General features: G+C 37.6%; 1 protein-coding gene across 1 annotated transcript; it reads right to left on the bottom strand.

Moving 5' to 3' along the window:
* Window positions 1–41,961: 41,961 nt before the first annotated feature.
* Window positions 41,962–60,766, bottom strand: MCHR2 (melanin concentrating hormone receptor 2). Its single transcript, XM_074333332.2, has 5 exons — window positions 60,562–60,766; window positions 55,203–55,412; window positions 50,306–50,500; window positions 47,461–47,580; window positions 41,962–44,905 (listed from the first exon to the last, which is right to left on the bottom strand). Exons 1-5 carry the CDS (start codon window positions 60,741–60,743, stop codon window positions 44,590–44,592), a joined length of 1,023 nt encoding a protein of 340 aa, XP_074189433.1. The 5' UTR covers window positions 60,744–60,766; the 3' UTR covers window positions 41,962–44,589.
* Window positions 60,767–288,358: the final 227,592 nt, after the last annotated feature.

Here is a 288,358-nt window from a genome sequence, read left to right as displayed (position 1 = left end):
CATGTAGCAACTAGAAGGGAATATGAGGGATTGTGCAAAATGGAAGGTTTTTTAATAGAAAGGACGGCGGCGGGCGGGGGGGGGGGGCAAGAGAGCTATTAACAAAAGAAGGGATTATTTTTTAGGCCAGGATGTCTTCTTTTTTTGGGGGGAAGGGAGCAACGGGATTTATGCAGATTGCCTCTTCTTTCTACGTGTGTGTGTGTGTGTGGGGGGGGGGGAATGGGGAGGGCCCAGGTAACAGATGACGTCATTGGTATTGACCAGAAAATTCCAGATTGGTTGATTAAGATTACATTTCTGGGAAAGGTGAAACTGCAATTAGGTCATGGGCTTTATAGCACAAGTGATGCCATTTTGAGCCTGTGGTTTTGTCTTTAACACATCAACGAGTAAATGTTCAGAGATGGTCTGTGACCTGGGATTAACCAACCCAGAGTCTTGATGTGAAAGGTGGGGGTGAGTGGGCGGTAGATGGGGACACAGATGAAAATAAGAGCAGCCATGTGTGAATAATAGTTGAAGTTGGATGATGGGTACATGGGGATCATTATACTGGTCTCTCTGTTTTTGGATATCTTTTAAAATGTCCATTATAAAAATTTAGCCAAATAGAGGACTAAAGATGAAAACATATAATTAGGTTTCTGAGGGAGTGGGAGGTGGGGAAAGATACAGTGAGAATCTGGGGCAAAGTTTTTCTTCCTACCTTGGGAACTTACGTTTTATGTTCTTTATGCATTTCTTCCTTTGGGGTGTTGAAGCAGCTGCTGGAGTGAGAGGGGATGAAACACTCTCCGGTGCAGGCCTCACACTGGTTTGGGGTAACTTTGAGGTTCAAGTGCATGCTAAGGTGCAGTAAGGTAGGGTGATTGAATTGTGGGCACTGATGTTAGGAAAGGCCACAGAGGAGAGGACAAAAGCTGGTATTGTGATAAAGCTGCCAACAGCCATGGTTCATTCCCCTTATCCATGCCCTCCACCGTTGGACGTCCAGATCTAGAACATTTATAGGGTGAACACACAGGTAGCAGCAAAGTGGAAGAGAATAAAGAAGAATTATCTACACTAAATCTAAGCTGCTTTTCCCATTCGAAAGCAAGGTGATAAAGTATGCATTTACTGCAACAATGTGCCCACCCCAGCCCTGCCAAGTAAGAAGGAAATATGAAATTCAAAACACAGATGAAAAATTATCCAGAAGAAGTGCAAACATAAGAAGAAACGTTTGTAAGGATGTTTCACTCTATGGAAGAACTTACTGAATACAAACATGTAATGAAACAAGAGTTCAAAAATGAGATAACACAACAGTTGTGATAAAAAGGAATTGCTGAGCTAAGGAAATGGATTAAGTACTAAAAATTAAATAACATTGCAGAATTAATATGCAAAAGGAAATAGAACAAGGAATAAAACAAACATACCTAAGAACTGAATGAGTGACCGGAGGAAAGATTTGAGGACATTACAATGAATGCAGAGAAAAAAAGACAAAGAGATTAAGACATTGATTGAGAAAATAATGATGACAATGATAATAGCCCAGCCAATGGTATATTTAAAAACACCAACAAATCCAACAGGCAGTGTTTTCAAAGATAACACAAAGGATGATTTTCCTGAACAAAGGAAGAATTGAATTTGGAAAATGTAAACCTATTCTGGAAAATATATGCTGAGAAGAATCAATAAGGAGACATATCCTTATTATGGTATTGAAATTCAAGGATAAAGAAAGCATTATTCAGGCATCCAGAACAGATAAAGCAATTAAAGTGAAAATCAGTCGACCTGAGTTGGCCATAGAAATGTTAAATGTCAATCAAAAAAGGAACTAAGTCTACAAAGTTCTGAGGGAAAGAAGGTATGACCAAGAATATCATACCCAACAAATTTCCCCAAAATTGTACAAGCATAGATATAAACAGATAGAAATTCTCAAATATGAAAAAATTCAGGGTTTATAGAATTTATGAGCTCAAGGAAAAAACCCAAAATTCAGCAACAGAATCCTATCAACCAAGGTATTAAGGAAGATATTGTGTTAAAAGGATTGTTCATGTGTTGAAATCATTTAAATTTAGAAAGAACTAAACAACTGTGAGAGATACGGTTAGAAAAATAATGGTTTATAAATGTTATAAACATTAGCAAAATAAAACAACAAAAAAGGACAACATACACCCATTGGGAGGAAGATGGGGGAAGTGTAAGTAAGCTCATTTCCTGGTCCTCCCTGAATTCGGTTGATAAGCCTACAGAAAAATATTTAGCATTTTACTTAAAGTTATCAAGATATTCATTATAAGAAAGAAAATGACAATCAAATCAGGACATAGAAACGGGAAGAGAAGGTAGGAAGGGAAATAATTTATAATGAGCAGTTGATAAATACTGTATAACGTTACAAAATAAGAAATAGAGATCTAAGTATAAAACTGAAAAATAAACAACCCTGAAAATGCTAAAAACAGACAATAAACTTAAGAAGGAAACCAGACAGACAAAACTTTAGTGATGTTAATTTTGCTTATTGGGAGTAGGGGTTGACAGCAGATCCCTCAAGTTCCCATCATCTTTTACCTAATGGTTCTATCGCCATCATCACCACTGTCAGTTCAGCAGAAGTTGTGATAGAGATTTTCTAACAGCATCATTCCTTGTACTTTTATTAGCTGGAATTCTTCTGTAAAGAAGAATGTCCATCAAATGGAGCTATTTTCACACTGAAGTACAGTTTATTCATGAAAGGCAGGATATATAATTGATTCTTTCCTTTAGTTGCCAATTTTCAGAGTAAGGTGATTGTGGCCTAGTTACTTTAATGTCTGATGAAAAATGGTTGTTTCCTTCACTCCATCCCTTCCTCCCTCCCTTTCTTCCTTCTTTTTGGTGGCCAACTTTCTCTTTTTTAAAAATGCATATGAACTCAAGGATTTTAAATATATTTTATTGGATTAAATCCTTGCTGTGATTCTGATTTGAACAAACCAATGGTAAAATTTTTTCAGACCATCAGGGACATCAGATTATGGACTGGGCATTAGATAATAACAAAAAATTATTAATAATTTTTTTAGCTGTGATAATAATATTGTGTTCATGAAAAACTGTCTAATTTTTAAAAGATTCATACTGAAGTTTGAAGGAATATGTGATACTTGGGATTTGCCTTAATTACTTCAGCAAAGGAAAAAGGGGCAACGTTTTGACAATTGTTAAATATGGGGGTAAGGAATATGGAGATCTATTTTACCATTCTCTTTTATGTGTGTGTGTGTATAATTGGAAATTTTCATAATATAATTTTTTAGAAGCTTAGATTAAAAAAGAAACGAGCTCAGTCCATGTTATTAATAAGGAAAGATCATGATATATGGAGGAAAAAGAAAGTGGTGTAAATTTTAAGAGAAGGAATAAACGTGGAAGTAGGTGTGTGTGTGCGTGTGTATGTGCGTGTGTGTGTGTGTGTGTGTGTGTATGTTTGGGGGGTGGCCAACAAGAAATAGGCTGTTTAAAGTATATCGGTCTTTCTGAATTGTGCAGGTGGCTTGAAGTCCAGGCACCCAGCAGATGGCGCTCTGCGCCCATTTTATGTGGTGAAAGAATGTGCCTGAGGTGTTCTGTTTCCCAAGTGTTGATGGGTATCCTGAGCGTTCTGCAGTGTTAAAATGAACACTTCACGTTTTCATAATTAGCATCTGCCTTTAGAAATGACCCATCTGTCCTAGACTTTATCTTTAATTGTGGCTCAGGTTTGGGTCCAATTCTGTAACAGGCTTCACATGAAATAGGGCATGAGTGCAACCACAGGGGAGAGAACTCGGCTGAGAGTTCACCTGTGGCAAGTTTCACTTCTTAGGGTCTCAGGTTCCTTGACTGTAGACTAAGATGTTGGATCAGATGATCATCAAGATTCATTCCCTTGCTCACATTCTGTGATTCTAATTTTAGCCTTCCCTTGGGGTGGTGACATAAAAGACCCCACAGAAGTGTCTTTAACAAAACCATGTTAGAGAGAGTGTGGGGACAGAGCCCCAGAAAGCAGTTTCCAGGCTCTCGGTCTCACATAGAAAGGTGCTGGCTCAGGTAGTAAGTGGCCATCAAGTGTGATTGGATGGCCATCAGCTGTAACCAGTGAGCCATTGGCCACTAATATAACTGCTGTGGCTACGCCAGCAGAAAATGGGGGCTAGCAAGAAGGTGGTGGCTGAGACTGCAAGCAGTGCAGTGAGAGCTGCGAATTGTGTGGCTCCTGTTTCCTGTTTCTCCAACCCAGCCGCCAGCGAGAATATAGTGGTATGACTCCCCTACTTATGGCTCCGTGGGTGTTCCTTTTTGGCCTCACCATATCCTGCGTTCTTATGTGGGGAGCGGGAGCTGACACCCCGCAGGCCGCCCTGCACAACAGAGAGGATAGTGAATCAGATGACTTGATAACAGAGAGAGGGAACAACTGAGAGAGAGGAAGGGAAGCAGCAATGAAAGGGAGAAGGTAGTGCAAGCCCCAGAGATTAGTCTTGAACTTGAAGCAAATGCAGAGCTGGCTATGGCCTCTTTTAGTGAGTGGCAGAGGAGAGATTCAAGACCACTTCTGTCTCTAAGGCCCATGGACTTGCCCTACAGCACAAAGCCCCCTACCTCCAGGTCATGCAGGTTTTATGAGGTGAACTAAAGCAGTAGGAATAGTGGGACAACACAGCTATTGCTTCTAGCTGCCAACAGCTCTACTGTTATCTGTGGCCCCAGCAGTCCAGTTTTAACTGTCTCCTCTGGTTCTGGCTTCTACTACCAACCCCTCATCCTACATCTATGCCCTTCTCATTCATAGAGTAGCTCAGGTTTAATTCTCAACTCCTTCTGTTGAATTTTGCTCCACCCTTTGACTCACTCTTTCTTCTCTCATTTGTACCATTGTTGACATGGATTGCCCTAAGAGATAAAACTGCTGTGTACAGGTTAAGGGATGGGAGGTTTAGAACAAAGTGGGGGATTTTTGTGGGATGTCAGTAGAGTGTCGTGATGATCACATGCCAATACATAATGGTAGCTGGGGTCTAGGAGCAAGCTAGGTGTCATCCCCCCAAATTTGAAAACTTGTCTACACATTTCACTGATCAGATCAGATTCCACTTTCTCAATTTCTGTAATTTTTATTATCCAAAAAAATTCTTGGTAATTATTTAAAAATATTGTTTATTATTTTTTTCATGTTTATGTCTCAGGTCATCAGCTCCTCTGTGTGCTCCGTAGGGATGGGAACTGTCCTGTTTATATCTACTGTCTCATTTAACACAGTCTTTGCACACTGCAATGCATTTCACTCCTAGCTTGTTTAAAAAAACAAGCATACTCACCCCTAAATTTATTTTAGTGTGTTTTTCCAACCACGAGAGTCACTTTAAATTCCTGATTACTCTAGGCCTGATCACAGTTTGACTATTCAAGCCCTTGACTTTTTTTCTCCCTAATTTTCACTATTTGCCTTTTAACCATTTAGTAGCTTTCCCTAGTTTTCTTCACATGATGAAATTGGAAATTAAAGGAGATAAAACCAATTCATTTCTATTTTGCTGCGTGTAACTGATAGAGCTTATAGGATCGAAGTAAAGGGGCAGGCTGGAGAAAGAGGTGGCAGCTGGTGAAAACAAAGCATCTGAGTGATTTGGGTTTGTTATTCATGTTCTTTTAAGGGCTGGATGAATAAGTTAGGGTTTTAAAAAAATGGAGCTAATGTTTTATGGTTTTATTATTTCCCATTATACATCAGGGCATATCTACACGTAAATGCAAAAGGTGTCACACTTTCATTGCCATTTTTCATTGAAAGGAGAGGCCAACCTCTGGGCCATATCTCAGAATGAGGACTTGCCTCATGGAGAACCTGCCTCTTTGTCATTGTGCAGGGTGATCTGCATTGTTCAGAATGGGTCAGAAGCCGGCGAAAAAGGAGCCAGTTGGTTAGAAGTAGTCTGTATGGTATTAGATTATGGTTTCTGTGTTTTGAATCTGTGCAGCGAGTTATCTTGTAAAGGTTCTCTCTAAGTAGCAGTCAGAAGCTTGGAAAGGCACCTCATGGTTTTTTACCACTGGCAGAGTTGTGGAATTGGCTATTCCAGCTGAGGTGCCAGAACACAGGCTGTTAGGGCAATGACTCTGCGTCCCGTTTTCCCTTCCACTTAACAAATATTTGCATAATTATGAAATTGAAGAATTGGCTTCTTCTAGAAAGGAATTTCTGAAAATAATGTTTTAGAAATGCATATTTTGCTAGTATAACATGGCATAACGTTTGGAAAGTAGAGGCAACAGAAAAACAATCTATAACTAACTACCATCATGTACTTCATTAGCATTTTGAGGTACTTCACTGCAGAGCTCCTTGCTATGTATTTCAAAACTAACTTCTTATTGTGGGCCTTTTTAAAGAAAAACTGGAAAACCTGTTATTTTTCTTCACATCTCAACCAAGAATAAGAACCCATACATAGTGACTCCCCTGTATGCAGAGGGCTCATTTGCACGTGCACACAAACTTTCTCTATTTCTGTCTTTCTCTCTCCCTTCCTCTCTCTCTCTCTCTCTCTCTCTCTCTCTCTCTCTCTCTCTCTCTCCTTGTTCTTCTCTCCTCCTTCCTCTCTCTCTCTCACACACACAGAATGGAGGATAAAAAATTTCACTGCTTGACTTTAGTATTAAATCTCACTTTTCTCACATTTCTTATGTTTTCACACCTACAGTCTGGCTAATCTATTTTCTAGGCAATTCTCAGTAGAAAAAATGTAAAAGTGATAGCTGGATTATAATGTGTGAAAAAGCTCTCAGCACAGATTTGAATATATTTGGGAGGGGTAAGAGTATCCTAGACTACCAGAAAATTAAGAGATGTATTTTAAATAATAAATGCTACATACCAGCCTTTGAGAGTATCTTTCATAACTATTGTAATGGCTCAACTGTAAAATGAAAGAAAATATTAATGTTATTTCTGAGGATAGCTTAAATCAGAATTAGGTGAGATTTCTAGACTCTATCTAAAAATGGAGACCTGAGTTGGAGTTGCTCTAAGATTATATAATGTTACAGTCATGCGTCTAGCATTTCTTTGTTTAATGAGTAGAACCATTTACTAATGACCCACACTTCTGTTTTATACACTATTTTTCATTTTCATTTAGTCCATACATATGTTCTTTGTAGTGTGATTGATCTTTTATACTAGATGTGGGAGAGGGGTTTTATTTCTTGGGAGTGGTGCTCACTGCTTGGAACTCTTCAGGGAAAAAAAATCAAAGGGGATACTGATTTTAAGATACATACCTATGAGTGAAGATTGAAGAGTGTAGTCACAAACTGATATGAAAGGGATAATAATTTTGCAAGAGTAAAATTATTAATTAAAAAATTTCACTTAAGTTACCTTCTTCTTTCTCCCTTCCATTTTTGGTCTAAACTGTGAAGGTTACCTTTCTGTGGCAGGAGAGGATGGTATAATACACAAGAAAGCTAGATCCAGCTTGTTTGAGAGAGAGAGAGAGAGAGAGAGAGAGAGAGAGAGAGAGAGAGAGAGAGACAGAGAGACAGAGAGACAGAGAGACAGAGGAGAAAGAAGATATATTTAATCTTTTTTATTTTGATCTCTCTCTTTAACATATCAAGAGCCAGGCTTGGTGAACTTGAACATAGAGTTTTAGAAGAGTGGTGTAAGAGTAAACAGGAAGAGATAGTGGGGAAGGCTGCCCCTCTTGGACCCACGGGGTGGTGAGAAAGAAGATAATAGAAGGAAACAAGACAAGAGAAGGAAGACAGCTCTTTGCTCCAGGCTTTCAGTCAGAGCACAGATGATGTTTTTAAGAATTTGAAAGAATACCAAAGTTAGAGGTGATATGCTCACCTTCTTATTTGGGACCCCGTGAAGGGTCCCCACTACCTATTTGTGGCAGCCCAATAGAACTGTATGGCCAGATAGCAAGTCTAGTTTGGCTCTCAAGTCTCCCTCAATTCCCATGTGGCATAGACGTTGAGTTGAGAGTCAGAAAGCCTGCCTGGGCAACCCCACACCCTTTCAGGGTCAAGATGACCTTACAGTTGAAGCCGAGGGTGGAACACCCAGCCTGGGTGACCGCATGGAGGATGCACTAGAGACTTGGAATGAACTATAGACATTGAAAGCGAAGAGGGAAAAAACTGAGCATTTTAAAATATAGCATATTAATAGAACATTTGAGATATAGTGAGATCAATTGATCAGGAGAGAATAGCCATTGAAAAGATAGTTCGTTACTCCCAGTTCCCATGAGGGGGCTGCTTGCCATGCCATTGGGGGCCATACAAAAAGCAACAAGGGTGGTTAGCAAGAAGAGGGGGAGAGGATTATGGACAAGAACCTTTGTTGTGGTTTCTGTGGGAAGGAATAGGATTTGCTAGTTTGAATAATTTCAGCAAGCTCTGGGGACATAGGGACTGTCCCTAGTTGTTTGGGACCTGGCCTTGGGGTGAACAAGGCAGGTGAATAGTGGCCCAGAGTGTGAGAACCTAGTAAAGGAAATAGTTGGGGGGTATGGACTCTGGGTTGGCTTGTCTGTAATAACTTCTTTGAAAAATTATTATAAAGATTGAGATAACTATGTGGGTGTCACGCATATTTCCCTTCTTTCTTTACTTTAAATGGTTGATAGAGTTCCTCAGCTTTTATGATATGTTAGTAGGTTTTATCTCATTTTTTTAAGCTTATAGCAAATAAGATTTTGTTGTTGTTGTTTGCTTCTCTTATGAATGCCAAAGTAAACTGCTAGAGTAGGGATCACCAAAGGAATGATAAACTTTTTTAACAAGTGATTCTTAACAGCTAAGAATGTGTTACTTTTGAGAGTTAAGTCATCAAAGGACACAAGAGCTACTCCAGAAAAAGGCCAGAAGTGAAATAATGGGCAATACTCATATTTGGCACATTCTTGCATTTTGTGACCTAGGTAGACAGTGACAATTATTAAGCACTCTCCCTTGAAGCAGAGATGAGGCTTAAGGGTCCTTCACAACAATGTGTTCTCCAGGGAGAAACTAAAGAAGGAAAGACTTCTTTGGGGAAAGAAAGAGAGTTCCTTTTCTAGCCACAGGTGTCCTCTTCAGATTGGAGTGAATTCCATGCAGGGGCTTTCTTCTGGGTTGGGTTACTGTGTTTCAGCCTTGATCAGATCAATATTTGGAGCAGTTTAAGAAGAGCTTATAGTATGTCATGGGAATTTTTTTGCTGTAGTTTTTAAATTTTATTCTGAAGCCTAATTTTTCTTCTGCCTACTAAATTAAAACCTGTTTTGCAAATGAAACCTCAAACATATGTAAGGAAATTATGAAAAGGTACAATGTTGGTATCACATTTCAAATCATGTTTTTTGTTAGAAGAAAATTTCATAAAACAAGATTCCATTTTTCTTTCCTATTGAACTATTCATTAAGGTAACAATCTTATAATTGCATTTTTTATTCTCCAATGAATGATTAGAACAGATGGCAAAGTCTTCACAGCCTGACACAGATTTATAACCTGTAGTTTCAAATGGATGTGGGTCAAAATATTTCAATGATTATTCTACTATTTTTCACCAGGCAGTTACCAGGAAATTCTATAGTACCAGAAAGTGACAGAAACTCTTGCTAATTGTTTAGAGTCTTCATTTTTAAGTCTTTCAGGTCACCTAAAAATGTTTGTAGTTATTATTTCCAAGTTTATACATTGGGAAACGTTCACACGAACAAATCAAGAAGTGGGCCGTTCAAAGGAAGTGCTGATAATTTTTCTATTCTTGGTGGAATTTATAATAATTTAATATTTTTATGTATTGGGAACGAGAGTAACACTCCCTAATATTATAATATTATAATGATATGCACTGTGCATCACCATGTTCCCACAAGTCAGTCAGGATTTGCCTGATCCCCAGTTTGCTGGGTCTGGGATATGGCAGGATGCTTTATAACAGGTTGACCAGGAAAGCACACATGCTCCAAACAGATCTTATTCTGTTCAGTGTTATGGTCAACTAGGCAACTTGCTGCAGGAAAGATAGCTTCTAGCTTAAACTCCATATTAAATAAAATATGTAACTTACCTGGCAAAGCTGCAAATGGGAAAGGTAAGATTTTTTTTTTTTTTTTGAGAACTGTTGGAACATTTGCAAAATCAACCTGATTATTACATTTTGCACACTGCCTAGTTACAAAGATGTTGATGTACAATGAAGGAATATCTCTGTGTACATGTAGTGAGTACTCATACCTCCTATTGTACATTAATTATATCTTAGGTTTACAACTGTGGTTCAGGATAGAAGTATTGACATTATTTGGCATTTGCTGATTTTTTCCCCCTGAAAATTACCCTCCCTATTGTTATACTACCTTTTTTTTCTTGTTTTCCTATAATTGTGGGAATGTTTGCATATTTTGCATTCCCTCTCTCCTTCTTTCTCTTTCTTTTCTCTCTTTCTTTCTACCAAAGAGATTTATCTAGTTAAGTGCTTCTAGGTGGGGTTGCAAAGATGAGTACATTGACATGGATGCAGATGGCTGGAACGTAAGCTATGAAGTGACGACTGCTTTGAAAGCATTAACCGAATATGCATTTGGGATTCTCAGTGTGGCAGGATTGCTTTAAAATAAGATCCAAACCAACGTGACTTAGATTATTGTCCTGGTGCCAGATTTCTTGCCCTGAGATTTAGATAACTCTCCCTCCAAGTTAATTGTGCTTTAGAAGTCAGGCAGATAAACTAGCTGGTTGGTCCCAGTGTGTGCTGTGACTGGCTGGGTGTCCTCCCACAGAAGGGACAGCAGGCTGCTGCTGGTGAGCAAGGGGCAGCTTGGGAAAGCCCAGCTACAACCACAAAATGAACCGGATTGTGCACTAAAGAAGGCAGGATGCCAGAGCATTGCTTAATTTTCTTCAATTTCGGGCCTTTATTTTCTTCATCTCTCAGCAAGATATGCTTTTCCTTCCTATAGCTTAGCTATACATTTAATTGTGTGATATTTAATCGCACTTTTGGTTACTTTCACTAAGCCATAGATCCACATGTGTAGGGATTGTTTACGTGTGTTTCCACCTTGCGTAGCCCTGTTCCTAGCACAGAGCCTTACATAGAAGAGGTGGTCAATAAATAGTTACTGAGAGTACAAATGAGCAATGAAAGTTAATAACCTGTTTTTATGAGGATTAAGATAACTCTATTTTTAAATAAATTGCATGAATATAAAATGCCCAGATGCTTCCTGGCTCAGAGTGAGTATTTAATAAGTGGTCATGAGTTTCAGGTTAAATCACGTATGAATTATATAAGTATAAATATATAAATTAAAGACTTTTAAAACTTCAGATTCCTTTTTGATTAATATCATACAGTGACATGTAAATGTCACAGAAGCCAAAATTTTACTTGTGTTATCATTAAGACAGTGCTTAAGAAAAATTAGGGAGAGTTTTTAGGGATATTTGGTCTTTGGTAGGTGCAGAAATTATCTGGATTAGAAATAGAAATGTTTCTTTTATAGATTAATGTCAAATATTCCATAAATGAATCATTTTATATTTCTAGTTAATCAACTTATAGCAATGAAAGCCCAGATTTCTGTTGTATGGCTTAGCAAGCAACTGGAAAATCTGTATGCTAATGCAACTTGGGGGGGTCAACTTCTATTCACCTAATCCCATGAATTTAGCCTGAAAAATCAATTCATAGACAAAACCATCACATTGAAACATTCTCTAACTAGGCTAGCAATCTTTCAGTAATGATGATTGTGCATAGAAAATTCCACAGAAGGCTGTCTGCTGAGGACGGCCATCTGTCAGGACTCTCAGCAGCTGAGGAATATGCCTTTCAATCAAACAGCGAAGTCTGGGTCACTATAGCAGGGCAGGATGGAAGATGGAGGGTGGTTGACTGGTGGGTGGGTGGGTGGTGACTGGCAGTGGCTAGTGGCTGTTGATGGGAAGGGCACACTCAGTCACTAAGTCTCTGCTCAGTGCTTTCTTAAGATAAATTAGAGTAGGTGTGATTTGGAAAGATACCGACCCATGTATCAAGCCTCAAAATAGCCATCTTCATCTTCACTCACCTTCTTATGACTGTTACCATCACATCTTTTTCAATGACTGGGCCAGGATGGGGTCTGGCCTAAGTCTACACACAACTTGACCCATCCTTTACTCTCTAGGTTTCTCTCAAAGTTGGCTTCCTTTCTTGGGGTTTCTTTTTCTTCTTGAGTATAAAGGATCCCCAAGTGTTCTCGTCTTTGGTGATTTCCCCTCTTTCTGCATCCCCCACTTCTGGGGGAAAGATTTTTTATTCAGGGATTCCTGATTCTGTCAGAGTCCCTAGAGAAAACCAACGGCATACTCAAATTAGGGTAATTCTAGCAGAGTTTACTTATATAGGTATGAATGGAGTCTAGGGGAATCTCAAGGGAAACAGGACTATTATAAGTGTAGCTGTAACCCCTTAAGCCTGAAGGGATAGGAATGGGAGAGGTTACTAGAATCGAGAAAGAGAGGGGAGTAGATGGAGGAGTGGTGACCTTCTGTGAGGGGAATGGCCAGCCTAAGTCAACATCATAGGGAGGAAACCTGGAGAATAAACAACCTGACCTAACTCTCCTCCCTCCCTCCAATTTCCTGCTTACAGAACCCAAGGGGAAGCCAAAGGTACCGTGATCCACGTTTATCTGCACAAGTCAGTTTCTTGGAGCAGATACCATGTTTCCTTGAAAAGAAGACTGGGTCTTATATTAATTTTTGCTCCAAAAGATGCATTAAGGCTTATGTTCAGGGGATGTCATCCTGAAAAATCATGCTAGGGCTTATTTTCTGCTTAGATCTTATTTTCAGGGAAACATGGTAGCAGGGTGGAGAGGATGGAGTGTGGATTTGGAGGGGCAAACAAGGTAACTGGCAAAACTCCCATAGCTGTAGTTCTTGCCCCAACCTTTTCCTGAGCTTGAAATCTGGAATACCCAAAATATCTTCCTCCCCAAACTAATCCTATTTACAGTCTTCTTGGTTCTGTTAATAGAGCCTTAATTTCCACAGTTTCTTAGGTTCATAACACCAAAGTCTTCTTTGAGGTCAACTCATCTCTTTTACTACATGGTGAACTTGAGGGCACAAGCCATACTTTCCCTGCCTTTTATCTTCCACAGTATCGAACAATGTTTGCAAATAGTGTCTAAGATATATTTGTTGAATTTTCCTGACTTAATTGGCTCAGAGCTTATTGCTAAGCAGAATAACTATAACCTTGAACGTTTTTATTTTTCATTTGATTGTTGCAAGGATGCAAAACTGGCAGTTGCAACAAAAGGTGGCAGTCTGGTAACAGTATCAGGGATAGCACAGAGAACCCCTGTTCAGTCAGGATGGAGAGCGGAGAGGGGTGGACAGGCCTGAGGGATCAGTAAAGGCTGAGTGAAGCTATCCTTTGTCCAGTTAAACAGGGTGGAGTCTATTTGCTCTTTTAAAATGGTTATTTGTGTGTTTACCATAGCTTTTATTAATTCTTTTAAGTATCTTTAAAACCAGAAAAATCTCATGTTGGTTGCCCTGGGACAGTTTTGAGATGCTTAGCTGTCTACTTTTCTTGTGTTTCCTCTTTCTTTCCCAGGTCCACATTCCCTCAGAACTTTCACCTCACCTAGCTCCCAGCCAAACCCTCCCTTGGGTCAACATCTTGTGCCATAAATCACGTTCTCCACTCATAGAGAGATCTAGATTCAGTGACCAACTCTGATAGTGTTGCTCCAGCAGGTGGCATACTGATGGGAAAGTAATTTTCCCTAGCCCTAACCCTAACCCTGACCCTGACCCTAATCCTAACCCTGCCCTGACGGAAGACATTGATGCCTTAGTTATAGCAATGACCTTTCCTAATCATCTGTTGCTGGTTTTCCTGCAGCATGTTGCCTCGTGCTGCCCCTGCTTCTTCTATAAACTTTCTCTGCCTCCACATCACTGCTTGAGTCTGTTTTGCCTCCTATGGCTTTAGTGAATCTTACACTGTCTTCTTTGTTGGCTTTTCTCCCTCATACCACCCATACTTAACCATATGATAGAATCAGAAAAGAGATCATTACCAAAATGGGGTTATTACCACAGTCTGACCGGGAGATGATGACACCTGAAATAAGGCACAAGCAGAAGATGAAGGGGAGTGGATCTGAGTGGCAGACTCAGGAAACTCAACCCTGAATGACGTGAGGAACCAAGTGTTAGGAACCCTTGGTTTCCAGACTCGATGAAGAGAGACCTGTGTCTGTCATGTTTGCTGATGTCTACTTGTGTCTAGCATCTGTCTGGATAAACGATTTCTCAGTTTCTATTTATGAAGGGGAAGAAAAGTAGAATAAGGGTCAAACCATTTTGTGCTACAATAATGAAACAACCATCCCAAGACCTGGCAACAAGAATGCTTTAATTTTTAGTAGTACTAAGCTTTTGCAGCATTTTTAAGTATTACTAAGCCTTTTATTTTATTTTTAATTTTTAGTATGTATGTTACAATTAAAATTAAAAACTTTTTAGTATTACTAAGCTTTGTCTGCCTAAGCAAGATAAGACTATTGAGACCGTAGACTGGTTTCTAACAAGCGGATATTAGGAATAAATTACACAATGAAAAAATAATCACTCTTTTTGACATAACAATCTGGAAGAGGTAGACCAATGGGGAGAGACCAGGCTTCTGACAAATACCAGTGGGGGTAGTCACCCCATAAGGATAGAGCCTCAGGTCATGAGGCAGTACTGCCTTGTTTGGTGTACCCTTTCTGCTTGAGTGATGTTGAAAGATCCAAATAGGTCTTCCATTCCTTTGATGCTCCCTGGTTAAAGCTTGGATGGGATGGGGGACCAAGGAGCAAGGTCCTAGAGGACTGGCTATTACCACATCCTTGGGCAGCTATATGTTTCCTGAAGAGGATCTTTGAACTTGGAGCATGGGTGGGGAGAAAAAAATGGAGAAACATGTTAGTGTTATCTCTTTCTTTGTTCACTGCACCAAATATGAAGGTCTCCTTCCTACCCTGACTTTTATAAAATCAGTGATGAGTGTTTAGCTTAATCAACCCATGTGGATAAACGGGAGAGCAGGGATTAGCTATTTTTCTCATCTCTCCATTTCTTTAGCTAGCTCATAGGCATCTAAAACACTGGCACATTGCTGGTGCTTTTTATTTGTTGAGTGAGTGAATGCATAAAAGATAAGGAATAAAGGATAAAGCAAGACGAAGAGTCTAGTTCTGGGACAATGACAGAGTCACATTGGGCACAAGTCTCATACATTATTTCATTTTTTTTAATTGGAAAATGATTGAAAAATACCATGTGGTTCAATATCAACTTATCATTTGTGATCTTAGCACTGAGTTATGCACAGCAGTAGGTAGGAGGAATGAAATGAAAATGGTATGGGGGTTGGTTAAGATTTCATTCCAGGGAAGTGCCATTTAGAGTGAAAAGTTCTATTAAGACAAACTACATTATATATGAAATGTAATGTAAAAAGTCTAGATACTTTCCCATTGATATTGTTCCATGAACATTACATTCACTAGAAATATATTACATGAGTAATAATGCCACAAAATATTTGTGTCATAGTTCTTAATTTTAAAAATGTTGACACTGGACTTTATGAATTTGAAAAATATATTAGGTTATTGATTTAAAGGCAAAATCAAAACAACCTATTGCTGAATTAGAGTGGGTGGGGTAGTGACACCATCACTGTCACTGCTTCTTAACCTTGGATGCACATTCTAATCACATGGGAAGTTTTGAAAAATAGTGATGCTTGGGCCCACTCCTAGAGATCTTTACTTAGTTGGTCCTGGGATGGTCCCTAGCATCCATATCTACATCCATCGCCATCAACTCCCCATCTACACCCAGGAGGCTAGCTGCTGAAGGAAGGACAGAGCTGCTCTTTATGGAACAGGTAAAGGTTTTCCCACCTCTCTGTTCTGTCTTGGGACAGTAAAAAAATAATAAAGTGTCTCTTTCCCTTCAAACAATTACACAAAAATCACACAGTAATATGTTGAAGTTGGAACCAAGGTGGCTGTTTGGTTATCATTGACCTGGTTGTGAATATGATGGCTCATAACTAAACGTGTCATGAAAGCAAGTAACATCAATGGAAAATGATGCAGGAAGCACTGACTTGTAACACCAATGGCCTGCACAAGGTATCATCACTGGCTTCCACTGTTTACCATCAGGCTGGAGAGTTGGAAACCTAAGACCCACAAATGGAACAGATAGTGTGAGATAGTGTATAAATCAATATAAAGATGAATGATAAAGCCAACACCCTTAACTATGAAATTTACTCATAATCACTATGGATACAGAGTCAATCCTTATTCTAGATAAATTTTTATTTAAACAAAGGTTTAATTCCTCAAAATGCCACACAAGTCTCAGAAGGAAAAGCCACACTTGGCTATGGACACAGTTGAGACTCAGAGTCCCTAAGATGCCAGAACTATGCTGTCACACCCATATACAATTCAAAATAATTCTTTTTTCACCATGTTGCAAAATTTATATACATGCTGGAATTAAAAAGAACTTTCTAGATTTTTTGAGAGCAAAACTCTAGATAAAATTTATGAAAGACGATGATTTAAAAATTCATTTTATTGGTGACCATTTTTAGTCACTGTCCACAGAATGGGCCTAATCTGTGTACAGGGCAGCCCAGCACTAGGCCTACTTCAATGGCCTCTTTGTATCATTTAACTACTGTACTTGAGTTCTGGAGGACTGGTACTGTGTCTTGTTCATTTTTTGAATGTCCCATAATGCCAATTAACTATACTTATTGACTGAATGCATATACACAGCGCCATTGATTCTGAATAATTTGCTTCTGAGTTTGAAGTAAAATTCTCCGTCTTTCAACACCAAAAGGGTCTTTCAGTAATTTTTTTGAACCATTACTGTCCTATTGTTTTACAGTGCTTATATTCTAGAGATCAAGTCATAGTCTTAATGAAACAAATGTAATTCATCCTTCACTACAGATTAATTTCTTTCAGGAGATGAAGGATGGGTGTTTTTTGCTGGGGAGAGGGGAGAACGTGGAGGATGGTGGGTCAGAGGAGAATATATTCATCAAGATAAATAAACATCAAATTGTAAGACTCTCAAAAGATGCTTTCTGAAATGGGCTTTTCTGGCATTCTTCCTGTCTATTTGTTTTCAGCTTCTGTATTTTCATTTCTTGAAAATTTTGCCAGCCAAAATCTGCTTCCAGCCACTGGAAAAATATTGCCTTTAGAATGAAGAAAATTTATTGCCAACTGTGCCCTTCGAATTTTATGCATGTTGTTCATTTTGATGCTCAGTATTAAAATTGACTTTTAGCTTTCATTTGAATCTGTACTGTTGTACATATGTGTTTTTTTTTAAATTTTGTTTTCTGAGAAAGTCACTAGTGGGAGAGATGCTGCTTTGTAAGTATTCTGCTATCAACTTAGATTTTGTAAATAACTTGCCTAGATTAAAAATGTATATTATTAGCACTGCTTCCTCCTATATTTAAATAATCATTTGTATCTTTGTATCCTGTATTATTTGTGTACCTGTAACGTAATGTTAAAAGCAGTGGTTCACAAAAACCAGACTGTCACAGTTTTCATTGGCACTCAGTAAAATTTAGCAAATATAAATGATACTGATTTTTTCCCCATAAGGCTAAATATATTCAGTTTAAAGGAACATCCTTCATTCTGTGCTTTTGGATAAATATCCTTTTCTTCAAAAAATAGTAGTGATAATAAAATGGCAGCTATTTTAAGAAATGTTCTTATTTAACAAAATAAAAAGTTGGAAACCCTATGGATGATGCCTTTTTGTTTCTGCTTTAGGCCATTAGAACACATGGAAACTGCTATAATAAGAGTGACAAAGACTATTTCTGATTCTCAAATTAGCAGTTATAAAATAAAAACTGATTATTCTCTAATAGAAATGTTTTGACCAATCATATTAGCCTTGGAAAAGCTGAAATAGCTGGTGGCAACTCAGTTCTTCCTATAGGCTGGAAATCTTCCCCCAAAGATAGAGAATTAGACCCTCGAGGACATAAACCCTAATGAGAAGTCCAGATCCAGCTGGGAGCACGTTCAGGATTAACTGTTGCTGGGGAAGCAGAAAAATGGGCTCATATGTGCAAAGCAGGATCCCTTTTTGGGGAAAAGATGGAAACTTTCTTGAGGGGAAAAGCAAGTATTGGTGGTTGAGTGATATTGGAGAAGACGAACAAGAACTTTGTGAGCTGGGTCTCATTTCACATGGGTCCAGGACCTGGGCTAGATGAATTCCTGCCATATGATACTTCTATGGGTGGTCCACTGCCCTCAAGAATAAACAGAGCAGTGGCAGTCCCTGACTGGCATTATGTATGGGGGACAATTTCTTACATCCAATTCATATTTCACCACAATTTAATTCCCCCTGGGCGTTGATAGGTGAGTGTGGGTGAATAGGAAAAGTGTAGTACCATTTCATCAATAAGAAATTGTTGAAGCTTTTAACATTTGCTTTCTGATAAGGACTTTGTTAGCATTGTTAACCTATTAATTTTCTTACTTTGTCTAGATTTGTGGCTAACTCTTAGCATAAAACCTCCTCCCACAGAGAGGACAGGCATCTTTCTAAGTACACACCAAGGCTATCATCCTCCTGAGGCACTCACACAACTCCACTGTCCTGTGATGACATGTAGTGAGGACATGTAGTGACGACATGTAGCGCCTGCTTGGTGCTGAGCAGGGGTGGGGATAACAGCGGACATGGAGGATGTTGGTGCTTCTGTGGTTCCTCTATTCTCTTCTCAAATGTTCTCCCTGTGGACCTACTGATGAAATATTAGCTGTTTCAGTGGGCGGTGGTTGTCTAGGAGGCCCTGTGTATCATAAATACCACTTTTTCTTTGGCTCCTGCTCTGGTGTTCTCTAAGCCAGTCACCCACTTCTGATACTGAAGAATGCATTGATACAACCATAGGTTGCTCCCTGTCTTAAGAAGCTTTTTCAGTTGGACAATGATTTTCTTGTGCTAATTCTTGGTAAAATGAAATTCAGCTAACTATGTTGAGAGAACGAAATCCCGGTGATAAAGGTACTATCCCCGTGAGAGGATCTGACTTTGAACTTTTCCATGTGGTAGGGACAATTCCCTCCCCTTCTCCCCCACCCACGTCCATCCACAACATTTCCAATTTGGATGCTTTTTGTTTTTTTTCTTGCCTAATTGCTCTGGTTAGGACTACAGTGTTGAATAGAAGTGGTGAGAGTGGGCATATTTGCCTTGTTCCAGGTCTTAGAGGAAAGAAAAGTTTTCAGTTTTTCACTGTTGAGTATGATGTTAGTGGTGGGCTTATTATTATTACCTTTATTATGTTGAGATAATTTTCCTCTATTTCTAGTGTGTTGAGAGGTTTTTGTTTTTTGTTTTTTAAATCATGAAAGGGTGTTAAATTTATCAAATCTTTTTCTGAATCTATTGAGATGATCATGTGATTTTACCTGTTAATGTGGTGTATTGTATTAATTAATTTTCATATGTTAAACAACCCTTGCATCCCAGGGATAAATTCCACTTGGTTACGGCATATTATCCTTTTAATACACTGTTGATTTCAGTTTGCTAGTAATTTGTTGAAGACTTTTGCATCTATATTCATTAGGGTTATTGGCCTGTATTTTTCTTATTGTGTCTTTATCTGTTTTTGGTATCAAGTTAGTGTTAGTTTCATTAAATAAGTTCGGACATATTCCTTCCTCTTCAAGTTTTTGGAAGAGTTTGAGAGGGATTAGTGTTAATTCTTCTTTAAATGTTTGGCAGAAATTACCAGTAAAGGCCTGGGATTTTCTTTGTTGGGAGATATATATATATATTTTTTTATTTTTATTTTTTTTTTTTTTATTATTATTATTTTTATTTTTATTTTTTCTTATTCAGTCTCCCTACTAATAATTGGTCTGTTGAGATTTTCTGTTTCTTCATGATTCAATTTGGGTAGGTTGTAAGTTTCTAGGAATTTATGCATTTCTTCTAGTTTATCCAGTTAGTGTGTAACTGTTCATAGAAGTCTCTTATTCTTCTCCCCCATGGAATCAGTTGTAATATCGCCTCTCTCATTTCCAAATTTATTTATTTGAATCTCTTTTTTTCTTGATTAGTCTAGTTAGAGCTTGTCAATTTTGTTGATGTTTTCAAGAAACCAACTCCTAAGTTTGTTGATCTTTTTCTATTGTTTTTCTATTCTCTATTTGTTTCTTTCTGCTGTAGTTTTATTATTTTCTTTCTTCTATGTTTGCAATTTGTTTGCCCTTTTTCTAGTTTCTTGAGGTATAAAGTTAGATTGTTTGAGATCTTTTTTTCAGGGTAGACATTTATTGCTACAAATTTCCCTCATAGCACTGCTTTTGCTGCATCCCAAAAGTTTTGGTATGTTTTGTTTTTATTTTCATTTGTCTCAAGGTATTTTCTATTTTCACTTTTGAGTTCTTCTCTACTCATTGGTTCTTCAAAAGTGTGTTGCTTAATTTCTACATATTTCTGAAATTTTTAGTTTAACATACCTCTTTGCTGAATATCAGGTCACCTTTGACGTACTCTCCTTGGGAAGTTATGCACTGATGCCAGCATCTGGTCGACCATTCAAAGCAATTTTGGAAGTTTTTTTCTGGAGTGGCCATCAGAGCTGTCATTGTATTACCCTTGATGTGCTGAATATCATCAAAATGTCTTCCCTTCAATTTTTCCTTTATCTTCAGGTAAAGAAAGAAGTCACTGGGGGCCAGATCAGGTGAGTAGGGACAGTGTTCCACTATAGTTTTTTGTTTACTAGCTAAAAACCCCTTCCCAGACAGTGCTGTGTGAGCTGGTGCATTGTCATGATGTAAGAGCCATGAATTGTTGGTGAAAAGTTCAGGTCGTCTAACTTTTTCATGCAGCCTTTTCAGCACTTCCAAATAGTAAACTTGGTTGACTGTTCAGTTGGTACAAAATTATAATGAATAATCCCTCTAATATCAAAAAAGTTTAGCAACATCATTGGAACATGTTTGCAAACTTAATTGTCAGACCTTGTACGGTATAATGTCCTTCTTAGTCTTTTGTCACAGTTTTTGACTTAAAGTCTGTTTTTTCTGATATATGTATCAGACCTACTTTCTGATACATATCAGACCTACTTTCTTTTGGTTGCCATTTTGTCATCCCTTCACTTTTAGCCTGTGTGTCTCCTTAAATCTAAAGTCAATCTCTTGCAGACAGCATATAGTTTTATATATACATATACATATATATATACACACACACATACACACACACACACATATATATGTATATATATATGTATATATGTGTGTGTGTATATATATATATATATATATATATATATATCCATTCTATGTCTTTTGATTATGGAGTTTAATTCATTTACATTTAAAATAATTGTTGATATAGAATGATTTACTATTGCCAATTTGTTGTTTTCTGTTTGTCTTTTATTTCTTTCTTCCCTTTTTTCCTTTCTTACTCTCTTTCTTTGTGTTTCATTGATTTTTGGTATTGATATACTTTGATTCCTTTCTCTTTTTTTGTGTGTAACTTTTACAGATATTTTCTCTCTGGTTATGATGGGGCTTCCATAAAATATTTTATAGTTAGAACAGTCATGTAATCATGATTTTGTTTTTATTCAGGTATGGTGAGTTCTAACAGATCAAGCGGTGATGACCATTGAAAAATTAGTTTGTTACAGTTTCCAAGAGGAGGAGGAATGCCATGGCACAGAGAGAGGGTCACATGAGGAAACACCAGGGTGAGTCAGGAAGCAGAAGGAGTGAGGGAAAAGAGTGGGCAAAAGCATTTACCATGGTTTTCATGGGAAGGAATGGGCAAGGCAGGGTAAGCAGCTGAACAAGCTTAGGATTAGACAGTTTGAATAATTTCAACAGGCTCTGGGCTATAGTTGTGTGGTACCAGACCCTGGGTGATTTAGGACAGGGCGATAGGAGCCTGATAGCAAACTGAAGGAGCCTGAAAAAAGTAGGCGGGTGGGGATAGGGACTTATGATTGGTTGGCTGTGCTCTCAGGCAAGTGGTTTTTTATTTTTTTATTAAAGTATAGTTGACATACAATACTATATTAGTTTCAGATGTATGGCATAATAAGTCAGACAGTGAAAGACAAATACCATATCATTTCATATCATAAAAAACAAAACAAATGAACAGGTAAAACAAAACAGAAACAGACTCATAGATACAGAGAACAAACTGATGGTTGCCAGAGGTGAGGGGTTGGGAGAATGGGTGAAAAAGGTAGACGGGCAAGTTTTTTTTTTATCTCTTGGAATTAGTTAACCCTAGGGTCCCTCCCTGGATCCAGAAGGACTCAAGATGCCAAAGCATCATGAAATATATAACATAAAAAACATGATTAATTTAGACATCTCGTACTCTTTGGCATTAAACAGCTAAATTGAATCTCTGTGTGCATGGAATGGATTTATTAAGTGAGGTTCATTCAAAGAATGATTATGGGGAGATTGTCTTTTCTCCTGGTTGTGTGGCAAGGATGGGAAATGTCCATCCAATAACCAGGAATTCACTTACATTGTCCATCTCCCTTTTAGTTAGGTTGACTTGATTCTGAACAATGGGGTGTGGGCTAATTTGTACATACCTCACATGATCCCTGAGCTCTCTTCCTTCTGCGGTGTTCTTAGATGCCACATGTTCCAGGTGTTTAGACACAATATAGAGAAAGACAAACTGACCTTCTTCAGACTGTGATGAGAGGAAGAAACGCACTTTTAAAAGGATTCATTAGTTATTGCAGCAAGGCCTAGCATTTCCTGATTAATATAGACCCAGTGTTTCCAGAAAATAATCATCTAGTTCAATCCTCCGAGCTTTATGTATGGTAAGGGGGTTACCCAGTCTCTCCAGGAGAGTAGAGGATAGTGGATGACATGGCACTTTTTTCCAGAGTAAATACTCCAATTAAGTACATGTGGGATGTTGTCTTAGCAGGATGCTAATGGGCGTTAGCATACATACTATGTGATCTTTGCTTTCAGAGAACAGTGCCTGCAAGTTCCAGCCAGGGGAATTTAATATCGTAGAGCTAAAACTCAGTTTGCTCTAGCCGAGTCATGGTGAAATCAGAGTCCTGTGCCTTTCAGCCTGTCTTCTTTGTTCTACAAAGGCTCATGCAGTCTGTCAGAGAATACGTCAGAGAGAAACACTCTTTAAAAACAAACAAACAATTAACCAAAATAAAACAAAACAAAGCAAAAAAAAACAACAAAAAAAAACAACAACAACACCTCCTTGAATGCTGAGTGTATTGTAAGAAGAGAAGACTATTTTATCTATTCTACTTCTTCTTAAGGAATTAAAATTTTATGCAAAAGAGGAAACGTGAACATAGAGAGTAACTGAAGCAGTAGTCATAAACTCAGACGCCTTCGGATGACAGATGTATGACTTAAATGGCTAAGGTCCCAAGGAATAATACTAGCAAAAGGTGTGCTCTGATGGAACTGGTAAGTGTATGATTTATCTAAAAAGTGCAAATTCAAACTGTTGAAAAACATCATGTAGTCTATAACCCATAGTCTGGGGGTTTGGTATTTCTGAACTGAGATGATGCTATCAAATCAGGCATATGATCACAAGTATTAGCTGAGGTCTGATTAAAAGCAAGAATATCAGGACTATCTCCAGAGCTTTTAAGCCAGAATCTTCAGGAAAATTTCTGCAGAATTTGTCTATCTATCTGTCTGTCTGTCTGTCTGTCTGTCTGTCTATCTATCTATCTATCATCTATCTATCATCTATCTAACTAGCTATCATCATAATACTTATGATTGGGAAAACTTGGGACACTCTGAAATACAATGTATAGCCTAGGGTTCTATAACCAAATGCAGGTCTACCAGATTGGGCAAGAGTGGAGGATGAATGATGGGTCCACTTGGGATGAGTGTGAAGAGATGGGAGCGATGTTAGGAAGGACATCTTGAGTAGAGAGATGTGGATGTTTTGAATGGGTTGAAAAGCAGCCAGGGAGCGTGATTAGGGCAACAGTTAGATACTGCATGTGAGCCAGTGGGTTTACTAACATTTCCATAGTCACAGGGACAGATCTCAGGTTTTGGAACCTGATAGATGGAACTGCCTTTAAAATGCATTTTGTCCCAGTAGGAAAGTTATGCTTGGGGTAGGGAAATAGCGGTGTCTGCTGGTAGACAAACTGCTTTTTGAATGCCTCAGTTGCAAATAAGGTCTATTTGCCATTTTTCTGGATCCAAAGATCCCAGAAGTTGTGTAATTTTCATTTTGCATTTATAAAGGTCATTGGTAATAGATCACTTGTTATGCCAACTTTTGAAGGCAAAATAAAATTACAACATGAAAAATTGATGCTTTTCTCTGTTCCTTACTAAAATGTCATGTAGGTGCCAAGACCGAGATTAAAAATGTTCCCACTAAACTTGGCATAGCAAAGGTAGAACAATTGTCAGTTATAGTCACATGTTACTTGCTGCAGAAAAATAAAGGAAGCTCATGAAAAATGGAAGGAATAATGAAACAAATGTAGTATGGTAAATGAAGAATTTGCAAAATATCCTCTCTTTGTAGATTTCATAGATATGGCAAATACAGATATTTGGCTGATCAAGCTTGAAAATTTGAATATTTTGTGTTGAAAACAATATAAATATTGGATACAGGAAATAAAGAGAATTAAAGTGATTCATGGTTTGGCTTATTAATGACTAATCAGTAATGTTATTCATAACAATATTACTTATGTTTTTGTTAATTATAAGAGCTATTGCCAGTGAGCATTAAGTATATGTCAGCAATTATCGTAGTCACTTTGGTACTTCTCTTGTTTTTCACAGCCACCTTCATGGTAGGTATTATTACTTCCATTTTATAGAGAAGAGCTGAGACTCAGAAAGGTAGCATAGGGTTTGTAACAGCCTGATCCCAAAGCTCCTATTTTTCACCGACTGCCAAGATCAGCAAACAATTTATTAATCACGTACTATGACCAAGGCACTATGCCAAATGTCAAAATATAAAATAAGATCCTGGGAATATGAGAATGAATAGTGCAAATAACAACCCAAAGTGGCATACAAAAACCAACCAAGCAGTAAAGACAATAAATGACAGGAAAAGTCAGTGGAGGGAGTTATCACTGAGGAGTAAGGACGGGCTTCATTGACTCAGCATAGTGGGAAAGGCAGGATTCGAACAAATGAGAAGACAAGAGGTGTAAGTGGGGCTGTCACATAGTTTTTGAGAATCAACCTGACTTTAGTGAGAGAGTAGATTTTTCCTTTTGGAGCACGTGGGTGGGGAGATGCCTCTGGACATTTATTCCTATAGCCTCCTTCCTACGTCCATGTCATGGGGTTATAGTCATCTGGAACACTGAAAATAGAAAAAGAGAGGTTGTGGAAACATAAAATTATAAGCTTTGTATACTTTATGTCAGCCTGTCTAGGAAATACATGTTAGAACAGAAACTGTTCTCCTTAGTAGCTATAAGTGGAGAACCTTGGAACAATGGAGACTGTGGACACAGGTGCTTTGGGAAGACAAGTTTGCTGTTAGCCATTACTTATTGTTAGATAAGAATAATATTAGTGAGTATTTGCACACCTGTCACTAAGAAGTTTAATCAATATTTATTTATATCTCATCACTCTGAAGTTATATTTATAAGACTTTTTGCTAATCAGAGGAAAGAGCTTTCCTGTAACAAAAAAATATTTTTAAACTGTTGATATGTAAACTTTAGATTAGAATGTTATAAGCAACCACATTTACTAGAATAATATTATATAAAATTGTGTTCACCTAAGGTTGTAAGCTGTATTTGTTTTACCCATCAGCTTTATTAATTTACTATGGCATTATTAGCTTTGATAAACCCTTGGATAAAAGTGCTGTAAAATTTTTCTTAAAAATAGGCAGGTGGCTGAAAGCATATTTCCTCCTTGAAAATGAATTCAGAAGTAAAATACAGCGTCTTATAGACTGACTTTTAGCCACAACTCAGAATTTGTTGTCAGGGTGGAATGGATTCCAAAGACCTAGGAAGGATGAAGGAATGAATAGGTTGTGTGATTGACTGAGCAGGACATGCTCTGAGAGTTTCCTGAATGTGGTGACATATTTCCAAGATCTCCATCCACATGACCAAGGCAGAAAAAACTGAGTCATAACTTTTGTGTTCTTGTCCTGACTGTCCAACTACCTGATGTGGATAAATATTTGGATAAGTTGAATAAAATTTTGGATAAATTTTTTAATATCTTGTAAAAATTTCTAAGACCTGATGAAGTTAAAAAATCACACAATTCTTTGATTCTTTCATTTTCTTGGGATTGGTATTAATAGATTATATTTTAAGGGTGGTTATTTGGAGTTTGAAAGCAGCCCACTCCCATGAAAGAGTGGAACTAACTGGTGCTTAGAGAGACCATGATTCTGTCACCATGCTCTAACCGATTGCTTTCAAATACATCTAACAGTTGAAAGGAAGGCAATAATTGGTTCTTACGACTCTTAGCATAATCTTTGACTCCTCAAGCAGCAATACTGTTAGTTGCTAGTTATTTTAAATCAAGGTGGGCCAAAAGATGCCTTTGGAAAACATAGTATTGTCATTTTATCAAACTTAAAGCACTTTTTTGGTATTATATTTACTGAATTTCATGTTTGACTCCAAACACATTTGGACTTGGTTTCAGTAGTTTCAGGGCCCACATGTGTCTCAAAGATAATTTAATACCATATTTCATTTAATGTTCTCTTACACAGTCTGCTTTTGCCACACTTCCAAGTTAGAGTTCTAAATTGATTCAGAAGAATTAATCTTCACTCTTGCCTCCTTCTGCCAGATGGTCCCTTTGTAGGTTCTTTTTTAAATTTTATTAAGGAATACTGGGAAACAGTGTGTTTCTCCAGGGCCCATCAGCTCCAAGTCATTGTCCTTCAATCTAGCTGTGGAGGGCGCAGCTCAGCTCCAAGTCCAGTCACTGTTTTCAGTCTTCAGTTGCAGGGGGCACAGCCCACCATCCCATGCGGGAATTGGACTGGCAACCTTGTTGTTGAGAGTCTGTGCTCTAACCAACTGAGCCATCCAGCCACTCCTGTGGGTTCTTTAGAAGATATTGGACTGTTAAAAATAAAGGTCTTACTTTGATAAGTGGTTATCCTATCATCAGAAGATCAAAACAGACGCTAGTCAATTTTCAGACCAATCAAGTGACTCTCGTTGGGTATAAATGGGCAGTATGATAGATATTTGAGAGTTATAAAGTTCAGAAATAATTTATTTGGTTAAAATTTCTTTACTTGTAAAGATGATTGTTTCTTATTGTGGTCTTTAAGGTTAATATATATTCAGGATGATATTTTCAGATGTGTTGGTAAAGATGAAATTTTCCAGTCCTAGAAAAGGCATACTTCCAAATCATCATGAATAGAATGCTTCGTTTTAAGCCTTCAGCACAGGCATTCTTTTCCTCTCTTTTCTTTTGGTCACAACTACCGTACTAGTCATATTGAAAAGATGTTCAAGATCTTAATGTGTTCTAACTGGCCCCTTTGAAGTGAGTCAGGCTATCTTTCTTCCAATGGGAAAAAAGTCATCATCAAGAGGGAATTATGCTAAGAGAAATAAGTCAGATAGAGAAAGACAAATGCCATATGATTTTGCTTATATGTGGAATCTTAAAAAAGTAAACAAAACAGAAACAAACTCAGATACAGGGAACAAACTGATGGTTGCCAGATAGGAGGGGGATTGGGGAATGGGTGAGAAAGGTGAAGGAATTAAGATATACAAATTGCCAGTTAAAAATGTGTCACAAGGATGTAAAGTACAATTTAGGGAATATAGTCAATAATATTGTAATAACTATGTAGGGTGTCAGATGGGTACTAGATTTATTGGGGTGATCACTGTGTAAGTTATATAAATGTCTAATCACTATGTTGTACAACTGAAACTCATATAATATGGGTGTCATCTGTAATTGCAAAATTTTAAAAACCTAAAAAAAGAATAACTCATTAACTTGTCTCCAACAAGTTCTTCTAGTCATACTATTACATATATAATGGGGAATAGGAACACTTTTTCTGCTCAGATGCCAAATCTTCCTTGGCGAAAAGATTAGGAAATGATATAATGAAGGCAGGGTAAAGGGAATGTGCCTATTTCTGATTCTATAAATTTCACAGGAGTCCTATAAATTTAGCTAAACATTTAATTTGCAAATTAATAAAATGTAGGAAATAAATGAAGGAAGCTGAGCAGTGAGGGTAAATACTGTCTGTGTTAGTCAGGGTTTGATCAGGATAATAGAAACCAGTTTCAAGCAGAGAGAAATTAATGCAGGGAATTGGTGAATAACTTGTTGGAAGGATGGAGGAGCACATCAGAAAAGGGCACATTACCCAGCGATCATCTGCCACCCCCGTTACTGCCACTGCAGCTGCTCCTGTTGGAACCCAGCTGCTGAACTGCTGTTGCTGCTTCCAGAGGTACTTACTACCAGGAGGTAGGAAGAGGTGAGATGTTTTAGTTGGGCAGCCAAAGATCCTTAGGTGAGACGTGTGTGCAGAGAGGCTTGGAAGAGTACTCTGATGATGAACTGGGCAATGATAGTCTGTATTTCTTGTAAATGAGAAGTATTGAAGGAGGTAGACTCAATGATGACTGAGATAATAAACATTTTTGGAAAATTGTTGAATCGAGGATGTTGTAGATCACCTTAAGAATTTGGGAAACTGATTGATTTTGATACTATAATCAGGATGTTTTCATTTGCCATCACGGGGAAGTTATACTTTCTTTAGTTACAAAACACAAGCCCTTTCACACATCCAACATCAATCTTTCCTTGGAGTTTCTCTCTTTATATAATTCAAAGGGTAACTTACGGGTTTATGAATTACTCCTTCGTATTCATCTGTTGCAGCTGTTTAGGAGAGAAGGAACTTCAACCCATCTTAGGAGATCTTGAAGCCCAGATAACTGATGGGGAAGTCTTATCTTCTGGCCCCTCCTGTGTCCAGTCACCTATAGTTCTATAGAAATCTATACTTCCTGGATTTTTTCTTTCTTCTGTTGTATATATTGGTCCTGAAAAACTAGGGTAAACACCACACACCCCTGAGTACACTATGATAAAACTGGACCTAATTATTGGCATCAGAAACAAATGTCATGACATTGAATTCTTGCTTTCTTATTTTTTGGAGGTGGCTCTATGAAGAAAGAAGGAATCAACCATTTAAACTGGCTTGACTAGTTAAGCCAAATAACTACTTGTCTGTTTTCCCATTCACTAAATTGACCAGATATTTGACAGAACTGAGTGATTAATTAAATAAAATGGCCACTTCAGCACATAACTTCATTCTATCCCCATTTGTTACTTGAAAAGTATTTTTATTGTAACCAGTAAAGTTACTGAAAACTGGTTTGGAAACAACTTGCTTTGTATGAGGTCATGACAATTAAGTTTACAAACTGGTTGCAATGATGTTGCTAACCTGTTTTGATATCAGAGGGATTATTCATTATGAATTTGTACCAACTGGACAAACATTTAACCAAGTTTACTATTTGGAGGTGCTGAAAAGGCTGCATGAAAAAGTTAGACGAAAACAACCTGAACTTTCAGCCAATAATTCATGACTCTTACATGACAACAATGCACCAGCTCACACGGCACTGTCTGGGAAGGAGTTTTTAGCCAGTAAAGAAATAACTGCATTGGAACACCCTCCCTACTCACCTGATCTGGCCCCCAATGACTTCTTTCTTTACCCAAAGATAAAGGAAATACTGAAAACAAGACATTTTGATGACATTCAGGACATCAAGGGTAATATGATGACAGCTCTGATGGCCATGCCAGAAAAAGTGTTCCAAAATTGCTTTGAAGAGTGACTAGGCACTGGCATCAGTACATAGCTTCCCAAGGGGAGTACTTCGAAGGTGATTATAGTGATGTTTAGCAATGAGGTATGTGGCACTTTTTCTAGGATGAGTTCGTGAACTTAATTGGCAGACAATTAAGTTCTATGGCAAGACAACACTAGAACTTAATAGTTTTCCAAAGATTGATCTAAGATATAGGGACTGGCTTGAAATGCAGGTCATTGGCACCTATATTTTCTTTATACTCTTCACTTATCTATCACTTATCAACACTTCTAAGTCCAATTGTTTCCCAGTATCTGTCTCCCATAATTTCTATCTACCCCCTACTTTTGCCTGTCTCTCAGTTCTATTGGGTGACTACAGTGCCTGTCTATGACCACCCAGAACTGTTCTGCGTCACTTTGGTGGTGGGAGAACTGCACTGTGGGTCTACAATTATAGGAAGTAGGAGCTATCACATTCTCGTGACTCCCAGGAAAGAGGCTCTTTCTTTTGTGCAGTTAGTGGGGTTGGTTGTAGCCTTGAAGGTCCATTGCAATTGAGGGAATAATAGAAAAATTCTGGGTGTGTTTCATTCTGTTTCCTCGCGTACCACCATGTCGTCAAATGATCATAACACGTTTTTCCCTCCACTAAGTCTTTTAGAAACTGTTAGAGTACTTACATGATCTGAGGGAAAATTCCAACTGCATTTAGACCAGTACACAAGATGGAGTTTATTGTACTTGATGAGTCTCACGTTCTTCCATGAAGTTTGTAACTTGCCATGAGACTCCACAATCAAATGCATGGCAGTGATGCATTGAGACACAGTGTGATAGAAAAAAGATGATAGGAGGTACAGGTTTTGACAGAAATCTATTTCTAGGGATGGACAGGCACGGTGCAGGGTAGGAAGTAGGGTTGGCTAATATCAGAGACTCGATAGGCAAGTCCAGGATGGTGATCTAGGAGCTTGGATTCCAGCTATAGTTTTGGTACTTTATGTCCAAGACAAAGAGGCAAGAGAAGCCTGGAGACTGCATGTGCATTCCCTGGTTTCATCTGTGAGTTTTACATGAATAATTCACACTGCAGGTAGTCCATTTCTAGATAACAGAGACGTGGCTGTTGAGAGAAGAAAGTTAAAAAGACATGCTACCTAGATGGTATTTTATGCTTTCTGAGTCAGTGCTTCGACCTGATCTAAATTGCTACAGAAATAAATTACCACTGACATTTCATTCTTAGTCACAACTCTGAAATATTATTCTATGTTCTTGGAAAAACTTTGGTTTGGCAAATAAAAATTGGCAGCTACTATCTGTATAAATCCACTTCCTTGAGGTGAAGTTGACAGCGCCATTTAATATAAGTCCAATTCTTCCACATAGGAGAGTTGTGAAGATTAATGAAGTCATTTAAAATTTTTCTTTGATAGAATATGGTAGAAAAGACTTTCAAGAAAAATATTATCATATCTGGATTTTGGTAGTAGGAACATAATCTTTTCTTAAATAAATGAGAATCCATCATTATCTACTAGTCTATCTCTTCTCTATTTAATCTACTCTGTAAAAGAATGTCTTTCAAATATATTTGGTTTTGACCTAGAATGAGAAATACAGTTTATATCACACACTAGTACATGCATGTGCATACACCACACATGTACATATATATACAACTCTACTATGTTCTATTAAGGAAAAAAAAAACCATAGGGGTGCATAAATTTTTTTGAATTAGTGTTTTGGATTTCTCTGGATAGATACCTAAGAGTGGAATTGCTGGGTCCTAAGGTAGTTTCCATTTTCAGTTGTTTGGTATACCTCTATACTGATTTCCATAGTGTCTGCACCAATCTTCTAATCCCACCAATAGCTCCCTTTTCTCTACATCCTCGCCAGCACTTGTTGTTTGTTGATTTATTGGTGATAGCTATTCTGACAGGAGTGAGGTGGTATCTTATTGTGGTTTTTATTATTTTCATTTCTCTAATGATTTGTGAGGTTGAATATATTTTCATATGTCTGTTTGCCATCTGTATGTCATCTTTAGAAAAATGTCTCTTCATGTCCTCTGCCCATTTTTTAATTGGGTTGTTTGTTTTTTTGGTGTTGAGTTGAATGATTTATTTATTTTTTTAAAATAAATTTTGGATACTATTAACCCCTTATCGGATCATTGACAAATATCTTCTCCCATTCAATAGGATGCCTTTTTGTTTTATTGATGGTTTCCATTGCTGTGTAAAAACATTTTAGTTTGATATAATCCCGTGTGTTTATTTTTTCTCTTACTTCCCTTGCCCAAGGAGAAATATTAGTTTATTGCAGCATTATTCACAATAGCCAGGACATGGAAACAACCAAATGCCCATCGGTAGATGACTGGATTAAGAAACTGTGGTACATTTATACAATGGAGTATTACTTGGCCATAAAAAAGAATGAAATCTTACCATTTGCAACCATATGGATAGACCTAGAGAACATTATACTAAGTGAAATAAGTCAGACAGAGAAAGACAAATATCATATGATGTCACTTATATGTGGAATCTAAAGAATAGAATAAATGAGCAAACTAATCAGAAACAGTCTCAGAGATATAGAGGAAAACCTGAGGGTTGCTAGATGGGAGGGAGGTGGGGATGAGGGAGAAGGTGAGGGGATTAGAAAGCACAATAGGTAACCACAAGATTGCCATGGGGATACGAAAGACAGTTTGGGAAATATAATCAATAATATTGTAAAGATTTTGTAATTTATCCAATGGACACTTGTCTTATTAGGGAGACCGCTTCATGGATAGTGGAGGTACTTGACCACTGCAGTGTACACCTGAAGCTGTATAATAATGAATGTCAACTATAATTTTATATATATATATATATATATATATATATATATATATATATATATATATATATATTCACAGGATGTGGAATACAGCATAAGGAATAGAGTCAGTGGAATCTGTAACAGCTATATATGATGTCAGAAAGGTAATAGATTGAGGGAGGGGGTTATCACTTTGTGAAGGGTATAAATGCCTATTACATTGTTTTGTACACCTGAAACTAATAAAAAAAAGGAGGAAAAACAGCCTTTTGGGAACCATTAATCTGTTTTCATGGCTTTCTTGTTGTGATCTGTATCTTGAAAAACGAATCAGTACATATCCTAAATAGACAGATGAGCATTAAAAAATCTATATGCCAAAACGCTTTGTAAAAATAATTTAAAGCAGAGCACAAGACTCAGGAAAGCGCTTAACTAGAGTAGAGTTCTTTTCTTTAGGGGCCTAAAGGCTGTAGTGAGAGTCTATAACAGGTTACCTATGAGTTCACCCTAATTGAGCACTGACACCCCCATGGGGTTTCTGATTGAACTTTCCTCTTTTTATTGCTATGAGTGATGGAGAAAATAACATTTTAACTATGTTGATTCTTTCTATCCTGACCATGGTATATGCTTCTATTTATTTGTATCTTCTTCAATTTATTTCTTCAGTATCTTCTAATTTTCCAATTACAGATCTTTTACCTTCTTGGTTAAATTTATTCCTAGGTATTTTTTTTGTTGATGCAATTGTAAATGGCATTATTTTCTTAATTTCTCTTTCTGGTAGTTCGTTATTTGTGTATAAAAATGCAACCAATTTCTGAATGCTAATTTTGTATCCTGCCACTTTACTGAATTCATTTTTTTCAGTTCTAGTAGCTTTTTGGTGGAATCTTTGAGGTTCTCTATATATAGTATCCTGTCATTTACAACTAATGACAGTTTTACTTCTTCTTTTCCAATTTGGATGCCTTTCATTTATTTTTATGGTCTCATTACTATGGCTAGGACTTTCAATTCTATGTTGAATAAAAGTGGTAAAAATGGACATCCTTGTCTTCTTCCTGATCCTAAGGAGAATACTTTTAACTTTTCCCCATTTAGTATGATGTTAGTTGTGGGTTTGTCATTATGGCCTTTATTATGTTGAGATATGTTTTCTCTATTCCCGCTTTGCTGATAGTTTTTATCATATGTGGATGCTGGATTTTGTTAAATGCTTTTTCTGCATATACTGATATGATCATATGATTCTTATCTTTTGTTTTGTTTATGTGGTGTATCACGTTAATGATTTGTGGATGTTTAACCGATCTTGTGCCCTAGAAATAAATCCCACTTAATCATGGTGTATGATCTTTTTAATATATTGTTGAATTTGGTTTGCTAATATTTTGAGGATTTTTGCATCTATGTTCATCAGGGATATCAGCCTATAGTTTTTTTGTTTTTGTAATGTCTTTGGTTTTCAAATCAGGGTAATGGTGGCCTCATGGATGAGCTTAGAAGGCTCCCCTCCTCTTGAATTTTTTTGGAATAGTTTGAGAAGAATAAGTGTTCATTCTTCTTTGAATGTTTTGTAAAATTCACCTATGAAATCATCCGGGTTAGGACTTTTGTTTTTTGGGAATTTTTTGATTACTGATTTCATTTCTCTAGTAGTAATTAGACAGCAGTCTTTTTTCTCAGTTACAATCAGCAACCCCAGAGAGCATTCAGACATTTATCTGTGTAGGCATTTGGGCAGTTTCCCATGACAGACTAGAGAATATCCCTGCTCATTTGCTTTAGCTTTGTCATAATGACTGGCCAGTGTTGTGGAAATAGCCTAACATTATACTTTAATGATCTCTTACACAGAAATTAACTGCTATCCCTGTTTCCCCAAGTTAGGAGGTCTAAACTCCAGTATAGCTCATACTTCCCTACATGCTTTGTATAACTTAAATTCTACCTTTATTTCTAAGGAGCACTCTGTATTCAACATCTCACACTGTTTCATAAACCTTTCAGCAAGAATCAGTACAGAGCAGTGACATACTATTTTGATTATGTCTGAGCTCATCCATTTAAGAAAGCAGAAAAGTTGTTTCAGCAGATTTCGTACAGGTGTGTCTGATTACCTGCGCGCCATTGTTTCAGTAAATAAATGGAAAACTTAGGTCTTCATGCACTAAGGGCTGGAGGGAGAAATTTTGCAATGAATTGTCTTACGAAGCAAAGAGTTCCCCATCCTTAGTAATGTTTAATCATAGACTTGGTGATTGCTGCTGGAGATATTTTGGAGAGGATGGTGATGCAGTATTTTGAGGCTTACAGGCTTGTAAGGTCTTATCCAATTGGGAGAGCCTATGAGTCTAAGTTATGTGAAAAGACTGACATATTAGGCCTTAGGATCTATTAAATTTTCAATGACATACACATGGGCTGGCACCCATGGAAGACTGGCATCCAGTGTTCTACATTATCACTGGTATAGTTTGGATTAGGCATGACAGCAACTTTAGAAAAGCTTGTGCTAAATTTATTCTTCAGCTTAGAAACTTGAGTCACTATTCTTCAGCCTATTCTTCCTGTTCATGGTATGTCAAATACTGGATTTGAAATTTGTTTGTTAAAATTTAAATTTGTTAAACTTTAAATATTAGAGAACCCAAATAGTGTCAGAAATGAAAATTCTTCAAATAACTTTTAATGATTCTTTGTTTTTCTTTTCTTTCTTTTTTATTAGTTTCAGGTGTACAAAGCAATGTAACAGACATTTACACCTTACAAAGTTAGACATTACACTTACAAAGTGATAACCCCCACCCCCCCAATGATTCTTAATCATTTTGAAATCACAGAGCCTTTCAGACTCTACCCAGAAAAGTGCACATCGAATTTTATAGGCTCAGAGGATTCACCGTGAATTAAGAATCCTTGTAAGGACAAACGTGTCCTCACCAAAGTCTCACATTCTCACTTGTGAGGGACTGTCAGGATACGTCAATTAGTCCTCAAGTTATTCTTTTGAGGCACTGAATCTCTTTGTGCCAATCAATTGCTTTTACAGAAGTAATAAATACTCTCCCCACCCAACAATAACTGTGAATTATGTTTCAACTGAAAATCACCTCAGAATTGAAAAGTTCATTAAAGCATAAAAACAACAGAAGAAATCACAAAGTAAAAAGGCCAGTGGACCACTATGTAAAAATGAAAGATTGTTCATCAAAAATAGCATAAAAAAGATGATGGAAAATGAGAAGTGGAGGGAAAATAAGTGCAACAAGCATTTAGTATATAAATGGCTTTTAGAAATCAGCAAGAAAAACATTAAAAACCAATATAATAAATGGCCAAAGTATATGAAAATACCATTGTTCCTACAGCAGTTATGGATTGTAGCAGACATGGAGGGTCTTGGAAGAGACAAACACCCCTGTCTTCAAGGAGCTTAATTCACAGTAAATGAAATACAAATGGCCAGTTAACATGTAAAAAATGCCTAACTTCACTTCATAATCAAAGAAATGCACACAATCATTGAGAAACAACATTGGCCTGTCATACTAGAAGAAATGGAAATAATAATACTAAGTGTTATTGAGGAGATGGAAACAGATGCCCTTATCTATTGGAGGTACGAGGTTCCATGGTGGCAACTTTTTGGCAAGTATCTTTGCAACACACATTAAGAGTTTTAAAAAGTGGGTACTCTTTGCTCTATTTGTTTCTCTTCTGGGAATCTGTTCCAAAAAAGTAGTTAAAAACTCAGACAAACACTTACATACAAAGTCCATTGCAGTATTAATTATAACCTCAAAAAACTGGGAGTAACCTAAATTCTATTTAAAAATACATACAATGGTCCAAATTGTGTTAAAATATCATATATACTTAGAAAAACTAATATAGAAAACATTGTGATTTTCATTTTATTTTTTGCTTTTTATTTCTAAATATTCTATTTATGTTATTTTTCTAATGAAATGTTATAACAGTATGTTAGCAGTAATTATCTCAGGCTGCTGAATTTGAGATGATCTTTATTTTCTTTGAAAGGAAATTACTTATTTGTTTTCCAAGTTCTCTATAGTGAGCATTTTTATATCTTTTAAACAAAGAAAAAAAATCCCATTGTTTAAAAACATATGTTGACTGAAAAAATGTATTTAAATTATTTTTCAAATGCCCATCAAATTATAATAATTGTATGGAAGCAAGAAAAAACTTATTCATATAGAGAAGATGCCCAGTACAACCAGCTGTCTTTATACTCTGTAGTTAATTCTTGATAACATTTATGGGATTTTGATTCATTGAAAAAGAAGACAGAACTGAGCATTTTCCACTCAATATTTGATGTAATTATGTAATTTTGAAAAGGTTATTCTTTGAATTTTTAAATGTTCTTAAAAATTTACTAGGCATTTTTGAAATTTAGAAATTGGTTTACAGAGGCGCAAGCTTTAAGTTAAGTACTTCCATCATTTATTAAATACTATTCTCATAGATTCACAATAAGGCATTTGAAGCCATGTTAAACTTATCTCATTTATTTATATTTTTTCGTGTTAAATTTTAAGGAAATCAGTTGTTTTTTAGAAAACACTAGCTAAACTTAACTCGGGGCAAAATATCTGAAAGTATTTTAATACACAAGTGCCAGTGCTATATTACTACATTCAGAATAAAGAAATGAAGAGGTTTAAAGAGATTTGTAAGGCATCTCAATCACAGAAGTCTTTTTGTAGCTCATATGAGAAATATTCCTATCTATTATTACCTAGATGCATATCTTTCCACACCCATATATAACTATGGCTATGGATATAAATATGAATATATATATATATATATATATATATATATATATATATATATATATATATATAACACATGAGCACACAAACACACTGCAACATCCCTTCAAATATTCTTTGTCTACTTTTCTTTCTCATTAATTATTCATTCCATCCATTGAATATTTTCTAAATACCTATAGTATGATAGACACTTAAGCACCATCAATACCAAGATGAGTCAGATATATTCTGGGTTTGAGGAGCTTACAATGTAGTGGGTAAGACAAGTACACAAATGCTATTACTGCTATGCTATAATAGAGGGATCCAGAAAGTAATATGTAAGTACCAACAAGGGGATGACTAATTTGGTTTGTTTTGGGGGTGAGAGTGTAAAGAAATAAAATTTAAGTTGGGTTTAAAGAATAAGAGTTTGTTAGATGAAAGGGAAAAGGGTATTCTAGGTAGCATGAAAGACACATCAAAAAAGCATGGATTTGTGTATGTATATCCCACATGTAGGACTGACCAAATTGTAGAGTAAGTAGAGGGGAACGGCCACTGGGGTTCAATTGTGAAGAGCTTTGTATAGGCTAAATTTTGGTATCAATCACAGTAGCCTGAGACATGACCATTCTCAACATTTTCAAGGACAAGGGTCCTTTGGTTTGTCAGACTGAATTATTCCAGAGCTTTCCATTTGGATATGCAAAACAGGCCAGCTCTCTGAAGAAGGCAACACTCCATTCCTGCTGAAGAGGTGCTTTGCCTAAGCCCATTTGTCTCTTTAGGTGTTTGATTTTTGAATCAAACAGTAAACAACACTCAAAGTACTTGCACAAGACCTTCTCATTTGCAATGACCCGGGAAACCCAAGCTCAGTTAATAAGCAGTGAACACCTACTCAAGGCTGGCAAATGGGCCAGAATGTTAATTACTCTCCAGTAGCTACATTTTTTTCCCCTCTCTCTTCACTTGCTCTTTCACCTCTTCAGAGACTTTAATCAAGTTTGAATGTTCCTTACTGCTGAGACTCCTGTGGGGTTAAAACTAAGTTAGCCCTTTGCCTGTCTCCTGGGCACCTAGGATCTCAGACATCACTGGTTTCTCTCCCTTTCCAAGTTAATTGTATTCAGTGTGAGCTTGAATTTTCAAATCCATCTGTTTTATGCATATCTGTAGTTTATTTATACCTACTCTTTGAAATAGAAAAGAGAACGACTGTTTCCTCATACTTTAAACAGTTTGAGTTCCATGCAATTGCCATTTCTTTTAGAATAAAATCAAAGGGTGAGAATTTATTTCATAGCTGTTCTGTATCTAAGCACTGACTAAAACTGTCCAATATAGGTAAGGTGTGTCTCTGTTATTCTCTCCACTAGGTACCTATGTGTTAGCATTTTCAATACTAACTGGACTATAAACTCTGTAAAGGCTGAAAATGTTTTGTTCATCAATCTATATCTGAAAGATAGTATATTACCGGGACTAAGCTAGGTTCTCAATAAATATTTATAGACTGAAGGAAGAAAGAAAGGAATCAAGGTTCATAATAACTGTAATACTTCAGAGGCTCCTAACTTTTTTGGTCACTAAGGATCATTATATTAATTTGTACTTTCATGGATACTATTTCACTTACCTATTGAGAAACAAACCACCTCAAAGCTTATGGCTTAAAACAGCGATTTATTATTTGTCAGAATTCTGTGGATCAGTTGGATGGTTCCTCTGTTGCTTTCACCTGGGTCACTCACACAATGACGGTCAGTCAGCTGGGATGTAAGGTCCAAGATGGTCTCACTCACATGTCTCGCAGTTGGTGTTGGCTACCAGCTGGGGTGCCTCAGTTCCTCTCCGTGTGGCCTCTCAGCCTTCAGTAGGCCAGATTGGCTTTCTTACATGGTGTCTCAGTGCAGGTTTCCAAGAGAACAAAGGTGGAAGCTGCACGTCTCTAGAGGCCTAGATTTTGGAATTTACCCAGTGTCACTTCTGCCTCAATGTATTGGTTAAAGGAAGTCATAGGTCAGCCTAGATTCAAGGGATGGGGAGATAGACTCTAATTCTCAGTAGGAGGGATTGCAAAATATATATTTTTAATCTGTAATTTTTTCAATCTGTATTTTTTTAAGTGATGGAGATGAAGAAGAAGATGATGATATTATTACCATAGGCAGAAAGAGTAAGGCCTTGGGGAGAAAAGGGGGAGGAAAGGAAGGAGAAAGTGAGGGGAGACAGAAGAAGGAGGAGATGAGGTCATTCTTAAGAAAAGGTGCAGCAATCAGACTGGCTGGAACTAGATTTCAGTGGATGAGAGAAGACCCGGGACACCATCTTGTCACTCAAGATGAACTTTAGCTCATTGGAATGGATTATAATATTATCAACATTACGGGCATGGAAAATCTCCACCCTCTGTGCTGCCATGACAGTTCCAACAAGGGCCAAATAAGGACAAAAATCCCTCTTGCCATTGGGAAGGAGTGGTCAGCGAGGACACGCCCGGGAGCACCTATAACACTACCCCTAAATCTTGAACATTTTGTGCCCTCATTCTAATAAACTCCTAAGCCTCTTTTTTTTTTCAGAGCAGTTGCTCTTCTCTTGGCCTGCCTACTCCCACCATCTTGGAAGTGTACCATCCTATTTCTTTTAATAAATCCACGGATTGCTTGGCTTATTCAGTGAGTCCTTGAATTCTTTCCTATGGTTAAACCAAGAACCTGTTTATTTCAAAATTATTCACATTTTTTCTCAATCCTGTGCCTGAAAATAAGTAAAGCATTTTTGCGAGATGTTTAATTAAGTTTGATCCTTTTATATAGTTCATTTATGTGTTTGGATTCAGGTATTTATTACTAGTGAGGAAATCACTTGGTAGAGAATTCTTTCACTGAGTGATAGAGATAAGTATATTTAATATTAGAATAAAATGCATCAATGAGTTGTCAGTATTGTTTTTTCACCCTTGACTCTGCAATATGCATTTTCCCACATCTTGTGTTTCTGAAATTAGGGTACATCTTACTATTAATGTGAATGTTTAATGTATTTTTGCTTCCCAAAGGAAGTTATCAATGGTGCATTTTATAATCAGTTGTATTTTACAATTGAGAAATCACTGTAGATTGTTCTCTGATTCACCGATGTAGGTAGAGTTGATCTGCGGGAAGCACAGGAGACATTGGATTTCTAGTTCTTGAGAATGAGTAATGTTTAAGGGATTAATTTTTTTTTCCAGTGGAACCCAGTGTCTTGGAGTTTCTGAGAAGTAAATTGTTCTGTAAATATGCATTAAATGATGAATTTACACACTATAGCCATCAAGATACCAATTTACCATAGTATTTTGAATGGACTATAGCTGTAGTTGAGCTAGCTGCTAAAAGGGCAAGTGAAACAATTTGAGGTTATTTCTGTTGGGGTGAAATAGTAAAGGAATCGTAGCTGTAGGGCTGTACCTAACCTTAGGTGAGGGAGGAGACTATCCGTAGAATGAACTAACTTCTTGGTATTGAGAGATATCAACCGAAAACTGGGGAGAGTATAAGAATATATTGTTTATATCTGTATTTTGTTTTATGTTCAGTCCATAGAACTCTGTGAAGTGAATGGGAAATTAATCTTTGCCATTCTGAGCATAAGTCCAAGCAAATTATGAAGAATCAGTTATTTTTAAAATAATTCTATAACTTTTAAAACATAATTAGATGATCTTGATTTACTCAATAAATTCTCAGGAATTTTGTCAATTGTCAAGTTTAATTTTCTTCCTAATTATTTTACACTGTCCCACAAGGAGGAAAACTCAGTGGAAAGAACTCAGGACTGGTTTCTAGCTGCCCATAAGGTGTGGGTCTCGGGATACACAATGGTCTGTGTTAAAAATTATTTGATCTATCTGGGGTTCATTTTTATCATTTGTAACACTTGATAATCTCTAAAGTGTATTTCATGTCCAATATTCCATTACCCCTGTGACATCATAATCCATGAAAAACGAATTTCTGCTACTCCAGGAATAATATGTGCAAGTGCCTAAATTTCTCAGAATTTGGTATGATGAGTGCCTTCAGATTATTAGCCATATTTGGGGCACCTTTTACTAATTCTGAAATCTTTACTCTTTGTTCAGGAGAAATTATGCTAATGAAATTTGAAATTCTTTATATAATAAAACCTTAAGAATAGAAGCCGCAAGCCCGAAGTAAATTAATATACAAGCAATTTTTATTCATTGATTGATATTAATTGATCAAAATTAAAATGAGGCACCTAAAATTGAATAAGGATAGAGGAGGGACACAGTTATGATTATTTTTGGAAGAAATACCCAAGTATTAATTAGATGTGTGAAACTGATCATTAAATTTTCTTGAAAGTCAACATGTATATATATCATGGGCAAAAATACAAAACACGTAGAGAAGCTCTGTCAAACTACCTCTGCAAATCCATATATATATATGATGATATATATATGTAATGTACATATATATATATCATATAATATATACTCTTATGTATAGAAAAGCTATTAAAGGCACAAAAATGAATTTAATAGTCACCTTTTTTATTTCGCACTTTGATTAAAATTTTTTACAACTTTTAATAAATATAAATTAAAATAATTCACTGATCAATTTATATATTGGAATTATTTGAGGCCTATTGGAAGTGCTATTAGAAAAATGTCAGTTGGCTTAAAACATTTAAATCTTTAAAATCATAATATTTTCTGTATTAAAAAAGACAATGGAGGTAAACTCATCAATTGCTCTTCAATTATCAGATAGTAACATCTGTTTATGACCCATTGTGCTGGGTCTCCGGATATCAAGGTTATTCACTGAACTGACTGTTGCACCTTAGAGAATTGAGAATGAAGGCCTCTGGAATTGTAGCCATGACGTAGCTTTTTTTTTTTTTTTACTTCAAGAAATATTTATTAAGCACTGATTGTGTCAGGTTCTGTTCTAGGAAGTGGAGATGTGTCATGAATAAACAGGCCAGATCACTATTCTCATAGTTTACATTCCAGTAGTAGCATCTTGGAAGAAAGACAATAAACAAATCAATCTTTAAAAAGAATGTCAAATCAAACAAGTGTTAGGCAGACAACAGAGTAATGTAATGTAATAAGGGACGGTGGGAGGGGACCACTTTAGAAAAGTGGACAGAGGAAACCTCTCTGAGATTACCTTTTTTAAGTCTGAATATTTAATCAGAGTATAACATGTATATGAAAATGTGCATATATCTGACTTCCCAGATTGATAAATCTCACAAATCAATAAATATTTCAGAAGACTTCTGGTTGAAATAGGGATGATGAGAGAGCACACTGATGAGATAATTATGAAGCTGCTATGGAAACTCACGCTGTGACTTTCATTTTGCAGGAGAGCACAATTTGCCTCAAAAGTTGAGTTGGCATCCAACCATGACGTAGCTTTTGATCGAAATTATAAAGGAGAGTCCGCCCAGTCTCTGTGTGTAGCTCACCAAATCTCAGTTACAGAATTAAAATATCAGATGTGACCTGTCTCAGTTTGTAGTTCTCACATCGTGTACATAACCTTTCATTCGGATATGCATTTGGATATTACTTTTCCCAAAAAAAGTATCTTAAAGGTCTAGAACCAAATACACTCAGTTAAAAGTCATGTTTCTTGACCGTTGGAGATTAATTAGGTTATTAGAAAAGCTTGTCTCTGTGACTCTTTTATATAAAGGGCTGAGTAAAATTCGGTTTCAGATGTCCATGGAGCAAGGGGTTTTATGTATTTGGAGGAAGGAGGTTGGTTTACAGATTTAATTCACAAACAAAATAATGATATTTACCTTTCTTGAGAATACGGGCTTTGAAAGCATTTTTTTCTTTTCTTACTATACCACAGTGCATGTTTTATAGAAGCCAAAAGAGGAAAAGATAGATACGCATAATGAACATCCAGAAATTTAAGGACTAACTACTTTTTGTACCATTGAACATTTACTGCAACCTAAAGAGAATGTATCTAAGTGTATGTTTAACATCCTGAAGAATACTCTTATTAAAATGCAGATATTGGTTTTTATAATTCGTATGCATGAGAACAAAGCTAAATGCAAAAGAATATGCTTAAAATTACCTCATTTCTTTCAGACTAGTTCTTTCCTTGTGGGGCTGCAGAAGAAAGCACTCCCCCCTGCCCCCCACCAAATAACTGATTCCCCCCAGTATGATGGATACAGGTTGCCAAGGTGGTGCAGTAAAAAGACAAAAACAGGCAGACCTGGATTTCAGCTCAGCTCTTATGTAACTGTGCCACTTTAGGATTATCACTTAACCTTTCTGAGTTTAGTAATCTGAAGTAATACTTACCTCACAGGTTTGTTACATGTAATCTTACATGTTGCATGGGTTCAAAACATGATAACTGTTATGCTAACAGGTAAAGCTGATTTTTGAAAGCATTAGATTGGACCATAGGAAATTGACATTTTTGTCGATACAAAAATGGCCAAATTTAAGTCATTGTAAAGTGGTCCCCTCCTAGGAACCTCAAGGGTACTGGCTGGCTTAGTCAGATTCCTTGGTGAGTTTTCTGGTGATGGTCATGGAGTTTTCTGGTGATGGCCATTTTTATCAGTGAGTAGTTTATAACACGCTGAAGTAACATTTGGAGCTTGAGTATCTTAGACCATACCCAATTCCTTACTGCAATGCAGATAAATATTTTATGTCTTACTAAAGTTAGCATATTACATTCATTGCATTTGAATGGTTACACTTCTGTTCCGTGCTACTAAGAGTTGTAAGTACACAAGAAGAATAGACACAAGCCCATTGTTTTGCCTGCCCTTTCTAATAATACCAATAACATAAATATGCCTGTCAAGATGGCTGGTCATTCATCTACTCTCCTAAAATCTCGATTTCAATGTATTTTCCATATTGTGGATTTCCCTTTCAGTCACTCCCCTTTGCACTTGAGGCAGTCGTTTCCGGAAATTTCCACTTAGCAGGATGTAGAGAAAAGGGTTAACGCTGCTGCTGGCATAGCTGAGACAGACAGAGAGGTAATAGCTCACGTAGAAAGCTAGTGTGGGCTGCTCCATCTGTAAGTTCACCAGCTGTATCACATGATAGGGAGCAGCACTTAGGAGAAAGACTGCCACCAGCACCAGCACCATCTTTGTCAGCTTCATCACTCTCTGCCTGGGAACACTGGGATTGTAACTAGAAAGGAAACATTAGGATAGAACATAATCAACCTTAGAAAGGGTAGGGCAATGAATTCCTAGAGCGTTTTGGACATTTATAATAGCTATGTGGGTAATATGAAGCTCATTTTTATTCCTACTTATACAGAGCATCGTGAAAATATTTTTTTTTCATTCCTGTTAAAAAATTTTCCAAAGCTGCAACATTTTGAGAAACAAAATTAATGACACAGTATTAAACCTCCAAATCTCAAATATATATGCAAGTCCATACTGATGTAAATAAATGATTGAATAAAATGGGAGAGAAGAGACAAATCTTTACAGAAGAATTCCAAGTAATCTATCATCTATCTATATCTATCTATCTATATCCACATAGCTATATCTATCTATATCTATTTGTATCTGTATCCTCCCCTTTCTAGGAGCTGGAACTTAATTCCCACTCTCCACCCTTCCCTTCCCCCTTGAGGGTGGACTATATACTTAGTATCTTGCTTCCAAAGAATAGAGACAGGAATAAACAGTAACTTTATAGTGGAGAAACCTGGCAAACACTGCCTTATCAAGTGATCATGGTTCATATCAACAGAGATGTCATGTAGTTATCATGTGCCCCCTGATAAGTTATGATGAGAAGAGCTGATTTTTCCCCAAAACACCTAACTATGGTTTAATCATGACACAGTATCAGATAAGCCCAGATTGGGGGGCATTCTATAGGATACCTCCTTTACTGCTTTAGACTATCAAGGTCTGCAAAACAGTAAGGGGTGAGAAACTGTCACAGACCAGAGGAGACTGGGGAGACATAACGACTAAATGCAATGTGATACTCTGGATTGAATCTTGTAACAGGGAGAGGACATTAAAAACTAGTGAAATATTGGAGGAGAGGAAGATGGACCATGAGTTTTGATATTAGTTGGAACTGGGTGATGGGTTCTTGGGGTTCACTATATCACTCTTTCTACTTGTGTATACGTTTGAAATTTTCTATAATAAAAGCATTTTAAATGCAAAAAAAAAAACCAAAAAAAAACACCTGGTGAAATCCAATACAAGGTACAGATTAGTTAATAGTAATACATCAATACCATTTTCTTTGTCTTGACAAACGCTTGATAGTAAGGTAAGATGCTAATGGGAAAACTAGGTGAGGAATAAATGGGGACTCTCTGTACTACCTGTACAACTTTTCTGTAAATTTAAAATTATTCCAAAATAAAAAATACTTTAAAATTCCCAAATTTTATCACGTTATGTCATAGTTAGATACTTAGAAATTTTCCTGCAACATGGCTGAAGCAGATGAATAAGCCTGAGGAATAGTATAAAAAAAATGCATGGCAGCTGAAAATCATTCTAATATGATGCCTCTGCAGTTTATCAAAGTAGGCACCATTATTCCTCTAATTTCTTGCATTTTAAGGCATAACTGGACAGTCTGAGCTTTGTTTCATAAGATGCTTTTAGCATTCCTGAGGAAAGTGTTGGGAGCAAAATGATCTGATTTGGAGAACTGTTTTAAAAGAGCTCAAGCATCCTTTCCAGCTGCCAGTGTCTTAATATTACATGTGATTTCATTTCAACCTTCTCACCAACTCAGCTTTCTGTTATACACTTAGAAGCTATTCTTTACCCCCGTAACTGTGGCTGCTTACCTTTCCCATTCTAAATAGACCACCCTTTAAGAATGTAATATTTCCAAAGAATTTCAAGAAATTCTAAGTGGGGAAAAAAATGTCATGGGCCAGTAGACCACCTAAACCTTTAGTACCAGGGTTTGCCACAAATTTTGACTAAGGGTGCTTAAATTGTTCACCTATTCTTTTTTTTTTTTTTTTTTTAAATCTTCAGAGTGTTACATGCAGTGTGTATGAGAAACCCAGCAATCTTCTTTCTAAAACAATTACAAAAATCTATTCTAAAGACAAATTTTAATAATGCTTTTTAAGCCAATATGTTATAAAATCCCTAACTTACACATTTAAATAATTTGGTATGTACAGTTTCAAGTAGAAGATAATTTAGATTTATTTATGCAATTTTAGAGATAGGTATTTTTAAAGGTCCCGCCCAAGTTTATTGTCTTTATGTAAGTCTTTGGTTTTGTTTAGTCCTAATTAATCTTGTCCCAAGTATTGAGGTATTAATAAGATCCTTCTTCTCTAAATTAAAAAAGATTAAAACACAAAAATTAAAAGTTATACACAACATTTGGGATATTTAAATATAAACCCAACTCGGCAAAATGTACAAATAAAATATTTAAATAACATTGTTGGTGAGAAATATAAAAATTATTCTTTAAATAGAATCTTGAGTTCTGTTTAAATTTTTATGAAACTTTAACTTCAGAGATTTCAACACATATCATTGAGAGATCCTCAAATAGCTGCTTCAGAATACGTCTTATTTTCAGAAAATGCCTCACAGGGACATTAATGTCCATCTGTCTAAGTGTGGTATGCTTCAAGTGATTGTTGTTTAAATTTCTGTTGTAGATATCTTAGGATCTCTGAATTGTCCTCTCAATAAATAAAACAAAATAAGGCAAACACTTACCATCTGGCATCCTTATTCTGTTGATACATCTCCCAAGTATAGCACAAAATTAAAATATAGCACATCAAAATTAAGGGTAAAGGGAAAAAAAAAGTTGTTATCGTCAAATAAAGTGTGTACCTGTGAGCGAGAGAGAGAGAGAGAGAGAGAGAGAGAGAGAGAGAGAGAGAGAGAGAGAGAGAGAGAGAGAGATTACATGACTGTTACATTCACAATGCTAACTGGCTGTTACAGTTAATGAGGCATGAGTCTTTGATTTTTCAGGACCCAGGATAAAAGTTCTTGTGGAAAAGTTCAGGATCTTCAGGTGCTTTCCTGTAGAGAAGTCTGCTGCTGCTCATTGCTCACCGACAATGATACAAATCTCTTCTCTAGCCAAGCCCAGTGCCACTGAGTATGGAGCAGGTGAGGGTACTTATTATTATCATGATCTTTAGTGTTATTAACAACTGTAGGCGACAGCAAGTAGTATTTATCATATAGTAGGAGATGACCTGAGCGCTTTACATATTTTAACCCACTGAATCTGTGCAACCCCGTGAGTACAATGCCATTAGTATCCTCATGTTACAGAAGAAGAAACTGAGACACAGAGTGGGTAAGTGGCTTGCCTAAGATTACCCAGCTAGTGAGTGGGGATTTGAACCCAGGCACACAATTGAGCTGCACAGCCTATGCTTATAACCAAAGCTCAAGATATCTTCTCAAAGGGTCTGTTGTCAAATTAGCCAGTCTTTTCCTCAGTGTTCTGCCAGGGGAATTCTCAGGTGCGCCAACTCCATTTCTGCACAGATGCCAGGTGTCCTCTGTCCTGGTAGAACCTTGGCATTGGTGAAAGAAGGCAGCCCAGACGGGGTGGGTGTGGAAAGGGTGGCAGAGAGAACCTGGGACTAGAGGGGCTCTAAATGCAGTACAGAGGTTCCAGCCCAGTGAACCATAAGGATTTAAGTCCAGGTGGAACAACAGACTTGGTCACATCTCAGAATATCCTTTATGATAACCAACCCAAAATAGCAGAAGCAGCTGTCAGTACAAAGTAATTAACCTTTGTTTCTTTGACACAGGTCACAGTCCTGTAGTAATATGGTGAGCCTCAGGTTGTACTCTTCTTTTAGATAGGCCCAGGTCCATATTAATGTATCAGTGCCAGTGGTTAACTGTCATTTCACCCTTAGATTGGTTGATGGTTTTTGTCTGTGAGTGCAGCTAATGTTCATGGGAGAAATAACAAATAAATAATCAATCCTATCTATGTTGCACTCCTCAGGAGATTGCTGTTACTGGATTTGTGGTCTTGCAGGGCCTCTACCTCCATCCCTCTGGGGCTGTGTCTACATGATGCAGAAATGACATCTATTGACAAGTAGTGGGTGAGGTAAAAGGAATTTGCCAGATTGACTTGAGGTAGAGTATGCATGTATGTAAAAAGCCCCTAGCACAGTCTTGGCTCTTAGTAGACAATCAAAAAATTTTAGCCATAGGGTTAAGGATGGGTGAAATGGAAAGGATTAAGAAGTACAAATTGGTTGTTAGACAGTAGTCATGGGATATAAGGTATAGCATAAGGAATATAGTCAATAATATTGTTATAACTAGGTATGCTGGATAGGTACTAGATTTAACAGGGTGATAGTTGGAAATGGGGTTGGGGGCAAGGTAAAAAAGGTGAAGGCATTAAGAAATACAAATTGGTAGTTGATACAGAATGGGGAATATAATCAACAACGTTGTAAAGATCATGTAAGGTGTCAGATGGGCACTGGACTTATCAAGGGGATCACGTCATAGACTGTGTAGATGCCTGACCAATGCGCTATACACCTAAAGCTGAAGTAGAATAATATTGAATGTCAACTATAACTAAATATATAGGTATATATAGTCACGGGATGTGGAGTACATTGAATGGAAGATAGTCGATGGTATTGTAACAGCTATATAAGATGTCAGAGGGGTAGTAGCTTGGGGGGTGGGTTATCACTTTATGAGGGGTTTAAATGTCTAACTATTACGTTGCTTTGTACACCTGAAACTAATAAAAATTTTTAAAAAATTAAAAAGAATTTTAGCCATAGACTCCTATGCTATATTCAAAATTTCAAATAGAAAAATGTCGACTTAATTTTTCTTTTCAAATTCAAATGTAAGAAATGCCTGTGTTGGTTGCTGTATTAGTTACCTACAGCTGCTGTAATACATTACTACAAAGGGGATGGCTTAAAACAACAGAATTCATTGTCTCACAGTTCTGAAGGCCAGAAGTTGAAATCAAGGTGTCAGCAGGGTTGGTTCCTTTCGGAAGCTCTGAAGGAGAATCTGCTTTCACAGGTGTTCTCTTCAAATCTCCCGCTCCTTATCCTTGGGTATGGGGCCCACCCTAGTGCAGTATGACTTCATCTTAACTTGATTATATCTGTAAAGACCTTATTTCTAAATAATGTCCCATTTACTGGTACTGAGAATTAGGACTTGAATATATCTTTTTGGGGGACACAATTCAACCCAACTTCAGTCGCATATTGATAAGGTTCACATCTTGGTAACTGAGACCCTTTTGGAAATTCTGTCCCTCTCTTCATTGCTGTGTTCCTACTGCGTCTGGCTGCAAAGATTTTTAAAATCCATATTTAAATATACTTGGGCCCGCTAAAAATCCTTTTCTAAAGGTTACTGTCTTCTTAAAAATCCAACTGTCAGCTGGATGGTGGAAAACAGAAAACTAAGTGGGGACACTGGCTAGAAGAGGATCCCCAAGGCACTGTGTGGCAGCTCACATGTTGACAAGGAGGGTGAAGCACTTCATAACTTAATTCAACTCTATATTTCTTAAGTTTTAACAACTTACCAGAGCACATCATCGGGGGATGTTAAATCAAAAGCACAGCTCTCCACGCCGTCTTTAAATTTGATGACCTTCGAGTAGACCCAGACAGGCCACGCCAGAATGAAGGAAGCTGCCCAGAGGCCCAAATTGATGCGGATGGTCTTGTACCTCGTTCTCCAACTCACGAGTCGAAATGGTTGGACGAGAGCCAAGTACCTGCAAAGCCAGTTAAGAAGGGTTTGGGAACAATCAATAAAAGCACTGAGCTCCAAAGATGAAAGGTTCATGACAAGAGAAAATTATTAGTATTATTATCCTCCCTGAAGCACACCTCTATCAGGGTAAAAGAAAGTTATATTTTTAAAGAGCTGGCTGGTACCTGTAGAGAAAACAACTCTTGACCCTACAGGTCTGAATAAACCACTCACTGAAATAGCTGTCTCTTCCACGAACTCACTGATGATAGTAATATGCTGACCTACAAATTCTCCCTTTACAAAGGTGCTTCTTTTGTAGAGGAGGCTCTGGAAAACTTTGTCTCTGGACAGGGATTTTCTTCAGGAGGCGGGGGCCCTCCGCCCAATATGATTTGCTGATATAGAGGCAGGAAGGAGGAAAGTGTGTTGGCTGGTAGGAGGGTCCCCCAGGAGGATGAGGTTCAGGCACATGGGACAGGCATTTGCTCAGATGTTTTTACAGTATGGTCCCCAGGCTCTTGGAGGTTCAGTTCATAGAAATCACAGTGAGGATAAACAAACGTGACTAGTACCGTGTTTCCCTGAAAATAACGCCGGGTCTTATATTAATTTTTTCTCCAAAAGATGCATTAGGGCTTATGTTCAGGAGATGTCATCCTGAAAAATCATGGTTGGGCTTATTTTCTGGTTAGGTCTTATTTTTGGAGAAATGTGGTATAGACAATGCAAATTCCTCAAGGAACTTAGGCTAGAGACCAAAGCAGTATAGGGGCTAATTTCATGGAGAAGAATTTTGTTTGTTCTTTTCTGATTTTCTACTTTTGGTCCAGAAAAAAAGATTAATCATTACTCAAACTTGAAATCCCGACATATCAAATATGTTTGGCTCTCCAGCAAATCCAAGAAGAATTGTTCAGAGTCAAATAAAAGCTAAAGGTTGAAAAGAGAGCTCAGACCCAGAAAAAAAGGGTATTTGAGAAAATACAATTTCACTGTGGGTGGGGTTGGTGGAAGGCAGTATTCGTAGACATTAAACAAACGCAAAAAATGTTTTGATGGTCATCTCATTTTCTGCAAGTTGTGAAACTACTTGAAGAAGATTTATAAAAATGAAAAAAATTCCCTTTCCCCTTGCTATTTCAATTTTGCGCAAGAAGCAGGATGTTTAGCACTCAGTTACAGGACCCCTTGTCATGCAGGGAGAGCCTTGTGGCCCAGGGTGCCCCAGCCACTCTTCCTCTGTACACTGACCTGAAGATCCCCTCCTTGGTGGGGAGGGGATGAGGTAGTGATTGTACAGCAGTGTAGCCACCATTCTGTTTGGGATTAAAGAATGATGGATCGAGTCATGGCATCAATTGATGAGGGAATCTTCTCTGATTATATTCCCAAGTCCTCCCCTCCACCACCTCCCTTGCCCCGTTGAAAACCCTTCAATGGCTTTCCATTGTCTTTCAGATAAAATTCAGAAATCTTACCATGACCTGCAAGGTTTTTCTCCAGCTGGCCCTGCCTACCACTCAGGCTAAAGCTTGTGCCCATCTCTCTCTGACCTTCCCACTTGCCTGGTGGGATCTTCCTCTGTTTCCTCCTGCTCTTCCTTTGAGTCCCCATTTAATGGTCTGCATCTCAGAGAAGCCCCCCCTGACCACCCATACTGCTCACTCTTTACGAGGGCCCATGACTACAATGAGGGTCATAGGGGAACTCTTTTCCTCCCCAGTGTGTCACTGTGCAGAAATACACATTTACCCCTGTGATCCTTCACTTAATGTCTGTCTACAGCTCTGGAATAGAGATGGCCAATGAAAACAGGAGCCTTGACTATTAGTTTAATGCTACTGTGTCTCCTGCATCAGCACAGTTCCTGACATATGGTCTATGCTCAATAAACATTTGTTTAATGAATTGAATGAATGAGTGAGTAGGGGATTTTGGCTCTACTTATTGACTTTTGAAGTTCTAGAGAATTTATGTACAAAGGTAGTCACCCGTGAAAGTCTAGGCAGCTTTTATCTGGAGGCAAATATTTTTAATATTTTGGATGTTTACAATTATTTTTTATTGCTTTGGATGTAGGAGCCCACTATTAAAATATTCTGCACACTTGCAGTTATTACTAATTAGAGAAATAAAAATGAAAGAGTTATGAGAAACTTATAATCTATTAAATTGCCAATTAAAATGACTTAAATGTATAGACAATAAGGCATATTGATGGCATTGACATTTGGTTATGGACTTACAAAGAAAATTCCATTTCTGGTTTATAAAACTGCAAAATTTATTGAGTTTTTATGAATTTAGTAGAATTGGAACTGAAAGAAGTGCAGGGGAGGAAAAAGTTCAGTTTTACAGAATCTTCATTTGTTTCTGAGCATGTGATCCTCTAGAGTAAGGCAGGAGGAGGGATAAGAGTCTGAGTATCTTAATTCTAAAGTAAAATTTCAGCATGCTATGTCCATCAGATTAGAAAAACAAAAACAAAAACAAATAATGCTACTCAGGTATATACCGTGTTTCCCAGAAAATAAGACCTAGCCAGACCATCAGCTATAATGCACCTTTTGGAGCAAAAATTAATATAAGACCCGGTCATATTATATTATATTATATTATATTATATTATATTATATTATGTTATGTTGTGTTGTGTTGTGTTGTGTTGTGTTGTGTTGTGTTGTGTTATGTTATATTAGGCCCAGTCTTATAGTAAAATAAGACTGGGTCTTATATTAATTTTTGCTCCAAAAGACACATTAGATCTGATGGTCCAGTTAGGTCTTATTTTCAGGGAAACACGGTAAGACATGCATACACATAGACACATACTCATACTCACAGGGAAGAAAAACCACGTGTGAACATTGGGAAATACATATAGTTGGCTTGTTGAGCAGTCTCCATTCACTTTATTTACAATAAGAGGTGTACATAATAGGTGCAACTTCCCCCTTTACAGGAAAAGTCAATATTCTCCTGCATTCTGCATACAGGGTATGAAGCAGGTTTTATTATCTCCAAGAAGGGGATTATGACTGATAAGGCCTGCACGTCAGGTTGCTTTCCTGCAGTGGCCTGCCCTGTGCAGGGCCTTTTCAATGGTGGAACCCTGGCAAGCTCATGAGGCATCCCTCGAGACCCTGTCAGCATTGGCTGGCATCAGCGGAACTAACCAGACCTACACAGTGCATTGATTAAAAAATGTGATGTTAATTATAAATTGAGAAGTACACTCTATATTTGGAGAATTCTTTTGCAGGAAAGCAGCAAGATATAAAAAATGCGTTAAACATTGACATTGGTATTCATGTCTGAATAATAATCCAATGAATGAGTTATATGAATCTTGCTATTCCTTTGTTTACCCATCTAGAGAACTGTTCATCACTTTTCCACCTCCGAGGCCCACTTGGAAGGGTAAAAGAGGCAGAGCTCAGGAAAAGTTGTGGGCGGAACCAGGGAAATTTAACATCCCTCAAAGATTGACAGTCATTCGTTCATCAATATTTTTGAGCATCCATGTGCCAGGCAGTTACACAGACACTTGAGATGTATTTGTGATCCCTGCCTTTGGGGAATTTACAGTTGAGGTGTAGGGGAAGCTAGACAATAAACAATGCACACATACATTCACACACAAAGTAAATTAAACTATGTAATATATTTGAAGCGAGGGAGAAAGAAAAAGCAGATCAGAATAAGGGACATCCTGTGTGCTGGGCTGGGGTTGGGGTAGGAAGAAGATGAATGCAGATTTTAAGTGGGTTGTTCTCTGAGACAATCCTGCTTTTGATATTACTGTTGTCTTTGGGCTTATTTTTGTGTGGGGAACGCTGCTAAGGCCTTGTGTGGAAGTCCTGGTGTCTGAATGATGAAAGGTACATCCCAGCTTTCATGCTTCCGAAAGAGGCCAGATGGTGAGGTCGTTAGGAGCTACGCACCATCTCTAGAGAGAGCCTGGGCCTGAACTGGGTTCCACCACTCACTGACTCCATAAGTACTCACCATCACCACCTTCTACTCTAATACATTAGCTTACATGGTGGGTGAGCATGGCTGGGGCACATTCCACGTCACGGTCGGATACATTTCTAATGATGTAAAATAGCAGCACTTGCATTAACCAATCATGATGATCAGTGGAAAAGATGAAAACAATGGTCTTCTTGGTACTGGGACATCTCTTCATAGTCTATTTCTACTCCACTGATTCCTGCAAGCTGCTAGGTGAGAGCAAGAGTGGGTGAGACATTTAACACGCCCACCATAGCCCTGGGCAGAGAGTGAGGAGGCCTGCTTCAGGTGTCAGCTCTGCCACTGTCTCTCTGTGTGCCTTCAGCAATCCCCTCGCTTCTTGGGGCCTCAGCTTCTTTGCTGCAAGAATGAAATGATGGCAGTGGGGCATTCATTCTGGTCTCCAACATTTCATGTTTTGAGATCTTTTTATCTTGCAGTGAATTGTAAATAAAACTGAGGTCAAAAAGGATAATTAGAAAAAGGAGGATTTTGTGTTTTAAGCTTTCTATGAAAAAATAGATTTCTGTGAAATTTGGAGCAAATATGCTTAAGTAGTCAGTCCTACAGTGAAACAAGCAAAGGATGAGGAGCTTTGTGTTTATTAATAAAAACGAGCACGGACGTTTCTTAGATTGGGATGAACTTGGGAAGCATAGGTACCTCTGGATCATGCTAATATATTTTAAAGTCTCTTCACTTACCTGTCCACACTCATTACAGTCATGATGGCACTACAGGCAAACTGGTTGCAGGTGTCCAGGGATGTAATGATGGTGCAGAGAGGTCCTCCAAAAACCCACTCTCCTCCCCGGGCCCACTGGTGAATAAGAAAAGGCATTCCAATGATGTGGACCAGGTCAGCGACAGCCAGGTTGCAGATATAAATGTCAGGAATAGTTTTTCTCCTGGACCTGAAAGAAATGGAGGGAAACTGATGACTGACATTGAAAGTATGCACCTTCTTCAATTTATGTCACCTGCTACCAATTTTCAATTGCCAAAATGGATTTTAAAAGTTAAAGGAAAACCTACACAAACACACATATGAATGCCTAGTCTTGTGTATATTTGAACATTTTGAACTATATAACTGATAACTAACTGTGGTGGTTTTAAAAATATATCCACGCATTGTTTGATATAGCTTTCAAAGGGTGAAGCCAACTTCCTTCCCTTTGAGTGTGAGTTGAACTTAGTAACTCACTTTTAACAAATAGAATTTGGTGGAAATGACAATGTGTGACATGCAAAAGTAGGACATGAAAACACTGAGTTTTCTCCTTGCTCTTTCTTGGATCACTTTCTCTGTGGAAGCCAGCTGCCATCTTGAGAGAATACTCAAGTAAGTCTATGGAGAGGTCCACATGGAGAGGAGCTGAGGGCCCCTGCCAACGACTAGCTTGCCAGGTGTGAGGGAGCTACCCTGGAAGTTGATGCTCCTGTCCCAGCCACGATGACTGCTGCCCTAGAGGACAGCAATTGCTACTTTGTGAGACACCCTGAGCAGGACCGCCCGGCTAAGTAGCTGCCTGGATTCTTGACCCTCAAAACTGTGTGGGATGATACATGTTTATTGTTTTAAGTCACTAAATTTTGAGGTAATTTCTATATTATACCAACAAATTATACCATCTCTAAGCTCACTCAGGCAAAAGGCTTAATCTTTACTTATCCCTAGCACCAAAACCAGCTGAACAGGGAAAAGAAATCGTTTCCACTGTGCAAAGCATTTTTTCCCACCAAAGCTCTAAGTTCAAATCCTAACGAAGGCCATTGTTAAAAAAAAAAACACAGCAAAAAAACAACAACAAACAAACAAACAAAAAAATTCAACCATTTTTTCAGAAATATTTCAATAAAATCTCCAATACCAGAGATTATTAATTAAGACCCTGAAATCCAGACAGTGTGGAGAAGAAATCTGAAATGAGTGAACAGATAGACGGCACTGAGAATGATTTCATGTCTCCTGCTGAGGGACTGAATTCGATGCTACCCAGATGTGGCACTCTCCTCTGTAGACGAAGTAATTTTCTGAGAGCAGAAATTTCAATTTTAAATTCAGTTGTTCCCTATCTTCAAGGAGTTGGGACATTCAGTAATAAACAGGCATCATCTTTATCAGGGAGACACTTTCATTAATTTGACTAACATTTCATTGAGCCCCAATTATATGTGCTCTGGGGCTGCAAAGCTAAATAATCTATAAACTGTAACATCAAGGAGCTTGTAGTCTAGTGAAATGATCACATTACAATATGATGAGAGAAAGCTAGAGCAAGAACAAGCAACACACAAAGGGGACCTCCGCCCCTCCCTTGGGGACAGTCAAGGCAGATTTCTTGGCAGAAGTGGCATCTGAACTGAGGACAAATAAGAATTTGAAGAGCACATAAGAATTAATCTAAGATTATGGCACAATTGCTAGTTGACTCTGGAACCAGAGCTATTGTTCTGTAATTTGGAAGCTAGTGTGTGTGTTTATTATTCATGGGCTACAAAGTCGATAGGCTGTGTACTTTAAGCATCAAATCCTTGTGTGAGACATCAGTCCTGCCAGGATGTTTTACCCAGGGCCTGACAAGAAACATCATGTTGGGAAGTTACTGCCATCGCGTCCTTATTCAGCAAACACACTCTGGGCATTGTTGATGCCACTATAAAGTGGCTGGTTCCTTGCTTCCAAGAGGATGGCTCATGTCAGAAAGATCAAGAAGAAGAAGAGACTTGCGGAAAGGATCATGTCAACCAAAAGAGCAGCCAAGGGACCATTGAGTGTGGGAGATGGATGGAGAGGGGATAGAGGAGGGGAACAGGTACCAGAGGTCATGTAGAAACAGTTTCACATTAAACAAAACAAAACAAAACAAGAACGAAAGCAGAAACACAATAACAAAAAATGCTGCATATCTTAGACTCTATAAATATTAATAGATGTTACTTCCATTTGAATTGGAATTTAAGCCATAAGTGGTTGCTTAGGTTCTAATTGCAGCACTTAGATCCATGACCCTTGCTCTTTCAGACAGATACCCATCATTTACTGATCATAACTTATGGTAATTCCATTGTTGAGGACAGTGCAGGCCAGCAACTGGCAATTAAAAATAATAAAGTAAAAGTATTTCTAGATGATATTCTACATAAAAAAAGGGAATTCTGAAGCAAATGATGTATTTATCTAGGCATAAGTTACGAGGGCAATAAAAATAACACATTATACTTATTATTGCGTTCTTTACTGAAAGTGACAGCATATAAATTAAAAATAATAACGTACATTCTTTTTTTAGTTCTAATTTATCTTCAGGTTCCCTGTGGCCAGACTTCATTAGATTTCTGTCTCTCATGACTCAAACATTTAAAATAAAAAAATGTAGAGTAGTGATCATTTCAGCTAACATGTTTTCCATATGGTTAACATGGCCATATCTAATGCTCGCTAATTTGAAGAATGATGAAATAAATTATGGTATTCCACAATACTATACAATAAATGATAGAGTTGTTACAAACCATAATTTGCAAGAATACATAATCAAATGTGAAAAAATACTTATTAAGTAAAAAGGTCCTAATTATGTATGTAGCATGACCTCAAATTTATTTAAACATTTGTTTAAAAATATACTGGAATAATATGTCAGGTGACCACTATGATTATCTATTTGGTAATAGTAGTAAAACTGATTTTGACTTTATTCTTTGTATTTTTTTACGTTTACAAAATTTCTTTTAAAAACATGTTTACTTTTTGCATCAGAAATAACAATATATGCTGTGGATTAAATGAAACTAATGAAACATCACACATGCGGAGGCTACTTTGCTAATCAGCTTGCTCTCAAATCCATTTCCCACCCTTTCCCAGCTTTGTTCCTAGATCTCCTTGCCAACTGGCTGTTAGCTAGTTTTGACCAATAGGAAGCACTGTTGGAGGAAATTGGAGGATAGGAGGTGAGGAGAAGCCAGGGCATTTCCTTCCCCTCTCTGCTGTAGGCATCTCTGGCAGTGGCTGCGTCTACTTCCATGGATCCACCTTCTTCCTCCAGTCCTCACTCCATGGTCCCAGATCCCACTGTGGCAACAGCTCTCACCAGGCAGCCCAGACTCCTGGGGTCTATAAAACCACTTACGTTTCTCCAGCTAGCTCAGGGTCAGGAAAGGGGTGGTGCTCTTGGGGTGGGATGGTGGTAAGATGTGGTAGGAGCTTCCTGATCTTATTTATCTCTGGGTTGCCTCACCAACCCCTATTTGGCACTTAACTCTAGATGAAATAAATTCCTATTGTGAGCCAACCTCAATGGCTTAGTAGTGATTCCGTGAAGCACGGTGATGAGGAGAATTCTGAGTCCTCACATAGGTGCTACTACAGGACAGACCCGTGTGATTAGAGATGACTGTCAAGAATGTTAGAATAAAGTGACACATTTGCCAGCGAGGCTCTAGATATGTAGTGTAATATAGTGGAAAGACAACCTAAGTGGGAATTCTATTTTTATTTATTTATTTATTTTTGCGTCCTTGGGCAAGACATTAAACCCCTTTAGAGTCCAGAGTTGTCGTGGTATATTGGACCAAGAGGGTGTCCCACCAACTTTCCAGTTCATTGGAACAGATGTGACTGTGAGGTTCTGAAGCATCTAAAATGTACGATATATATATATATACAGAAAGTTATGAATCAACCCCAACAAGAGCTTATATATGGCTGACACCCTGGGAACAGTGGAGGGCTGCGTCAAAGGGAGCCGCTAGTTATGATTTAAGCTGGGTGGGAAAAAGGAAGAGGCCTTGTTCTAAGCATTTCCCTTGCATCATTAGACCATTAGTGTTCCTTTAGGTTAATACACCGTTGTAATTTTTGTATAAAATGTAGACACCATTGGGAGGGTTAAAAAGTAAGGTATTTCAATAATTTACGATTTAGTGTGAATTAGTTGACTTGAGAGGGAGTTGAGGGCAGAGAATGACAGAAGAGGAACTTTAATTTATTGGGAGACAGGGCATCCCTTAGAGAGTCTCTGCTCACTTGAAGTGGTCTCTCAGTAAACAGGAGAAAGACATGTTCAGGAGGTAGAGGTGAAAAAATGTCATCTCTTTTATTGAGGTAGTTTCTTAGGGTCCCCTATGGCTATGGAGAATTGTTGAGTAATGGGGCTGAGTTCATTAGTCTCTCTCCAAAGATTAAAAGGAGAAAATATTATGTTATAATTGGCCCAGTTTTCCTCCTACACTTTCTAATCTGGCCTCCTTTTGACCTGCTATGAATTTAAAGTATGACAGACTAGTAATGATCTGGCCTCACTACTTCATAGTCACCTGTCTAATGCACAAATCTTTGCTTCTTAGTTTTAAAAAAAGCCATATAGAACATCTTATTCTGGAGGCTCCATCTTACTTAAACTGATTTTTTGTTTTGTATACATGTTTCATATATGTTTCTAGTCTTCTTTTGGTGAAATTACAAGTTAGTTCATTGCTTGCGCTCCAGCATCACTGTGTTTCTCAGTTTGGCCCACTCGGGGGTCGTCTACATTGAGGGGAACAGGCCGCCTTCTATGACTGCCTGAATCTTTGGGTGATCAGGTAGAATCTTTCGCTCTCTTGCCCAAGTGAGTGAAAAAGAGTCTCTTTCATTAGCCAAACAAGGTCACCTTCTTAGGATTATTCTTATTACTGGAAAATAAAATGGTTGCATTGCAGTTTCAATCTTTGCCTGGGCTCCACCTCCAGAGATTTTGCATTAATTGGTCTGGGGCAAAACTGTGTATTAGGAGATTCAAAAGTTCCTCAGGTGATTCTAATATGTAGCTAAGATAGAGAATCACTGCTGTAAAAATTCACTAACCCAGCAGTAAACATTGCCTAGGTCTTTTCATTTTGAGGTCTGCAACTCAGATGTTACTTAATACATGATGAAAATATGTGCGGAATCTCTTTAATTATCTTAAGCAAATATTTCCCAAATCTAATTTTATTAAGAAAAGTTCTACAGGGGGAAAGGATTCATTTAGGGATTATAGGATGTCCCTAAGTTATGGAAAAAAGAAGCCTTACCTTGTTATAGTGAATACAATGAGGATGTTGCCAACCAGCCCTGAGGAGCAGATGATCCCAATCATGGAAGAGAGGACGACTGTGTCCACCGTGCTGAGGGTTTGATACGCAAACTCCTTATTCCAGGATTTGTTCAAAAGTTCAGCAGAGGTATTCCAACAGGAGGAGTAAAGTGAATTCATTGTTCATGAACTTCCAGTGCTCAAAGCTGTGAAGAAATAGGAAGTGATTTATTTAATGAATTTTTGTGGCGGTGCCCTCAATATAGATTTTCTTTAACTTAATTGGAAAAGTTTATATTGGGCCCTTCTTTGCACCAAGAATCCATGCAACATAAGGTTCCAGGGTCAGTATGATTGCTCCATGTCTGTAATGACCTCACAGATTACCAGAGGAGATATGTAAATAGCAAATTACAGAGCCATGTACCATGATAGAATACACATGTTATCACACCTTACTATGGTACATGCTTTGAGCATAGCTGATATTTACTCAGTGCACACTAGTTCTGGTTGTTTACCACTGGTGTCTGTTCTTATTGGCCCATGTGTCTAGTTGTCTTGGTGAGTACCTCTGTAACACTTAGGTTGTTAGATATCTCTTCTCATCTGCTATAAAGTACATAGGGATGACAATTCTGATTGTTTAGGAATGGAATGGGATGAGACTTTCTGAGATGATTTGTGAACTATCTTGAAGGATGAGGGAGAGTTAGCTCAGGAAAGGACAGTGTGGGAAAGGAAAAATATTGTCATCACTGTACAAGGAGCAATTATGGCACAGGAAAAAATGCCCACCAATCAACCTAAAAATAAACCAGTAAATGAAAAAAATCAAATAGAACTAGAAAATTACTGGCTCGATCTACCATCTTGATAAAAGACATTTAAAAAATGCCATCTAAGTCTTGTTTCTGGTAATGATAAATTGGGTAACTCAGATTAACTTTCCCACTGAAAACAATAAAATATGCTGGGCAAAATGTATATCTGTATATGTATGAGTGTGTGTGTGTGTGTGTGTGTGTGTGTGTGTGTGTAGCAATTTAAACATATTCAAGATCTGAAAAGTTAGTTGGCCCTTCCTGTCCAGTTTTGGAATAGCATCCTGTAACTGGGAAGTAAGCAGAATACTGAAGTACCAAATCTATCTTTATCCAGAAGGTATTTATCGATGACACAACTATTTTGGTTCCATGTCTATATTGTGTCCGCAGGGAAGTCAAGGCTCACAGCCTAGTGAGGGCCGAGGATTTTGCAGGAGAACCTTTCCTCTGAGCTGGAACCCCAGGGTCTATATCTTCAGGTATAGATGAACCAAATTTAGATTTTTGTCTTCTATCTCCACAACTGTTGGCAGTTGCTGAGAGAGCTGCCTTGGTATCTTTGAAATGGAGAAGAAAATGGGGAGAAAAAGAAAAGCTGACTTCTCTGAGAGGCTGTGGTTCACAGAGTTCCTTCCTTAGGAGGGTCCAGAAAACACTTCTCTCAGATTTGCCTCCTGAGTAGGCAAAGCCTAGTTAGGCCAGGAACTCTCAGGCTTGTACTTAGTCCGAGGTGGTCTAGGATGGTGAAGCCCCATAAGTGTCAGGCAGACGCAAATGCAAATGCTTTTTGAAGGGAAAAACAGCTATCCTAAGTTCTCAAAGAATCCTCAAAATATTTTTGAGGGTACTGGCCAGCAAACAGTCAAAGATACAAGCATTGATTACATACAGCTCAAAGTGGATTAAAGACTTAAATGTAAGACGCTAAACTGTAAAATCACAAGAAGAAAGCAGGGAAAAAGCTCCATGATGATGGTCTTGACAACAACTATTTGGCTATGGCACCAAAAGTGCAAGGAACAAAAGCAAAAATAAACAAGCAGACTACATCAAACTATCAAGCTTTTGCACAACAAAAGAAACATTCCGCAAAATGAAAAGGCAACCTATGGAATGGGAGAAAATATTTGCAAACCATCTACTGGATAAGCATTTTATGTCTAAGATATATAAAGGACTTATACACCACAACAGAATACAAAAAGTCTGATGAAAAAATGGGCGAAGGACTTCAATAGACATTTTTCCAAAGAAGATATACAAATGGCTAATAGACACATGAAAAGATGCTCAACATTACTAATCATCAGGGAAATGAAAATCAAACTACACTAAAATAACTTTTTATACCTGTTTGGATGGCCAATATAAAAAAAGCAGAAAAAAAACAAAATGTTGACAAGGATGTGGAGAGAAGGGAATCCTTTTGCACTGTTGGTAGGAACGTTAATATGTATGCCATTATGGTAAACAATATGGAAGTTTACCATAATTAAAGATACAACTACTCAAAAAATTAAAAATACAACTACCTTATGATTCAGCAATCCCACTGAATATATCTGAGAAAAATGAAATCAGTATCTTGAAGAGATATCTATACTCCTGTGTTTATTGTAGCATTATTTACAATTGCCAAGACATGGAAACAACCTAAGTGTCCATTGCTGGATGAATGAATAAATAAAATATTACACACACACACACACACACACACACACACACACACACACACAGTGGGATATTACTCAGGCATAAAAAGAAGGAAATCCTGCCTTTTACAACAACATGGATGGACCTTGAGGGTATTATGCTAAGTAAAATAAGTCAGACAGAGAAAGACAAATCTACATTTTTTTATCATATGTGCATCTGAAAAAAAAATTAGATATATACTATATCTAAGAAAAGCTGAACTCATAAGAAATAGAGTGTGCCAGAAGCTGTGGGCTAGGGAAAAATGGGGAGATGTTGGTCAAAGGGTGTGAACTTCTAGCTATAAGATGGATAAGTTTTGGGGATCTCATGTATAGCATGGTGACTAATTAATAATATTGCATTGTATACTTGAAAATTGTTAAGAGAGTAGATCTTAAATGTTATCACTATAAAAAGTGATAATTATGTGAGTGAATGGAGGTGTTAACTAACTTTATTATGGTGCTCATTTTGTACGATATACATGTATCAAAGCATCACATTGTACACCTTAAACTTACGTATGTTATGTGTCAATATCTCAATAAAACAGGAAAAAGAAAGAATATGTAGTATGTATGCACAATGGAATATTATTCAGCCATGAAAAAGAAGATGCTATCATGTGCTACAATGTGGATGAAGCTCCAGTACATTTTTCTAAGTGAAATAAGCCAACCACAGAGGGATAAATACTGCATGATTATACTTATACGAGGTATCCAATGTAGTGAAACTCATCAAGAAAAGAATGATCATTACCAATGGTCGGGGTAAGGGGAAATGGGGAGTTTTCGTTCAATGGCTATAAAGTTTTAGTCATCCAAGATGAAAAAGTTCTAGAAAATTGCTGTATAGCATTGTGCTTATTCAACATTCAACATCATACTATTCTCTTAAAAATTTCTTAAGAGGAGTGATCTCATGTTATGGTTTTTTTCCCCCCAGAATAAAAAAAAATGTATGTGAGAGGACAAAATAGATGTTTGAGAAATGGGGTAGGGTGAATGTTTCATGGATTGAATATTCCAGTCAGCAACTTATTGATAAAATACGTTCACACACACACACAAAAAAAAAAAGGAAAGAAAAAAAAAGTAACATGAATATTGAAAAATGAAAGTGGTATCATACGCAGCAGAAGGGCAAACCTCACAGGGTATTTCTAAGGCATATGACCAATAAAAGGCTGTTGTTCAGATTATATAAAATATATACAAACCAATAAGAAAAAATATAGACCATTCAACAGAAAAATGGCCAAACACTTCAATAGGCATTTACAAAACAGTTGTCCAATGGTTCAATAAACATTTTATAAGGGATTCAATATCATTGCTGGTAAGGAAAAGGCAGATTAAAGCCACAATGGGATAGCCATATGTACCTATCAAATTGGTAAAAAATTTCAAGTCTGAGAGTTCTAAGTGTTGGTGAAGATATGGAGCCACAGAAACTCTCACCACTGGTGGGAGTATAAATTGATACACCACTGTGGAAACAAGGGAGGCATTACTTATTAAAGTTGAACCAATACATATTATCCTATGACCCAGAAACTTCCCCCTAGGTGTTATACTTAGAGATACACATGTTTATATGTACCAGGAAAAATGCTCCAGAAATGTTCACAGAAATATTTATTTTAAATGTTTTAAACTGAAAATAATCAAAATGCCCATTAACGATGGGATGGATAATTAGATTGTGATATAGCCACACAATGAAATACTGCACAACGCTAGAAAGAAATAGACTATAAGTACACACAATAACATGAATGAATCAAATAAGATTGGGCAAAAAGCAAAAATTCATACAGGATGATTCCATTTATATAGAATTTAAAAACATGGGCAAAACTAATCTATAGTATTAAGGATACATAAAATAATGGTAAAACTGTAAAGAAAAGTAAAGAACTGATAACTGGAAAAGATTGATGGTCACCTCTAAAGAGAGGGCAATATAACCTGATTCTACAGGTTATATTAACAGTAAAAGAAGTTTTAAAAAAGCATTCTAACATCTAACCATATGGTTTCAAGGCTATAATCTAAATCTCTGTTCTTTCTTCCGTATTAATACTTAAGTTACTCTTAATTTTCCTACTATGCCTCTGTTCTGTTTTATTTTTCTGTTCAGTTATTTGAAACTTTAAAAATCATCTAATAAAAGTGTTAACTTTGATTGTGTTTCTGTTTTGCTGAAATTTTATGCTAAAATGTATGTAAAAATTCAGCAAAAGGCCATTGTCAGGCAAAACATCTATCTATGTCTGACTGGCTGAACGCACTGAAGAATTTTGTATGTAGAAACATATTGACTGTCAGTCACCTCATGTTGTTTTAAAACAACAAATGTGGTTATTTAAAAAAGTCAAGATGATTATTTCAATTTTCATTCTGTTGTTTAGATCATGAAAAACCAATGTTTAAGAGAGATTTTGGGAGATACTTAAAAATCTAGTGATTAAGATAAGAGATGAAAATTAACTTTAAGACAACTTTTTAAAAACAGTTTCCGCAAGTTTAAAAGAGAAAATAGGGATTACGTATTCAAATTAATGTTTGGGGAGCATATGCATTTTTAGAAATGATGATTTAAGTTTAAGACATAGTCAAATTTTTTCTAATGAAATATGTATAGCAATATCCATTATCTTCCAAATCATTTATGTATTTCAATATCTCTTCTCCAAATATAATGTACAGAACTATGACTCCCCAAGTTTTAGCTAACAGTCAGGCTAATAAATGTGTTTCTAAGACTAATGGTCTCACATCTAAGATTTGGGAGTATAATTTAAATGGTTACATGTTAAGCGTGTGTGTTTTTTTTAACCTTTAACAAAAAGAAATTTGCAAAGTCAGAGGGCTCACTTGTTTTTGAAAACCCCTAGGCTATTGAAATCTTACCCCAACTCTCTTCAGCCCCACCCTTCCATCTCTGTACCTCTTACTTTATTTCCCAACTTTCAAGTTCTCTGAGGAAGATGGGAACGTCAGAAAGTGGAAAAGGAAGTCATCTATAAAATAGTAATTATGTGTGGACGGAACTCTGAGAATAAACTCTAGCCTTTAATCTAAAACCTTTACTCACGTCACTGAAAACCTGATGAAGTTAGAGCCCTGTTACGTTGGCAGTCACTGTTTTTCTCTGTTGCCAACTAAAATTTCATGTTTAACATCTCCTATAAATATTGGAATTGGAAGTAAAGGCAAATTGGGGTATCTGTGAAAATTCTAAAATTTTGTGAATCCTTCTGTCATTTTTATAAGAAATTTGTTGTTTTACCAAATCATTTAATTTCGAATTTGAGAAATTCATCAGTCAAATAATCAATCCACGTCAAGGAAAATAACCTTCTTCTTCCATCTTGTCTTATTAGCTGTGGCAGGTAGCGGCCTGCTTTCCTTCCAGATATATGACTACTAAATATGAAAAGGAGGTTATTTTTAGAATCTTTTATGCAAAGAATTTCTTAATTTTTAAGTATGATTTCATTATATCGAAAGGCCATTTTTATCCATGACAACTCCCTCTAATTTTATAATGAAAGCCAATACTTAATTATGATTAACTTAATAAATACTCCTTTGCAGGAAGCTCCCTGTGCATTCTTTGTCTGTCCTCACGTGATACCTCTGGAATGAACTCACCACCAGGTATTAAAGTCAATAACTTTCCCTTGAAACTTTTCTAGGTATAAAACCATTTCTCAGTTATTAAATTGCAAATGTTGATGCTTATTTGAAACACAACTATAGAAAACTGGTCTTAAGTAGTTGAGGATGCCTTTATGTAGGAAGATTTTTTTTCTAAAGGAAATTTATGCTTGTGAGTTTGGTGTTGAAAGAAGACTGACAGTGTCATTTTAATGTATTCTAATTCACATCGTTCATCTATATACACTGACATCTTCATACATACACAATTTATTCATGATGACTAGGACAAGCCAAAGGAGGAGTGAATTTAAAGGAAATTAGATTTTCTTAAGGAAAAAAGAGAGTGTTAAGAAGTCTGAAAAGTGATAAGAAAACGTATGTGGCAAAGAAGAGCATGATGTAGAGAATAAATCAAAAGAACTAACAGATGACGAGTTTGCTTACATTGCAGTGATAATTTCACACAACTTTGATTATTTTAGAAAAAAATCCTAAAATAATAATTCTCAACTATTTTTCAGTAAACATAGTCATGGTGATGGGATTAAGTGAATCTAATGAACCAGCTTTGTGGTTGTCTTGTTACTATTTTAAAGTTAAATGTCAGAAAGAAATTATATAGGAAAAAACCTGATAACTAGCAAAATCAGTAAGAATGTTTAAATAGCCACAAAGTACAAAATATAACATTTACCTGCTATGCCCCTGCCACACCCGCCTACCCCCTCTCCCCCACACCTATGGGTCCAAGTTGTGTAGATTTGCTCTCCAAGTTATGGCCCAACTAACTGGGGGCTCATTATTTTTCACCAAATCCACCCATCTCCTTCCATTCTATTGAACCTCTCTTTCGGGAATCTCTGTTTTAATTAGCACCAGGCATGCTATCTTTTATGTCAGTCATTCATTCAATAAACATTATAATGTCTATAGCAAAGAACAAGATCAACAACATTTCCACCTCCTGAAGTTATATTCTAATATATTAGGGTTTATGGTTGTATTTGTGGTTGCAAGAGCTTACGGTTTATATAAATGTACTGTGTTCTGCCACTTGCAACCTGTAACTTTGGTTAAGTAATCTCTTTAAGTCTCAGTTTCCCCATTGGTAAAACAGTAATTATGATACCTATCTCAAAGTATTGTTGTGATGATTAATGTGATAATATGAGTAAGTGCTGAGCGTAATGTATTCTAGTATGTATTCAATTAGTATCAGTCATTATCACCATCACCATCACCATCACCATCACCATCACCATCACCATCATTATGCAGTACAGTTTGTTTACTGGGGTACAGAACCAGGGAGTGGGAGTAGAGTGGCAAGAATTGTAGGAATAGAGTTGTGAACTAAGACAGGGCTGAGGTTAAGGCTGCCACCTTTTAATCTTTTATCTACAGTGAGCGGGTTTAGAAACTGTTAAACAGTAAACTGAGGCATATTGAAATTTTTCAAGAATTTGAGCAAACGAGAATTTGATTCAAATCAGGCAGCACCAAACCAAAAATGGTTAGGAGCACTCCATGGACAGGAGTTAGGGCAAAGGTTTTTATAAAGAAGATGCAGGAGCAAAGCAAGGAAATTATTTGCTTAAGTTTGCTGTATTTGGGAAAAGCCTAGTTAGCTGATTATGATTCGTTATTCTGAAGGGTTATTTTCTCAGATTCAAGTGCATGGACTCTGGCTCAGGTTTTTGGTTTGCTCATACACAGGCTGCCAAGGCATTGGGTCCACCCCAGTCTAATTGCCTCCTTGTTTAATTACTTTAACAAAATATAGTACCAGTTTTTAGGTCAGAACACTTTAGACACTAAAGAGAACCAGAGGCAAGGGGTCACTCCCTGACCCTGTGTCTGTCTATACATTTTTTAGACTGCAGCTTCAATGAAGTGATTTAGATATAGGAAAACCAGGCTTGACCACCTCTCAGAGCCAGGGGGTCACTCCATCTCTGACTTCTCAGTTTCCCATATCTCTTAGGTGAAAAGGAGAAGCTGGAGAAATGAGGCTATGGAGTTTACCCTAATGATGAATACACCATGAGTTGGTGATGATGATGTGAAAATGTGGTCAAATTGGCTAGGAGTGTGTTTTAAACATATCCACCATTTCCCTGTCACCTATCTCCCTAGGATAGCTAGTAAACACTGTAATCAATATAGCCTAAACAACTGAACCTTATGTTCACTCCTGACTGATACAAAGGCGTTTCACTGTTTATCCCAACATTCATAGCATCCTTCATTTGTCTTCTTTTTCTAACCAGAGAGAAGTTTCTCCCCACTAAAACAATGAAGGAATTGGATTTCAGAGCTAGTTGTGGGTACGCAGACAAGAACAGATATAGGAGATTCGTGGGTCCTGTAGCTTACACAGTGAAAAGGGATGCTCTTTAAGAAAAAACAAAGGAACAAATACCAATTGAAGTGCAAAGGTTTATTTAGCCGTGACAGCCCATTAGAAATTTTAAAAAACTAAACATTTCCAAAATACAAAATCCAGAAAAATAACATAATATTTTTATTAATTGCTTTATGACCCTGTACAACACATTTTGCCTACATGTTTTGGTGGCATAATCTTTAATTAGTTTTTCAAGTGGCAACGATTGTAAAGTATTGTCTGTCTCAGAATTCAGAATTTATAGCTTTGGCAAACGATGTGATTTTGCCTAAGCCTCAACCTTTTTACGTCTGAGATTTTTCAGTCTAGATAAAAACCAGTTATGATCTGGTGGACACCAACTCTGTGGGGAACTGGGGCATCTCATGTTGGCATTAGTGACCTAGGAGATGAAGCCACTGATGGTGACCGACGGTGTGAAGGAGTAGGGCTGCTGTAGGCTCTACTTCTGTAGCCACAGCTACTCACAGCTCAGTTCTTCAAACCACCGCCTCCCATGCCCTTGTTCAAAAAATGCTGTCTTAGGTGTGGTCGCTGCAAGCTAGCCAAGAGTCTCAACTTTCATTTAGCATCACTTGTGGCTTTTTGACAGCATTCCCCAGCTACCTCGAATTTGGTGATGAACCTACCTGACCTCCTGGTGTTTTGATGTCCCCATGTCCTACGTCAGCTCACATTCAGGCAGCTTCTTTTGTTCCAGCACCTTCCAGTCTCTTCACACAGACTGCTCAAGCCTTGCTAAGGTAAAGGGGTGCTGGTTGGAATCCAGGGTCTGCTGCTTAAATCCGTTTTGCCTTTAATTTAAGGGATTGGCATGGTTTGCTAGTGTTCTTGCCTCACACACTTGCTGGCCTTTTGCCAAGCACACCTCTTTGTCAGCAACTCACACATGCCACAACATCAAGAGATCTTAGGCTTATAGAGGCCATAATGCTAATACTTACCTGATGTTTTGTCTTTTGACTTTAATTTTACTTTTATCATGAAGATATATTGAGTGAATTTGGTTTCAGTAAATACTTAACTTTTGATAGACAATAAGGTCTGGGATATATTCTGATGTGCTATCCCACTCATGCATGAATCACTCTCAAAATGTGTGAATGAAAATTAGTTTTCTTCCCCTCAAGCAATATCTAACATTTTAATTAGCATGTTCAACATCTCCTTTGACCTTGAACTATATTGGCTGACAGGGAAGGTTTTTTGTGAATTTGAAAACAGGTTACAGAGTCCAAACACTCACGTTCTAGGCCTTCTTTTCTAAACTCTTTAGATCCTTAGGGAAACTTAAGTTCATCATTTTGCTAGAGAAGCTGGAAAGAAATTTTGAAGGAAATATACTCTTTGCTTAGGAAGAACAGAGTATCTATGAGACTGTGTGTGGGAGTTGTGGTATCAGAGGCACGCAGCATCATTACTTTCAGGAGTCCTATACACTTTTGCTTTCATGAACTGCTTACTCCATAAAAAGTGTTAAAAATTCTATTTTATAATTGCATTAGTAAAACGACAAATACAATCCAGGTTGTATTCCATATATATATATATATATATATATATATATATATATATATATATATATATATATATTTTATTTAAAAGAAATTAAAACATTTTCATTGGCCTCTAAAGGTATCGTGGGCCCTGGGCACTGTGCATTTTGTGCCTAATGGATAAATCAGTTCTACTTGTTACATTAAAAAAATATAGAAAAGTATTAATTAGAAACTGAAAATGCCAAACTGTTCCTACAGCTTTGAATGAAAAAGACTCACTTAAAAACAAGGTTATTACTAGTTATTTCAACCACAGTGATGTTCACTAGATAGTAAATATAATTTGTCACACTAACATGCGATCTTAGGCCATATCATTACTTTCTGGAGATAAATGTAAACTGGATATAAATATTTCTAACAGGTGGTAAACTTAAGAATTATACTCCATTTAGGAAGATGTGTATTTTTGTTCTACATGTTACTTCTGTTTAATTTTATATGCTACTTTTCTATTTTAATTCTTTTGATATTAGCTCTTAGTTCTTTAATCTGGGCAATAATAACATTAGCATATTTCCTTTACCTTGCTCCTTTCCTTCTGGCCCTCCGCTACTCAATTTTGGTCAAGACACTGTATTTTTAGTTTTCAGCTTTGTATATTTTAAAGTTCTTATATTTTAAATACTTGTTTTGTCAGCTGAATGACATATTCTTTGATTCACATTTATTACACATGAAACCATAAGTGAATTTACTCTACCCACTTTTTTCTTTTTTCCTCTTCTAATTTTTGATAGGTATGTAATTAAAAACTTTTCAGGGCATGTTGCATGCTGCCCTCATCCCTACACTTACTTTATGGTTGGTTTACAATTAAATACACTCCATGCTCACTTCTACTCCTTTTGCTTTAGGTGAAGGAATTTCCAAAAAGCTACACAGGAAGTAGGTGGCAGAGCCAGTGTTTTAAAACAAAGTTTGACAGAAAATTTCATTTTCCACTACTTCATGCCTTTTTTAAAAGTAGAAACACACACACACACACACACACACACACACACACACACTGAAAAGATAAACTATATGAAAGCAAAAGACATCAAGATAGTACATGGAAAAATAAGCAAAATATAAAAAGAGGTGAAAATGAAACATAATAAAATAGAAACAAATGGATAAATATATGAAAGAAACTAACAGTCACTTCAATGGCATAAAACAGGCAAAAGTAAATGTTTAAAACATTTTTACATGGGTACAAAATGTTATATATTTCTTGACAAGATCTTTATGAGCCAATAATAAATAAAAGGCAAGAAAAGATTAACAAACCTATAGAGGGTTAACCTTTTTTTCCAAAAGGCATTAAAATAGACAGCAGGTTAGGTTAAAAATCATTATATAATCTATATCTCTTGAATAAAGGCAGCAATAGACTCTAGCAGAACATTTAGCCCATTTGCTCCCATAAGGGATAGGTTTCTCACAAGAGATTTCTGCTTTGGTTTTCTTTGACTGGTATGCAGATCATTCGGGATGCCATCAACTGCCATCTTCAGAAGATTCAACCCTAATAGCTTAAACATAACAGGGAAATCCAGAGACAGGGTGGTAGTCCCAAGATTGTTTATTTCAGGGGACTTAATGGGGACCTCAAGATTCTAGGGTCTTTCCATTTTTCTCTATTGCAGCCACCCTCATCAGGTTAGCTTTTTCGCAAGGCTGATGCATTCAAGGATATGAGATGGGTGTAGCAGCTCCAAACCCCGCATCATCACATAACCACAACAGAGGCCAGAAAAGAAACCATCACTTCTTTGTGGACATTTTAAAGAATGTGTTATCCTTTCTGAGTGGCCTCTCTGGCAGACTTCTTCAAAAGTATCAATGGCTGGAATTGTGCCATATGCTCATTGCTAAACTGAGCAACGGTAAGAGGAGTGCAATTATAGTTATTGCTCTAACATAAGGTACATTCCCCCTACCCCTGCTCCTATGGCTACGCATGGACACAGACTCACCTGAAGCACATAGCCCCCCAAACCCAATGTAAGAATGGAATAATCACCCCACAGCATTTGTCATAGATGGAGACAGAACAGAGATGTCACTCTTCATCCTCTACCAGTCTGTCTCTCACTTTTGACTCTCAAATGCCAGTCAAGGTCAAGACTGGCTGGGCGAGGACATACAACTTTATCTTTTTTGTGTATATCCTGGAGCAGCTGATAGTTTGGGGCACATGTTGCTACCTTTTTCCATATAATGAATTACACACTGGATTTCTCTTCAAAAATGGCCATAATGAAGTATTAACCTATGACTAATGTTCAATTCTTATGGTATTTATGAGTCAGTAAACAGACCGACCTTAAAGTCTCCATGAGCTAGATGGATATGTACACACACATATGTGCAGTCACACTCACAAACACACCTGTGATTCCAGTGAGAAAAAGAAATATAAAGCACATGTTAAAAACAAGCCTTTCCAATGGTTGAAGAGGGTCCAAGATCATATGTACAGAAATACAGGCAAATTTAAAATTACTTCCTAGATATTCATAAAAAAAGGAAAGACACAAAAGCCAACATGGAGAAGTAAAATGTTAATTATAATAATAAGCAAAATTTATTGAACGTAATGTGCCAGACACTATACTTAGCTCCTTACGTACATTATCTCATTTATTTCTCACAATAACATTCAGAGGCGAATAGTACTATATATTTATTTTGAAAAAGGAATGCTAATGCTACGAGAACAAGGACACCGCTCAGGTCACTCTGTGAGTGAGTGACTGGGCCAAAGATCGAGCCCAGCTCTGCTGCCTCGAACGCTGTGTGGTTGACCTTTGATATCACCCTGAAAAGATTGTGAGAACAATCACACACGGTCCCTGAAATGTCTCCTCCCTCTTTAGAGGCCCAAACTGCTCCGAAAAGCTGCTTGGACATTGTGTTTATAGATTGTCATTACTGCCTGAAAACAACCAAGAAATATTTTTAGAAAATTATGCGTCTCTGATATCGAAGCTCTTTATACAGAACAACCTGTATAAATAAATTCCCCTTATAACTTTGAAACTATGAAATATTTTAAGTGGAATATATGCAATGAAATGCATTAATGGTATAAAATTTTATGCCATTTTTACTTGAAAAGATGTTTTCATGTGTGTTCTGCGAAATAATCTTCCCCCAAAAGAACAGCTTCTCTTATAAATTTCTAAAGAATTTTAGTTGGAGGAAAAATTCACCTAGACTTTTAAAAAGAGTGGCAGTACATGGTTTTTATTTTTATATTTTTAAGAGTAGAAGCATTATTCATGCAAATATATTTGTAAAAGTATATTTTTGCAAGTACATTAGCCTATATATTATATAAGCCTATATACTAAAAAAAAACAAAACAAAAAAACCCCAAACTCAGTTCCATCTTAATGAAACTGAATGATCAGAGAATTATAAAATAAGTAACCCAATTATTTAGAAAATTTGGGACATCAGGTATATTTAGGACAGGGTGGAACCCAGTTGATGACACTTCAGTGTTTTTTTGTTTTGTTTATGGAATTTATTTTGAGTTTTAAAAAAATTATAATTTGCTATTTGCTTGTTTTTAAAGAATAGGTAACAAAATTATTACATAAACAATAAATAATAAATTCAGCTACATCACATAACTTCATGGAGAGAGGGCATCTGTAGCACAGAGGGGAAATCATTCAAAAGGGGCCTGCAAGATTTCCAGAACTTCTCTGTTGATTTCTCTGCTCTCATTTGGGCAACGATTTCATTTCTTATGAGGTGATTTTAATGAAGGCACAGAAATTATGATGGAAGGATCTTTCCCACTCTATACAGGAGGCTGAACAGTATACATAAGAAGATCCAAACCTGTACTGTAGAGTATTTTTATAAGTGTGTTTGAGCCCAAACTGACAATACTGAGAAGCAAAATATTAAATGCTCTAATGTTTCAATGCTTTGCAATTTAATTGTACTTAACTTATATCCTTCAAAATTAGGGTAATTAGCTGTTAAATATATGAGACTTGAGTTCAGTGTGGCAAAAGCTTTGCCAGTGTTTTGCATGCTTAATATAAATCCCCAAGGATAAAACTCCTCTCATGAAGCAAGGTTTCAATCTAGGTCTCTCAGAATACTAGAGTCGCAAGATAAACACAATATTTTCCGTGTGTTACTCTGTGTGTGTGTGCGTGTGTGTGTGTGTGTGTGTGTATGTATGTGTTTATTGCAATAGGTGATTTGATAACCATGCCAAATACTGGGATCTATGAACAACTCTATTAGACTTGAGTACATAGAAAGACTTCAGAATTTTATTTTAATTAAATTAAATGGGCCACGGAGCTATTCTGTCTATAATGAAATACATGATTGTGCTGCATGGTAATTAGCTGTAAGTCATCAGAAACTTACAAAATGATGTCGTTTTGTCAGCATTAATATTACACAATGAAATCTCATTTTACAAAACTTCTCTGTAATCATAAAGTTTTCCCTGAATAAGAACCATTCTCTCTCTTCTTCTTTCTTTCTCTGTCTCCTCTTTTTCCTTTTCCTCCTTCCCATTCCTGAAACAGAGGGACCCAAATTCTGCCCAAGCATTTCCACTCATTCACTCTTTCCTTCCCGCCATTGTGAGGGGATCCAGCTGCTTGAAAGCACCAGACCCTGAATTTTGCAGACTTTGAAGCCATGCTGAGTTTGGGTCCTTAGATGTGCATCTCCTGTTTTGTTTGGAGGAGCCTTTATAACATCTTCAATTGTGTGGGTGTGGGATTAAAAGAAGAAACCCAGGCATGAAGTGAAAGGGTGTACCCTTGGAGAGAAAGGACACACGCCAATGGTTCTGGAAACCTAGCATTTGACAGTTTGGGATTAGAGGATTGAGTGTCAGGAAGGAGAGAATGGGTGGGGAAAGGCGGGAGCAGAGCAGCCTATAGGGTCCAATACTTCTTGAAAAGACTCCAGGTGTCTATACATGTCCCTGCATGCCTGGGGCATCGATTTTGGCAGATTTAACCCAAGCTCCTCCTCCTCAGGAAAGCTGGGAGATTGAGAGTGAGAACAGAGCCACTGTAGTTTTTCTCATCAGCCTTTACAAGAGAAGCATGTGTACCTTCTTGGAGGAGTCACACAGATTAGGGCCTAATTTTAGCCCTGTCACTTTTTAGCTGTATGTATTCAAGTACCTAGGTAGTCACCAACATTTCTGAGCCCTACTTTTCCCACTGATGGTTTCCTTATTGCTGAAGTGGGAATAATGCTCTCTACTTTACATAGTTAATGTGAGGATTTAGTGAAATGAAGCACCTAAGCATTGCTTAAAGCAGAGTAGGCTCCTGACAAAATTTGTTTTCTTTTCTTCAGTCCTGAAGCATAAACAAAGATTCCCCCTTTACCTTCCTCATCCCCCAGCTTTCTTCAATTTCCCCCACCTATATTTATTTCATTTCTCTTCTGAGGATCAGAATATTAAAAATAAATGCACAAGGGATTGGGGGTGAGTACGTTTGAGACAGAAGATAAGCAACAGCCTTTGGTTCCTTCCAGCTGGGTTGCAGGAGGGAATGTCCCAGTGGGGTAGGGGATTCATGGTGAAAGGCAGAGGATCCTGGTGTCTTCAGGGAACAAGAACATTTCCCATCCTTTGTCTTTTGTGGAGTGGGAGCTGTGACTGTCCTGCCCAGTGCACCTTGGGCCTCTGACAGATCAGACACTGCCCCCACCATCAGATCTTAGAGGTTTCTGTGCAGGACAGCTCTGCTGGTGATTTGGGGGCCTTTGGTAGGACAATTGCTGCACCTGACACATTTAGCCCATCAGTTGTGTTAAGTGCTACAGGCTTGCCTCTCAAAACTGGACTTACCACTATACTGCAATAGTCTTCCCCCAGATCCATTTCTGATGTTTGAGGAAAGCTAAGCTGATCTTAAAAATGAAATTGGTTCTCTCACAGCATCTTAGACCCACACAACCATTCTTGGCTCCTCTTTAAAGGACCTGGTGGTTTTCCTTTCCTACTCAATCTCTGTTTAACAGTCTTCATTAATATTTCAGAAACATTAGGTAGCCTGTGCATTGATGGTACTTTATTTCCCAGGCTAGACTAACACTTTTCTTGGAATTTGATTGCTTTGGGCAGTTTAACAACCTGTGCTAGGCTGAGAGTCAAACATTATTGCCCTTGTAATTATCTTGTCAAAGCCAAGAGATGATAGATGAAGGTATGTCTGCTCTGCAAAAGGCCAATTCAGTTTTGACATTAACAGACGTCGTGATCCAAATAAAATACAAACAATGGGCTAGCCACTCAATCCAATCATATCCAGTCAGTCATCACCCCCTCTCCACATCTCTACCCACTAAGTTATACTGACAAATAGATTCTTTAAGTAGGAACTGCAATATTAAAAAGTTAGAAAACATTCAATGAAAATACCCCACCCCCAAATTTGCACTGAGCTAGTAAGTTCAGTGAAATTTCTGTGCATGCACCAAAGGGAAACAATTCCATGTTTAGGACTGTTTCTTTAGTAGTAGCTTCAGAAGCGTTTTAATAAGAAGATTCCACTACAAATAAAGACATCAGACTTTGGGGCAAAACCTTATTAAGAAGTAGAAGGAAGCACATTTCTCTTTCATTGCTAAAGAGCTTTTAGGAAGAATTTCTCAAAGGCTCTAAAAAGCCCCAGGCTGATCTGCAAAAGCCCCGCCCCCCCTTCCCATTCTCTCTGGTTCCTTGACAGCCGCTAACTTTCTAAGGGCATCCAAGGAGTACAGATGACCTTGCAAGCTTCAAGTGACTTGTGAGTAATATCAAGTTAACCGAGTGCTGAGGGGGCTTCAAAGCAGGCCGCCCAAAGGCGCTAAAGAGGGACACAGGGATTTACCTGGGTGAGGAACTGTATTGAGCTTTTCTAGTTCAGAAAAAGCCTCCTGGACTGTTAGGAAACACAACCAGTTATCAATGCCTCGCCTTCGCCGCTCTATTTCCGCCTGTTTACTCCAGGAAAGACCTGGGTGCACCAGCTCCGCGCCCTCCAGCTCTGAGCTGAGGCTGCTCCTTCCCTGAGAGCCATTCTGCCTTTCTTTTCCCACCTGCATTTGCATTTTCTTTGCTGAATATGAAACCAGCCGGCCACCCGCCCCACTGCATTCCGCAGGTGCCCCCTCAGAAGCACACTCTGTACCTTCCAGGGCTGGAGAGAAGATGCTCACAGAGATCGGACACCTATAGATGACCCGCCCCTTGGGAGCAGCGGCGGGTGGAGCCCGCGCCGGACGGTCCCCCTGCGCTGCCCGCCGCACCCCACTCTCCGCGCTCCGCCCCTGAACTCCCGCACGCAGCAACGTCACCTGAGTGCTCACAGTTCTCCCACCCGGGCAGTGACACGGTGGCAAGCAGCCCGCACCCCTTATCTGCGGGGCTGCGGGCCTACCCGACAAGCTGCGGAAAGGTGGAGAGGAGTGGGAGGGTCTGGATCCGGACCGCAGTCTGCGACAGATTGGGAACCAACCTTTTCTCCATTTCCAAAGGGGGTGTCAGAAAAAATAAAAATAAAACAACAACGGTCCAGCCCCAAACGGCGGTCTTACTCTTGCCACTTAAAGCACGCTTCATCCAATCAGCACACCTTCATTGAGCGCCTATGGTATGCCCTGGCGCTCTTCTAGGAACTGGGGAGGTCGTAGAGAATAAAATGTTAACACATCTCTGCTCTCCAGGAGCTTGCTTTTTTCAAGTGAGTGTGGTAGTCACGTAGGTTCCTGTGAACCCTTGTTAAGTGCTTTCGGCAAAGGAGTGAAGGAATAGAAATCCGACCTTCTTTTTATTTCAGCAAATGTTTACTGATGTCCCAAAGATTCAAAGGAAGGGAGGGGGAGGGAGAGAAGGAAGGAGCGAGGGAAGTGGAAACCTGTAATTCCACCAAGGAACTAGTAGGAATTTTGGCTTAGCCTTCTTAAATCTCATTGGTATCCCCCAAAGTGTTAAGTCAACCCAGCAAAACTCCTTGATAATGACAGCAAGCTTCATGTTTTCCCCTTGATCAAATCTATTGGCCTCAGTTGTTACTTAGCAAAATGAGGTGACATCTGTAAAGCTGGAGCTGGACCATTTCTTCTTACCCCAGGGAGCCTCATAGGGTTTAAAGACAGACAGCCCAAATTCCATCCCAGTATCATCACTATTAGGCGTATGACTTTGGGCAGCTTCGTCAATGCATCTAATCCTCAGTTGCTTCTTCTATAAATTGAGGGTTCTAATATTTTCCTCCTGGGGTTGCTGGGAGGCTTTAGGGGATGACATATGCAAAAGCACTGAAACTGGCCTGGCATGTAATGCGTGCTCAGTAAGTGGTCCCTATGGTAATTAATTATGATTATAACACCTTTCAGAATCTTTTCTCCTTCTGTAATCTGAATAGTCAGAGTGCCTGGTGAAATGTCACGTATTTACACATTAAATTAGAAAAAAATCAGAAAAACTTGAGAGATTGGCGAAATTGGCTCCAAAATTCAACAGATTAGAATTTTTAAAAGCAAGTATAGAGTCATTTGATTATACATTTTAGAACTGGAGGTACCTTAGAGTTAGTGTTTTATGCAAAAATATACTGTCTCTAAATGAATATATGCTCCAAAATCTCTCAAAGAAAAACCACAGGAATGAGTATGAGGAATGGAATTTAGAGATAATTTAAAGAGAGTTCAAAGTGGGAGACCTTGTGGCCAAGATCCTAGAAGGGTGTGGGGGCTGTTCGTAAACGTGAAGTGAGATAGCATGGCAGCATTTTTGAGGAAAGGAAAAAAAAGAAAGAAAAACAGAAATCACCACCTGATCCATCTCTTAGGCTGATTCTAATCTGTTATCGAAACTTCTGTAATACCCTTGTCACAAAGCATGTTGTATTTCTCTGATAATATAAAAATGCAGTCCACTATGAGGTCATACACCTCACATTTTCTCCAAGTTAAATTCTTGAAGTTTATCTCGTTCAACTTTTTTACTCCGACCAGATTTTGAGTCTTTTCCAGGGTGGCTTGTCTTGCATTTCTTACCTGGAGGCATCCATCTTAAAAAGTCCAGAGTCTCTGCGATAATAATTTTGCCATTTCAATCCTTTGTTCCCGTGATTGATAATGATGATGACAATCAAATCCTATCTAACTGTGTACTCTACATGAGGATGAACACATCTCTTTTTGTTGTTGTTGCCATATTGTAAAAGTTAAACCAATTTTTTTTTCCTAGCCCAGTATGTTGCATTGTGATTTACAAGGTATTGGTAGCTAAAAGGCCTGTACCAGAGACCACTATTGAGGAAAATGTCATCATATGAAATTTAATTGCATCCTTGATTATGTTTGACAATTTCCACAGATGTCGATGGAGGATATGTGACCTCATCTTGTCTTCTGGTGGCACATGTATATATACTAGGTTGGTGCAAAAGTAATTGCAGTTTAAAAGGTTAAACATAATTGCAAAAACCAGAATTACTTTTGTACCAACCTACTACTTTAAAGTGTCATTATGTATATGATTTATCTTATAACAACTCTGGAAAGTACACAGGATGGGATGGGTGTTATCCCATTTTACTAATAAAGAAAGTGAGATAAAAGTTAAAATAAATGATAGACAGTGAAGTGAAGGCTGAACCAGGAATAGAATCCTGTCCAGTTCTTAACTCTAAACTGAGTTCTTTTGATGATGTTACCTGCTTTGGAGAGTGCTAGAAGAGCCAGAACTCAGAGTTAAAACTCTGCACCTGAAACATCTGTGCCTTTTTTCTCAGCAGGATACGGGGTTGTGGTTTGAGACAAACCACTTCACTGCTATTGGTGGTGTGTGAGGGGAGCTGCTGCTGACCTGGTTTTGTTCCACTCTAGACCTAGACTTCTGACTCTGCTTATCAGGTAAACTTTCATCTTGTTCAAGAATTTTTGATGGGTTCATTGATTCTCGTTTTATAAAAGTAACAGAAGGAATGATTGATGACTGATCACACAAGCTGATGGGAACGAGGTGCATTATGCTCCATACATGTATATTCACAGAGTGTACGAGCACCCATTGGGGTCCTGGTGTCCATTTCTCTGCATTAAGGGACTGTTCAGGGACATCTCCATGCTGATCTGGCATGGCTTTCTTTTGAGGACGCTGGCCTGGATGTCACTTCTTTCCACAATCCGCCTGCTGTCAGCTCTACATTTACTCAAAGCACAGCCTCTGAGAACTGAGTCCTAGTCACCTACTCCTGGGAGGATATGCCTCCCTCCAAAATGCTTTACAGTATTCTGGCTGAGGCTATGGAGAAGTGCTCTCTCTCTAAAATGGACACACAGTGTCCACATTCATGCTCGAGGTTGAATTCTTAATGAGCTGTGACAGTACAAAGGACTTTATACAGTCCCATTAGCAGGAAGCATCTTTCTCTCACAGCTATATGGTGGTGGATACCCATTCAGATTATGATGTTTTAAAGCATCTCACAAACTGCTGCATCTCAGGGTGTTGCTCTTTGATGATATTTTCTGCCCACGAATACGTGCATTGCATCAGCACCAATGAGATATTGCAATGTTTCTGAAAGTGTGCTCCACAGAACACTAATGCCATGAAATGGTCTATCAACAAATGGTTTTATGGTCATGACAGATTAAATTATTGATCCCATGTCTTTTATCCCTCCCTGGATCCCCTTCCTTGCAACGGCCTCATCATGGACAGAGCATATTTTATCATCCCTTTCCTTTGGGCTTGGCCCTGGGACTTGCTTTGTCCGGTTGAACGTGTGTTAGAGAGACAGTATGAGAATTCTAAGACTAACACTTAAGAGATATCATGCATTTTCACTGCCTCTTTCATACCTCTGCCCTTGCCTGAGAGGATCATGGTCTGGCTAGCCTGCTGGGCTGAGGAGGGTGAGAGATGTGTGGAATACCCAGATCCACAGACCTTCTGCTTAAAGCAGAGCTGTTTCAGTCAAATTGCAGATCTGTAAGAATAAATGATTGTTTTAAGTCACTGAGTTTGACATGGTTTGTCATCCAGAACTATTGTGGCCATAGATGACTGATATAATGGTCTAAAGAATTTGGGACACATAATATAATATATAATTGTCTCACTCCCTTTTTGAGAGTCATAATTCACATTGATGCATTAAAGACTCTGAGAAGAGCTGCATTAAACCATTACTTCCCAAACTTACTTTATTTTTGTACCTTCCTATCACAATAATATCTTATAGAACATGCACTTTGGAATTTTTTAAAATTACTAAGGGCTGTTTGTATAAATTCTAGACTTGCTATTAAGAAACCTGAGATGAACTTTTAGAACAGTTTGCAATGATTTCCAAGCTTTACCAATCAATTAGACTCTTTAAAACTTTGCTTATTAGTAAGCCTCCATTTACCTTCTTATGGCTGCTGAATTTCATGTCAATTACTTATATTGTATGGCTCCAAATTTCTAAATGATTAAAAGTTATGTTCCACTGCTGATGACAGCCATATTTCAGAGTGATTTTATAATCAATATAAGAACATTTATTTTTAAATCAATGACCAATGAATTAAATTGATCAGTTTTAATTACATGCACTGTTGTTTTTTTCAAAAAATCACATATCTATTAAAGTTACTCAGAAGCCATGTTCATGTCAAAATGAGAATACGTAACTTGAAATACTGGTTAATCCCATTTTTTCCACATTTTTGAGAAATGTGGAGCACATAGAGGAGAGCTCTGTTTCAAGCTTAACCACAATGCCAAGCGCCAAAAACAGGGATTTCAGAAAGTGTTATAAAGAAACAACATTGAATGAAAACAACATTATCTGACCTGCTGTAGTATAAAAATAACAAGTACTGTTTTAGGACAGATCTGTGCCTAAAACCTCATTATATTTCTGAGCTTTCGCTTCTTTATCTGTGACTCAGGGGTGATAGTATATATCTTAGTCCACTGGAGTGTAAGCTCTACCTGGCCCAGAGTAAGTGCTCAATAAATAATTGTTGAATTTGTTGAATAAGTAAAGGTAGCTATTCAGCTTCTAATCTTTTCACCTAGTTCTATTAAAAGACCACAGTAAAATCAAGGAGAGATAGGAGAGGGTCCACTATGTTTCTCAATTCTGATTCTGACCGTTTTTAACCTCTTTGTATTCCAAATGGCTATTACAAAGTTACAGTATCCTTATGTATTGAGTAAAACTAGCTCCATTATACAGGAAAAAAGGTGAAAAATATATGAGCAGGCAATGATCATGATGCTTCCCCTGTGTATATTTATGTCATTGGTCATGTTTCAATGTTCATCCATGTGAATGCCAGGATCTGACCACTCAGGTCTGTCTATAAACATGGTGTCACCAAGCATTCTTACTTTTTCTGTTTTTCAATGTTTTGGAACACACACGCACACACACACACACACACACACACACACACACACACGGTGCCAAAAAATGTATACACATTTTAATAAGGGAAAAAACTATGGAAATTATAATACTCAATGTATACCAGTAACAAAAGATGAATACAAGTCAGGTTTGACTTCTGCAATTACAACAGGTGCTCAATGTGGTGACCATCAGCGTCCAGACACTGCTGATTACGGTGAACGATTGCTTTAGCAACACTGACCAGAGTGTCCACTTGTATACATTTTTTTGGCACCCCTGGTATATATGTGTACATTTCTGAAAAAACCTTTTCCTGTATTGTCAAAGAAAAAATTGTGAACATGTTAGAGTAGATCACCTGTCAGGCTACATTTTTAATGTAATTTCTCATGAAATGGATTGCCATATTGCATATTTCACCGGGAAGCTGTCACATAAATATTACACTGGAGAGTTGGAAGACCCCCACAGCTTGAAAGGTGGGTCTTGGAAAGGCAAATGCCTCATTGGCAATTCATTCTAGCACTAAATGCAATTCTCATTACTGACCACTTGGTGGCAGTGGCAACTGAGTGCCAACTCAAGAGGTCAGGGTACACAGAAATATATGATCCCTAATTTCTCTTTATTCAAATTTTAGGACCTACAAGAGGTGTTCTGTCGATCCCATGAGTTAGGATTAACTTTGCTAATTGAGAAAAGAGGCTATAATAAAAATTTTAATAAGGTTCTTACTCTAGTTTATGACATTAAGATAGGCCCATAGTTAGGTGACGCTTGGAAAGATGAATAATGAAAATTTCTGCAGTATTCTTTAAAAATCTTTACCTACACTCTGCGTCACTCACACGCTTTCTGGGCCATACCCCAGAATCAGTTATCATCTTGAACTTCTCCACCGCTGAAATTTGAAACTGCTCTTTGACCACAAACACCTATCGTCCTCTTTTCTCTCTTACTGCAAAGGTTATGTTCTCTCAGAGACCACAGTCTCTTGAGTTCTCATTCTCTTTACCCCTTGATTCAGTCCAAGTTCCAGGGTTAATCCTGAAAATCCTCCCTCTATTAACCTCCTTGTCCTTCTTTGATACCCCTGTAAGACTGTGTATCCTACCGTGCCAATCGCTCTCCTCTTCTATATTTTCTAGCATCCCTTAGCTAGTAGTGGCCATAGAACCAAGTTCTCATCAATGAATGTAATAGGAAGTGATATCTGCATATTCCACCTTCCTTTTTAGAAAGAAAATTCCTTGCTCTAGACTTTCTCTTTTCTCTTCCCCATGAGCTGGAACACAGGTGAAGGAGCTAACCAACTTTGACCGCACAGATGCGCACAGGATGGGAGGAACGTAGGTCCCTGAATAAACTCATGAGTCTGAGCCTCCTGGTCAACCTTGACTTTTCATCTTGTGAGTGTTAAGTGACAGAGAAGTAAACTTCCATTTCATGTAAGCCACTGTGTATTACGGTCTTTTTGTCTTTACTGTTTAACCTTTACCCTAACCAATATAAGACCTACCTCTAGGAACCTCAGGCCTAGATCAACCCAACTCTCTACCTCCTTCATGTTTGTAGGCCAAGAGCTTCCCAAGATAAGCAACATATGTACTCTGATTACCTCCATTACATACAAACGCTGACTTTCCCCTCCAGCTGGGCCCTCACACTGCCCAGTGGTCTTGTTGCACATCCTTAGTTGCCTCTCCTCTTCTCCCTGGTAGCATTTCAACTCTTTCCTAAAACTATCTTCTACTTGACAGAAAAAACAGAAAAGATCAGGAAGTAACTCCTTCAACTTCTTATATCAAACATAATTACTTGCTTCTGTCCTAACATTTTAACCTCTTGTCATAATGGAATTCCTTCCCTTCCCTTCTCTTCAGCTCAGCCTTCCACATACGCTGGACCTCATGCCTTTCTACCTCCATGGGAACTTGTGACCATCAGTTATCCTTTGGCTTTCTTGCACCATCAAAAATTCCTATCTACTCTTTCAAATCAAATTTTAAATATGTTTATTTCCCATTTGCTATTTTAAAAAGAACAATAATTCAAAACTTTGTTCGGATCCCATCAAGCGAATGCCCTATCTTTCATTCATAGTCACGTTCTTTAAAAGTTTGACTACACTGGCTACCTAAATATTCTATCTCTATCTCTATCTCTATCTCTATCTCTATCTCTATCTCTATCTCTATCTCTATCTCTATCTCTATATCATCTATATCTATGTCTATGTCTATGTCTATGTCTATGTCTATATCTATATCTATGTTCATATCCATATCCATATCCATATCCATATCCATATCTATATCTATATCTGTATCTATATAATCTATACTGATATTTTGAAGAATATTATTTAGAAACAAAATCTGGTAGCAGATGCAGGCTTTCTTTTTAATAAGTAGGACCTAATAAAGGCTTCCAAAGCTGACTTTTTTGGCACTACATTCACAAATACTTTGATGATAGGTTTATAGCTGTTTTGAAAACAAATAAATGGGGAAAAAGGGACAAAATCTTCCTTACAGAGGAAATTGCAAATAATGTATGTAAATATTATGCCCCCTCCCCAGGAATTGGAGATTAATTTCCCTCTCCTTGAGTGTGGGTTGGACTTAGTGACTTGTTCCAAATAATAAAGTATGAAAAGAAAAAGTAACTTATAGTAGATAAATCTGGCAAACATTACCTTAATCAAGTGATTAGTATTAACATCACTAGTGTTATGTTGATATAACATGATAATTCATATTGATATCACATGCTCTCTGACACTAAGTGATGAGAAAGTTACTTCATGTGTGTAATATTCTTCCCTAAAACCCATAACCCCAGTCTAATCATAAGAAAAAATCAGACAAACCTAAATTGATGGACATTTTATAAAATATTCTACCAGTACTCTTAAAATCGTCAAGGTCATCAAAAACAATGATGGACTGAGAAACTCATAGACTAGAGGCAACTAAAAAGACATGATGACTAAATGTAATCTGGTAACCTAGATGAAATCTTAGAACAGAAAAAGGACATTAGGGGAGAGCTAATGAAATCTGAGTAAAGGATAGACTTTAGTTTATAGTAATTGTTATGGACTAAATATCACTCTAAAATTCATGTGTTAAAACCCTAATCCTAATGTGATGGTATTTGGTGGTGGGGGCTTTGGAAGGTAATTCAGTCATGAGAGTAGAGCCCTCAGAAATGGCATTAGTGTCCTTATTTGAAGAGGCCAGAGAACTACCTAGCTATCTTTCTACCATGTGAGGATACAAGGAGTCAACCCTTTGCAACCCAGAGGGCTCTCACCAGTACCCAACCATGCAGGCAGCCTGATCTTGGACTTCCAGCCTCCATAACTGTGAGAAATAAATGTTTGATGTAACATGGAAGACATTGAAATTTATTTCTACAAAACCACACAGGAATTGAAAAAAAATGTCAGAGAACTCAAATAGTATGTATGTACAGGTGTAAATTTTGAAATTTATAGTTGAGCTTTTGGAGACCTTGACTTGCAGAAAGAATGCTTTGATGGAACTCCTATTTTTAATTGGATAAACTTCTATTGTCAACTGAAACTGAAAGATATTGAGAATGCTTAAGTGTTGCTGTATTTATATATTTGGCAAAATATTCAAAAGTAGCAGAGGCTTCTTTTTACACAATCTTTATTTATTGTTGATGCAAAAGTCATTGTCAAAGAGATATACTGTGAATGGAGGCAAAAAGCAGTGCCTGTGACAATATTTGGGGTGAAATATTTATACATTTTAATTAGAAAATATTGGAATCGAGACTATTCTCTGTGATTGGCTCTGAGTTTAGCTGATACCTCAGCACTTGTGGAAAGAACATTTTATTAGATAAACGTATAGAGAATTATCAATTTCAGGTATCAGCAATTTCAAAAGTTCTAACAACCAATGTAAAATTTTGAAGACTATAATTGATGAATAAATTAAAAATAGGATCATAATAAAAAGAATACAGTCTTCAAGAAAATGCTAGTGAAATATTAGAGACAGACGCAACTATGCAACTGGTAGAAACACGTGAATATGTGTTCTGAATAACTATTCTGCTGTTCTGCTTATTTATTTTTAAATTATTCAGATAATCAGTATAACCAAGTCTTTTTAAAAAATTCTTTCAAGTGCATGGATGTTTGTTATATTTAATTATTAGAAGTAATTTTATTAAAAAACAGTTTTGACTGGAACTAACATAATGAAGTAGAACCAATAATATAGCAAAACAATTTGTTGCTCAATCAGTACTTTTAAAATGATAAAATTTTAATTGTTGTTAGTGTGAAAATTAATAAACCTCATTTAAAATGGAGTTGAGAAGTTGGAAGAGAGAACTCTCAAGCACTGTCACTCAATGCCCAATACTGACCCCAATAGGAAGAGCCATATCTTGCATCTCTGACAGAAAGTGATACTATTTTACTTACTCAGCATGAGGAAGAAAAGCTTTCTCCTTGCTCAGTAACAGCTCAGCCAATGGGAGACTGCCAAGGTTCAGCCAATGAAAAGTCACTATACTTCGAACTTTCTGTTTGCTCCAATGGACTCTGTTTATAACAGTCCTTCCCAAGTCCATAAAAAAAAAAAAAATTCTTCTCCTTTGTTTCTCTGGACTTGCAAATGGATTGCCATTAGATCACATGTCCCAAATTGCAATTTTGTGTTTTCCTGAATAAACCCATTTCGCTTGAGAAATAGCTGGCTGTCTACTTGTGTAAGGTCAACATTATCATACTCCCTTTCACTCTCAAACATGCTTGTGTGGATAAATTCTATGGTCACCCAACATATAGATTCCTCTAAGTACCCTGTAGGCAGGCATCCATTCCTTATTCATTGTTGCATCTCCAGCCTCCAGCATGTGGATAGTTAGTAAATGTTTGTTGAAGGGAGAAATGAATGAATGTACATTTTTGTGTTGTGGAATATTCAATGGTGTTGCCACTAATGAAAGGTAAGCAGCACTAAAGCTTGACATCATTTCCTTCCTGTTTGCAGTATATAGACATTTAACACCTGAGTAAATCCTGTCCAGGTGTTCATGGTGGAGAGCCAAGTGCAGAGTGGAGTGCTTCCTCTCTCATACTTACTCCTGGGTTCCTATCTCCTCAGTTTTTTTATTTTGAAGATTTTTAAATCTACAAAAAAAAAAAAGTTGAAGAAATAGTATGATTAACACCCACAATTCTTTCACTCAAGAAAATTAATAGTAATTTCATATAATTGAAAATGCACTTAAATTTTACCAATTGTTCCCAAAATGTCTTGTTAGACAGCTTTTTTTGCCAATCCTGTATCTAATGATGATTTCTGTATTGCATTTGTCTGTGTCACTTTTATCTCTTTTAATCTGGAACATCCACTGCCTTCTTTTGTTGATTTCCAAATCATTGACTTTTTTGAAGAGTCCTACAGAATCTTAAACATTTTGAATTTGTCTACTCTTCAGCTTTTACAATGTTATAAAGTGAATTAAATACATGTGGCGAGGTCCCTTTTATTAGACAAGGATATTTTAGGAAACTGGGCTTTTAGGTAAAAATTTCGTAACACATAGGACAGAGGGTCTCCTTTCCATATGGTCAAGGGGGAAAAAAACAAAACAGTTGTTTCAATGAAGTAATAATCATTGAAAATTTGTTGATAGTTTCTCCTTTTCAAAAATTTTAGGTAGAATTCCCATTAAGTAATTTCTTATGTACAATATTAACTAAATTTGAAAAGAAATATTTCATACATTTAAAGCACAATGCTTTTAGTTTACATTTAATTACATGTGAGTATATTTGGAGTAAAATGACCTATCACCACATGCTAATTATTATTTATGCTAATAAACAGCCAACTAGGGAGATAAAGAAGTATTTTGAATTTTATTCAATTTTCCTACGCAATATTATCTTTTTTGTCACTTTTGGTAAGAAATTAACTGCTTTTTTTTTTCCATGGAATAAACAGGCATAGTAATCAGTCTAAATCAATTCTCCTTTCATTTAAACAGACTGCCTTGTGTTGAATCAGTTAATAGCATTTGTTTGGTTTTATTGTACTAGGTGCTAAGAAAAGATAAAGAGAATATAGCAGATATGGTTCCTGCTATAGTATAAGTAAAAGAAACACACGGATATATGTTTTTCTACTTTCCACTTTTGCAGTGTACAGATATTAACTTTGGAGGATATTAAGTTTTATTTTAAATGCTTCATTATTCATGGTCTTAAATCAACTGTCTGTCAGCATCTTGTGCAGACGATGGTAGATGCTCAATAAGTGCCTTTTGCACAAACGAGCTAAAATTTGTTCCATGCATAGTGCCATTTTCAAATTGCTGTCACACATGGTCTGGGTGAATTCCATTTGCATTGAGATTCGGAAGAAGCTCTTAACAGATGACAGTGCGGAGCCCTGCAGGATGAAAAGAGAAGCAGTGTCAGCCTGGTGGAGAATATCGTGACCTTAAAGCTGCCCTTGAAAGACAGCAGGAGTGTGAGGCTCACACAGTCTCCCAGCATCTCCACACGGGGTGGCAGGTCCCAGGATGTACATGGGAGAAAACAATAACTACATTAGCATTCAGAACCATCCACATCAAAGTGCTGTCTCCTCCAGTGTTGCCTGCAGATGGGAAATCGGAGGATCTTTAGAGGACTTTTATGATAATTATAATGCCACTTATATGCTCATCTTTCTCTACAGCATTGCTCATGAAGTAACTACCTAACCCATTATGCTGTTGTTAGAAGATGCAAAAAATTTAAATTACCCCATTTCTTTGTTTACATGGAAGTCTCAGCCAGTAGCATATATTTACATACATTTAAATAAAATGCATTCCTTCTGGCACTAAGCAGTTCTGGCACTAAACAGTCCTTTCACCTCTCTGAGATTTCATTTCTTCATAAGTAGAGAGGGAAGAAAAATATCCACTCTGTTTGCCTCTCGGAGTTGCTGAAAGAGCAAATGAGAGAATGAATGTGTAAGACAGTGCTATAAGTATTATTACTACTATTATTCCCCCCATATGTACATGCCCCACATACATGTATGGAGTGTGGTCGTCAAGAGTGTCCACATTCAAGCAACTACTCTGGAGGAAGAGAACAGACTGGTGGGTGGAGTTAAAGTCAAAGGTTTATTCATTGTAGTCAGATAGTCTCCCAAGAAAGGCCTGGGATCCTCTGAAGTCAGGCTAGAAGATTGCACTTTCTCACTCTCCATCCATCCATCAAGCCCAGCTCATCATTTCCTTATCCAGGGCTGTGGCGGGCAGCCTTGTCCAGGAAAACATTATGGTGTGGTGGGAAGACTTTGAATCCAGAAAACAAAAAACAGGGCCAGAATCCTGACCCTACCCCTAATTAGATGTGTGACCTTGTACACAACACTAAATCTCTCAGTCTTACTTTTTTTATTCAGATAACAATCTTAGCATTGTTATGACAGTTGTGTAACACAGAAGGTGTGAAGCAGCACACAGTGGGCTTTCAGAAATTATTTCCTTCACTCTAAACCTCTGGCCCACACAACCTCATTGTCTTCATTCTGGGAACGGAAATAATACTTATCTTATAGACGGTGCTGTTCAAATTATTGAGGCAATATATGCAAGCCCTAGCTCAGAGCCTGGCACATGGACAGTCATTAATTCATTCAGACTCCCATCTTATGATGGTTATATAGTGACAAGGGTCTTGGAAGGAAGATAGGAGGGGTTTGTGCCTCCGTAAGAGGCCCAGCTCATGAGGAAAAAATAATCTGAGTTGTGTGTAAGAGGTTTAGATTGAGGCTGCACGATCAGCAACTTCTGGGTACAACACATACGTTGGGTTTTGCCCTGGTTTAAAAATGTCAACAAGTGTCTGTCATTAAGTATGTCCATGTGTGACTTACCTGTTGACATTGCTGCTTAGAAGGGACTTACACTGAAAGTAGAGAGGTCTGTTCTCTGGTGTAAGCCATCTGGAAGCTGAACCTCATAATGGTTTCCTGATCTTTATTTTGCTTGAAGGAGAACTAGGAATAAAGTGCGACTCAATGTTTTCTAACCAGTTTTTCATACTTCAAAATTTAACACATCCAACCTCCCACCCCACCTAGCTATAAGTCTTCTTGATTCTACATTTAAAACACATTGATTCTATCCACTTTTTTTCCACCTCCACTGCCATCATCCCAGGCAAAGCCACTCTTATCTCTTAATTGGACAACTCTGTCAAAAGTATTTTGTCTGGTTTTGCTCTTTTCATTCTTCCTCCCCATAGCAGATGTGGTGATAGTCTTAACAATCTCCAGTCACCTCTCTCTACTGTGGCAGCTGTGTGCTTTGCATGGGATTGATCCCACCCCCATCTCTAGGGCAAGCCCACCCCCATCTCCAGGGCATGCTTCAAGATGGCTTGATGCATATCAGGAAAATCCAAGCCTTATTGTAAAAGTAATTGGTTCAGATAACCCAGGACTAACCTAGCCCCTGACATTTATCTGACCAAAGGACTGCATCAAAGTGGTCCAATTAGTGCAAGGCTTAGGGCCCTTGTTAAATGGTCAGTAGAAGCCATCTTGTTCTTTTCTCCTGGATGTGGAGGAGAAAGCATGAGGTGGTATACAGACTGGCAGCTATCTTACACAGCCTGCCTGAGGATGAATCCACCACGGTAGGAAGCAGAGCCATTGGAATCCCAGAGAAATGGAATAAAATCCCCAATCCCTCATCAAGCCATACTAAAACCCTGTTTTCTTCTTTCCAGTAACATGAACTAATAAATCCCCTTTAAGCCATTTTTGGTCTCTTACAAAGATTCCTAATGGCTCCATTCTCCATTCTATAGATAAAGTCATCTTTTTAAAAATAAATCAGACCATGTCAAGTCCTTCCGTATTTGTTCAGTTTATTGGTTTTTTTTTTCTTCATTAGATTCAACCTCAGTTTGGGAGCTGTGAGCTAATTGCACAGAGTACAATTTGAATGATGCCCTTATAGTTTTTCAAGTCCTAGACTCAAGTGTGATCCTGCTTACTATTAATACTTAATTGGTTCTCACCCCTGGGCTGGAAATGTTTTCACCCTAGCCACTGGCTGAAATATGGACCCAACTGCCAAATCAATGGACCATCATGAGCCTTGAGGCTGCTAACAACTTGTCCGTGGGGAATCTTAATACAGCTACTGCCTTTGCTCAACCCACTAGATGAGCCCCTCCCTTAGCCTCTGTCATCTGCTTAGATAAAGTCAGAGTGTGCCATCTGTTCAGCCCACCATATATGTATACATACACAAGAGCTTCTTAAACTCCCCCCTCCTTCCGTCCTTTTGGGTAGCTTGTCTTCTTTTCCTCTAGCTTGTTGTGGAGGAGGCAGACTGGCTTGTAGCTGATCCCCCTTCAACTCTTGACCACTTCTCTCTGGGGTGTCTTGGCAAAGAGGACAGAACGATAAGGAAGCAGTCACTATAGGAAATTGGATTATGGAATGAAGGAACACTTCAACTGTGAAAAGAGGCAAATCCAAGAAGTAGGACAGCTAGATTTTCTGTTAACCATAGACACAAAGAAAATACAAAAAAACATAACTATTCAGCTGTACTTCCCTTTCAGCATCTGGGCCTGCCTTTTTTTGTTGTTGTTGTCACACATGGCATTAAGGCAGACCAGACATTAAGGGGGATGGGTGTCATGGAGAAGCCTTCAATTCAGAATGTACTGTCTCTTATACCATAGAGGACTTATATTGTAATGTGTAATTGAGAAATCTGGGGGATGAAGGCTTACAATTGTCAAATGTAAATGTCATTTAGGAAAAGTAGTGACGCTATACAAAAGAAAGTGGGTTGACTTGGAATCTAGAATTTCAAACACTCATATCTTTCCTTTGATAACAGAGCTGAGAATTTTTTTTCAATCTGGATCTTCCTTTTAAATATTGCTGCCATTTATTTTTATTTCTAAAATAACAGAAGTGAATCCTTTAAAAGCAAGACTTTAGTGCTATGATTTAGATTAACTAAAGGTTTGGGCAACAAATTAGCAAAAAGTACTATCATCTTAAATCTCCTAACTCTCCCCATTACTCTTACATGATTGGAAAAGGACATCACCTCCTGTAGGAGGCCTGGGTTGGGAATACCACCGCCCACTTCTTGGATGACTGGCACCAGAGCCTTGTTCTCTGAGCCTCAGTTTACACATCGGTGAATCAAAAGATGGCTGAGAACACTTTCAACTATTTCTAGATTCTAACTTTATTTGGGAGTACATTTTGTTTAGGAGTACATTCAGAAAGAAGGTGGTGGTGTCAATGTTTTCACTCTACCAAAAAGGCCATATGTGAATGGACATTTATTCTGAAACTCTGTATTTATTGCTAGGGACTTAATGGAGTTTTAATAGAATTGTCCTTAAAATACTGATTGGATTTCTCTGATGATCTCAGGGTTTGGTGATGGCAGTAGGAAAGATAAAAAGCTTTTTCTTTAGTAAGGAATCTTCTAGATCTATACACTTCTAACTTATGACCTTTCACGTATAAAGAAAGTTGCCTGCCACAGTAGAATTATGTCAACTCTGCCTAGAAGATGGGGCTAGTGGATGCTTGTGCACTTTCGAACAAAAAGACTTCAGAATGACTTTTGAGACTTTAATCTGTTCATAAACATCTAGTTCCAGTTCAAACTTGTCTCAGAGTCACATTGTACAAATATATTTAAATTGGACCTAGGTATCATAAAATGATATAGAGATGTCTAAGGGCTTGCCAATAGGACTTTTATTACCATGATATAATCCTTTCTACATTTTAATTAGTCTCTAGGAAGAGGAGAGAGAGAGAGAGAGAGAGAGAGAGAGAGAGAGAGAGAGAGAGAGAGAGAGAGAGAATAACATTTCATTAAAAAGGTGATTGAAAATATCCTGGGTACTTCTTTTTACAACAGAAGAATATTCAACCAAGAGAATTTGTGAGATATTTACACTTCTAATGAGAATTCTGAAATTTAGGAGATTTTGAAAAATCCATAATTATTTTTCAGTTCAGCAAAGTGGTCCTAAATCTTTCTTTGGAAGGGTGATAGTATCCTAATGCACTCTCAAAGGTCTTCTTGGTGTACTTACCAATTATTCTGTTTGGAGGCACCCTTGAGTAAAGAGCAGAAACTCAAGATGGTATTCATCAATGTGCAAAAACATCAAGAAATGGTCACACTCTTTTATATGATGGCAAATAAATGTTTTGTTTGGAAATTTCCCATTGATGATATCATAACTCAGGCCTGGGTCACACAGAATAATGATTTCTCTGGGAAAACATGAGGTGAGTGAGGAAGGAGGGAGAGCATGTGAGACCTGGGATAAGGGAATGGTGGAGAGGGGTGAAGAAGGGAGACCTCTTTAGTTTCTACCGGGCTGTGGTGAAACAATATGAACTGTGAAGAGAATGGCCCCAAAGGAGTGTCACTGGTCTAGATAATCGGAATTAATTATGTTGATAAGTGTTTCCTAAAATCGATTTTTATCAGAAGCATGCACAACGACTCCAATATACCATATACCTAGGGAGTGCATCCTGGTAGTACCAGTGGCTGGTGAGGGAGAAAGAGCCTCTATGGGGATGGAGGCACTAAGGAAATAGACAGGGGTTCAGAGGAAAACCCCAGCAGGAGGATAAAGATCCAGAAGAGGAGAAAGAAATCTCAAATGCCAACTGTGGAGATTGGAGGCGTGTTCCCATGGTCTCCATCACTCTATTGTTCACACTGCCAGCCTGTGGTCTGGAAGGGCTATCCTGAAGTTATGGGCTACCTATTCTGTTCTAAGTAGTGCAGGCAGTTTCACTGGTATAACCCATAATAATCAGATCTGTGGTTTTAACTTTAATACTGTAAATTAATTATTTAATGCAGAGATTATTAATATCAATCAAAATGTTAGCAAATTATTTTCACTAATGACTTCTTTGAGATCTGAAACATTTATAACAGAAATCATTTAGGCAGAGCAAGGTGTGTATGAAAACTTTACAGTATATAAACCATTGGAGTAAACTTGGGTACATTTGGAAACTTCATGTATGCTAAAAGCATACAATTTTATATTAATAGAATGCTTTAGAGATGAGTTAGTTCCAAGAAAGCACATAGTAAAATGCTCAGTATTGATAAATTTACCTTTTTGTATTTTTTCCAGAAAGTGTCTTGAATTTAAACATCATCATAATAGAAATTATATTCTCAAGGGTACCCACTCGGTTGAGTGGGAGTGGGTATTCTTCAGTATGAAGGCAGAATTTTCTAGTAACTTAAAAAAATCATATTACACATTTTTACATACTACTTTGATAATTTTTTGCATATTGTCAAATTCTGTATATTGCTTTATGAGAGAAACTTTCGTACCTCCTTTCAGTTCAGTCAGCAGACATTGATTGAACGTATAGGAAATGCAAAGCAGTCTACCTGCCACAGAGGGAGTATGTGGGCATGGAAACTCTGAGTCCAGGCTGACCTGAAATGATTTTACCTCTATTTAGGAATCATTTTTAAACTGGGAGGCAAATCAGGCTGGAGTGAGGTGTGGGCTATGCTGTATGTATCCTTGAGAACCAAGACAAATGGGAGGTTATTGCAACTTTTATGAAAAGTTTGATGGAGAAATTAATGGCTAACATAGTTTATAGAAACCAGATAGGATCAGTTTAAAATTAAAATGATCTTCATTGGATTAAAAGAGCAGAACATTAATTCTGATGACTGCAAAACAAATACTACTGTAAAAAACCAAATGAATATATGATACTCTTCAGAGTCTAAATCATAATTTGTTGAATATAGTCACTACAGTCTGGAAATGACAGGTAATTAAAAAGTCAAAGAGTTCTGGTAGAAGAGATTGATTTCTTTAAAAATATATTCTCCATATTATTTGAAAAAAGTCATATTAATAGCAAAAAAATAATCTTTGGTCTAATTACAGACTTAACCATACACGGAGCTGTTCTAGTTATTTCTTACAATGCACACTTCTCTTTGGAGATTTTGAAACTTACCAAGATTTTGTTAGCTTAAGCTATTGTCAGTGTTAGATTTTACTTAGAATTTTAAATTTCATCCTATATTTAATTTTAAGTTTAATCCTAATGCCATTTATTGGCTAATAAGTGGATTTCTTAAATCAAACCCGTGATTTCCTCTGAACTCTCAAATGCAATGTGAAACACTTAAGATCACAATAGACACATCAAAAGAATTGTGGTTTTGGACACAGTTCTGCTATTCATACAGCATATCCTGTGTTTACTGGAAAGAGCGTGGAGGGCAGTGTCTACAGGACATCAACAACCATATGAAAGTAAAACATAAAACTATAAGCATTTGTAGCATAGTTCATCAGATATCAATGAACCCCGACTTCTACCCTCAAGAGATCTACATTTTGCTGAACTGTGAATTATATAAATCACTGCTGTGATTTTACACTGAAATTCTGGTCTCTCTTCTCTGTTTTTGAATTTAGAGCAACCTTGGTGGTGGTATTTGGGTGAGATCCTTTCTGAAAGGAAAATCTACACATGTCATAGAAAACGGAACAATGGGAAACATTTTGGAGGGATTTATGGCTCACGAACAATAATTGACTCTAGTAGCAGGTGATGCACTTGTGGAGAGGTTGGGGATGAGGTGTTGGGCTAGGGTTTTGAAAATCCTATATTTGACTGCAGTATTGAAGAGAGGTAAAAGCAGTCTGGACTTGCAGCAAGAAAGTATGGTTGTGTGGTGCAGAAGGTTGGGTTCCCTACCAGATTCCTTAGTTTTAAAGTTCAGAACATGGTTGGAGGCTGTGATGTGAAGCCATCAGTAGTTCAGTAGTTGTGAACCTGAACTCCTTCCTGGCTTTATTTGCAAGAATGGTAAAACCATGAACTGTGTTGATCATCTTTATATCTGGAGAAGTTGTGTTGTAAGTTGCCAAAGAATGCTCTGAGAGCTATATATCATTTGAAAACATCTATTCTATTTTAAAGGGTTTTTAAAAACACTGAATGTATCATCCAACATCTTACAATATAGTGGTTTGAGTATGCGCATAAGCCCAGCTCAGAAACAGCTGGATTCTGTTTCTTCCTATCTAGAAACAGCTGGATAAGAGGAAGATATGCTGGGCATTAGCCCATTCAGCCAGGAGGAGGAGTGGGGGCTATATCAGTTCAGACCTCCTGAGCCTAGGAAGCTCTTGGGGAAGCTCTGAGAGTAGAGGGAGTGATGGGGAATGTGGGGTGGGGGCAGAACATATGTGTCCTGAGGGCTTGGTCCTCTGCAGCTGGGAGGAACCTCTGGTAGATATTTACCAGATGAGATGCCTTTGTTAATAGATTCCAATACCATTCTTTTTTTTTTTTCCTTCAGAAAAATGATTCATTTTTCCATATGCTTTATTTAAAAGCACACAGCGAGCATCACTTATTTGAATTTTAAAGCACATTATTAATTTTCATCTTGCTTCCTTGTTTTCTTATTTTTTGAGCTAGTAACTTACCCCACCCAAAAGTATATATTTTATTATATATACAAAATTAAGTCTAGGTCATAAGCAGATAAGGAAATTAAGCAGACCCCATTTTAAAGAATCAGACAACTTAGTTTTGTTGTTTGTTCTTTTAATAGTTACCGAGGAAGAGATCCAGTCACCCATTAGCCAGTATTTATTGCAGAATTAAATGTTTATTATTTCAATGTCTATGATCCCACCGATATAGAAAGCATACATTTAGTAGACTAATGAGAATAAAAATGTATTTACAATGTCCTATTTTCAATAATTTTCAATAATTTCATCCTAATGGTATTCATTGGCTAATGATTGGATTTTCCTTCCAAAGCTCTGATGACTTCTAAACTCTCACGTAAGATGTGAAGTCCTTAAGATCACAGTAGACACAAATATAGAATTTTGGTTTTGGACACAGTTCTGATATTCATGCAGCACATCCTGCATTTATTGCAAAGAGCAGATAAGTGAAACATCATTAAGAACCAGCGTTTGCACGAGGATCTCTTACTCTTGAATATCATATTACCATTCAACACATCTGGCCTTTTTCAGGGACAGAACACATATGTGTTTTCTAAGTCCAAGCCCATACTGGACTGTTAGGGAAGAGGGGATATGTGGAATGTTTCACTTGTTGGTGAATTCATAACATTATTAGTTGGCATTGTTTGAAGCTGTCTTTTGCTTACAGTTGTTGCTAGTTTAATCTAACAGCTTTGAAAAAGAATATGAGAGCTCTAATTTTCACTTGTGGTGGAAGCAGGCATCCAAAACCAAACGACAACTTATCTTCAAGGTAAATGAAAGTGGTGTTGCTGTGGTGACGGCTGTGGTCAATGCACACAGACCGGACATACCAGTTTCAGAATTCTGACACGACCCCTTCATTATCTCCATGGAATTTGCAATTATTATGTGAATGAAACATTTTCAAATATTGGGAATGGGATGAGCGTAATTTTCTTGTACTTATCAGAATGAAAGTGAATATCACTGGGTTGCCATTTATATAAAAATAATGTGAAATTAAATAAATTAAATAATAATGATTACTGGCACTTAGTTCCTGTATTTTCAATATGAATGGGAAAGTAATTGTATTATATTTTCAAGATATGAAACTTGAAAGAACGTTGATAATTATTTTTTAAAAACTTTTACCTCAGAATAAAACTGCTTTAAATGTAGTGTTTAACAGTAGCAAGGACTTCTACCTCTGACCAAGATATAGTAACAGGGACTGGATTTATCCTCACCCCTGAAACAACTGAAAAACTGGGCAGAATAGGAAACAATAGTTTTTAAGACATTGTACATCAAGTAATGAAGAACAATCATCACAAAGAGACAGGAAACAGGCAAGATATGACTGCCCCAGTTAATTTCCAGGCCAAAGCGCAGGGAGGGAAAACCCAGGTGGAGCCTGGCAGTATCCCTGAGTCAAGGAGGTGCAACTGCGGAGCCCAAGGGCCAAGGTGGCTAGCATTTGCAGGGTACTGGAGAATGAATGGCACAGACACAGAGTTTTGGAGTGCTGCACAGCGTCCTTTTTAAATAGTCAGCTGAGTACTGATCAGCCTACACTTGTGAGGGAACTATTCACGGCTGGGGAAAGAACCTCCTGAAAGGAATCAAAGGAACAGTTCTTGGAGATTACACAGGGACAAGAAGAATTCTTTTTCCCACCAGCTAGTGAAAAATCATAAATCAGAGGATATTGGATAAAGTACTCAGAAGGGTCCTTTCTCACTAGTGGGGCAAAATTAAAGCTACATTGAAGGCTGCTCTAGTTCTACCTCATAAAGCTGAAAAGCAAGATCTGAAAGGATCAAACTGTTTCCAGTTAAATGAATCATGTCCTAGAACAAAGCTCAAGAATATTTATAGGAATATGAGAATGTCCAACATTCAACAAGGTGAGATCCACAACTTTTGGCATCCAATAAACATTACCAGCATGCAAAGTAGTGCTATATATTTTGAATATATGGCACAAATTGAGGTGAATGATCAATCAATTTGAAGACAAACCAGACTTGACACCGATGTTAGAATTAGCCAACAAGCACATTAAAAGTTATAATACTTGTATTCCATGTGTCTAAAAGTTAAGTAGAGGCATAGAGGATGTAAAAAAGGCATAAATAAAATGTCTAGTGATGAAAACTACAATGTCTAAGGTGGAAATCTACTATAGGCTATAAATTTAAAAATCTGTTATTGTCGTATCAATCAAAATGGAATTACTGATCACAAACATTTATAAGAACTATTCACCTCATCCCATCAAGGTGTCAAAACAATGCACTGGGAAGGCCATTCCAATTATTTTTAGGTAGGTCCAACCAGAACTGGCTCTCAGCAGAGGTGAACCCTAGGCAGAATGATAATTGGCACCTCTTCTAACCCATATTCTTAGATATTGGTTTCACATTGGTTTACTGGTGGGAGGAAAAATTGATCTTCAGCAAATAAAAGTTACGTATCTCTTTATGTTAAAAATTCAAGGTTTATTATTGTTACTGAATATAAAATATATTTAATATAGAGTCACTGAATATAAAAATGACATTATAAATATGTATTTAGGATAGTTTTTCTTCTCAGTATTTCTATTACTCATATTGGATAGTGTCGATTACATGCAGTCACTGAAGATAGAGGCAACTCTGCTAGAGAGTCTGCATTTGCCCCTCTATATCCACTCACCACTCTTTACCTTGCTCTTCCCTAGAGGAGGCTATATGGGCTGTACCCATGGGCTCCCTTGTCTTCTGACTTTCAATTGGAATTAAACAATCAGAAGTATTAGCAAGTGATGGGAGGTTGGGAGGAAAGATTGGGGTACATATTCCCCTAGGTGTCTCCCTGCTGAACTGAAGATTGGTTTCACCCTTCCGTTGGTTTTGGTTTTGGAAACTACTCTCCTCCATTGCCTTGTAGGTCTAGGAGTGGTGAGGATTCACTGAATGGTACAATCCCTTATTGGCTTCCCTAAACCCTGCTCACAACTTTGTAGATATTCCCTCTATTAAACTCTACCAGCTTAAGTGTGTTGTCTCTTACCTGATGGACTCTAACTGACATAGTGTGTTTCATGACCCTAGTTATGAAGTCATTTTCAAATTATATTCATGTCTAAAATGTATTTTCTCTGGCTTCTATGCGTGTAAACGTTTTCTATATATCTGTAGCTCTTGATCTATTCAGTTTCTTTGATGAAAACTGGAAAACAGCTAAGGAAGGGTAGTAAAAGTTTTAAAATTTAGTTTATATAATAAATTACAATAAATTACCAGTAAACAGCTCTATGTAATATATTACTTGGTTATAGAATTTCAATTAACTGCAGCTGTTGATTTTAGTCAATGTCAGAAAGAGTATTGAGAGACTTAACATTGATGTGATAGCTTCTAATGGCAGACAATGGCTTCCCAATTTCAGCAGAGATTAGTGCCACCACCTCCCCTCCCTCAACTCAAGGTGCCAGTGCCACGTACTTCAGTAGGAAAGGGACCAATTTACAGTTTGTTTTATATAAGTAGGTGTCTGAAGAAACGAAGTTATGTGGTACCATCTTTTTAATTTATTCCAGTGATGTTTTAGTTTCCCTTAAAGACACATCCCTTACTCCATCTCTGGCACTGCATTCTTCCTCTAGTTCAAAACAATATGGGTTCAATTTGGAAACAAGGCAAATTGTGGCAAAATTTGAGACTTTGTCTATGGAAAATGTTTGGGAAAGGAATAAAAAATGAAGGATGATAGCAAGTGGAGAAATGTCTTAATTATATGCAGTCTTAAGGATTGCATTGGGAATTCTTTCTTATCACAAAAGGGAGACATTGCAATTTCATTGGCTTCATTTTACCTTGAGCATATCTCGATTATTGAACCAGATTATCAAGGAGAGAATTCTGACACTGATTTCCCAATGACCTTGATATCCGAAATCTATAAGTATATTTTTTTGCCTACTCAGCTCAGCAACGTCATTGGTAGATCTAGAATAGCAAATGTAGTTAGGTAAATGCAGCATAATGTTGAGGTAATTTCAATTGAAATTAATTATAAAATTCCGTAAATTAAAAATAATTTTTCAGTCATCTTGTGAGAGATTTGGCTAACATGCAAACCCATTGAAATAGACATATTAATAAAAATTAATGTTGTTTAAAATATAAGACTAACCACTTCACACCCATTAGGATGACTATCAAACACAAACCATAAAATGACAAGTTTTGGAAAGGATGTAAGAAATTGGAACTTTTTGAACTGTTGGTGGGAATGTAAAATGGTATAACTACTATGGAAAATGGTGTGGTTATTCCTCAAAGAATATAGAATTACCATATGATCCAGAAATTCCACTTCTGGGTATGTACCCAAAAGGAGAGTGGAAGCAGGAACTTGAACAGATATTTGTACAATCCTGTTCATAGCAGTATTATTCACAATAGCCAAAAAGTGGAAACAACCCAAGTATCTTTCAAAGTAAGAATGGATGAACAAAATGTGGTATATCCATATATACATAACAGTTTAAAACGAGCCATTCATTTTACTAAATAAGGAATTAGTGTATTTTCCATGTAGTTGTTTATGCTAATTTTTACTTTCTGAAATACATATAATCTTCCCAAAATTAAAAAATATACATATATAAGATGTGATAAACCCAATTGTGCTAATGAGGCACAAGCCTGTGATTTTGGAAAGAAAATGCTAATTCAGAGGGAAAATTAGCATTTCCTTCTCTCTTCCAATGACAGGAACATCCATTTCCTCAGTAACTGTTCTTCTAAGATGGTAACTCATTTTAGAGCCCTGTTTGCCTCATGGGCTGCTCCTGTCTAGATATAGTCAATGCTTATTCCGGACACTTTTTTGTGACTCATCTTTTCTGTGGGCAGATTTTGTGACATTCTCCTAAAGGTTCTGAAGTAGAAAATTGTTTCTATATTTTTGTTTTATAAAAGCCGAAACTTAAACACAAACATAAGATATTATTAGTGTTTCCATTAAAAATGTTTTCTTTTATTCCCTTTGTACATATGCATAAATTTGCATGTTCTACAACTTCATTAGAGGTTCAATTTGGTTAGCCTTTAACTTAGAAAATATAAGAAATGTATTAAAATAAAGAATCAGGAACACATAACAGTCATCTACTTTCATCTGATGCCCAGATTTCTGTCTTATCCAATGTCTCATTTTCTTGTCTCACCCCCAGCCTCTTTGATAGTGTCCTTAGCTCTGGGCTCCCTAGCTGGCATTAGGGCCTGGACTCCAGCTTATCTACACATCTGTATCTGACCATGAAAGCAGAGTCTTGGGAAGTTATCCAAGCCATGGTATACAAGGTGTCCTGGAAACAAGAAAGAGGTTAAAACAGAACCAGAAACAGAAACAGGTTGAAACAGAAACAACAATTTACTACATATCTAGAGATAGAGCATTGAGTTACTGCATTCTTTTAGAGACATATTTGATTTTAAAAAAACAAACTGGATGAGGTAAAAGGGATCAAATATATGGGATGGAAAGAGAACTGACTTGGTCGTGAATACACAATGTGATGTATAGATGATGTATTACAGAATTGTATATCTGAAACCTATGTAACTTCACTAACAATTGTCACCCCAATAAAGTTTAATTAAACAAACAAACAAAAATACCCAAATTGGATTTAAGAACAAATTGAAGGAAAGTAAGTGAAGGAAAACTTTTGCATTTTTAGTTTAAATGACATGGAAAATAATATTTTTACTGAAAAGCATGAGGAATTTGAGAGGGAGAGTGAGAAGAAGAATTTGATAATGAACATATAGTATTGAAGTGAGAACAGAGTATTCTCAATGCGTTATCATGGAAGTAGTTGGAAAAATGGGGCTCTAGGCTAGGTGCATGTTCAGGGGTGGAGAAATGGAACTGGAAGCCCTAATAAACAGGCCAGTGTTGAAGCTTTGCATATGTATGAACTCTCTAAGGGAGAATATTGGAGAAAAGCAAAGGACCTAAGAGTAACACCTAAGAGTTAGCAGTAGGAGGGAAATGTCTACAGAGAAATCTGGCAAGGTAATAAGGTGCTAGTATAGTATATGATAATGGTAGTGAAGAGGGACTAACCATTTGCCAAATTTTTCCAAAAAATAGAAAATATAGGTTTCATATGGCCCGGGATTTTTTCTGATTTATTCACTTCTGTATCCCTAATCCTTAGAACAGTGGCCCACACATTATTGCTTCTCAATACTTGCAGGGCCTGCCAATTAAGTTCGTGAACTTGTTGCAATGATGTTGCTAACCTGTTTTGATATCAGAGGGATTATTCATTACAAATTTGTACCAACTGGACAAACAGTTAACCAGGTTTACTATTTGGAAGTGCTGAGAGCGTTCCATGAAAAAGTTAGATGACCTGAGCTTTTCGCCAACCATTCATGGCTCTTGCATCCCAACAATGCATCAGCTCACAGGGAACTGTCTGTGAGGGAGTTTTCAGCCAGTAAACAAAAACTGTATTGGAACACGCTCCCTACTCACCTGATCTGGCCCCCAATGACTTCTTTCTTTACCTGAAGATAAAGGAAATATTGAAAGGAAGACATTTTGATGATATTCACGACAGCTCCGATGACCATTCCAGAAAAAGAGTTCCAAAATTGCTTTGAAGGGTGGACTAGGCACTGGCATCGGTGCATAGCTTCCCAAGGGGAGTACTTCGACGGTGATTATAGTGACAATCAGCTATGAGGTATGCAGCGCTTTTTCTAGGATGAGTTCGGAACCTAATTATCTGAACTTGTATTTCTTTAATGAATGAAAGAAAAAGGATAGAGAAAAGAGCATTAGATTTTGTAAGAAATTCAATACCAGTCCTTTCAGTAGAGCAGCTGTGATAGAAGCCATATTTCAGAGGATGGAAGAAGAAATAGATATCAGGAAGGTAAAAAAGTAGGAATAGATCATCTGATAAGAAGGCTTGTAACGAAAAAGTGAGTGAATTAGAGAATTGTAGTTATATTTTATGATCAAGACATGCACACCTCTTCCATTCATCATATATGTCAGTGCTTCCAGACTGGTGGTGTCACTCTTTAATTAAAAAATAAAACTGGATCAACTCTATATTCCTCATGTAATGGAAACTCAATATTCCTTATTTCACCCCTCTTCTTTTCCACATAATAAACCTCTGGGGATTTTCTCAACTTGGCTGTGTGCTAGTCTCCTTTGGCTCTGAATTTCTACCTTGATTGATTTTGGAACCCCACACCTTGCCTCTTGCAGCCTGTTCTTTCTCCCTTCTCCCCACTCGCCAATGTGGAAAACATACAGCCTTGATTTCCTCCCAGTGTGGTTCATGCAAGGTGGTCAGATGTAATAGACTTTTACTAAAGTTATTCAGGCAATAAAAGAATCTCCCACAGCACAAGGATCCCTGTTAGTTTTCCTTTTTTATTATATAAAAATATTCAGAAAAAATGCATAAAATCATAATTACAAAGCTCAACAAATTTTCACACCCTGAGCAGAGCTGTGACTGGCACCCAGACCAGGACATAGCACATCACCAGCATTATGAAATTCCCTCACTGTGTCCCCTTCTTAGTAAGAAATACCCGCCAAGGATAATCACTACCCTGACTTTTAACTCCCAAATTAATTCTACTTATTTTCACCTTTATATAAAAGGAATCATACAGTAAGAATTCTATTGCAAGCTTCTTTTGCTCAAAATTATACTTGTGAGATTCATCCATATTGTCGCTGGAAGTTGTAGTGGACTCCTTATCATTTTTTTGTATTTGTATTTGAATATTTGTAGTATTCTTTCATGTGAATGTCACACATTTGATTTATCTATTCTATTGCTCATGGGCATGTGGGTAGTTTCCAGTTTAAAGCTGTATGGATAAAGCACTATAAACATTCTTTTACATATTTTTGATAAACGTATGTTTATCAAAAACACCCCTATCCTTAAAGATCCTGGGAATCTGTCACTATATGCCTTTTTTTGTCATCATGTTTCCTTGGACCTTGAATTCTGTCTCCCTTTACCTTACTCTTCTCTCCATTTCATGAAATTCTTCACTTCTCCCACTCAGGATGTCCCAGAAACTTGATTCCTATTATGTAATATGCTGAACAATTTAGCTGTTGCCATTACTCAGTATGAACACAACTCTGCAGAGACAAGACAATGGGTTCTCACCCACGGGCAATGGACTTATTATTAAAACATATCATTTTTAAAGAAAGTTGTTATTTAAAGATATAAGTGGCTTTCAGGTAAAATTTGAAAAATATAAGTAATCATTTCATAACATCTTTAAAAAATAGAAAAAGAAAAAACAGGCAACTGGACCTTTTTTGTATATTGGAAATGTTTTATTTAAAAATTAAGTAATACATGTATCTAAATAAGGTCTATTCTCAACATTTTTTCAGGGAATAACATGAATCACTTCAGCTGACATGTTTAGCTAATATTTTTCAACTTCAGGGATTCTCTCTTTCATTATATCTTGCACTGTTATGTTGCTTTTAACAACCCTAAATTCTTTTTTCAGGAATGTCTCTCGGGGACTGGATTTCTGTTGTCTGGTCTTCTTAGTATCATCTTCTTTCCATTTTGCATTTTTAATTCCTTTTAATCCTTCTTTATATAACTCAGATCTCTTTTCATCTCAGTATATTGTCTTATAACTTATTGTGTTGTCATTTTATGTACATGATCTTTTTCATGACTTTCTTCTTTTGTTTCAGATAAATCACAAAATCTTGTACTTTATCAATAATTGATAATTAATACTCTTAAAAATATCTTCTGGTTACTGTAATTAATTATTTAAAAATATGATTTTAGTCTAAACTTTAAACATGATCTTCCATTTCTCCTGCTGCTCTATATTTTCAGGATTCCATGTTATTTTCTTTCCATTTACTCACTCTGAAATGATGTGAGGTCTCTCTAATCCTGATATTAACCGCTAGGCAGGGTAAGTAAGTGGTTTCTGCTTTTCCTGGCTCCCCGACGACTCGTGCATTGGTAAAAATCCCCTTCTCAGATTTTCAGCTAGAAGACAGTTGTTTTATAGCTTCTTTTCAAATTCTCACCCTCTAGCAGGCAGCTCTTTGAATTTAGTGGTATTTTCCCCTAAGAGGGGCACTATAACTGTTTATTTCAGTGTACTAGGTCTGACAGTTAAGTTCCTGAACTTGTTGCAACAATGTTGCTAACCTTTTTTGATATCAGAGGGATTATTCATTATGAAGTTGTACCAACTGAACAAACAGTTAACCAAATTTACTATTTGGAAGTGCTGAAAAGGCTGTGTGAAAAAATGAGACCACCTGAACTTTTTGCCAACAATTCATGGCTCTTGCATCACGACAATGTACCAGCTCACACGGCACTGTCTGTGAGGGAGTTTTTAGCCAGTAAACAAATAACTGTATTGGAACACCCTCCCTACTCACCTGAACTGGCCCCCAATGACTTCTTTCTTTACCCAAAGATAAAGGAAATATTGAAAGGAAGACATTTTGATGACATTCAGGACATCAAGGGTAATACGATGACAGCTCTGTTGGCCATTCCCGAAAAAGAGTTCCAAAATATCTTTGAAGGGTGGACTAGGCACTGGTGTCAGTGCATAGCTTCCCAAGGGGAGTACTTTGAAGGTAACTGTAGTGATATTCAGCAATGAGGTATGTAGCACCTTTTCTAGAATGAGTTCGCGAACTTAATTGACCTACTTCATATGCCATTGCCGGGTATTTCCTATTTTTGTAGTTTGTTATGACTCTAACAAGTAAAATTCTGAATTTCTCACATGGTACAATATCATTGCTAGCTCTTATGACCTCTCATTTCCTATTGTAGTGCTTTCCAGAAATTACAATCTCTGAAGAGAAGTAGAAAAATAGTCATTGGAGAGGAGGGTTGTTTCCAAAAGTATCCTGTTCTGAAGGATAGCTGCTGCAGTTCATGTTGCTGTGGCCTCTGGGTCTCTGTGAGGTATTTAGGAAGTTATGAGAGTACAACCTTTTTCTCTATTTGTTTTCAGCTTGGTAGGTATTTTCCATTTATGACAGCAAAGTATGTACAAGCCACCATGTGGGATTCTGAAGTCAGCTCCATTGATCATGCAGTTAGAAAATCCTCTCATTTCCTGGCAATAAGGTGGGTTTGGGTAATTATTTTCTGTTATGACTTGTAATCCTTTCCTGACTTTTTATGGGTTCATTAGTGAGAAATTGAAAGAGAACAAATCTGAAATAGAAAGCTATGTCTTATACTTTTGAGTTATGAAATTGCCATGAATATTTTAGTTGGCCGAACTGAATAGATGGAAAATCTATGACTTGGAAGCACTTAATGACTTACTTTGTCACAAAGTCAGAAATAAGAAGAGGACAATATTCACCACCAACTCACAGGATAATTTGTGAAAGAAATAACTAAAATAAACTCAATTATGAAGGAGAGTTGACTGTCATATAGGTCAGGCAGGCCCTTACTTTTCTTTTTCTAATGTCCTGTCAGCCCCTTGTCATATTCATTTTCATTAACACTTATATCAGAGGGCAGAAAGAGGTGACATTTCAATCTGTCAACTTCACTGCTCATTAGCTACTCATATAAAGGGCAGTTAAGGGGGGATCAAAGGCTAAATTGCAGTTACAATTTTTCTGTGGCTCTCACTTACCCTCGTGCGCCATTAGCACAGATAATAGAGAGGGAATTATATTAAGGTACTGATGGAAGGAATGCATAGTGAAAATCTGAAGAAGGGTTGAGAACCTAGATGTGGTAATTCTATCTGAGAGGAACGGGGGCTACAGGCATACATAGGAGTTAACATGACCCTGTGCAATGTTGCATACAGATGAGCACGATTAATGATCTTTGGCTGAGAAAAAAGGATATACTAGTAGATAACATTTCAAACTCACATCAAATTACAAGGTACTGAAAGAAGACACAGAGGTCCGCTTTAAGTATGTGCTTAATTCACCTGTGAGAAGGAGTATATGTGGATTTGTGCGTGGAACATATTTGAGGAAAGTAGGAATATTTACCATAGAATGAACACTACTTTCAGGTCAGCGGAATGTACTCAATTATTTTTTCCACTTTTCAGTTCTTACAAAATAGAAATCCATAAGGTACAAGTCACAAAATTTAAATTTAACTTTGGATTGATGTTTCCCTTGATATGTTATGCATCCTTCATCAAACAGTGTTTGATAATTTTGGTCTTTTCAAGAAAGTATCAATGTGAGAATAAAATAATGGGCACTACAATGATCAAGTTAAATCATTTGAGTGAAAGGACTAAGTAAACATTAGTGTGCTATATAAACATGAAGAGTTTTGCTTTTTTAATAAATTTATTATTTAAGTATTACATTTTATTGTCAAGGTATATATATATATATACACACACACATATATATGTATATATATAGTGCAGACATTTTATCTTCTCTCTCTTCTGTATCAGAATATTAAGATAACTTTATATTTACATTACTTGCAGACCACTTTCAAAATGGGATGCTAATGAAAATCAATCTATTAATATTTTAAAATATCAATATCCCTATTTTATTCCATGCCATGTTGAGGATATAGATGTGATCCTGTTTCCTTCCTTCAAGGATTCACAACACAGTTGAGGAATCATAAAAACCTACACAGTTATGAGAGAAACCATGTGGCATCAAATATAATGTAATTGGATTTCAAGTAAGAGCCAGAGTAGCTATTGGAACTTGATATGGGCTTTGAAGGATGGGCAGGACTTGAAATTTGGCTCTAAGAGCAGTTTTCTCTTTGACAATTTGAAGCCTCACCTTAGGAAATGATCTGCCATTTTTAAGGCACTATTCATACTGACTTCATAAGATACTTTTTGACTACAAAGGTGTCTCAGCGGGAGGCAACAGACATAGTCGTTAAAGAGCTCAGCTTCTAGAGGCAGTCTGGAAGACAAGTCATTTCTGCTTTCTAAGGCTCTGTTTCTTCACTTAGTGAAACCTCCCCTTGCCAGAACGATGGTGCTACACCATCATGTTTTCCTGAATTTTTGCAGTAGATTCCTTACTGATCTCCCTTCCTTTATCCTTGTGCCCTTGTGATCTAGCCCCAAACTGCAGTTGAGTAATTTTTTAAAATCCTAAAACAGATCCTAGTTTTGTTCAAAATTTCCCAAGTTTGCTTATTTCACTAAGAGACAGAATCAAAATCCTTACACTGATACAAAAGATTCCCTCTTACCTCTATGACCTCATCTACTCTTTCCACATTTGCACACTCTACAGCAGATACTTCAGTCTCCTTGTTGGTCTAGAACATGCCAGGCATGCTGAATCCTTAGAATATGTTTATGGGCTATTCTTTCTTCCTTATATGCTCTTCCACTAGATATCAACAGGATTATCTTTCTCATATCCTTGATGTTTTTGCTTTGATGTTATCTTTTCAATGAGAATTATCCTGAGCATCATATTTAAAATTATAAGGCTCCTGTTCTAGCTTATCCTATTCTACTCTTTTTTTGTCCCCACAGCAGTCACTTTCTAATATATTCTATAATTTGCTAATTTATTATAGTCATTATTTAGTGTCTCTCCATCTTCAGTAGACTATGTTTTGTTCACTATTATATCCAAAACACCTAGGATAGTCTAGAATATTCTATACACTTGATAAATGTTTTTTGAACTGAGTACAAAAAGCTTAGCACAGTGCCTGGCTCATAATCACACATTCTGAAAATGTTAGCTATTGTTATTAGTAATCCAACGAGAACAGGATCCGAACCCAACTAGAATGTGGCTCCATGCAGACAGGAATTTTTTTTTTCTAACCTGAGCACTTCGAAAAGTGCCTGACACATAACTGGTGCTCAATAAACATTAGAAGAAAGAAAGGAACAAAGGAACAAAGGAGATAGTGTGAACATGGCTTGTAAGCTGTACAGAGTGATGGCTAAGGAGCGCAGAGGCTTCCTAATGAGTAGGACATAAAATCTGGTGGAAAGACTGCACGAGGACAGAGGGAGAGTGATAGTCAGGGATCGGTCCGTAGGGTGTCAAGGATATTCTGGACGAGAATGAGCTTAGAGGAGGGTATTGAAATGGAAGTGTTTGTTTTTGGTAACAGGAGAATAAAATTCAGGTAGGACATCAAGGATGAAGAAAAGAATAAGAGGTCATTGTCTTAGAGGCAAAATTTGAAGCCACAGGAAAGAACGAGAAATGGAAAGGAGTGAAAAAATGAATGGCTGAAAAATTTCTTGGGGTGTGAAGATGGTTAATGATTCAACAGTTGGATATTTCCCTCCATAAGGGGCAGGAAATAAAATAAAAAACAAATTAATTTTTGTCCTTAGAACAGTGCCTCACACACAGTTAGCTCAAAAATATATATATATTGAATGAGTGTGAATACCTGGAGGAGAAAAGATTCTGTCAAAGATGTAAAAAGTACGATTATAAACTATTTACGAGAAGAATGATTTTAAGTAATAAAGGTATATGTTAAAATTAAGATAACATTCATTGTAATTAAGTAAGGTCACAGTGACATTATGAAAAATAACATACAAAAATATAGATTCAAATGGATGCATTCTTTAAAAAATTTTTTTTGTATTGTACCTGGATTTCCTTAAAACATGAATGAGTTGGATCCAAATTAAGTACTTATGGTTTGTATGTTTGAATTTCTTTAAGGTTTGTGGTTTCTACATTAGCAAATTGCAGATCTCCTGATATCAAAGGCAGTATCTTTTGTTTAATTTACATTTTCTCAGAGGGCCTAGAGTTAGGACCCACTAGGATAAATGTGTTGGCAGGAAAAAAAAAAAAAGAGAGAGATATCGCCTACCAACTCTCTTCATGAGTATTACAAAATGTCATTTTTGTGTATTCAGATGACTTCACATTTATACATTAACATTTCATGAACTGATATGTTTAGCACAAAATATGTGATTTCAATTGTGCTTATCTCAATTTATTGTTGGTTATAAAAATGCTGATAATTGCCTGTTATACAAAAGATAAACAGTTTTTTGTGGTCACCACATTTCTTTATGACTTAATTCTGCTTTAGTATGTACCTTGCAAGCCTATTTTGAGCTTTATGCATAATTAGTTTAAGAGGGTGGCATTTAAAATTCTGTTCACAGGTGGCTAAACCTTTAGGATGTCAATCATCATCAGAGAATGGTTGGAGAAAGGAGTGGCTGATAGGGAACTAAAACCAAGGTTGAAATACAATTATTTAAAAAGCTTTAAAATCAGGGCAGCTCCATGCTCAATTTACATTAAACATATTAAGCATATAGATTTATATTGAGATTCTAGAATGTAAGTCAGAGCAGAAGTTTTCCAAGTTTTAACAGATCTAAACCAAAGAGCTTGGGTTTTTAAATACTATGATTAGTTATACTAAATGTCTTTCTGTCAGATTTCAAACATAGATTATCCAATATTATAAAGAGCTTATTTTTAAAAAAATCAATCATTCACTTGGAATCTACATAGAAAATCATAAAGCTAAAAACTTTGCCAAGTCACGTCCCTACCCCAATTAGTCCCACACTCCCCTTCCAATCCTATCCAGCGTGATGAATGTCTGCACTATATTTAACCATCTCAATAATGGCCTCTTATAGAATCTCTGAAAATTCTATTTCAGAGTTTAACTAGTCATTATCCAGCAATGCTTCTATGTATAGTGTAAGCTAAGATCACCTTCTGTTACTTTCATAAACATACACACATATTCCCAAAACAATTATTTAAATGAAAGTGTTTTTATTCAATGACCATCTTGTAGCACTTAAGATTTTAGGACTTGAAAGTCCGGGAGCTATCTGGGTTTGAGGGGCAGATGAAATATCCAGTTGATGTTAGATTTCTGATTTTCACAGGAAGGCCACCTTCACTGAGAGGTGAAATAATTGGTTCCACTACAAGGAGCAATAATTGCCTCCTATTATCCATTTTCCCCCTTGTCCTTTGTAACATAACCATGAAGAATGTGGCCAGCGAAAAGGCTATACTTTTCAAATCCTCTTTTAGCCTCATGTGGCTATGGATTAAATTCCAGGCAATGAGATGTAAGTGGAAGCATGTAGGACTTCAAAGACCTTTCAAAGGGTAGGTACTGACCTGGAATATGGACATAAAGGCTGGAGCTCTAGCAGCTTCAGTACCGTGGTCCCGCACGTGCCCTTGAACATGGAGGCCGTGCACAGAGGATGGTGTTCGCTAGGTTAGGCTTCTGATGACATAGTGCAGCTGCTAAACCAGCCCTGGACTCTTTATCTCCGAACTTCCTTTTGTTGAAAATGAAATAAACCTCCCTCTTGTGTAAGCCATGTTACTTTTCTTTCTTTTATATGCAGTTGAATCTAATTTTAACTGATATGTCACCTAAGGGCTATGATGTGACTGGTTGGAAAGGTGGACTAATCCCAAACTTTCTCCTCTAACAACTTGCCTTGATGCCTAAACTTCTCAACATTAAAATTAAGGTTTTCTGGGGGTTCAAGCATAATTCCTATAAGCATTTATTAAGATACATGTGTTCCATGAGGGGATGAATGAAAGTGTGCTTTCTGAAAGCCTAAGAATAGGGCTCTAAGCGCGATGGAGATTGTGAGCAAAAATAGCGATGGTGCCATAAGCGACTGAGGCTGTGTCTGGAGCAAAAATAGGAAAGAGGCTCGGTCCCGCAGATATGTTCATCTACTTCACACTATTGCCAAAGAGGAAACATGACCTCATGGAAAATATTTTTTTTAAAGTAAGCTTTGCCTTAGAAATTATATGAAACTCAATCATCTTCAAAATCTATTATGTTAAGATGCTTTTAAAATAGTTCAATGTCTTAATATTTAAATAGCTATATTTAAATTCACAATATTCCTTGCTATTTAAAATTAGAAATTCAAATTTAATATGCCTATTCTACTCATGTCATTTATGTCTGATATCACCAGGAGCAGCATACTTTTCAAGCATACTTGAAACCCATGTTTTAAGATTTGTTTCAATCTCCATTTTTGTACATCTTTTAAAAACTTAGTTACCTCAAAAGTTAGAAATGAGACTGTGTTATTATAGTAACATGGCAGAGTGATGGATGCAGAGAAGAGGGCAGACTCTGGAGCTTGACTGCCTGGGTTTGAACCTGCCTTTACTTCTTCCTAGTTATGACCTAGGGCAAATTGTTTAATTTCACTCTCTCAGGTTCTATAAAAAGGGAATAATAATAACACCTACCTCATAGGTTTATAAGGAGAACTAACTGAGCTAATTTTTATAAAGCATGTAGAACTCTGCCTATGTTTGTTAAATATATGAAATGTAATTTCATTTAGTACACAGACAGAATGTAGGATTGAAACATGGGCTTTGGATTCTTATATGGATTCTGTTACCTTCCAGCTCTGTGATCCTGATCTGCTTAAATTCTCTGAGACTCAACTTTCTTACTTATAATTGAGGATAATAAAACTGATGTCATAGGGTTGTTGTGATGAATAAATAGGGTTGTCAAACAAAATAACAAGATGTCCAGTTAAATTTGATTTTCAGATAAACAATGGATAATTTTTAGTATAAGTGTGTCCCATGAAATGTTTGTGATATACTTATACTAAAATTTTGTGTTGTAATTAAAATTTAACTGGGCATCCTGTCTTTCTTCACCCCCAAACCTGGCAACTCTATGAGTAAATGAATAAGTTGTTAGTCTCCTCATTTTTCATAAGAGGATGTCAATCTTATATACAATCTGAAATAATTACATTTTTATGACTTTTTGTGTCGATTAGGAAAGCGTTGAATATAGTTACCTGCATAATTCTCTCAATTCCTTGATATTTTCTTTTTAAATACAGGTGAGTATTATACCATCACCTGAATTCAGCCTACCAGCATCTTTTGTGGTTTCCTTTTTCATTGCTTTCTAGAAAATAATTGTAATTTTTACGGAAACTCAAGGAAATTCTTTGAATCTAGTTCTCTTAATGGATAATTATAACTCTACCTACAACTGGGTGCTTAAAAAAAAAGACAGTTTAAGCAAAGCTATTTGTGTTTTAAAAGGACAATTTGCCCTTTAAGTCATACCAAAGGAATATTAAAAAAAAAAAAAAAGAGAAGATTTTGAAAAGTGAATATGGACAATTTTATCATCAACAAACAGTAAGCTATTCTTAAATTTAACTTCTCACATTGATGGGTAACAATTTATTCTCCTTAAAACAATCTTTTTTTGCTCTTAGTAGTTGCTATTCTAAAGCACAAAAATGAACAAGTGAGGATGGGAAAATTATACAGAGAGTACTTTTCCTTGATGTCTTTTCTCAAAAATTTTGGAAGTTAAAGAAATATAAGTAGGAAAAATATATAAGTAGAAATATTTTAAGCATTAAAAAATATGTTTTTCACTACAGATGATGTATTGCAGAATTGTAAACCTGAAACCTATGTAACTTTACTAATCATTGTCACCCCAATCAACTTTAATTAAAAAAAAGAAATGTTTTTCTTATGGGAATTTTCTAGATATTTATTTCATGAATATAAACAGAAATATTAAGATTTAATCACACAGTGTATTTACCTACAAACTTAAAAATGGGCAAACATACTAAAAATAATGTGCCAATATTTTATTTTCCACTTAATCATTTGAAAACATTTTTAAGTGATTAGTGGCTTAGAAAAAAATCTTGGCATGCTTTTAAAGTATTGCTCATCATCAATGCTTTTGATGACAGAGAGGATGACATTCAGTGGAAAACAGCACATCTATTCCAGGTAGAAAGGCAGTTCAGAAGCAGTACTCCCCTTCAACCCAGCTAGAGGGGTCCTGTTTAGGTCCTGCCCTTTAGAAAACTTCGTATTTTGTACACATTGACACACAAATATATTTTATTTCTTTTACATTTTGTGAAAATTTTTTGGAAAGTTTGGCAACTGACTGAGCATTTGGAAATTATGGCTGGTGCCATCAAACTTCCTAGGGGAAATGGGGCTGAGATGGTTGGAGAGAATTTTAGATTTTCTTCGGGAAACTAGTTGGCCCCTTTATACCATGGCAGAAAAGGGTCCTAGAATAAGAGTGAGCCCTTCCGCCCCTCCATTGTGTGGTGTGGTTTGGGGAGGTACTTAGAGCTACCTGGAATTCTGAGTCAGAAAAATAAAGCAGGGGAAGGGAAACTTGTGCTTCCCAGTTCCTGGGGACCTGACCTAGTTATGGCAGGTCCAGTGACCACCTCAAAGTCTGGGTCCAGCTTCTGCCCTGACCTAGTTTAGCAATTTTTCTTGTTTGCAGGACTCCAACTTGGTCTGAGTAATGAGAGTAATCCCTCAGGAGCACAGGTGGAAACAGGATCTGGACTGAGGGTGTGGTTTAATTTACAACTCCCAACTATTTAGAAATAGGACATTTTTGGAGTCCATTTTCCTGGGTCCTACAAACGTTAAAGGTGGGTCTGTTCTGACAAGTCAAACTATATATAGAAAAGTACGTTAGAATTACATTAATCAAATTATTTTGCTTATTTTTCTTCTTGGGATGCACAAGAACAATAACTATAAAAACTATGTCTGAAGAAGTGCAAAAGAGATCTTTAAATAACATAAGATTCTAAGTCTCAAGAAAGCTTTGTGTCAGCGTTTAATAGCAGCATTTGATTCTTTCTTAGTGGAACATACATATTGGTGTGTCTCACAATTGACAGCATCTTGAGTACAATGATGTATGGTGGATCACCAGCATCAAGTTGTCCGGGGCTAGCCCAGTGTCATAGGTGGAGACCACGAGAGCCTTGCAGCTGCAAAGTCCTTGTAAATGACGTCAGGACACCGCTAAGCCATCTTTTGGAGGAGAAGAGCTCTTCCCTGGTGTTGTATGTCATGAGTAGAACCACGTTGGAAAATGACTTATTAACAAATGACTCATCAGCAGGTCTTGGTTAGTGGATGAGCCATTCACGTATGACTGGGAAGGGCTGAGCATTGAACAATTCTCATGGAGGTCTATCTCTGTCAAGAAAAAGTGCCATGCTGGTCAGTGCCCGCCCTGAAAGAAGCTATCAATTTTTTATTGTAAAGTTACTTTATAAGGGAGAGCATATATCACCAAGTGTCAATTTACTATTCACAAAATAGTTCATATACTTCACAATTCATTTGTAACCTGTATACAGTGAGTCCTGGTACTTGGAACAGGCAACAAGGTTGGGGCTGGGTTTGGTGTCTTTTGTATTCCCTCCTCTCAGAGGGGATGAGGGAGGTACCAGAGAACTTGTCCTCTCTGCCAGAGGAGTCCAACAGCATTCATGGGCATAAGTGCACCTTGGGGATATAGAAGTGGTTCTTTACCTGGAAGTCAGTTTTCCTCTGGCTTTTCCCAAATTCCAAGTTGGAAGTTTAGAATACTTTATAGAGGTCTGCATAAATGGCAGCAGTAAATAGTCTGATTCCAAAGCAAACCATCTTTAGGGAATCACTCCAGACACTGAATTCCAGAAGGATTAGAAATTCATTTCTAGCACTCTTCTTGAGAAGAATGAGCAAATCTATGTGATTATTTCAAGATGGAGATTCAGTATTTGGAGAACTTTTGGTTATAAAATGACCACACAGTAGCTCTTTATGAGACATATTTAGGCTTATAATTCTATGACCGAGGAAAGTAAACACATTACTAAATGGTTGAATGTCTCTAGACTTTCAAAAGTACAAACTTTTGAAAAGAATTATTTTTGTTGTATTTCCATCCCTATTCTTAGGAATGAATAATAGATTTAAGTAAAGCCAGATTTGCAGGTTTTTGTTTTTTTTTCCTTCTCTGCCACAAAATCTGCTGGATAAATTGCCTCTTTAGTAGATTTATATTAAGGCTGCAAGATATTGTACAGGACATACTTATACTAGAAATTATTTGTTGTTTATCTGTAAGTTAAATAGTTGTCCTGTATTTTTATTTGCCAAATTTAGCAATTGTAATTTATATGTACCCTATAAAGATATTCTTATTTACCACACATATGTCTTTTAAGAAGACTATCACTTCTGGATTTGTAGACTGTTACTAAATCAACAATTAATAATATTAAATGTTGATAATTGTCAACCAATTTATGAATTTATAAGGTTGATTCTTGGTGCTTTGGGGCCCAAATATTCTGTAATTATGGCATATCAAAAGCATATCATCTTTTCTTTTTTTCTAAGAGTCAGAGCTGTTTATTTTATTATAGAAAATGTTATCCTCAGTTGTTACTAAATACCTGGCAAAGCAGGGCTCAGATGACTTTGTTTTTAAGTCAGAAGATCTCTATTTCCTAAGTTTTAATTTTAATTTTGTGTTATAATTACTAACTTTTCTCATTTTTTGGAAGTCAAATCAAGAATGACAGAAATTTGAAATTTTAAATCCTATATGATTGCTATACTTTACTGAGCTCAAAATCAGATTATTGGTCTACTGTATGTGTAGATGGCCTTAGCAACTGGATATATGTTAACAACTTTTGAGGAGAATTACTACAGAGACAGTGCTTAAATAAAACATTAGATTTTTAACACTGCATAAGCTGTCTGTGATTGGGGTACTCTTGCTTGGTTTATTTCACTGTCATTTCTACATGATGAGTGACTACAGAGCTGAATATGTATATTAAAATATGATGAGGAGTGTGTGTGTGTGTGTGTGTGTGTGTGTGTGTGTGTGTGTTCTGGAGGGAGTGCACATGGATTGAGAAAGAGAAATAAGAACCTGCAGGCATCCAGTCTTGCTTCTCAGAAATAAGGATTGATGTAGCACACAGATAAATAACTACAATGTATTAAAGTAGATTCTTAAGTCAAAGCTTGTAGAAAGCAGGACAAATGAAGACACAGGTGGCTTATCTGTTACTTTATCAACCAGAGATCTTCATTAACTGGCATGTCTGCACATATTCTAAAGAGCAGCAATTGACATTTGTAATGATGATCCTGAGGCAGAGTAAATGCTATGAATTTTTGAAGAAAAATGAAATATGTAGTGCAATCCAGGTGCTAAGTGTATTTTGTTGTGGACTCTCTTATTAAAATTGGTCACTTATATAGAGTATATACATTTTCACAGCAATATTTAATTTAAAATACCGAAAATTGAAGACAATCTAAAGGTTCATCAAGAGGTTAAAAAATATTTGGTGCATGATCAGTGCATATTATCATTCACTTATGGTACATATTATAGAACGTTACATAACTGTTAGAAAGAATGAGAATTTATGTGTACTCACATAAAAGGAAAAAAAGCTAGTTGTAGAACTATAATTTCTTGGTATTGACAGATATTTATAAAAAAACTCACAGCGATGGTTTCTTGAAGCTAATCATTATAGGTCCTGGGAGGGTGTATAGAAGGTACTTTCACTTTTTACATTATGTATTTTTGCATTGCTTCAATTTCTTACAATAAGTAAACATTACTTTTAAAATCAAAACAGAAAGTTCTTGCAACCATATAAGGTATTACCTTTTAAATTTCTGAAATTCAAAAGTATCGCTAATATTCTTAAAATATGCAGTTATTATTAATTCTTATAATATTTGTGAAATTGTATCCTCTGTTGAGGAACTGAACAGAAAACTCATAGAAATTAATTTTTCCCAGAGCCACATAATAGCCTATGTTTAAAGGTTTTAGACCAAATGTGTTGTCTCTTTTTATCTCATCATCCTCTTCTTTATCAAAGTCTTGGAAGGCTGAATTCTCATTACTTTTCCTCAGTAAATGCTGTATTACTATTCACTGGCTTCAAAAGTGAATTATTAAGTCCTTCATTTTTCATTTGCCCAGTTCAGGACACGACTAACATAAGTTAATCCACCTTATCTATAGCCTTAATATTTCCCTTTGTTCACCCTATGTCGTATGCCACCATCATCTTTCCCATTCTCCATTATCCTATATCTATACTTTTTCCTTCCAGGAACATTTTGGTTCACAACCCAGGTTGGAGGAACTGGCCATTATTTTATGCAACCTAACAATGTTGGAATCAGCATTAATTTTGCAAAAGTCTGTGCTAAAGCTATGAAATGTTTAGGTTAGGATCAAACACCTGGTTAGGATCAAACACCTGCATTTATCAAACGTTCTTTCTTCAGGGAGTAATCTTTTCCTGAGTTTTGTCTGTCAGTTCTAGTGTTCTCACTTCATGGAATATTAGCTCTACCTGTGAAATCTCATGTAACCTGCGTTCATTGTCTTAAAGAATCCTCTGAATAGTGGATACAATATGCAGCAAAATATTTGAGTAAATCATTTTTAAATTGTGATTCAATATTATTTTTCTTTGAATATTTGTACTAATCCAATTGCAGATAATCTTTCTCTCAATATTCCTGTTTGGTAGAATATATTTTCTTCTTATTTGGGGTGGGGCTAAGCATATCTGAGAGTAGAGAGATATGTAATGCCAGAAAATCCAAGGGGGATTGAACTAGTGCTTGGGAAATACCAAATTTGAAATGAATATTAGCTATATCTGAAACTTCTATTTCAAGAGTTGAATTTTTCTGGTATGAAGGAGTCATATATGCCTGGAATCCAGGCTTTGCCTTTTACTGGTTGTGTAGTATTCAACAACTTACATAACTGTCTGAGTTGTTGATTATTTACAAAATGAAGAAAATAATATTTACTTCAGTAGTTTGCTGGGAGAATTAAACAGGAAGACTTATGAAAACACCTAGCACAAAGCCTAACATCTAGTAGGTACTCAATATATTCATTTCTTCTTTCTTTTTTCCTGCCAAAAGGAAAATTGTAACAAACGGGACTTTTAACCTTTATTTGAAGTGTAAGGATGGAAATAGTGAATACAACTGGGCCTTCCATCCAATTAAAGAATCTCTGACAAGAATGAAGGCAGATCGTTGGTGTTATTATTCAAAGAAACTATAGACTATGATGAGATTGTGCCAGTTTTACTTGTGAAACTCAGGTGTCATGAGAAAAAAAAATTACCATCTATGCCTTAGTGAAGCATTTGAGAAGGTTTTGTGAGAAGGAAATTTGACTTGGTCTGCGTATTTACAGTGGACCAAATAAAAGGAAATGGGATTCAGGTAGGGGAGATTTTGATTGGAAATAACAATAAATCAGTGAATGAACAGCAAAAAGTGGTTGTTATGTCTGTTCCTTAGAAGTTAAAGAGGGCAGAGAGCTCCAAGTATTTCAGGAGTTTTATGATAAACTTCTAGATTTATGAGTCTTTAATTGCATTTTTATCAGTACTTAATAGCCATTTATGTCCATGATTACAATATTTAAAGGTTAATTAATTTTTTAATATGTTCAGATTCCACCTTCTTCATTAAGCAACTGTTAAATGTAGATGTGCAGAGTGTTTTGTATTTGAATCAGGCGTTTTAACAAAAGATTAATGAAAGGAAATAATCTTTATCTGCTCCTTCCGCAACACAGGTGCTGAAATGATAAATTCAAGTTTAATGCTACACAGTGCCATGCACAAATGATGGAGGGTAACATGGTGCATGCTAATAGAGTGATCTTTGTGCTTAATTTTTAAATACAAATCGAAGCCAGAGGCTTCCTTCCGACTCACCAGTTTTGATCATTTTAGGTAACCTCCTCTATTCAATAACTCAGAAGTGGGGAAGCTGCTGTTATTTAAAATCAAGATCTAATCATGAGGAAATAGATTATTCTCAAGAATATTTTAGTTCTCTCTGCATGATTCCCATGTAAATAAATAGATCAATAAATTAAAAAAAAAAGAATATTTTAGTTCTGAAATTCTACACTTAGCAGGGTGTTTGCACTTCGATATAAGTATCTGGATTACCTTGTTTTGTTACATGGGTTAAATACATTTTTTATCCCCACATGATTTCAACAAAAACAATTTTCAAATTAACTCAAATTTGGAGTATAGTTGATAACTATCAACATGTTTCATATCAGAGAATCTAATTTAAAATGTTGTATATACATATATGTGTATGTATATATGTATATGTACACACACACACACACACACACACACACACACACACACACACCACAAAGATCCTTTAATGACTCTGGGATATTAAAAAGTAATGTCCTATTATTATAACTGAATTATTTGTCTTTTTATTACACAAATAATATAGGAATTGATTCTCACTATAAAATATTCAAACAACACAGATTATTTAAAAAAATGAGAATTCTCCCCTTCACTCACTTTTCTTCTCAGTTTTTCTCTTTTCTCAAGAGATAATTAATGCCAAATACTTGGCATAACTTTTCCCAGTTCCTTTCCTAGGCATTTATACACACATACACTAACACATTTATTTTTAAAGAAACAATATCATATTATACATATTATCCTTTACCTCATTTATTTTTACCTAACAATGTGTCTTGGAGAACTTTACATATCAGTACTAAAAAATTACCCTATTTTTTTAATGGTTCCATAGTAATAATAATTTACTTAATTCTTTATTGATAGAGGTTTAGCTTTCTCTGCTCCTAGCTTTTCCCTATTACAAACAATGCTACAATGAGTGTACCTGGGTCTGTCTGTCTATCTATCTATCTATCTATCTATCTATCTATCTATCTATCTATCTATCTATCTATCATCTATCTATCTATACTCTATGCATATCTGTAAATTTTACTGTTGATTATTTCCTACACGTAGAACTACTGGGTCAAACAATATACACATATTCAAAATTGAAGAATTTTGAGAAATTGGCTTCACTGAAACCTCTTGATTGAGTTCTTGAGTGCAGATTGTTGACATTTACCACTGCTATTAGTATGTAATGGTAATCTCCATTACTCTCCCTAATGGAGATGGATTATATGTGTTTGTGATGAAAGTTTAGCATGCTTAGTATCTTTAGAACTCAGGGATTTGTAACCTGAATCCACTACCACTCAACTATTAGGACAGGTGGACAACCAAATGGAAAGAGTAGTGGCATTACATGACAAATAGTAGTGGATTACATGATAAGTAGTACTGTTCACTGCCTCATACTCTTGTATCTTTCTGAGATTTCTCATCAGTTGTTAGTTTCAATTTGAGCTATTTCTAAATATTACTTGTCCCATAACACTCAGGCTTATTATTATTATTATTATTATTATTATTTTCTTTTAATAAAATGTCTATAATAAGCACATTTATTTATTTGTGATTCTTTTTCAAGAATTATTTGGAGCTTTAAACTATAGATAAAGCTGTTTTGAGAAATATACACGTACAAAAATTGAGCTATATATTTGGCAGAAAATTTCATAATTATGGTTAACTTCAAGACATCCTTTGTGAAAGGATCATTGGTTAGAAAGACATTAATTATTTATCATGTTGCCACCTAGTTTTCCTCTGTCCACATAAAATGTCGATCTTAAGCAATATCTGTATAAGCTCAACAAACTGTACAGCCTGTATGGACAGCTTAGTTCAATGATAAATGGTCATGACTGTTTTAGATATTTATCTGTAGAAACCTGAGTTGACTAGAGTTTATGGTTCCATATCAAATTCACCCTGTAATTGAGAATCTCTTTGATAAGTTAGTCCATCTACTTAGCTCATGATATTAATAAAGCAAAAGATTTTAGCATTCACCCTGAGACTGAATGGTTGGCTTTGCTCTAAACCAATGTCAACCAGTTCAAAAACGACAACTTGGGTCCAACTGGATCCTCATCTGAAGTACTTCAGAGTGTAGGGACAAAGACTAGCACTGCAGGCAGACATCCCTGAATTCAATGCCCAGCCCTGCCACCTACAGGCTGTGTGATCTTAGTTAAGTTACTTAACCTCTCTAGATGCAGTTTTCACATTTGCAAAACAGAAAGAGTGTTATCTACCACAGTAATATTGTAGGGATTAAATTATATAGGATATGATATCTATAGCATCTGAAACATTCCTGGCACATACCACTCAATAAATGGTAACTGTTATTACTGTGTTGCTTCAGATTTAATTCAAAGATCAGAATATTATTAGCTTGTATTCAGTCAGAGGTCTTCTTTATTGAAAAGAATGAATATTTTGATTGGTTGGCTAATTAGTTTAATTATGAAGGTTTTCCAATTGATGAATTCATATTCCTACATCACATATATGATAAAATTATGGAGTTTCTAAATTTAGTGCTAACATATTCACTTTGGTAATTGCCTAGAGTGGCCAGGAGAGATACTATACTTATTTATTTTTTACATTGTTCCACTGTCTTTTTGATGTAAAAGTGATAGAAATATCTAAATACATAATGAGTAATGTGAAAAATGTAATGGAACTTTTTATATATGATATAGTATTCTATAAGTAATTGTGTGTGTGTGTGTGTGAGATGAACAAAGGGAAAAGGCATTAAAATTGAACACAAGTTTGCCAAGAGAAGTTAACATTATGAATTTTTAGATAAGTATAGAACCTAATCAGTGAACACAAGACAAATGGCAAATATAACATCTCTCAGCAAAGTTGTAAAATTTATTTTTAGAAAAGCTTATTTTTAGAGGCTCTTTTGCATTTATAAATAACATTTTGCTCAAGCATAATTTTCCATTACTGACACCACTAAATTGTGACAGACTGGAGGGTCCGTATGAAGAAGCCATATTTATGAAATTCCCAGTGATGTTGGTATATTATATTACCTTAATTAGAACAGAGCTTTTCTGATGTGTCGGTACCAATTTGGCATCTCATTATTTTAAAAATTAGCAAAACCTCATTAAACATCTGCTTTTCTATTTTTTGTTGACTTGTGTGAGATGCCAAACAACTCCATTCTTTGCCTAGCAGATTAAAATTTTTCAATCTGGTTTATATTGTAGGCTTAATTTTAATGTATAATCATCCATGTAAATAGATCCCAGAGACTGGTCGTGTTAATAATAATTTAAAATATGCAGAGAGACATATACTCACACTATGCAGTAGTAATAAAATAATAAACCTAAGGCATTTTGTATTTTTCTGCAATCTGTGTAAATTTTACTGTGTCTGTAGTCCATGTTTTGTGGACTAATTTTAAACACTTGGCATTAACAGTCAAATAGATTTATACATAGGCGAATAGTTCAGGATTAATATAAAAGTAATGAAAACAGGCAGAATACTTTCAAATGTACTTATACCTAAATCTTCCCAAATCAGATTAGCCATAGCCTTTGTACTGAGCCTTTATGAATGAAATTGTTGTTGAGAATTTAAGGGAGTCCAGTAAATGGTACCCCTCCTCTCAATCTGAATTTGGAACTATTCAAAGATAGACAAGGAGTAGAACATATAAAAGATCAAAATATCTCCTTTATAAAGTTAATGTTGGAGTAGGTTGCCTATATCTGTGGGATTCAGGGCTTTCCAAATGTGAATCCCAGAAGTTGGCAGATTTTTCCTCTCAATTACTGGTAGCACTAAACCACCAGAGGGCAGGAACTTTATTTGTAATCTTACCACATGTCCTAGAGCAACCTAGATTACATGGGCTCTGCTGGCAGCTGGCTTGCTGGAGAAATGGAAGGGAAAGGAACTGGATTTTGCTTGCCTGATTTTTTCCATATAAACTCACAAGACAGATAAGGCCTTCCATCCCTCTACGGGAAGCGTGGGTGAGGAAATAGAGAAGAGTCAGGATTATTATGTCCCTCTACATGAAAGGAAATATCAGGAAAGGGGAATATAAATGTGCCCTTCACCAACAATGTTTCTCTTAACAAGTCATTCCTCTTAACACTTTGGACTTAATGATAAAGCACATAGTTAGTCTAAATCCATTTCCCTGGAGGAGAAGATCAACAATTGATCAGGGTAGTTCAGCTCCCATTTAGTGAGGCCACTTCATAGACAGAACCTTGGGTATCCTAGTAGGACCAACATGGCACAGTGCAGATTCTGCTCACAGAAGGCACTGGGGTGAGTTTAATTAATAAACTCTTTCCAGAATTTAAATATACCTTCATAGAAAGATTACAATCCAAAAATTAAAAACAGCTACTTACCTGTGGAAAAGCCACCTTAAACTTCAGTGAACTCCCATGGTAAAAAAATAAAATAAAATAAAAAATAATAAAATTTAAATTAATAATCCCATATTTCAAATCTTGCAAAAGCCAGGGCCTAAAGCCACCTGCCACAGATGTACCAGAAACCTCAAACACTGTGAGTGCTATGTTCCCCAAGTCCATTCCTTGTCTTTACCTTGAGATTCCTGGCCAACACATCCTATATCAGTGTTTGAAGGTGTTGTAAATGACACCTTTGTCTTGAGTTCAGAACAGTTGAGGTATTAGATGGTACTTAAACAGATGAGGTATGTCTGTGCCCATGTACTTGGCCCTCTCTGCTGTCACTGTGGATGTGCCGCTATATGCCATTCTCCTATCCAAGGACTGTTCCTCCATTTGAGCACTGGGTTCTATTTTCACTCACCAACTCTAGTAGTTCTCCTTTTTCTCTTCTGTAGCACCAACTTCCTGCTCTCTATTGGACAGTCCAATTATTTTTATTATCTTAAAAAATTCAACTCTTTCTTGGTCCTTCCAATCACTAATTCATTTCTATTTTCCCTTTATAACAAAATTCCTTGAAATGGTTGCCTCTCCTTGCGATCTCCAATTCCTTTTCTTCTGTAATCTCTTGAACATCTGAAAGGTTTTATTTTCTCTACCCAACCAAGCTTGTACTTGTTGAGGTCCTACTGACTGACACATTGCTAAGTCTAAATGTCAAATATTAGTATTCACCTTTTAAATTTTTTTTTTACCAGCATTTGATCTATTTAATCACTGCTTTTCCTTATAACACTTTATTTAATTTTCTTCTGGGAAACCTGATTTTTTTTCGTTTTTCTCTTGCTGCTTCTTCTCAGCCTTGTTTGCTTGTTTCTTCTATCTCCCTGACCTCTTCTTAGTGTTGGAGTAACTCAAGGCATAAGACTTGGACCTCTCCTCTTCCCTATATACATTCTTCCTGTGTGGTTGCATCTAGTTTCAAAGCTTAAATTACCATCTTTAAACTGATCATTTTTATTTCCAGCCCAGATATCTCCTCTGAACTCCAGTCTCACACCCAACTTTTTATTCATCATTTCCATTTGGATGTCTAATAGGCATCTAGAACTTAACTGTCCCAGAATGAACTCTGGCACCTCCACAGTCTTTTCCGTCTTGGTTGATCACGTCTCCATTCTCCTAGTGTCCCCATCTGAAAACTGTGGAGTCATCCTTGAATCTTTCCTTTCTGTCACACTCCACATCCAAACTGACAGAAAATATTGCAGGTCATATCCTCAAAGTATATTGAGGATCCAGCCACTTCTCACTACCTTTACTGCCTTCACCCTAGTGGAAGCCCCCATCATCTTTCCCCTGGATTCCTGCAGGGACATCCTAATTGGTCGCTTTGCTTTGTAACTCGCCCCTTCAGACTGTTCTCAATACAGCAATCAAAGTGATCCTGTCAAAAATAGAACCAGCCGTGAAAAAGTGTAGACAAAGAGTATTCTAGGCAGAGGAAGGAGTAAGGATAAGGACCCTGAGAGAGAACTTAAAGTATTTGATAAACAGCATGGCTGGAGTGGAGTGACTGAGGAGGTGAGTGGTAGAAAATGAAAGAGAGAGATCTATAAGAACAAGAGTGTATAGGGCCTTGAACCAAGTTATACCTCTGGGTTTTATTCCAAGTATGATGAGGAGTTCTTGGAGGCCTTTGAGCAGGGGAGGCACATGATCTGATATATGTTTTCAAAGATCACTCTGGCTTCTCTGTGGAGAAAAATGGATGCAAGAATGATGGCAGGGAGACAATTTAGAATCTTATTATTGTCCTCCAGGCAAGAGATGACGTGGCTTGGACCAGGGTGGTAGAGGTAGGAGTGGTAAGAAGGGACAGATGCAGGACAAATTGAACACAGAGTCTATAGGATGTGCTAAAGTATTGGATATGACGTAAAGGAAAAAAGGGAAATAAAGAATGAATCTTAAGTTTTGGCCTGACCACTTGATTGAATGGAGGTGTCATTCCTTGACATGGGGAAGCCTGGGGTAGAAGCACATTTGAGGACATGTTTAATTGAAGAAATCTTTTGTGATGGTTAATTTTATGTTTCAACTTGGCTGGGCCACAGTGCCCAGATGCATGGTCAAACATCATTCTGGTTATTTCTGTCAGTCTTCTTGGATGACCTTAACATTTAAATTAGTGAACTTTTAGTAAAGTAGATTGCCCTCCATATTGTGGGTGGGCCTCATCCAATCAGTCGAAGGCCTTACTAAAACAAAAGACTGATTTCCCCTAAGCCATAGGGAATTCTGCAGCAGATAACCTTTGGACTAAGATTGCTATATCAGCAACTTCCTTGGTTTCCATCTTACTGTCCCACCCTACAGATTTTGGATTTGCCAGCTTTCATAAATATATGAGTCAATCCCTTAAGATAAATGTCCTTTTTTGTACATATACATTCTTTTGGCTCTGTTTCTCTGGAAAACCCTGAAAAATACAGCTATGAAGCATCCACATGAGCAAGTAGGCAGTTGTGTACAGGAATCTGGAACTCAAGGAAGTGTTCAGGATGGAGATAAATTTGAGCGTCATTAGAGTGTATGTGGTATTTAGAGATATGGAGCTAGATGATATGGAGAAGAGAAAGGGTCCTAGAACTAAGCCAAGAAGCTTACAAAAAACAATAGTTAGTTAATAGAAACTATTGACTAATAGGAGCAATAGTTAGTCAATAGAAACACAGGGAGAGTATGGCATCCTTAGAGCCAAGTGAAGAAAGCCAAGAAGGAGGTAAGCCAAGAGGTTGGAGGAATATAAAGACCAAAACCAATAATTAAATTCAGCAATATAGTTCTTGATGGCCTTGACATAAACCCTTCTAGTGAAGTGACTTGGATTAAATAAATGGAGAAAATGAGTGTTAAGAAAAAAAAGATAGCTAGAATAGAAATCCTTATGAGGAGTTTTGCTGAAAAACACACCTTAAAAATTAGAGTTTGTAGGAGGATTTGGAGTCAATAAGGTATTTTTTTTTTTAAATGTGAAAGTGCATTTTTACATTGCAGGAAAGAGCTTCAGGTAATTATAGGAGGAAAAGCAGGTAATTGTAGGAGCAAGGTCCTTGAATAGGCAAGAGAGTATGCATTTCAATGAATAAGTGGAGGTAGTGCTCATCCCTACCCGTAGGAGGAAGGCAGAGCTAATAAAATAACAACGTAAATGGATAGCTTAGTAGGTTTGCTGGTGGGAAGATGAGGTAGTTTTCTTCTGATTGCTTCCAGTTTCCCTAGGAAATGAAAAGCAAGGTCATCAGCTGAAATGGAAAAAAGAGAGAGGATATTGGAGATTTGAAACAGAGAATAAAGGATAAAGTTGTCATCTTAGATCGAGAGTGAATTTTCTAGGATTCTGAGCAATGTTGAAGGCCCACTTTGAAGTTTTAGTCATTCATTTGAAGTATAGCCAGTCAGCCAGTTGTGGTAAGTTGTGGAGTAGGGGAACAAATGGGCAAATCTTGGACCTGTGTTTTGCCAGTTGAGTAAGTGTAGAAAGACAACAAGGAAATGGAGCATGTTTGCAAAGGAACAATTCTGGAGATGGACTATGTATGAACTCTGAGCCAGGAAGGAGAGATGTGAGAACATGAAGAGGGTAATAGGTGGTGTAAATTAATGAGATTAATGGGCTGTCAGGGTCATAGTACTATGTGTGTGCACAAGGGTAGGGAGAATGGATAGAGAGGAGAGAGAGACCTAGCTGGAATCTATGTTTGGGTTTCTTTGTATGAGGGAAAGAACATTTGCTATTAATTTTAATTATTTCAGTTTTCAATCTCATAGTTCATAAATCTGCTAAATTAAAAAAAATAAACACTAACTTATACTACTAATAAATCATTAGTAAATCAAAATGTATTAATGGTATGAATTTCTTTTAAATATTTAGACATTAATTTCAAACCAAACAAATCTCTTAAATATTAGAAAAATAACATGATTGAATATATCAGAGTTTCTTAAGGGCTTCTTCTACCTTAAACATATACACAGATTATTACAATGATAAACATTTATTATTTCATTTATGCTGTTTCAATGTAAAAAAAAATATGGATTTGCTTCATTTTCTTTTTCTTATCTTTGTATTTCTTTCTCTACCTCTTCAAGGTGTCACCAATCATGTCAGATCCAAAACAAAGAGGATATGTTTGATACTAGCTGAGATGTTGATTCCTAGCTACTGAACAGTTGCTTCTGCTTGGGCCAAAGGACTGTCAAGCAGTCAAACATTCCCAAAGCAGCAGCACTGCCACTAACGCGACCCCACGTATTGCTACTGCACCTGTTAGCTTGGCTTGCCACACACCTCCATAGCTTCAGTTGATAAAAGAACAATGAGCCTACACGGAATTAGACAGCAAAAGCAACCAGCATGGTGTTGGCACTCTAGTACCACAAGATGGCACCAAATCAGAGTCCAGATGACGTACAATATAAGTGGCAGGCTGCTCAGTTGGAGAGGAGCCAACTCTAAACTGCAGCCAAGGAGTTTTATAGTCCTACGCAGAAGTCTGCAGCTGTACCCTAAGGGTCAAGATCAAAGTTCTGTGCTCAACTGGAACTATGGAGATGGATGAGAAACAGGGAGAAGAGACTGTCCTTGGCGGCTCCTCACCAGGCTTATTTCCCCCTGCTGTATGAGAAATTGCAGGACATTACATCAAGATTGGTCAGACTGCAATGAAGCCTTGCCTACACGACTTATGTGGAGAGATAGATGCAAGGTCACCAAAACATTATGGCAGAGCCCTTCTCCTACAAGGACCTGGTCGTTACCTCAAATCAAAGCTTTTTATAGTTAATGTTTAGTTGCTATTTGCATGGGACACTCTAAGTCAGATCTTTGCTTGACATCTTAGGTTGCTTCTCTCTTCTCTCCTATCAATTGTTGCAGCTATCCCTCCTCAGTTCATTGTTTACTTTGTTGGGCAGTCTCACTATTTCATTATAAATGGCAGGGCCATCCAAAGGATGACGAGGTAATTTTACTCAATGAGCTCTCCAAAAGGAGAGCTAATTGGGCTAATTTATTATTTGGACGCTCACTGTTTTCCCCCTCTTTCTAACTGGTTATTTTGGGTGATCTCTAAAGCAAATCATCCTTTACAGTTCTTTGTATAGTTTCTAGTATTTGTGCTATTTGCAGTTGTCTGTTTATAACCCTTTTTTCTTACACATTCAGATACAAATGTGTATGTGTTATCTGACTCATATAAAATTGCCATTTTTGTAAGTCAAATTGGCCAAACGTTGGCAATTTCAGGATTTAATAATGCATTTCATAGGCATACAAGTATAGGAAAAACAACATCCATATGTACAAAGACCCCAAATTTATTAAAATTAAGTTTAAAAAGTGATCATGTTCTATTTTTTGCCAACTTTCTTTCTATTGTACTACTTTGAAAAAATTCCATATTAACTTTTCCTTTTTCGAATTTCATTATAGACTAATGGCTCTTCACAGATTCAACTTGATCCAAACATTTATCATATTTTGGTATTAAATTGTGGTAACAGTCTTCAAAAGCAACTTTAAGTAGCTCCTTTTCAGTTTAAGTACTTTTAAAAAAGTATTCTTGATTTTTGGAAACAGCAATTCATTGTAGGTCAATCTGGATTTATTATTGACCCAAGACATGAATTCAGCCACTTTAACACTTGTTTCATTCCAAAATGGAAAAAATACTGGAGACTAAAATCTAGATGCTAGTAAGATGCATGTTATATTGTTATAAATGAAAACCAGTAGTAGGCAAATTACTGCTGTAGTGAGGTCATTACTTAAGTTTTTCAAATCCTTGAAAAATCCTTCTATAATCCTATACATCTAATTGACCACTTTTTAAAAGATTTTTATTGAAAATATAGCTAACATATGACATTATATTAGTTTCAGGGGTACACCATAGTTATTCAACACTTCTATACCTAAAGAAGTGATCACCATGATAAGTTCAGCAACCATTTGACATCATACTATGTTATTACAATATTATTGACTATATTCCTTATGCTGTATATTACATCCTCATGACTTATTTGTTTTATACCTGGAAATATGGACCTCTTATTCTCCTTCACCTTTCCCCCATTTAAAAAATTTTAATTACAGTTGACATTCAATATTATTTTACATTAATTTCAGATGTATAGCATAGTGGTTAGATATTTATGTAATTTAAGATGTGATCCCCCTGACTAGTCTAGAACCTACCTGGAACTATAATAGTTACTGCCATATCATTGACTATATTCCCTATGCTTCACCCCACATCCCCATGACTATTTTATAACTGCCAATTTGTACTTCTTAATCCCTTTGCATTTTTTCACCCACACCCCAAACCCTCCTGCCATCTGGCAACCATCAAAACTTTTTCTCTGTCTCTGAGTTTGTTTCTGCTTTGTTTGTTTATTTTGTTCTTTAGATTTTACATATAAGTGAAATCACATTGCATCTATCTTTGATACTACACTCAGCACAACACCCACCAGGTCCATCCATGCCACTGCAGATGGCAAGAACACATTACCTTCCATGACCGAGCAATGTTCCATTGTACCACCTCCTCTTTATCCATTCTTTCATTGACAGACACCCAGGCTGCCTCCACATCTTGGCCATTGTAAGCAATGCTGCAATGGACATATGGATGCACATGTCCCCTCAGAGTAATATTTTGGGTGTCTTCGGATAAATACCCAGAAGTGGGATTACTGGGTCCTTCTTTGTCACTTGTTATAGCTTTTTTTTTTTAAGTCTATTTTGTCTGGTATAAGTATTGCTACTCCAACTTTTTTTGTTTTGTTTGTTTCCATTTTTATGAAATATCTTTTTCTATTCCTTTCCTTTCAGTCTGTGTGTGATTTTCAGTCTGAAGTGATTCTCTTGTAGGCAGCATATATAAGGATTTTGTTTTCTCATCCATTCAGCCCTCCTATGTTTTTTCGTTGGAGCGTTTAATCCATTTACATTGAAAGTAATTGTTGATAGATATGTAGGTATTGCCATTTTATTATTCATAGTTTTGATCTTTTTTCCACTTTAAAGAAGTTCCTCTAACATTCCTTGTAATACTGGTTGGTTTGGTGGTGATGAACTCCTTTAGCTTTTTCTTGTCTGGGAAGCTCTTTATCGGTCCTTCGATTTTAAACGATAGCCTTGCTGGGTAGGGTACACTTAGTTGTAGGTCATTGCTTTTCATCACATTGAATATTTCATGACAGTCCCCTCTGGCCTGCAAAGTTTCTGTTGAGAAATCAGCTGATAGTCCTATGGGAGCTCCCTTATAAGTTACTAGTTGCCTTTCTTTTGCTGCTTTTAGGATTCTCTCTTTGTCTTTAACCTTTGCCATTCTAATTATAATGTGTCGAGGTGTGGGCCTGTTTGGGTTCATCTTGTTTATTACTCTCTGTGTTTCCTGGATTTGTAAGTCTATTATCTTCACCAGGTTAGGAAAGTTTTCAGTTATTATTTCTTCAAATAGGTTCTCAATCCCTTGCATTCTCTTTTCTCCTTTTGGTACCCTTATGATGGGAATGTTAGTATGCTTGCTGTTGTCCCAGGGATCTCTTAAACTAGCTTCGTTTTTTGGATTCTTTTTTTCTTTTTGTTGTTCCAATTGGGTGTTTTCTGCTACTTTCTCTTCCAAATCGCTGATTTGATCTTCTGCTTCATCTAGTCTGTTGTTGATTCCTTCTAGTGCATTCTTCATTTCAATTACTGTATTCTTTATTTTTGACTGGTTCTTTTTTATGATTTCTATGTCCTATTTTATGCTTGCTATCTCTTTGTTGAAGTTCTCACTGAGTCTCTTGAGCATCCTTATAACCAGCGTTTTGAACTCTGTATATGGTAGGTTGCTTGCCTCCATTTCATTTCATTCTTTTTCTGGAGTTTTCTCCTGTTCTTTCATTTGGGGTGTATTTCTTTGTTTCCTCATTTTGGCTGCCGCTCTGTTTGTTTCTATATATTAGGTAGATCTACCATGTCTCCCAGTCTTAGCCAGGTGGCCTTACATAGTAGGTACCCTGTAGGCCCTGGCAGTTTTCCTGGTCACCTTCTCTGGTGCTCCAGAAGTGTGGGTTGTGTGTGCCCTCCTGTTATAATTGAGCCTTGATTGCTATTGGTATGTCAGTGGGTAGGATTGAACCTCAGGCTGATAGTCTGTGGGGTTTGGCCATGATTATAGCTTATGGGCTGCTGTGGGGGTGGTTGTGGGGTGACTTACCCCAGTGCTGGGATTCACCTCAGTAGGCTCTGGTCCCTGCTGAGAACTCCCTTTGTGTGTGCTGCTTGTGGGGCTAAAATTGGGGAGTGCTCTGCTGTGGTCTGAAGCCAATCTCCAAATATTGGTTCTGGGGCCTCTTGGGAGGAGTTCCAGTGCTGGCCCCAGTCACCCACTGCCTGTAATTAACCTGGGATTACCTGGTAGGAGCCACAAAGCTATAGGTTGTTGGTTTCTGCCTGTGCTGGACCTGGAGACATGTGGATATAGCCTCGCTGTGAACTGAAGCTGGCTGCCACCAGGATTGGTCTTGGGGCAGCAATTAAAAGGCCCAGGGTTGCTGGAGGCTTGTTGCCATCTGCTGGCTGCCTGAAAGGCTCAGCTGTTGAAAAAACCTCCTCAGTTGCATGGGCTGGGCTGATTGACCCAGTGTTGAGAGTTTTCCTGGCGATGCAGCAACTAGCTGGGTGGGTGGGTTCCCAGGGAGTCATGAGGGGTGGCCAGTGGTTTTTACAAAGTTAATACAGATTCAGTTCTTGTGCCAGTGTCAGGCCTGTGACCACTTTGCAAAATGCCCAGAGAAAACTGCAGCCAGCCACCGCTCACCTTGGGCCTGCAGATCCCTGAGAGCTGCTCAAGAGAAGCTGCAGCACAAGTTGTGCTGATTGTCTGCCACGGAAAGTTCTCCAGGCTGCTGCAAGCCATCTGCTGCTGTAAAAGTCTTCTGCAGCTTGTGGGGCAGGGCCGGTTGCCCAGGAGCCAAGAGTGCCCCAGGCAATGCAGCACGAGCTGGGCAGGGACCCAGTGTGTCACCAAGGTGCACTCGTGCTGATTTTACCAGACCAATGTGGTCTCAGATTTGGCCCTTTAGGGGGAGGGTTCAATATAGAAAAGATGGTGTCCTCCTATAGACTACATGGGAGACAGGCTCCACACAGGGACATGGCGGCTAGCCCTTCAGCCCTCACCCCGAAGCTACGTAACTCAGTGTTTACCCATATTTCTCTGGCACCTCTCAAGTTGCCACCCCTCCATTGGAGCCCAGGTGAGTGTTTGTAAGTGAGTGAATCTATGCGTGGGGCTTTAAGAGGACATGTGGGTTTCCAGTGGCCTTCTATTTCACAGAGATGGATGGACAGTGTCCTTGCTGATTTTCATGACAGACATTGTAGGGACTCTTCTTCCTGGCACAGGACCCCTGGGCTGGGATAGTCCAGTGTGGGGCTGGGACCCCTCTCTCTTCTGGGGGCCCTTTGCCACCAAGGTGTCCTTCTTGGTGTTCAACCACTACCTGTGGGTTTGGGGTCAGCCCTTTCTACCGTCTCGATGTGGCCTCTTTTTTTATATTGTTAGTTATAGGGATTCTGTTAAGCTAGTCTTCAGATGATTCTTTACATTGATTGTTCTATAATTTAGTTGTAATTTTGATGTGATTCTGGAAAGCAGCAGGCATAGTATTTACCTAATCCTCCATCTTGGACTGCCTCCACCTTGTAAATTTTATTATGAGCAAAACAATACTTTTTCATTTCAAGTAAAAATGCAGCTGCATTGAAGGACTATTCTTTTATTATTATTATTATTATTATTATTATTATTATCATTATTTTACTTCCTTTTTTCAAAGTTATAGATACCATTTTGGGGGACTGGTAACATCTCTATTGGGTCATTTATGCCACTTCCTGGGTTAGTATATATTGAATCCCTATGGCTTTCAAAGAAAATATGACCTGTCATAAACACCAAATGTACAAAGGCAGAACAGATTCTCCAGTATCTGCCATGAAAGAGCATCAAAAATAGATTCTTATTTGCCTGTCACTATCATGAAAAGTAAAATGAAAAGATTACTTGGTGTTTAACTTCAGACATCTGATATCAATTGGGCACAATCCATCTCTCAGTTTAGAGTAGTTATCCCTCAGCCTGCTTTCAGGCCTAATCCCTTAAAAAAAATCTTAACAGTTTCCAGAGTTTGGTCTTTTTCCAATTTTCAAGGCATAAGCCTTTGGGAAAACTTTAGATCTAATCTTCCCTAGTGCCTTTCCTTTTCCAAAAAGAACAGAGTATTTCTTCACATGTGGGGTTTTTGTGGTTATCATTTATCACTTTAGGCTTTCAACCACAAATTCATCCACTATTGTAAACTTCTTAGTCGGTACCGTAATGTGTAGGAGCATTCTTAAAATAGTTTACTAGACTGCTATAACCTAAAAAGTAATAGAAAAAGCTCTTGAATTATTAAAAATGACCCAGTGATCCACTCCAATAATGTAAATAAATGCTAAGTGTTAGATGTGCGAGACATGGTTCTTGGAGCAGTGAGTCATGTTATAAAATATTGCATTCGTGCTATATGAGAGGTGAGCTGCATTTAGACCAAGGAGAAGTAATAGGCATACCCTGACTGATTTTAATAAGGTTTTAGATTCCCCTTCACCGCTACCATTTACTTGCCTCCTGACAGTCTTGTCTACAAGCTAAAAAGATTAAATATAGACCAAACCACTCTTAGTAGGTACAATAACAAGTGGAAAGATCACCCATTAGGAATTGTTCCTCAGGAACCCCTCAAGGGCTGATTTTATTGAGTAGCTCTGACCTGAATGAAGAAATTGAGATTTCATCACATCTGCTCATGACACTAAATTAATTGGGGCAAGTAACACCTCCTACAGTTTCCTTGATATATTTGAGAATGGTTTTTAGACCCCATTGCAAAACAGTTCACTTAGGGACTAAAACTAAGTCAGACAGCTCTGGGATGGAGAAAATCCACACAGACACAGCCAAGTTCCGAGGGTCTTATCAATCACAGTGAGCACAGGCAAGAATGTAGCTTTTATGAAAAAGTACAAGATACTGTTTTAATGTATCCAGAAAGTAGTTCATCCTTCATTCTTGGCACTAGTTTCTATATTTTTTCTTCAGTGCAGGAATGAGAATGAGTCTTGAAAGAGAATTCAATTGATTTAAAGACCAGAAAAAATAAATCCTTTGAGTAGAAACTAATAATCTTGTTTTCCTTGGATTAAAGATTGAGAAGATAATATCTTTGGGAGATATTCATTGTGTCAAGAGAATTTGTCTAGACTTGAGGAAAAGTATTAAGCTAAATAAACACCGAAATAGGCCAAAAGGGATGACTGAAGTATTTTTGTCCTTGGAGATCAATTAAATGTAGAGAAGTAGTCATTTATTTTGAATAGCTTAGGTACTCTTAAACCGGAAGTCAGAGAACGAATTGCAATCTTTTTCAAGTTCATTGAGATTCTAGCAAATAATTTACTTCTACTTGTATGCAATGTGGAAAAAGGCAATAAATTTTGAAAGTATAATACTTACTGAGTTATGTGTCTATATAGCATTCTTTTGTCAAAACACTGAGTTCAACAGATATCTATTGATTACTTACAATGTTCAAGGTGCAATATTACTGTTTTTTTGAGACAAAAATGTTTTAAATTCATGGTCATTTCGCTATAAGAACTTAAAATTTAGAAGAGATCATAGGGCATATGTACAAATACTAATGTATCAAAGCAGTGTGTGATAAGTGTCTTATCACAAGACAATGCCAAATAGTATTAGAGCATAATAAAAAACCAATAACGTCTTAAATGATAATGATCATGCTAATAGCAAATGATTGTATAGTGTGTGCCAGGCATTTTCTAAGCTCTCTGCATAAACTAACTCATGTAATCTTCATAATAACTCATGGAGTTATTATTGTTACCATTTTATAGACAATGAATCAGAGGCACTGGAAGTTATGTAACTTGTCCAACATTGTATCGCTGGTAAGTGGAAGAACCAAAATTAAAACTCAGACAGCAATTGGTCAACCTAAAAATCCAGCAGGGATTTTGATTAAAAAAAAGTTGTAGTAAGATAAGGAAGACAAAGACTGCTTTTCTGATAGAGCTCATCCAGAGAAGTGGGTGGTGTTAAGAAAAGTGTGTATTAGGAAACTAGTGGTCCCAGTTGTCTGGGAATGGTGTTCCTGTTGGGTACTAGTGTCAGGTGTGATTAGAAAAAGAGGCTGGGCCAGATGGTGTTGGGCTTTGAATGCCAGAGCAAGGAGATTACACTTTATTGTGAAATGAAAGGAAGAGAAAAATCTGAAAGCTAAGAGTACTAATCATCTATAATTAAAATTGTAGAGAATTTATTCATTTCAGATGCACATAAATATTTTTTATGATTTTGTAATTATTAAGAATTAAGAGAATGGACCATGACAAAACATTATTTCAGAGATGACTTTCTGAGAAAAATAGTTTTTCTTTGGCATTCAAAATCTGATTAATTTACAGTGGATGCATGGAGGTTGTGTTGTGAATGATTCTGAGGCCAGGCATCCAAGAATAGCAGGAAAGAGTGCAGTGTCAGAGTGGGGAGAGCCAGAATAAATGTCAGCTATTTGTCATTCATGCTCTTTGCCTTAATGCCTAGAGTTGTGATGGGCATGGAAGACTTATGGGTCATTTTACTCGAAGCTGTGCTCAGGTCAAAGCTAAACCAAAGAAAACAACACAGAAAGATGACCAACTATACTGAAAATATTACCAAATAAAGTCACAGAAGACCTAGATTTGAACTGTACCTTGCTATTTACTACCTGCATTCAGGGTAGGGCACTTAATTGCAAGTGTAGTGTTTTGAATTATCTTATAAAAAACTACTTAAAGTTCTTTGTAAACTGCAAAACACTAAGTAAAAGCTTTAGAAAATAATTTACCATATTAATTTAAATATTGACACAAAATTTAAATTTCAGTGTTTTTTGAGAACTTAGTCATCAATAGCCTGTTATGCTTTAGCACACAGAGTTCCTAAGCTTTAGACCTCATTGCACAGAGTTGACTGATATGAAGGGAAAAAAAAAAAAAAAATCTGTTTTTTTTTTTTTTTTTTTTTATGATAGGTAAACCCTACATTCCCATAATTGAAGAATCTTTACCCTTCATAAACCCAAGGCCCTGTCTTAGATTGGATGTCAATCTCCAGCTAAAAATTAGACATAGGTGACATATCATTTCTCTAATAGACATGCCCTTTTTTAGGGTCAAAGGATTCTTTGTTAATAAAACATTTGAATTATATCTAAGTAATATCTAAGTAATACCAATACCATTGGAAGTTCTACTCAGTTTTTTTTTTTAAATAAATATGCTGAGGAGAAATACTAAATTGGTTTGTTAATTGAATAAATGTTTAGACTACTAGCCCCAATTATCGAATTATCTCATTCCCAATATAAACAAAGTTGTAGTTGCTTCACTCAGTTCCTTAGCACTTGGGTAGTGATGAAAGGATCATTTGATATCAATGGTGACCTAGGACAGCAGAGGGAATTAGCTGTTCCCCTGATGCCACACTTGGCTTCCCTGATGAAATATAAAGACATGGTCCAAGTTCTAGGGGTAAATAAGGTATTTAACCTGCCAAGCATGACTCATAGATTTTATATCTTTAATGCCTATTTGAGACATTGACAGTAATACTCTATTTTTAGACACTAACAAATGTTAAATAATTGTGGTTTACATTATTTTATAGAGGACAATGCTTTGAAATATACCCTCTAATTCTAGTATATTTTATCTGCCTGCTCATAATACATTTGATAGAATTTAGCCCACCGGCAGAAGCATAATGGAAGAGGGGCAGTGAGATTCTATCTGTAGGCTTTTTGTCTCTAAGGTCCCAATAATTGAGTGGAATCTTTGAGTTCTTCCTCTGAACTTATCGGATCTATGCAGCTTTAGTGTGGTAGAGGCACAGCATTAAAAGTAAAGATATTATACATTGTTTTAAAACCTATATTTGTAAAATTTTAGAAAAGATATATATGTATATATAATATATATAAAATTTTAGATATTGCAATAGGATACAGATACATTGATTAAAAAAATGAGTTCATTTCATATATTTTTCTCTGTAAGCTCTTCTTTACAAATGCTACTTATTTTTCACTTTTGGCAAGTAGCAATCTAATCATGGTTGATGACTAAATAATGTTCCATTAAAGGTGTATGTAAAATTCTATTTTATTATTTGATTTTTTATTGTTGGCTGTTCAGCTCCAACTTTTTAAAGTTGGGAACAGTTGTGTGTCTACAGCTTTACATCAATTTCTTGCCCCATTTATGCTCTTACAGGTAGGGTGACCTTTCACCTATCAACCCCAACACTACATGTAATCATCATTCTTATTAATCTTTACTCTTCTAATAGATCAAAAATAGTATCTTATTGTTTAAATTTCATTCCTTTCATTACTGATAAGAATATGAGCCTATTTTCCTGCTAATTTATTTCATTCTTGCCTATTTGCATTCTTATTCCTTTTTTGTATTGGGTTACTGCTCATTTTTCTTTAAGGATTTGTAAGACTATTAACCCTACTTTATAATGTAAACTCCATAAGGGTAGTGGCCTATCTGTTTGTTCTCTAAATATTCAGTGCCTAAAACAGTGCCCAACACATAGTAGGCATTCAATAAATACTTATTAAAATGCTGCAAGTAATTTTTCCTAATTTTTATGTTACCTTTTAACATTGTTAATTGGTAGTTTTAGAATTTATAGAAGTTTTAAGTCATTGCTTCTCCACATCTTCAAACAAATATCTGTTTCTGGAAAACATGAAAATCTCATATCTACCTTTAAGATTATTTGACAATTTCAACACAATTTAAATAGCGTAACTAGTGCTTCTGAGCTCTGGATGGTGAGGTAAGGGTGTGTGATGGTGATGAGGGTTCAATTCCAGGCTACCACTTATAGACAGGTCAAATTATTTAACCTCTTTGCAATGAGATTTCTTAACTGAGTAGTAGTAGCTCCCAAGATATAGAATCATTGTGAGAATTAAATGAGAATCCTTGTAAAGTACTTAGCACAACACTCAGAATATGCAAATTGCTAATGTTACCTTGATACTGATAATGATGGTGATAATTACTTCTTTAAATTTCAGTCTTCATCTGTATAATGAAAATAATGATGCCTGTCTCATGTGGTCATTGCCTGGCACATACCAAAAACTCAATGAATGACAGTTAAAAAAGTAAAACTTACACAAAGTGAGAGTAATTTTAGAATTCACACACAGGAAGATTCTGATATGCTTCCGCGGTGGCTTTTGATCACTACCTCCTCTCCATTTAAAATGACAGGTGACGGTTTTAAAGTTTATATGATAAAATTTACTTTTTTTTTCCCCTTTGGAGACATTTACCTTTGAAGTCAAGCTTACAAGTGCATACTCACGCTAAAATTAAAAATATTTACCAATTTTTCATTCCAGTTTTATCCTTTTTAAAAACAGTTAATCTTTAGTTTAACTGAAATACATTATGGTGTAAATTATGAGATAGGGATCTTCTAGATGTTCTCAGTTGCTTAGCACTGACATTTGGTGTCCCAAATGTCTTCTTTTCCCAATAGTACATCAACTTTCCTTGAATGATTTCCAAAAAGTATCATATAGATTCTTATTTTCATATAGTTTCCCACATTTATTAAGTACACTTTACATATTTATTTTTGTGTTATTATGAATAAGGCTTTTATCCATTCTATTTGACTGATTATTATTGATATTTAAAATATTGTGTTTTTTTAAATCTGTTTTTTGGTTCTATCCATAACTTTTTTATAAATTAGTTTTAATATTTTTTCAATTGATTATTTGGGAAATTTTAGGTATGTAGTCGCAATAGTGGCAAATCACAATCATCTTTACAATTTTTGTCTAAAATGACTTTGACGTGAACTTCCAGTACTTTGTTAAATAATAATGATGACAATAAATATTCCTGATTCTCTCCTCCATCTTACCATTAAGCATGACACTAGCTGTTGGTTGGAAATAGATGTCCACCCCTGCCCTACATTAAGGAAATATGTTATATTCCTGTTTTATTGAGAATTTATTAAGGTCTATCAAGAACTGGTTTCTCCTTTTTGGCCTATGATGAACTTTCCTCTTGCTAGCCAATGCTAATATTAAACAATGCTCTGCGTACTATAATACACTTCCTGGGTTTATTATAGTTTATTCTTTTGTAATGTTGCAGTATTCTTTGCTAGTATTTTAGCATTTTTACATCTGTATTAAATATATAGTTTGCCAGGTTATTTTGGATTATACATCCTATTCAGAAGTGAAATTAGTCTATATTCTACTGGCCTTCTATCTTTATCAGGTTTTGGAATCTAGATTATGATATTTTGTTTACACAAAACCCAAGAAGTTTCCTTTTCCTCTCTGTTCTGGAAGTGCGGAGAATAGAATGAGAGTAATTATTCCTTATGGGTTTTAATGAATTTGAAGGAAAACCTACCTGAGCCTGATGCTATGTTTTGAAGGTTGTTCTTTCAAAACTGTCATTTTGTTCTATTATGTGTTTGTACAGCTGTTTTTTCCTATTTTTATGAACAAATTTTTATAATTCATATTTTTATTAGAAAATTATCATTTTCATTCAGACTTTCAAATGTAGTTGGAAAACAGAATGGTAGCAGTATGTGTGGTTGTAACTGGTTTCATTTATCAAAGGTTTATAAGACAGAGAAAAACCAGAGCAGGAATTAGCAGATTTGTGAGACAAAGGGTACGGAATAGAGTCAGTCCAGAAATTAGGGATTTAGAGGAATTGGTAATGCCAACTGCCTATAGGCCCCTGCCTGGCCCCCACTCCTGCCAGTTTATATGTTGCAATCTAATCCCCAGTGTGACAGCATTTGGCAGTAGGGACTTTGGGAGGTAACTGAGTCATGAGATTAGCGCTCTCATGAACAGGATTAGTGCTTTTAGAGGAAGAGAGACTGTAGACAGAAACTTCCTGTCTCTGTTCTCCACCATGTGAGGACACAATGGAAAGATAGCCATCTGTAAACCAGGAAGCAGAGAACACCAGAACCTAAGCAGGCTGGCACCATGATCCAGGACTTCCGGCTTCCAGAACTGTGTGAAATAAATTTCTGTTGTTAATAAGCCACTCAGTCTATGGTACTTCTTTATAGCAGCTAGAACTGGCTAAGACAGCCTCAAAGGTAAAAAATAAGTATTTACAAGTCTTTACATAACAAAAACCCATTAATACTTAGCCTTCTGGAAAATATCACGTTAAGGCTGTAGCTTTTTTCCTCAAGTCTAGAGGCCTCAAGGAAGATATTTTAAGTTGAGGGAAGAACATATGAGTGTGAGGAAGAAAGAAAGAGAAGTTGCACTTGAGAATTATGTCTGGCAACTTTGGAATTATATGAGCTTTCTATTGTTGCATAAAAAAATACCACAAACTTAGCAGCTTAAAACGACATTTACGAGTATTATGTCACTGTTCCATAGGTCAGAAATCTGGGCATAGTGCAGCTGAATCTTCTGATCAAGTGTCACATGGCTGAAATGAAGGTATTGGCTGGGACTGTGATCTCATCTGACACTTATGGTCCACTTCTAAAATCACTGGTTGTTGGCAAAATTCAATTTCTTGAGGTTGTAGGCCTGCGGATTCTGTTCTATACTGAGTGTCAGCTGGGGTTTGCTTTCAGCTCACAGTGGCTGCTCTCAGGTCCTTGCCACATAGCCCCCTCCATCTTCCAAGCCAGCAATGGAGAACCTCCCTCATATGAAATCTCTCTGACTTTAGACAGGATTCAGTTCCTTTTAAGGGCTTGATTGATTAGGTCAGGCCCACCCACATAATTCCTTTTTGATGAACACAAAGTCAATTGATTAGTAACCTTATCATGGAAGTGATGTCCCATCATATTTACAGGTATGTTCAAACCCAAGGTGGCATTTATACAGTGTGCAAGTCATGCACACCATTAGGTGGGAATTTGGGGAACATTTTACCATCATAGAATCATCTGATGAGAATAAGTACGTTAGAAGCTTACTAAGGGTTTGAGGGAATTTTATTGTCAAAGAAACCACAAAACAACAAGAATAAAAATTTAAAAATAATTTTGAGCCACCTAATTTGCATAAGTGATCAATGCTGGGTATCTATGCCCAGGACCATGCTATTAAAGATGGCAGAGTCTCAGTCAACTTAAGTCTCCAAATGTGTGCATGGAGCAGATGTCTCACCTTCCCCTGTCACCCCTCTGGCCACCCTCTACTTTATGAGAGAGAGAAATGATTGTGCTGAGCCACTGAGATGCTTGTTTTATCTGTTCTAGATGTTAGCATCACCTTAATCAATACAATATTCTGGGGTAGGGGGCAGTGAAGCAATTCAGTAGAAGGGAATTTGGGGTCCAGTGGAGACAAGTTATAAACCTTCCCTGGGCTACCTTTGCTCCAAATATATGTGTTGTTTGAGACTGCATTTTTAGGTCTCTCTCTCTCTCTCTCTCTCTCTCTCTCTCTCTCTCTCTCTCTTTAATTTACAGTAGCTTAGCCTACACCTCAACTAATAAATACATTCTCCACCAAAAAACTTTTACACTTTTGGTTTTGTACCATTCATTGAGGAAATCTTGGGTACTATTTTTATCTCTGCCTTGAACTGTTATTTAAATGTTTTTATTGTTAATTAACTTTTGAGTATTTATAGCTTTTCTCCCTGAAATTGTAAGCTCCTTAAAGACTTGGACCATCTCTTATGTATTTTTATTTTACATAATCCTTAATACTGTTCCTTAGAAACAGAAGAGTTCAGTATGTATTTGATTTGTGGCTACTCCAGAGCCTTTGTATTCTTTTCGAGTTACTTACAATTCAAGTTTCTGTCTCCAAAGATACATAATGTTTTCATTTCTTAAGACAACAAAATAAAACATGTTGTTAGTCTAAATTAAAAAAAAACACTTCTTTCTTAGCTTTTTTAGCCTCTTTATGTTATGGTAATGGTATTCCTGCCCTAGATAATGAATATGTTCTAAGCTGCTCCAACTACAATAATAATATGACTAAAGACAGTCCTAGAGAAATCCCTAACAGAACCTACCTAATTACTTCAAAAAATTATCTCTTTCTAAAATTTTAGGTTTTGTGGGTTGTACAGTGATTGTTGTAACGACTTCACTCTATTGTTGTGATATGAAAGTAGCCACAGACAATATGTAAATGAAGGGGTGTGGTGGTGTTCCAATAAAACTTTATTTACAAAAATAGGCATCAGGACAGATTTAAAGTTTGCCAACTGCTGTTATAAATAGTTGCTTGTTTTTCTCTTTAAACTAATAAAACCAACACTTAATCTAAAAAAAAAAATTATCTCTTTCTAGTCACTTAACAGGACTGTATTCTATAAGAGAGAATGGGATTCAGCAGAGAACATCTAAAGAGGACAAATTAACCCATAAAAATAGAAAGCCCTTTTTTCTTCTAAAAAAGAAAAAAAACCCCACAAAAAACACAAGTTTACATTTTCTTTACAAAATCTTGTCACATGACATTAAATATTCAGATAAAGTTTTTAAAAATTAATTTTATTTCACTATTGGGCTTTACTTCCTGACTTTGGGAGCAAGTTTGTCAAGGCCTACAGCTTGATATCATATAAATAGATAGCTCCGAAGGACAGAATACATGAGTTTGGAAACTAACCAAGATCTGTCTGGATGTCTCAGGGGCCCCAATAAGGTGCAGCCCAATGGACCACTCACTTAGGGGGCTGATAGATCCCATATGCCCTCTCAAGGTTCTTAATTTGAAGCTGGTTAACAAAGACTGCACAATCAATAAAATACAGCATTTTATATATAAAAGTCACTTTAGGCAAAGATCCTAAGTTTATAAGAGGTAAAAATTTATTGATTTTATTGGATATAAATTAACTATGTGACTATGATCTAAATAGAAAAAAAACAATAAGCCATATATTGAACTTCTTATATAAATTATTGTTTCATTAAAAGATGCCAGTAGATATTTTGTTTTTGTTTTCTGAGAAAAAAATTATTTAGTTGTAAAATTTGTAAAATCTAAATTTACTTCATCTGGAGCACAAAAATATTTTTGAATATTTATAAGTGGTTTCATCAGTTGCTGCCATCCAGTGAGTACTGGTCTTATTTCAATTTGGGGAGTGGGGACTTCCCTTTGTGATTTATTAGACAGGTTATATAAGTTAATTTATTGAGTTAATTCATTAACTGCATAAAGGTTCATTTATTTTGTCTAATAGCACTAAAAGACTTAACTATTTATTTTTTTCTTAAGTATGGTTTTATCATACTTTTTTTCTTTTCTTTTTTCTGTTTTATCATCTCATAAATATCTTAGCTGTCCTTTATTTGAATGTTATTTCAAGCTATAGTGCCACCTAGTGTTCATACAATTTATCTGGATCATCCTTTCTAAGAAATAAAGTGATAGTCATTGTTACAAAGTCTATTTAAAGTAGAAAAGCAATATTCTTCGTTAAATTTTTTTCATACCAATCAGCTCAAACTAAAATGAACTTACATCTTAAATTAACCTAAACTTCTTTTAACTAAAGAAGTCAGCCAGTTATTTTTACTATAGCTTCACCTTGCTCATGGCTGAGATGCTTAGTATTCTACAGTCTTCACTGAAATGTTTGGAATTCACAGAGTCTCACACAGTGTCAAGTTAAAAGTAGCTTCTTAACAAATACTTTAAATCATAGACTGCTAGAGCTTGGATGTCCTAACTGAGTGACTGGGTACCCAGGGCAATGGTGAATAAGTGGGATCATTGTAAATATGGTGTAGTTTCTTTTTTTCTTTTCACAAGTTTCCTCATTAGTTCACATGATTTCAAACTCAGAGCCATATTCAAGTATTTTGAAAGTTGAGAAGGAGAGAATCTAAATAAAACATTTACCTGAAGATAAGATGCTAAGGGAATAATTCATCCTAAAGTTAACTCCTTACAGCCTCGTCACTTAGAAAGAGATGCCAGAATATTTGCTCTTATTGTTTTAGAAGAAAGTTTATCACTTAGAATTGATGACAACGTTTAGCTTAATTTTAGATGTCATTTAATGCAGAAAGGTTATTTTTGGAAACTTCTGATTATAGTTTTAGTAACTTCCCACTTTCCTTGAGGTTGATACTTCTTGATAATGTTTCAGTTGGAGTGTTCTTGTAGGAAGTAATAGAAAACCCATATAATCTGTTACCCATACAATAAAAACCCACAGGATTGGTTTGATTGTAGCTCTGGTTATGTTTCTCTAAGTTCTGACAGCTCTGTTGTAAGTTTTGACCTCCAGTTGGCTTCCCTCATGGTGATAATATAGTCAACCTATGACCTCTTATATCACTGTGAACATAGGAATTAGAACAGGTCTCTTTCCCTCTCCCCGAACAAAGCTGCAGGGACAAGATTCATTCTTATTGGACCAATTAGATCATGCCTTTCATTCTGGGTCTAGGTCAGGAGAAAGGGGTCATGCTGAAGGGTTTAAGCCAATCAGAGGCTATCCTTCGAGTATAAGTGGGGCCGTTTACAACCAAAATTCATGCCTGAGAGACTCACAGATCTGTTAGGAAGAGGGACACGTATATTTCACTCCTTTCTAAATCTCTGACAATCCTTCTGATTGTCAGAGATAGCTCATTAGTTCAATCATGGTTTTTTCACTTTGATAATCCCAATGCAGGGGATCATATAAAGTAGGTATTCAATACATGTATATTTTAAAATAAATTAATGAGAAGTTACAGACTGAATTCAATAACGGTTTATTTCTATGACTTTAAATAAAATGTAAGTATATTGGCTTGAAAATATTTTCCTGAATCAATAGATGGAGAAAGTGATCATGTTTAAATTTTTTTGGTTATTTTGCTATTGATTGTGGTAATAGCTACCATATGTTGTTATTACCTTACATAACCAAACAGAAATTTAGAAGAAGAAACTATACCCTGAACATAGAGATTAAATATAGGAAGAAGACTGCACAAAATGTCTGTTGTCATTACTTTTCAAAATTTGTTTCAGATGTCATCACAAGGATTCAAAACAGTAAATCTGGATGTATTCATTGAAAATGTGGGACAAAAACATATTGTTAATGTCATTTAGCTGAGTTAGTGTCAACAAGTGAGATGAGAACTCAGGACTTTTCAGGCTTTTTTCTGCAAGGCATTGCCTTATTGGCAAACCACAGTGAATAAAACCAACCACATCTTTCATCTCAGTCCAATTATATAGTCACATCATAGAGTCTTTATGTTAAGCCCCAATCTACAGTATTATATAGGCCATGTCCTCAGAGACAAGACAGTCTCATCACCTCTTCTCATTCTAGCCACCAGCCAACACTTTCCCCCAGTGAAGTATCTTCTGGCTGTTGATCACTTTAAATATGAGGGAAGCACACAATTGGGTAAATCCCAGAGTTTAGTTTTCTCCAGAGAGGATATAGCCATCTATGTAGGTAGAGTCCCTGAAGTGGTTTCCAAATTTGTTCTTCAGAGACTCAGGGTTTTGCATAGCCTCAGGGATTGATGAGGTTACTAGTGGATGTGTTTTCAATTCCTTACTTCTTTTTGTGTTATGTAAATTGGAATTTTATATATTGAGATTCCACATCCAATTTTATTTGAAAAAAAGGTTTGTGGCTAAAAAGTTTGGACAGCCCTTGCCATGGATGATAGTTGAGTATCCATGTCGGGAGGGCATAGCTGCAAACACTGTGATAAGACAGTGAAGGTCTTGGGCACATCAGTGCCATAACCTAGCACACTAGCAAAACGTCTGATGGAAAGATCAATTTTAGTACATCATCAAATGGGTTGTTTGCGACTCAGATATTTAACTGTATATCACTCTAAATTCTCAAATAAATGAATGGCATATTAAGTGTTTCTAAAATGCAAAGCCGTGTGGTATCAGATATTATTACAGATCCGCCAGTGATTTCTGGGGGGACAATAGAACTTCTCAAAAGGGCTGAACATCTGAGAAGGTATGGTATTGTGATTTAGGGATTTAATTTCCACTTTAAAAAAAAAAAAGTCTCAATATCTTGTAACAGTTATCAGAAATTCTTTTGTTAAAAATTCACTTTTCTAGATTAGGATATTGTTTTCTGTTAAATTATAAATAATTCCATGTAGAACACATGCTGTTTTAGGAAACACATACTCAAGTTTCAAAAAATATAATTAAAAATTATATTTGGAAGTAAATTCATTTTAGTGCATGAGTTCCTCTTTCCCTTCAATAGCAGAAAATTAAGTCTTGCCAAATTGAGATAACTCAGTCACTTCTGGTTTTAAATTCAGTGTTTTTGGGGACTCACACCTCAACCATTCAGGATTCTTCACCCTCTTTTTCTTTTCTCCTTGCAAGAATCTGGGTTATCTAAAGAAATTGTGTTGCATTTTAAGGGTGCATGCCTGGTCTGTGGTGGTTTCTCGCCCTCGCAGGTCTTGGATGTTAACTCCCACCAACCAGGTCTTGGCTGTTAACTTCTGCCTCTACTTCATCTGCCAGTACTGCTTGCAGCCCTGCCATCTCACTGATTGTTGTCAGGCTTAAATGAGAAAACATTTGTAAAATTCTTAACATAGGGCCCAGTACAGAAATGTTAACGCCTAGAAAATAAATAGAATTTCTAAAACATTTGCATTTCAACAGTTAAGTTCTCTACTTACATATAGAATATAAATACTCATTCTCATTCATCTTTATGTTACTGAGAACACTGCCACTTGATAAATTAATTATATAGGGCTATAATTATAAGAATCAATATACTAGAATCATATAAATTAAGAACAAATGTACAACTGTTTAGAAAGGTGCCTTGTTTGTAGTAGGTATTTAATTAATGATAGTGCTTCTGTATATACACACACACATACACACACATTCACCCATATGCGTGTGTGTATAATATATATATATATATATATATTTTACACTAACATTCAGAATCTATTTTATTTCACTTGGCAAAATAAAAACACAGTAGACCTGGGCATCTACTCTGGACATATATTAATATATTATGTGTATAAGATTCTTAAGCAGAAACAAGGCAAAAAAATAACTGCCACTTCCTGATAATTTTGTTCTTTAGATTTCAATTGGTGACCTCACAATTGCATCTGTTTTCATTTTTTCCTACCTTGCCACAGTATGATTTTTGCAAAGTAATTATACTAACAAAGGATGATTTAGACCTCAGAAGTGAAATATTTCTCTTAAATACTGCTGTTTTAATTAAACGTAACCCCAGGAGAACAGTGTTTACTTGCACAAATGGAAATGGGCTAAGCCTTGGGGCACTCTGAATCCAATAGAGGAAATTGAACAGCAGAGTCAATTTGGCACAAGCTATGAGAAGAGTAAAACAATTTATCAGGCAGACTGAAAGCTAATTATTTCATCAAAATACAGTATGTCATAATATGCCAAATGCACCAAGCCACGTGGGGCAATTACGTAAACGTGACGATTATTGATTAATCCCCAAATTAATGCCTTGGTTATTTAATTAGTTCTGTATTTGTTTTTAGCACTTTTAAATCAGTTAAAAACCAGTGCAATAAAAATGATTGGAACTAATACATAGACAAGAGCCACAAATTTCAAAATAAGAAATTAAATTTGAGTCGTAAAGTTCCAGAAACATGGTTTCAGAAATACCATTTGGACTGTTTTGTGGGAAAAGTTTCTCAATGACATAAAAGATTCACAAACAAAGTAACAAAGAGAGTACTCATCCTCCCTTTGTATATATTTTGGGCCTCGAATCCACACACAGTCCTGGACAAAACATATTTTCACACAATTCTGGGAATAAAGCAGTACCAAGAAATGAAAAGGGTGGAGATGACGGAGTCCTACATTATTAGTACCTGTTTTAAATTGTACCCAAGAGTTGTTTAATTTGTTTTATGCTAAGACATGCAGACATGGAAATGACTATCATGAACAAAAACGTTTTTATACTCACAGATCTTTAGATGCAGGACGCGAGGCTTGCAATGCAGGGCAACATGGTGAAGCACCAGCGTTGGTCAGGTGGTGGAGGAAAAGCAAGAAGAAAGTGTGGGCAAAAACCTTTACTGTTGTTTCTGCAGGAAGAAATGGGCAAGGCAGGGTAAGTAGGCTTAGGACTGGAAAGTTTGAATAATTTCATGGGCTCTGTGGTGTGTGGAATAGCCTGAGTTGTCTTCTTCCTGGGCCTGGAGTGATTAGGGTAGGGGGGTAATTGCTTGATGTGTGAGAGTTTGGTAAAGGAGGTAGTTGGAAAATATGGGCTCCGATTGCTTGGTTTGCATATGAAACACATGTTTGCAGGCAAGTCTTTTGCAGTCTCTAGGAATTGGCCAGCCAATTCCTCTCCAGGGTGAGGTCCCGGAGCATCAAAAAATAGTGGAAATATGGTTAATACAGAACCTTTCATTCTCTGTGTTCTGGGAATATGCAGACTATTAAAGTATTGAAAATACCAGGGCTGGCATCACTCAATATGTCACTCAGCTGTGTTAAGGGCTACCTTTACTTTTTATGCTCTGTTAACCGTTCAAAGATGCTATCTGAGCTTGCTGATTCTGACCATGCATTCTTCTTAATTACAGATTATTTTGCAGCTCTGCTGCTAATCATGTTTTCTTCAATAGCTAGAAGGCTTAAAAAGTTAAATAATGAGAAAATGACTCTTCAGACACCAGTGATTCTACTGAAGTTCTCTTGAAAACTCTTCACTTACGGAGAAATGCTTAGGAAGGCTGTCCATTGAGGGTGTCAGTGAAGGTATTAAGAGATCAAGCATTGCTGAGGAGAGATGAACGTGCCATTGTAACACAAACAGAATACATTCTGGAAATTAAGTCTTCATACTTCAAAGAACTGAAGAAGTAATATCTTTAGACTGAAATATGTGAAAATAGTTTTCAGATTACTGTTTTATATTTCATACACAGAATAAATTATGGGCGAAATTGAGGTAAATTGATATCAGAGGTGTATCTTACTTTCATTTGTTTAATGTAATCACTATAATGCCTATGGTTACATTTGTGCTAAATTTTCAGTTATGAAATTTGATTTTCAGCAGATTAAATTTGGCAATACAATGTTTCCTGTGCCAAAGAAGAAGAAGAAAGTCCTCAGGCAATACTGTTTTTCTGATCATTGTTTTTTGAAATTCATTTTATTATAATAAACACAACCACACATGGTAAAAATGTGACAACTATTTTTTCGTTGTTAGCATTTTCATCTGTAAGTTGGAAATTTAGCCAACAATTGTTCTTGTCAAGTGGTCAAGAAGTGAAACTAAAAAATGATTTCTTTCTCACAGAAAATAACTCTGCATTTAATCACATTTAAATTTATCTGGAAAAAATATGTAACAAAGAACCATCCCTCTGCTTCAAAGGGAACAAATCCTGGTTCTTCTCTCAAATGGTGGCTATTCTCTATCCCATCACTGTGTGGTGCTGCTTACTTTTAAATTGTGTGTGTGTGTGTGTGTGTGTGTGTGTGTGTGTGTGTGTGTGTTAGCATTTTACATTTAAGATGCCTGATGCTAAAAATATACCATGCATTCTTGTTTGGAAACATCAAGTGTTGGGATTCTATTTACTGAATTTGAGCTCTCTGTCCGAGTATGGCTTATGGAGATTCAACTTTGGCAAATGATGAATAGTTATCCTGAATCTGAAACTGAACATATTTCCTGCTCATCAAATGACCAGCATGATGGTAACAGAATTCAAACTAACCACATTGTTAATTCATTTCATGTCACATGGACATGGATTTGTTGTAGAAACATGACAAATAAAGATCTTTCAAAGTTTGGAAGCATTTAACTCTGTCTCTTCCCAGTTGAGACTCCTATGTTTCACCACCTTACTGAAAGAATCATTAAACAAATAAGTGTTCTATATGGATGATAATGAAGACTTGTTAGTTAGAGTTTGTTTAAAAATAAAATACCCTGCAAGTGTAGTAGAACTGGCTTAAAAAAAAAAAGGGAATAAATTAAAGGCTTAGGAATAGCTTAAGGAATAAGGAAAACAGAAAACAAAAAACAAACAAACAAAAAAACCAACCATCAGGATGGGAGCTGGGAATTAACAGTTTTGAGGAAAAAATGAAACTGCTATCTCTATTTCTCTGAGACCACTATAGTCTCTCATCTGTTTTTCTCTCTGAACTTCCTCACTTACTTCGTTTAGATTTTTCCATAATGTTCAGCTTACTTGTGACTTTCATTTGCTGTGTCACTAAATTTGGCTCTGCTTCTATCTGACCTGTCAGTTCAACACCCCAAATTATTGCAGTACACCTGTCTCTGTGGTCAATTTCTTGGGAGAGTATCTGGCCAATCAGCAGATTGATTGGCCTGGACACAGCAGAAGAATGTGTCCATCCTTGGTCCAAGAGCAGTGGTGGCTGGAGGAGCAGAGAGGCTGCCTTTCTATTACATAGTCATCATGAGACTCTTCAAAATGCTAATCAATTCAGCAAAGTTCAACAAAAAGTATTAAGCTGTCAAACTGAAATGAAGAAAAAGACATGAGTAGTATTAGAATACTCTTGATAATATAGTTCATCCCTTATGCTGAAATAAGATCAATCTTAATGTATATAAATCCAGATAGTATATTCAGAGGGCAACATCACTTTATGTAAAGAAATGGATTAAAGAAACTCCAATTTTTACCTCATGGGATTTTACTGTGTTTAAGTACAAAAACGAAGGGAAGGAAGCATTATTCCACAGACAAATAGTCTGGAAAGGATTTCATGATAGAGAAGGATTCTTTAGTATCAGAAGTTTTATTGCTTATCTTTCGGAAGTGGGCATGGGGGGGGTGTCTAATGATTGATTAAATTATTTCCCTATTTGCCTTAGGAGTTTGAGACTAAAGATTTGGGGATGAAGAGTACTTGTTTAAAGACACCGTTCTCTCCTGATTTAACTCCAAGAAGTTTAGAAAATTTAAAGTGCCTGGTAAGATATGATACTTTAAAAGAATTTCTAAAGGAAATGCACCATGAATATGGAAGGTTTGAGTAATACAACTATCAGCTCACAGATGGTGAGTCTGGCCCCACCTTCTTCATCACACCCTCCTCCACTCCAGTTTCTGCCATGGCCCCTCTGGCCCAGAAATAAGGGTGAAGAAAGCACTTCCTCAGGGTCAGGATGACAGAAGAGGTACAGTAGCTACAATTGCTGGTTCCTTGTTGACACTTTCTTTTCTCTGGAACATTGATGGTAGAAAGACAAGAAAATATATACAGCATTATTAAAAATATAAGCCCGTTGACAGAAGTAGGGCAATGGCATTTATTTTAGATACTTTCACTTCCACCACAGAAGAGGCACCATCTACTTCTAGAAATAATTCTGAAAGAGAAATCAGTGATTCCAATTCTCTTCTATCACTAACAAATTTCATGAACTCAAGCAGGTCCCCTCCTTTGCCTGGGCCTCAATTTTCTTTCCTGCTCTAATCATCCATGCTTTCATATTGTTCTTCACATGGCACCCTCTTAAAATGGTGGTACCCATCCCAATGCAGATAAAAATCTTCCTTTCTCAGCCAAAATCAGGTTGGATAATTTTGAAGGAGAACTTAGATTTATAGAAACTAATATATTAAACAAACAACAAACAGCCTCCCTCTCTCAAATAAGATGCACTTTTGTATCATTTGTTTTGAAAGGGGAATGAAAATCTAGACAATTACTTGCTAGTGGATGGAATTAAACCATTTCATCTCCCTCTCCCCTCACCCCCACACTGGCATATACACATGATTCTAACCAGATTGTTGTGCATCTGAAACTCACATAGAGAGGCAGGACAGTGCAAAGAATTTGACAGTGCAAAGGAGCCAGATGAATTTCAAAGCTAGGCTCCCCCGTTGCTACTACTATGTGACCTTGGGCTAAGTACTTAATCTCTCTGAGCCACATTTTCCCCATCTGTGAAATGGGAATAATAATGGTACTTTCCTCAAAGGGTGGATGTAAGGATGAATAAAAGCAGTAAGGTTATTATTGTCTAGCGAGCACACAGCAAGTGCTCAGAGTGTTGTTCGTAATTATTATCTAAATGTGCTGACAAAGAGGGCATTAAGAGTTGATGGGCTTTGATGTGATTTGGGAATGCTTTAAAACAAAGAAAAATGAATTATAGACAAATTTTCTTTGGCTTCCTAGAGACCCTTTTTTTCCCCATGGTGGATTGTCTCCCTCTGCCCCCCACTTCCCAGAGTTTTCCCTTTCCACCAAAACATTATCTGAGTGGTAATTGAGTGGTAATTAGTCTTTCCTCTTCAGAATTCCTAAGAACCAAGAATGGAAGAATCTCTGCAGGTGACCCCAAATGATTGCCTATGCAAGTGGGCTAGTTTTATTGATTACCTAGTCTAGGGCCTTGTTTTATAGATGACGACCCACCCATAATGGAGAAAAGGATACGTAGAAAGAGAGCTGAAGAAGCCGGTGTGTTGAGAAGGGCAGGGCATGGAGAAAGCTCTCTCAGAGACTCAGAGTCTGGGAGAAGAGAGAATGTAGGAGAGAGCAGTGCACAAGCAGGATAGAAGGAAGAGGTAGAGAAACAAACAAGTTGCGAGAATTTTCCACAAATAGCACCAACCATTTCGCAGGTTGTAAACTGAGAAAAATCTGTGGTTCTAGGAAGTCCCTGTCACATCCTTGGCACTTGTAGCAGCTCAGATGGACAGTGTCCTGGAGACTCAGACTGCTGCACAACTCGAGGCCTCAGGAGGACGATACCCAAGACGACAGAAGAAATGGGATGAGAGATGGGTTAACCTGTTTACTGGGAAGGCTATGTGGAAAAAAAAAAAGTAGCTGCCAACTTCCAATTCACTTACAGGTCCTGTAATTTGTTCAGTGTCTAATAAAGCTGGTTATCACTTTGCCCATATTGCTTTGGAATTTTTCTCAGACAACATCTTTTTGTTAAAAATCCTGGTGTAAATGCTCTAATTAGTTTTTGAAGGAGAGCTACCTGAGTGTGGAAGGGCTCTAATGATCAGCAGCTGATTGCTCTGCTGGTGCCTGGAGAGACCTGTCCCTAATTGGATTTACCTACATGATTTAGTTATCAGAAAAGAAGGAAAGGAGAAGAGCTGTCATAGAATAAATGAGTGACATACGAACAGGTACATGTGCACAAGAGACACAGTCAAATATCAAAGCTTCTGCCGTCTGTTGTATTCATAAAGTTGTGATGTAAATGTATAAGACTGGACAGAATTTTAGTGATCACCTCACATAGTTTCTCATTTTTTAGATGAGGAAACTGAGGCCCAGGTTTAATTCTTGTTAGAGGTCACTCAGTCCAGTAGGCTGTCTGGGTCCAACTCAGGAGAACTTTCCACCTTCACCCACTGCCTCTCACGGATGCTGTTTAATCTGTTTTTGGTGGGAAGAGAGTTGCTTCTCTCTTTGTTTTTATTGTGTAGTCTGGAAGATTTCTTTTTAGTAAAACAGAATAAAGAAAGTTACGATTGGCTATTTGCTAAAAAATAGTTCTTTTAGACTGAGGATTTCAAAGACAGCTTCCAGTTAGAAGAGTTCTTCATAATTGCGTGTGAGGCAAGACACCCATTTTTAACATGCTAGGAGTCATTTCTTAGGGAGAATATGGGCCATGGGTAAGGAAGTTGGAGCAAAGGTGATGGCATTTTGTCAGAAAGGAAAACAGGTTGATGAACGAGCCAGTGCAAACACGTGAGAAAATGCACCTTTGAAAATGAGCAAAGGGAAGGTGGGTTTGCTTATCTAAAAACGTCCAAGGTAAGTATAGGAACGGAATCCTAGGGAGCAGTTTTCAGGCTCTCGGCCTCACATGGAAAGGTGCTGGCTCAGTTACTAGATGGCCATCAGCTGTAATCAAATGGCCATCGGCTGTAACTAGTTGGCCATCAGCTGTAACCAGTTAGCAATTAGCCACTAATATAACTGCCGTGGCTACGCTGGTAAGGGGTTTGTTGGCAGAGAAGCAGACGGCGGATTGCGGACCGTATGGATCCTGCTTCCTGTATCTCCAACCCGGCCACCAGCTAGAATATAGTGGTATAAACCCTTTGTCCATGGCTCCGTTGGTGTTTCTTTATGGCCTCACCATATTCTGTGTCCACCCACTGAAAGCAGAACCAGAGACCCTGCATTACAGTAAGTATGAATACGCCAAGTTACTTATGCTTGTATGAGAGAAGAGGTGACTTATTCAATTACCTTTCAGGGAAGGAGTGTCTCGGTGCTCTGTGACTCTTGAAGTTTGCCCCGGTTTCTAAAATAGGATTACCAAGGTGTGTGACAGCAATGGAAATAATGAAGTGCCCAGAATAAGCAGCAAGGTGGCTTATGTCATGTTGTATTCAGCATGATGCTTAAGAGGTGATTGATCCTTCTCAACAGGCCAAGGTCTTTACAGGCTAGGGATCTTATTCAAACTCTGGCCACATCTTAGACCATGAATAAAATCCCAAGCAACAAAAAAATGTCCTTAAATATAATTTAAAATTAGACTGCCTTCATCTGATTTTAAAAGTGGAAAACTATTTCAGAAACATGTCATACACAGTCTATAAATAATATCATGATCTTCAAATTGTGATATTTAAAATTCCATTTGGTGAAAGTATAGCCAAATTCTCCCAGGGTCTTAGAAGAACAGGAAAAGTACTGTAAGTCACTTGAAGCTAAAGAAGCGTGAGAAAGCATGAGAGAGTTTCTTCAGGTTCTGGAGGAAACGTAGGAATAGAGTCACTGTATAATGGAAACAAACAAATGTATATTTTAAAAAGGAAAATTATATGGACGTTTTACATTTAACTATCATCTTACTTTTGAAGAGCAGCAAGCACCTTTTTTTTTTCCTGATTCAAAATCCTCTTACGCGAGGAGTCTAAGCATACTTTCTTTTTACTACCTATGAGGATAAGAACCATTAAATGGATCATTCTGAGGTGAAAAAATCCTCATAAAATTGGTGTTTATTATATCATTACAAAACTCCTAAGAGATTTTATTTATTATTTTAGTTACAGAAAAACTAAAAGATATTGTATGCCTGTAAGTACCAAGTAAAGCTTGTAATAAGGTCATTAAAATGACTTCCTAATTCAACTGTGCTTACTGTTAAAATAAAATTAAGGTAAAGGCTCTCGTGGCAACCTCTGCCCTCTGTTGTAAATTGACCTTGCACACGCCTGTCTGGTACATGAACCGTGAAAAATTTTTTGGGAACTCTTTCAACCCTATCTCTTTACTTGTTGTGGTCGTTAACATCTACAATGAATGATAAATCTTTAAAAGGCAACACTACAAACTGCTCATTAATTAGAACACATGTTACAACTTCATAGGTAGATTGAGGCTATGATGATCGATATGGGTAAGTTGAGGACGTCAGGTTTATGTAAGTCCCTTTGTTCTTTACATGACAAAGTAATAAGGGATATAGTACCATACCAACTAAACAATGTTCTAGGGATATCTTTTCCTAGCTTAAGGGTCAGTTCTAAAGCCAGAGGGCTGTTAACTGTTGCCAATATGATAAAATTACCAAAAATATTTGCTAGTTTCTTCCTTAAGCTTTTTTTTTTGGTAAACTTTTTAATGGAGTGACAGAATGAATATATTGTTCAACTGCTTGTTCTTTAATTCAGTCTTCCTCTTTAGACTTACAAAGAATAGTGCCAAGTTGGTTTACCTAAAATCAAATTCTTTTGACTTCTTAGGGATAAAATAGTTTAATCTGTTTCCTTATTCAGAATAACTTGGAAAGACAAAAACAGAAATAAAACTGAGCAGATTTTTTTAGAACTTCCCTAAAATGAATTTAGGTTCTACAGGTACCCAAAATCACAGCTTACAGGACAATCTGAGCTAAGGTTAACAGTGATCATAAGTAAGAAGCTAGAAATGGAAGTAGAATACATGAATGAGTATGACAGGATGATCTTTACCGTTTGTTTGCTCACAGGGTGATTTCTGGTGTTGGACTTCAGGTGTTTGAATTCTGATCTGCCATTTCCTACTATATCATTCTGGGTAAATCGCATCCTCTTTGTGAAGTGTCAGAGTAAATGAAATAATAGCAGTGAATTCCTTAAGGGGCTGGGAGGACTAAATGAGATGATGGATCTAAAGCTTCGGTTCCTGTTTTATTGTTACCATTGTTAGGTTAGTGGCAATTCATACAATTAAGTTAGCTGCTTATCTTGAAATTCTCATAATTCTAGCTATCTGTATCTGTAGTTATATTGTAAATCATATCTTATTTCTGTTTCAGATGAAGATGAGAGATAGAATGAATAACATGTAATTAATTTTGTCATTGAGTTAAAATATTAAGATATTTTAAAACATGCTTTTAATATTGTGACATGATTACACATTTGGAATATGGGTCATGATATCCATTATATCTTGTGATTTAACCTATCAAGAAGTTCAACAATTGCATTGTCCCCCTTCCTGTATTTTTAGCTTTGTAGAATAAGTTGAACATTTTACTTTTCAGATTTCATTTGAAAGCAAAATGTCTGTATTATACTTTTTGCAAAGATTTGCCCTCTTTCTTTTACAGGGTAAAATCTATTCAGTTCAGCCAAAAACTTTACATCCAAACCATTTTTCTGTACTAGAAAAATAAATGTTGAATCAGACATCGATGCTGGTGATAATAGCTAAGCTAAGTTACAAGTGCTAATAGTTAAGAATAGCTAAGTTACCAGGGCTTGGGTTAGGAAGAATAAATCTAGCCAAAAGTGGAAGGTAAAGAAATTCCTGCCAGAATGAAACGGGGATAAAAGAGTTTATAGGGGCTTATTCCAGTTGATTTTGCATTCATTCCACCATTATTTTGCATCCTCCATTTATAGAAATGGAAATAGTGAATTCTGGGAAATATTGCTCTGTGGAAGGGATGGAAATGGGCATCCACTGTGGGGCCCCCTCAGTGCTTAGGTCTCTGAACAATGTCCCTCACAATTGTTGGTAGCGCTCGCCAGCAAGTACTTCTCTTTTTTCCTTTTTCTCTTTCATTCTTCCATATCTTCAATCAATAAATATATATGCTCTAGACGAGAGAAGCCAGCTTCTGTCCTCAAAAAGCTTATTTTGAATGGATGTGCCCTGCGGTGCTCTCCATGAAATCCTTCATGTGGCTGTCAATGTCCAATCAAGAAGCCTTTGGGCCCCTCAAATGAAACTACATTTTGTGTGTCTAATAAGTATCTACTGGGTAGCACCTTTATAGCATAAGAATATGCAGAAAGAGATAGCACGTTTGCCCTATGAGTACATTTTCTTAGGGAAAACTTAAAATATGCCATTTTATTTTCCTGTATATAAAAGTGTTTCTGATGCGCATGGATTCAGCAATCCAAGAGGGTGTTTGTAAGTGTCAACAGAATTCCAGTTTGCTTGGCAATGTAGATAAAGACCAAGAAAATACATATGGCTATCATTCTGGAGATGCTCAGTTGAAAGCAGCCCAGAACTGAGCTTTGAATGGGGGGCAAAAACTATGAAGGTGCCACTGAGTTTTATTTTTAAACAAAAACAAAATAAACGAAAACCAAGCTGTAAATGCATTATTTCCCCTCAGAAGGGGAAACACCAATAATGGGGTTTAGGGCTGTGGTGCCAAGTTCTCTCAAGTTATAAACTAGACTGATGCAAAGCAGATGAAATTTCATCTGTGGCTTGCAAATGAAAGCTTTTTAATGGGGAAATGGAACCACTTCTGCCCCATAGTTGTGCTGAGGCCCCAGGTTCAGTAGAAGTTCAAAGTCTCCTTTTTTCTTAACATGCTAGAAGCAGGCATCTTGGTAAACATTATGCTGAATAATTCATATTCAGAACATATTTAAAGGGTTAATGAGAAGGGCTTCTGAAAGCCAAGAAACACAAAAATCCCCCAAATTAACAGTCTACTGTTTATTTTTTAAAAATATGTCAATCTAATGTACATAGAACTAAAGCTCATCAAATGGGGACCAGTCAATGGAGAATACCTTTGGTAATACATCTTATTGTTTTTCCATTTGTAGATGATAATGGGCTTGGCAACCATCCTTCCCATTAATTTAAATTTAGGAATGGGATCCCATCCTCCCTAACTCCTCTGTTTTCTGAGCAGGGGATTTTTAGAGCACTGTTGTCCTACTTACAGTGTTAATGCTGAAATAATTGATAGTATTTGGGAGAGTTAGAGAAATTAGGGTTTTATAATTCTTTTTCTCTGATTATATCTGTTTAAGTTATTTTTTCGTTTCATGTCCATTTCAGCCTCCATTAAATAGAATCCTATCTTCTTCTTCCAATCCTTTTATATTGTTCATGGTAAGAGAAAGTGGGGGAAAGAAGAGGGAATTGTATGAGAAGTTTCCCGTGAGTGCAAGCAGTCACCAGTGAGGAAAATGCGAGACTGCCTCAGACCAGTACCTGTAGCACCCGATGTCAAAACTTATGGCTGAAGAGTGTGAAGTGCCATCAGTCATGAAGATGCTTGCCTTTGTGTTCTTCACTATCCAAAACTGGAGAAGTATAATTTAGTTTAGATTTTTTATAGAATAAAATGATACCACCACTAGTCTACCCTTGTTTGGTAAAGGTTAATCTCCAAATGGATCAGAAGAATCCTCAAGGTGGCAGCACCTTCATAGCTTTCAAATCCTCTCTCCTAGTGAGGTTTTTTAATTAGAAGAACACAGTAACTACAGAAAAACAATAGGTCCAGGAATAAAGACCTATATGGCACCACTAACCTGGAACTATGCTTGAAGTATTAAATTATTAATGCTCTCGTCTGGCCCTGGATTAAGTATTGTTTGTTTTGACTTTCATATGAAAACACAAGGAATTATAGCAAGGTTATAGACTTGAAAATAAAACAGCGTAGTTTCTAGAATGAGGCTGTGGCCTGTGACTTCTGCATTAATATAATACTGTGTGTCTGCCTGTTTCTCTTCACCACCTTGCATGTTCTGTTCTTCACACCAACCGTGCTGTTCTGTTGTGACTATTGCTCTGGTTTCCATGTCCTATGTTTAAGGAAGAAGCCATTGTGGCAGCTTTGAGCCAAGGTAATAACAGTAAAGAAATTATTTAAAACAAGCAGCAGGAAAATCGAGGGAGTGCATCTATTCAGAAGGTGAGTGAAAGGTGAACAGAACTGTCCTGGCAGAAACAGCTTATTGTGTTTAGGAAAAACTACATGCTGTTCCATGGAAATTCCTCTTTATGTATGTATTTATTATTCATTCATTCAATTCTCTCTCTTCCCCCACTCCTTAAATATTTTGGAAGTAACCAAAGCTGTACATAGCGGTAAATGTATAGACTTAAAGTCGGTAGTCATTTTGAAAAAAGAAATTCATGAAGTTAGAGAAAAAAGAAAACTGAAGAAAATATAAATTAGTAACAACATATTAATAAATTATAAAATACGTAGACAACTAATTCTGAGAACTATCTTTGAAAAAATGAAATATGCAAATCTCTGACATCAAAAATGAGGTAAAGTATGCAAACATTGAGATATGCAACTAAAATATGGATGTTAAAATAATTTAGTACAGTACTATGAATTACTGTATGCAAATAATTTTGAAACTCATGGAAAGACAAAATTTCTTACAAATATATGCAAAACCTGTATCAGCTTCCACGCCTCAGAGATTTGATTTTGGTTCAAATGCCACTTGATTTTGTTTGTGACAACAATCCAAAGACCTCATGTTTTCAGATTTTGTGACATTGTAGTTTTCCAAGCATCCACACTGAGACATCCATGTAGGCTGTCCTTATATTCCCAGCATCTACAACATGGTTAACCCGCCCCTTTTTCATTTTCCAAGTGGAAACCAATCGGATCACATAGCAGGGCCCTAGAGCATGGGTTGCTCAGCCTTTTCTGTAATGGGTCAGAGAGCAAATACTTTAGTCTTTGTCGGCACGTATATTACTCCTTCTCCTCCTCATCCTTCTTCCTCTTCTTATTTTTACAACCCTTTAAAAGTGTAAAAACTTTTCTTAGTTCTCAAGAATAAAAGTGAGGCTGCACTTATGGTTGCCGTCCTTGTTATTTTTGGCCTTTGCAAATGAAAGTATAGTCAGCTCAGTCAACAATCTTTCCTGCAAAAGAAGAAAATGTAGGAAAGGTGAGCACATTCACAGTCCCTAATATGGCTCCATCTTTCCATGTTTGTGAATCTAGGTGTCCACAACATTGAAAAACTAGACAAGAAGGGCAATAGTTAAAAGTAGTTGTCTCTCCTACATACAGTTTGATTTTTTTTTTTTTTCAAACTGGATTTACTGAATTAAATGAACTGATCTTGGGTGACCCTAGTTTCAATATTATGTAGTCTCAGAGACAGCTCAGCCTCTAGGAGGGTGTTATAATACTACTGTCCATCATTTATTGTCTATCAATGCCTCAGTCACCCAGGCTCAGAATCTGAGATTTACTTGTTAGCCACCCAAACACCATAATTGAATAACAATTGTCTAACTCTGTCCTAGGAACCGATCTTCAGCACTGTATTTTCCTATGAACCCTATTATAAATCATTCCTTCCTTCATGCTCTCAGTTTTGTTTTTCCTTTCAAGTCCCATGGACTCTACCATAGACTATAATCACTTAATAGATATATTACTGCAAAAGCCCTGCTCTAAGCTTTCATGTTTGCAGATGCTTAATCTTTGAGTCTATTCTGTGTGCCACTATCACCCACTTGCGTGATTCATTTTCACTGTCATGACTCTACTGTTTATAAGACTAATTGGGAAAAAAATCCCTTTTTCTGTGCTTGAAACTTTCTTATCACCTGAGCCCTGCTTATGGGAATAACCTTATTATTGTCCAAGGCTCTTCACTGTGTCCTATATCTGCCAGGCTCCTTTGGCCTCTGCCATTTGGTGCTCAGTATCATTTCCCTACTCTCTTGCCGAACCTTAGGCCCCCTCTAACATGCTGTCTCTTTTTGTTGCAGTCCCTCCCATGGCATTTATTATTTCTACTTCATATTCTACCTTGATATATATATATATATATATATATATATATATATATATATATATATACATATATATATATATATATGTGTATATATATATGTGTGTATATATATATATATATATATATATATATATATATATATATGTATATATATGGAGAGAGAGAGAGAGAGAAGGAAGTTAACATTTGTTGTTTTCCCAACAAGGTAATATTCTTCTGAAAGGCATATTCTGGATCTTTTACTCATTTTGTCTCACTGTGTTCAGCACATAGTGGGTAGTCAAAAAATAGTTATCAAGAAATTCTTAACAAATTGAATGTTTCTCTATACCCATTGGCCAACCAATACATGCCCACGATGCTCATTAGTCTCCAAGGGAGCACCTTTCAGAAAGACTAGCTATCATTCTACTCATAAAAGGAAAGATTTAATAAGATAGTTCCTAATATGTACTAGAAAATGTTGAATCCTTCCTGTTGTAAAAACTACCTTTAGAGGATTACGGGATTGTTAATGGAACAGAAAAAGCTTGAACTTGATTTTCATATGTAAAAGGGACATTGGGTTACTGCTTCTTCTGTTTTGTTATGACATGTTTAACACCAGACAGTTTGACCTCCTATTCTGTCTTAATAATTTTAATTTCTGCAATAACATGGTCTCTGTAATGATGAATAATAATATTTAGAAATGTTTTGAAGACTGCTTTGTGCAAAGTGAGTAATTCTCACCACCAAGGACATTTCTCTGCACACTAAAATAAGGGATCATAAGATAGTTGCCCTTTGCCATCATCCCAGTTGACTTTGAAAAGCATATGAGACCACAAACAAGCTTTTCTTCATGAGACTTGTTAAATGTGTATCTTGCCCATATCTGAATGCCTCCATTCCTGGTATTGCCTCAGCTTCCTGGGACTCGGGAGAAAGAGGAGAGAGGGGTTGATTTGGTTAGTATTTCCAGCTTCACATACAGTAGTTGCTTTAGAGCCATATTTATTTCTGAAGATGTCTCCTGAAGAAAAAATAGATAACACAATTATATATCTTACGAACTACCTTTTTGGAGAGTATTTCCTTTGTTACCACTTGTGTTTGTTTATGTATTCCATACTTGGTATAATTTAATATCCTGAATAATAAGCAGCCTTCACATTTACAAAGATATCTTCTACACAGAAAGAAATTAACATGTACTGAGCCCCTGATACTGCACAGTGATTTACAAAAATTGTCCACAGTGAAAGACAGGATAACCTCTGAGCAGGAAAGGCTGAAACCCTGGGAAAGGGGAGTTGATCATGGCTTCCATAATTGCTATTGACACTCTCAGTCACTGTCCTAATTCAGTTTTTGTTTTTTTGTTTTTGCTGTCTTGACTAGATGGACTGTTTTGTATTAGTAGTATATTCTATGTCTTCTTGGAGTTAGCAACCAAAAAGTTTGCAACCTGTATTTTTCAGCTTTTGTGAGAATTGTACCCTGTTTGGTGAGCTTTAATGAAGCACTTGTGCTGGCCTTCAAAAGGTGCACAAGACAAAAAGTGCTCTCCTCCCACTCCTGTACCCTCTTCATGGGGCGGGGGGGGGGGGGGGGCGGAAGAAGCTGGCTCACCTCATTCCCTGAGCACTGCCCATGCCAAACGTGAACAACAGAAGTAGTTACATGACACAGCAGAGAAAAGAAAAAAAAACATATAAAAACAATGCCCTGGCATTATGCTGAAAGAAGTGGTCATATTACAAGAGATAAGGGTATGCTTAACCTATAAATATTTTACCACAAATAGCTGAAGAACTTAAAGCCCTCCAACCTGCCCTCAGTCTCCCCAGCTTGATGTGAAAAAGGTGAGGAGTCTAGATTGAGAACCACAACTAAAATCCAGTACTGTGGGATGGGGGTAGAGGGATGAAAAAGTAGTCTGGACTATCAGGGGCGGGAAACAAAAGGAAGGAGACAGAAACAGAGAAAATCCTTGACACGGAGTTGAGATAGAATCAGTATGGCATAATAGGCAATTTAAGGGGAAAAATGAAAAATGGTTTTGCTCCATCTTCTGGCTAGATGTAGTCTTGATTATTGAATAGTATTATTTCCTTTCTGGTGATGTATTCTCCATCCCTTCCAAACATTAGGACACCAGAAAGATACACACACAAAAATAAACAGAATTAATAGAGTGGCAGTTAACTAAAAGACACAATCTATGAATGAAATGCATACTTTTTTAATCTTTATTAAATTTATGGGGTGACATTGGTTAGTAAAATTATTTAGGTTTCAAGTATACATTTCTATAATACATTATCTATATATTTCATTGTGTGTTCATCACCCAGAGTCAGTTCTCCTTCCATCACCATATATTTGACCCCCCTTTTCCCTCTTCTACCACCTCTCCTTCCCCTTTACCCTCTGGTAACCACTAAGCTGTCATCTGGGTCTATGATTTTTCGTTTGTTTGCCTTGTTTGTTTGTTGCTTTCAGTTTTACATGCCACATATGAGTGAAGTTATATGGTTCTTGATTTTTTCTGTCTGACTTATTTCACAAGGGAAATGCATATGTATGCCATAGATGCACCTGGGTGGTATTCCACTCACATTGCTGCCTCCTCCTTTTTTCCCCTCAATGCCGTCACTCAGAACTTACTCCTCTCCGTGGCCCCATTGCAGGAGCTCTATCGTACTCTATCTTTCACACTTCCGTAATGGCTGTAGATATAAACTGAGGGACTCTAGAGGAGTTGTGTGTGGAGGAGAGTGGAAAAGAATCTACCAATTCTCTTCTAATTGCCTTTGCCTTGCTGTTCCTCTGTACCCTCAAAACCTGGAGGATTTGCAAAGTGTTTTAGATGTAGAGAAGTCATGTATCCTTCCTTATAAAAAGTTTATTTAAGGAAATATATATTTAAAGCCCTTTTATCTGCTCTCTAAGCTGCTTGGGGAGAGGGGTAAATAAGATAACAAAGTGGAAAATATACCAGAAAAACTAACAGACAGACCAGTGGAACATCAGAAACAGCCGGAAGGAAAAGTTGCTAGTTCTGAAATCTTTCTGGCTCACTCTCTGACTGGAGGCCTGAATTGGTTTCTGATGTCTGTCTAAATTAACCCCTTGTTATTGAAAGTCAACACCTATTGGTATGAGTCAAGCAAGTACTTGTTCTCCTGAAATCGTGGTGGCCTGCTGCTATGCAGGAGCAGCCCCGAGTTTCTGGTGAGGTGAGAACATTGATTTCCCTGCTGCTTGCACAACTAGTCTTTTCACACTCCAGAAAGCCTGGCAGAAAACATGTCGGTTTTCAGGATCAAGTGACAGAATTAAGGTTGCCATGATACGCTACCTACTTTTGATGTCATTTTCTATCATTGGTGTAAATGGAGAAAAAGATAATAGGAGAGGAAGTTGAGTGGCTAGGAGAACATTCTGGCTTGACTCATGATATGTGAAGAATGACCAAAGATTGCATTTAACTCTGCTCTATAAATGCCAATTAATTTTTTTATTAGTTTCAGGTGCACAAAACAATGTAATAGACATTTAACATTTATATCCCTCACATTGTGTCAACCCCCCTCCCCCTATCCATTATCCCTCTGACATCACACACAGCCATTACATTTCCACTGTTTTGATTCCTAATGCTGTACTCCTCTTCTTGTAACTATATACATTATATATATATATATATATATATATATATATATATATATATATATATATAAACTTGTAGTTGACATTCATTATTGTTCAGCTTCAGCTTCAGGTGTACAATGCAGTGATCAGGCATCTACATCTTCCCTGAAGTGGTCTCCCTAACGAGACAAGTGTCCATCAGATACCTTGCAAAATCTTTACAACATTATCAATTACATTCCCCAAATTAACTTTCATAACCCCATGACAATCTTGTGGTTACTGACTGTGTTTTCTAATCCCCTTGCCTTCCCCCTTATCCCCACCCCCACTCCCACCTGGAAACCCTCAGTTTTTCGTCTATGTCTCTGAAACTGTTTCTGATTAGTTCATTCATTTATTCTTTTCTTTAGATTCCACATATAAGTGAGATCATATGGTATTTGTCTTTCTTTGTGACTTATTTCACTTAACATAATGTTCTCTAGGTCCATCCATGTTGTTGCAAATGGTAAGATTTCTTTCTTCTTTATGGCTGTGTAATACTCCCTTGTATAAATGTACCACAGTTTCTTAATCCAGTCATTTACCAATGGGCATTTCGGTTGTTTCCATGTCTTGGCTATTGTGTATAGTGCTGCAATAAACATAGGGGTGCATACATATTTTTGAATTAAAGTTTTGGATTTCTCCGGATAGATACCTAGGAGTGGAATTACTGGGTCATAAGGTAGTTCCATTTTCAGATTTTTGAGATACGTCATAATGTTTTCCATAGTGGCTGCACCAATCTGCAGTCCCACCAACAATGCACAAAGGCTCCCTTTTCTCCACATCCTCGCCAGCACTTGTTGTTTATTAATTTATCGATGATAGCCATCTTGACTGGGGTGAGGTGGTATCTCATTGGGTTTTTATATGCATTTCTCTGATGGTTAGTGAGATTGAGCATTTTTTCATATGTCTGTTTGCCATCTGTATGTCCCTTTTAGAAAAATGTCTTTTCATATCCTCTGCCTATTTTTTAATTGGGTCGTTTATTGGAGTTGAGTGACTTTTTTATAAATTTGGGATATTAACCCCTTATCGGATATATAACTGGAAAATATCTTTTCACATTCAGTAGGATCCCTGTTTGTTTTATTGATGATTCCTTTGCTGTGAAAAAACTTTTTAGTTTGACTTTATCCCACATGTTTATTTTTTCTCTTACTTCCCTTGCCTGAGAGGATATATCAGTAAAAATCTTACTACAGGTAAAGTCCATAAAGTTTTTAATATATTTTCTTCTAGGAATTTTACGGTTTCAGATTTTACATTTAAGTCTTTTTTTTTAAATTAAAGTTTATTGGGGTGACAATTGTTAGTATAGTTACATAGATTTCAGGTGTACAATTCTGTAATACATCATGAATAAATCCCATTGTGTGTTCACCACCCAGAGTCAGTTCTCCTTCCATCACTATATATTTGATTCCCTTTACCCTCTTCTACCACCCCCCTTCCCTCTCCCCTATGGTAACAACAAAACTATTGTCTGTGTATATGAGTTTTGGTTTCTCATTTGTTTGTCTTGTTCTTTTGTTGTTTTTGGTTTATACACCACATATCAGTGAAATCATATCATCTCTGCTTTTTCTCTCTGACTATTTTGAATAGCATTACAATCTCAAGATCCATCCATGTTGTCCCAAATGTTCCCATATCATCTTGTCTTACCGCCGAATAGTATTCTACTGTGTGTATATACCACAACTTCTTTATCCATTAATCTATTGAAAGACATTTTGGCTTTTTCCATGTCTTGGCCAACGTAAACAAAGCTACAGTGAACACATGTCTTTATGGATAAATGTTTTCAGATTTTTTGGGGTAGACACCCAGGAGAGGGCTTGCTGGGTCATATGGCAATTCTATTCGTAATTTTTTGAGGAACCTCCACACTGCCTTCCATAAGGGCTGCACCAGTCTGCATTCCCACCAACAGTGTATGAGGGTTCCTTTGTCTCCACAGCCTCTCCAACACTTGTTACTATTTGTCTTGTTGATGATAGCCATTCTGACTCGGGTGAGGTGATATCTCACTGTGGTTTTTATTTGCGTTTCTCTGATGATTAGTGATGTTGAGCAATTTTTCATACGTGTATTTGCCGTTTGTATGTCCTCTTCGGAGAAATGTCTCTTCTGGTGCTCTGCCCATTTTTCAATTGGGCTGTTTGTTCTTTTGTTGCTGAGTTTCATGAGCTCCTTGTATATTTTGGATATTAGCCCCTTGTCGGAGGCACTGTTTGCAAAAATCTTCTCCCATTCAGTCGGTTGCCTCTTTATTTTGTGGATGGTTTCTTTTGCTGTGCCGAAGCTTCTAAGCTTCATATAGTCCCATTCGTTCATTTTAGCTTTTACTTCCATTGCCTTTGGTGTCAACTTCATAAAATGCTCTTTGACCCCAAGGTCCATAAGCTTAGTACCTATGCTTTCTTCTCTGCGGTTTATTGTGTCAGGTCTTATGCTTAAGTCTTTGATCCATTTTGAATTCATTTTGGTACATGGTGACAGATAGCGGTCCAGTTTCATTCTTTTGCACGTAGCTATCCAATTCTCCCAGCACCATTTATTGAAGGGGCTGTCTTTCCCCCGTTGTATGTTTCTAGCTTCTTTGTCAAAAATTCTCTGTCCATATTTATGTGGTTTTATTACTGGGTTCTCAATTCTCTTCCACTGGTCTATGTGTCTGTTTTTCCGCCAGAACCATGCTGTTTTGATTATTGTAGCCCTGTAGTACAAGCTAAAGTCAGGGAGTGTGATACCTCCAGTATTGTTCTTTTTTCTTAAGATTGCTTTGGCTATTCGGGGTCCTTTGTGGTTCCAAACAAATCTGATGATTTTTTGTTCTGTTTCTTTAAAAATTGCCATTGGGATTTTGATGGGGATTGCACTAAATCTGTATATTGCTTTGGGTAATATGGCCATCTTCACTATGTTGATTCTTCCAACCCGTGAGCACGGAATGTCTTTCCATTTCTCTGTGTCTTCAATTTCTTTCAAAAATGTCCTATAGTTTTCAGCACACAGGTCCTTCCCGTCCTTGGTAAAGTTCTTTCCTAGGTATTCTATTCTTTCGGCTGCAATTGCAAAAGGAATTGTTTCCTGGATTTCTTTTTCGGAGATTTCATTGTTAGTGTATAGGAATGCAGTGGACTCTTGTACGTTGATTTTGTAGCCGGCAACTTTACTGTATTGGTTGACTGTTTCTAACAGCTTTTTGGTGGAGTCTTTAGGGTTTTCTCTATACAGCATCATGTCATCTGCAAAGAGTGATAATTTGACTTCTTCATTCGCGATTTGGATGCCTTTTACTGCTTTCTCTTGCCTGATTGCTCTGGCAAGGACTTCCAACACTATGTTGAAAAGCAGAGGTGATAGGGGACAGCCCTGTCGTGTTCCTGAACGTAGAGCAAAGGGCTTCAGTTCTTCACCGTTAATTGTGAGATTAGCTGAGGGCTTGTCATATATGGCCTTTATAATGTTAAGGTATTTTCCTTCTATCCCTACTTCATTAAGTGTTTTAATCATAAATGGATGTTGTATCTTGTCAAATGCTTTTTCTGCATCAATTGATATCATCATATGATTTTTGTCCTTCATTTTGTTTATGTGATGTATCACATTGACGGATTTGCGGATGTTGAACCATCCTTGTGCCCCGGGGATAAACCCCACTTGGTCGTGATGAATAATCTTTTTAATGCATTGTTGTATTCGATTGGCTAGAATGTTGCGTAGGATTTTTGCGTCTGTATTCATCAGAGATATTGGTCTGCAGTTTTCTTTTTTGTGTGTTGTCCTTACCAGGTTTTGGTATCAGGGTAATGTTGGCCTCATAAAATGAGTTAGGGAGTACTGTCTCTTCTTCAGTGTTTTGGAAGATTTTGAGCAGGACTGGTATGAGATCCTCTTTGAAGGTTTGGTAGAATTCACTAGTGAAGCCATCTGGTCCCGGACTTTTGCGTTTGGGAAGGTTTTGGATGCCTGATTCAATTTCGTTACTGGTGATCCGTCTGTTTAGATTTTCCAGTTCTTCACGGTTCAGCCTCGGAAGGCTACATGTTTCTAAGAACTTGTCCATTTCTCCTAGGTTATTGAATTTGGTGGCACATAGTCCTTCATAGTATTCTTGGATGATCCTGTGTATTTCTGTGGCATCCGTGATAACGCCCCCTGTTTCATTTCTGATTTTGTTATTTAGTGTCTTCTCTCTTTTTCATCTTAGTGAGCCTAGCCAAGGGTTTGTCAATTTTGTTAATCTTTTCAAAGAACCAGCTCTTTGTCACATTATTTTTTCTATTGTCTTTTTGTTCTCCATTTCATTTAGCTCTGCTCTGATGATTATTATTTCCTTTCTTCTGCTGACGTTGGGTTTCATTTGTTCTTATTTTTCTAGTTCTTCAAGGTGTCACGTGAGGTTATTTATTTGGGATTTTTCTTGTTTCTTGTGATAGGCCTGTAATGATCTAAAGTTCCCTCTTAAAACTGCTTTCGCGGCATCCCAAAAGTTTTGGTAGGATGTACTTTCTGTTTTCTTTGTTTTTTGGGTGTGGTTTTTTTTTTTTTTTTTTTTTTTTTTTTTTTTTTTTTTAATCTCTTGGCGTGACAGTTGTTAGTAAATTATTCCATAGATTTCTTTCAGGTGTAGAATTCTGTATTACATCATCTATAAATCCCATTGTGTGTTCACCGCCCAGAGTCAGTTCTCCTTCCATCACCATGTATTTGATCCCCATTACCCTCATCTCCCACCCCCCGACCACCCTTCCCCTCCCTTCCCCTCTGGTAACCACTAAACTATTGTCTGTGTCTATGAGTTTTGGTTTCTCATTTGTTTGTCTTGTTCCCTGGCTTTTTGGTTCACACACCACGTATCAGTGAAGTCATACGGTTCTCCGCTTTTTCTGTCTGACTTATTTCGCTTAGCATCATACTCTCAAGATCCATCCATGTTGTCCCAAATGTTCCCATATCATCTTGTCTTACCGCCGAATAGTGTTCCATTGTGTATATATACCACAACTTCTTTATCCATCCATCGATCGAAGGACATATTGGTTCGAAGGATATGTCTTGGCCACCGTAAAGAAAGCTGCAAGGAGCATTGGAGCACACGTGTCTTTATGTAGACATGCTTTCAGATTTTTTGGGGTAGACACCCAGGAGAGGGCTTGCTGGGTCATATGGCAATTCTATTCGTAATTTTTTGAGGAACCTCCACACTGCCTTCCATAAGGGCTGCACCAGTCTGCATTCCCACCAACAGTGTATGAGGGTTCCTTTGTCTCCACAGCCTCTCCAACACTTGTTACTATTTGTCTTGTTGATGATAGCCGTTCTGACTCGGGTGAGGTGATATCTCACTGTGGTTTTTATTTGCGTTTCTCTGATGATTAGTGATGTTGAGCAATTTTTCATACGTGTATTTGCCGTTTGTATGTCCTCTTCGGAGAAATGTCTCTTCTGGTGCTCTGCCCATTTTTCAATTGGGCTGTTTGTTCTTTTGTTGCTGAGTTTCATGAGCTCCTTGTATATTTTGGATATTAGCCCCTTGTCGGAGGCACTGTTTGCAAAAATCTTCTCCCATTCAGTCGGTTGCCTCTTTATTTTGTGGATGGTTTCTTTTGCTGTGCCGAAGCTTCTAAGCTTCATATAGTCCCATTCGTTCATTTTAGCTTTTACTTCCATTGCCTTTGGTGTCAACTTCATAAAATGCTCTTTGACCCCAAGGTCCATAAGCTTAGTACCTATGCTTTCTTCTCTGCGGTTTATTGTGTCAGGTCTTATGCTTAAGTCTTTGATCCATTTTGAATTCATTTTGGTACATGGTGACAGATAGCGGTCCAGTTTCATTCTTTTGCACGTAGCTATCCAATTCTCCCAGCACCATTTATTGAAGGGGCTGTCTTTCCCCCGTTGTATGTTTCTAGCTTCTTTGTCAAAAATTCTCTGTCCATATTTATGTGGTTTTATTACTGGGTTCTCAATTCTCTTCCACTGGTCTATGTGTCTGTTTTTCCGCCAGAACCATGCTGTTTTGATTATTGTAGCCCTGTAGTACAAGCTAAAGTCAGGGAGTGTGATACCTCCAGTATTGTTCTTTTTTCTTAAGATTGCTTTGGCTATTCGGGGTCCTTTGTGGTTCCAAACAAATCTGATGATTTTTTGTTCTGTTTCTTTAAAAATTGCCATTGGGATTTTGATGGGGATTGCACTAAATCTGTATATTGCTTTGGGTAATATGGCCATCTTCACTATGTTGATTCTTCCAACCCGTGAGCACGGAATGTCTTTCCATTTCTCTGTGTCTTCAATTTCTTTCAAAAATGTCCTATAGTTTTCAGCACACAGGTCCTTCCCGTCCTTGGTAAAGTTCTTTCCTAGGTATTCTATTCTTTCGGCTGCAATTGCAAAAGGAATTGTTTCCTGGATTTCTTTTTCGGAGATTTCATTGTTAGTGTATAGGAATGCAGTGGACTCTTGTACGTTGATTTTGTAGCCGGCAACTTTACTGTATTGGTTGACTGTTTCTAACAGCTTTTTGGTGGAGTCTTTAGGGTTTTCTCTATACAGCATCATGTCATCTGCAAAGAGTGATAATTTGACTTCTTCATTCGCGATTTGGATGCCTTTTACTGCTTTCTCTTGCCTGATTGCTCTGGCAAGGACTTCCAACACTATGTTGAAAAGCAGAGGTGATAGGGGACAGCCCTGTCGTGTTCCTGAACGTAGAGCAAAGGGCTTCAGTTCTTCACCGTTAATTGTGAGATTAGCTGAGGGCTTGTCATATATGGCCTTTATAATGTTAAGGTATTTTCCTTCTATCCCTACTTCATTAAGTGTTTTAATCATAAATGGATGTTGTATCTTGTCAAATGCTTTTTCTGCATCAATTGATATCATCATATGATTTTTGTCCTTCATTTTGTTTATGTGATGTATCACATTGACGGATTTGCGGATGTTGAACCATCCTTGTGCCCCGGGGATAAACCCCACTTGGTCGTGATGAATAATCTTTTTAATGCATTGTTGTATTCGATTGGCTAGAATGTTGCGTAGGATTTTTGCGTCTGTATTCATCAGAGATATTGGTCTGCAGTTTTCTTTTTTGTGTGTTGTCCTTACCAGGTTTTGGTATCAGGGTAATGTTGGCCTCATAAAATGAGTTAGGGAGTACTGTCTCTTCTTCAGTGTTTTGGAAGATTTTGAGCAGGACTGGTATGAGATCCTCTTTGAAGGTTTGGTAGAATTCACTAGTGAAGCCATCTGGTCCCGGACTTTTGCGTTTGGGAAGGTTTTGGATGCCTGATTCAATTTCGTTACTGGTGATCCGTCTGTTTAGATTTTCCAGTTCTTCACGGTTCAGCCTCGGAAGGCTACATGTTTCTAAGAACTTGTCCATTTCTCCTAGGTTATTGAATTTGGTGGCACATAGTCCTTCATAGTATTCTTGGATGATCCTGTGTATTTCTGTGGCATCCGTGATAACGCCCCCTGTTTCATTTCTGATTTTGTTATTTAGTGTCTTCTCTCTTTTTCATCTTAGTGAGCCTAGCCAAGGGTTTGTCAATTTTGTTAATCTTTTCAAAGAACCAGCTCTTTGTCACATTATTTTTTCTATTGTCTTTTTGTTCTCCATTTCATTTAGCTCTGCTCTGATGATTATTATTTCCTTTCTTCTGCTGACGTTGGGTTTCATTTGTTCTTATTTTTCTAGTTCTTCAAGGTGTCACGTGAGGTTATTTATTTGGGATTTTTCTTGTTTCTTGTGATAGGCCTGTAATGATCTAAAGTTCCCTCTTAAAACTGCTTTCGCGGCATCCCAAAAGTTTTGGTAGGATGTACTTTCTGTTTTCTTTGTTTTTTGGGTGTGGTTTTTTTTTTTTTTTTTTTTTTTTTTTTTTTTTTTTAATCTCTTGGCGTGACAGTTGTTAGTAAATTATTCCATAGATTTCTTTCAGGTGTAGAATTCTGTATTACATCATCTATAAATCCCATTGTGTGTTCACCGCCCAGAGTCAGTTCTCCTTCCATCACCATGTATTTGATCCCCATTACCCTCATCTCCCACCCCCCGACCACCCTTCCCCTCCCTTCCCCTCTGGTAACCACTAAACTATTGTCTGTGTCTATGAGTTTTGGTTTCTCATTTGTTTGTCTTGTTCCCTGGCTTTTTGGTTCACACACCACGTATCAGTGAAGTCATACGGTTCTCCGCTTTTTCTGTCTGACTTATTTCGCTTAGCATCATACTCTCAAGATCCATCCATGTTGTCCCAAATGTTCCCATATCATCTTGTCTTACCGCCGAATAGTGTTCCATTGTGTATATATACCACAACTTCTTTATCCATCCATCGATCGAAGGACATATTGGTTCGAAGGATATGTCTTGGCCACCGTAAAGAAAGCTGCAAGGAGCATTGGAGCACACGTGTCTTTATGTAGACATGCTTTCAGATTTTTTGGGGTAGACACCCAGGAGAGGGCTTGCTGGGTCATATGGCAATTCTATTCGTAATTTTTTGAGGAACCTCCACACTGCCTTCCATAAGGGCTGCACCAGTCTGCATTCCCACCAACAGTGTATGAGGGTTCCTTTGTCTCCACAGCCTCTCCAACACTTGTTACTATTTGTCTTGTTGATGATAGCCGTTCTGACTCGGGTGAGGTGATATCTCACTGTGGTTTTTATTTGCGTTTCTCTGATGATTAGTGATGTTGAGCAATTTTTCATACGTGTATTTGCCGTTTGTATGTCCTCTTCGGAGAAATGTCTCTTCTGGTGCTCTGCCCATTTTTCAATTGGGCTGTTTGTTCTTTTGTTGCTGAGTTTCATGAGCTCCTTGTATATTTTGGATATTAGCCCCTTGTCGGAGGCACTGTTTGCAAAAATCTTCTCCCATTCAGTCGGTTGCCTCTTTATTTTGTGGATGGTTTCTTTTGCTGTGCCGAAGCTTCTAAGCTTCATATAGTCCCATTCGTTCATTTTAGCTTTTACTTCCATTGCCTTTGGTGTCAACTTCATAAAATGCTCTTTGACCCCAAGGTCCATAAGCTTAGTACCTATGCTTTCTTCTCTGCGGTTTATTGTGTCAGGTCTTATGCTTAAGTCTTTGATCCATTTTGAATTCATTTTGGTACATGGTGACAGATAGCGGTCCAGTTTCATTCTTTTGCACGTAGCTATCCAATTCTCCCAGCACCATTTATTGAAGGGGCTGTCTTTCCCCCGTTGTATGTTTCTAGCTTCTTTGTCAAAAATTCTCTGTCCATATTTATGTGGTTTTATTACTGGGTTCTCAATTCTCTTCCACTGGTCTATGTGTCTGTTTTTCCGCCAGAACCATGCTGTTTTGATTATTGTAGCCCTGTAGTACAAGCTAAAGTCAGGGAGTGTGATACCTCCAGTATTGTTCTTTTTTCTTAAGATTGCTTTGGCTATTCGGGGTCCTTTGTGGTTCCAAACAAATCTGATGATTTTTTGTTCTGTTTCTTTAAAAATTGCCATTGGGATTTTGATGGGGATTGCACTAAATCTGTATATTGCTTTGGGTAATATGGCCATCTTCACTATGTTGATTCTTCCAACCCGTGAGCACGGAATGTCTTTCCATTTCTCTGTGTCTTCAATTTCTTTCAAAAATGTCCTATAGTTTTCAGCACACAGGTCCTTCCCGTCCTTGGTAAAGTTCTTTCCTAGGTATTCTATTCTTTCGGCTGCAATTGCAAAAGGAATTGTTTCCTGGATTTCTTTTTCGGAGATTTCATTGTTAGTGTATAGGAATGCAGTGGACTCTTGTACGTTGATTTTGTAGCCGGCAACTTTACTGTATTGGTTGACTGTTTCTAACAGCTTTTTGGTGGAGTCTTTAGGGTTTTCTCTATACAGCATCATGTCATCTGCAAAGAGTGATAATTTGACTTCTTCATTCGCGATTTGGATGCCTTTTACTGCTTTCTCTTGCCTGATTGCTCTGGCAAGGACTTCCAACACTATGTTGAAAAGCAGAGGTGATAGGGGACAGCCCTGTCGTGTTCCTGAACGTAGAGCAAAGGGCTTCAGTTCTTCACCGTTAATTGTGAGATTAGCTGAGGGCTTGTCATATATGGCCTTTATAATGTTAAGGTATTTTCCTTCTATCCCTACTTCATTAAGTGTTTTAATCATAAATGGATGTTGTATCTTGTCAAATGCTTTTTCTGCATCAATTGATATCATCATATGATTTTTGTCCTTCATTTTGTTTATGTGATGTATCACATTGACGGATTTGCGGATGTTGAACCATCCTTGTGCCCCGGGGATAAACCCCACTTGGTCGTGATGAATAATCTTTTTAATGCATTGTTGTATTCGATTGGCTAGAATGTTGCGTAGGATTTTTGCGTCTGTATTCATCAGAGATATTGGTCTGCAGTTTTCTTTTTTGTGTGTTGTCCTTACCAGGTTTTGGTATCAGGGTAATGTTGGCCTCATAAAATGAGTTAGGGAGTACTGTCTCTTCTTCAGTGTTTTGGAAGATTTTGAGCAGGACTGGTATGAGATCCTCTTTGAAGGTTTGGTAGAATTCACTAGTGAAGCCATCTGGTCCCGGACTTTTGCGTTTGGGAAGGTTTTGGATGCCTGATTCAATTTCGTTACTGGTGATCCGTCTGTTTAGATTTTCCAGTTCTTCACGGTTCAGCCTCGGAAGGCTACATGTTTCTAAGAACTTGTCCATTTCTCCTAGGTTATTGAATTTGGTGGCACATAGTCCTTCATAGTATTCTTGGATGATCCTGTGTATTTCTGTGGCATCCGTGATAACGCCCCCTGTTTCATTTCTGATTTTGTTATTTAGTGTCTTCTCTCTTTTTCATCTTAGTGAGCCTAGCCAAGGGTTTGTCAATTTTGTTAATCTTTTCAAAGAACCAGCTCTTTGTCACATTATTTTTTCTATTGTCTTTTTGTTCTCCATTTCATTTAGCTCTGCTCTGATGATTATTATTTCCTTTCTTCTGCTGACGTTGGGTTTCATTTGTTCTTATTTTTCTAGTTCTTCAAGGTGTCACGTGAGGTTATTTATTTGGGATTTTTCTTGTTTCTTGTGATAGGCCTGTAATGATCTAAAGTTCCCTCTTAAAACTGCTTTCGCGGCATCCCAAAAGTTTTGGTAGGATGTGCTTTCTGTTTTCTTTGTTTTTTGGGTGTGGTTATTTTTATTTTATTTTTTTTATTTTTTTTTTTTTAATCTCTTGGCGTGACAGTTGTTAGTAAATTATTCCATAGATTTCTTTCAGGTGTAGAATTCTGTATTACATCATCTATAAATCCCATTGTGTGTTCACCGCCCAGAGTCAGTTCTCCTTCCATCACCATGTATTTGATCCCCATTACCCTCATCTCCCACCCCCCGACCACCCTTCCCCTCCCTTCCCCTCTGGTAACCACTAAACTATTGTCTGTGTCTATGAGTTTTGGTTTCTCATTTGTTTGTCTTGTTCCCTGGCTTTTTGGTTCACACACCACGTATCAGTGAAGTCATACGGTTCTCCGCTTTTTCTGTCTGACTTATTTCGCTTAGCATCATACTCTCAAGATCCATCCATGTTGTCCCAAATGTTCCCATATCATCTTGTCTTACCGCCGAATAGTGTTCCATTGTGTATATATACCACAACTTCTTTATCCATCCATCGATCGAAGGACATATTGGTTCGAAGGATATGTCTTGGCCACCGTAAAGAAAGCTGCAAGGAGCATTGGAGCACACGTGTCTTTATGTAGACATGCTTTCAGATTTTTTGGGGTAGACACCCAGGAGAGGGCTTGCTGGGTCATATGGCAATTCTATTCGTAATTTTTTGAGGAACCTCCACACTGCCTTCCATAAGGGCTGCACCAGTCTGCATTCCCACCAACAGTGTATGAGGGTTCCTTTGTCTCCACAGCCTCTCCAACACTTGTTACTATTTGTCTTGTTGATGATAGCCGTTCTGACTCGGGTGAGGTGATATCTCACTGTGGTTTTTATTTGCGTTTCTCTGATGATTAGTGATGTTGAGCAATTTTTCATACGTGTATTTGCCGTTTGTATGTCCTCTTCGGAGAAATGTCTCTTCTGGTGCTCTGCCCATTTTTCAATTGGGCTGTTTGTTCTTTTGTTGCTGAGTTTCATGAGCTCCTTGTATATTTTGGATATTAGCCCCTTGTCGGAGGCACTGTTTGCAAAAATCTTCTCCCATTCAGTCGGTTGCCTCTTTATTTTGTGGATGGTTTCTTTTGCTGTGCCGAAGCTTCTAAGCTTCATATAGTCCCATTCGTTCATTTTAGCTTTTACTTCCATTGCCTTTGGTGTCAACTTCATAAAATGCTCTTTGACCCCAAGGTCCATAAGCTTAGTACCTATGCTTTCTTCTCTGCGGTTTATTGTGTCAGGTCTTATGCTTAAGTCTTTGATCCATTTTGAATTCATTTTGGTACATGGTGACAGATAGCGGTCCAGTTTCATTCTTTTGCACGTAGCTATCCAATTCTCCCAGCACCATTTATTGAAGGGGCTGTCTTTCCCCCGTTGTATGTTTCTAGCTTCTTTGTCAAAAATTCTCTGTCCATATTTATGTGGTTTTATTACTGGGTTCTCAATTCTCTTCCACTGGTCTATGTGTCTGTTTTTCCGCCAGAACCATGCTGTTTTGATTATTGTAGCCCTGTAGTACAAGCTAAAGTCAGGGAGTGTGATACCTCCAGTATTGTTCTTTTTTCTTAAGATTGCTTTGGCTATTCGGGGTCCTTTGTGGTTCCAAACAAATCTGATGATTTTTTGTTCTGTTTCTTTAAAAATTGCCATTGGGATTTTGATGGGGATTGCACTAAATCTGTATATTGCTTTGGGTAATATGGCCATCTTCACTATGTTGATTCTTCCAACCCGTGAGCACGGAATGTCTTTCCATTTCTCTGTGTCTTCAATTTCTTTCAAAAATGTCCTATAGTTTTCAGCACACAGGTCCTTCCCGTCCTTGGTAAAGTTCTTTCCTAGGTATTCTATTCTTTCGGCTGCAATTGCAAAAGGAATTGTTTCCTGGATTTCTTTTTCGGAGATTTCATTGTTAGTGTATAGGAATGCAGTGGACTCTTGTACGTTGATTTTGTAGCCGGCAACTTTACTGTATTGGTTGACTGTTTCTAACAGCTTTTTGGTGGAGTCTTTAGGGTTTTCTCTATACAGCATCATGTCATCTGCAAAGAGTGATAATTTGACTTCTTCATTCGCGATTTGGATGCCTTTTACTGCTTTCTCTTGCCTGATTGCTCTGGCAAGGACTTCCAACACTATGTTGAAAAGCAGAGGTGATAGGGGACAGCCCTGTCGTGTTCCTGAACGTAGAGCAAAGGGCTTCAGTTCTTCACCGTTAATTGTGAGATTAGCTGAGGGCTTGTCATATATGGCCTTTATAATGTTAAGGTATTTTCCTTCTATCCCTACTTCATTAAGTGTTTTAATCATAAATGGATGTTGTATCTTGTCAAATGCTTTTTCTGCATCAATTGATATCATCATATGATTTTTGTCCTTCATTTTGTTTATGTGATGTATCACATTGACGGATTTGCGGATGTTGAACCATCCTTGTGCCCCGGGGATAAACCCCACTTGGTCGTGATGAATAATCTTTTTAATGCATTGTTGTATTCGATTGGCTAGAATGTTGCGTAGGATTTTTGCGTCTGTATTCATCAGAGATATTGGTCTGCAGTTTTCTTTTTTGTGTGTTGTCCTTACCAGGTTTTGGTATCAGGGTAATGTTGGCCTCATAAAATGAGTTAGGGAGTACTGTCTCTTCTTCAGTGTTTTGGAAGATTTTGAGCAGGACTGGTATGAGATCCTCTTTGAAGGTTTGGTAGAATTCACTAGTGAAGCCATCTGGTCCCGGACTTTTGCGTTTGGGAAGGTTTTGGATGCCTGATTCAATTTCGTTACTGGTGATCCGTCTGTTTAGATTTTCCAGTTCTTCACGGTTCAGCCTCGGAAGGCTACATGTTTCTAAGAACTTGTCCATTTCTCCTAGGTTATTGAATTTGGTGGCACATAGTCCTTCATAGTATTCTTGGATGATCCTGTGTATTTCTGTGGCATCCGTGATAACGCCCCCTGTTTCATTTCTGATTTTGTTATTTAGTGTCTTCTCTCTTTTTCATCTTAGTGAGCCTAGCCAAGGGTTTGTCAATTTTGTTAATCTTTTCAAAGAACCAGCTCTTTGTCACATTATTTTTTCTATTGTCTTTTTGTTCTCCATTTCATTTAGCTCTGCTCTGATGATTATTATTTCCTTTCTTCTGCTGACGTTGGGTTTCATTTGTTCTTATTTTTCTAGTTCTTCAAGGTGTCACGTGAGGTTATTTATTTGGGATTTTTCTTGTTTCTTGTGATAGGCCTGTAATGATCTAAAGTTCCCTCTTAAAACTGCTTTCGCGGCATCCCAAAAGTTTTGGTAGGATGTGCTTTCTGTTTTCTTTGTTTTTTGGGTGTGGTTATTTTTATTTTTATTTTTTTAATTTTTTTTTTTTAATCTCTTGGCGTGACAGTTGTTAGTAAATTATTCCATAGATTTCTTTCAGGTGTAGAATTCTGTATTACATCATCTATAAATCCCATTGTGTGTTCACCGCCCAGAGTCAGTTCTCCTTCCATCACCATGTATTTGATCCCCATTACCCTCATCTCCCACCCCCCGACCACCCTTCCCCTCCCTTCCCCTCTGGTAACCACTAAACTATTGTCTGTGTCTATGAGTTTTGGTTTCTCATTTGTTTGTCTTGTTCCCTGGCTTTTTGGTTCACACACCACGTATCAGTGAAGTCATACGGTTCTCCGCTTTTTCTGTCTGACTTATTTCGCTTAGCATCATACTCTCAAGATCCATCCATGTTGTCCCAAATGTTCCCATATCATCTTGTCTTACCGCCGAATAGTGTTCCATTGTGTATATATACCACAACTTCTTTATCCATCCATCGATCGAAGGACATATTGGTTCGAAGGATATGTCTTGGCCACCGTAAAGAAAGCTGCAAGGAGCATTGGAGCACACGTGTCTTTATGTAGACATGCTTTCAGATTTTTTGGGGTAGACACCCAGGAGAGGGCTTGCTGGGTCATATGGCAATTCTATTCGTAATTTTTTGAGGAACCTCCACACTGCCTTCCATAAGGGCTGCACCAGTCTGCATTCCCACCAACAGTGTATGAGGGTTCCTTTGTCTCCACAGCCTCTCCAACACTTGTTACTATTTGTCTTGTTGATGATAGCCGTTCTGACTCGGGTGAGGTGATATCTCACTGTGGTTTTTATTTGCGTTTCTCTGATGATTAGTGATGTTGAGCAATTTTTCATACGTGTATTTGCCGTTTGTATGTCCTCTTCGGAGAAATGTCTCTTCTGGTGCTCTGCCCATTTTTCAATTGGGCTGTTTGTTCTTTTGTTGCTGAGTTTCATGAGCTCCTTGTATATTTTGGATATTAGCCCCTTGTCGGAGGCACTGTTTGCAAAAATCTTCTCCCATTCAGTCGGTTGCCTCTTTATTTTGTGGATGGTTTCTTTTGCTGTGCCGAAGCTTCTAAGCTTCATATAGTCCCATTCGTTCATTTTAGCTTTTACTTCCATTGCCTTTGGTGTCAACTTCATAAAATGCTCTTTGACCCCAAGGTCCATAAGCTTAGTACCTATGCTTTCTTCTCTGCGGTTTATTGTGTCAGGTCTTATGCTTAAGTCTTTGATCCATTTTGAATTCATTTTGGTACATGGTGACAGATAGCGGTCCAGTTTCATTCTTTTGCACGTAGCTATCCAATTCTCCCAGCACCATTTATTGAAGGGGCTGTCTTTCCCCCGTTGTATGTTTCTAGCTTCTTTGTCAAAAATTCTCTGTCCATATTTATGTGGTTTTATTACTGGGTTCTCAATTCTCTTCCACTGGTCTATGTGTCTGTTTTTCCGCCAGAACCATGCTGTTTTGATTATTGTAGCCCTGTAGTACAAGCTAAAGTCAGGGAGTGTGATACCTCCAGTATTGTTCTTTTTTCTTAAGATTGCTTTGGCTATTCGGGGTCCTTTGTGGTTCCAAACAAATCTGATGATTTTTTGTTCTGTTTCTTTAAAAATTGCCATTGGGATTTTGATGGGGATTGCACTAAATCTGTATATTGCTTTGGGTAATATGGCCATCTTCACTATGTTGATTCTTCCAACCCGTGAGCACGGAATGTCTTTCCATTTCTCTGTGTCTTCAATTTCTTTCAAAAATGTCCTATAGTTTTCAGCACACAGGTCCTTCCCGTCCTTGGTAAAGTTCTTTCCTAGGTATTCTATTCTTTCGGCTGCAATTGCAAAAGGAATTGTTTCCTGGATTTCTTTTTCGGAGATTTCATTGTTAGTGTATAGGAATGCAGTGGACTCTTGTACGTTGATTTTGTAGCCGGCAACTTTACTGTATTGGTTGACTGTTTCTAACAGCTTTTTGGTGGAGTCTTTAGGGTTTTCTCTATACAGCATCATGTCATCTGCAAAGAGTGATAATTTGACTTCTTCATTCGCGATTTGGATGCCTTTTACTGCTTTCTCTTGCCTGATTGCTCTGGCAAGGACTTCCAACACTATGTTGAAAAGCAGAGGTGATAGGGGACAGCCCTGTCGTGTTCCTGAACGTAGAGCAAAGGGCTTCAGTTCTTCACCGTTAATTGTGAGATTAGCTGAGGGCTTGTCATATATGGCCTTTATAATGTTAAGGTATTTTCCTTCTATCCCTACTTCATTAAGTGTTTTAATCATAAATGGATGTTGTATCTTGTCAAATGCTTTTTCTGCATCAATTGATATCATCATATGATTTTTGTCCTTCATTTTGTTTATGTGATGTATCACATTGACGGATTTGCGGATGTTGAACCATCCTTGTGCCCCGGGGATAAACCCCACTTGGTCGTGATGAATAATCTTTTTAATGCATTGTTGTATTCGATTGGCTAGAATGTTGCGTAGGATTTTTGCGTCTGTATTCATCAGAGATATTGGTCTGCAGTTTTCTTTTTTGTGTGTTGTCCTTACCAGGTTTTGGTATCAGGGTAATGTTGGCCTCATAAAATGAGTTAGGGAGTACTGTCTCTTCTTCAGTGTTTTGGAAGATTTTGAGCAGGACTGGTATGAGATCCTCTTTGAAGGTTTGGTAGAATTCACTAGTGAAGCCATCTGGTCCCGGACTTTTGCGTTTGGGAAGGTTTTGGATGCCTGATTCAATTTCGTTACTGGTGATCCGTCTGTTTAGATTTTCCAGTTCTTCACGGTTCAGCCTCGGAAGGCTACATGTTTCTAAGAACTTGTCCATTTCTCCTAGGTTATTGAATTTGGTGGCACATAGTCCTTCATAGTATTCTTGGATGATCCTGTGTATTTCTGTGGCATCCGTGATAACGCCCCCTGTTTCATTTCTGATTTTGTTATTTAGTGTCTTCTCTCTTTTTCATCTTAGTGAGCCTAGCCAAGGGTTTGTCAATTTTGTTAATCTTTTCAAAGAACCAGCTCTTTGTCACATTATTTTTTCTATTGTCTTTTTGTTCTCCATTTCATTTAGCTCTGCTCTGATGATTATTATTTCCTTTCTTCTGCTGACGTTGGGTTTCATTTGTTCTTATTTTTCTAGTTCTTCAAGGTGTCACGTGAGGTTATTTATTTGGGATTTTTCTTGTTTCTTGTGATAGGCCTGTAATGATCTAAAGTTCCCTCTTAAAACTGCTTTCGCGGCATCCCAAAAGTTTTGGTAGGATGTACTTTCTGTTTTCTTTGTTTTTTGGGTGTGGTTTTTTTTTTTTTTTTTTTTTTTTTTTTAATCTCTTGGCGTGACAGTTGTTAGTAAATTATTCCATAGATTTCTTTCAGGTGTAGAATTCTGTATTACATCATCTATAAATCCCATTGTGTGTTCACCGCCCAGAGTCAGTTCTCCTTCCATCACCATGTATTTGATCCCCATTACCCTCATCTCCCACCCCCCGACCACCCTTCCCCTCCCTTCCCCTCTGGTAACCACTAAACTATTGTCTGTGTCTATGAGTTTTGGTTTCTCATTTGTTTGTCTTGTTCCCTGGCTTTTTGGTTCACACACCACGTATCAGTGAAGTCATACGGTTCTCCGCTTTTTCTGTCTGACTTATTTCGCTTAGCATCATACTCTCAAGATCCATCCATGTTGTCCCAAATGTTCCCATATCATCTTGTCTTACCGCCGAATAGTGTTCCATTGTGTATATATACCACAACTTCTTTATCCATCCATCGATCGAAGGACATATTGGTTCGAAGGATATGTCTTGGCCACCGTAAAGAAAGCTGCAAGGAGCATTGGAGCACACGTGTCTTTATGTAGACATGCTTTCAGATTTTTTGGGGTAGACACCCAGGAGAGGGCTTGCTGGGTCATATGGCAATTCTATTCGTAATTTTTTGAGGAACCTCCACACTGCCTTCCATAAGGGCTGCACCAGTCTGCATTCCCACCAACAGTGTATGAGGGTTCCTTTGTCTCCACAGCCTCTCCAACACTTGTTACTATTTGTCTTGTTGATGATAGCCGTTCTGACTCGGGTGAGGTGATATCTCACTGTGGTTTTTATTTGCGTTTCTCTGATGATTAGTGATGTTGAGCAATTTTTCATACGTGTATTTGCCGTTTGTATGTCCTCTTCGGAGAAATGTCTCTTCTGGTGCTCTGCCCATTTTTCAATTGGGCTGTTTGTTCTTTTGTTGCTGAGTTTCATGAGCTCCTTGTATATTTTGGATATTAGCCCCTTGTCGGAGGCACTGTTTGCAAAAATCTTCTCCCATTCAGTCGGTTGCCTCTTTATTTTGTGGATGGTTTCTTTTGCTGTGCCGAAGCTTCTAAGCTTCATATAGTCCCATTCGTTCATTTTAGCTTTTACTTCCATTGCCTTTGGTGTCAACTTCATAAAATGCTCTTTGACCCCAAGGTCCATAAGCTTAGTACCTATGCTTTCTTCTCTGCGGTTTATTGTGTCAGGTCTTATGCTTAAGTCTTTGATCCATTTTGAATTCATTTTGGTACATGGTGACAGATAGCGGTCCAGTTTCATTCTTTTGCACGTAGCTATCCAATTCTCCCAGCACCATTTATTGAAGGGGCTGTCTTTCCCCCGTTGTATGTTTCTAGCTTCTTTGTCAAAAATTCTCTGTCCATATTTATGTGGTTTTATTACTGGGTTCTCAATTCTCTTCCACTGGTCTATGTGTCTGTTTTTCCGCCAGAACCATGCTGTTTTGATTATTGTAGCCCTGTAGTACAAGCTAAAGTCAGGGAGTGTGATACCTCCAGTATTGTTCTTTTTTCTTAAGATTGCTTTGGCTATTCGGGGTCCTTTGTGGTTCCAAACAAATCTGATGATTTTTTGTTCTGTTTCTTTAAAAATTGCCATTGGGATTTTGATGGGGATTGCACTAAATCTGTATATTGCTTTGGGTAATATGGCCATCTTCACTATGTTGATTCTTCCAACCCGTGAGCACGGAATGTCTTTCCATTTCTCTGTGTCTTCAATTTCTTTCAAAAATGTCCTATAGTTTTCAGCACACAGGTCCTTCCCGTCCTTGGTAAAGTTCTTTCCTAGGTATTCTATTCTTTCGGCTGCAATTGCAAAAGGAATTGTTTCCTGGATTTCTTTTTCGGAGATTTCATTGTTAGTGTATAGGAATGCAGTGGACTCTTGTACGTTGATTTTGTAGCCGGCAACTTTACTGTATTGGTTGACTGTTTCTAACAGCTTTTTGGTGGAGTCTTTAGGGTTTTCTCTATACAGCATCATGTCATCTGCAAAGAGTGATAATTTGACTTCTTCATTCGCGATTTGGATGCCTTTTACTGCTTTCTCTTGCCTGATTGCTCTGGCAAGGACTTCCAACACTATGTTGAAAAGCAGAGGTGATAGGGGACAGCCCTGTCGTGTTCCTGAACGTAGAGCAAAGGGCTTCAGTTCTTCACCGTTAATTGTGAGATTAGCTGAGGGCTTGTCATATATGGCCTTTATAATGTTAAGGTATTTTCCTTCTATCCCTACTTCATTAAGTGTTTTAATCATAAATGGATGTTGTATCTTGTCAAATGCTTTTTCTGCATCAATTGATATCATCATATGATTTTTGTCCTTCATTTTGTTTATGTGATGTATCACATTGACGGATTTGCGGATGTTGAACCATCCTTGTGCCCCGGGGATAAACCCCACTTGGTCGTGATGAATAATCTTTTTAATGCATTGTTGTATTCGATTGGCTAGAATGTTGCGTAGGATTTTTGCGTCTGTATTCATCAGAGATATTGGTCTGCAGTTTTCTTTTTTGTGTGTTGTCCTTACCAGGTTTTGGTATCAGGGTAATGTTGGCCTCATAAAATGAGTTAGGGAGTACTGTCTCTTCTTCAGTGTTTTGGAAGATTTTGAGCAGGACTGGTATGAGATCCTCTTTGAAGGTTTGGTAGAATTCACTAGTGAAGCCATCTGGTCCCGGACTTTTGCGTTTGGGAAGGTTTTGGATGCCTGATTCAATTTCGTTACTGGTGATCCGTCTGTTTAGATTTTCCAGTTCTTCACGGTTCAGCCTCGGAAGGCTACATGTTTCTAAGAACTTGTCCATTTCTCCTAGGTTATTGAATTTGGTGGCACATAGTCCTTCATAGTATTCTTGGATGATCCTGTGTATTTCTGTGGCATCCGTGATAACGCCCCCTGTTTCATTTCTGATTTTGTTATTTAGTGTCTTCTCTCTTTTTCATCTTAGTGAGCCTAGCCAAGGGTTTGTCAATTTTGTTAATCTTTTCAAAGAACCAGCTCTTTGTCACATTATTTTTTCTATTGTCTTTTTGTTCTCCATTTCATTTAGCTCTGCTCTGATGATTATTATTTCCTTTCTTCTGCTGACGTTGGGTTTCATTTGTTCTTATTTTTCTAGTTCTTCAAGGTGTCACGTGAGGTTATTTATTTGGGATTTTTCTTGTTTCTTGTGATAGGCCTGTAATGATCTAAAGTTCCCTCTTAAAACTGCTTTCGCGGCATCCCAAAAGTTTTGGTAGGATGTGCTTTCTGTTTTCTTTGTTTTTTGGGTGTGGTTTTTTTTTTTTTTTTTTTTTTTTTAATCTCTTGGCGTGACAGTTGTTAGTAAATTATTCCATAGATTTCTTTCAGGTGTAGAATTCTGTATTACATCATCTATAAATCCCATTGTGTGTTCACCGCCCAGAGTCAGTTCTCCTTCCATCACCATGTATTTGATCCCCATTACCCTCATCTCCCACCCCCCGACCACCCTTCCCCTCCCTTCCCCTCTGGTAACCACTAAACTATTGTCTGTGTCTATGAGTTTTGGTTTCTCATTTGTTTGTCTTGTTCCCTGGCTTTTTGGTTCACACACCACGTATCAGTGAAGTCATACGGTTCTCCGCTTTTTCTGTCTGACTTATTTCGCTTAGCATCATACTCTCAAGATCCATCCATGTTGTCCCAAATGTTCCCATATCATCTTGTCTTACCGCCGAATAGTGTTCCATTGTGTATATATACCACAACTTCTTTATCCATCCATCGATCGAAGGACATATTGGTTCGAAGGATATGTCTTGGCCACCGTAAAGAAAGCTGCAAGGAGCATTGGAGCACACGTGTCTTTATGTAGACATGCTTTCAGATTTTTTGGGGTAGACACCCAGGAGAGGGCTTGCTGGGTCATATGGCAATTCTATTCGTAATTTTTTGAGGAACCTCCACACTGCCTTCCATAAGGGCTGCACCAGTCTGCATTCCCACCAACAGTGTATGAGGGTTCCTTTGTCTCCACAGCCTCTCCAACACTTGTTACTATTTGTCTTGTTGATGATAGCCGTTCTGACTCGGGTGAGGTGATATCTCACTGTGGTTTTTATTTGCGTTTCTCTGATGATTAGTGATGTTGAGCAATTTTTCATACGTGTATTTGCCGTTTGTATGTCCTCTTCGGAGAAATGTCTCTTCTGGTGCTCTGCCCATTTTTCAATTGGGCTGTTTGTTCTTTTGTTGCTGAGTTTCATGAGCTCCTTGTATATTTTGGATATTAGCCCCTTGTCGGAGGCACTGTTTGCAAAAATCTTCTCCCATTCAGTCGGTTGCCTCTTTATTTTGTGGATGGTTTCTTTTGCTGTGCCGAAGCTTCTAAGCTTCATATAGTCCCATTCGTTCATTTTAGCTTTTACTTCCATTGCCTTTGGTGTCAACTTCATAAAATGCTCTTTGACCCCAAGGTCCATAAGCTTAGTACCTATGCTTTCTTCTCTGCGGTTTATTGTGTCAGGTCTTATGCTTAAGTCTTTGATCCATTTTGAATTCATTTTGGTACATGGTGACAGATAGCGGTCCAGTTTCATTCTTTTGCACGTAGCTATCCAATTCTCCCAGCACCATTTATTGAAGGGGCTGTCTTTCCCCCGTTGTATGTTTCTAGCTTCTTTGTCAAAAATTCTCTGTCCATATTTATGTGGTTTTATTACTGGGTTCTCAATTCTCTTCCACTGGTCTATGTGTCTGTTTTTCCGCCAGAACCATGCTGTTTTGATTATTGTAGCCCTGTAGTACAAGCTAAAGTCAGGGAGTGTGATACCTCCAGTATTGTTCTTTTTTCTTAAGATTGCTTTGGCTATTCGGGGTCCTTTGTGGTTCCAAACAAATCTGATGATTTTTTGTTCTGTTTCTTTAAAAATTGCCATTGGGATTTTGATGGGGATTGCACTAAATCTGTATATTGCTTTGGGTAATATGGCCATCTTCACTATGTTGATTCTTCCAACCCGTGAGCACGGAATGTCTTTCCATTTCTCTGTGTCTTCAATTTCTTTCAAAAATGTCCTATAGTTTTCAGCACACAGGTCCTTCCCGTCCTTGGTAAAGTTCTTTCCTAGGTATTCTATTCTTTCGGCTGCAATTGCAAAAGGAATTGTTTCCTGGATTTCTTTTTCGGAGATTTCATTGTTAGTGTATAGGAATGCAGTGGACTCTTGTACGTTGATTTTGTAGCCGGCAACTTTACTGTATTGGTTGACTGTTTCTAACAGCTTTTTGGTGGAGTCTTTAGGGTTTTCTCTATACAGCATCATGTCATCTGCAAAGAGTGATAATTTGACTTCTTCATTCGCGATTTGGATGCCTTTTACTGCTTTCTCTTGCCTGATTGCTCTGGCAAGGACTTCCAACACTATGTTGAAAAGCAGAGGTGATAGGGGACAGCCCTGTCGTGTTCCTGAACGTAGAGCAAAGGGCTTCAGTTCTTCACCGTTAATTGTGAGATTAGCTGAGGGCTTGTCATATATGGCCTTTATAATGTTAAGGTATTTTCCTTCTATCCCTACTTCATTAAGTGTTTTAATCATAAATGGATGTTGTATCTTGTCAAATGCTTTTTCTGCATCAATTGATATCATCATATGATTTTTGTCCTTCATTTTGTTTATGTGATGTATCACATTGACGGATTTGCGGATGTTGAACCATCCTTGTGCCCCGGGGATAAACCCCACTTGGTCGTGATGAATAATCTTTTTAATGCATTGTTGTATTCGATTGGCTAGAATGTTGCGTAGGATTTTTGCGTCTGTATTCATCAGAGATATTGGTCTGCAGTTTTCTTTTTTGTGTGTTGTCCTTACCAGGTTTTGGTATCAGGGTAATGTTGGCCTCATAAAATGAGTTAGGGAGTACTGTCTCTTCTTCAGTGTTTTGGAAGATTTTGAGCAGGACTGGTATGAGATCCTCTTTGAAGGTTTGGTAGAATTCACTAGTGAAGCCATCTGGTCCCGGACTTTTGCGTTTGGGAAGGTTTTGGATGCCTGATTCAATTTCGTTACTGGTGATCCGTCTGTTTAGATTTTCCAGTTCTTCACGGTTCAGCCTCGGAAGGCTACATGTTTCTAAGAACTTGTCCATTTCTCCTAGGTTATTGAATTTGGTGGCACATAGTCCTTCATAGTATTCTTGGATGATCCTGTGTATTTCTGTGGCATCCGTGATAACGCCCCCTGTTTCATTTCTGATTTTGTTATTTAGTGTCTTCTCTCTTTTTCATCTTAGTGAGCCTAGCCAAGGGTTTGTCAATTTTGTTAATCTTTTCAAAGAACCAGCTCTTTGTCACATTATTTTTTCTATTGTCTTTTTGTTCTCCATTTCATTTAGCTCTGCTCTGATGATTATTATTTCCTTTCTTCTGCTGACGTTGGGTTTCATTTGTTCTTATTTTTCTAGTTCTTCAAGGTGTCACGTGAGGTTATTTATTTGGGATTTTTCTTGTTTCTTGTGATAGGCCTGTAATGATCTAAAGTTCCCTCTTAAAACTGCTTTCGCGGCATCCCAAAAGTTTTGGTAGGATGTGCTTTCTGTTTTCTTTGTTTTTTGGGTGTGGTTATTTTTATTTTATTTTTTTTATTTTTTTTTTTTTAATCTCTTGGCGTGACAGTTGTTAGTAAATTATTCCATAGATTTCTTTCAGGTGTAGAATTCTGTATTACATCATCTATAAATCCCATTGTGTGTTCACCGCCCAGAGTCAGTTCTCCTTCCATCACCATGTATTTGATCCCCATTACCCTCATCTCCCACCCCCCGACCACCCTTCCCCTCCCTTCCCCTCTGGTAACCACTAAACTATTGTCTGTGTCTATGAGTTTTGGTTTCTCATTTGTTTGTCTTGTTCCCTGGCTTTTTGGTTCACACACCACGTATCAGTGAAGTCATACGGTTCTCCGCTTTTTCTGTCTGACTTATTTCGCTTAGCATCATACTCTCAAGATCCATCCATGTTGTCCCAAATGTTCCCATATCATCTTGTCTTACCGCCGAATAGTGTTCCATTGTGTATATATACCACAACTTCTTTATCCATCCATCGATCGAAGGACATATTGGTTCGAAGGATATGTCTTGGCCACCGTAAAGAAAGCTGCAAGGAGCATTGGAGCACACGTGTCTTTATGTAGACATGCTTTCAGATTTTTTGGGGTAGACACCCAGGAGAGGGCTTGCTGGGTCATATGGCAATTCTATTCGTAATTTTTTGAGGAACCTCCACACTGCCTTCCATAAGGGCTGCACCAGTCTGCATTCCCACCAACAGTGTATGAGGGTTCCTTTGTCTCCACAGCCTCTCCAACACTTGTTACTATTTGTCTTGTTGATGATAGCCGTTCTGACTCGGGTGAGGTGATATCTCACTGTGGTTTTTATTTGCGTTTCTCTGATGATTAGTGATGTTGAGCAATTTTTCATACGTGTATTTGCCGTTTGTATGTCCTCTTCGGAGAAATGTCTCTTCTGGTGCTCTGCCCATTTTTCAATTGGGCTGTTTGTTCTTTTGTTGCTGAGTTTCATGAGCTCCTTGTATATTTTGGATATTAGCCCCTTGTCGGAGGCACTGTTTGCAAAAATCTTCTCCCATTCAGTCGGTTGCCTCTTTATTTTGTGGATGGTTTCTTTTGCTGTGCCGAAGCTTCTAAGCTTCATATAGTCCCATTCGTTCATTTTAGCTTTTACTTCCATTGCCTTTGGTGTCAACTTCATAAAATGCTCTTTGACCCCAAGGTCCATAAGCTTAGTACCTATGCTTTCTTCTCTGCGGTTTATTGTGTCAGGTCTTATGCTTAAGTCTTTGATCCATTTTGAATTCATTTTGGTACATGGTGACAGATAGCGGTCCAGTTTCATTCTTTTGCACGTAGCTATCCAATTCTCCCAGCACCATTTATTGAAGGGGCTGTCTTTCCCCCGTTGTATGTTTCTAGCTTCTTTGTCAAAAATTCTCTGTCCATATTTATGTGGTTTTATTACTGGGTTCTCAATTCTCTTCCACTGGTCTATGTGTCTGTTTTTCCGCCAGAACCATGCTGTTTTGATTATTGTAGCCCTGTAGTACAAGCTAAAGTCAGGGAGTGTGATACCTCCAGTATTGTTCTTTTTTCTTAAGATTGCTTTGGCTATTCGGGGTCCTTTGTGGTTCCAAACAAATCTGATGATTTTTTGTTCTGTTTCTTTAAAAATTGCCATTGGGATTTTGATGGGGATTGCACTAAATCTGTATATTGCTTTGGGTAATATGGCCATCTTCACTATGTTGATTCTTCCAACCCGTGAGCACGGAATGTCTTTCCATTTCTCTGTGTCTTCAATTTCTTTCAAAAATGTCCTATAGTTTTCAGCACACAGGTCCTTCCCGTCCTTGGTAAAGTTCTTTCCTAGGTATTCTATTCTTTCGGCTGCAATTGCAAAAGGAATTGTTTCCTGGATTTCTTTTTCGGAGATTTCATTGTTAGTGTATAGGAATGCAGTGGACTCTTGTACGTTGATTTTGTAGCCGGCAACTTTACTGTATTGGTTGACTGTTTCTAACAGCTTTTTGGTGGAGTCTTTAGGGTTTTCTCTATACAGCATCATGTCATCTGCAAAGAGTGATAATTTGACTTCTTCATTCGCGATTTGGATGCCTTTTACTGCTTTCTCTTGCCTGATTGCTCTGGCAAGGACTTCCAACACTATGTTGAAAAGCAGAGGTGATAGGGGACAGCCCTGTCGTGTTCCTGAACGTAGAGCAAAGGGCTTCAGTTCTTCACCGTTAATTGTGAGATTAGCTGAGGGCTTGTCATATATGGCCTTTATAATGTTAAGGTATTTTCCTTCTATCCCTACTTCATTAAGTGTTTTAATCATAAATGGATGTTGTATCTTGTCAAATGCTTTTTCTGCATCAATTGATATCATCATATGATTTTTGTCCTTCATTTTGTTTATGTGATGTATCACATTGACGGATTTGCGGATGTTGAACCATCCTTGTGCCCCGGGGATAAACCCCACTTGGTCGTGATGAATAATCTTTTTAATGCATTGTTGTATTCGATTGGCTAGAATGTTGCGTAGGATTTTTGCGTCTGTATTCATCAGAGATATTGGTCTGCAGTTTTCTTTTTTGTGTGTTGTCCTTACCAGGTTTTGGTATCAGGGTAATGTTGGCCTCATAAAATGAGTTAGGGAGTACTGTCTCTTCTTCAGTGTTTTGGAAGATTTTGAGCAGGACTGGTATGAGATCCTCTTTGAAGGTTTGGTAGAATTCACTAGTGAAGCCATCTGGTCCCGGACTTTTGCGTTTGGGAAGGTTTTGGATGCCTGATTCAATTTCGTTACTGGTGATCCGTCTGTTTAGATTTTCCAGTTCTTCACGGTTCAGCCTCGGAAGGCTACATGTTTCTAAGAACTTGTCCATTTCTCCTAGGTTATTGAATTTGGTGGCACATAGTCCTTCATAGTATTCTTGGATGATCCTGTGTATTTCTGTGGCATCCGTGATAACGCCCCCTGTTTCATTTCTGATTTTGTTATTTAGTGTCTTCTCTCTTTTTCATCTTAGTGAGCCTAGCCAAGGGTTTGTCAATTTTGTTAATCTTTTCAAAGAACCAGCTCTTTGTCACATTATTTTTTCTATTGTCTTTTTGTTCTCCATTTCATTTAGCTCTGCTCTGATGATTATTATTTCCTTTCTTCTGCTGACGTTGGGTTTCATTTGTTCTTATTTTTCTAGTTCTTCAAGGTGTCACGTGAGGTTATTTATTTGGGATTTTTCTTGTTTCTTGTGATAGGCCTGTAATGATCTAAAGTTCCCTCTTAAAACTGCTTTCGCGGCATCCCAAAAGTTTTGGTAGGATGTACTTTCTGTTTTCTTTGTTTTTTGGGTGTGGTTTTTTTTTTTTTTTTTTTTTTTTTTTTAATCTCTTGGCGTGACAGTTGTTAGTAAATTATTCCATAGATTTCTTTCAGGTGTAGAATTCTGTATTACATCATCTATAAATCCCATTGTGTGTTCACCGCCCAGAGTCAGTTCTCCTTCCATCACCATGTATTTGATCCCCATTACCCTCATCTCCCACCCCCCGACCACCCTTCCCCTCCCTTCCCCTCTGGTAACCACTAAACTATTGTCTGTGTCTATGAGTTTTGGTTTCTCATTTGTTTGTCTTGTTCCCTGGCTTTTTGGTTCACACACCACGTATCAGTGAAGTCATACGGTTCTCCGCTTTTTCTGTCTGACTTATTTCGCTTAGCATCATACTCTCAAGATCCATCCATGTTGTCCCAAATGTTCCCATATCATCTTGTCTTACCGCCGAATAGTGTTCCATTGTGTATATATACCACAACTTCTTTATCCATCCATCGATCGAAGGACATATTGGTTCGAAGGATATGTCTTGGCCACCGTAAAGAAAGCTGCAAGGAGCATTGGAGCACACGTGTCTTTATGTAGACATGCTTTCAGATTTTTTGGGGTAGACACCCAGGAGAGGGCTTGCTGGGTCATATGGCAATTCTATTCGTAATTTTTTGAGGAACCTCCACACTGCCTTCCATAAGGGCTGCACCAGTCTGCATTCCCACCAACAGTGTATGAGGGTTCCTTTGTCTCCACAGCCTCTCCAACACTTGTTACTATTTGTCTTGTTGATGATAGCCGTTCTGACTCGGGTGAGGTGATATCTCACTGTGGTTTTTATTTGCGTTTCTCTGATGATTAGTGATGTTGAGCAATTTTTCATACGTGTATTTGCCGTTTGTATGTCCTCTTCGGAGAAATGTCTCTTCTGGTGCTCTGCCCATTTTTCAATTGGGCTGTTTGTTCTTTTGTTGCTGAGTTTCATGAGCTCCTTGTATATTTTGGATATTAGCCCCTTGTCGGAGGCACTGTTTGCAAAAATCTTCTCCCATTCAGTCGGTTGCCTCTTTATTTTGTGGATGGTTTCTTTTGCTGTGCCGAAGCTTCTAAGCTTCATATAGTCCCATTCGTTCATTTTAGCTTTTACTTCCATTGCCTTTGGTGTCAACTTCATAAAATGCTCTTTGACCCCAAGGTCCATAAGCTTAGTACCTATGCTTTCTTCTCTGCGGTTTATTGTGTCAGGTCTTATGCTTAAGTCTTTGATCCATTTTGAATTCATTTTGGTACATGGTGACAGATAGCGGTCCAGTTTCATTCTTTTGCACGTAGCTATCCAATTCTCCCAGCACCATTTATTGAAGGGGCTGTCTTTCCCCCGTTGTATGTTTCTAGCTTCTTTGTCAAAAATTCTCTGTCCATATTTATGTGGTTTTATTACTGGGTTCTCAATTCTCTTCCACTGGTCTATGTGTCTGTTTTTCCGCCAGAACCATGCTGTTTTGATTATTGTAGCCCTGTAGTACAAGCTAAAGTCAGGGAGTGTGATACCTCCAGTATTGTTCTTTTTTCTTAAGATTGCTTTGGCTATTCGGGGTCCTTTGTGGTTCCAAACAAATCTGATGATTTTTTGTTCTGTTTCTTTAAAAATTGCCATTGGGATTTTGATGGGGATTGCACTAAATCTGTATATTGCTTTGGGTAATATGGCCATCTTCACTATGTTGATTCTTCCAACCCGTGAGCACGGAATGTCTTTCCATTTCTCTGTGTCTTCAATTTCTTTCAAAAATGTCCTATAGTTTTCAGCACACAGGTCCTTCCCGTCCTTGGTAAAGTTCTTTCCTAGGTATTCTATTCTTTCGGCTGCAATTGCAAAAGGAATTGTTTCCTGGATTTCTTTTTCGGAGATTTCATTGTTAGTGTATAGGAATGCAGTGGACTCTTGTACGTTGATTTTGTAGCCGGCAACTTTACTGTATTGGTTGACTGTTTCTAACAGCTTTTTGGTGGAGTCTTTAGGGTTTTCTCTATACAGCATCATGTCATCTGCAAAGAGTGATAATTTGACTTCTTCATTCGCGATTTGGATGCCTTTTACTGCTTTCTCTTGCCTGATTGCTCTGGCAAGGACTTCCAACACTATGTTGAAAAGCAGAGGTGATAGGGGACAGCCCTGTCGTGTTCCTGAACGTAGAGCAAAGGGCTTCAGTTCTTCACCGTTAATTGTGAGATTAGCTGAGGGCTTGTCATATATGGCCTTTATAATGTTAAGGTATTTTCCTTCTATCCCTACTTCATTAAGTGTTTTAATCATAAATGGATGTTGTATCTTGTCAAATGCTTTTTCTGCATCAATTGATATCATCATATGATTTTTGTCCTTCATTTTGTTTATGTGATGTATCACATTGACGGATTTGCGGATGTTGAACCATCCTTGTGCCCCGGGGATAAACCCCACTTGGTCGTGATGAATAATCTTTTTAATGCATTGTTGTATTCGATTGGCTAGAATGTTGCGTAGGATTTTTGCGTCTGTATTCATCAGAGATATTGGTCTGCAGTTTTCTTTTTTGTGTGTTGTCCTTACCAGGTTTTGGTATCAGGGTAATGTTGGCCTCATAAAATGAGTTAGGGAGTACTGTCTCTTCTTCAGTGTTTTGGAAGATTTTGAGCAGGACTGGTATGAGATCCTCTTTGAAGGTTTGGTAGAATTCACTAGTGAAGCCATCTGGTCCCGGACTTTTGCGTTTGGGAAGGTTTTGGATGCCTGATTCAATTTCGTTACTGGTGATCCGTCTGTTTAGATTTTCCAGTTCTTCACGGTTCAGCCTCGGAAGGCTACATGTTTCTAAGAACTTGTCCATTTCTCCTAGGTTATTGAATTTGGTGGCACATAGTCCTTCATAGTATTCTTGGATGATCCTGTGTATTTCTGTGGCATCCGTGATAACGCCCCCTGTTTCATTTCTGATTTTGTTATTTAGTGTCTTCTCTCTTTTTCATCTTAGTGAGCCTAGCCAAGGGTTTGTCAATTTTGTTAATCTTTTCAAAGAACCAGCTCTTTGTCACATTATTTTTTCTATTGTCTTTTTGTTCTCCATTTCATTTAGCTCTGCTCTGATGATTATTATTTCCTTTCTTCTGCTGACGTTGGGTTTCATTTGTTCTTATTTTTCTAGTTCTTCAAGGTGTCACGTGAGGTTATTTATTTGGGATTTTTCTTGTTTCTTGTGATAGGCCTGTAATGATCTAAAGTTCCCTCTTAAAACTGCTTTCGCGGCATCCCAAAAGTTTTGGTAGGATGTGCTTTCTGTTTTCTTTGTTTTTTGGGTGTGGTTTTTTTTTTTTTTTTTTTTTTTAATCTCTTGGCGTGACAGTTGTTAGTAAATTATTCCATAGATTTCTTTCAGGTGTAGAATTCTGTATTACATCATCTATAAATCCCATTGTGTGTTCACCGCCCAGAGTCAGTTCTCCTTCCATCACCATGTATTTGATCCCCATTACCCTCATCTCCCACCCCCCGACCACCCTTCCCCTCCCTTCCCCTCTGGTAACCACTAAACTATTGTCTGTGTCTATGAGTTTTGGTTTCTCATTTGTTTGTTTTGTTCCCTGGCTTTTTGGTTCACACACCACGTATCAGTGAAGTCATACGGTTCTCCGCTTTTTCTGTCTGACTTATTTCGCTTAGCATCATACTCTCAAGATCCATCCATGTTGTCCCAAATGTTCCCATATCATCTTGTCTTACCGCCGAATAGTGTTCCATTGTGTATATATACCACAACTTCTTTATCCATCCATCGATCGAAGGACATATTGGTTCGAAGGATATGTCTTGGCCACCGTAAAGAAAGCTGCAAGGAGCATTGGAGCACACGTGTCTTTATGTAGACATGCTTTCAGATTTTTGGGGGTAGACACCCAGGAGAGGGCTTGCTGGGTCATATGGCAATTCTATTCGTAATTTTTTGAGGAACCTCCACACTGCCTTCCATAAGGGCTGCACCAGTCTGCATTCCCACCAACAGTGTATGAGGGTTCCTTTGTCTCCACAGCCTCTCCAACACTTGTTACTATTTGTCTTGTTGATGATAGCCGTTCTGACTCGGGTGAGGTGATATCTCACTGTGGTTTTTATTTGCGTTTCTCTGATGATTAGTGATGTTGAGCAATTTTTCATACGTGTATTTGCCGTTTGTATGTCCTCTTCGGAGAAATGTCTCTTCTGGTGCTCTGCCCATTTTTCAATTGGGCTGTTTGTTCTTTTGTTGCTGAGTTTCATGAGCTCCTTGTATATTTTGGATATTAGCCCCTTGTCGGAGGCACTGTTTGCAAAAATCTTCTCCCATTCAGTCGGTTGCCTCTTTATTTTGTGGATGGTTTCTTTTGCTGTGCCGAAGCTTCTAAGCTTCATATAGTCCCATTCGTTCATTTTAGCTTTTACTTCCATTGCCTTTGGTGTCAACTTCATAAAATGCTCTTTGACCCCAAGGTCCATAAGCTTAGTACCTATGCTTTCTTCTCTGCGGTTTATTGTGTCAGGTCTTATGCTTAAGTCTTTGATCCATTTTGAATTCATTTTGGTACATGGTGACAGATAGCGGTCCAGTTTCATTCTTTTGCACGTAGCTATCCAATTCTCCCAGCACCATTTATTGAAGGGGCTGTCTTTCCCCCGTTGTATGTTTCTAGCTTCTTTGTCAAAAATTCTCTGTCCATATTTATGTGGTTTTATTACTGGGTTCTCAATTCTCTTCCACTGGTCTATGTGTCTGTTTTTCCGCCAGAACCATGCTGTTTTGATTATTGTAGCCCTGTAGTACAAGCTAAAGTCAGGGAGTGTGATACCTCCAGTATTGTTCTTTTTTCTTAAGATTGCTTTGGCTATTCGGGGTCCTTTGTGGTTCCAAACAAATCTGATGATTTTTTGTTCTGTTTCTTTAAAAATTGCCATTGGGATTTTGATGGGGATTGCACTAAATCTGTATATTGCTTTGGGTAATATGGCCATCTTCACTATGTTGATTCTTCCAACCCGTGAGCACGGAATGTCTTTCCATTTCTCTGTGTCTTCAATTTCTTTCAAAAATGTCCTATAGTTTTCAGCACACAGGTCCTTCCCGTCCTTGGTAAAGTTCTTTCCTAGGTATTCTATTCTTTCGGCTGCAATTGCAAAAGGAATTGTTTCCTGGATTTCTTTTTCGGAGATTTCATTGTTAGTGTATAGGAATGCAGTGGACTCTTGTACGTTGATTTTGTAGCCGGCAACTTTACTGTATTGGTTGACTGTTTCTAACAGCTTTTTGGTGGAGTCTTTAGGGTTTTCTCTATACAGCATCATGTCATCTGCAAAGAGTGATAATTTGACTTCTTCATTCGCGATTTGGATGCCTTTTACTGCTTTCTCTTGCCTGATTGCTCTGGCAAGGACTTCCAACACTATGTTGAAAAGCAGAGGTGATAGGGGACAGCCCTGTCGTGTTCCTGAACGTAGAGCAAAGGGCTTCAGTTCTTCACCGTTAATTGTGAGATTAGCTGAGGGCTTGTCATATATGGCCTTTATAATGTTAAGGTATTTTCCTTCTATCCCTACTTCATTAAGTGTTTTAATCATAAATGGATGTTGTATCTTGTCAAATGCTTTTTCTGCATCAATTGATATCATCATATGATTTTTGTCCTTCATTTTGTTTATGTGATGTATCACATTGACGGATTTGCGGATGTTGAACCATCCTTGTGCCCCGGGGATAAACCCCACTTGGTCGTGATGAATAATCTTTTTAATGCATTGTTGTATTCGATTGGCTAGAATGTTGCGTAGGATTTTTGCGTCTGTATTCATCAGAGATATTGGTCTGCAGTTTTCTTTTTTGTGTGTTGTCCTTACCAGGTTTTGGTATCAGGGTAATGTTGGCCTCATAAAATGAGTTAGGGAGTACTGTCTCTTCTTCAGTGTTTTGGAAGATTTTGAGCAGGACTGGTATGAGATCCTCTTTGAAGGTTTGGTAGAATTCACTAGTGAAGCCATCTGGTCCCGGACTTTTGCGTTTGGGAAGGTTTTGGATGCCTGATTCAATTTCGTTACTGGTGATCCGTCTGTTTAGATTTTCCAGTTCTTCACGGTTCAGCCTCGGAAGGCTACATGTTTCTAAGAACTTGTCCATTTCTCCTAGGTTATTGAATTTGGTGGCACATAGTCCTTCATAGTATTCTTGGATGATCCTGTGTATTTCTGTGGCATCCGTGATAACGCCCCCTGTTTCATTTCTGATTTTGTTATTTAGTGTCTTCTCTCTTTTTCATCTTAGTGAGCCTAGCCAAGGGTTTGTCAATTTTGTTAATCTTTTCAAAGAACCAGCTCTTTGTCACATTATTTTTTCTATTGTCTTTTTGTTCTCCATTTCATTTAGCTCTGCTCTGATGATTATTATTTCCTTTCTTCTGCTGACGTTGGGTTTCATTTGTTCTTATTTTTCTAGTTCTTCAAGGTGTCACGTGAGGTTATTTATTTGGGATTTTTCTTGTTTCTTGTGATAGGCCTGTAATGATCTAAAGTTCCCTCTTAAAACTGCTTTCGCGGCATCCCAAAAGTTTTGGTAGGATGTACTTTCTGTTTTCTTTGTTTTTTGGGTGTGGTTTTTTTTTTTTTTTTTTTTTTTAATCTCTTGGCGTGACAGTTGTTAGTAAATTATTCCATAGATTTCTTTCAGGTGTAGAATTCTGTATTACATCATCTATAAATCCCATTGTGTGTTCACCGCCCAGAGTCAGTTCTCCTTCCATCACCATGTATTTGATCCCCATTACCCTCATCTCCCACCCCCCGACCACCCTTCCCCTCCCTTCCCCTCTGGTAACCACTAAACTATTGTCTGTGTCTATGAGTTTTGGTTTCTCATTTGTTTGTCTTGTTCCCTGGCTTTTTGGTTCACACACCACGTATCAGTGAAGTCATACGGTTCTCCGCTTTTTCTGTCTGACTTATTTCGCTTAGCATCATACTCTCAAGATCCATCCATGTTGTCCCAAATGTTCCCATATCATCTTGTCTTACCGCCGAATAGTGTTCCATTGTGTATATATACCACAACTTCTTTATCCATCCATCGATCGAAGGACATATTGGTTCGAAGGATATGTCTTGGCCACCGTAAAGAAAGCTGCAAGGAGCATTGGAGCACACGTGTCTTTATGTAGACATGCTTTCAGATTTTTTGGGGTAGACACCCAGGAGAGGGCTTGCTGGGTCATATGGCAATTCTATTCGTAATTTTTTGAGGAACCTCCACACTGCCTTCCATAAGGGCTGCACCAGTCTGCATTCCCACCAACAGTGTATGAGGGTTCCTTTGTCTCCACAGCCTCTCCAACACTTGTTACTATTTGTCTTGTTGATGATAGCCGTTCTGACTCGGGTGAGGTGATATCTCACTGTGGTTTTTATTTGCGTTTCTCTGATGATTAGTGATGTTGAGCAATTTTTCATACGTGTATTTGCCGTTTGTATGTCCTCTTCGGAGAAATGTCTCTTCTGGTGCTCTGCCCATTTTTCAATTGGGCTGTTTGTTCTTTTGTTGCTGAGTTTCATGAGCTCCTTGTATATTTTGGATATTAGCCCCTTGTCGGAGGCACTGTTTGCAAAAATCTTCTCCCATTCAGTCGGTTGCCTCTTTATTTTGTGGATGGTTTCTTTTGCTGTGCCGAAGCTTCTAAGCTTCATATAGTCCCATTCGTTCATTTTAGCTTTTACTTCCATTGCCTTTGGTGTCAACTTCATAAAATGCTCTTTGACCCCAAGGTCCATAAGCTTAGTACCTATGCTTTCTTCTCTGCGGTTTATTGTGTCAGGTCTTATGCTTAAGTCTTTGATCCATTTTGAATTCATTTTGGTACATGGTGACAGAGAGCGGTCCAGTTTCATTCTTTTGCACGTAGCTATCCAATTCTCCCAGCACCATTTATTGAAGGGGCTGTCTTTCCCCCGTTGTATGTTTCTAGCTTCTTTGTCAAAAATTCTCTGTCCATATTTATGTGGTTTTATTACTGGGTTCTCAATTCTCTTCCACTGGTCTATGTGTCTGTTTTTCCGCCAGAACCATGCTGTTTTGATTATTGTAGCCCTGTAGTACAAGCTAAAGTCAGGGAGTGTGATACCTCCAGTATTGTTCTTTTTTCTTAAGATTGCTTTGGCTATTCGGGGTCCTTTGTGGTTCCAAACAAATCTGATGATTTTTTGTTCTGTTTCTTTAAAAATTGCCATTGGGATTTTGATGGGGATTGCACTAAATCTGTATATTGCTTTGGGTAATATGGCCATCTTCACTATGTTGATTCTTCCAACCCGTGAGCACGGAATGTCTTTCCATTTCTCTGTGTCTTCAATTTCTTTCAAAAATGTCCTATAGTTTTCAGCACACAGGTCCTTCCCGTCCTTGGTAAAGTTCTTTCCTAGGTATTCTATTCTTTCGGCTGCAATTGCAAAAGGAATTGTTTCCTGGATTTCTTTTTCGGAGATTTCATTGTTAGTGTATAGGAATGCAGTGGACTCTTGTACGTTGATTTTGTAGCCGGCAACTTTACTGTATTGGTTGACTGTTTCTAACAGCTTTTTGGTGGAGTCTTTAGGGTTTTCTCTATACAGCATCATGTCATCTGCAAAGAGTGATAATTTGACTTCTTCATTCGCGATTTGGATGCCTTTTACTGCTTTCTCTTGCCTGATTGCTCTGGCAAGGACTTCCAACACTATGTTGAAAAGCAGAGGTGATAGGGGACAGCCCTGTCGTGTTCCTGAACGTAGAGCAAAGGGCTTCAGTTCTTCACCGTTAATTGTGAGATTAGCTGAGGGCTTGTCATATATGGCCTTTATAATGTTAAGGTATTTTCCTTCTATCCCTACTTCATTAAGTGTTTTAATCATAAATGGATGTTGTATCTTGTCAAATGCTTTTTCTGCATCAATTGATATCATCATATGATTTTTGTCCTTCATTTTGTTTATGTGATGTATCACATTGACGGATTTGCGGATGTTGAACCATCCTTGTGCCCCGGGGATAAACCCCACTTGGTCGTGATGAATAATCTTTTTAATGCATTGTTGTATTCGATTGGCTAGAATGTTGCGTAGGATTTTTGCGTCTGTATTCATCAGAGATATTGGTCTGCAGTTTTCTTTTTTGTGTGTTGTCCTTACCAGGTTTTGGTATCAGGGTAATGTTGGCCTCATAAAATGAGTTAGGGAGTACTGTCTCTTCTTCAGTGTTTTGGAAGATTTTGAGCAGGACTGGTATGAGATCCTCTTTGAAGGTTTGGTAGAATTCACTAGTGAAGCCATCTGGTCCCGGACTTTTGCGTTTGGGAAGGTTTTGGATGCCTGATTCAATTTCGTTACTGGTGATCCGTCTGGTTAGGTTTTCCAGTTCTTCACGGTTCAGCCTCGGAAGGCTACATGTTTCTAAGAACTTGTCCATTTCTGCTAGGTTATTGAATTTGGTGGCATATAGTCCTTCATAATATTTGGATGATGCTTTGTATTTCTGTGGTGTCCATGATGAGTTCCCTGTTTTCATTTCTGATTTTGTTATTTAGTGTCTTCTCTCTTTTTCATCTTAATGAGCCTAGCCAAGGGTTTGTCAATTTTGTTAATCTTTTCAAACAACCAGCCCTCTGTTACATTAATTTTTTCTATTGTCCTTTTGTTCTCTATTTCATTTATTTCGTTATTTATTTTCTTTTTGGGTGATCTATCCATAGCTGTCAATGATGTATTTAAGTCCCCTAGTATAATTGAGTGTTGGTCAATTTCTCCCTTTTGTTTTGTTAGTAGTTGCTTGGTGTATTTCGGTGCCTCCTGTTTGGGGGCATAAATATTGATGACTGTTATGTCTTCTTGTTGTACAGTCCCCTTCACCATTATGAAATGTCCATCTTTGTCTCTTGTTATCTTTTTACCTTGAAGTCTGTTTCATCTGATATCATTATGGCTACACCTGATTTTCTCTGGTTACCATTTGCTTGGAGTGTCAATTTCCAGCCTTTCACTTTGAGTCTATGCTTGTCCTTGTATCTGAGATGTGTCTCTTGGAGACAGCATATGGTTGCGTTTAGTTTTTTGATCCAATCTGCTACTCTGTGCCTTTTTATTGGTGAGTTCAGTCCATTTACATTTAGGGTGATTATTGATATGTGAGGATTTCCTGTCATTTTATTTTTAGTTTTCTGGTAATGCTATGTCTCCATTATTTCTTTGCCTTTTTGTTGTTGTCTATTATTTCTGTGTGGTGGTATTCTATGATGTTTCCCTCTGTTTCTTCTTTTATTTCAATATATATTTCAGTTCTGGATTTATTTTGAGTGGTTACCCTTAAGTTTATGTAAAAGAAAGTTTGATATTTAGAGTATTCCATTTTCTTCAGCACGCTTACTTTCTCCATTCCCATATTCCGGTTCAGGCCTTTACTCTTCCCCTTTTTGAGTTTTGGTTGCCACAAATTGTCCATGTTGATGGTGGTCGAATAGCCTCCTTTAGTATTTCTTGTAGTGCAGTTCGTGTATTAGAAAATTCCCTCAGGTTCTGTATGTCTGGAAAGGTCTTTATTCCTCCTTCATATCTAAAGGATATCTTTGCTGGATATATTATTCTTGGCTCATGATTTCTCTCTTTCAATAGTTTGAATATTTGGTTCCACTCCCTTCTGGCTTGTAGAGTTTCTGCTGAAAAATCTGATGATAATCTAATGGGCTTTCCTTTGTAAGTTACCGTCTTCTTTTCCCTGGCTGCCTTGAGGATTCTTTCTTTGTCGTTGATTTTAGACAGCTTCAGTACAATGTGCCTTGGAGAAGGCCTGTTGGGATTGAGGTAACTAGGTGTTCTATTTGCTTCTTGGATTCGAGGGTCCAGTTCTGTCCACAAATTTGGGAAGTTCTCATCGACAATTTGTTTGAATATATTCTCTGTTCCCTTCTCTCTTTCTTCTCCTTCTGGTATGCCCATTATTCTTACATTGCTCTTTCTGGTGGAGTCAGAAAGTTCTTGTAGAGTTCTTTCATTTATTTTAAGTCTCAAGTCTCTTTCTTCTTCTATCTGTGTCATTTCCAGGTTTCTAGCTTCGATGTCACTGATTCTTTCCTCCATCTGGTCAACTCTACTACCTAAGCTAGTTATTTCATTCTTAATTTCTTCTATTGAGTTCTTAATCTCCAGAAATTCTATTTGGTTGTTTTTTAAAATTTCAATCTCTTTCGTAAAATGCTCATGCTGTTCTTTAATTGAGTTTCTGAGTTCATTTAACTGCCTATCTGTGTTTTCTTGTATCTCGTTGAGTTTTTTCAGAACTGCAGTCTTGAATTCTCTGTCATTTAAGTCACATATTTCTGTATCTTTAAGTGCCTTCTCTGGAGATTTTTCACTTTCTTTCTGAGCTATCTTGTTGCCTTGGTTATTCATGGCGATTACTGGTTTACTATTTCTCTTCCTAGACATCTACAGGAGTGACTTCTGCAACAAGTTGATAGGAAGAGGTCTTTCTTTTGTTTTCCAGTACTTGTTGGTAGAACGTTTTACTTTTTCTCCTACTGCAGGCTTTTTTTTTTCCTCTCTCACAAGGTAGTGCTATGTTTTCTCTGCACTATTCCAGCTTCTCACACACTGGGGGGATTCCCTGGGAGACGGGCTTCTCCTCTGTTAATAGTTCGTCTAGGTCACAGGGCGCAGTGTCCCGGTGGGAATGCGGAGAGCTTTTGATGATCCAAAGCTCTTCCAGCCCCTGATTCAGAGCCCGTATGTTTCAGCAGTTCTGTTTACTCCTGCAGGGATCCGCCCAGATAGGTGGGGCCAGGGGCGGGGTGAGCTGTGAGAGGTGGCCCAGAGCAATGGCTGTGACCACCACCACAGCCGGTCCTGCTTCCACAGCTCTCTCCCCTTTGCCAGAACTAGTTGGGCTGTGGATTTGTGTTTGTGGGCCACAGTTCTCAAATATAGCAAATTTTCTGTTGTTTTGATCTGACACTGCTTCTAGCACCAGGCAGGTGGGGGCGGGGCAAGCTCTGGGAAGGGAGGGAGGGGGCAGCTAGTCTCAGTGCCTAAGGCTCCGTTCTCTGCTCTGCAGTGCGGGCTTAAACCACCGTTTTCAGCCTTTTTCCCTCAGTCTTTGCTCCGAGGTCTCTGCCGTGAGCGTTGGGTTCAGCCGTGTTATATGCTGTCCCCTTAGCCCTGTGGAGCCCTGGCGGAGCCCTAGCAGTCCGATCTCCCGCAGCTGCAGTAGTTCTGGGAAGCAGCGAGCTCGGCGCACTGAGCGAGGTCTGCGTCCTGCGCCCGCGCGGCTCCGTCTCCGCGTGCTTCTCCCTTTCCTCCTCCCCCTGCTCGTGCAAATCTCCCACCTGTAGGTGATTTCAGTCGGTAGTGGGCCTCTTCGTCTTGCCTGTCTGCTGTGCAGGGAGTCCTTTGTGGAGTTTTTGTTGTTCGATTCTTTGTAGATTCCAGGGGAGCTTTACAGAGGCTCACCTCACTCCACCATTTTTCCGGAACTCTCTTTTTCTCTATTTCATTTAGTTCTACTCTGATTTTTGTTATTTCCTTTCTTCTGCTGACCTTGGGTTTCACTTGTTCTTCTTTTTCTAGTTCCTTAAGTTGTCACATGAGGTTATTTATTTTGGATTATTCTTGTTTCCTGAGATAGCCCTGTGATATAAATTTCCCTCTTAAAACTTCTTATGATGCATCCCCAAATTTTAGTGGTATGTGTTTTCATTGTCGTTTGTTTCTATTTATCTTTTGATCTCTCCTCTGATTTCTTCTTTGATGCAGTGGTTCTTTAAAATTATGCTGTTTAATCTCCATGTATTTGTGTTTTTTCCTGCTTTCTTTTTGCAGTTGATATCCAATTTCAAAGACTTGTAATCAGAGAATATGCTTGGTATGATTTCAATCTTCTTAAATTTATTGAGGCTGATTTTATGTCCTAATATATGTCTATCCTTGAGAATGTTCCATGTACTCTAGAAATCAATGTATAGTCTGATATTTTACCATGAATTGCTCTATATATGTCAATTTTGTCCATTTCATCTAATGTGTCATTTAGGGCTGCTATTTCTTTATTTTCTGTTTGGATGATCAATCCATTGCTGTCAATGATGTATTTCAGTCCCCTAGTATAATTGTGTTTTGATCAATTTCTCCCTTTGGTTCTTTCAGTAGTTGCTTGGTATATTTTGATGCTCCCTGATTGGGGGCATAAATATTGATGACTGTTATATCTTCTTGCTGTATAATCCCCTTTCCCATTATTAAATGTTCATCTTTGTCTCTTATTATCTTTTTCACCCTGAAGTCTGTTTCTTCTGATATCATTATGGCTACACCTGATTTTCTCTGGGTACCATTTGCTTGGAGTGTCAATTTCCACCATTTCCTTTTGAGTCTATTCTTGTCCTTATAGCTGAAATGTGTCTCTTGGAGACAGCATATGGTTGCGTTTAGTTTTTTTCATCCAATCTGCTACTCTGTACCTTTTTATTGGTGAGTTCAGTTCCTTTACATTTAGGGTGATTATTGATATGTAAGGATTTTCTGTCATTCTATCTTTAGTTTTCTGGTAAGGCTGTGTCTCCATTGTTTCTTTGCCTTTTTGTTGCCTATTATTTCTGTGTGGTGGTATTCTATGATGTTTCCCTCTGTTTCTTCTTTTATTACAGTATATATTTCAGTCCTGGATTTGTTTTGAGTGGTTACACTTCAGTTTATGTAAAAGAAAGTTTGATATTTAGAGTATTCCATTTTCTTCACACTTACTTTCTTCATTCCCATATTCCGGTTCAGGCCTTTACTCTCCCCCTTTTTATGTTTCGGTTGCCACAAATTGTCCATGTTGATGGTGGTCGAATAGCCTCCTTTAGTATTTCTTGTAGTGCAGGTTGTGTATTAGAAAATTCCCTTAGCTTCTGTATGTCTGGAAAGTTCTTTATTCCTCCTTCATATCTAAAGGGTATCTTTGCTGGATATATTATTCTTGGCTCATAATTTCTCTCTTTCAATAGTTTGAATATTTGGTTCCACTCCCTCCTGGCTTGTAGAGTTTCTCCTGAAAATTCTGATGATAATCTAATGGACTTTTCTTTGTAGGTTACCATCTTCTTTTCCCTGGCTGCCTTGAGGATTCTTTCTTTACTGTTGATTTTAGACAGCTTCAGTACACTGTGCCTTGGAGGAGGCCTGTTGGGATTGAGGTAATTAGGTGTTCTATTTGCTTCTTGGATTCGAGGATCCAGTTCCGTCTACAAGTTTGGGAAGTTTTCCTCAACAATTTGTTTGAATATATTCTCTTTTCCCTTCTCTTTTTCTTCTCCTGCTGGTATGCCCATTTTTCTTATATTGCTCTTTCTGATGGAGTCACAAATTTCTTGTAGAGTTCTTTCATTTCTTTTAAGTCTCAAGTCTCTTTCTTCCTCCATCTGTGTAATTTCCAGGTTTCTATCTTCGATGTCACTGATTCTTTCCTCCATCTGGTCAACTCTACTACCTAAGCTGGTTTTTTCATTCTTAATTTCTTCTATTGAGTTCTTCATCTCCTGAAATTCTATTGGTTCTTTTTTAAAATTTCAATCTCTTTGGTAAAATGTTCACGTTGTTCTTTGATTGTGTTTCCGAGTTCATTAAACTGCCTTTCTGTGTTTTCTTGTATCTCGTTGAGTTTTTTCAGAACTGTAATCTTGAATTCTCTATCATTTAAGTCACATATTTCCATATCTTTAAGTTCCTTTTCTGGAGACTTTTCACTTTCTTTCTGAGCTGTCTTGTTGCCTTCGTTATTCATGGCAATTAATGATTTAGTATTTTTCTTCCTAGACACCTACAGGAGTAGGTTCTGCAACAGGTTGATTGGAAGAGTTCTTTCTTTTGTTTTCCAGTGGGTGTTGGTAGAATGTTTTATTTTCTCTCCGACTGCAGCCTTTTTTTCTCTCTCACACTGTGATGTTATATTTTCTCTGCAGTATTCCAGCTTCTCACACAATGAGGAGATTCCCTGGAAGGCGAGCTTCTCCTCTGTTAACAGTTCACCTGGGTTGTAGGGCGCTGTGTCCATGTGGGTATGCAGAGGGCTTTTGAAGTTCCAAAGCTCTTCCTGCACCAGATTCAGAGCCCATGTGTTTCAGCAGTTCTGCTTATGGCTGCAGGAATCCATCCAGATAGGTGGGGCCAGGGGTGGGGTGAGTTTTGAGAGGTGGCCGAGAGCAATGGCAGCGACCACCACCACAGTCGGTCCTGCTTCCACAGCTCCCTCCCCTTTGTCGGAACTAATTGGGCTGCATATCTGTGTCTGTGGACCACAGTTCTCAGAACTGCAAATATTCTTTTCTTTTGATCTGACAGTGCTACTGTTCCGCTTCTAGCACAGGGCAGGTGGGGGTGGGGCGAGCTCTGGGAGGGTTGGGAGGGGGCGGCTAGTCTCAGTGCCTAAGGCTTCCGTTCTCTGTGGCAGTGAGGGCTTAAACCACCATTTTCAGCCTTCTTCCCTCAGTCTTTGCTCCAGGGTCTCTGCCGTGAGCGTTGGGTTCAGCCATTTTATATGCTGTCCCCTCAGCCCTGTGGGCCATAAACAGAGCCCTAGCAGTTTGAGTTCTTTCCTCTCCCACAGCTGCGTTAGTTCCGGGATGCAGTGAGCGTGGAGCACTGAGCTAGGTCTGCATCCTTCACCCGCCTCCTCACTTATCCCTTCCCTCCTCCCCGTCACGCAATTTGCCCACCTTTAGGTGAATTCAGTAGTGAGTCTCTTCATCTTGCCTGTCTGCTGTGCAGGGAGTCCTTTGTGGAGTTACAGTTGTTCAATTTGTTGTAAATTCCAGGGAAGATTTCCAGAGGCTCACCTCATGCCGCCATTTTGGTCAAGACACATTTAAGTCTTTAAGCCATTTTGAATTTATTTTTGTATATGGTATAAGGAGGTGGTCCAGCTTCATTTTTTTGCATGTGTCTGTCCGGGCTTCCCAGCACCATTTATTGTAAGACTGTCTTTAACCCACCGTAAATGCTTGCTTTCATTGCCGTAGATTAAATGATCACATAGGCATGGATTTATTTCTGGGCTCTCTATTCTGTTCCATTGATCTGTGTTTCTGTTTTTATGCCAGCACCATGGTGTTTTGATTACTGTAGACTTGTAGTATAATTTGATGTCAGGTATCGTTATACTTCCCACTTTGTTCTTATTTCTCAAGATTGCTGAAGCTATCCAGCATTTTTATGGTTTCATATAAATTTTAGGATTATATGTTCTATTTCTGTGAAAAACGTCCTTCATAGTTTGACAGGAATTGCGTATGTTGCCTTAGGCAGTATGGACGTTTTAACAATATTCTTCCTATCCATGAGCATGGTATGTGTTTCCATTTATTTGTATCTTCTTTAATTTCTGTCTTCAGTGTCTTATCATTTTCTGAGTACAGATCTTTTACTTCTTTGGTTAAATTTATTCCCAGGTATTTTATAATCTTTGAAGCAATTGTAAATGGATTGTTTTCTTAATTTCTCCTTTTGATATTTTATTATTGGTATATAGAAATGCAACTGATTTCTGAATATTAATTTTGTGTCCTGCTACTTTACTAAATTCATTTATCAGTTCTGATAGTTTTTTAGTGGAGTCTTTAGGGTTTTCTCTATATAGTATCATGTCTTCTGCATATCATGACAATTTTACTTCTTCCTTACCAATTTGGATGTCTGTTATTTCTTTTACTTGTCTGACCACTGTGGCTAGAACTTCCAGCACTATGTTGAATAGAAGTGGAGAAAATGGGCGACCTTGCCTTGTTCCTGTTCTTAAGGGGAATGGTTTTAGCTTTTCCCCATTGATTACAATGTTAGCTGTGGATTTATCGTATATAGCCTTAATTATGTTGAGATACTGTGCCTCTATTCTCCCTTTCTTAAGAGTTTTTATCATAAATGGCTTCTGGATTTTGTCTAATGCCTTTTCTGCATCTCTTGATATGATCATATGATTTTTATTTTTCATTTTGTTAATGTGGTGTATCACATTAATTGATTTGCAGATGTTGAACCACCCTTGCATACCAGGAATGAATTCCACTTGATCATGGTGTATGATCTTTTTAATGTATTGCTGAATTCTGTTCGCTAATATTTTGTTGAGGATTTTTGCATCTATGTTCATTAGAGATATCAGCCTGTAGTTTTCTTTTTTTGTAGTGCCTTTTTCTGATTTTAGGTTCAGGGTGATAGTGGCCTCCTAAAAAGTGTTTGGTAGCTTTCCCTCCTTCTGGATGTTTTGGAAGCGCTTGAAGAGAATAGGTAATAATTCTTTTTTAAATGTTTTGTAAAATTCACCTATAAAGCCGTCTGGTCCAGGGCTTTTATTTGATGGGAGCTTGTTGATTACTGATTCAATATCCCTGGTGGTAATCAGTCTATTCAGGCTTTCCATTTCTTCTTGAGTTAGCCTTGGAAGGTTGCATACTTCTAGAAAATTGTCCATTTCTTCCAGATTGTCTAATTTGTTGGCATATAGTTGCTCATAGTAATTTCTTAAAATTTTTTGTATTTCTGTTGTGTAAGTTGTCACTTCTCCTCTTTCACTTTTGATTTTATTAATTTGGGTTCTCTCTCTCTCTCTCTTTCTCTCTTTTAAAGATTTTATTGGGGAAGGGGAACAGGACTTTATTGGGGAACAGTGTGTACTTCCAGGACTTTTTTCCAAGTCAAGTTGTTGTCCTCTCAGTCTTAGTTGTGGAGGGCGCAACTCAGCTCCAGGTCCAGTTGCTGTTGCTAGTTGCAGGGGGTGCGGCCCACTATCCCTTACGGGAGTCAAACCGGCAACCTTGTGGTTGACAGGATGCACTTCAACCAACTGAGCCATCTGGGAGCTCAGCAGCAGCTCAGCTCAAGGTGCTGTGTTCAATCTTAGTTGCAGGGGGCAGAGCCCACCATCCCTTGTGGGACTCGAGGAATTGAACTGGCAAACTTGTGGTTGAGAGCCCACTGGCCCATGTGGGATTCAAACCAGCAGCCTTCAGAGTTAGGAGCATGGAGCTCTAACCACCTGAGCCACCAGGCCGGCCCTCTCTCTCTCTTTTTTGATGAGTCTGGCTAAATACTTGTCGATTTCGTTTATCTTCTCTAAAACCCAACTCTTGGATTCATTGATCTTTTGTGTTGTGTTGTTTTTCTGGTTTCTATTTCATTTTATTTATGCTCTGATCTGTATTATCTCCTTTCTTGTACTCCATTTGGGCTTATTTTGCTGTTCTTTTTCCAGATCCCTTCAGTGGGAAGATAAACTGTTGATTAGTGATTTTTCTTGTTTCTTTAGGTAGGCCTGCATTGCTATGAATTTCTCTCTTAGGACTGCTTTTACTGCATCTCACAGATTTTGGGTCGTCGTGTTTCATTTTTGTTTGTCTTGAGATATCTTTTGATTTCTTCCTTGATCTCCTGTTTGACCCATTCATTATTTAGTAACATGTTATTCAGCCTCCATGAATTTGTGTGTCTTCCAGTTTTTTTCCTGTAATTGATTTCTCATTTCATAGCACTGTGGTCAGAGAAGACAATTGGTAGGATTTCAATTTTCTTAAATTTATCAAGACTTGTTTTGTAGCCTAACATGTGGTTTATCTTTGAAAATATTCCATGTGCACTTGAGAAGAATTTGTATTCTGCAGCTTTGGGGTGAAATGCTCTGAAAATATCGATTAAATCCAACTGGTCCAATGTGTCATTTAGGGCCGTTGTTTCCATATTGATTTTCTGTCTGGAAGACCTGTCCCTTGTTGTCAGAGGTGTGTTGAAGTCCCCTACTATGATAGTGTTACTGTTGATCTCTGTCTTTATGTCAGTCAATATCTGTTTTATATATTTAGGTGCTCCTATGTTGGGTGCATAGATGTTTACTAGAGTTATGGCCTCTTGTCGGATCAATCCCTTTATTAGTTATGTAGTGCCCATCTTTGTCTTTTAATATATTCCTCATTTTGATGTCTATTTTGTCAGATATAAGTATTGTAACTGCAGCTTTTTTCTCATTTCCATTAGCATGAAATATCTTACTCCAACCCTTCATTTTGAGCCTGTGTGTGCCTTTTTTGATCTGAGGTGAGTCTCTTATATACAGCATATACAATGATCTTGCTTTCTTATCCACTCAGCCACCCTATGTCTTTTGATTAGAGCATTACATTTAAAGTGATTATTGATAGGTACATAGTTATTGCCATTATTTTTATTTGTAGTTAGATTGTTTTCATCTTTCTTCTGTTTAAAGAAGCCCTTTTAATATTTCCTGCAATGCTGGCTGGGTGGTAATAAATTCCTCTAGCTTATTTTCTGGGAAGCTCTTTATCTCTCCTTCAATTTTAAATGATAGCCTTGCTGGATAAAACAATCTAGGTTGTAGGCCTTTGTTTTCCTTCACTTTGAGTACCTCCTGCCACTCCCTTCCGGCCTGCAAAGTTTCTGTAGAAAAATCATTTGATATAGTCTTATAAGATTTCCCTTGTATGTAACCCGTTGTCTTTCTCTTGCTGCTTTTAGGATTCTCTCTTTGTCTTTAAACTTTGCCATTTTAAATATAATGTGTCTTGGTGTGGACCTGTTTGGGTTTATCCTGGTTGGAACTCTGTACTTCCTGGGTTTGTATGTCAGTTTCCTTCACCAGGTTAGGGAAGTTTTTGGACATTATTACTTCAAATATGTTCTCGATCCCTTGCTCCCTCTCTTCACCTTCTGGTATTCCTCTGATGTGCATGTTGTTGCACTTGATGTTATCCCAGAGGTCTCTTAAACCATTTTAATTGTTTTGTATTCTTTTTTCTTTTTGTTGTTCCTTTTGGGTGATCTCTGATAACGTGTCTTCTAAGTCGCTGATTCGATCCTGTGCCTCATCTAACCTGCTGGTAATTTCTTAAAGTGTGTTCTTTATTTCAGTTATTGTACTCTTTTGTTCTAACTGGTTGTTCTTCATGATTTCTCGATCCTTTTTTATGTCGTCACTGAGCTCCTTAAACATTCTTATCATCAGTGTTCTGAACTCTGTCCCTGATTGGTTGGTTACCTCTATTTCATTTGGTTCCAATTCTGTTCTTTTATTTGGGACATGTTTCTTTTATTTGGGACATGTTTCTTTGTTTCCCCATTCTTGCTGACTCTTCGATGTATTAGGTAGATCCCCTAAAGTTCTTGGCTTTTTGCTGGGTTATCTTAATGTAGTATGTGTCCTTTATATTTGACTTGCACCACTTCCCTATTCTCCTTTGCGAGTGCTCCAAAGATGACCCTTGTGTTGCGTATATTGTACTATTAAAGTTGATCTTTAATTGCTTTTGGCTTGTCAGTAGGTCGGATTGACTCCTAGACTGACTAGTTGTGAGACTTAGCTCTGCCCACAGTGGATGTTCTGTTGCATGAGGATTGACTGCTCAAGTGAGGTTTGGCCCCATGGGCTCTTGTGCCTGTAGAGAATTCCCTCTGGGTGTGTAACTTGTAGGTGAAACCTGGTAATACTCTGGTTTGGTCTGGATTTGACTTCTGGGTATGTTGAATCTTGCTCCTCTTGAGCTGTGCCCTGGTGTAGGGCAATTTCAGAACAAAGCAAATCACCAAGCACAACAACAACAAAGAAAAATCCAAATATACTCACATGTAAAAACAACAGATAACCCACACTCAACACAGGCAAAAATATTAAAAATACAGAAACAAAGCAAAACAAAAAAAGCAGCCCCAGTCTTGGCTTAGCCCACCAATAATCTCCAGGTTGTCCTCTGCTGTACCAAAGAGTCCTCTGTGTCTTTTGCAGGCAGAGCTGGCCACCGGGTGCCCAGAGTGACACTGCGACTGCAGTTGTAGACGAATGGGGCTATGGATGGGAGTTTTTACAAAGTCAGTGCAGTTTCTGCTCTTGCCTGCACATATATGCACTCAGAGTAACACAACCAGCTCTGCGCCCAGGTCTCCTGAGTCTTAGGGCACTTCTTCCGTGTGTGTGTGTGTAAGGCATGAGATTTCTGAGCTGCTGAAAGCCCAGAACTGCCTCTTCCACCTGCTGCTGACCCCTGCTAGTGTCTCTGCAGTTGTAATTGCCCTGCCCTAGGCAGGCCAGAAATGGTGGGGGCTGGGAATGGAGGAGTCTTCTCTCTCCCAGCCCAGCAGTGTCACACTCTTCCCAGCCTCTTCCCTGGGTCACAGCAGCAAACTGGATCCTCCTGATCCTGAGTGCTACTGCTCTTCTGTAATCTAACACTACACCTCAGTTCAGGGGCCAGCTTGAGTCTCTGGAAGGGCAGGGGTAGGATTGGGAGAGTGGTGGAGGGGCCCAGGTATGGTATTTATGTCCTTTGTCCAACCTAGGGCCTGGCTGGAGGTATCAGCTGAGGTTACTGCCTCAAGCTTGATACGCTGCTCTCTCGGCAGGAGAGATTCGCTGTGGGACACTGGAAAAGAGACCGCCTCCTAGCTCTTGTGGTCTCTGTTCTGTCATGCGACCCTCTGCATCTCTGCAGCCATGGATGCGAGCCGGGTCTCCACTCCGTTCCCTTCCCCCTTCCCCTGCTTGCCCAGTTTGCCTACCTTCAAGTAGGAGTCTCTGAGCTGTTCTGTGTGATGAGTAGAGAATCTTTTGATGGGTTATAGATGTTCAATTTGTGGTAAATTCCGGAAGAGAACTCAAGAAGATCACGTTGCTGCCACCATTCCTATCCATTGTTTCTCTTAAAGTTGCAGTTTCCAAGAACCTATTCACGATGTTAAGTGAGGACTTACTGTACTTAAAAACTTTGCTTTTTTAAAAGTAGACATAGTCAAACATTAAATAAGAAATTATGAGGCACATTTAGAAACAAAAGCAAGAAGGTAGACAATAGAAACAGACCAAAAGATGAGCCAGATTGGAATTATCAGACATATACTTTAAAAAGCATGAAATTCATAAACTACATAGAGAATTTCATATGATAAATAGAATTGACAATTGATTCTAGAGCCTGAAACCACAATAATTGAAATTAAGAAATCAATAGATGGATTTACCAGCAGTTTGAACACAGCTGAAGATATAACTAGTGAGCTAGAAGATAATAAAATGAGGCAGGCAGAGACAGTCATGGGTTTCACTTTGTTGCAACATAGATTGTGTCTTGTTATATGTCTATTCACCTCCTCAGCCATTGTGTTCCAGTGTCCGCATGTGGCCCCCAGAGGCAGTCCCTGACCTGGATGGCTGACACTTTGGTCCTCTTTCATTTACTCCATTCCACAATCACTGTCAAAACATATGTGCCCACTGTTGAGGGAACTGCAAATTGGGACAGCCACTATGGAAAACGGTATGGAGATTTCTCAAAAATTTAAATATAGAACTACCATTTGATCCAACAATCCCACTTCTGGGTATTTATTGGAAGAAAACAAAAACACTAATTCAGAAAGATATATGTACCACTATGTTCATTACAGTATTATTTACAATAGCCAAGATATGGAAGCAACCTAGGTGTCCATCAGTAGATGAATGAATAAAGAAGATGTGATATATAAATAGATGATATATAAATAGATATATAGGTGATATATAAATAGATAAATAGATGATATAGATATATAGTGGAATATTATTACTCAGCCATTAAAAAGAAAGAAGTCTTGCCATTTATGACAACATGGATGAACCTAGAAGGTATTAAGCTAAGTGAAATAAGTCAGAGAGCAAAGACAAATACTGTATGATTTCACTTATATGTGGAATCTAATAAATCAAAAGCAAAACAAATGAACAAACCAAACCAAAGAAAACGAGACTCATAGAAATAGACGTCAAACTGATGGTTGCCAGAGGGGAGAGGAGTGGAAGGATTGGTGAAAAATGGGAAGAGGAATATAGCCAATAATATTGTGATAAGTTTGCACAGTGACAGTTGATTACTAGACTTAGCATGATGATCGCATTGTAAGGTATATAAATTTCAAATCATTATATTGTACACCTGAAACTAATATAATACTCTTATTGTATACCAATTATACTTAAATTTAAAAAACAAAACAAAACACACGTACTCATTCTACAAGCCCCATCTCATAATTTCTATCTTATCCCTGACTTAGTTCAATTTTTTTCTTCATAGAACATATTAAAATTTTTATTTATTGCTTTCATAAAAGTGCATTACTTGCAACACTGTATCTTCAATTAAGAGTACAAAAACAATGACAGTGATTCCTAAGGCTTTATGGAGTTCAGTTGCCTTGTCAGGAATGTGGGTGAGGGTTGGGTCCTGTTTCAAGATGTGTGTGAGGAATGAAATTTATACCTATTATGTGTAAATAACAAAAGATGCGTCTTCTTTGCAAGATCTCCATACCCTTGAAATAATGAAAGGAAACTTCCAGGTTAAAATGGCATATAGATCTCATACACTACTTTCTCTCTCTCTCTCAAAAATTCAGCTAAAGCAATAGCAGAAGGATTGTTTTGAAAATGCATAAACCACAAAGCTTAAGAAAATGGAAGAAGAGAAAACAATAACAAAATATAAGAAAATGGAAAGTAGATGAAAGACTTATCAGGGTCCTGAGAGAATGAGAACCTAAACCAGCAGTGAGGAAAGCTGAGATCAACCTGAGTTACACCACAGAGCCTTTCAAAGGCTCAGACAGTAGAGGTTTCAGTACAGATAGCAAGAGCATTGGCTGAAGTTCAGCTGAATACGTAGTTAGGTCCCCAGATTCTACTGCTTCTCCACATAACCTGCATTTGAGGCCCTTTCCACACAAGCTGGAAGTTGGAGGTTTATTCTAAAGGAAGGGTAAAGCACCAGGTTGGGGTACCATACCCATGACATGGAGATTAACTGGTTACTTATATCTCCAGCTGTTTTCCCCACTCAGTTCCCACAGGCTCAACCCTGCAAACCCCTTCCTGGTGCTTCTCGGAAGCTCAGCCCTGGGGAATGTGACAATCCAAGGGAAGAAACAAACGGATCCTGATCGATGTTCTGCAGCCACTCTCGCTGAAGGTAAGGCCTGCCCTTGGCCCTTGACAAGCTCTGCCCAGGCTCCCTAGGCCTCCACCTTAAACGTGAGCAAATAACTCTGGAGCCTCAGAACCTGGGGAAAAGCAACTACAATTGTGAAACTGTTAACTCAGTGAAAATAAAACTTGTAGGAAAGGGGAAAATTAGAGGCCAGTAAAACTTCCCTCCAATTCTATCATTACTGTGTTTCCCCGAAAATATAGACCTAGCTGGCCCATCAGCTCTAATTCATCTTTTGGAGCAAAAATTAATATTTTTAAATAATATATAATTATTTTAATATAATTATTTTAATATAAGACCAGGTATAATATAATATAATATAATATAATATAATATAATATAATATAATATAATATATAATACAATACCTGGTCTTATATAATATAATATATATAATATGTAATATAATATAAGACCAGACCAGGTCTTATATTAATTTTTGCTCCAAAAGACTCACTAGAGCTGATGGGGGGGGGCTAGGTCTTATTTTCGGGGAAACATGGTAATACCCTCAGAAAAATAAGATTCATGTGACACATGAATAAATGCCATAAAAAGAACTTTCAAGATCAAAAGAATTCTTAGAAATTAACATTGCTATCACAGAAATGAAAGGCTTAGAAGAAAACTTAAGAGATAAAGCTCAAGCAGCAACCCCCCCAACCCCCCCACCAGACAGAATGAAAAGAGTGACAGGGAAAAAAATACAATAAAGTTAGAGGACCATCCAGGAGATTCCAAAATCTTTAAAATATGAGTTTTACAAAGAGAGAACAAAGAAAATAGAGAAAACTAATTTAAAAAAAAGTCTCAGGACTACAGGTCAGGAGTTTCATAATACAAAGGACCCCCCTGAGTGCCCAGCACCAGGGAGAAAACACCTTCCCTGAAGCACATCATGGAGAATGCATTCTCTCACGTGAACCGGAATATATTAGATCCAGATACAGAGGAGTGTCTACATTTCACAGCACCTATCACAGTGTGCCTAGCATTATTATCGAAGCCCCTGGGTCCTAAACATAGGTAAGAAATTTCTCTTACAGAAGAGGTACTAGCAGAAAGCATGAAGGGAACCAGGGAAGATTGGTAATAAGCTGGTAGGGAAAGGTGATGATAGGAGGAAGGGTTTTAGTCAGAGCGTTAAATTTCAGTTGAAACAGAACTCCAGCTCCAAACAGAGCAAGCAGAAAGGGAAGTTTTGGTCCATGCACCTGCAAAGTCCAGAAGTGGCACTACCACGAGCACAGTATGCGGCAGGAACTCAGATGATACCAGGACCTCTCTGCACATATCTCAACTCTGCCTTCTCTGCGATGGCTTCGTTCCACAGGCAAGGTCACTTAGTATGGTGGGGGCGATGGCTGAGGGCATCTAAAGCCTACACTTTTACAACTTATGATTCACAAGGGGAGAGACCCTCTATATCCTGCAGTCCTTACAGCAAATTTCATGGAATAATGTAATTGGCCCTACTTCATGCCACTAAATTCCTGTGCTGGGGGAATGGCTAGTCAGACTGACCCACCATCACGTCAAGGGTACCTTGCTGCAATGAAGAGATGTCACTGATAGCCCCATCTGGACCACCTGGAGGTGGGAGTCAGGTTCCACAAAGAAAAGGAGGCTACTGGGCAAACAATACATGTCTGCTAGGGAAGAACTGGTGAGGCTGCATACAACACATAGGATAAAAATAAAAGTAATGACAGAGAGAGGGCTTGTTTTTTAGTTTACTAACGGTTCCTATAGCTTCTGCCAAAGCATCTCCCTGCTATTTCAGTGGAGCACTGCAATGGCTGTAACCTGTTCCCTCCTCCACAGATTTAGAAATTCCACTCTCTCCTACATGTGTCTCCCTAACTACAACTCCTCCAACTAGCAGAGTGTGGATGGGAGCAGAAAGGATAAAGAGTTGCCGTGTGGTAAGTTGATGTTGTATAGCTGAAAATAACATTTCTTAAATTGTGCTCTAAAATCATTTACTTGATTAGAAAAGTATTTACGAAGTACCCACTCTGTGTCCAGGATGGCCATAGACACTGAGGATACCAAAGAGAGCAAAGGAAGAAATTTAGTTAGGGGTTGCTATGGACTGAATGTTTGTGTTCCTCAAATTTGTATGTTGAAACCCTACTCCCCGATGTGATAGTATTTGGAGGTGTGGCCTTTGAGAGCTAATTAGGTCATGAGGGTGGAGCCCTCATGAATGGAATTCATTCATGAATCAGAAGAGATACAGAGAGATTATCTCTTTCGCTGAGGGGTTGTATCCTCTCCACGTGAGGATACAAGATGACCATCTGCAAACCAGGAAGAAGGCTCTCACCAGACATCAACTCTTCCAGCACCTTGATCTTGGACTTCCAGCCTCCAGAACTGTGAGAAATGTTTGTTGTTTAAGTCATCCAGTCTGTGGTAATTTGTTATTGTAGCCTAAACTAACTCAGATAGGGGTGAAAAACATATAAAGAAAACTAGAGATCAGTTCAAAGCAATTCATAAAACTGTAGCTAGTGTAATGTGTGCCATAACCTACGACCAAGAAAGGACTCTCGCCAGTGGGAGGATGGAGAAACGTGCTTGGTGGTGAGCTGATGCTGCCTTTCACCAGTGCCCAACTCTGGGGCATCAGATAAAATTACACACTCTTTGAATGTACTCCTAGAATATTTCACTTTTATTGCAGACATTATATCTGCATATCTACAAGTCTCCTATATACCTTACTCTTTTCAATAGAATCTTCCCCCCTTCTAATTTTTCACATTGAGAGCCAAACAAGATAAGTAGTCTTTTCTGCCCTAGTCTTCACGTATCCAGTCTCATGCATGGAGGTTAAAATGGAGACGGCAGCTGGACTGCCTGGTTCCAATTCTGGCTTCACCACTCAGTAGTCATGTGAATCTGGGCAAGACATTAATTTCCCTGTGTCTCAGTTTCCTCACCTGTGAAATGAGGATAGTAATAGTATCTACCCTTAGGGCAGTTATTAATATTAATTGAGTTAATGTATGTAAAAGTTCTTAGAAAAACACTTGGCTAATAGCTGACACTCTTTGTTAGCTAGTATTATTATTTTCCCCCATTTCAACAGCATGATTATTATCTCAACCTTTTTGAATGACATATATATTTTTATTGAGTTCTGTCATAACTTCCTTCATAATATCTCCATTATTCATTTAATAAACAGTTATTTATCTTTTACCATATTCTAGCTATGCTGTGGAGGTTCAGAAATGGGACACTTTCTCTCCTTTCCTGACCACAGCCATCAAATCTGGACCTCAAGAATCAGATCAGCTTCTCTAAAATCCATCTTGAACAAGGCCATCCTACTCAAGCCTCTCTCCTGTTCTCTGAAGGTCAGTAGATTGAGCTTGAACTACGGCCCTGTATTCCTGCTTATGGCGTCCACTTCTCTTGCTCCACTCTGATGGCAGTCATGCACCATGTAACCTCCTGGCCATCAATGAACACACCATGCTGCTGCTGCTGCTGCTGCTGCTGCTGCTGCTGCTTCTTCCTCTTCTTCTCTTCTTCCTCCTCCTGCTTCTACTTCTCATCTTCCTTCCCTTCCTACTCCTTTCTCCTCCACCTCCTCCTCCTCCTTCTCCTCCTGCTCTTCTTCTTCCTCCTCCTCCTCCTCCTCATTCTTTTTCCTCCTAATGCTTCTCCTTCTCCTAGTCCTCCTTCTTCTCCTCCTCTTCCTCTCCCCCTCCTCCTTCTCTTCTTCCTCCTCCTTCTCTTCTCCCTCCTTCTTCTTCCTCCTGCTGCTTCTACTTCTCCTCCTCATCTTCATCCTCCTCCCCTCCTCTTCTTCCTCCTCCTCCTCCCTCTCCTTTTTTTTTTGGTCTTCTCCATTATATCTTAAAATTCCTTAAGCATAGACAGAGCTGTTATGGAAAGAACATGAGCTTTGCACTAGGACCTGGCACTGACACTCTAGAGCATGGCAATTGTATACCTTGTCTCTGCTGCAGTTACCTCACCTGTAAAGGGTAAGTATCTAGCACAGAGCTACACGTGTAATTAGTGTTAGTTTCCTTCCTGCCTTTTGTGTCCTGTGCAGCACTGACTAGAATGCTCTATGATGTGCAGGTGTTTTAGCCTAACACACCCGAAAAGGCAACTTACCACTGAGTTGCAGCATCAAATCCAATCTGGCCACTAAGGTCCACTCCTCTGTGCATAAGTAAAAATAATGCATTTTACAGTTGTTTCCTTAACTCCAGCTTTAATTCAGGCCATGGGAAATGAGGAAGAAACTTTTCCTGTTTTTTCAGAATCACAGCCCCTACTTAACATGTTAATGATTTCCTCTACACCATTACCAGGGCAAAAACTGGAGTCTAGATTTTTCCTGTGATTTTTATTTCTGATGTCTCAGATTCAGCTCCCATGAAACCAGACCTTTAACAGCAGCTCCTGAGGATTTCCAAAAGGCTTTTTTTTTTTTTGTAACCAGGACTTCCTGCTGCTGCGCAAAATTGCATGGCAGGTGGGATGTGGTCCATGAGGGTCCTAATCCTCTCACTGGAGGATGAGGAGCTGCCTAGCTTCCCCCAGGCCTGCGGAGTGGACCTCTGTGGCCAGATTGGATTTGATGCTATAACTCAGTGGTGAGTTGGGCAACTATTGAGTGAAAAGATCAACTTAGATTATTAGCAGCCAAGTCTCAGAAGATTCAGACTTAGTTCCTGTGAGCAGCCCCAAAAGAGCCCAGGGAGTTTAATTCTGAATTGTTATAGTGTTGTTCCTAGAAAACTTATCTAGAAAAATTGGAGGATGTTTGCTATGGTTTGAGCCAGAAATGCCAAAAGAAGTACTTTTCTGAGATGCATTTTCATGACCTGAAAAAACCAGATATGAGGCTAAAGGGAGGAAAACTTTGATTCAAATTATCAAACATTTCATTAGAAAATTATACATAGTAAGATTTAGCATGTATTGATGTAAAATATGTTTTTGTAACCCTACCTCGTGTAACAAAATTGGCAGTATTATGGGATAACAAAATGACACCTAAAAGAGCATTAACAGCTAGCTATTCTTGTGTGAGCCTTACTTGGCGTACTGAGAACATAATGAGGCAACTTCTGATGTTTTATTCTAGACATTACTCTACAAGAAGTGGTCCTCTGATTTAACTTAACCTAAATTCAGGATCAGACCATTCACAGTCGGAGAATATATGAACATTTTAGGTGAGTTTTTCTTTTCTTTTTTGTATTTAAAGATAAATCTATTTGGTTGCAAAAGGCAATTCATGGGTGAATCTGGGAAGGTAGTGTTGAGTGACAAAGGCACGTCCTAGAGGACTCAGACAACAGGACATACTTTTCAAAGCCTCTTACTTGACCATAAAGAAGAACGAAATCTTACCTTTTGAAAATTGGTACCTAGAGTAATGGATGGACCTAGAGAACATTATGCTAAGTGAAATGAGTCAGATGGAGAAAGACAAATACCATATGATCTCACTTATCTAAAGAACACAATAAATGAACAAACAAAATGGAAATAGAGATATAAGGGGAAAAAAAACCTGATGGTTGCTAGATTGGAAAGGAGATGGGGGAGAAAGTGAAGGGATTAGAAAGAGCAAATTAGCAGTCATAATATTGTCATTGGGGTATGAAAGACAGTTTGGGGAACATAATCAATAATGTTGTAAAATTTTTGTAGGGTGTCAGACGGACACTGGACTTACCAGGGGGATCACTTCATGGACTGTATAGATGCCTGACCACTGCACTGTACACCTGAAGCTGAAGCTGAAAAATATTGAATGTCAACTATAATTAAATATATACATATAGTCACAGGATGTGGAGTACAGCATAGAGAGTAAAGTCAATGGAATTGTAACAGCTACATACGATGTCAGAGGGGTAGTAGATTGGGGGAGGGGGTTATCACTTTGTGCGGGGCGTAAATGTCTATTACATTGTTTTGTACACCTGAAACCAAGTAAAAGAAATCAAACTAAACAATGTATTATTTAGACATATATGTGATCAAAACCACATTTTCAAAAGCCTGGGGATGTTAGACAAAGGCAAGCTTCAGGACAGTGACCTCTGTGCATTGGAGGTGGGAGCTGAAGCACATAAGCTGATCTAAGTTAGCAGCAGCATTCCAGAGCTTATGTCCCACAGAGTGTTCACAAGGGCTCATTATGTTATTAAATAAATAGATGAATAAAAATTCTTAAAATAAGGCTACGCATGAGCCAATAGTGACAATGTGTGAATTTTTTTTTAAAGTTTTCAAAGTTAACTATGTATATTTTCATCACTAGCTCTAGAATCATATCAATGAAGTCAGACATAAGTCCAGCCAGAACTGGGACCATATACTGTGGAGAGAAAGAGTGGGGAGGGAGGATGCTGGGAGCAGGGAGAGGAGGATAAATTAAGAGAGAAATGAAGCCCATCTGTATAGATGGGAGAGTGTCCAGAATATAAAGGCTTGAACTGAAAAACCCATTGGCTGACAGTGGCCTCATTGGCAAGGCCATTGCCTAAGACATACATCTGACATGTCTATGCAATTATCTATTGAACAAATATTACATTGGAAAGACATACGGTTATCCTCTCAAAGAGTTTTATAGCCTGAGGGTAGAAAGCCTAATAGATTTTCAGGTTCAAAGAGATCATTACCTTTCCCCATCTAAGAAAAACAAAAAAGAACTAAATGGTGAAAAGATCAGACTCCCAGCACTGGATACTAAAGACACTGGACAGAAGTTTGGGAAACTTGGTTCAATTTCCCATAGCTAAACAACCACCATTTCCTCCTGCTGGTCACAGATCGTACTCCCCGGTAGTTTGGAGGCAGAGAACTCTAAGCAACAAAGCTGATAGAAAGCTCTCTGAAACGTGCAGTCTCCTCTTCATGTTACAGGATTCATTTAGCTCGCATCACTGGGCATCTGCTGTATGCAAGGCATAGAGCAGATGAAGGCTTTCCAACAGGCATTGGATTAAAACAGAGCCTGTTATTTTTCTTACAGTAGTGTTAAAAATTGAGCCTGCCTGATTTTATTCCACCAAGTCACGGCTACCCCTTGTGAACATTTAGGTATGATTTTGATTTGTGATGCCTTGCTAGGAGCGTCTGTCCTAGCCGCTTCTGGGCATCCACACCCCACCCCCCTTCGTTTTGGGATATACATTATTTAGGATTGGGGCTGATGGACAACTGTAACCAGCACATTTCTGTTCATATACAGCATCTTTCCTAGAGCTGCAATCTGTTTTGCAATAAAACTTACATTCTGGTATTTACTGACTTCTTTAGTTGGAACACCAATTCCAGTGATTAGGCTGAAACCATGGCATGATTGATTTAGAGAGAATGATGTTAGCTGCTTAGATCAGCACGTTCTAGTGACCTCCCATGAAATGATTTTCCTACAGACTACCATCACTTTACGGTAGGTGAAAAGCGATGTCCACACAAGCCCTCTGACATGTTTCCAACTTTTGATTTTTCATGGTAATGAGGACCAGGCAGGCAGGCGGCCTTGCAGTTCCCAGTGGAGTATCAAGCTAAATCCTCATGGCCTGGAAATAATGGCAGTCTCTGGGTGAGTGTACCCAGAGGCCAGTTAGGCATTTGTCAGTTATACTTTCTGCATTTTTCCACAAGAGTGGGGGGCAGTTAGAGCAGTAGCCATCTGCTGAACAACTCATCCATCCCTTAGTCTCTAATGATGTCAAGACTCTAAAGAACAATTCAGGTATCACCTAGAGCTCCAGCTTCGAGGCAACCCAGCTTATCTGCTCTGCAGGGACACACGGGCAGCCCTGGCATACAACCGTATAGATAAACTTACTCCGTCTTCTTCTGCAGCCTTCCTCAGGGTGTAGAGCAGACCCACTGATGATGGAGGCTCTCTGCTGGAATGGGGGAGCTGCTGGAAGGGCTCAGAGGGGCAGGGATACAGCAGGTCAGGGAGGCAGAGGGGTCATCCCACAGAGACAAATCTGCTGGCAGGGTCTCTGTAGGAAGGTGTGGAGAAAGTATTAGGTTAGTGCAAAAGTAATTATGGTTTAAAAGGTTAAAATAATTGCAAAAACCACAATTACTTTTGCATCAACCTAATACTTTCTCTTCAGTTGCTCTTGCTTCTTCTTTTGTAGTGTCTCAAAGCTCTGACATGGTCCAGGATATGGAGCTAGCACACTTAATTAATGATTCTTACCTTTTGAAAATTCATTTAGAAGGCATTGCGTCCTAGGCTGGGTTGGATGTTGGGACCGATGTATAAGAACCACTCCATAGATTCAGAAAAGAGATTGAATCTGAAAGTGAATAACATGCCAAGAGGTGGTCTTAGATTTCAAATAAAAATTGAGGAAAGTACTTTTTCAAGTGAAAACTAATAGAAAACAATTACTGCAAATGAACAATGTGGTCTGGATCATTTACAATGAATTAGCAATGTCATCTAAATGTGCACAGGCATGTTTTTCATTGATTAGTTGATTGTAAAATGGTCCTTGTCAGGTATGATTGACAAGGTAACAGAGAGGTTGTATGACTTGCTTAGGTCACACAGCTAAGGAAAGTGGGGAGGAGAGGCAATTCCATATGGCAAAAGTACTCTGGTTAAGAATCAGAAGATCTATTTTTTGATTCAAGTGAATGAATTAATTGTACAACAGTAAGCAAATCACTTAACTGCTCAAGAGATTTCTCACACATAAAATGAGGAAGTTTGAGAAGATGAATTGTCCTCAATCCTAACTGTACTTTAGATTCCCCTCCCCACCTGAAGATTTTAGAAAAATACTAAATCTCAGACTCCACCTTAGATCAGTTAATCTAAACCTCGTACGTATGCTGGGCCCTCAAGTATTGCTCTTTGTTTGCTGGTTTGTTTGTTCCCAAACTATCCTGCAGCCAGCATTGGGAATTCCTGAATTGGATGATTTCTGAGGTGGCTTCTACATTTTACATTCAGCATTAATTTATCTCCCAAGCCCCGTATTTGGGACTAGCTATTTTTAAGTCCATTTGCCTCTCATTGATTTACCTCTAGCAATGTGGAAACTTGGTGGCAGGCTAACTGGATTTGTTTACTCACAAAAGCAAAGATGGGACAGAAATGCATGGATGCTGATCGCTGCCCAGTGCTATTTCCTCTAACATCCCAAAGACTCATGAAAATGTTAGTCCTGTGTGAAATAAGAACTCACTTATGTAAGAGGAAATTAGTAAATTTTTGTTGAAACATAATATCAATTTAAGGAAAAGTCAAAACAGAGAAAGGGACAACTGTCATTTTTTTTCAGTTATAACTTTTGAAAGTTTGCTGGCAAGAATGATAATTTTCAAGAAGAAATATAACTTAAAATAGTTCATCTCATCAAGGAAGTAAATATTAATTCTCACATCTCTATGAACACTTATCCTTTCAATGAGAAATTAATTGTAATTTTAAGACTATAAATTTGACTTATAATTTATTGAAAATGCTAAAAAAGCCCAGGGGATATTTCATTGTTCTACTTTCCCTCAGTACCTTAGTTTTAACTCCTGGCATTATTTGTTAAATATCATCTAACAACTGAATATAAGAATAAGCCATTTAAGGGGACATTAATTTTCTGAATCTAAGAATATGCCATTTAATGGGACATCTATATTGTATTTTAAAGTTAGCACATGATTTGCTGGTCAGAAGGTTGCTCTTTTTGTGCTGTATGTTGAACATATAGCAATGACACAGATACTGGTAAAATGTGCTTAAGCAGTGTTTCTTGAAATGTGTTTCTTAGAACACTATTTCCAAGGGGGAAGGAAAAAGTTATCTGCATAATTGTGGAAAATACTTGAACAAAATTATAGAGGTTACTTTACAGCAAGTCTATTCCATCTCTAATACTAATGGGCTTTGGCCATCTCCAAAGGTGAGAATGCAGTGCAACATTTTCCAAATGCATCTAACTTCAGAACCACGTTTTGTGGAGCATCCTCTGGACAAGAGATGCTTCGAACAACTTTGGAAACAATAGAATAAAAATAGAAAGATGTATCAGTCATAACACTTATATTAAATTTTGCCATTGTAAAGCATCTGTGTTGAGTTTTTATATTTAATTTTTTGCATAAGGTAACAAAGATTAGAGCAGAATAAGTCATTCTCTCTCTACTTCCAATGCCGTTTAATGTCTTCCACAGGAACTCTCAAAGGGATAACACTAAACATCTATTTAACAATCAAGATGTCATAAAATAGCACAAATTGGGAAAGGGGAAAAAAGCAGTTTTAGGAAGAATAATGGATGCAATTAAAATTATTGGTAAGGCACATACCAAGGACAGATCAGTCAGCCCCTTATCAGTTAAAGTCAGAAATAATGTGCTATCAGAAGATGGAAGGGCCACTCAAACACTTGCTTAATTTAGGTAAGGATGCTTACCTATTCAAAGAATGCTCTATATTGATACTAAGCTATAAAACTGTTCTGGGTAGTGAAAAATGTATTTGCAAAACTAAATTGAAGCTCAGCTTTGTTTTGATAACATTACAAGTTTAATTAACAAATACATAAGTGATGAAATTATGGGCAGCATATTTTAAATTAAGATTGCTAACCTAAATGTTCAGGAAATAAACACATTTATGCTTGTTCTGAATTGGCAGGAAGCATTTGGAACTGGACTGTGTTCCCGCATGAAACTTTATCCCCACTCATGGTGACCACAGAGTTCTTCCCTGGGGTTAGGAAAACAAGGATGAGTGAATCCTCAGATGATTCACAAGCTTAATTTTAGTTCATAGTTCCCATTTTCTCCTCTAGTAAATCATATCACTGCTGCTAAAAAGTAGAAACATGACTAATTTTAGTTTCGTTACTTTTCCTACTCCTACCCACATGATAATTTAATGAACAGTGAAAGTCCATAAAGCAGGGCAGGAGAGAGAAATTTTTAAAAAGGAGAAAAAAAAAAAAAAAACATTGGGAAAAAAGTCTACTGGCTGGGTAATCGTTCCCTGAATTAATCAAGACAGTGCCCACAAAATTAGAATGCAAACCAAAGTTGACAGACTGAAAGGCCCTTTTTCATGGTATTGTTGAAATACCTACTGAAAGAGTGCCCACTTTTTACTCACAGACCCAGACTGTTTGGAAAACACACACACACACAGAATGACTCTCTCTGTCTCTCTGTCTCTCTCTCTGTCTCTCTCTCTCTCTCTCTCTCTCTCTCTCTCTCTCTCTCTCTCTCTCTCTCTCTGTCTCTCTCTCTGTCTCTCTCTGTCTCTCTCTCTCTCGTAAGCAAAACAACCAGTTTATATGGTGTTAGTAACAATATTCTGTGGTGTGGCCTCTGGGCCATTCCTTACCTTAAGCAAAAGGAATTGGAGGATTCCAGAAGAGCACCCTGGACCCAGAATCATATTGCCAAGCACCGAGTAGGTCTACAGCAATTGTCACTGCATGGGTGAAAGGACGACAAAATGAAGAAATCACGGAAAGAGAAAGGTTGTTTTTAATGTTAGCTTCATTCATATTTTATGATCTGGTTTTTCCATTATGCCTCACTTCTTAATCGTGTGAACTTCCAAATACAACTAGGACTAGGATCTTTCTTCCTCACCCTTATTTTTGTCTTGCCCCTGTTCTGCCTACTCTTAGATCCTCTGTTGCACTCTTTCTTCTAGCATCCTCTGACTTTCATTGGACAGCCAATCAAATCCACAACCACTGATTTCCTGGACACCCATCTATCATTCTATTCACTTCCTCCCTGTTGGATCTGGCCCCATCCCCCATCCCACTGGCACCAGTTTCTCTGCACTACCATTCTGGAATTAGCATAGACAGGGGTCCTGTCCCAAGGTATGGTCATGAATGTGAATCTATTTAAACAAGTATTTTTAAATAAATACTCACTTATTGTTTCTCTTCCCCAATACCATCAGCACCAAGTTTGTGGACATACTCGTAGTCCATGAGAAGACTACACATAGAAGACTCTCCCAGGCCATATAACCACTGGGGGAATACTATTAATTGCAGGTTCCCAAGGGTTCTAGCTCAAGATATCTGGTGAGAGGATTCTGATGCACAGTGAGACTCAGAGACTCCAGGGCTCTGTATCATATTCTCCACATAGAGTTGGCTTCCGAACACCTGCTGTGATTCATCTGCCCAAAGCAGCTTTGATTGCAGAGCTATAGTCTCTATTACGTTTCTACTTCAGGTATTCTGTTATTACCTTAGATAACAGAAAATACTTTTAAAAAGAATCTCACTTTCAAATGTAAAATGGTGTAAAATCTGTGTAAAATAGTGTGGCAATCCCTCAAAAAATTAAAATAGAATTACCACATGATTCAGCAATTCCACTTCTGGGGTATATACTCAAAAGCTTGAAAAAGAGGTCTTAAAGAGATATTTGTACACCAATGTTCATAGCAGCACTATTCATAACAGCCAAAAGATGGAAACATCCAACTGCCCAAAGATGGATAAATGGATAAACAAAGTGTGGCATATACATACAATAGAATATTATTCAGCCTTAAAAAGACAGAATTCCGACATGTACTACAACAAAGATGAACCTTAAGGACATTATAAGTGAAATTAGCCAGTCACAAAAGAACAAATATTGTATGATTACATTTATATGAGGTACCTAGAGTAGTCAAATGTATTGAGACATAAAGTAGAACAGTGGTTTCCAGGGCCTGAAGGAAAAGAGAAGTGGGGAGTTACTATTGAATAAGTATGGAGTTTCAGTTTGGCAAAATGAAGAGTTCTGGAGATGGATGATAATGATGGTCACACAACAATATGAATGCATTTAATACCACTGAACTGTATACTTAAACATGGTTAAGATGGTCACTTTCATGTTATTTATATTTTACTGCAATTAAACAAAAAATTTTTAAATATACTGCTTGCCAAATTTTTTTTAGAGAGAAAAAAACAATCCCACTCTCTTGGGATTTGGTTCTTCAATCCAAGTGGGTTGCTTCATATACAGATTACAGGTAAGAATGTACTTTCTAAGCTAAGAGACTATGCTGTCATCTTGCTCAAATAGTATGACACACAATTGAGCATGCAACATATTCAAGGCATTGTATTAGGTACTGTTTGGGGGAGAGTACACGTCTGTATAGGACAAAATATCAGGCATAGGAAAATTCAAAGTCTACTTGAAGAGATAAAAATATATACACTAGTAACTACACAGGGGTTAGATACCATATGAGAGAGAAAAATTACCTACCATGGGAGAAGGGAGAGGTGACAGGCAATTTGCAGGATAAGAGAGATGGCTTCATGAGGAGGTGACAACTGATTTGATCCTTGAAAGCTGGGGAAGATATTGGTAGGCAGAGACGTGGTATTGTCATTCCAAATAGAAAGAACAGTAAATGGAAAAGCACGAGCAGCATTCCACGAACAGGAAACTGGAGATAGGCAGGCCTGGTGGGTTGGATCCACTTTTGACCTAATTTGAAGCAATAAGAAACTGTTAACAGATTTTGAGTTAGAATAATCACACACAAAAAACAGAACTCTTTAAAGATTTTTAAGATGTAATCTAGTAGTCTGAAAATGCATTTGATGGATTTGAGAGTGCAGGTGGGATATCAGCCAGGAAACCATTAGAAAAGCGTGTAAAAGTTAATGATCACCTGGAATACAGAAGTGGCTGTAGAAATCAAAATAAAGGGAGGGGATGAGATATCATGGAGGTGTCAGAGAGAACATGGAGGAGTGGAAGAAGTACTAGACTGGGAGTTGGGGGCCCAGGTTATAATCTTGGTTTTATTAGTCCCTACTTTGTATAGCTTGGAAGGTCACTTGACATCTCAGAGCTTCAGTTTTCTTATCTTTAAAATTTTGGGGTTAGAATAAATTCAATGGGTACTTCCAACACCAAAGTTCCAGGATTCATAATTGAAGTTTTGGGAGAGTCATTTGGAAAAAAAGTGGTGGTTGCAGCCTGGATGTCAATTAAAATCACCAAGGAGAAGTTATAAACCATCATGAAAGACTCTTAGCTCTCTTTCCCTGGGTAGGATAAACAAGGCTACATCTAGGCACAATTTGCTGACAAAAGGAAATTACAGATGGAAATACAAGAAGAAAACAAAGAATTGGCATTTGGAATATTGTGTCCCATGTGTGGCCCTTTCTAAGACTCGGGTTACACTTTTTCTCCCACGGGAAGTTAATGGAACTGAATCTGACCTGATCAGATTTATTTGTGTCTCTGCAGATGGTCTGTGTGTCTCTCTTGGTGCTCTCTATGCCTACAGCATCGTTGTGAGACAAACTGAACTAGCTGTTGATCTGGCAGGAGAACAGCACGAGGGAGGAAAACAGCTGAGCTAGCAAGAGCATGCATCTGCAATGTATGGTCCTGTTCCTCCTGGCTTGAATGATGGCACCACTGTCACTCTGGCAGGCCTGGCAGGAGGTACAGGACCATCATTTGAGTTGCCCAGCAATGTAACAGTAAAAGCTGGGCCAGGGAAATGGCAACTGCTCAGCTGAGCAAGGAGATGATGAGGGATTGTTTCTAGATGGCCTTGCAGCTGATCAGACACAAATCATTATTGTTTATGAGGATGTTTTCTCCTGTCACTTAACATTCCACTGTTGGACAAAGGATTAAAGAAACAAATGAACACACTATTTGGTTTGCTGCTGTTCTTACCCATGGTCTAGAATTTCAAGCAAGTGCAATCCCAAGCCAGCGAATTTGTGCCATGTATTGCTTCTTTTAAGCTCTTCCATGAATAAACTATACTCGTCCCATTACTAAAGAGGGCCCAGTTGGCCAAGACTTCCTTCTTTGATCTAACAAAATGTCCATATACAGCCATTTCACCTCAATGATAGTAACACCCTACCTGATAATAGTTTTTTCTACTGTTATTAAAATATTGATATAAGCCCTACTCAATTTCTCAATTGAGTAAAAACTCCTATCTATTTATTCCAGTGTATGTATCAAAAAATGTCATTCTTATCAGATCTCAATAAAAAGTCTGTTATGTCTGCCATTCCAGTCACCTGTTTTGGAACAATAGTTTTAGGAGTTTGTGGAATTTTCAGTTTGGGCTAAAGAGGATGTGCTATACAGTAAATTCCATAAGAGCAGAGAATTATTTTCTATTTTATTCATTAATGCCTAGAATGGGACCAGGCACATAGCAAATGTTCAATAATTCTTTTTTGGATGAACAGACTTGATGAGTCATGATAGTAACCAGGCCTTCACAGCAACCTGATTGAAAATAATTTTTTTCCAATTTCACTCTTAGGTGAATTAGTATTAAATGTATATGTCAACTTGAAGAACAGCTTAAATCTTAAGTAACATTTACACAATCCAGAGAAATATTGTAATGGATGAAATTTCTCCAATACAATCATTTTTAGTGGGATATACAACCACCTAAAATCATTAGCAGAAGTACACAGATCTTCAGAAAAAAAGATAATTGGTCCGTGGTAAATTAACATAGCAGTCTACACACAGACATTTCAGGCAGGATAGAGAGTATCATAGTCTTAGAAACTATGTTCCTTACTATTGTGGAAAATCAAAGCACAATGCATTGACTGTAACATAACACAGCACAGCAACCTGAGGGAACCCAGTGAACACTGGAATAATCGAAGCTCACCATAGGAAAGTATATGGAGAACAAGCAGAGCCCTGTCAGTACAATCACTCCAGGATGATTCAGGACAATATAGAAATGAATAAAGTCACAGCACCGGGTGCAGTGTACACGCATCTGAAAGCTAGATCTGAGGGAAAACGTGACATGAAATTACCCCATGATTACATGGGTAATTGAAGACAAAAAATGCCGAAGGGTTTCTTGTAATACAAATACCTTCTGTTCAGTTGAGCACGTCCTGACAAGTCAGAGTGTGATTTCATCCATATAAAACTATATAAATTGTACTGAGGGAAAAAGAGGTGAGGATTAGCTAGTGAATGCTAAGAAGTCCAAGAGTGACGAGTACTTCCTTTGCAATGGGCAATGGAAATCAAGCCTCATATTTCTTAGGCAAATTCTGGATCATCAAATTGTCCTTTTAAATTGTTCTTATTTCTCTCTTTGTGTGAAACTAATACGTTTTTACTTAAAAACTAAATTGATATTTTACTTTTTCATTACCACCTGAAAAAAATATGGGAAGACTTAAATTTCAAGATAACATATCCCAGTCTAAATGATTAATACTAATTACATCAGAAAATAATGGAGAATCAGATAGATTAAAGAACAATGTAAAAATAAATAAATAGAATACCTAGGTGAATATTTTTGTGATCTTCAGATATGAAATTACTTCCTATATTAGGTTGAATAGCTCCCCCCACACACATCCCGGTATCTACCTGGAACCTGTGAATGTGAGGTGAAATAGGGTCTTGGAAATAGGGTCTTTGCAGATATAATCAAATTAAATTGTGGTCATAACTGGATTAAGATTGGTCCTTAACCCGATATGACTGGTGTCTTTAGAAGAGGACCATTTGGACATACACACACAGACATACAGCGGAGAAGACCATGTGAGTTGGAGGCAAAGATGCGAGTGATGCCTGGATTTACAAGCCAAAGAATGCAAAGGATTGCGGACAACCACCAGACACTGGGAGAGAAGTATGGGAACAGATTAGATTTACCTTCAGAGCCTTCAGAAGGAACCAATCCTACAGACACCTTGGTTTTGGACTTCTAGCTTCCAGAACTGTGCGGGAATGCATTTCTGTTATTTTTATGCCACCCAGTTTGTGGCATCTGTTACAGCAACCACAGGAAAATAACACACCTCCTGTATATAAAATAAAAGGAAAAAATACACAAAGATTAGTTATTAGACAAAAAATATAAACATCTGCATTAAAGAAACATAAAACCAAAATTAAAAAAAAAGGAAATATTTAAAACATTTATGTCAGATATAGAGTTAATATCATTAGTATACAAGAGTACACAAAATAAATAAGAACAATCAAGCAACTTTTAGAAAGCTGTGCTAAAGATCTGAATACAAGATCTTTACTATTAATTAAACAAGCAAAAATGTACAATAATATTGAAAATACATTCCTTATTCCTAATAACTAAAGGTGAAAAAATAAGAAATGATTTTTACCTATCAAATTTGCAAATAATAATAGTAAAAGGCACAAGTCTTAGAAAGCTGTGCTAAAGATCTGAATACACAATTAATTAAACAAGCAAAAATGTACAATAATATTGAAAATACATTCCATATTTCTAATAACTAAATGTGAAAAGAATAAGAAATGATTTTTACCTATCAAATTTGCAAATAATAATAGTAAAATGCACATGACATTGCTCCAAGTACTTTATATATTGTTAACTCATTTAATGTTTACAACCCTATGAAGTAGTAAGGTTATTGTTTGGTAATATTATTATCTTCATTTTATGAATGAGGAAACTGAGATAATTTATTAATATCATTAATGCAAGGTAATAATATCTTCATGTTATTATAAAGGAAGAAACTAAGCCACAAAATTAACAAGGATGTACTGAAATGGCCATCCACGTATATGAGAGATTGGAGGGTAATTTGACAAATTATGTTTTTAAAATTATCGTGTCTTTTGGTGCAAGATTTCCATTTTTGGGAATTTGTCCTTAAAAGGATAAAACTGGAAAGGAACAGAGTGTTAACAGTAGTATTTCTGTGTATCTTATACTTATCTATACAGATTTTGTACTTTTCTGGTTTTTCCCAATTTTTTATTTCCAACATATAATCTGTGAATAGTATCTCCTCATTTGGCAGTGCACAATTTCACAACCTTGGTGATTTTTAAACAGTAGATAAGAATTTCTGGCAGTAGATAATTGACAATTTTCTTTGTATTACTGAGAAATCATACATAACAGATGGGAAGTTTGAGGAGGATGGGGTTTTACAATATAACGCTTTGTCTTCCCTTTAAAGGAGTCACAGTCATTTAAAAATTGTTTGATATTATTTCTATTTATCCTAGGTAAGTATCTGGTAAATATTTTTTAATCAGTTTTTAGGTGGGGAAAATGAGGCATACCTTGTCTGCTTTACCTAGTATTCAAAAACTGAGTTTAGGGTCAAATCCGTGGCTTGTTTCTAGCAAGAGTGTATGCTACGCATGTAAGGCATACATTATCATACATATCTTTTTCCAACTTATTTCCTTATCGTTATTATCTCTTAGATTATTTTTCTTAATTTATTGAATTTTTTTAATCATATTGCATACATCTTTATAAGCCACCTTGAATCTTTGGAATAAAGCAGAGTATGAAAAAACGTATCATATTAAGTTTTAAAGACTTCAATCCAATGCTCATCAGTAAAACAATTGAGTAAACAAAGGGAAACCATTTCTTTTGAAAAACTTCAAATTTAAAAATCAGTAATAAAATACAAATGTAAACTAGTTAATAAAATGAAATAGAACAAACAAGTAAAAATGACTTTTAGATAATATAAAGTGAATGTTTTAAGTGATCACTAAGTACCAATGAAAGGTGAACTGTGTCATATTTCAAGCGCCATTCTGTTGTAAACTGTCTTAAAATCCCTCTGGTTGCTCCTTTCTTTTAATGGCTACACTTTGGAGACAGGTGATGGTATGCTGAATCTCCATGGCTAAATGTTTGATTTATTATTGATTTGAGGATATTCTGTGTATGGAGTCAAAAAAGGGACAAATGAAACAATGACATTTGAAAAGCAGTAAAAGCGGAGGGTAAGAGTTCAGAAGAAATTAAATATGCCCTGACAGCTACTAAAAACAAATAAAAATTAAAAAGCACAAATGCACTTAGAAAAGTTCAAAAAGTAGAGTTTCACATGTCTCAAGAGAAAATAAATCATTTTATTCAACATGGCCTATATCAGGTGGCCCAGGGTATCATATATAATTTTACTCTTACCAAAAAGAAACATCAATACCTTGGCTATAACCCAAAGAGAGCAACCACAGTGATAAAAGGATAAGAGGATTGAGTGTGTGAAGAGAGATTAGAGAATTAATGTGTATAACAAAAAGAAAAACAAGAGGGGTTTTGAGAGTTTCCCTTCACTACTTGAGAAAAAGTACCACAAATGAAAAGTTGGTGCCTCAAACAAGGCCAACAAGCTAACCAGGACTGGCTTATCCATTAGGCTCAGTAGGCAGAGTAACTAGGGCCCAAAATACTTTCAGGGGCTCACAAAATTGTTTAAATTTATTTTTTAAATCAGAAGAAAAATTAGTATTATAATAATAGTCATAAAGCATAATTTTCAATATATTTTTATGGAGTAAAAAGTCCACAAGGGCAAAAGTGCCCAGGGTCCATTAAAGTCAGAATATGGCCCTGGAGCTTAACCCAGCAACTTTTTAGAGAAATTGAATCACAGGGCTCTCCATGGACGATTGCAGAGTGTCAAACACAGACGATTTGGGGAGCTAGCAGGGAGACACACCCTGAGCTGAGTCTAGAAGGGAGATGAGGTTCACTTTCCACATCTATGAAAATCCAGTGGCACTGTATTGATGTCTTTCCATTTGTAGAACTCACACAATTAATACTCACAATAATGCTCTGAGGCAGGATTTGTTATCCCTGCTTTACAGATGAGAACGTTGGAATTCAAAAAATGATGTAACTCACTGATGCTACACAGGTAGTGACAGAGCTATAGTGGGACCTGAATCTGTGACTCTGAGCAGCTTAAGACCTTTTTCTTGCTCAGCTAACATGGTGTCACAACACACAATTACAAAATCCAATAGGCATCATTTCCACCTGCCCCACACCCTGCTGACCCTCACTCCTCATCACTTCCTCAATGCCCTTCACAGATTCATAATCCAATTCTCATTGAGTGTCATCATTTACATCTTCAACACCTTTAACACCTTTAACACCTACACATGCAAGTCCAAATTCTCTTTGGTGTGATTTATTACAAGAAAAGAGGATCTTTGAATAAGTTATTTCACTGAATGAATCTGCTCCTCTAAAAGGTTTGGATCCCACAGATATGAACTTATGAGACATACAATTATCTGAAGCTTTTGTACACCTGAAACTAAAGAGAGAGAGAGAGTATAACAATAAATAAATTAATTAAAATGTATGAACTCAGGGAGCGGAGTAGAGGAACGATGATGGGCGACCAAAGGTCATTTTCAAATAAGGATATCTATTTAAAACCAGGTTGTCTACATAGGCCAAAAAATATGTGGCAATTTATACTTTGCAATTAGAATTTCCTAGAATTTATTCTAGAAGAGAAACCTCCAGGAAGTTGATAGATATGTTTGTGGATTGTCACATTCCTTGGCATTTCTTACTGTGTAGTTATAGGCTATTGGAATTGCTGAATCAGGGAAAGTGACTGTTTTATTAAAAGAAGTGAAGACATTTTTATTCTATAGAATTCATCTTAGGGAGAACATTGTATATTTTTAGAAAGAAAAAACCACTTGGATGAACTTCTAAGTATGGGAAATGAGATCCTATGTGCCAATAAATTGCCTTATAAAGCAGGTAGGTCTTGTCACCTGGAGGGCCCTTTGGCTGAATGCCATACTGTGTTTGAGTGTGCCATGTTGGCATGAAAGACGGGCAGAGCTGAATGGCTCTGAGCAAAAGATGGGGAAATAGTTTGAAGTTTCCAGGGAAAGATCCTGAAGAAGAGCAGAAAATTGAGCCAGGATGATTAGAAAAAAGGAAAGGTAGGGGATAATGTAAGAAAGGGGCTTAGGAGAAGATTTTGTATTAATTTTTCAGTTGTTTGCTACGGAGTTTGTAAAGCAACCCTCCTTTCTCTTCTCTCAAAGTCTTCAATTAAGTCTATATACCTCAGAAAAATGCTTTGCAGAGGGTGGATTATTTTCAAGGAACTCCAAAAGGTGGTGAGTTATGAATCAGGATTGGCCTAAGGGAAACCCAGAGACCTCAGGCCTGGAGGCAGGAATTGGAAGACTAAGGGCAGAAACATCTGGGTTCCATTTAAGCTTTACTCCAAAGTCAATACCACATGCTGGGAAAAGCGAAAACATCCATATCTCTGCCCAGCACTGAATATAGAAGGAAATTAGTGTTTCTGACAGAGAAATTGTTTAAAATGTCAGGATACCCTTCTCTCTAAAATTCGAAGAATGAAAAGCCAGAGATTTATTTTCCATTAGTGTTTTCATTTTTAATCATCAGTATTATAATCATATAAGTCCTGTTGATATCATTTCATTTTTATATATACAAAGATTTTAACTGTAGTAAGTTCAATTCGGTGATTGTCAATGAATACCGATTTTCCCCCAGTGAGCTTTATTGTCATTACTGAAATAATGAAGATGAGACATATTGTTTTATTGTCATTCTTTTGGGGGGAACAACTACTCTCAACTCTAAATGCTGATAAGACTGGGACAGGTGATACGATGATTCTCCAAGTGACAGGGTGACTGAGTTACATTCCTTGCTGTAGTGTACAAATGTTTTCCACACTTGCTTCTATTATTTAGCAGTGCACTTTCTGTACCAACTGTTTCATAAAATTAAAGTTGTTTATTTAGTCCTTTATATTTTCCTTAGAAACTCAGCAGATTGTATAGAGGGCATTAGTAAGACAACTTGAGTAGGTTTATGTGGGCAAAGTAAACAATTCATAGAGACATATAATCTTTATAATCCATGTGTCCCCAGCCTCTCTTTTTCCTCACGTAGCTGGTCTTTATGAGAATTACTTTAGGTCTCCACTTCCTTTATTTTACAAAGCAGACAAGAAGATAGTTGAGTTCTTCTTGATTGAACATGTAATCCCTGGGGTTTTGTTTGCTTTCTGGCAATGACCTGGAACCACTGGGTCACCACTAATTAATATGTTATGGGCAGAACACACTACACAGAAGTTGTCAAAAGCAAGTGATTAGAGATTTAGATTCAGGGTTGAATTACATGTGCTACTTCCAAGAGTTAACTGCAAATAGAATATAAGTGCTTTAAGCCTGCAGGGTCAAAGGCTATTAAAAATATATATGCAAAATGCTCTTTAGTGGATTAAAAAAAAGATCATAGAGTATGTTGCCAGCAAGTATTTTCAAATGGAATTTCTTTGAATCTTGTCAAGTAACAAATATTTGATGTTTCATAAGTTTGACACTTCCCTTAAAAACCAAGAGTGGTGTGAGTTGAAATATTTTTCCCAATAATATTGACCTAAAAGATTTGATAGGAAAAGTGGACTTTGGGGCATACATTCTTCAAATTGACTGTAACATTAATGAAGCAGTCTGCATGAGATGGGATTTTTCACTTATCCAATGTGAACATACTCATAGCCCAATATCTTTGCAAATTTTACACTATATTTGCCAACCATAAAATTTCTGCAAACATTGGACAGGATCACCTTTTGCTACCCAGTAATATGTTTATAAATGTATTTATTCAGATAAGATGGCCAAATGCGTTTTATAAAATATTTCTTGTAAGGGATTTCAGAAATGTTTTTTGCAACCTGAAGTCTTCATTCCTTGTTCTGCATAGATGCTGCCAGTGGCCAGATGTATGCAAGAATGATGAAGACAGTGTCTGAGTCAGTAAGCCATATAAATTTTTTTATTGTCAAAGTTCATTTCTTCAGAATACTTTCATCAGATCCATTAATGTAAATGAGGCAAAAGTTTTTTAATATCATTAACTTTCTGAATTCACATGCGCCTTTCAAAGTGTCAATGTGGTCATTTTATATTAATCTCTCAAATTTTTCTCTGTCCGCTATCTTAAAGACTCTAAATTCTTTCCATTTACTTAAGGCTTATTTGAAGCAATTTCACTCTTGACTCTGTGGTGCTGGCTCCTTCTTACTCTTAAGTCTCTTCACTAGTGGAGCTGATTTGGACTCTGTTCTAAGACGACCCAGTGAGATTTCACCAGTGACTGAAGTCCAGTTCTTCCACTTGCCTTATCTTTGGCCTTTACCTGTTTAGACGTCTGAAGCTGTTGGCCAACCCTATGTGATTTCTCAAAGTTGCTCCCCAACCATGTTCTTGTAAGCAATGCTTCACTCTAGGCCTCATCCTCTCACACAGAATGAGTGTCCCCTCCGCTGCCGACATGATGGGCTGCAAGATGGTGGAGCTCAGCTCTTATTCCTGCTCCCTAAATGTGGTCACTGACTGAGTTCTTGGTGACTGATGGAGGTGGGGCCAGGTTAATATTCCACTGTAAGCTATGTGTTGCAGAATATAGATCCTTCCTTTGATTTGTATAATATCCTTCCTTTATCCAGAATCAAGTCATTTGATTCTTTCATGATTTTTACTGGTATTGAAATAAACAAATGAAAAACACTCCTCTGGTATGTAGTTCATAGATCTGAAAGTGGTGAACAGGATGTTTGGCATCATGGAATTCTTAAGTATAAAAAGAGAAATGCAAATGAAAAAACTTGTGAAAGTCCAAACTACTGCTTATGGTATAAAATAAATATTGGCAATTTTTAGGAAATTGGCAATTCCCAATATACAACCATAGCAGGTAATTTTATAATTTGGTTAGTCACTTTTATTAATGTTCATATTTGGCAGATAATCTGGTTAGTAATGAATTTTTACTTTTAATTAATGACTACATGACTATAAATTTCATGTTCATGTGCACATTGCCAAAAGCCAAAAAAAAAACAAAAAAAAAAACCTAGAAGTAATAAGGCAGCAAATATAGTTAATATAAAATAATGGATTTGACTATTATTGTAAACTATTTTCACTTGAATTAGACCATAGACGTTCACAGGAGACTACTCATGAGATTTATCAAAGCAGATAATTCCATTATATTCGTATAGAAATAGAAATCAGGAAGAGGGAAACAAAAGTGCCAATCAATATATGTGCATGGAGACACTGAAGAATTTCGCATGTATTTTTGTTCAGTAAAAGACTTTGAAGATTATTTACAAAGCTGAAAGTGTTTTCCTTTTGAATGCCTTAATTTGTAAAAAATGAATGATATAAATTGTTTCACGTCATAAAATAGTACACCATATATTTCTTTAACACAGAATCTCTTGATTGGAAGAAATTGTAAAAAGTATCCAATTATCTGTCTGGTGCTTGAATCCCAGTTTGGCCTCCCCTTACTTTTCTGGATCCTCTCTTCTCAACGTATTCTAGTTAGCTTTTGTCTCAAAATGTAGCACTCAGAAACTAACCCAATGCTACAGGTGCACATTGGCAAATGGAGAGAAGAGATGGACTTGGCTTCTTCCTTTCTTCTTTCCTCCCTTCTTTCTTTCCATCCTTCCTTCTCCCTTTCCATCCTCCCTTCTTCCCTCTCATTTGTTTTTTTGGCAAATACTTACTGAGAGCCTAAACTCTGTCTGGCACTTTATTAGGTGCTGGATATAAAAATGAGCCCTGACTTTCATAGAGCTTATAGTCTAGTGAAGGATATAGAGAGGAATCAAATAATCACACAAATAATTGTAAACTTGCAGTAATCTGTGACAAATCCTAAGGAAAGGTAAATAGTCTTATGAGAACCTGTAACAGGAGGATTTAAATTAATTAAGGGGATCAAAAAGGTTCCTCTTCCTTTGAACAGGAGGCTAAAGGGGGGCGGGTAAAGTGAAGAGAGGAGAAAGCAGTCTCAGGCACAGAGAAGAGCATGGATGGGGGAAGGGGTAGGAGACAACCTAGTGAAAGTATGAGGAATGGAAAGAAGTCCAACATGAATGAATCAAAGAAAGGGGGAGGCTTTGGGAAGTGAGGTGAGGCCTGGGAGTAGAAGGTGCCAGATCACATAGGATCTTTGAAGCCATGTTTTATCTTCATCTTAATACAACAAATGGGAAACTATGTGGAGTTTTAAACTGGAGGGAGATGAAATTTTAATTTTACAAAGATGACCATGAAGAGTGAATTGAGGAGACAATGGAGTTTATGCATGTAGATCAGTGTAAAGACAATTACAGAGCCCAGGTGAGAGGTAATGGCAAGATGGGTTGGTGGAGCTGGCCAAGAAGACAATGGAATTGAGAAATATTTGGAAGGAAAAATGATAGAATTTGGTAATGGATCATATAAGGTGGGAGAAGGGAAGATGGATGGGGTGAAGAAGGATTCATGGACTTGTAGCTTCTATGTCAGATGACTAGAGGGCTGGTGTGCCATTCACTGAGGCAGGAAACATTGGAAGAGAGTCCGATTTAGGAGGAAAGATTTCGAGTGCAGTTTGTAAGGAGAGTCATTGATAAGACCACGAGAAAACATCTAGTAGGAAGTTTGATCATGTGTGTCTGGAGCTCAAAAGGGTGTTCCCAGGTAGTGATATAAATTTGTGAGTCTTCTGCATATAGGTGGTAATTGAGTCCATATGAAAGGACAGCAAATGAAAAGAGAAACGGCCAGAGCACTGAACCTAGAGAAACTCAATTAATAGCCCTCAGGAACACAATGTAAAGAAAAAGGAGCAGTTAGCAAAATATTAGAGAAAGTTAGAGGATGTTGGGATCTCCAGAGGAAACCATTGTTTCCAGTAGGAGGGAGGGCTCGTGGTTGAATCCTGTTGAGAAGTTAAGAATAGGAAGCATTCTTCTAGTTGATTCGTATAAACTTACTGTCAACTAAAATCCTTAAACGTTTTTCAGATGTAAATAAACAACTCCAAGATTTCAATGCCTTGATAGAATCAAGGTTTATTTTTGCTCACATCACATTGCGATGAGGTTTGAGTTGTTCATCTCAAAGAGGTGCCTAAGGAATTTGCTGCTTTCATCTTGTGGCTTACCATCTTGTCATTTCATGGTCTCCCTGGCAGAACGGACGTAGAGAACATGGGGAAAGGCACCCCTGATCTTTAACTGCCTGCTCCTGGAAGTCACATATGTCAGAACTAGTCAAAGGCAAATCTAACTACAAGGAAGCCTGGGAAATACATAAGAGCACAGGCATGCCAGTGAGGATTTGTAATCTCCTCATATCCCTGCCCTGCCCTTTGGTAGTTGAAGTTTGGCACCAAGGTGTAGGACCTTGAATTTACCACCATACAATCTCACAGTATTAGATTCAGCTCATCATTTCAGCCTATCATGCCTTTTTAGATCCTGATTTTGAAATCTTGCATTTCCTTCTTAACTTGAAGTTATTTAACAATTTGATCAACATTCAATTGATAGCTTTATCCAATTAAGGGATAAACTACTCAGCTGAAGAAGGCCAAGGACTAAGTTTCTGAGCATGCCTCCAAAGGTTGTACTCCAGGATGGATTCACTCTACCCATCAGCATCCTCTAGTGCTGTTCAACTAGTTATGGATTGCCAAATTGAACTAGCATCTGCAGATAATTAATGGAAAGAAGAACAGAGTATTCCCCTAACATCAGGTTAAGATTTCTTTCAGAATTAAAAACAAAAAATGAATAAGGTTCATTTTGAATATGAATGAATAAGATTGTTCCTCTGTAGTGCTAAGCTGTAAATAAAAACCCTTATTTGTGATTATTGCACACAGGGCATAAGCTTCTATAAAGAATGTGCTACATAGTCCACACGTTTGATGTCCCTCTCCCACTAAATTCATATGTGGAAATCTAATGCCCAGTGTGATGGTATTAGAAGGTGAGGCCTCTGGGATGTCATCGGGACAGAGCTCTCATGAATGAGATTAGTGCTTGAATAAAAGAGGCCCGAGAAAGCTAAGCTCCCTTGCCCCTTCCTCCATCTTGTGAGGACACAGTAAATGGCGCTGTCTATGAGTCAGAAAGCAGGCCCTCACAAGTCACTGAATCTGCTACCGCCTTGGTCTCAGACTTCCAGCCTCCAGAACTATGAGAAATAAACTTCTGTTGTTTATAAGCTACCAAGTCTCTGGTATTTGGTTATAGCAGCCTGAATGGAGTAAGACAGAATGAATGCATTTAGTGTCCAAATTTGTTGTAAATACGAAGTTAGAAGAAAGAGTGAGGCCAAAAAGGGAGGAGATGTTCATGGTATGAAGGAGAAAAGCATTGGGGAACATAGAAATGTGTTCTGTGTGCCTCCAGCCATAACCAGGAGACATACACATGCAGTCCTCTCAGCAGGTACAGCTGGATGTAAATGGGTACAGCCTTGTGACAGATAGCAGACAGACAAGAAATAAAATATAGGGGTATCTCTGTCGTTGTTACATTGATGTATCAAAAATTATGGTTTCATGGGTACAGAGTTTCAGTTTGGGATGTTGAAAAAGTTCTGGAGATGGATAGTGGTGATAGTTGCAAAACAATGTGAATGCCCTTAATGCCACTAAACTGTACACTTAAAAATAATTAAAATGATAAATTTTATGTTATGTAATTTTATCAAAAATTTTTAAAAAGAACAAGGAAATTATGAGCCTGGAGCTCAGATGTGAAGTCTTCATAACATGGCTGATGTGCCCCCTGCCTGTTACTCCTTTTCCTCAGCCTCAAAATTCTGGGTTCCTTCAACCTGGCAGAATCCTTACTTACTTCTCATAATCTGTTGAGACCACAGGGTGTATCTCTACGCGGACCTGAGGCGTGCTGGGGGGGCCACATCTACTTGTTCCTTCATGAATCCTTGATCTGGGGTCCCTTTACTCTGTTCGTTAGCTGAAGCGATGGCAGACCAAATGAAAGTAGGCTTGGCTGAGTCCAAGATGTCATTCTCACCTATACCTGCCTTTGTAGTCTGGCATAGCTCAAGGCTCTCCTAGCTTTAAGCCAACGACAATTAAAATAATCTAGTATATACTTGGACTTTATACGCTACTTATGCAGAATTTATATATCATACAGAATTTATATATCAGCCCAACTAAGACTGCTCCACTTTTATTGTTCTCATTATAAACCCATAAATTGGCAATCGGATTTAAACATCACTTTTGTCAGTGAGGGACCTGAACTTTCAGATGTGCCATCTGGTGTTTCTGGGCATAAGGATGATGATCAGGCTGAGGTCCCTGTAAGGGTCTGCTCTGAGCCTCCCGTCTCACTGATCTCTCTATAGGCCACTCTTGTTCTTTAATCACAACACCTTCCAGCCATCATTGCTTTGTCTTATCTGTTTCACACTGTTGTCAAACGCTTTGCTGAAGTTTGGGCACACCATGTCTACTAAATTTCTGTAATCATTTAGAGTAGCTAACTGCTTCCTTGCAATCCTTTTATTCTTCTTTGGCTTCAGCTATTTTTTTAAAATATTTTTTTTCTACCTATTGCTAACATTTTCCACCAGCCTTGCTGGTAGCTAAGGCCAATTGACTAGTTTCATCCAATGAAATGGAAATGGAAATGAGATGTGAACTTTTGTGTTGAGGCATTTAAGAACTGTCATGCCACTGCAACATCCTTTCTTCTGCTGTCAGAGAAAGCTGAGGTCGAGGTGCCTAAGTAGCTGTGGGGAGCAGAGTTTCCTGCTGACCTACCTAGGCATGTAATGCTATTGTGTCATTTTGTTTCCACAACTTAGCCATGGCTAGCTTGACCAATAATCCTGTTGTTCAGGACATTTCTCTTCTATGGCAACAATTGTCACACCCTACAAAACATACACACCTGAAAGAGTCTATACCTTGTTTTATGAAGAGTAGTATACAATGTGATGGTTTAGCCAAATGTAGATTCTGGAGTCGGAATGCTGGTGTTTGAATCTGGGCAACACCATTTTCTAGCTGTGTGATCTTGGGCAAGTGGATAACTTCTCTGAGTTTGTAAAATGAGGATGAGAACAGTACCTGCCTCTGAAAGTAGGTTTGAGGATCAAATGAGTTAAAATACTTAGAGTGGTGTCTGGAACATAGTAAGTATTTGGTAGGTGTTTGCTATAAGTACTATATATGTAACAGGACTGTCATGAATATCGCAATGCTTAAAGTGTGAACCATTTCGATAGTCTGACATATGTGAGTGTTTTTTGCAAATAAATATATATTTTTAAATTCTGATCCTGGATGCTTAATTTTATTTACCCAAAATAAAAATAAATCTTAATCGTGAAGCAGCTTATAAATAATTTCAAAGAAGACAGATTCCCCCTTTTTTATGGATAATGAACAGCTGTTCCACATCTGTCGACCTGTTTTGAAGTATACATACATGTTTAGTGACTCCACATGATAGTTTTCTCTCTGATTCTGGTATTTGCTAGTCAATGTTATGGTCAGTCTATTGAGCTAGTGCTTAGACATACATTTCAAGTAAGCATACTCCATTACGACTTTAAAAGCTGGTTTGATTTATAATTTAATTTCTCTTATTTTTTTCAAAAGATACATAGCCAATAACCAGCATCTTATTAGTAAGAGTTTAATTTTCAATTCTATATTTCTCTTACTAAAGCACTAATGAGAAAATGTATAGGTTCATTATATTTTAATTTGTGGGTACTATATTCTAGTTAAATGCAAAGTATGGTCCTAATTTTAGGTCTAGTGAGTTGCCTTTGCAGAAGTTATTTGCTATGCAAAATATAGATAAAAACTACAAATTAAAAGAAAATTTCTACTTCTACAATGCTTATAGAATGTTATGTTTCTCTCTTCCAGAATGTCTTTTTGTTCACTAAATTACAGTCAGAATATAATCACCATGAATCTGAATATGTTTTTACTTCTGGGGTAAAATACGGTGAGCATAACTGGTATTAGGTTTTAAGAATGGAAACAAATTGGTAAAAAATATTTTTAAAGTAAAAATGTGCAGTTAATTTTCCATGGAAAGGACTAAGAATTCATGTAATTTAGCTCCAATTTTAAAAAAAGTGGTCTCCCCAGTTTTTACCATCTAACACTAAAATACTGTTTTTAGCAAATGTGCTTTCCCAGGTAGAATCCACAGAGTGACCAGTCTTTCCTTTTCTGCATGCATGATCAAGCCTGGGGAAAGCAGAGAGCTCCATGAAGAATCACCCTTCACATTTGATGTAGAAAGAGATAGAACATGAATATCAAAAACCTCTCCCATAGGCCTAATCCGCAGTATAGTCTGTTCTGCAAATGGAGAGTGGTGGCAGGAAAGGGAAGGGAACAATTCAGATGTCAGTGAATAGCAGAAGAATTTCTGGTTTGCTTTCTACCAAGACGTATTCATACACTAGCTCATTTCTATATGTCTATTGTACTTGGGAATGTGAGTATAACACTGGACAGCTGCTGTCTACAAATCTTGGTATTTGGATCTCAACAAACTCTCCAACTTAGATTTTGCAAACTCATAAAAAGCTAAATTACTATAAAAAATAACTTTGGCCTTCACTGTGTTTCCCATGCTCAAAATGTCTCCAAACAGATCTTCAAAATTATTGGTATTTTAAAAATTCATCTTTTTATTTCATTTCTTAAATTTCAAAGCTCCTCTTTAACAAGTATTTTGTGATAGTTTCTTTTTTGCTTGTTCCAAGATCTGAACGTTAAAAAATAGCGCCTCAGCCATCAAGTCTGTCATTGGATGAAACCATTTAGCAAAATTAAGTAAGCAAAGATGAGAAACTGTGACGCAGGTGCATTATCCTTGACTCTTTCATTTTATATCTCTTTGATAGGATTCAAGAGTATATGGTGACTGTCAGAGGTTGGTTTCTCTTACAGATAGTTCTGCAAACCAGAATTATCCATGTCCTTATATGTGTGTGTTGGGAGTTGGGGAAGATAAGATGTTCATTGAGTGTCTACTGTGTATAATCATTATGGGTTATTCATGTAATCTTATTTAACCCTCCCTATTAACTACTGAGAAAAATATTAATATTTCCCTTTTACTGATGAGGAAATTGACACTTAGAAAGCTGAAGGAATTTTCTGTAATTTGGGCTCACTTTGGTGTGACTCAAAAGCCCAAGCATTTTTCACTATACCAAGCTCTGGGCCTTTTACCACTTCATATAGATCCATTTTATTCTCCCTTTTAGAGGCTACAGCTACATGGAGTTATCAGAATATTCATAATACAAGTATAATACAACAAGTTACGTACTTTAATTGAAGTGGAGAGTACCAAAAGATTCTTGTGGGGGAAAAAGTGTCTAAACACTATGTCAGTGTTTTTTATCTTAGAGGTGGTATAGTCTGGAAAGCAAGTTCTAGTGTTAGAAAGCCCTGGGGTAACACCCTGCTCTGCCATTTACGTCTCAGCTTGAAAATTTAGGCAAAATACATCATTCAGCTATATCAGCACAACAAGAACAATAAAACAAAGTTAAATGAAACAACAAGGTTTATGTTTAGAATACATAATGACTCTATGGCACAGGGCACCCAACAACCAGAACCTGAACAGCTGAAATCACCGATAGAGCCCTACAGGTATGCAAGGACCACTTTTTCATTTTGCCAGCCATCCTCTTGCCTATCTTCCCCATTGATGGCAATGTGGAAAGTCAGAGGTGCAGTCAACATTGAGATACATAACATTCTAGAAATACAGTGATCGCAGCCTAAAGACTTCAAGAGGAGATATGGTTGGAAGATGTGTTGTTCTACTTTTACATTATAAAATTCCAAATGGTATGTTTAACATAGCCATAAAATGAAGCATCATTCACATTGTCTTGTGTACTCTGGGTGACACTTGTATTTGTCATGCTGGTTTGGTGTGTCTCTTATACAGTTGGACATAAGTTGAAGAATCTTTACAGGCCCATGTGAGGTACAGTGATTTATCAATAAAGATTTAACAATGGTAGAGAAAAAGAACATACATACATATTTGTTTAATGAACAATCAGTGTACATCAAGACTCTTCGTCCTGTGTCTGACTGAGTGAAAGTCGCCCCAAATGAGCACATCAGTCCCATTCTCCTGATCTAATCCCACATGATTTTGTGAAAGAATGCTGCCCAAACCAACTGGATGAGCTCACCAGGGTAGCTCGCTGGAACCAGGCTTGCCACCAGACTCTGGCCACCAGGAATGATTCTACTGGTGTGAGTTACAAAGATCATTAGGGCATTTGGTTAACGTCACACAAGGGCCAGAGGGCCAGAGAGTGATCTAAATGGGAGAAACAGGAGCCAGGGATCATGTGGATCCTAATTAGAGTTTGCAATATATATCCTTTCTTCCCTCTTTCCCTTTTCTTATTGGCTAGAATGTAGACATGGTGCTAAGCTTTCTTGGACAGTGCAGTATAACATCCTGAAGATGGTGGAGCAACAAGATAGAAGGTGTCTGAGTTCTGGACAGTCTGAAGCACTATACTAGGCCCTGACGTGCGTTAGATATAAATAAGCTTCTTCCTTGTTTAAGCTACCCTTCTTTCAATTCTCTGTTACATACAGCTGAACATACATATTAAGACATATAATAATGTAAGATGTTTCTCCAATGAAATGGCACAGTCCAATAACCCTACAGGGAAGTACACAGTTTAAGAGCCTTGCCCAAGCACACGGAGGTACCAAATAGCTCTTTAAAGCCTTGGTCTTAGAGTAAAGAGGTCAATCAAAATCAGCAGACAGAGACAACAACCACAATAATAATGTTAACGAGAAAGAAATTTGGAGAAAATTGACACTATGCAAAAAAATTTTTTTTCAAAAGTTATCATTAACCCTTCAGATAGAGACAATAAATACATTGAGTTCATGAAGCAAGAGAAAGATACCATAAAAATGGAATAAAGATAATTATGACTCTAAATATATGACTGCAGAAATAAAAAATTTAGTGAGAGTTGGGGAAAAAATTGAAAAAAAAAAATCTCCCAGAAAGTAGAGCAAGTGGCAAAGAGACAATAGGTAATAGAAACATTTTTTTTTTTAAAGGAATCAACCAACATCCAAATAATAGGGATTACAGAAAGAGAGAAGAGAAAAAAAACAAGGGTATAAAAACTTCTAAGAAATCATTCAAGAAAATTTCTCAAAACTAAAGTAAGTAAGTTGCCAGATTGAAAGAGCCCATTCTGTACTCACACACTGAATAAAAGTAAACTACATCAATCTATGTCACTGGGAAATGGCAGAATTCTAGAGAAGAGAACAGGTCCTAAAAGAATCCAATGAGGAAAAAGTGACAGAAAGGAGGCTCAGGAATCAGAAAGCCGCCAGATTTCTCAATAACACTGGAAACTAGAAATGATGAAGCCCTACCTCGAATATTCTGATGGAAAAAGGTTTTCAATATAAAAGTCTAAACTACTGATCATGTGAGAGAGTAGAATAAAATATTTTAAGTCATTCAAGAGCTAAAAATTTATCTTCCATGGAACCTTTCGCAGGAAATTATAAAAGGATGCCTTTAACCAAGAAAATGAACCAAGAAGGAGGAAGACAGAATTCCAGAAAATGAGAGCCAACTCCAGAGGAATGTGAAAGGAATCCCCCGGAGGTGATTGTCTTAAGTCAAGTTCCCTAGAAGCAGAGCCTGAAACAGGAATTCACGTGCCTATGATTTATTGAGGGAGAGCTCTCAGGAGAAAGGGAGAGAGAACAACAACACAGGGCAGGGGAAGGAGCAAACAAGGATGTGGACTCAGCTGGAGAACCACTCAGCTTGATCCCATGGGGAGCTCTGCAGCATAAAGTGCACCACTGAGATGGTCTTACCTAAAGGCAAGGAGACCAGAGTTGTGTTCTCTTATGTCAATCCTGCATTGAGGGGCAGTGGTTTTAACCTCTTGGTTGAAGAGGCACCCACTTGGCTTCAGGTAACTCCCAGGAAAGGAGACAACTGTGAGATATTAGCAGTCACTGAAACTTCGGTACAGGTGCCCCAGCCCTGTAAGGCGATCTGGGCAGGGTACCAACAGTGACCACTACAGTGGTGAGTGGCTAAGGTACAAGTGTGTGACAGTCATTGAGGGCAAGACATTCAGACTAGAGCAGATCTGAAGGTTCTGGGAGAGATGTCTTCAAGAAGATACAACTGAGGCAATGCTTTATATGTTTGAACATATCGATAGAAATTTTATTGGGGATAAATTAATATGAGGTGCATAGAAAACTTTGCAAAGGAAACAATAAAATAACTCCAGGGAAAACTAAAAGCTGTGCAGGCTCAACCATGAATTTCAAAGGGTCATAATGAAGGACACACTGAATACCGATGTAACCAATGTATGAAATAACTATGAGGAGGACAGGGGAGTGGAGTAAGAGAATCCTACAGATTCCCACTGATGAACCCAGCAGTTCTCACTGGTTACCTGGCAATGAATCACCTGGGACCAATGCTCCCCTCCCCCCAGGAGACTTGTGTGCGACTTCCCTAAGCTACTGGCATGGAGCTGCAAGGTGTTGATTTCCACTGGCAATAGCACACTCATCTGTACAAAGCTCCATCATCTCCCCTCCCAAAGCCCCCATACAAGGAAAGTAACATGGGCAATGGAGGTGTTGCCCCCCGGAGCACAAACTTGGTGCATCTGGCCATGCCTGGCCCAAGCACACCTCTCCATATGATGCCAAGAGCCTGGGGTCTGTGTGTATCTGCCAGTCCCTCCACCAGTGAGTTTCAGCCTACGTGTATGATGCTTGTGGCACTGCCTAAGCCGTTTTCTCTACACTTCCATTGTCAAAGCCAATAAATAACACCTAAAACCAAGAAATCAAAAAGTTGTAGTACAAGTAGTCATTTAGGGTTATTTAGAGATATTGAAATAAATACCAACAGAATCAATCAGTGCCTCTGGGAAGCAGGAAATGGGTATCTTATGTGAGGGATTTCTATTTTCCATAACAAACATTGTAGAACTATGTGCATACAACTTTCATAAAGATAGAAATATGTTTAAATGGTTAAGCAAATTGCTTTACTACTATACTTCTCAAATGTTTAGTCAGTGGAAAATTTCTAAAGGCAGGATAATGTAAGCACCATTTCCCAAATTTATTTGGCCCTAGAACTTTTAGATTTATTTCTTTAATCAGTTGTGAACATCTTCAAAGACATAGATTTTGCAATCTAGTAAATACTGTCTTACAGTAAAGTACACAATTTTATAGAAAGCACAAAACGGAGGTCTATAGGGAAAATATTCAGCTAGCACTTACTGAGAGCCCGCTCATGTCCTGGGCTTTTCTGTCCTGGGCGCCCATGCTAGCTCATGTAATTGGATTCTGATAAAATTTGATGCGTGAATTTTGATTCAGTCGCATAGCTCATTCATTCAAGAGAAATTCAATGAATGTTGACTATGTTCCAGAAACTTCTGGGGGGAAAATATACAAGATACATGTGGTACCTGACCTCACCATGGAGATTCCACAGCCCTGAAGAAGAAAAGGAGAACGGATATATTTGGACAATCCATACCACCAGTAATTTTGTATTTAATTTATGGGGGCCATTTCTATATGTTTGAAAGTAACTTCTATGTTGATTCTTCAGCTTCCACGTGATTTGCTACAAGCTAGCTCAGCCCAGGTGGTTTAGAGCCCACCCTTACTCTCTTTATTCAAGAGGTACACTCACTTATATCCTATCTCTGTGGTTGCAGTGCTAAGGGGAGGGGGGCGACATCTGCAACTTAAGCTACATTCTTCCACTTTAGGTCTTTGAAGTATAGAAACCACTGCTGCACAGTAATGGGATTGAATTGATTCTACCATGGAAGCTCATGAAGGCAACAAGTTTATACTGAACTGAAACCTAATGAGAGGCACGGACTCAAAATATACAAACCAAATTCCTTTAGCTTTGTTAGATAAAGTATACTCAATTATTATTATTTTTTACCTATAAAGTTATATGTGTTCATTTTAGAACACTTTTAAATTATAACAAATACCAGTTCAAAAAAATCAACATAGTCCCACACTCAAGAATAGCCATCTTGGCATATTTGCTTGCAAAATTAAAAACAAAACAAAACAAAACAAAAAAAAACATTTCCCACTATAGACACTTGTCTTAATTTCTAATAACTTAATAGAACAATGGCCTGGTGAGAACCCACCAGTGGGAAAACCTACAGGTACACACCGGGGTGCTTTTCCAGGCCCTGATTCACAATGCACTTGATTTCCGGGGAGCAATGCATGCTCCTCATTCCTCATCACTGCCACGTTAAAGGCTCTGGACCACTTTATTACTCTGAACATCTTTCTTTAGGATGCAAGCACTGGAGAGAAACAGACCACTAACGAAAGAGAAATACAAGAATACACGTAAGTTTTGGTTGCTAAAACACACAAAGACACCACTGCTGGCAATAGAGAGACTACATTAGAGGTGAACTTTGCTGCATAGAAAGCTGCTTTCTACCGCAAGCTAATGGGGGGGGGGGGGGGGAAGGGGTAGAAAGGGAGGGGCAGAAGCTTCCAGAAAGTCAGCTGTCTGTCAAGTGGGGGAAGGGCGGGAAGCAATATAGATTCCTCAGCTAGGGGTCACTAGGCGCCCTTCATATGCTGTGGGAGAACGTTCAGCAATTGAAAACAGCTATGCTGAAAAACGTGACTTTTGATACAGTTCTTTGGCTTTTGTCTTTTGTTTAATGCTACTAGCACGTCTTTTATTGTATTGACTTGTCAAAGTCTTATCATTCTTATTATTCAAACTATAGGTCTAAGGTGTTTATCACAGTTTGTGTTAATTTTTTTCCTTGGCTAAAATAACTCACTGGAATTTTTTTTTAAATAAATAAGGGTGAGTTATTTTTTCATGTTACCCATTTAAAATCATTATAAAGGTTTTGTGTCTTCCTCTAATTTACATTATTTAAAATCATAAATAGGGATGGGAATAAAATGATTACTCTGAAAACTGCTTTACCATTAAAAAAAAATCACCAATTTTCATTTGAGTATTTGCTGGACAAGTCATCCCTTCTTAGCTCTGGTTATAATATCATTCAGCTAATTATTATCCTTCAAACTGCTTCACTTCCTATACTTCATATAAAGGTGGTATGAAAACTAAGACTGACAAGGACAAATGATTTTGGCTTGGTTACCATAGAGTTGGGAGGAGTACCTAAGAAAATCTCCTTTAGAGGACAGTGAAGGGAGCCCACAACAAATGCTATTTTGTAATAACATTTATTTCTTTGGTCAACAAATTATACCCTAAATTAGAGGAAGCCAGCAGACCTTGCCTATGATCCAGCTAGTACAACTGGATTACAGCGCCACAGTGTGAATATAGACATTAACGCCATGCTGAAAATGTAAGAGTGGCTTCCATCAATATAGTGTAAAAGGATTGAAGGAACATTTTCCTCGGTGGTCCAGTTCCTGAATGCTTGGTCACTTTCCCTACCTGAATTTGGTCCCATAGGGAGAAGACCCCATGACCATCTCTCCATTACAGTCCGAGACAACAGGACAAACATTGCACAGTGCCTTTAGGTGCTGTTCTTCCACAGCCCTGATGAGGCTGCAGTTTCCACGGGACCCCCAGGTTGTTGGAGCAATGCCCTCACTCTTTTCCACCAGAAGTGGGCTGAGAGTCCCTCCTCAGAGTTGCCAGATAAAATATAGGACATCCAAATATTTCATGGGATGTACTAATACTGAAATAAACAAATAGATAAATATTTTTTAAATTTTAGTAAAGTAAATTCTTTATCTTAAATTCAAAGTTAACTGGGTGTCCTGTATTTTTCTTTACTAAATGTGACAACTTTATTCCTGCAGTAAGGAGAAATTACTTCCCTCTTTGGATAAGAATTCTTCATTTTCTTTTTCACTGGGTTTGAGGAAGACAGGAAGGGACATAAATTTTTGCTTGTGAGTCTGTGATCTCCACTTGAAGACTCACTCATTTAGAGGGCAAAGAACCTAAAAATTACTGTTTAGTCAAACTAGTCCAGAAGTCTAAGGACTCAATCAGTTTAGTCTAACATCCAAGAGTTATATACCCCAGTTTTTATTCCCGTCCATGCAACTATTACTAAATAAATTGGCATATGGCTCATGCAAATGGGAATAAGGAAGCTTCCATCTTCGCTTTGATTTTACTCTTTTGGAAAATAACTTTCCCATGCTTCCATTTCATCTCCAGGGACTTTAATGGGGGAAGGGCTACCATATTGGATAATAGTCTAAGAAAGAGTTGGTTTTACTTTTAAAATCTGACCATGGTTGAGCATCTCAAAGATAGGTAGTCTTAAATATGTGGTATTATTCATATTGTAAATGTTCTTCCAAAATTGTTATTAGCTTTTTTAGGATCAGGTATATTCACAAGTGAAAAGTTTGTTGTTTATATTATCTGAACTGAAGAATGCTGGAAAATCCTTTTATGTTAAATTATTTTCTCTCTTTAGATGTTACAATACTTAGAAGTTCAGCATGTATTTTTAGCCGGTCTCTTTTTAAAATTTCCAGAAAGGGATTACTAAAGCACTAACACTTTAAAATGGATAACCTAACAGGGAGACTGGACTTCAGATAGCATAAGCATTATGAATCTGAATTCAAGTCACTGAACAGTGAGAACAAGGATAAGGGGTTAGTGGTAGGAAGTGAGGCTCATACCCAAGAAAAGCATCATTTGCCCCATAAATGTGCCTAGGGCTGATCCTGACTCATGCTCTTACTCTGCGCCTGTGTGTGCCTTGTTTTCAGATGAAGAAAATATTTATTTTATTTAACCAAATCCATTTCCTACCTACCCTCTGAGTGGGATCCCTTTACCCCTGGCACCTGGTCTATTGTAGGTTGCCAAACAGGCCCAATTCAGAGAGCACAGTAGGGTGCTTTCCCTGTTTACCACTAATTTGCTGTGTGATCTTAAGCAAATCTTTTAACCTCTCTGGACCTTAGCTTTATGATTATAAAATACCAGAGTGGCACTAGATGGTCTGTCGGTCTTATCAAGAAAGGAAACAGAAAAAGTTATATCACTGAGGCCTTATAATTTGTTCAGTAAAAAACATATATGTCATCCATCACTGCTCTACCCCGTACTAGTCATATGTTCTTGGGCAATTTATTTACTCGCTCTTTGCCTCTATAAACAGGGGAAAATCATACTTACTAAATTATGATGCTATAAAAATAAAATAAAGTAGCACATGTAAAGCACTTAGAATAGTCTTGACAACATAATAAATGCTTGATAAATTTTAGCCGTTATCATAATTAATAACAGCTGTTAGTCACTTCAAGAATCAGTTTTCTTTTAAAGAAAACATTAAGCTATATCAAAATCCCTGAAGTATTGCAAGCTCTAGAGTAAGTTATTGTTATAATTGCATCTTCATGAAGATATAGATTTTTTTGTTTCCTATTAATAATGTTCAACGTAAACTTTTAAAAAGTAAAAATGACTATCATCACCAATTGCTCAGAATTCAAAGTGAATAAAGACATTCTTTTCACACATATTGTATTCAACAAGCCAGGAAAAAACAATCTTAATTTCACCTCCCAAGTGATCCCCATCTTTTGCTACCTAGCCATAAAGTAGTCCTTAAGATATTGAACAAAGTACAAAGGAAGATCACACATCTTCAAAGAAATGATTTTCAAATTAAATTTTTGAAATGTCAAAATGTTTACCTCGCTAAATGCACTTTTAATAAACACATGTATTAGTGAATGAAGTAGATTGTAGATATCTATGACATGAACAAGGATTTCAACCAAACTGCCTTCCTTCCTTAAGCTTCTTTATGAAACTTACTGCCTGCTGAAGGTCACTTTTTCTTCTCCTGTTACCACTCACCTCCGTCGCCACATTCCTGATGCTGTTCCTCCAGGCAGCAGTTACTCAAACAATTTCTATTAACAGGGATTTTCCCAGAGACATATTAAAACTTTTTAAGAACTATTCTTAATAGGAAATGATTAAATCATTTATGATAACTAACCCTGTCCTGTGTTGTAATGCATTTTAATTTACCTTATATAGCTCTACCTTGATAGTTGCATTTGCATTATTTCATGTTATCTTTTTCATTTTCTTTTTGGAATTTAGAAAATGTTATCTCTGGAAGTGGTTAATCTGATGAAAAACACATCATATATATATATATATATATATATATATATATATATATATATATATATATATATAAATCTACCTCAATCCAAAGTGATGGCATTAAGTGGAATCCAGTGTATCATGGAACACCTAATGCACACAAGATGTGGAGCGTGTTCCTTGGTCAGAACTTTTAAATACTAAGTAGCAATGAATGGGAGAAATAAATCAAATGGAAGGATAGCTGGAATAATAAACAGTGAAGATGCTTCATACTCACACCCCAGCAAAGCAATATGAAAAAGTGATCCTGGCTGTCATGAGCTATTACTGAGTGAAGAACTTCTTTTTAGCCCTTCTAACTTAAAAAAAAAAAAAAAAAAAAGCAAAAAAAAAATTGTTGGAGGGAAATAGACTTCTTTTCTCAAGTCCCTCAGATTAGTTGTCAGTAAAACAAACTGCTATGTATCATCTGTTTAGTGACAGAAAAAATATATATTGAGATCAAAGATAATCAAGGTACACCTGGTTATTATTTGTAAAGATTTAACAGTAAGTTTTTAATGATTAATTTATCTGCCATATAACGCCTTAATAGATCATGTAGAACATCAAGGGAGGAATGTGGTACTGCATTTCTAAAGCCTCTTTCTATGTCTCTGAATGATAATAGGCATGGAAGCCATCATTAGTCTTGTTAGACGATGGTTCCTTTAGGAATCTCCTATGTGTTACCTTTTAGAGGGAAGGTCAACAAAGCCACCCCCTGGGATTCCCCTGCAGGATACAACTAACACAAGCATAAACTGTATGGAAATGGCTAAATTATCTTTACTGAGACCTTGGTCTTTCACATCAATCAAGTCCTTCTGAACTAGTAAAACAGATAAGCACCCTGCTGGCAAAAGTGTTACTATCCTTATGCTTGTCATGACTGGCACTACAAATTTAACAATAAACAGGCAGTTATTTGTCTTACTTCTTTAAAAAACAAAATAAGTGTGTCGAAAAACATAGAGTTGCAAGGACAATTTGTTTTAATGGGGAGCAGAGGAAGAAAAGAATTGCTAAGTGGATTCTGTCTCACTGTTTCTCTCAGTCCCTTCTCAAAAGACCCTTAATCCAGGAATCCAATTGTAACTGCTATCAGAGCACACGGAGAAGGTAATAGGCATCTGACAAGCCAAAACAAAGCAAACCTGGACCCCATGGCTGCCGTGTGGGAGGGGGCGGGCAGATTTATCCGCCCTCACGTCTCAGCTTCCTGAGAGTGGAGCCGTGTCAATGCCTCATCCTGACACCTAACTCATGGGGGAATTATAAGTCATCAATACCAATGACTGTAAAACACTTTGTAAATAAAAATGGCTTAGAAGTTCCAATTAACAACAGAAAGTAACCCTCTGGGATATACCGGAGAGAAATAACTGCAGCCATAAATAAGCAATGGTGAGTTTAGGTTCACCTCCTATTTCAATGCCATTAAAAATGGGCCTCCTTCCCATCTCCAATCTGAAGACCCAGCTATGATTTCTTTTCTTATCTACACTACAAAGTGTCATGGCTGATAAGAGGAAGGGGTGAGGAAACACAGGATTAAGCATAACCTACTGTTTTAACACGAGGACTCAAGACATAACTAAAGTAGCAAATTGCATGACCACTACAGACGTGCAGTAAAGAGGGCTCAGAAACAGGAGGCCCAAGAAGTTGCTGTAGGGCACTTTAGTGTACTTGCATGCTTGCCCCTTCCAGAACTTTCACGGGCACACATAGTGGCTTATCACATGTGGCCCAGGAAGTGTCTGCTGAGCCCGTAGCATGACCCAGGCATATGCTGGTCACTTCTAATATACCTCACTTGCACCTGTGAAGAAACAGGCTTTGGCAGCAACGCGATATGAAGAAATTAAAATTAAATTAATAGCTGTAGAATACTTAACTATATACACGGCATTATTCTAAGTGCGTTATAAATATCAACTCATTCTTACGCAGAATAACCGTGCGAAGCAGATACTATTATCATCCACATTTTTAAGATGAAGAAACCCAAGCTGAGAGAGGTTGAATAACTTGCCCAACGTCACAGCAAACTGAGACTTGAACTCCAGAGTCCATGCTTTTAATCGCTTCTCAAAGTTGGAACAAGAGCCCAAGCTCCCTGCTCCATGAGCAGTGCCTAAGTCTCTGCTTGATTGCAGAAATTAAAAAATACACAAATAAGATAAGACAGGGCAGTGTATCATTGACAGGGCAGGGCAGTTGCTCATGTGCCTGGGCAGTGACAGACAGGCACACATTATGGGGGGATAGGAATCATAGGAAATGTGCTAAAGAGCTTAGAAATGAATGTAAGGAAGCCTTGAACTCAGACTGGGGTCTACCTATTTAAAAAAGATAATGAGTTTTGGTTTCCATTCCCTTAGAAAATCTAGTTACATATGCCTCTGTTCTGTTGCAAGCATTCTTAATAACCTTTGGCATAAGTGTGCACAGTGAGTCCACAAGAAGTAATTTCAAACATCAACTCAAATCATGTTTGTACCCCCCTTAGCTCCTGTTAAGGCTATGGTAGGGTCAGAGACCACAGCAGCAAAACACAGGCTCCTAGAGCTTGACCAGCAACTAGAGGCTGATTGGGGGATTCAGCAGCCTCTCTGACATGGCGTTAGCCATTAGGCATCTCTAGAGCAGCCTGAGCTGGATCGTGGGTTTGGCTGGTTCTCTGATCACCCCAGATGTCCTGATAGGCTCTGGCTATCCTGTCCTGGAGGAGTGTGAAGGGAGGGCAGTGCTTTCTCCACCATCTCCAGGGCAAATGTCACCTGCAACATGTGAGAAAAGCGATGCCAGGGGAGGTGTTTGGGGAAGATGGGTTAGCAGGAGGAGGATGGGATTCCTGAAGACCCAGGAAGCACCTGCAACTTCTGCTTCGTCCTTGATTTTCCTCTGCAGAGGCGATTCGCCCCAGGAAGAACTGACGTCCCCACACCCCTCCACTCCTGCAGCTCTGCAGTGATGTCTGTAGGACCTGCTCTGCCTGTAGGACAGAAGCCCTTAAACATATGGCTATTTACTGACTATGTCTGCGACTTTTAAAAGGTATGCCACATTTATACAATGTATGACACAGAAACATATTCACTAGATATCAGTAACTGAAAAAAATAGGTTATGAAACAGCATGTACCAAATCCAATTTAATAGTTATAGTCATATAAAAAGACAAATATACATCAACATATTTACAGGGATTGTGGGTAACTTTTTCTTCTTTTTGCTTATCTATATTCTCGATAAAGACTATGTATTATTATTATTTTTTAAAGAGCTATTTTATGTTTTCCTTAGAAAGTGAGATATTATGGAATAGGTGGTACTGGTAATAGTGACCAGTCTTAGTGATTTTTTTAAAGTGTTGATTTGATTTAAATAATTCAGATTGAGGAACAAGACATTAATGTCAGAAAGAAAAGTATGAGCTGGATTTGCCAGCTCTCTCCTGATGGCCAAAATCAAATGTGAAATGGTTATTGTCATTCAGCATATTCCCAGAATTCAGACTTTATAACTTTCCTGCCATGTACCAAATCCCAGAGTATCCCAAAATAGATCCAAAGGGATATCAGCAGATTTTAGAAGAAAAAAAAATTGGGCTGGTGGCCAAACATTTAGGAAATGTTGAGTTAAATAACATGAAAGAGGCTTCTTTCCCACAGGACTTCTCAGAGCCTTCATTATGCTAATGTGCATTGTAAATTTCCCCCCAACATGATGAGTTTATGAAGCATTTCCAAATTTCATATTTATCCATGGAATCCTTTTTTTTTTTTTTTTGTCAAAGCGTCACAATAGAACCAGTGACCAGTAGAACACACTCAGGACACTGCTGATCTAAAGTAGTATTCTAAAAATACCTATACACACATGTACAGTTTCCCTCAGGAGAATTTTAAAAGACGACTTGGCAAATATAAACCTATTACTTTCAACAAACACCGTGACATGGTTGAGAACATTAAATCAGTTCTTCCAGGTTGCCTCATCAGAGCACCAAAGAGTTTCATACCAGTAAATAAATGTCTGAACTTCAACCAGAATCTGTGAAATCACTTTCAAGTAAATGGGACCAATCTGTAAACAAAATAAAACGTACACCTGTCACTGCCATCCATTGTAGTAATCACAGTTGATGAATTAACGCACCGTGAAAAGCCTTATTCATGTTCATATGGTGTAAAAATTATAAGAAAAACTTCAAATTAATTACTTTTTTTAAAACAAAGCAATTGAATTTTATCACAGACAGAGAATTTGTTCACAACCCACGAAACTTCTGGGAATACAGTCCTGAAATATGACTTAGGAAAAGTGGCTGAGGCCCTAATAGGTCCTCAAGATGTAGAAGCAAATTAACTGGCCATACTGCAATCTGTAGCCTTATGGCTTTGGGTCAGGTCTCTCTCCCCAAATGAGCCTTTGGAGGATCTCAAAGGTAGACTAGAGCCAACAGTATGATTCTTTTCTCTGGGTTTACTCAGAAGTTTCCCTCAGGATCTGTATAATCTGGCGACTTTTAGAACAAGAAGTTGAGCAGTTAAGATAGTTCATCAGTAGTTTCCCCTCACAACTGCAGGAGTGGACCTACCTACCAGTTGAATACATCTCAGAATCCATTTGGGTAGGCGTGGGAGGAACTACTGGGACTGAGTAATTTTTTTTTCTTGTTTCTTGGAAGTATCATTTTATTTCGCACTGAAATAAGCTGATTAGTATGTAGAAAAGCGATAGTCCCTTGATTTCCACAAATGCGTTTTGATTTTTTATTCTGGGCTTCAAGTTCCTTCCTGCATACGTTTAACTATAGCCCACCCCACCACGGGTATATCTACTGGGTCGAGGGGTTGGGGAGGGTTCTACTTCTCCCTGGATTCTTGCTTACATTTGCATGTGAAAAGAAAGAAATGCTTTTGAGTAATTAGTCATCTGAAATTCTGCACCATGAGGAAAAAAATTTGCTTTTGGATATTTATGGGGAGAAAAATCCATATAGACAATGAATACAGTATTGATGTGGGGGGGAAGGGATGGGGACATAGCTAGCACATTATGTTGAATCTCATCCAAACAATGATAAAAGTCATATTACCATTTTCTCATAAAGAATAGCTACTATGGAAAATAGCACAAAGCTGTTTTCTTATCACAACTTAAATTTCTTATATTAATTCTATGATTTAAAAAAGCCCTTTCTTTTTGACCTGATATTTTCGTGCCATATTGAAACAACTCATGATCAATATGTATTGATTTGATCACTAATTGCATTAATTTTGCTTTAGAAATTAGAAAGGTTCTAATGAGAATGTGAAGTCACTTCAAGATAGTGCATTATGGGCAGGCTAATTTAGCTGGACTGTGCATCAGATTATTTCATTATGAACCACCAATTACCATACAAACGGATGAGATAAATAACTTTTTTCTGAGCAGATTTACATTTTTGAATTCGTCCATAAATTTCAAGAGCTTAAGTTAATTTATATCCCATGACCATATTTAATATACAAATAGTTCAATCATGAATGCATTATCTTCATAAGCCCTTACTCCAGCCTTTCACATGCTTTGAACAATATTGGAAACACTTTAAAAAAGTATTTACTTGCTACTGCATTTCATCTCTTAAAGAAAAATATGAAATGAATATTTTTGTTAAAATCTGCCATACCACAGCTTAGCAATTGCTGTAATAAAACCAAGATACTAAGATGTATAATGTTGTTCAAGATTTATAAAATCATAAGAATATGAAATAGTCAAGCTGATTTTGAAAGAGTGCAGATGCTAAAATAACATCCCAAGAAACAGGCACTATAATTTAAATTCTATGAATATATTCCTGCTCTTATTAGAAACCTACCTGTTAAACTGAATTAAATAAAAAGACATTAGAAGGAGAGTTCTCTATAGTAAAATTATACCCAATTTGGTCTTTGGGAACTTGAGTGGTGTGGTATTGTGGTATGTGGGAGAAATGTGGCCAGAGGCAAAAGTGGAGAAAAATTTAAGATGTCCAGAATCCTGGGGGTATCCTGAAAGAAATCAATGCATCAAAATAAAACTCATAAAATATTTTGCAAATAAATATTTGAAAGCTCTCTCAGAATGTGTATCCACACTAAAGAAAATGAAATACTAACACTAATTGATACTTCATGTGGCCCTATGAAGTTCTGAAGTGGTAATGATAATGATAGTATCTACATTTTTGTTTTATTAGAATTCAGTGATAAAATCATGGGCACACAGCCTTGGCACCTACTTCCTACAGTTATTACTATACATTTATGAATTTAAAAACTTTAGAAAATAGTCCCAGAGTTGAATTTAGTCCCTCATTCATTATTGTGTTCACTGGCATTATAAGGCCCTTTGATATGATATCCAAAAAAACAAACAAAATCAGTGAATTGTGCATTACCACAATCTGTCAGATAAAGTATATTTCACAAGCAAGGACATAATGAGAGAATGTCAGAGGTGACGGTCTCACTAGAGATCAGCGAGCCCCCGGTACTCAATATCTGGTCTTAGATTAGCACCTGGGAGCCAGTGTGGACTCTCCATCCTAACTGTAGACTTACTGAATCCAAATCTGCATTTAATATGATGCCCAGGAGATTCATATGTACATTAAAGTTTGAGAACATTGGTCTAGGCTTTCATCATCTTTTTACAGACATGGCAACTAAGGCAAAAACAAAACAAAACAAAAAAACAACTTAAGCATGTTTCAAGGTGGCAAAAACTAACTCTTGTATATCTCAAGGCTGAACGCTATGGTTGTTGTATGATGATAAACCGATTTTAGTAATGGATTCGGTCTATAAAGGTCACAATTAACTTTGTTGGTGGTTGGATGATGGCTAAACTACCAGCCAGCTTTGGGAATCAGTTTCCACAGTTATAAAGAGCAAGTTTGAGAGCATGTTGATGGATTTGTACTAGTATAGTGCCAATCCAAACACAGTCATTCTGAATTTCTGCTCCTTAGAATCATTTCATCAGTCCAAGTCCATGAGCCACTGCCAGTATCCCACCACTTCGAGCTACTTTCTATACAGATAATTCAAAATAAGGGGGAATAGTTGTATCTCATTTACCTATTTACAGGACAAAGCGTGCAAGTCAAATGTGACATATTTGTCAATATTTTCCCACCTAGAAATGATAACAGCAAGGGAGGTAATAAGTGCAGGAATTTTTAGTGTGGCTACCTACAGCTGAGTATGTGTAAGGCAAGTAAACAGTGGCCCAGTAGACACAGCTGAGGACACTTAATTAGTGACAATTGCAACATTGTTTTAAGCTGCCTGCAACCTTGCTCTTTCTCTTTAAATAAACTCTTTTATGTAAATACAATGTCAAGAAAATGGACAAGGCATTTGACTTGCTAGAGAACTATGAAAGTGGTATATTCTTTTATCAATTGAAACATGCCTTTTTCAACTGGACTTATTAAGGGGAATTGGTTGGACCTAACATCTACTAAAAATTCATACAGCCTGCAATCTGCACATTATTTATGGTAGTTATTTGGTATTAAATGTGAAGCAAGTAGTCTTTCCTTAAAAAAATTATACTAATGATTATCACATACCAAATTTTATGGTTAGAGCCTTTCAAAGAATAATTATCTATTAATACGTTTTGAGAAATAGTTTTCCAACTCACTGATGTTTAATCATTTATAAAGGAATAAACAATTTGGATGCTTTGCTAATTATCATTATAAGTGAGAATGGTGGCCAGGAAATGTTTTTACTACAGCATTGTGAAATCAGTGTACATCACCCTGACACACGTTGAACTAAAGTCTGGTTCACATGGATATGATCTCATGTAGAAATTTTAACAGGTTACATATGCATTTACATTTAAGGCAGCGTTCATGTCTGACATAAGAAAAGGTATGTTAAAAAATAATATTAACAGGCAATTAAAGTTGTGGGCAGGAAAGAGTGTCAAAATAATTTGGAGATAGAGAAGTCAGATTTCACAGGCTTTATAAAGAAATTTCAAACATTAGTCAAAGGACTAATTAGCATTACTTTTAAATACAAAAGAATGACACATATGTAATTTTAATTAAATTTGACAAAGGAAACATCAAAATCATAAATAATTATCTTTAAAAATTTTCTAAAAATGTACTTTTTTCATTCTGCCATTTCTGAAGGTTAAAATCAGTATAAAGGCTGTTCTCAAGAAACTGAGAGGCCGTAGCAATTTTCTTTTCTAACTTTGAAGTTTATTAAATGAATGAAAATGTAAAATGCTCTTCAAAAGTATTTAAGATATTTGAATCCCTCTAGATCCAAAGATAGTCATACTCTGATTGCTAACATGGTCCTTGATTGTTCTGCATTGGGAAAGGGACTTCAAATGGTTTCACGTTAGCAAAATGAGACCCCATTTTCCTGGTACCACTACTCCATGTGGCCAAGACATTTCATTACACAATAATCAAAGATAATGCAAGTGGGTTGGGGCAGAGTCCTTAGCTGGGCAACTTTGAACAAGAAATGGAGACAAATAACTGTGACCTACTTTATCCAGCTATATGGAATAAGCGAGAAAATATTTGTAAAGCTAATCACAGTCCATGACATATTTTAAGTGCTTAACAAATACAGCTATTATTAATAATAATTTTACTATTATTGATTAAAGGAAACCCACAGCTTCTTGTATGCTTTGGAACTGCTCAAATGAATGCCTTTGTTAATTCTTTCATTCAATAAACTCTTTAGTATATAACTCTTTAGATATTCAGCAACTTCTGGGAAACTAGTACATATTAGGTGCTGTAAGGAATAAGACATTGTCTCAGCTGTCGGTGAGTGTATAATAAAGAAATTCAATAAGAAAAGCATACAAAGAACTGTCTTACAAGGAAGACACCATGTGACTGATTTATAAGACCAACTTCATTGGTCCTGCATCCAGCAGTGCTCATAAGAAACAAGGGCCAGGCATTTTCTTCTCCTTTACCACCTGCATCAACACAACTCCTGTGTCACCTGCAGGAGGGAGGCTGGGAATAGCTGCAGATAAGCAGAGCCACAAACACTGCACAAACACGCCGACCAATATATGTCTTGTATTTGTTGGCTTTTCCAGGAAATGTGTTGTATATATAATGGATCTGCTTTTATTTTGTGTGTCAGTCATTAGATGTGGGTGAGTATGAAATGTTTGACCTATTAAAACAATAAGTATACAAGTTAATTTCTTCCCAAACTCTATTCAAGCTTCTTTTGTTTAACTTGGCACAGGTCCTTGGGTCACAACAGGCACACACAAAAACTTGAAAATAAATGCTTCGCTGGTGGTGATAATTACCTTCTGGTCTCATAGAGAAAAGACATTAAAACTCAAGAAAGCCTTTAGGACTCAGTGTTTCTTTTTATGGAACTAGATTTAAAAAATCCAATGAGAGTAGTCATTTAGTGAGTTTAGAGAACAAGTAAAATGACTTCAAACTTTAATTTTACTGTCTACTATCATATTAAGAGGTGAACATCTTCAGTCTCTTAAGGACTGGAGATAGAACCCCCCCGCCCCACCACCAGTGATTACCTTGAAATTACAATCAGTTCACAAGAAGGGGTTCTCCAAATAAAGCTACATTAACTCTTCATTAATAGCACAATCTCACTCTCCATGAAGTTTTATTATTTAAGAGTTTTCTTATTTATGACAAGCACTGGGAGCATTTTCCCAAGCCCTGACTCTGACCTAAGTGACCTGAGGACCCGGAGCCCAGAAAGGCCTCCAGTCTCTGGAATTCAGCCTCTTCACCTGCGCCGGGGCGGATGTTCATGACTCCGCAGCGCCACCACTGGCAGGGCCGAGAATGAAACTTTCCCTTGCCAGGTTGTCTGCCTAGAGCTCACTGCTTGCTTCACTTTCTCCTTCCTCTGGCTGAACCCTGGTAAAACCGTGTCTGGCAGGTGGCTCTCAAACTCACCTAGTAGGCCAGCATAAGAACTGTGGTTTTTCACATTCCTCACAACCAGCAGAGGGAGTGAAAGTGCACAACAAGTCAACTTCAACAAAATACAGAATATCTTTAAATTCTATTCCATTAAAAGAAACTCTGTTGGGTGTGTCTGGGTGAAGAAATGTGACATGTGTGATTTACCTGCTGTCTTTTAATGTGTGGGAGGCCAAAATTCAAAAGCCACAAGAGGAAAGCTATAAGGGCCACCTGCCCACAATATTCTACTATATAAAGACAAAGAGGAGCCGAAGCGACCTGTAGCCGCAGGGAATTAGAGGTGGTGTATCAATGCTGGCTGGGAACAGAACTCAGGGCTCCTGACAGGACCCCTAATTTATTAGTTCACTCGTCCATATGAAAGCAAGTTTAAGGATAATCGATAAGCTACAGATGAACCCATTGTGTTCTCTGCTGCCTGCCTCAAACTAATTCTTCCCTCCAGCTAACTTGTCCACTACCCCCAGCTCTACTTTCCATGAAGAGAACGTGTTCCTCCAGCTCAGACTGAATGCCAAAGCCTTTCAAAGGACCTGCACCAACAGCTTACCGTCGCCGCTCTGAGTCTCCCACTTCTCATTCTGCTACAGCCCACAGGCCTCCTTGCCATTCCTCACACGCGTCAAGTTTCTTCCCATCTCAAAGCTTTTGCACTTGCTGCTCCTCTGCCTAGAACATTACTCCCTGAAATAGCTATGCTACTACTCCCTCCTCTATTTGTCTCACAAATGTCAACTTCCTCCACTCCCTTATTTTAACTGCAAAACATCCCTTTTCCACTTTCTTTCCTGCTTTATTTTTTCCCAGCTGACCTACTATATTATATATCCTACTATCTACATGTTTACTGTCTTCATAAGCATAGGGATTTCTGTCATTTTGTTCACTGCTGTTGAATAAATTAATAAATGAGTGAATGAATGAATGAATGAATGAATGAATGAAAGAGGGACTGAGTTTTTAATTTAATTATATATGCAGCATTCCAAAGAAAGACAATCAGGTTTTCTCTAATGAAAGTGAAATTATTTGCACATTGTGGTTCTTTCCTTTCTACCTAAAAATAATTTGCTTCAATCAGTAGCTTCAAGGTTGCTATATTGATTGGAGTTGTAATTATTTGGCTGTGATAGCAAGCATGCTCATAACTTTATCATATTGTCACAACTATCAGTTCCTTGGTAAGATAAAGCTCTAGTCACTTCTTTCTACCATAATGTCTAGTTATCTCTCTTGGGGTCTCACATTCCTTTGTGCAAAGCTAACATTAGCTGATATATAACACTCATTCATAGTCTTCCCGTGTTTGGTATGTGTGACCAAATGCCCTTTAATATGTTCTATACTAATATCATATGAATATTAGTGAATAGTCTAGTATAAATTTCTATGGGGCCTCTTAAGTAAATATGTATTTAGTTGGTTATGTTTTATGCATATTTAGAATTTGTTTGCATTATCCAATTCCACATGTATTATTTACCTGGTGGGAATATTTTAGCTTTCTGCCACTCTATTTCATCCTATGGATAAATTCACATATGTTTTACAATATGCATAACATTTCCACCAAATTATCCTGATGTCTAATATATTTATCAATTTTTATGAGCTGCTTATCTACAGTTAGGCATTTACTTAATCACTAGTTTTTTTGTTTGTTTGCTTTTTGCTTTTTCTCACTGAAAACAAGTACCTATTAAAAAAAAAAAAAAGATCTGTGAGAATCCCCACAATACAAGCTCCACAAGGAAACTCACAGCAATCTTTTCCTGAAGAAAAGATACTTTTGACACTTAATATGTCAAAAATAAGTAAAGCAAAATTATTTCTTGAAAGTTTTCTTTGTTTCCTTCTCCAGCTTACAAAAAGAAACCTCTCGTGTATCGTGGTCATATTGAAACCTAATTGCATAATCTTCATTATTTCATTCTCAATTTTAACTGAAGCAATTAAAATTTTAAATGTTTAATTACTTTCCATTTTCACATTTAAAAAATCTGGTCATTTATTTTAAAAAGTTAAGTCTGCAGAACTAAAATTGGGAATAATTTAGAAGCTAAGTAGGGGGTGGGGAAGTGGATGAATAATTTGGTTGTATTTTCCTGTTCAATCAGCATCTCATGGGAATTTAGAAATCATTTCTATTTATTTGTCTTTCTTATGTGAGGATAACATAGTTGACCTACCGCAGGCTACTATATCTACCTAGTTTGCTGGTTTGTTTGCAGACTATTTGATTATGTTCTTAATTTTTTTCATTAAAATCTTTATGAAGGCTAAGTGGCAATTTCATGTTGGAGAAATAAAGCAGTGAAAATCTCTATCATATATCCATTATCCAGAGTACTTGGGCTGCCATGCTCCAGTACCACAGCTTAGCGTGCCAATGCTCCCAGCTAGTGTAAAACTCTTTTAACAGGCACTTTGGCTAGAAGTTTCTCTACTGTGTTTAACTTAAAGGAATGCATGTAATTACTGTTAAAGTTACAGGGAATTTTTATATCTGTTTGGAATCCAAAGAAATTTATTTTTATGTATTCAGAACCCAAAAGTTTTATTTTTATGGATTCTCTATCTTAGAAGACATATATTTAGGATGTTTTATATTTTATTTTGAAATATCTGTGGCTCACAAGGAGTTGCCAACATAGAGAGGTCCTGCATACCTTTTACCCAGCTTCTCCCATGGGAAAACTTTATATAATTATAGTACTTTAATAGATTTTTTAAGTGAAGAGACTTTTGATGGGCCTATGCCTTCTGAGGCTGGACGATTATAGAGACACAAAATGAAGCTCCACTGATTTGTCTCTAAGAACAAGAAACCAAATGCTATGATTCTTTCGGTAGCCCCAAGAGTTCAGCTGTAATGCTCTATACTATACCTGGTTTACTTAAATGAGTCTAGTCTATCATTTGACACATTGAGCAAAAGAGAAAAGCAGAAAGAAACAAGTAGAGATGCTTTCCACCTCCACCACCGATATCTGTTTTCACTTACAAAAAACTGTACTCCTGGAGAGATGTTTATGAGACCTATGATTTCTGAGACTTGTCAAAAACATTAATTTGTGAGTTTCTGGATTCTTATTCTCTCTGTCCTTTAGAATGGGCACTCCAGTACCAAGTCTGTCACAAATCTGTTCATCGCCTAACTATTGTTTTGAATTTTATAGTCAAGTATTACGTAGCCACAATTTAAAGTCATATTGAAGCCATATTAAAGACTGTAGAGTTTTAAAAATTTGACTCCTCTTTTTCTTGACTAGAATAGAGAGTTATTCTGTCTGAGAAAATGGATTCTACTTTGTCTGATAAACTAGTAGGGGGTGGGGCGGGAATAAAGTTGATTCATAAGTAATCTTGCGAACTTCTTTTATTTTTTCCTCTTGTTTCTGAGTCCAAGAATCTTTAACCTTTCTATTCTCTTAGAATAAATTTGGTTTCTTGTCTCATTCTGTATGTAATCCCCTAGGTAGCTCACTCCTGATTTTTTCAGGATCAGACATGATATCAAAACCTTGTGACTGGAGCAATTAAAGACAAGGTAAACTTGTAGAACTATAAATTAAACCACATTCAATATCTACCTATCAGAATGACTAAAGTGAAAAAGATGGTAAATGCCAAATATTGGGGAGGAGATAGAACATCTGGAACTCTCACACATTGCTGGTGTGAGTATAAGTATAAACAACCACTCTGGAAACTGGCTTATCTGCTAAATCTGAACATATGCACACCAAGTGACTCAGAGATTCTACTCCTTTATGTCCATCAGGAATGCGTGTGTGTGTGTGTGTGTGTGTGTGTGCTTTTACCAAAAAAGATGTACTACAATGTTTGTACCATAACAGACCATTAAGAAGAGCCCACACCCCCCTCTTCCAAAAAAGGAAACTATTCAATTGCCTGTCAGCAGCAGAATGAATAAATTGTGTTGTATTCAGCAATGGAACACTGCACAGCAGCAAGAATGAACAAACACAATGCATGATACATGTTGATGGATCTCATAAACATGATGAAGAATGAAAGTCACCAGGCACAAAATAATACATCGTGGGTATTCCATTTATATAGAGTATAAAAACAAGCAATACAGGAGAGTGGTTACCCTTGGTGAGGAGGGTTAGTGACAGGAGGGGGGCCCAGAAGAGCTTCTGGGGTCCTGGTCATGTTCTGTTTCCTGATCTGGGTACCAGTTATACAGGACTTCTCAGTTTATAAAAGTGCATCTTGTTATACACTTAGCATTTGTGCACTTCCTCTGAAAATATTACCCTTAAGTAAAACATTAAAAAACTAAAAACAAACACCAGGGATATTCTTCTACCTGCTTACTCTAGTTTCTAACCCTCCTTCAGACTAGAACCCTGTCTTCTCCTCCTTCCTTTACACTTGGAGCAGTTCCAGCTCAGTGCCTGTTCTTTTCCAGTGGCTATTTCCCTGCTCATCATGACCATGTGTTGGCCCGAGAAGAGGGCAGGGCCATTGGGAAAGTAAGAGTAAAGAGAGAGCAGTGAGCTTCCCACCCAAGTGTGAAGGTCTCTTCCAACCCCCAAGCAGTTATGCAGACTTGATAAGGAAAGAGAAAGGTCCTTTTGGGTGAAGCTGTCCTTCAGCTTCAAAGTGAAATTTCCCCCAGGGAAAGTCACCTTTCCCAGTTCAAAGGATAAAAATAATCTTTACTAAAACATTATTTAAAGTCTCTTTAAAATATTTCTTTGAACTCTTTAACAATTTCAACCATACTTCTCCTTCTCTCTTTAAAAATTATATTTTTAACATCATTTCTCTCCATATCTTTTCAGACATACCAATTCAAGGAGTCTCCCACTTTCCTTTAAAAGAAGTGACAACAGATAGGACCGTTGAAATTATTTCACCCTTGTGGTACAAAATAGTGTAGCTTGTAAAGAGTTTTGCAGTGTCATTTGCCCAGAAGACACTCCCTCCCCTCCAGTTTTGTACCTGTTCTATATCTTTTCTCTGACCTTGGCAGTAATGGCACCTTAGAACAGATAGTCATTTAACATTTCCTTACTGATCACCTCTTCAGTGCCAGGAACCATTTTAGGCACTGAGGACATAGTGGTGACAAAACAAATAATTAAGCAAAGCTAACATTCTAGTTGGGACCAGTCAAAATAAATAAGTAATTGAATAATAAACAAGATCCTATTAGAAAGAAATTGGGATCATGAAGAAAATTAATCCAAATGATACAAAAAAAAAAAAAATCCATATGGGGGAGAGAATCAAAGACTCCTTCGGATGAGTGCAGAAAGAGGGTCTCTTTCAGCATGTAATTAATGTCAGAGCTGAATCCTAGGTAACAAGAAAGAGCAATCATGAGGAGATTGTATCTGAGAGAGCAGGAGAAACAGGCTGCAAAGAACATCAAGTACCTGCCTCCTTCAGACCAGCCATTTTCCCACAAATAGAGATGCTGGAGGATATTGTCCTATTGACTATTTTTCAAGCAGACGATAGTGGAATTTTATGTTTATACCTTTATTTACATCTACATCTATATTTTGTAAATTTATATACATATATAAATAAATTTATATACATATATAAATTATATACATATATACATATATAAATAAATTTATATACATATATAAATTATATATATACATAAATCAGTGAAAAATACTTCTGAGATGGCAGCATTTAAACTGGTAAGTTAAATTTTAAGGAGTAAATAAAAGATTGTAACAGAATTAAAATAACCTTATTTGATAAGCATTCTGTGCCTATATTAAATGAAGAGAAAAAATATTTCATTTATAATTATTAGGTACATATATAAATACACAGAAGGTCATAAGCTATCACAGTTCAATTAACTAAGGACAACTCTTGTGGGCTATATCTGGATACTAATAAAAATTCATGAATTGGTAATTTTTATAATTCCCCATTGTAAACACTAACTCAGCTGATCTACATGGAGGCATATGGTAATCAAATTAAATATTCCCATTTCCAGATGCAAGACATAATTAATTGGTTAATTACTTTAAAAATTTAAGCCTTATGGTTTATTAAAAATCACTAGAAAATGGATAGATGATGAAAAAGATACAAAGTTTCCAAAAAAGTTCTCATGTTTTGTGGAAAATACTTCCATTGTCACTATCTTTAGCAAAGTTGATTTTAAAAATCACGTATTTTTCTCTAAGCTTTGATTTAGAGAACATAAAATACTGTAGAATCTGGGGGAATTTCAATATTGGCCAAGAGAATTTTGAAGCAGTGAACTAGGATGAAAAAGGAAGTGAGGGGTGAGTGAAGGTCTTGAATCAAATGGAAGAAGAAAGAACGCAACTATTTGTGACAAATAGAGGGAGGGCAGCTGCTGACCAGCCTGGTGACCTTATTTATTACATGGGGAGGAGAGCTGGCCAATGAAGGGAATAAAGGCAAACCATATCCTCCCTTGGGGACAAGGTATAAAGATCAAGGCTTCTGTGAAGTCTTGAATGTCCCGCAATGATGATGATGGTGATAATGACCACAGCAGTCCCTAGAATGTGACACCAAAGTAAAGGGAAGGAAAAACATGCTCCTACGGAAATGAGGAGCATGTTGCAGGAGATGGAAAGCCTTCATTTGATTTCAAGCTCTTTTGACAAGCAACCCACGCCTCTTTCAGATTAGAACTGTCTCCCTTAGCCTCATGTCCCTTGGGTAGAACAAAAGTTAGGGAATGTCCATAGGGCTTTCTTTAAGTGTCTTTGTATTGAGGATGGGGGGCAGGGGGCACCCATTCATTGGCAGCTCTTCCCTTCCTGCAGTGAAAATATACCATTTCCCTCTCTTAATAAAACGAAAGCAGGGGAAGGAAGAAGGGGGTTTAGGCAGAGGTTATCATCATAATGCAAAAATTATTCTGAGTAACAGGAAAGTCCACTCTAAAAGTGTGCTCTCTCTTAACTCTACAAGGTATCAGAGGAAACACACATTCTGGCTGTTATTCGATATTTCCCTCTTTCCTTGTCTTCTCCATCACTTCTCAATCATGAATTAATTATAGCACTGACCACATTTTACTGAGATTTGAATTCATTTTGATGGATCTATCGATTTATTTGAGTAAATGTTCTCTGATATATATCATCTCACAGAGAAAAGACTTTCTACAAATGTAAAACCTTCAGCACACGATAAAGAAAGGCACGTGGAGAATTTGTTTGCAGGACTAATGTGTATTGTGTATTCTTCCAAAAGAAGCTGGGGCATACACATCACAAGATAGATTTGGGTTTCATTCTTTTTTGATTATTGCAAAAAATTAGTCATAAAGCTGCATAGAAATATTTTTGGAAGCAATAATACTTAGAAAGTAGACTAAGTGTGGGTGATGTACACTATTAAATGAGGACACCACTATAAGGTAGAAACTAAACTGAAACCCCATCTCAGATGTAAAAACAGAAATGACGACTGCTAAACAACTCTCTTGTCTGCAAGGTTTTTAAGACCCAAGATCCTACTGTGGTGAAGAATTTAAGAGAAGTGGTCAGAGCCAATGTTATATTGTGCATAGAAGCTGCCACCAAGTCTCTGCCTGTGGAAGGTGAGAAAGCAAAGCCCACAAGTGGGTTCCCAGAGCCACAGCCTCCCTGAAGGGCAGCAGTTGGCAGCAAGAGTCATCTGTGCAAATAAAGTGACTCACACTGAACAGAAACAATGAGCCAGGCCGGGGAGCTAGTGAGTTGTTATCACTACCTCTCAGGCACCTGGGTTCCTTCTTCCTTCTCCCAAGGTAAACCATTTGCAAAAGTTTAGATGTTTTCTCAGTAGGAATTAAAGTCACAAAAATAGAAATTTTATTTATATTTCTCCTATCATCATTCCACTTACTCTTATAGACTATTATTTTTGAATGCCACAGTCCTGAAGTAACTATGATTCCCCAAATAGAGACTACCTTTAGAAATAAGGTATAATTCTGCTTAAGTACCATTTTATTCTATACTGGTCAAATTTTGTTGTGTACTCTGCAACAGCTTCGGGCTTCAGTAGTCAGAAAACACAAGTTTTATTTTAGGATCACATATTAAACATGACCTTGATCATGTCATTTAACCCAAGTCTCTGTTTCCTCATTTATAATATAGGAATGATCACATTTGCCCTGATTACCTAATGGGACTGTTGTATCATATTGAATAATGTGTGTGAAATTACTCATCTATTTAAATTCAAAGCCCTATTCTTAACAACCTCGCTATCTTGCAAATCCTTTTTGGACCTCTTCTTTCACCCAGGCTGGCAGAGATTCATTCCCCCTTTGGCAGCACCATCCTAAGTGCAGCTGGGCACATAACCACTCTACTGAAGGCGTCATCTCTAGCCACCCTAGTGTGATGTGTAACAAAGTTCTGACCAATGGTATGTGACCACAGTGCTATGAACCACCTTCAGGTCATTTAAAGTATGGCTCATGTCCCCCCTCTTCCTTTTCTCCCCTCTTGCGTGCTGGATTATAGTCATCACAGAGGGAGCTGGAATAGTCATCTTAGATGACAAAAATAGAAACAACAGGTGAGGCTGGCAAAGTAATAGCATGGAAGGAACCTGAGTCACCAGCACTGTGGAGCTGCCATAGCAGCCCCAGGCTGTCAGTGCTCTGACTATTGAGTAAGAGCAAGTAAACTATTTGTTTAAGCCACTGCAATTGTGGTCTTTGTTATAGCAATAACGGAATGGATACATTATAATTAATTTTGCACCTACTTCTACTGTAGCATTTGTCACAGTTTATTTTACTATCACCTTCTTAGCCGAGAGCAGGGACCATCCATCCATGTGTTCCCAGCACCAAAGACAATGTCTGGCTCAGGGCAGACTCTAAAATATTTGAGTGAATTAAAAATCATTTTAAAAACTAAGAATGAACAAATAGGCATTTTAAGAAAAATCTATAACTTTACATTCATACTGCTTACTATTTCCCAGCATGCTAATATTTTCATTTTCTGCCATTTAGGTTTTATAACTGTAAGTGCTACAATACAGTGTTTGTTGAAGCCTAGCCAAGTCAATTGTTTCATGTCATATTTCCAATTTCCTATAAAATTTAATAATTGTCAATATTCTTAAGAACAACACTTCTAGTGGGGAGATAGGAGGTCAATTCTTCATGGGGAATGGAAGAGATAGACAAGTAAGCCAGTATATGATGATAATATAATATGCTGTGTAAATATTGCTGTTGATAGAGGTTATCAATTAGGATACTTTTATAACAAAGGTCAAAATTACAGCATCATGACAAACAGAGCTTGAAACTATAAAGGTATGGATATTGGTATTAAGCAGCAATGATATTGTTATAAACCCACTGTTATCAGTGTGTAGGGAAAACATTGGGCAGAGTGGTAAATGTTCATTTTCTACTTATAATCAGAGATATTCACACTCAAATTGCTTATATAGTAGTAAAATAAATAAAGAGGAGCGAGAGAAAGAGAAAGGAAGAGAGAACGGAGGGAGAAAGAGAAGAGAGGGAGGGGGAAGAAAAGTTTGTTTAACAAATAGGGAAAGGATGGTGTCTCTAGCCTATGAAGTATTATTCTGTTATTTAAGTCTAACAGCAGAGGAGCTGTTCGGCCTCATAAAACCGGCCCTCTACTTGTGCTTTGGAGTTCATCTTTTCTAATCTCTCAGAAACCTTATGCTGCAAATTATACTCTCTCATAAATTCAACCACTTCCTCTCAGATGGATCCTTCCCTTGGCACTTAAACACCTCAAGTCTTACCATCCAACAAATAGCCTCTCTCTGCCCACAGCCTCCTTCACTATCCCTACTTCATCTCCCCTTCTCAGCCAACCATCTGAAGATACTCCACTATCATAGTCTCCATTTTCCCATCACCTTTTATGGATCCAAATGACCTCAGAAAAGAAAAAACAAACAAACAAACAAACAAACAAAATGCCTGCAGGGATCAGGGACTCAGCATCTGATTTAATTAAGTATCCGCAGACCCTCAATCACAAATTTCTTCACTTGTAAAATAAAGTAAATCGTAAAAAAAAAAAAAAGTAAAAATAAATAAATAAATAAAGTAAATCGAAGAATTAAAACTGAAAGCATTCTCAAAAGTCTACTCTGTCTCATTCAGTGGAATGATGGGTGATTGAATTCAATACCCGCCACATCTTCTGAGCCTCTTGTCTGCTCAGTTGTTGGAACCACACTTTGGGTGATAACCTTCAGTCCCATTACTTTAAATAGCATCTGTGTGGTGATGATTATCAAGTTTATGTATCCAGTCCCAATCTCCCTTTTGCATTCTGCAAGTGTGTATTCAGTTGCCCACTTAGCATTTTTATTTGGTGTTCTAGAGTTCTGAAACTTAACATGTCCAAAACTGAACGCTTGCTTTTCTTCCTCAAACCGGCTTCTCTTGCAATAAAGAGTAACTCAGACTTTCTGATGACGTAGCCCCAAACTTCAGCCTCATTCTTGACCTCTTCTGGTGATTTCATCACTATTGACTTGGTCCAGGCCATCATCATATCTCTTGCTACACTATTGCAATGATCTTTCAACTGATTTCCCTATTTCTGCCCTTGCCTCCACCCCCTTCAATCTAGTCTTCTCATAGCAGCCATATCAAAACGAAACTCATATCACAACATTCCTTGGCTCAAAATCTTTCAATGGCTTCTTATTTCGCTTGGAGTAAAATCTAAAATCCTTTCCTACAAGGCCCTACGTGATTGGCTATTGGCCACTCTGATTTTATCTGTCAGTTACTCTGTTTGGGCTCTCTGACCTTTTGCTATTCTTTGAAAACAAAACGCTATTGGACTCCTACTTCAAGGTCTTCACATTTGCTTTTTCCACTTCCCATAACCTTCCCCCAGATTTTGGCATGGCTCACATCTTCACATCCCTCAGGGCTCTGCTGAATCCTATATAAAATATCTCACACAAATCCCCATTACTCACAGCACCCATCTTTGTTTTTTTCATAACACATATAACTGCATGACATATTCTAGATATTAATTTATTTATATATTTATTGCTTTTCTTCTTTCCATGACAGCAAGACCTTTCTTTGCTTTTCTTTTCCCTGCTGTATCTTCAATTTTTAGAATAGCCTAGCACATAAATATTCTTGAATGAAAGAATGAATGAGTGCATTTCTATTTCTAGAGCTCTTCTATACATTATCTCATTTGGCATTTTGGTTTACATTTAATCATCTTAATATATAAATATGTTCATCTTATCTCTAACTGTAGCAGAGTGCGAAAATAATTCCTTAAACACCTCAAGTCTTGGTGTTGGAATTCCTTTGAAGGAAGTAATTGTTTTGGAAAACACTTTATGAATTGGATGAGTTGAAAACTGTATCCTTGGTACAAAGAGTTGGCATAAGACAAACAACAAAAGGAATTAAACTGCCATGCATTTGAAATTTGGAACAATGAAAGAAAGATATATATATATATATATATATATATATATATATATATATATATATATATATATATGTATATGTATATGTATATGTATATATATGTATATGTATGTATATATAAATGGGATAGGCGAGCAAACAGTGGATATGTGGCAAAGGGTTTATGACATCTAATAGTCAAGCTTAAGTGGCTTGAGTTGCTATTATATAAACTACCCTCTTCCCAAAATCCTCAATAAAGTCTCCTGCTTCCAAAGGGATTTTTCATCAGAGGATGGTGTGTGTGTTTGTGTAGACAGAAAACAGATTGCATTCTGCTTTAGCCGCTACAATGCCATGGTAAAGGTAAAAAGGGATGTGGTGGGAGAACAAAAGTGTAGTGGAGGCAGGATATAAACACCAAAAATGACCCTGAGAGAGTAGCCTCACTGGAACCTACAAGCACTTTCATGAGAACGTTTGGGCGAGTCAATCTTCCCTCGTACTTATGGGGTAGAGAGGCCTCAGTGACTCTGTGTGATTTGACCAAACTTTCCTTACATATAAAACCTTTTAGTGCCAACCTTCTTTCTTTCTGTTAAACAGTTATTTTTCCTCTCTTTGTTTCAGTGCCTTCAGATTCCTTTTATATCTCTTATAATGAGAAGAAAGCTAGAGTCAATATGCCCAAACAGGTCAAAAACTGAGCATATGAGAAATGTTCTTCACTGTCTATATATATTAATCCTATTAAATAAATAAATAAATAAACAAATAAATAAATAAAAAGAAGCATTTGTCAAAAAATAAATAAATAACAGTGAACTTTACGTATATTAAAAATGGACTTGTCTTGCCAGTTCACATGTAACTTTTAGTACTACTCTGATTATTAGATATGTTAAGATAATTATTTTTATAAAAATTAAAAGGTGCAAATAATATTATTTTAACTACCCAATCCATAGCAATGTTTTCCAGGTAGTATCTTCATATCAACTGCACAGGAAACTTGTGGGTAATTCAAACTTCATTGCTATTCAATGGATTCAATTCAATCCAACATTCAATTTTAATGTAAACCAATTTGATACCCCAATAGGTTCAAGTCATAGTTAAGTACACTTGACCTAGCACACATCTCAGAATTAGACAGTGTGTATACACCATGTCTATGCTATTATTTAAAAGTACGTAATGAAACTTGCAGATCTAAGCAGGTAGCCTAAAGGAGAGCATCTTGCCTGGATACTGATCATACTGTTGACTAGCTAGCTGCTCCTTTGAGCTCACTGAGGTCATCAATTAATCACCCCAGAGCTTCAGGAGAAATTGCCCCTGCGACTGTCCTGGGTTCTGGAAGTGGCAGACTTGTGGCCTATAGGAGCTGCTGCCACCTGTACTATATCCGCTAGCACTTTGGAAATGAAAAGCTGATGGAGGCTGAGGAAAGGAGGCTTGGCTCAGATAATAGCTCTTACCTCTATCAATGCAGGTGAGCAATCTTGACTTCCCCAGCCCTTTTCTTGAAATGATTCATTTCCAAGACCACAGCTCCCCCTCTGCCACCCATTGACCCTTCTCTTTGCCCTCTTTTACAGTGTCCTCCAATGCAAGAAATGAAACATTTAGAAGAATGCTATGATCAAATATATGGTGATGGAAGGAGAACTGACTCTGGGTGGTGAACAAACAATGGGATTTATAGATGATGTAATATGGAATTGTACATCTGAAATCTATGTAATTTTACTAACAATTGTCACCCCAATAAATTTTAATTAAAAAAAGAAAAAATAATAAAAAAATAAAGAATGCTACACATGATCTTCCGCTTTCATCAAACTCCACTTCATGAAATGCTACTCATTAGAATACCTTAAACCAAAGAGAAGTGATAATTTGGATTACTCAAAAAAGCATGTTGATTTTTCTCATTTGTCTTTATTCTGTAATGAGATTCTTTCCTGATCCGATATTGGACTAGAACTTCCTGCCCACCAAGTAAGGTCAAATTCAATCACCAAATTACATTATATGGTCATAAAAATCAGCACACTTGTTTTTACAGGCAGGCTCTTAAATGTCCGAATCTTAATTTGGCCAAATCATACCTCTTTAATAAATGTATTTTTTTAAATTAAAGTTTATTGGGGTGACAATTGTTAGTAAAGTTACATAGGTTTCAGATTTACAAAAAAAATAAATGTTTGTTGATTTGTTTTAAACTGAACTGAATAAAGAAATGCAAATGAGCTTTTACTTATTGCTGCCATCTGTAAACTATTTAGTCTAACCAATGGAAAGACAAAAAGAGAAAACACATCCATCATTCTTTTGCCCATTATTTGAGGAGACAAAACTTTATTAGTTTATTATTAACTATATTATTTGCAGATAGGAAGATTTGAGTCATATCTTACAAATATATTTAATCCCCCAAATAGAAATTAGTAGGGACAAAAGAAAACTCCATAATCCAGAGACTTTGAAAATCTTATTATGAGTTCAAAGAAAAGTTTTGTGAAAATTAGAAGCATAAACAATATTATTTTTGCTGCCTAGCTTTAATTCTATTAGGGATACAAAAGGAGGAGCAGTCACACCCATAAATGGGCACTTTGTTTTTGAAATGTTTTAAAATGGTGAGAGAAAGGAGAACACATAATTTAAAAATGGGGTACTTGACACAAACAGAGAAGAGTATAACTATAGGCACCCCAGGAATCTTTTTGTTTTCAAGCAGTATGGAGGTGGCTTTCTGAAAGTACGCAATGGAGTTTTCCAGAATACCCCAACGTGGGAAGTAAAATTAAAAGGTGGCATCACAACAGTAACAATTTTTAAAACTTGTAATAATTTCTATATTTGCAAGCTGCATGAGTGAAGTCACTAAAGCTTTAGACCCCCTATTCCTCTCCAGTAGCTTCCACCATGAAGATCACCTGTAACACATTCTCCATCCCTTTGATGTTCCAGAAACTTGCAGTGTGATTGTCCCACGCATCACTTTGTTAGCAAGAGCCTGTTCAACCTGTGACAACACCCTTTGGTTCCTGATATGAATCCACCTCTCCAGGAATGGTTCTAGAGACACTTCCTCTCCACTGGGTGCTATGCTGAGTGAGGACAAGGGCCTTTCCCTAATCAGGGGTGACATTTTTTGACCAATGAACATGAAGCAACTGAGGATTTTCAGTCTCCCATAAAGGCCCCAGCATTGAAACACTTTTATTTGACTCATCCTTTCCATTTATTACAGCAAACCATTTCCCTAGGAAATTTATGCATTTTTCTTCAAGGGTTTCATCAGAAGATCATTCATTCATTCATTCATTCATTCATTCATTATACAACATCAATTTAGAACCTATTATGTGCCAAGCCCTACTCGTATCATTGAATAAGACAAACATAGCCTCTCCTCTAAAGCTTATTTTGCTAATGAGAGGCAGGTAAGAAACAAATAGATTAAAACAATTCCAGTAATGATACATGCAATGTAGAGGGAAAATCTAAGTATGGATGGAGAAAAATGAGGGGGTAGATCTGTAGCATCTTTCAATAGGTGAATAGGGAGGGCATCTCTGAGATCCATTAGTTCTGTAGCCTGGGAAGGGTAGGTGGCATCATGCTTGCTGTGTTTGAGAAACTGAAGGTAAATTAGTGGCTGGAGAATAGTGAGGTGGTGGGGGCTGCACGGTGGTTCTAGGCCAGGTCATGTAGGGTCTAAGAGGTCATGGCAAGGAGTTTGGCTCTCGGCTGTTCTCTCATACTATTATAAAAGAAGAGAAAATATCCACTGAAAAGAGAATTTGCTAATAGGTCACGTACCAATGCATGGATGGAACTAATGCCATATGCAGCAATTCTTAACCTTAGTAATGGTCGCACAATAGCAATTTTTAGAAAACGTATAAACAGCTCATTCTAGGTACAAATCAGCTGATGTTCCTATAGAAAAAAAAAAGCAAGAAAAAGAATAGAAATAAAATTCTGTCATTTCTCAATGCTTTGTTAGGGCAAAAAGATAACACACTTTAGCTTTTCAGGAGCAAGGTTACTTACATCAGTCTATGAATTGGTGTATGAAAGTGTGATTTCTACAAAATGCATCATATAAAGTCAAAGTTTCAATTTAATTAAGCGATGCATGTCAATATCACTGAAAAAAAGTGTACCAACTTGTAATGCCAGGATGTACCCTAATCTGGAAATCCCTGGGTTAAGTTATCTCTTCAAAAGAGTAAGTCATGATTTCAACTACTCTTTAAAAAGGGCATTTTTAAATAAAGCATGTCCTTGGTCAAATTTTGTCCCATTAACTGCTACTTATGCCTATGCATAAATGTATAAACTTGTATAAACTAGTCTTCAAAAAGTTTGGGCTAATTGGGGAAAGGGACCTAAATTTTGAATTATGATTTCCTCCAAGACTTCATTGCTATTTGGAAAGTCAATAAGTAACAACAAATACACTGAGGCATCCTAAGAACTTTCCTACAATATTAAACCAATGGCTTTTTAGAAGGAGAAATTTAATCCACATGTCCTGATTAACTGACAATTAACTAATCATTTGTAAAAGCCATTTGATGTCCAAAATGTCTTGTAAGATTTTTATAAGCTTTGTTTCTTTGAAGCAAAATGATCTATTATTATAAACAAAACTGAAAGGCACATCTACTTTAACAAAAACAAAAACAAAAAACAAAGCAACAAAGACAAAAGCCATTCAATAGCATCATGAAAAATTTTCACTACTAAACTCTCTCAAATTGTGCATAGCACTTCAAAAGGAGACAATATCCCATTTGAGAACTGTGCACATTGGCAATTCTCTAAGTTTTGGCCCAGATATGGCTGGCTGGCCAATTACATCTTCTCCACTCATTTATGATTTGATGGATAGGACATGGGACAGAAACTTAATTCTTAAATGGAGACAGCTGTTATGACTGACTCACCCCCAAACAACAAAAGTACCCCTACTATCGGACCTGACTATGATCTTAGACCTTCACGACAAGACTGAGATATTTCTGACAAAGAGCTAAATTAAACATTTCCTAAATAGATATGTAGAAAGATTAGAGTTCCTCTTTCCTTTAAACTACGCAAAACAAAATAGGAAGTATTCACTTCATTAAGCATGAGACTTCACAGTAAATGGGCCTAACCAACCCTAAAATATAATCATCTTCCTGTGAGTGGTTTAAAAATGGGAAGAACATCTTGTAGTTTGTCCTATAAGTGACCTGGGCAAAAAACAAAACACAAAAACCAAATACAGGTATATAAACTATACAAATTGGTTGATCTTTTCAAATGTAAAGAATTTGACTGGCAAATGTTTCGTGATTCAACATTTAGAACCTAATAGCATATGTTTTTGGTAAAGGATAAATGTGAAACTTAACACTAACCGTCCCTATATTTCTAAAATAATGTATATAAAGAGATGTTTTTAACACCAAAGTTTTTACTATATATGCTGAAATCGTTTGCAATCCTTTAGAAATCTAAAAATACTGTTTTCAAAAATTATTATAGAATAAATTCATTATAGAAAAATGAGAAGATACAAATAAATTTAAAGAAATGAATTCAAATTCACCTTATTCAGAAACACATCTAGATAATAACCTAGTCACTATTTTAACTACCTCTCTGCAGTAATTATCATTAATGTATGCATATATACACATATATGTCTAGACTTTTTTCCATGCATATTTATAAATGTAATTTTTCTTACAAAAATAAAATGCTACTTAAGTGTTGTAAATGTTTTTTTTTTTTTCATTTGTTTCAGTCTTTTAGCAAATATTAATGAGTGCTGGCTACTACAAGCCAGGTAGGTAGAGAAGAGTAATTAAAACAGACATACTAGTATACCTGTACTGTTGTTGCTTAGAGAATATCACACACAAACACACACACACACACACACACACACACACACACACACACCCTCACACTCAACGCTTGCATACGGAAAGATTAATGCAATAATTACAAATTGAACTAACCAGTTTTAAACAATCAAACAAAGAACTCAGGTGGGAAATGCAGAGGCTGGGGTGGAAATGATGAAAAGAGCTATTTTCAGGAGAGGTGATCAGGTTAATAGAAGAGCTCCTGTGAGTGATACCCACATTGTGAACATATTTCCATATCAATAAAGATAACTACAATACCATTCTTAATGTTGCCTAGTGACTCATAAAAGTGAACAACACTATCTAGTATTAAGATATCTCTGACTGGTTTGTCTTTGTAAACATATTTTGTGCGCTTGTCTGATCCTTTCTTTAGGGCAAATTACTTAATGCTACAGGGTTAAAATTGCCTCACTGTAACAGGTGTGTAAAAAAATAACTTTTTTATTTCTTACTCCTTATGTTAATTTTCTTATCTTTCTTAGAATTGATGTTCTTGTTAAGAACATCTATTCCCACTCAACAGTTGAAAAATCTTCAATTAGCTAGTTAACCTAGTAACTAGCTTAATTCAGTCCGTTTTAAGCACGAGTACACTCTATTCAAAATTCAAACCACCTAGGGAGGTAATACGTCTTCTCTGAGGTTTTCAAACTTGCCCTCCTTCTTCCCAAAGTGGCATCTGGGTGCAGGGTAGCTTGTGTATGGGGATAGGTCGATGAGGCAAGGTTCTCATCCTACTGGTTTCCGGGCACCAGCCTGCGGTTGTGCATCCCCATCTGTGGAGTCTGCAGCTGATTAAACCCTTGATCTATTCCCAGTGACAGGCCTGGGAGCCTGCCCACGTTCCACCCTCAGCACGCTAGTGTTCACCTTCTGAATTCACCTTCAGGTTGCCTGCTACTATCTTGATGCCTTGGAAGATGCATGTCTTTAATTCTCATTCGTACTCAGACATTTTCCCTGGGCGTATGACAACCTCAGGCTCATTGCCAGCTCTGTACAGCCTATGGAGAACTGACTCCTCTCTGTTTTTAGCCAGCCACGTTGCCATTTCTACTCCCTGTTAGTACAGGACATTGCAAGGCTCCTGATAGCACATGAAAAACAGAGTACGTGCTTTGGCTTCCCATTCAAAACACCCCCCTTTTGTGATGTTTGAACCTAAAAGGTAGAAACAAGGACATTGGCATTTGACTCCTTGCCTTCCCTCCCTTTCTTTCTGGCTTCTCCTCTCTATCCTCTGGGAAGCCTTATATAATATTCTAGATTTTTTTCCTGTTTTATCACCTATTCTGTGGTCAGAACTTTGAGGTCTGACTCATTGAAATGTACAAACTTGTCCTATTTTTCATTAAAGTCT

Source organism: Rhinolophus sinicus, chromosome 2, assembly GCF_057876585.1.
Source record: "Rhinolophus sinicus isolate RSI-liver-muscle chromosome 2, RSI-T2T, whole genome shotgun sequence".
Classification (NCBI taxonomy): domain Eukaryota; kingdom Metazoa; phylum Chordata; class Mammalia; order Chiroptera; family Rhinolophidae; genus Rhinolophus; species Rhinolophus sinicus.
The sequence above is the reverse complement of the archived record's forward strand: the minus strand, read 5'-3'. Positions and strand labels throughout refer to the sequence as shown.

Excerpts from the sequence above, each read along its gene's own strand:
- MCHR2 (XM_074333332.2), bottom strand. The coding sequence starts at position 60,743 with ATGAATTCACTTTACTCCTCCTGTTGGAATACCTCTGCTGAACTTTTG. Across the intron at positions 50,501-55,202 it reads ACTGTAATGAGTGTGGACAG|GTACTTGGCTCTCGTCCAAC; the intron begins GTAAGTGAAGAG and ends CTGGCTTTGCAG. Across the intron at positions 47,581-50,305 it reads TCCCCCGATGATGTGCTCTG|GTACACACTTTATTTGACGA; the intron begins GTAAGTTGTTAA and ends TCTCGCTCACAG.